A 215,452-nucleotide genomic window follows, 5' to 3' on the forward strand; every position below is an offset into this window, starting at 1 on the left:
AGTTTTTGTAAGTCCAACAATATTTATGCATTAAATTAATAATGTATTTTATAAAATTAACAAAATTACAAGTTATTTTAACAAAATTTTGATCAACGTACCATGTAAATATTAGTTATAATAAAAAAAAAAATTATTAAATCAAATAATTTGTGAATTCTTATTTTAACAAATATCTAATCTTAATATCAATAATCATTTTGTTGACCCAATATTAACAATGATATTATTAATTTAATCTATATTTGTGTTAAAATTACCGGTATATTTTGTTCAGTGTGCCTAGTATGGACAGCCGCATCCCTAACAAAAATTAAAAAATTACAAATGAATCAAATAAAATTTCTCAGAATAGCTCTTAAAGCCCCATGGTACATTCGAAATACACAACTCAACAATACTAGAATACCATACCTAACCACATGGATCAATGAGCAATTTGAAAAATTCCATTAGAAATTAAAAACAGTAAAAGGTTCTCTTCACTTCAACATTGGGAAAAGAACTAAAAACCACAAACTAAAGACACGGCTACCATAAGATGTTTTACTAGAAAGAGTTGAAGCTCAATAAGAGGATTATCCAGACTTATAATCAAGCTAAAATGTATCAATAAACTTATTTTTAAACCTTAATTAAGTAACTTTATAATATTGCATAAGCATTGTAAAAATACTCGGCGTTCTGAAACAATTGTATTAATAAATTAAAAAATAAAAATAAATAATACGTGTATTATATTCATTGTGTTGTTTTAAAATTAACATAGTTAGCAAATAAGATACAAATATTTCTGATTCTAAACAAATTTAAATTTTGTTTCTAAAAATATTTTGCATATAAAATATATTTTTTTAGAATTATTGACAAGATAGATCAAAAACAATCAAATTTATATTTTTCTGAACAATTAAATTGTAATTATTTACTCGTAGGTACAATATAAAATATAATATAATAGTATTCATATTATCATGTAAAAAAAAAAAAAAAATGAAATAAATATTTTAACAAATATAATGATATAAACAATAAATAAAATAACTTAAAACTTATTGTTGATAACTCTTATTCATAACAACAATAATAAACATATAAATTGAAATCATTTGAATTCATTGCATTTATTTCACTTGAAAAAATTAGTTTAATTATAATATTTGTAAGGCAACTGGGTAAGTACAGCGATATTTTGAGAATTTATGATGTTTATAACTTATTGTACGTATATGAATTATTATGGCTAAAAAAAATTTAAAACCCATGAATATGGTAGGAATAAAAATTATCAGTGATTCCTATTCCTATTCTTCTTATATTTCAATGCATTATACAACATTACTACATAGTACATAGGTAAGATGGCTATTTGGTATACACTAATCTCTTGTACCTATGTTCATTTTTATTTTGACCTTGAACAACTTGCCAATATTGTAATGTCAATATGATGTGACAAGAATACTGATGATATTATGACGAATTTTGTAAAACGTATGTTCTGTTGAAATATAATTTATTATTATATTTTTACATAACAAATTATAATATATGTGTATCTAATGACTATTAATTATTTGAAAAAAAAAACACAATAATTGTTATGTACACGAGTAACAAAGTATACTCACTTTTAAACTTGAATATTTAAGCCTAAGTTCCTTATTTATCAAATATTTGTATAGGAATGCTATTAAATTAACATATTTATTTATTCATCATTTAAAAAATAAAATATATAATCTGTAGAAAAAAAATACGTACATAAGCATAATATTTAAAAAGAACAAAGTGGCAATGCTACATGTGTTTGGAGATTAACACTCATTGACTGAACTCTAATGACTACCTAGTTTAAGTTATGAGATGTCTATGCCACTCTTTATTTAAGCAACGAGGCTGATTTACAATGAAATTATTGGAAGCCATTAATGTATACAGTTTGCACAGGGTTATAAGACTATGAAGATAATTTATAAATTGTTTACAATAAAGTTTAAATTATTATACTATTGATATATAATTTAATTTAATTAATTAAATCAGTTTTAATTTAATATAAAATAAAAGCATAAAGTATAATATATTAAGGTTGAAAATAATTTATACAAAAATGAAACAATACGTAGATACTTTATGCTTAGGGTTTATTTTGATACAATTTGTAGTAAAAGGTATTAAGACTTGACATTTTAGTATAAAATTATTTTATTTATATATAACATATTATATTAATATTACTACCTAAATTCTATACTCCGTATTGTATCTAAATAGGTACTTATTCAATATATTATGAAAATATTTACCCATAAACCATTTTTATGAGCACTTAACATTTTGAAAACGTTCTATAAACTACAGAGCTCCGTTTTTAATTGTTTTTCCAGTGTAGAGATTTATCGTTAATTTTAAATTGATTGTAATAAACAATAATTTAACACAGACTTATCTTGAGATTAGTTAAGCGATAAAAATACCGATGCCAACATCTATAGACTGTGTAATAAACTTAAATACCTTTTATGGTTTTATGTACATATACATAATATTATGAATAAGTTTTTATTTAAATGTACAATAAATTAACAAAATAACAAATAAGTTGATAATTGTCCTTTTAATAATTCTAATAGAACTATCGTTTATGACAAATTGTACGCATTCGACTTCGCCAAATAAAAATTAATTTTCGGTATATGTCTTCTTTCAAATTAAAATTAAATACATATCAACTTGATGACAATATTGTTAAAATATGTTTTGACATAATCATTTAAAAAATGAATTCATTTTAGAATATAGAATATCTAGGTAGTGTGATTTTTGATATTTGTAATTGAGGCCCTAAAAGCTAAGCCCCTAGTCAATCTTCCTTATTTTAAAATGTACAATTTATATGTATAATTGAATATTTTATCGTTTAGTTATAAGTAATTTTACCATAAAAGCATAATATGTATAGATGTACGATATGTACATGATAAACAAGGAGGCCAAAAAAGTACTATAAGAGATGCTACATTTAAATATTTAATGCGCAATCATAGGTAATATATTTAATATTATATAATGCGAGGAAAGTAATAATTCGAGAATTTAGTAAATTCAATTATTATTATTACTATCAAGATCTAAGTATCATGGAAGGTATGGTATCTACGTATTTTCTTAATCTCGGACCATCCATCACGTAGTATTAAATTCGAATTAATACCAATTGTACCTTCAAGTTCAACAATAATTTTTAAGTGTCTAATTCTTTCACTCAACATTAATAAAATAATGCAAGAGGTCAACTACCAGTTGTTTAAATATTAAAAATAATTTTATGCTATCATTAATCGCTAAAGTTATAAATTTAATTGCAGACAGATTAAATAGATTTTATGACTTCGTAATATTGACATGGATTCATAGACATAAATCTGTTATTCATAAATTCAAATCTAGCCTTCACAGATGGTAGATTTAAATCTGGCATTCATATTTATTTGTGTCTGGTATTTGTAAACGTCTAAATCTTCATTGATTTTATGTGTATTTTCATTCCCAAATAAAATAATGACTAATTTTTAGTGGCTTAAAAATGAAAAAAAACGAGTATATTATACCTTTGAAAATATGTACATAAATTTAAAAATAATAAAATAAATGAGATTTAAAATATTATAATATTACTATCTATTATCTACTAAATCTTAGTAGTAGATTTTATCAACACATTAGTGTAATATTATTAACATTTCCATATTATACATTTCATTGTTTTCCCGTAATATAGTCAAACGAAAAACATTATCAATCACTAGATACCGTATTACAAACCTCAATTTTTAATTTTAAAATTTCAGGCTCAGAAGTGTAAAACAAAATTCCTCAAAAGCGTTTCTTACTGTAATTAAAAATTAACTTTTCATTGATAGCAATCATGTTTTTAAATTTTTTGTAGTTAAAAATATCTTCTTTCATATTTTGGTCTTACATTTTTCTAAAAATATTATAAATACATAATCATTTAATTTAATTACACCTATATTAAAAAAAAAATCAGGAAATAAGGAAATATTAAAAGAAATAGATTTAAGCACAAAAATAATGATTTTTTTCTAAAAAATTTTATTTAAAAATAAATTCAAATTAATCAAATCTACGAAAATTAAATTCATCGTCAAGTTTCAAGTTTTTTTGTTTAATTCTCCAATTTTTATTAGAATCATATTTTTTTAACATAAATACAAAAATAATGTGAATTCACGCTAAATATAAAATAAGTATCCAAAACGAAAATACAATAAATTTTCAACTACCTAATCATCGTCCAATTTTTTTTTTTTAATTTGCCTTTTATTAAAAAATAATGATACCAAATTTAGGCAATTATAATGAGTATTATAAAATGATAAAAATTTTGAAAATCTATTTTAGATATTTTTAAATTATAGCCAAATATAAGAAATTTTATGTTTCATGAATTTTTATTGATTTCCAAACATTATTACCAAGAAACAAATATTTAAAATAAATCAAAAAAGATCCACAATATTTTTAAAAATTGACAATATTCAAAAATTAAAAAGATATTTCGATAAAATATATCTGGTTTAAATTCAAACAAACACTCTGCAGGAAAGTTACTTTGTAGTTGAATAGGCGTTGAGTGTACTTCATCAAGTACCTAGGTCACTGTATAATGGTTATGTTAAATTTAAATTCAATGATAAAGCGTTGTACCTCATGCATTTTCACATTATTGAAAAACCAATGCATTCATCGCATCGCGTCGATTCAGAATTTAAAATGCACAATGTGCTGTATAGGTAATTTCTATGCCCACGCGTGGCACACACTATCACACTACCTATATTTTTAAGTATAAAACTGTCAACTAACTGTAGAGTAACAACTACTTACTATATATACAACAAAAATGATAAATAAAAAAATAAATAATTTGATTAAACAAAAATAATATTTTTCGCTGAAGTATTTAGTCATTTAGATATTTAACTTATTTATTTTCATGAGATAGAAATAAAAATATTCATTATTTTTGACAAGAAACCGAGTGAATATAGATATACAGAGTACCTACCTATGATAGAGTTATATTCTGATTGTGTATATTATTAGCATAATATATTTTTTTCTTCTAATATTCATATTATTTCTCCTTCGGATTGTAGTATAGGTATGTCGATTATGACATTATTGAACTTAAACTTAATACTATGAAGTTACGTGTTACATATAGAACTTTAAGTTTTATCTGAAAACCTATTAAATGTCAATCGTTTTATGATAGGTACCAATACTAATACGAAGGAATAATATATATTATTAATATTCGATATCTATAAAAACAAGTTGGTCAAAAAAGTAAGGTTAATATGTTACTTTTATAACTGCATTTTGAATAACAATGTGCTCATGTTAACTACTGGAATACTTTCACGATATTTAAAAATAGTCAGAGTGTAAGTGCAACTAACATGTCATTGATCGGAAGAGCTGCTCTGCTATCGGGAAGTATTATGTAAGCAACATATTTCAGGTTTTATATGTCAACGAACAGTTTTAATTGAATTTAATAAAAACAAAATGTTTTTTTTTATATATATATCATGCAAAGTTAAAGTTTTTGGGTTTATTTAGTTTTTTTTTTGTTAACGACTATAGCTGGAAGCGTGAGATGTGCAATGTATACTATGTTTCAGAGTTGTTAAAATTTAATAAAAATAAAACGATATTAGAGCTGCCAAAATATATTAGACTAAGACGAAATAAAAATTTTTTATTATTTAATTAGTAACAATACCGGTTAAGTTAATGTTATTGTTAGTTATACAATCGTGACTTACACTTTCCATATTGTACAATCCTATATCACCCTACGATAGAGTTTGAAACATTATTGTTTATATGTGGTGCATTAAAACGCCATAGTTTTTTTTTTTTATTTATTTAAATAAATAAGCCCGGCGTCTATGGCCATTAGCATACAAGAAGTTTAAGGTTAACCATTGTTAAGGATACAGTATTTACATATTATATAAACAAGAACAGATTATAAACTATTTATGAAATTGGTTTTAACTAAAACGGTCATCATCCGATCATGTGACTTATGGTATCTGGATGGAGAACTTCCGACATGATATTTGATGCCCCAGATTCTTGTTGGTCCGTTTCATATCCACAGTTTTGTCATACCATAACGTCCATAACCCTGGTGTAACAAGCTTTTTAAATAGGCTTAAAAGAAATTAATTTCAATTAAATGCTGGATAAATAATTGAACCACAACTAAATGTTTTCACTTTATAAGTTACACAGTTTATTTAAGTAATGGCATCAAATGATTTTAATTTTGTTTTAGGAATAATATTTAATATGTTAGATATGCCTTAAAAGTTATAATATATATATCACCTATTGTTAAATAAATCATTTAGTAATGATCATATAACCGCATAATTTTAACCTAACTACATTAGAATAAAACAAAACTTGGTTAATTCGAAGTGAAACATAATTTATGTCCGGAGACGAGTTATTAAAGTAACGAATCTCAGGTGCAGTCTGCCGGTAAGTAGATAAGTATACCCTCAATAATAATTATACTGAAATGGAGCGGCGTCATAATTCATGACGTACAATAATAACGTCTCGAAAATACTTCAAGTTCTCGGTTCATTATGCTGATATTGACGTGTACCTAATTAGTCAGCAAAATCGAAACGATAGACAGATAATTTCAAGTCACCAAAAACGTATCATATCCTAAGGCCAATCGCCAAACTTACAGCATAATATACTAAATATAGCTGAAGGCTTACGTGAATAAATATAATATATACATATAGGTACGTTATGCGGTCCTGTGAGTGGTTAAATGAGTACAACACAATGCGCCATCCGTATCAGCATATATATATATGTGTGCACTATTTTGAAACTTTATTTTCAAGGATCCACCGAGTGTATATCAACGTATTTTGTCTACCTTGCGTAAATTTTAGTATAAAATAATATGGTGTGTGTATGTATGCAATATACTCGAGGTATACGTTGCCCTAATCAAACGTTATACGTAGTTACTCTTTCTCTCTCTCTCTCTCTCTCTCGTCACCCGTTCGTCTTTCACCATCGACTCTCCGCGTTTCAATATACCATCACTAAACACGAGTAGGTAGGTATTTAATATAATTTAATGACGACGATGATAATAATGTTAATAATAATAATAATAATAGTTGGTAGTGGACAGTATATGGAACGGCTGCTGTAATGGTAGTTGTTGCGTAAAAGTTGTAACCGTCCACGTCTCACAAAACGAACAGACATGAATAAAGGTATAGATGGTGTAGAGAAGGTATATAATATTATTATAACTACAAAATGGGAATTCATTCATCCTGGCATAACGCGCGCGTCCAATCTGACCGTGTAGGTACAAACTACAAAGGTTTTCGAGTATAATTTAATGTAATGTATATATCGATACGAAACAACAATGAGCATGGCCGTTATCGACCAAAAACGTACCCTTTCCTTTTCGTCCGATTCTCTTTTTGATCAAATTTAAAATAGATCGATTCACTTTTTGATCAAAATTGTACCGTTCCCTTTTTGGCCAATTCACTTTTCGACCAAATTTAAAATAGTTCGATTCTCTTTACGACCAAAACAAAAATGTATATAATAAATATATTATTTAAAGTATAAGAATATATTCTATATTATATTAATATTATTTTTTGTGTTAATGTATATTAAAAAAATAAAATAATAATATACAATTTTTTTAATAATATTTATAATTATAATATACATAAAAAAATAAACTAATATAGGTATATTATTGTTGTAAAATAATGGCAAATATTAGTAATAATAATTAATATTATACACTTTATGTTATACTTATAAAAAATTATTTAAAATGTAAAAATATCTATACATTAACATTATTTTATATTAACATTATACTTATTAATTATTTACAAAAATTGTATATTATAATTTTATTATTTATTATATAAATGTTTGTTTTGGTCGAAAAGAGAAGCGTACGGTTTTGGTCAAAAACGGACTCGCCCACAACAATAATACGTACATCTCTCGTGATTAAAATTTATGTATGGCCATAACAGACATCATCCAATTCATCACAACAGCAAACCTTCAATCCAAAATCTAGAATTAAGTTCTCTCGTGTACGTTTCTTACTGTAAATATTTAATTTAAGCTATTCATATTTTGTAAGCCCAATGGCCTATGCTGCCGAGGGCTCTTTCCTAATAAAAAAAAAAAAAAAATTTATGTATGTCAAAGTTTCATGCATTATAATATTATTATATTTATACCTAATCGCTGTGGATCGCTTTGTTATTGTGAACGGATCAGACGAACAATTACCAAAAAAATTGTCCAGAAAATCGTAGGCAGATGAACCTTTTAAAACATTATGTTTTAAATAGTTTTCCATCCGTATATTTAATACGTATATATAAAAATATATACAGTTCAACTTAGTTAACTCGAGGAGAAAGACCAGCGAGGAAATTTGAGTTCCACTAAGTATAATATTATGAGGTATAAAAATGATTTAATTTAAACAAAGCTTAAAATAGTTCAAATTTTAATTAGTAGGTAGTTGTAGTAGGTAAACTAAGTAGGTATGTAATATTATATTTCATAAACTACTATATTATATTAATCGTCATTTAGGTACCGGTATAAAATTCTCGTCCCAAATAGTTTGAACATTTCCATTCGTGTAGTGATTTAGGTAATCTAGAACAAGAATCATATCAATCATATCAATCAACTCAATGCTCATCAGTAAAATATATTTTATATATTTAGGACGCAACTTGAGTGCCATAAAATAGTTGCATATTTTATAATTCCATAATTTAATTTACCTGTAGTGGTTTTAGATGGCACAAGGTAGTATTACTAGTACTAACACTTAATTGTAGTTGCTTCACAATTATAATTAGTTACTAAACAATATTACAATTTACAATTCATTGTTCTTTTTATTATTACATACATTGTACAGCCAATTGTAAACCACGAAAAGTGCTTAGTTAAATCTGGGTTTGAGTGTCATTAATCATAAGATACATTTCGTAATTTTTATCAACAGAATCCATTATCCGGTTAAAACATTGTGAGAAATGAAGAATCATTCCTCTGTAAGATATGTATGACATTGAGAAAATGGTCACTATAGAAAACAAAATCTTAAATTTCCTATTACCAACAATAGTTTGATAATAACATTTAACAATATTACATTTCAAGTTTAATATCATTTACGGACAGGCCATGAATACACAGTGATAAAACCGGTTTATTATGAAATCAAACTATGATTCTAAAGTCGCGGTGAAATTTATACACAGAAATGCAAGTAATATAATTTTATAACAATCTTAGAGGGCAAGAAAACATGCAATCCTTCCACGGAAAACGTGTTCTTATTTAATAATAATATCTAGATTTAAAAATGTCGTGTTAATCTGTTATTGTAAAATGATTTATTTATCAAAATGTGGAACGAAAAATTTGACTTTGGATGGACTTGTTTTTAGATAAAATATAATATTATTTCTTTAATCAATTCCACATTTTCATAAGCTTCCAGTACAATGTAAAACTTTATAAAAGTATAACTATATATTATTATATATATCTTACATTTATCATGGGAATTTATTTGTGTTTTGGTGCACAACCTAATATATACATAAAAAAAAATATAAAAGAACAATAAAATTGCATAGTTATTGAAACGCTACAATATTTTTATTATAGTAATTAGCATTTAAAAATGTCTCGAAATTTAAATTCATGAAGTATTTTAGTATTTTAATATAATATATATATATATATATTTTTTTTAGTAAGTATATTTTATTATTTTATATAATTATCATAAATATTACCATAATTGTCTTCGGTAATAAGCTATTTCCTGGAAAAAAAAACTAAGTTTTGCTATATACAGTTAAAAAAAAGATATAATATAGTCAACCACCAGTATTTATCACATTAATATTAATGATTAAAAATTTAACCTAGTACTCATTGACTATACATATATTTTATAACTCAGTAATAATCATCATTAATAATTGTATTAAAAAAATGTTGCTGTTTTGCATTTTTGTTTCACTACATGGTGAGATGTTTCAAAAGTAAATATTTTATACTTCAAACACTGATAAAAATTGCTTAAGATCTATGTTTAAATAACAAAATATTTGTCGCTGAACACAATAAATTTGTAAAAAATATTATGTTAGGTAGTTTTTGGACTATTAATACATATTATCTTATTTTAAAAGAATAATATTAAAAAGTTAACAGTTATAATATTGGAATTCCTATTTCCTACGCATAGTTTACAAAAAATAATATTTTTATTTATTTTGTTTAAAACATAAATATATTTCAATGATATTAACGATTTACAAGGTTGTCTAGACAAAATATGTTTGAGTTCGTTGAAACAAGCCTGTCTAGTATAATTATCACTAAACAGATAAGTCACAACTTGTCAAGGATTAATAATTTAATGATGATGCGTTTATTTCACACTCTAACTTCAACTTCATTCAAATATTTCCACTAAAACATTTTTTTTTTATAAGATGGCAACTAGGTAATATTCTATACAGCTATAAATGTCGAATGTACTTTTTTCATATGAGGAATTGTGTAGGACACTATAATGGGTGGGTTCAATTTAAATTAAATAATAAATCATAACATACAAAACATGAAGCTAAACGAAAACAATCTGTTTGTATTACCAAGTATATTTTGTTACCAACTTATATTGGTATTAGGTAGATATATAACTAGTATACTAACAAATAGCTAAAATCGTTGCTCTTTATTCAAATATCAAATTTCGTTAAAATTTTAACTTGAAAGAAGTACAATAAAATATTGTGCTTATATAATTGTATAAAATATAAATTTCAATAAAAACTATTTGTCCTTTTACAAAATATGAGGGTCTTTCTATCAAAATTTCAAGCAATAACTATAAACATTAAACATTATAAAAATAAATGCATTTTAACTTCAAAATAATTCACAAATATGCATGGTTTTGAAGGAGTTTTTCCAAGTATATGGTATATGTCTGTAAACTCTCATAACCAATCTGATTTCTCCGTGCAAAAATTTAATAATTTTTAATTAATATTCGTAATATCTGCTCTAACTGTTTTATCAGGAATGTCGAATTTTCTCGAGTGATGCAGGAGTAATTTTATAACTTAAACAAATAATATACCTAAAATAATCAATATTTAATCAATTTAAGTTAAAGATGTATACTAAAAATGTAACTAATTTAAATAAAAGTGATTTTGCACTAATATACCAATATCTTAATTTGTTTATAAAATATGGCATTTACATATTTTTATAAAAATATAGCAAACATTATAAGAATTTAATTAATTAAACAATGAATTTCATAATTATTATTAACATGATTCATATCGTAGGAACTTTTTAACTAGACTAAAGGGTAATATTGTTTAAATAAATGTAAATAATACATAAATATGTAAAGGTGACTGGGACACTAAGCTAACAGCCTTCCTATTTCAAATTTTTCATTTTTTGATAATCTATTTAAACATTTTTTTTTTTTTTTTAATTAACGAAATAATTAAATTATTGTACGAAATAATTGATGGTAAATATTCAAACAAACTTTTTTTTATCATATCTAATTTATACCTTCAATTATTTTAATATTGACAAGGTTGATAAATTCCTAATTTAATTTCATAAAAAATTAGCGAACTACAGTAGTCTTTCAACTAAGCAACATAAGAAATATTCCAATATTATATAATAAATTGCATTTAACAACTAATACAAAACTCTTGTTGGTTGTCAATAATGTAATCATTGTAATCTCAACCCAATGAATTAAAAATTTTGTAACCCAATGGCCTATGTCGCCGAGGGTATATTTCGTTTAATAAAAAAAAAACTCATGTATTTGCAAGACACAGAAAACGAAAGAACAGCCAAAACATAGAACATTTAAAAAACGGATAAAAGAAAAGGACATAAATATAATGATGTGAAAAAAATGATTATCATAATTACCCAATGATTGCGAATAGCCTAGATTCCTAGAACATAATAAAAATACCAAGTTAATGAAATCAAAAGGACGTCTCTGTATAATAGGCAAAACCCAATTAATTTCCCAAAGAAAGAAAAAAAATCATTAAAACTAAAATTCTTAAAGAAAAGACCGCGATTCATGGCCACATTTTTGTAATTAAAAACCAAATACCATTAAGTGTAAACTATTGTGAAATATATATACTTATATTATTCTATATTATGTGTCTATGGAAAAAATTAACACGATAATAAGTTGCTGTAATAATGAACAATGACATTCCTAACTAACACCTGAAAATAAAACTCGGACCAAAAGTGGATATTTTAAATTTATTATTATAGGTATATTAATTAGGTAAATAAAAATAATAGATTATAATAAATTCAATAAATAAAGACATTTTAAATAATATAAGTCCATCGAAAAATCCTGAACTCAATAGAAAAGATGAAACCATAATAAACCACCTCCGAATTGGTCACACACACTTAACACAGCTACTTGATAAGTAAATACGATCCTCCACACTATATGTGTCATGCAGCGTACTTTTAACCGTCAACCACATCATCACTGAATGTCAAAAATACAACCAGTACGAAATCAATTTCACATCTCCGAACAAATCTGTCAAGCACTTGGACCAAACTCACAGGATATGAAAAACTTAATTTTATTCTTTAAAAAAAAAAAACAAAATTGTACAATTTAATTTAATGTAGAAAATTTAAATACTTAAATACTAAAAATGTAACCCAAAAAAAATTTTCTATTGCTAATGGCCTAGTTTTCGATGTATTTTGATCAAAAAAAAAAAAGACATTAATAATGTGTTCTTATGTGTTGTAATGTATACAAAGTAATTATTGTATGCAAATTTGTCATAATATGCTGATTATCATTTGTTGATTATTATTTATCCAAGAGTTGAAATCGAAACTAAAATTTTCAATTTTGCTATCAAAATTTTTTCATACCTAAAAATTAAGGTAATATATAGATATTATAATTTTTATATCGTCACATCATATCGATTTAATTGTATCCTGATTTTTAACACAATATTTCTTTTTTTAAATTTAAAATACAGTAAATACACCTTTAACTATATTATTTGTACGATTTTTATTTTTATTTCTACCCACGATCTGTGCATAAGAGGATCGTCGTTCCATTCTCGTCGTTACCAATAAGTGTAAAATGGACTTAATTAAATAATATGTTAGTTCTTGCCATATTAATATATTAGATGAATTTACTATTGTAAACAATATGTTAGATATTGTTAAATTTTATCAAATATAATTGATTTATATTTTGTGTATATCAATTATAAGACTATTGTAATTCTGATATAAATAATCGATTTCAATTTTTTTTCAATTTTAATATACATTTTTAATATTAAATTCGTTGAATGTTACATAAATTATGAGTTAGTAATCTGTAAATCATTACAATTTCAAAAATTTTCAATCTTGATGTAACATTGAAATTTTTATAAAATTTATTTAAATTTTGATTGATATTTAAAATTAATTTCAAGACCTGCGATTTATCAATCATCATTAAATTGAAATTTAAGATTTAACACTACCCACTACCTACTGTTACAGTAACTACCTATTTAATGACAACGTACACACAAAATCTACTATGTACTGCAAGAAACTTCCTCGGGCTTGTTAAATTAATTTATTACGTTTTACAATTACCTACTGAACGTTTTAATTAAAGGTCATTAATAATATTATTCAACCAAAAAAATATATTTTTCTTATTTAATAAAAATTAATAAATAAACATACCTACTGCAGTATAATTCAAGTTGGTACAGATTTTTCGAAAAATTGTAACGTTTTTTGAAATATTTTTCTTACATAATCTGAATTCACTACAAAATAAAATTTATGAAAAAAAAAATACTTTTCTTAATATTGACATTTTTAAACGACTTTTTTTCGTTTTTACTTTTTAGTGATAGCAGTTAATTTTTAATCTTATATTTTTTTTTTCAAATAAAATTTACAATATTTACCAAGTGACACAATGAGCAAATGTGTTACAGAAATATATTTTATACATGCAAGGTTGTAAAACAATTAATAATTCAATCATGATATCATATACACAGAGAAAAAATGTGTAATTAGTAATTACACGTACGTAAAACATGAATATTTTGTGGAAAGCAGCCACTCATTAGAAACATTTTCATCAGATGGGGTTTTTTTATAAATGGCAAGCCGGTTCCGATGCCATTTATGCTTTAACCTTCTGGGGGGTTGAGCCTGTTTTAGTTTTAAGTCTGAAAATTTTTGGGAGTAACAAAGTTTTTAGTTGGGGGATTGGGATGATTTAGTACACAATGGTGGAATCGTTTGTAATATGATTTAGCTTCATCATACACTGCAGACATATGAAGTCTGAGTGGATATAGTATGATTAGACGTAAGGAGGGGTATTAAGTAATTTATGTGTTGCTATATTTTGAAAAGTTTGTATTTTGTTTATATTAGTCTTCGTTTGCACTTCCCCAAAGTTTTAGGCTGCATGTCCACATAGGTTTAAGTAAGGATTTATAAACAATAAGTTTAGTATTGATTTGTAAATGTTTGTTATAATTAATAAGCTTTTTAGTAGGCGTAAGTCTTTTGGATTTAATATGTGAACCCTAGGTCAGAATTTTATCTAGGGTTATACCATGATATTCTATAAATACATAAATACGTTTAACTATAATTAACTATCAAATTCAAAATTAAATTCTTTTAAATTGAGATCTTAGGAATATGAAATTAAAAAGGTATGTGCTATCATTCTAAAAATTTAAACGATATAGCATAGATGAAAATATTTATTTATTTTTTTTTTTTTTATATTGTTGTATGTTATGACTTCATAATCTATAAAAAAAAATGTTTGTAAATCATTTAAACTTTTTGAGATAAGAATAATCACTTTCTATAATACAATAGATAATGAAAATTGAGTTTATTAAACCCGTTTTAAGTATTAAGTTTATTATATTACTTTTAACCGTTTTAATCAGTCATCTGAAATCAATGAGATATTATTTTATTAATTAACGCAATCAGAGATACTGCAGTGAAATAATACGATTGTGTTATTAAGAAAACAATAAAGTATTTTCACACATTTTAAACTGCTTTTATAAAACTATATATTATTACACAGCGTTCCCATGACCTACACGGCCACGTGCATCTAGCTTAATATTAAATATTACTTAAAAGTTTATAAATATTCTCTAAATATTTAATTTATGCAATTGTTGCGTCAATTCAATGATTAAATACAAGAACATACCAGAATATCCAATTCTTTTGATCATAAAATTGTATTTTATCATTAGTTAACTTCTTAAAAAAATAGTTTGAAATGTCTTTTTTTTAATTTTATTCAGCTTTATTCCCATTATTTTATTTTTACGAAATAAAAATAAAAATAAAAAATTACGTTTTTATCATAATTATTAAAAGTACTTGAATAATTATTACATGTTTATATTTTTTGTCTATGCCTTACTAATAAGTGCTCTTTAAAATCAATTATTACACTATAGTAAGTCATGTTTTCATCAATAATTATGAAAAAATAACGAATGCAGTATCAGATATCTGTTTATTAATATGATTGAAAATATTATAATTGAATTCATCGTAATATATTATTATTATTTTCATTTACCATGAAACCAATAGAATATAAAATATAATAAAGAAATAAGAAAAACCACTTTTCTGTACAGTAGATGTCAAGAATAATACCTTTTTATTGAGTAATCCACTATAATAGAGTACCTATACCTAAAGTATGTGTTTAATATTAATTCAATAACGAATCATAACATACAGAGATTCAAATCAGTGCGAGTGATTCATCCATATCGATCATGAAGTTGGCCGTCGGTTTCCAATCTTGCATCTCGTTGATCAGTTTTTGAGATTCTCTGCATCGAGGTCGGCGTTCTCTGGCAGTTCCCAATCTTGCATCTCTTTCCTCGATTGTTTCTGAAGTTCGTATTGTCGTTTTTATATCATGCCTAAGAGGTACGACTACCGATTGATATTGTTTTAGAAGGCATAACTACTTAGAAATGGCGTTATTATAACAAAAATATAAAAAATACAATAAGAGGTAGGATTTAGGTAGACTACAAATTGTAAAATTAACAATAATTCAGGGATATATGTTATACTAGCTGAACCCGTGCACTTCATAGTCCGTTAAAAATCTTTCATATATACTTTATGTTTCTCAAACTGTAGAGTGCTAAATTCGTTATCAGCTGTGATAAATGATTATGCTAGCAGTATATTTTTATACATAATTATAGATGAAGTTTAAGATAAAACAAGTAATAATCTTCAATGGTATTCAATTTTGTTTATCAACATGTAATTTTAATCATTTTATCTAGAAAAATTTGACAAATTCTAGTATTCAATTGGTCGCATTTGGTCGCATCGCTAATAGGCAATAGCTACCATTTATAAATAAACAAAATTTTCCATCATAAATCTCAAAATGTCTGTTTGAGCACCTCCCAAGTTTGGGCCTATCACTTTTTAACTTAGCTTATCTTCTGAACATAGGTCTAATATATCTCTGTATCAAATTTCATCGCAATTGGTTCAGCCGTTTCTTAATGAATAAAGGAAAAACAGAAATCCATTTTTCTATATATATATATATATATATAGGTAAATTGAAGAAGATTATTATTATTATTTTTAATGAAAACATTATATTTATTATATAATTGATATTGAATTAGTATAATGAGAAATATTTATATAATTTATTATTGTTCGAAATTTTCATGCCATAAATACCTAAAAAAAAAAATACATAAAATGTTTTAACACGAATAATATTTTAAATAGTTTTAATAATGACTTATGATAAATCTTATATCATATATTCAAAATTTTTGTTTGAACAATGGATATTTTATCAACATTAATAAAAAAAAAAAAAAAATTATGAATAAAATAATTCAAAATATATTTTTTTTAATTGTGCCTTATTTAAGAAATGACAATATAAACATTTCAAGCTAATATCTTGTATATACAATAATTTATTTTTGAATTAAAATAAAATAAAAAAATCGGTTTTTAATAACTGATTTTGTATGAAAATTCGTGTTTTCCCAATTTTTAAAAGTGTTGACCCTTATTTAACTATTACACTCAACACCTCTCCTCCCCCTAATTAAAAAAAACAAACAACTTTATTCAATTTCCCAGGTAACATATTGAAGTTGGACTTTTAATCATTTTTACTGCTCTGAAAAGTAATAACATCCACATAAAACAAAAATGGTCATTGGAAAATCGATACATTCATTGCTCCGCACAGAATTAAAAAAAAACAGTTATGTAGGATGATTTTAAAATGTAAGACTAAAATCAATACAGGGCCCATTTGAATACATATTAATATAGTAAGCAATATTTCAGGATAACCTAAGTTGTAATAAACAAAATATGCTAAAATAATTATAATAGAATATACAATTTTTTTCTCAAAATTGTATATTATGCAATCTGCTTCAATTAGAACAATAAGCTTAAGTGACAAAAATAATAAATGTAATGGTATATATAAAAAAAAAAAAAAAAAAACACAAAGAATATATTATAAATGAATATAAATTACATATCAGCGTATTCATACTTAAAATCTTAAAAAACGCAGACTTGATTTTTAAGGAGTAGCGTATAGGCAACTCATTTTCAGTAGGTATTTTGCTAATATAGTACACATATTTAGATATTTTGTTAAATTTTTAGATTGTTATTAACTACACAACAATTAATTTATTATAATAATTCGTGTCCGGGTATATAATAACTAACCTTCATTTACAAGCTCATGCCAACAACAAATTTGTTTAAAAAAATACTTTTTATGTATTTTCATGAAAAAAACGTGTTAATATATTATATTTAAAATTCAATTTATTATATTGAAATTCAGATAAAAAAACATTTTAAATACTTGTAAGTATGTATATTGTGTATAAGAATGGCATTTAGGATATTTGGTTGAAAACATTTCATCAAAAAATTACATATTAAAATTAAAAACAATCCGTCAAAAACACTTTTTGTCAAGTACTTTTCTTCAATAACAGAAAATATTTTATTCACTTCATTTTGAATAAGTTTTTTAATTGACTACACTATAATTTAACTGTATTAAAATAGATCATCAAAAATAACATTTTAATCAATTAAAATTGTTAACATTAATAATTTATATATAAATGTATACAATTTAGATTAAAATTTTCTTAATTCTGTAAGTTTTCTATAATCATGTGACTGTATGTAAAACCAATTTATTATTTTACAAAAATAAAAATGATTTTAAATTTATATCATTAAGAGTTCGGAACCGATTTGTCCGCAATTATATTATAAATTTATAACAATCAAAAATCGTATTTTATATTTAATTACTAGGTACTCAAATTATAACACTTTTTTACTAATCTACTGCTAGATACCTATTTAGGAGGAGGGGTTGATAGGACGTATTATATTTTATATCAACAAAAATGACTTCATAGGAAAAACCGTTACAACACATTGATATATCGGATTTTATATTTTCTTCTTTTGGATAGATGAGAACTTTTTGCAGATCGCTAAAAGTCCGAGTTTTAATTTTACTTTCTAGAGTTTAACTCATTGTGCCATAATGCATAGATTGTAAATTTCATATAAAATTTAAAAAAAAAAAACTTTCTAGAGTTAAAAAAATAACAAACATTGTGCATTATTTAAATGCGTATTTTAGCTTTTGTAGTTATAATTTTGAAAATCGATGTTTAATCTTAGCTACAAAATGTTCTATTTTTTAAAATAATTTAATGAAATCCGACTAGGTACCTATTTTATAGAGTGTGTGAATATTTCCTGTAAAACACATTTCTTACAGAAAACACGCATACTCTGACACTCTCGACTATGTACTAACTACTAAGCATATTATTATAAGTAATTTAATGTTTACATTTTCAATATACATTGAGAATTTCTGATTGAACTAATATTACCTAATATTTGACTTAATGTTATTAATTGAATTCATAAATTAGTACATTTCATTTCTGGATTTTTGAATTTAATAGTACAGACACTATCGAGTATGACATGTTCATCACCTGAAAATCATCAGTTTACGATTTAATTTAATTTTTAAATTGTAATTTGTAATGGAATGTTCAAGATTATCTTTGGATACAATCAGAGTTGTACAGTATCACTTGTATCAGAGATACAATTGTATCTTATATCTTGTAATATGATATATTTTATATTATAGTAACATGTATTTATTTTTTTGCCAAAAAAGATACAAGATACTATTATTGTAAAAATGTTTTGAAAAATTGACCAGAGTTCAATCAAGCCGAAATTAAAAATAACTAAAAAATGTACCACACAAGTTTGTAAGATTTGAAAAACATAAATTAAATTAAAATTCCCGTATGGAAGATTACACTACATTATATAGTGATGTATTAGTTATAAATGTATAATGTGTACCTATTGACTTATACTTATTATATATTACTTAAAATAATAATGACTTTATAAATATATTTTATATGATTTGTGGAGACGTTTTACGTTTAATAGTTCATAAAATTCGATTGGAAATATAAAAATATCATTTATCTTGTATCATGGTACTTTTTTTTAGTATCTTGCCCAACCCTAGATTAGAAAAGTTAAGCAAAAATAAACATATTACATAACTAATAAGAAAATATTTCATTATGTCGTATAAAATACTAATAAATGGCAATTTATTAAAGTGTTTAAGTGCTTACATTGGCGAACATTTCTAGATTTACGATAGAACTTGATGTTACTTTCATCACTCGCCTGTGAGCTGAATTCGTGTTCATGGCAAACAACAACATCTTTTTAGATTTTAAATCCATTGCAGTCCAATTGCTACTATATAATCCAAAGTTTATTTTACATTTCTGGCAATAAAAATTGTTAACATTTCAATTAGATATTTTTTTTCAAACAAAATGAGTTTGAGTATCTAGTTTAAGTAATTAATTTTTGTTTACCTCAGTTTCTATGTGGTTGAATACATAACAATACATGAAGAATTCAAAAGTAACTGATAAAAAACCGAAAAATACTTTTAAAACTGGTACGGATATAATTGACCAACCCATAAGATACGTCTTGATATAGGTAAAAAAATCAAATTGTTATGAAACATACGTATGGTAAAAAATAAAACACTTACCAATGAAGTGAGAAATATTAATGTTATTACAGAATAAGAACCACCGATTATTTGGAATAATACCGCCGGTCGAATAATTTCAAAAAAATCATCATACTTCCTATATTATTTACGATTGAAAAATAAAAGATATTAATCATAATGTTAATTAAAAACTACTTTTGCGAGCTCTGTGTGTCGTAGTAAAATATGTTTTAAAGCAATATATAAATTAGGTACATATACATTGTAATAGTGTCACACGTATAATATGTGATCCACAATTTTATTTTAAGTGAAACATTTTTAATTACAACATGTTAATTAAATTATAGTTAACTGTACCCATATGATATTTTAATGATACATTATTTTGCACTTACTTCATTATACTTTGATTATCTTTTATGTGGTTGATCAGTTCGTCATAACAGTTCAATATATTTTTATCATTAACTTTTCTAATGTTATGAGTGCCTAGAACAGTTATCAATAATGTATAGAATAATACTACAATAGTTCATGTAAGTGTGGCCTATTGAATTGCTGTTTCTCATATATTTCAGCATCTGACACAGTAAGCTTTTAAACTAGCGATAACTTTTTTTCATAGAACTGTGAATTGTTTCAAAAATATATTAGTATAATAAGTAATAACATTAATTTATAACTATTTTTAACAACTTTTTTATATTCTTAACTCCATTGTTACTGTTGTTTAATCAATTATTAAATCATCTAAAACAACTTTTAATTGTCTGCATAAATTTAGTTATAGTTCTGCACATTATAGTGATGAGACATACAGATTTAAAATAATTTAGCAATAAAAATATATCAGCCATGAAATATCATTACTTTTAAAATATATTAATTTATATAAAAATATGTTAAGCCTGCCCTACATGGCAAAAAGTACCCATTGAGGGACGGAAGACAAAACTTTTTTTATTTATTTTATGCTGGCAACAATTTTGTTTCTGACATAAAATTAATTAATCTTTCAGTTATTTGACAAGATTCCTCACATTTTTTCTATAGGGTTTTAAATAATATTAAAAATAAATTGCCGCCATTTATTTTATAAACATTTATTTTCAGATTTAACAAATTTAATTTAATTTTAAATTATTATTAGTAATAATTATTGTTAAATTAATATGTTACGCTCTAACTAATCGAATCGTTCTATATATTTTAATTGGAATAACATTTTGCTCAATTTTCAAATAACTATACTGTGTTGCATAAAATATGTATTAATTTAATCGTTCAATAAAATTTAATGAACCAATCATAGACCACTAAATAATGTTAAAGAACCGTTAGCTCACTATTGACTCATTGAATGTCACTCATGCAATCCGAAATTAGTATATCTCAAAGTCAGTAATCCATCTCTAAATATTAATAACAATAACGATTGACCAGATACGAACCCGTGGCGGATGATGACGGCGTTCGGTAGCAATCACGATGACCAATGTTCGCACAACTGGCCGATACTGTGCGGAACTGAGCGTTGAATGTGAAACACATTGTCACTACGTAGCTGTCGAACAGTAACCAACTAAACACGTTAACGAAACACGCTATTATCTCGACCGCGTAGATAAGCGTCCAGACGGGCGTCGCATTGTACACGGTTGCCGGCACCGGTAACCACACGTTGTAGATGGTAACCCGGTAACGGGATACGGTACCGTCGACATTCGTCAACTGAAGATATTCGTCCATCGCGAACAGTGGAGTCAACGCCCACATGAAACACGTGAACCAGCTGAGCACGACAAACGTGCGAAGAACCTTGGACAATACGGCCCGGGACCGACGCACCACGTGCTGATCTCGGGCGCCGCACGTCGTGAACTCGTACCGGGCCGTTTCCAGGCTGGCGCGCAACCTGTCCGAGTGCGTCACCATCACGTATCCCTTTGACAGGCACAGAAAGGCGTTAGACACCACCGTGGTACTGAACGCGAACCGCTGCAGGTCGTTGACCGCGAAGTAAAGGCCGACCAACTGAGTGATCTGCACGATGAACGATAACCACATGACCACCAGGAACGTTAACCTGTAGTATCTATTACTACCGTTAGTTGTATCAAGTATTTGATGTAAACATATAGCCTTGAACAGCCGATTGTCCACTATGGTTAGGTCTTCCGATGCCGGTGCAAACGCAGCCACTCCTGTTGCGGTCATTTTTAAAACGATCAGTTTCGCAAACGATATCTGCAAACGAAACATAATACAACGATAAAGATTTTCCCCTGTATTCAGTGGAAACTTAATTTTTCATGCCGTTTAAAGCGTTGAAAATAACCTATTTCCGTCCATCGGACAGTAAATGTATTTTTTTTCGCCCGGCTGACAGTAAATATAGGAATCGCGATACGCAGCTGGTACTCTGCAAATCAGATTAATATACACGAAGTCATGAACGTATATTGATTTGTTTGACCTGTTATATCAAATACTAAATGGTAGGTAAGTTACTCCCATGTTGTTCTATATGAAACAGTTTGGTACATTTAGATCCCTAAAACAACAAAAATAGTTGATTATGAACTACTACAATAAGTGTAATATTCATAATTATTTTCGGTTTTTGAAGGTAAAAGAAACCAAAGGTATAATTAAAAAAAATATAGTTGTGAGAATGCAATATTCTAGTCTTAGTTGAAGTCCAGCAGCCACCCGCGGCTCGTACCCTAAACGTCAACCACTAGCCTAAAATAACTCAATTCCCACACTTAGAACACAATGCAGGATGTCCGGTGAAGATATACTTATTAGCTGTAGAGAGAAACCCGGATAAAAAACAGTGATTTGCCATTTTATCCATAAACTAAACAAATTATTAAAAATCACGTGATTGATGAAAATAAAGTGTTGAAAGGTCAAAAAATGTTCAACAAAATAAACTCTATAAAATAGGTTTCTTTATTTTTTGTCAAAAGTTAAAAAATAAAATATATTTAGCCCTTGTCTTTAATGTGAGTCTAATAAAAAAAAAGATTTATGGCATATTTATTATCTCAGGAGATATCGCAATGGTTAATCTTCACGTGACACTATCGGTATACCTACCATTCCTTCCTGACGATTGGAATAGTAAGAATCCTGCAACGCAAATGTTAATAGAAAATTTATTGTACTAATTGTATTAATATACCTGGATGTATTGATGTATTATTTTTTATAATAACATACTAGCCGTTAGGTGGACTGTGCACAATTGTATCATCATAAACGTTACCTGGGAATGAAATTTAATGAACCAGCAAATTTACCATACAATATTTGGTGAACATGGAAATACAAGATTTGAGATTGAAATATCAATATATACTAATGTAAACTTGTAAACAATTGTATTTTACTGCATTATATATACGATATACCTACGTATTGTCAGAGTTGTATTTACCTACGAATGTTATTTTATTCATTATCAGTTTATTATTTATTGAAACAGTGAAAATATTAATCATTTAGAACTAAAAAAGTCACTCAAAAATCGTTAAGATTTAAGATTATTATTTGATTAATTATACAATAATTACGATAACATATAGATACCTACTTATGACGATTGAACACTAATAAATTAAAAGTCCTTTTAAATCTGAATTTTTACTATTTTTTTTTATTTATAACAAGGTTATACTACTATGTAGTGAGATTATTTATTATATTTTGAATTGAATTGCATATTTATAATTTATAATTTTAAATATAAATATTGCTGTAGTTAAATTAAATATTATTGTCACATAGTATAAACACGTTTTGTTATATAAAATACCTAATCTAAAAATTTTGAACGGTAATCACTGATAATTTAGATATAATTATGTAAACAAGCAATATGATGCAAATTACTTTCAATATTCTATAAATATTACAAGATTGCAAGTGTTTATATTATTATTTAAGACAGTGTTGGCCAAACTTTTTTAGCGCGGGCCATTAAAAAATTTACTTTAAAGTCATCAATATTTTAGGTATAGATATATAATTAAATATTTAACGACTTTTATTGTACTCACTAATTTTAATGGTTTTATTTAATACTTGACTTCTTAATTACTACAAATGAAAAAATTATATGGATTTACACTTCCAAAAATTATTTTTAAACTAATTAATTTAACATCTTTATTTAATATATACTAGTATAATAAATTATAACTACAAATTAAAAAATAAATATAAATAATACAAAATGTTGTTTTATACTTTTAAGGCATGTACTTTTGCGAGCCAGATATTAAATGATGGTGGGCCTTAATTTAGTCACCACTGATGTAAGACATCATGCAACTATGTAAGCAACTTGTAATAGTATTATACTCATAAATATATAACTCATATTACTTTTTTTCTTACGGTTCAATTATCAAATGATAATCTATTTTAAATGACATTAAAATAATAATTGTAATTATAACCAATCAAAATATAAACCTTCATAAGTCCATGATAACGATTTTTTGAACTATGACCAAATAATCGAAATCTATTTTGTTTTCAAAAATTATTAAATTTACACTTCATTTTTCTGGAATTTTTTTTTAAATACCTATTCAAAACTAAAAAATATAACCATAACCCATTAATAACTTTGGTGTGTATAAAATCTCAAATTTGAATTAAAAATATATTCTAATTCAAAATCAAATCTGTTAATTTGGTTTTGTGATGTCTAGAAAATATTCAGCACCTAAATACCAGATATTATCTTCAGCTCGAATTTTGTGTTACCTATCGAAATTTTTAATCTTATAATACTTACTAATATTTCTATTTTCTATGAAATTCAAATTTGATATATTCCTAACAAAAATAATTTAAAATGTTAAAATTTCACTTTGTATTAGATACTTCACCCTTTTTTTACCTTTCTACGTTTATTTTTTATTTGGAATGTGAGTTTAGGTGTGCATTAGTTATACAAAATATAGTCTAAGTATAATATGTAGTCAGATGATTACATTATTCAAAATATAATATAATTATTAGTTAATAAGATAAACTTTAAAATTGTGATGTTGGTGACTTGAGTGTAACATAACTGATATAAATAACTAAACACTAAATACTACTGTTTAAACTTATGTTTATATCTAATAAAGTAATAACTACTCGTATATAATGCAAAGTATTTTATTTAAATAGTAAATATATTTAAATATTTTTGTATCAAAAAAACTTACATTATTTTGTCATGTATTTGTTTCGGTCTAGTATTCAACACTCAACAATCTGCTTTTAAGACTATATGAGAAATGATAATAACTTATGTCGTATATAGTAGTATCTTCCACCTGGGTAACAACAATTTAAGTATATACTGGAGTTCAAATTATTATTTTAAATGCTTAATGGTGGTCAGAAAGTTATTGGTTTTACGATGGTGTGTTTACTTATTTAGTGGTGCTGAAGCCTATAATTAAGCTATATGGTTTATACTATAAACGATGGCTTTTGAATACATAACATGTTATTGTTTGGGAGACTAGTCTTTATTATAGTTATGTGGCTAAAACTATCATCATAATTACTTATTATTAATTAACTTTAGTTAGCCATCAATATTGTCATGTTTAGTTTGTAAATAGTACCAGGTCCGAATGGTTTTCAGGTCAAAGCTCTATCTAACTTCCATTCATATAATTTGGTATTCAGACGCTACAGTTTGTTTACAGTGAAATAATATTAATAGTGAATAGATATTATGCTGCCTAAATAAATATGATACCACACTGCACGTTATTAATTTGGTTCAACACGCGATCGTTCTTTTTTTATTTATCATACCATTATAAAATAACTAAAATACTATATAATAACTATATTTTATTGATTACTAATAAATTAAATGTCTTTTTTTAAATAAAGACGCATTTTATACCATTTTACTATTTTATATACATTATACATTATATATATATATATTATATTATATTATACATTATATATATATATAATGTGGTCTATCAGGAAACTGAAGAAAACAAAATACACTTTTTTAATATTATGCTGTTTTGTATTTTAAATTAATAAATCAATACAATGGCACAATATTTTAACGGTCAGCCGTGAATGTCTCTAAGAAAGGTTGCCTTTGAGTTCGTAAAACAACTAACTTATCTTCCCTTGCAAAATAGAGACATAGGTCGGCGTTACGCTCCTTTTTACAAAACTAAGGCCAGACTAATACATTTTAGTGGATAATAGTATTTATTATTGCTCAGGTTTAATCGAATTTATATAATTTTAAATTTAAATTTAATAATTAATACCTATTATGGTACCATAAGTACTTATTATTGACGTATGATATAAACTCAATTTGTTTTATGAAATACAATATTGAATTTACAAATGTGTAACCGAAATCACATAATAAGTGGCAATAATGGGGGACGAGGTGGCCGAGTGGTCTAACGCGTCGGCTGTGGCTCAGCCGGACCGGGTTCGATCCTCGACCATCGGGCGGCATTTTTCTCCGGGCAAGTCATGGTGTCCGGAAAACAAGTGCCGCCATCCCCCACTCCGGGGCATGGCAGAAACCTACGGGTGCCCCAATAGAAATTCTGCCAAACAAGCGTCCGAAATAGGCCGGAAAAAAATAAGTGGTAATAATTATACAAATGAAAAAAGCGGGAAAGTGGATGTCACTCTGCTGTACAGTAGGTTACAAAGTGGGTTACTTTAATGGATGGATTTAAATTTGAATCCAATGATATTATATCATTGTATACGAAAAACGATTCTGAGTGAAGACGGTTTATCTGTCTAGGATATATTATAGATTATAAAAAAATTTCAAATCTTAGATTTAAAAAGAAAAATGTTTATGAATTTCTAGTTTAAAATAATTTGCGAATTTTCGTGATTTTCGTGATTTTTACATATGTTGTCAAAATTCAAACTTTGAATGCTTGTAAAAAAAAATTGTGCCAATATATTTCTTTTATTTTTCATCTGCTGTTGTAAAAATATGTTAGGAGCCTTATATAAAATTTTAAATTATTAGATGTAAAAGGAAAATTTTTAATGAATTTCTAGCAGAAAATAATTTATACATTTTCTTGATTTTTACGTATGTTGTCAAAATTCAAACTTTGAATCCTTGTAAAAAAAAATTATGCCTATGAATTTATTTTTATTGTTAAACTGCTAATGTTAAAATATGTTAGAAGCCTTATATTAAATTTTCAAGCTTTCGACCGAACAAATAAATTTTTATCGATATTTATAGAAAAAAAAAACTAAAAGAGTTGAATAATTAAAATGTCAGTAAACAGCTCAAAACAAATCTAAATATTTTGAAAATTTTATCAAATATAGAAAATACCTATATAAACATTCAATCAAAATTTCAAGTATCTGCGGTCATTTGTTTTAGACTTTTAGAGTTACACTAAAATAAGAAAATCGCTAAATGTGAAATCCAGTGAAAATCCAATGTTGTAAAAATTTAAATTTCAAATGCTCATAAAAATTTAATTTGAATTTCCGGTGGACTTTTTATTTGTGATTAAGATTGAAAAACTTGTAAGGAATATTGTATTAAATTTTCAAATCTTAGATTTAAAAAGAAAATTTTTTATGAATTTCTAGCTTATAATTTATTTATAATTTATTTATTTATTTATAACTTATAATTTATTATTTGCGAATTTTCGTGATTTTTACATAATATGTAGTCAAAACTCAAATTTTGAATGATTATAAAAATAAAAATTGTGACGATGTATTTCTTTTATTTTGCAACTGCTATTGTAAAAATATGTTAGGAGTCTTGTATTAAATTTTCAAATCTTAGATCTAAAAAGAAAATTTTTTATGAATTTCTAGCTTATAATTTATAATTTATTTATAATTTATTTATTTATTTATAACTTATAATTTATTATTACAAATTTATTACAAATTGAAAATTTCAGTCTTCTATAAATATCTCAAAAAAAGTCAAAATATTTTTAAAATTAAATCATGTAAAGAAAATGCCAATCCTAATAACTGGTAAAATTTTCAAGTATCTAGGACTTATACTTTTTGAATAATAACAAATATTTAAAATCGTTTCAGGATAAATCGTTATCGGTACGCTCTTTCGTAAAAATTTAAAATTCAAACGCACTTAAAATTTTTCTCTATAATGATGCTTCGAGTTTTCTCTATAGCTACTTGAAGGAAAACTTATGGAAAACTTAGTGTTGTATTTTTAATCCTTAGTTATAAACGCAAAAAATTTTATGATTTTTCAACTTCAAAATTACTTGCAAATTTTCGCGTTTTCGACAGATTTCGTACAATTTTAAACTGTAAACGCTTATTAAAAAAAATTGTGACTTACGATTTTTAATTTTTTTTAGCTACAATAAGAACAACTCATAAGAAACCGTGTATTGAATTTTAAAGTTTTTTTGGCCGTTCAGCATTTTTTTACCGACACTTCAAAAAAAATCGAAAATTTCAGTGGTCTATAAATAACTCAAAAATAGTCGAAAATTTTTTAAAATTAAACAGTATATAGAAATCACTACCATTAACATTTGGTGAAAATTTCAAGTATTTACAGTGATTAGTTTTTGAATTACAACTATATAAAAATATCTGTTAAAAATAACTGTTGGAAAATGTTTACTTTTATAATGCACCAATAAGGATCTTCACTTTTACATCGGAAACCACCCCCAAAGTTTGAAATCGAAGCATTATTTCGACTATTTATGCTGTACACAGACACAAAAACAAAAAAAAAAACACACATATCATTGTAAAATCAATACATTCATCACTTCGTCCAGAATCTAAAAAATGTTATGGCAAAACGGACATTGTTATGTAACATTGTGTTTCGAAGAAATCAGTGTTGATTTTTGGTGTAAAAAAAAATGACCATATAGATACGTACAATTTTCATAGAATCCTTATGTTATCATTTTCTATAGACCATGAAATTTTTAAAATATTTTGACTCATGTTGAACTGTTTAAAGGGATATGAAATTTTTGATTTATTAGTTTTAGAATAATTTCGATTAAAAATAATTTCCATTAGATCTTCGTGAAGGTTACGATTGGTACAGTTGGAACGCGTGTTAATATAAGGAGCAAAGATTTGTTGCTAAGAACCTGGATGGTCATAGATTTAAGATTACTGGCCTGTGAGTTGTGACTCGATCGTAATAATAATAATATTAATATCATTGTCATTATGTAATTATTGTAATATTAAAATTCCTGAAATAAATATAAAAATTACTTAGTATACACCAAAGAAATATATTAGGTATACATTTAATTTTTACTCTATTAACAAATTTTTAGTATTTATCATTATAATATATTATACAACAAACATGTAACACAAAGAAAGACTGAAGTAGAAACATATTTAAAATAATATTAACGCCACATCGTTTATGTTATTTTCCATAGAAAAAAAAAAATTTATTATTAAGGAACATATTATAACAACAGCTATCAGAACATTGATTTTTGTCTGTTGTTAAATTATATTTACACTATTAGTGAATAACAAAGAATTAGTAAAATATTAAAAACAAAAAATGTTGTAATATGATTTACATACAATGCTTGTTACAAAAAATCATAATCATAAAATATATGTACCTATATGTAATACTTCATACAAATAATATTTATACTATACATAATAATTTCAGATATAACATGGGTTGATTTTTTTTAACGTAATCGGTACAATTTTTTTATAGACATTTAAAACCTTAACATTCTATGTTTTTAAATTTTACCGATAATTATAATATAACAGTCAGTTTTTATCTGCATTGTATATTTATTATTTATGATAATATTAGAGACCATACTTTAATTTTAATATGCTATAATATAGTATATTTTGTTAATATGTATATTATAACTATGCATTATTTGACAAATATATTATTTAAGAAAATAATATTCTTTTACCTATTAAATGTATGCGAACGAAAATATTTAAAATGTTCTAAAAAATAAAAACATGAATGAATCATAATTTGCGTATGTATTTATTTATGCAATATAAAGGTATTCTAGTTCATAAACATATTATGGGAACTAGAAAGCAAGCTATTGGAAATCTCAACATGCATGGCATAAATTAATGTGCATTACATAATATACCAATAACAAAATTTAAATACCGATTGAATATCTGAAGATTCTGAACAGATAATTACATCATACGAACCAAATAATATTATCATTTCTTCCAACGCAATCTCCTTATGTATTTTTACATTTATTTTATACAAATTTATCTTTAATAATTAATATAATACATAATATACCATATTACTATACATTTTAAAAATAATTAAGCACATATAAAGGAGTAACTGACTTTGGAATAACTTTTGTTCAAATTAATATTATTTATTTATTTATTTATATTTTTTTGGTTAAATTAATTTGGAAAGCAATAACTTTTTTTTAAATATGATTTTTGAGAATTTTCTGACATGAGCATATTTCTTAAATAATATAAATATCATACAATATTAACAATTTTTGTCATACGATAAGCAAGGGCTACGAGGATCTTAATAACAAATACAATAAATATTTGTTTAATTAAGATATTATTTATGTATAACCCACATGTCTTTTTTTACTTTACTTAGAACAATTAAAATTAATAATAGTAAAACGGCATGAGCAAACGTCGCTGTAGTACCCATTATGACAGATGGATGATCCATTGTCCAACCTTTTAATGTTATGTCGTTCATCGTCTTCCCGGCTAACCTCATAGGAAGTAACTCAGATACTGATCTTAATAACTTTGCTTGTCCATCAATTGGCCATACCCCACCTGTACATAGTATAAATAATATTATTTACATTTGTATTTATTACTTCACTTTACATGACAACAAAATTTGATTCTTTACCTGATAATAACATCTGAGATAGGGCCCAACCATTCATAATATGAACCCCACCAGATTTAGTTGGTGTTATTCCAGCAGCAAGTAAACCTATTATCAAAAAAAAAAAAATTATATATATTTATATTAATATTTCTTCTGTAGATTAATCAACAAAATATTATAAAAATATAAATAAGTAGAATTTAAACTAGTTAACAGTTGTATACTGAAAGCTAAATTTAAAAAAAAACTAGGTTTGTATGTGTGATAAACTATTACATAAATTATATTTGAAAAAATATGCACAATGTTTAATTTAGAATAATAGGTGTTGTTTAGCTAAGAAATTTTAACAAAGATTTATTTTTTTAATGATATATAAATTTATGCCTCCCTACTGTAAAAAATTATTCATAGATTTAATGTTATAAATTATATTTGATAAAATAACATTCAATTTTACATGAATGCTAAAAGGTTTTAAAAAATATTTTTTAGTTAGTTATAAATAGTTAAACGTTAATAAATATTCAAAAAGAAAATATAAAATGCTAAAATAGTTTAGAAATTGTGATTAAAATTACGTAGTTTTGCTGTAGCTGTACATTTTGTGTACACAGCTGTACATTAAGTATTGTGTGTAAATACGTACACCCCAATGATGTGAAAAGCAATGAATAGCTTTTAATTATAATTATCAATAACATAATATCATAAATTAATACATATTTATTTTACTATTAATACACACCGAAGAGAAATCCTATCCATGAAATAATTATTATCAATATGACATACACAAATAGACCACTGGATATGATAATGGGGTTTGAAAATAACATGTATGTAATAATAATAGAAATAAATGAATGACACACAATTAAAGCATTCGAAATACAAAACATTGAAATAAGCAATTCCAATATTGTAACACCTGAAACAAAAATAATTTCAAATTTAAATAATTTCAGCCTTCCGGTGTTCAAATATTATAAAATTACCTGCAAACATAGATCGACCTAGGATTCCATCCATTCTTTCTGATAGCATAATGCTTACTGAATAAATACTACTAAAATAAAACGCTCCCCTAAAAAAAAAAAAAAAAAATGATAGCTAGATTTTAAACATTATATTATTAGCTATTAATAATTGAAAATATTTTAACATTAAATTCACATAGTTCACATATTATCTATGACTATTTTTTAAATTTTAAATGGAACTTGTAACAGGTACATAACAGGTATGAAGTAGGTAACAATAATTGCAATTTTGTGTCATTAGAAGCAGAAATTTATGTACAACTAATACTTCAGTACCAACATGGATAATGAAAATCATTTAATTTTAAAAGATATAGATATTATTTAATTAAGTACAATAAATAGTTTATGTAAAATAGGTACCGGAAAAATTAAAAATAGATAAATATTTAGCCCAATCATTTTTAATTACTTATCTAACTAGAATGAAACAATAGTATTGTGTAATATTAACATACATTCAATTTGAATGGCTTGTATACATTACATTGTTAGTAGTGCCATCTCAATGACAAAACTTTGGCTACAAAAGCCTCTTATTTCTTTTATTAAGTCCTCGATTGACATAAGTTATGAGGGTGCTCATTTAAAAACTAAGTAGATAAACAACCCCAAACTCTCTCCCCCCCCCAAATCCTGACTAAGTGCATCCTATAAACCATTTCTAAATCAATCGCAATTTATTTAAATATTGATAAATCATAAGTTTCCATACCATTAATACAAATGGTACAATATATTATAAGTAGTTTAAGCAATAATTAAAACAATCTAATATCATACTTTAATACAACTGACATTTGATGTAAAAATTATAAAACTAATTTAAAATAATAGTAATAATTACATTGCTAGGAAAATTGCTGCTGTACTGTCGCTATGATTTTTCACTTCTTTTCCATATAATATATTTAACTCCTAAAAATAAATATACAGGCATATTTATACATACATTTTAAATAAAAATTATGTAAAAATAGAATACAAGCGATATACACTGTACTTACACAATTCTCATTACAATAGATTATTTGAAATAAAGATAATTATATAATTATGTAATTATATAATAATTTTTTTATGAAATTTATCAATGAAATCTAAAGTTCAATCTTACCATAGGTAAACCGGCTATTTTTGGGTTATTGGAGCAACTATTTAAAGTCTTCTTCATTATATTACGTATTGCATTTGGTACATCTGATAATATTTGATTTTTAAACAACAGATCTAAAATTAAAATTATGAATGTAACTAACAATAAAATAATTTGTACCAAATAAAAAATAAATATGATAAAGTTGTATTTGCATACTATGTTTGGCAAAATGCATGTAAGGTAGCGATCGCATATCATAATCTTTAGAATGGTCAATAAATATAGTCAAGTCTTGGGTATAGCTTTTTGGAAAATGTATAAATGCTAAAAATTTTCTTTTATCCACAAGCATTTCACCATCATAACGATTTTTTACTTCAACCTGTATAATTAGTAAGTAACGGATACAATAAAATATCTGCCCAAATATTTGAGACATATTTATTATGATCAATTACTAATCGTCTAAAAAGCTAAAAAGCATATTTATTCAAACACCTGAACATAATATTGGCTTATCATAAAAGTTTCTAAAAATATTTAGTTCAAAAATCCCTTGATTTTACTTACTAATGTATAATCAAGTGATGTAAGATAGTTTATAGCAACGCAACTCATTGACTGCCTTGTATTATTATCAAAAATACATTCACTGGAGTTAAAATATTTGCAATCATTTAGATTAATTTCATCATTTTGTATTGCTACTTCCATTTGTTTAAAATTTGTTCCAATACTATTACAAAAGTTGCTAGTTTGTATGATGGGAAGAATAACCAAGGTAAACAATAACCTAAAAATTATATTTAATATACAAATTTACTAAAAATGTATATGTACATTTAATTAAATTTAAATTCTGCTTACCAGTAATCACGATATAATACATGAAAATTCTTCTTAAGCAAAGCTTTAATTCTTATGAAATCAACTTTTTTACCAACTTGCATTAATTGTTTTGATTGCGACTTATCCTTTTTTTTAACTGCAGTAGAAATATCCTAAAAATTTTTTTTTATTAATTTGAATAAGCAAAATACGATAAAAAATGAGTAGCATTAGAAAAATAGGAATTCTAATATTTATTTTTTTTTATTCTTCGCAGGAATCAAAAACTATTGACTTTAAAAATTTTATAAGACGCTTGCATTTTTAAGGGGTTTTTAATAGAGGAGTAACGGTTTGTATGAACAACACGTGTGCGGGAAGAGGTTCATCGTTAAAAACCCGAGTGGTCACACATCCGGGAGCTACCGACCCCAGACGATGCTTGACCGTAGCGATGCTTATAAGATATATTATCATTATCATACTATTCAATTTAAGTTTGTTAAGTTTTTACATGTTATGGAAACCAAAAAGTTTAAAACTATAAATATACATACTATGTTTTTGTATATATGTATGATCTCGCATGATAATAATTTGTGGACGTAAGTGAATAATACTGAACATCCTTCAAGCAAATATGTAACCCTATATTAAAATACTGATGATTTTTTTTTCATTTTAGCTATACAGATAAAACAATTTGTGAAATAAATATTATTATACCTACTACTAATAATAAATTATTCTTAAAACATTATCCAGAAAATTTGTTTGAGCTAAGCTGAGATTAATCACAATAAATTTTCTTCGATAATATATAAATAATCAAAATTTTGTCATTTTGTTTGGTTAGGCTGAGTCTTAGATATTTCAAGCATTTTTTTAAAGATACACTCGGTAACGTTGTCCATTTGAGTAATTTACATAATTAATTAGTATTACCATAACATAATAAACCGATAATAAATATACAAATTACATTATATAAACGAATAATGGTAAGTCAAGATATACGATATTTATTATTACAGTGTATTGTGTAAATTAAAATCGACAGCAACAATTTGTATTTATGTGGTAGAATTAGAGTTTAAGTCTTTATAATATAAGAACTGTATATGTATTATGAATTCAGCCAATAATTCTGAAAGCTTTGAAACTTTTGTTTTACATATTAACTAGAATATTGTTATTTTCTGTTTTTTTTTTTTCGCATAATATTTTTGAATGTCTAATAGAATAATATAAAAGTTTTCATGCTAAATATACTTGGAATCAGATACATTATAATATGTTTTTTTTCCAAGAGAACACCATTATCATTAAATTTACTTTTTAGTTTACGTCAAAAGTTCCAATTTGGTATCCACTTTTGCAAGTTGTCCTCACAATTCTATTAAAATTTCAAACACATATTTGAATTTGTGAACAACTTTACATTTCATTAACTTGATCCATTTTTAATTTTTTCTCAACTTTTTGTGTAGTAGCATGATTGAAAATTACAAAATAATAAATATATTGGACGCATTTGGCGCATTTGGCAATGGAATTAAATATTGACGTTTGTTTGTTTAAAATCTTTAGATTATATAAGAAAGTGGTAAATGAAAACATTAAATTACTAACATAAATAATTTCTATTATATCTGTATTCTAGTCAAATTGTTATATTTATTCTGTAATTCTAAAATATTAAAAAATTTATATTTATGATAAGCTTGTATATATAACACTAAATCAACTACGATCGACTTATATTGTGTTAATTTAATTATTTTAATAAATGTACGATATATTTTTAAGAACCTTGTCTCCACAACAAGCCTAGCTTATGGAGACAATCATTTTTGTATAATGCCATATTATAATAAGTATAAATATTTGTATTAATTTACATGTATGTATACATTTCTATTTTTAAATGAAAATAAATAAATAGGTAAATAATATTTTTACTGAATGTTGAGGAATTGAGGTATTAAAGTAAATATTTGAAAATAGCGATGTAACATAAAGTTTTTGACAGATTCAAATCAATAATTAATTACAAATCTTTTCCGAAACATTTATCAACCAGTAGGATATAGTGTTATACACAAAATTACTTAATTTATCGGAAAAAAAAAATTATATTGCGTGTAATTGCCGTGGTTGTGCTTGATTTTGTGACATATACATTGTATAAATGTTCTTATAGAAATTACACTTTCGATAAACGTGTACACACACAACTTTACCATAGCTCATACGTGGGTTTCGTGGGTACACTATATTCCAGCGTTTCTCAAACTATATTGCACTAAGAAAATCTATCTATTTTATATACATAGTAATTGTGAATTAAACGCTCAAACAATTATAAATTTTTAGTTTGTACTGTTCATAAAGAAATAATATTCCATACATGAAAAATAACGTTTAAATTGTTGATAAATAACAAAAAATCTTATTTGGTTAAGTAGTACTTATACGAACATTTTCAAACTATATAGATGGTACACATACACAAAAGGTTGAGAACCATTGCTCTATTCATATTAGCCCACATTAAAATCCTTAAAAACGAACCACTATCACAAAACAGCGATTTCACCATGTGCATCAAGTTTTAATATTACAGTAAATAATTAATATTTATAACAATATAAACGTACTGTTGGTACTTCATTCGTATCTTGATAAGAACATAGGGTTAAAAAAGCTGATTCCAATGAATCTGCTTCATATTTGGAAATAATGTCCTGAGGTGCTCCTTCTTCTACTAGTACTCCATTTCTCATTAAACCAATCTATAACGGTAAACATTAAAAAATTAAGTAAATGATAAATTAAGTTATTTTTTATAATTATATACGAGTACATTTATATACGTAATAAAACACTGTAATAGAGATTAATCAAACTATTATACATAAGTTATAAAACACAGTTATAGTACCTCTTCTAAATTGTTTGTAAAAAATGTATTTCGTCATTTTAAACATTTCAATGATCACTCTATAAAATGTATTGACTGCTAAATATTAAATGCCTAACACATTCATTATTTGACAGTTGGGCTTAAAGATAAAACAATTCATGATTCTTGGGTTACATTTTATTAATTTATTAATACTAATTTTATTTTAAACTACGTACGATACGTATAATGTTTGATTGTTATCTACTGTAAGTTCTATTTTGGCTGATTAAGTACAGTATACGATATTATGATTCTCTATGATACATCATAACAGGGGTGTACTCAGGAATTATTCAAAGTTTGAGTCCAAAATTTTTAATATGTAAATGTATAAGCTTATGAGAGCAGGAGAGTCCGATAAAGTGAGAATATTGTAGTGGTGACCGGAGTATGTACAGCCATATTCTTTTTGGATCATAGATTTAGTGATTTTCACCTTAAGAATTTTAAATTCTACCAATCTATGGGGGTACAGACCCCGACCCCTTCTCCTCTCCTTGATTACGCCCTTGACTCATAATAGTTGATATTGAGAGATAATACTATACTTAGTTAAGACTTGTTTCATTATTAAATAGATACAACTATAGGTATAAGCTAGTATTGTGTAAGTTAATAATTAATAAGAGGATGCTTCATCTGCACGTGTTGTCATAATTGTATAAGCAAACAACACAGCAATTTTCGACCAGAAAAACTGACCAGAAGTGATACTGTAATCAATTGACCTATAATAAATCTCTCTTAAACAAATTAGATTATCTTGAGTAGTAAAAACTACGTCTCAAAGTATTAGGTTAAATCTAACCATCTTAAAATATTCATATTAGATGACCATGCTAAAACCAATACTAACAGAAAAAATGACTACTTCAACCAAATCATCTATTTTGATATTGAAGCATGATTGTAGGTACTGTTATATAAATAGTGTATTTGGTTTTATTTAATCCGTATTATACATTTATAATTTAATACACGATATAAGACATATTTGCATAAACTCATAAAAATATTAACAACGATATGGAGACTTACACAATTAGCTAAATTTGCTTCTTCGATATAATGAGTAGTTATTATGATTGTTTTCTGTTGTTCAACAACCATCTTTAGAAGCCCATCCCAAATTCTAGAACATATTTTATATAAATTTTAATGAACTTATCTTATTTTCTTTCAATTATTTACTCTTGTCTTAGTAAAGGATCAATTCCAACTGTAGGTTCATCCAGTATAATAAGCTTAGGATTATGCAATAAGCAAACACCAAGAGATACTCTTCTACTTTGGCCACCACTAAAAGGAAAGAATATAAAATTAAAATAAATGATAGTTATAAATTAACATTATAGCTAAATATGATATTAGCATTGTAAAAATACATGGTGTGTTGATATAATTAAGATAATATATTAAAAAATAATGATATTATTTTCTATATTTTATCTGTGCTGAATTGTAATTAATATTTAACATATTATTATTCAACTTTAATACTGGAAACAAATTTCAACAATTTTCGCTATTTTATATGCTATAAAGATATACTATTGAACAATTTATAAAGAGTAGGTAATATTAAATATTAATAGCTTACTATATTTACTAAATATAAAGTAATGTGTACCTTATATCTTTAATCATACTATTCAAATTTGGTAACTGTAAGAATGCAACAAGCTCATCTTTTTTGATCTCAATGTCTTTTTTGCTCATATTATAGAGTGTTCCATAGTATTCAAAGGTTTCTTTTATAGTAAGTGTGGTTTCCAAACATATACTCTTCAAAAGAACTAAGTGTTAAAATCTAAAAAAATCAATCCTTCAAATTTCATATTTACTTGAGGCATATAGCCCACGTCTTTTAAATGTATTGCTTTCAATTCAATACATCCTGAATCCAATTCCATTGATCCCATTATACATTGAAGAAGCGTCGATTTACCACATCCACTAGGCCCCAAAAGGCCATATCTGTCAAAAAATTGATTTAATATCAAAAGGTTTTTATTTTAATAAAATAAAGTTTCCAAACCTGTGGAGAACCTCTAACAGTTAAGAACCTCATTGCGTACTGTCGAACCCACATGTAAACTAGAAAAAACCTAAAAATGCCAGACAACCTCTTATTTAAAGTCCTCAGCCCAATTGAAGACAACATCAATAAAACCATCTCATTTTTCAAACAAAGTGTTAAGTAAAACTTAATATAGAAAAACCATTGTATTTATCCATATGTATCATTAATATCAAATATTATGTAAGCTAATAATTTAAGTTCTTAAAGTTGTGCCAAGAATAAGAAATACGAATCCAAAAGAGATAGGGAATAGCTTACAGGCCAACAAGTCAGGGACAAGTAGAAAGACAAAATCAGGTGATAATAGATATGATAGCACCATACGTTGCAGAAGGTGAAAAATGGATAGATGTTTTACCTATTGTATTGCATGCATATAACACAGCCGTACACCATTCAACGGGATATACTCCTTTTTATTTAGTACATGGCTACAAGCCAGTTTCAATTTTATATATCGAAATTATTCCATCAAATTTAAATCATTCCACAATTATTGTGGAAATACAAATATTAAATTCAATACGTGATAAATCACCCGATATTTTACAGAAAGCGTTTGACAAGCATATTTAACATGGACAGAGGTAAAAGGGAACAGGATTTTTATGTACGAGAAAAAGTTTTAGTAAAAATGAATGTAAGAAAAACAATAATAACCTTATATTAAAGAAAATGAATCCAGTTACATATTTGATTGAAATAGATAAAAATGCATAAAACAAGTCAAGAAAAAACATATTCAACAAATAAAAAAATATAGAGATCAACCGCATATAAAAGCGTGTACTATTATAGTTAAAAATAATAATTTGACAAACATTGGTGATATATATTAGAATAGTTCCTTTTTTTATGTAGATATATATTTGAATATAGAACAGCACAGCAAAAATGTATTAGAGTGATTATTATTCTTAATCAATTTAATTAAACATAAAAAAAATTATATAATAGTATAATAATATTATAGCCGTGAAACCACTATAACATATTTAACAACTTCTTAATTTATTAATATGGTTATGCAATATAAACGAAATTTCCTCGTTCTGAATACGCTAAAAAAAAAAAAAACTATCGATTTTGTTGAAAAACTAGTTTTGCGTAAAACCTCTTGTTTTATTTTAATTTTTTTTTTGTTGTTGTTGTTCATAATTATTTCATGAATGTCTATTAACCATTATATACCTATGGGCTATGGTATTTATTAATATTTTTATATGGTCCATAATCATACAGTTGATATTTGTATATCTATGTATTACGTTTAATACTGCTAAGATATAATTACAATAACAACTCCATCATTGCAAAATCGATTTTTTTAGACTTAAACTCAACTTATCAAACGAGTTTTTAACATGTTTTATTCTAACAAACGTATTCATTTAATTCAAATAAAATATTACTTGTTTTGTTATATTAAATTATGTATTCATTAGAACCGAATAATTACAATAGCTATTTATCTACGTTTACACTTCATTGAAATACCATTCTAGTATATTGATCAAACTAAGAGGCTTTATACAAATCACTGTCTAGAGTTGTTAAGACGTGAATACTCTAATTTTACTGAAATTTATTGTTTAGGTATTTTATTTTGTGGACCAATATGGACAAATAAATATTGAAGCACTGCAAAAATATAGTTATAAACACATAATTTTACTTTGCAACATTTATAAAAATATCAATTTAATTTAGATGATATATAATATTCATTAAAATACAAACATAAAGCTTAATTTTCTGAAAATAATAAATACATTTTTTTTACAAGTCTATACAACTGTACAACTTGTAATATATTGTTAAGAAAATACGCATAATATAATGTATATTTATGTGAGATACGCTAATTCTTTACCCGACTGCCTGAATTCAGAGATAAGGTTAGATGCATCTTAATATACAAAGACCATTAAAATAATTACGTAATCGAAAATTTTGAATCTTCATTGAAAAAATATTAAAGACAAGCGATTTTAGATATTACGGACATAGAATTAATTTGAAAGAAATACAAATTAAGACGTATAAAAATGTTGTAATTTTATAATTAATAATCTTAAAAATCAAAATCACACTGAATATCAAAATAAATATAAAATATTGTAACGGTGTGAATTATTTAATACTTCTTAAAATATATATTGTATTTTTAGCTGAAATACTTATTAAAATCAAATCTATATTTTTTTTTAGTTGGAAAAAATGTTTATTTTTTTCAAGCATATTTTTTTTTTTTTTGTAAGAGAATCCCGTGGCAACATAGAGCATTGGGTGTGGGGTGGTACGGTAGGGGTTATTTTTGTGTGCTTGTTTGAAGGTTTTTAAATGGGTAGGGTTGTAACACGTGTTTGTGTATGTGTGGCAAGAATATGTTGCTAAAAATCCCGGGTGGTCATCCATCCGGGAGCTAGCAACTGCGGCTGGTACGTACGCTCAGTGTGTTTCCGCAGATTGAGCATACGGCCGTGCCTCACCAAGCCAGTTTCAAGCATATTTTAACTGTATAAATAAGGTTTTAAATTTCAATAAAATGTGCTTAATTTTAAACCTAAGAGAAAAGCAACAAGTTAAAATATTGAATATAATATTGCTATCACATATTATGAGAAATAGTTCTGATCAAATATAGCCACAAACGTTAGGTTTTTAAAACCCGCAATGTTTTTTATTATTTTATCGTTAGGTAGGTATTAATTTCTACTTCACTCAATATAGCTTCATGATTTTTTTAATTCTTAACAATTTGCCCTAATTTATCCAATAATTAGAATTTTCAATTTCATGATAAATATAAATTAAGTTAAATTAAATTTAGAAATAAAATGTATAGAAAATATCAATAAATCAAATCTCAATTCAGTAGTCAGTACTAAACTTTTAAATAATCCATGACCACTGAACATACTCGTATTGTCTAATATTGTCCTATGTACCAATTGAACCTTCTATACCATAATATCATATTATTTACTATTTATTTATATTTATACATGTTATGTTAAAACACTTAAAACCATTATAAAATCAAATAATTTCAGAAGCTTACAACTCATCATTGTTCCTTATTTATGAAGGTATTTAAAATAGAGGTATATAAAATCTACAAATTCAGTCTTACATTTTAGTATAGCAACCTATTTTAATTATATATTCTATATTACATATTTCAAAACGATTACTTTATCATTAATAATTAAAAACAATAATACCTAAACATGAATATCATTATGCCTCTAATAAAAATTTAAACGAATTAAAAATAAATAAATAAATAATTATCATTCAAATATAATAACTTACATGGAACCTGACTTCACATTCATGTTCAAACCATTAAATACCTTATTTCTTCTATAACTCTTGAATGCATTTACAACTTTTACACCGTATACTATGTCGTTGTCAGTCATATTCTGTTTTTTTTTTTAAACTTATTGAGATGATATTTTATCATAAAAATGAATGCAATTAACGATAGTTGTTTAAATTACGTAGGTCATATATGTAGATATTCACTTAAAACTAAATAGAGTACAAAATTAAATCACAAAGGCTTGGATATTGATATCTTATACCGGTCACAGACTGTATATAAATAAACGATATTTAAAACATGTACCATACATCAGCGATATGTTAAAACATAAATTGTCTGGGTAGTACATATAAAAAAAATAATGGAATCTTTGCATCTGTAAGATACAATATCTTGGTGTCCTTGTAGAATGATACTAGTTTTATCGAAAACCGGAGATCTTTATTCTGCTGTTGCATTCAACATCTAAAAAGTGTGTAGATAAAAAAAATATAAATTTCGTGCTATATTTTTTAAATGAAACTTATGAGGAACTTAACATTAAGTTTTCAAGCTTTTTGACCAAGCAAAAATATTTTCGATAACATATATAAAAAACAATCACACCAAAAAAATTGAAAAGTTTATAAATAGATCAGACCAATACAATATATGTTGATGGTATTATCATGTACCTATATAAAATCTTAATTTAAACATTTAATTAAAATTGCATGATGTTATTTTGTTATTGAGCTACGCCAATAAAAACAATATCGATTATGCCACAAATTGATTTTAGGTGTTAACAAAATTGAAGTGGAGACTAACTCAAAAAAAGCTAGTAAGTGTGTAACATTCTGCTTATAATAGATTATAGATATTTAGAGAGCCGCTATAATGAATGTATTAAATTTAATGAAATTAAATCATTATATGTATGAAAGATGATTCTGAGCGAAGACGGCCGGACTGCCTATAATATTACTAAGCACGTATATTTTATAATATTGTGATTAAACTCATCAAAGTAATTAATTCGAGTATAAGGCATAAATATTATTACAGTAGGTTAAATTAGTTTTTGTTGAAAAAATTGTATATAAAAATGTCATTGTAAATAATATTTTTAATTATAACAAAATAACTAAAATCGTTATTCTTGGTTTTAATATGTAATTTCGTACAAATTTGTACTTAAAATAACTATTAAAAAACTGTGTTTATATATTTTTTATTTTTTTCGGTTATCTCCAATTAAAACTATACAAATTGAACATTTTATAAATGTTTAAATACGACATAATTTATAAATTTTCAAGCTTTTCAACGAATAAAATACAATTTAATTGACATGATTAAAAATAATCTAAAATACATTAAAAATTTCTGTAAATAGTTTAGAACGAGTTAAAATATTTTGAAAATTATATCAAGTATAGTAAATGATAAAATAAAAATTTGGTATAAATTTAAAGTTTATATTATATCAGGATATTCGTTTTTTGTATTAAAACAAAATAAGAACACTCCACTTGGAGGCACAACATTATAGTAAAACTTAACAAAATAATATGCAAAGGTAATTTTTTAAACTTAATTACCAATTTCCTAGAAAGACGTACATTCAGAGTTAGAGCACACAATCTCCTTTCAAATAAGTTCATTCAAGAAAACGGTGTTCTTTAAGGTTCGGCTCTCTCAGTTTCTCTCTTCCTAGTCGCCATTAATGATATTGCTGAAAACTGTTTGCTCCCTGTTAAATTCAATATATACGCTGATGATTTCAACTTCTGGTGCACAAGCAAATGCAAAAACACAGTCCAAAGACTGCTCCAAACAGCAGCTACTAATTTAGATAACTGGGCTAAAAAAACTGGTTTCCAATTCTCACCTGAAAAATCCAGCTGTACTATATTCACAAAAAAAAGAATGCTTATGATTTAAAAATAACAATTAATAGAACCGAAGTCGCCTACAGTAACTCTGCAAAAATGCTTGGCGTCATCTTCGATAGACGTTTATTGTGGTCTCCATACATAAAGCATTTAAAAACTCTATGAGTAATTCAGTTAAAGTTTTAAAAATACTCTCTCATACCACATTGGGTGGGGAAACAAACTCACTAATTAAAATCCATAAAACATTAATCCGGTCTAAACTTAACTATGGATCATTACTCTATACTATAGAGTCTATAGAACAGCATCCAAATCCCTACTAAAGTGGTTGGACAGCGTTAATAACTGTGGCCTGAGACTGGCTTTGGAGCCTTTCGCAGCAACCCCGTACTCAGTATATATAACATCGCCGGCGAAACCACTCCCGAAATAAAAATACTGGAACTATACCTCAAATATGCAGCTAGATCCGCAAAATCAAACAGCACCTCCACGAAAAAAATAACCACCTCTTCATAAAAGAGACGGGAGACTGCAACTTAGACATTTCGCAAATCATAACCAAAGAAAAAAACTTCCAACCTCCGTGGGCCAACACATACCCAATCAATACTGAACTCAGTTATCTGCCCAAACATCAAAACTCTCCCTATATTTTCAAAAACTTCCTTAAAAGCATTATAGATAACTACAAAGACTTCCAGGAAGTATACACCGATGGCTCAAAAACCAATGAAGGAGTAGGATTTTCGATAATATTTCCTAATAAAAAAATATTGCACAAACTACCTAATATTTGCTCCATATTCACAGCCGAAATTATCGCCATCCTAATAGCTACTGAGATTATTATCCAAGAAGCCCACTCCAAATTCATCATCCTCAGCGATTCACTAAGTTCGATAAAAAGCTTACAAAACCAATTCAACCCCTGCGACATTGCAACTAAAATCCAGAACAATCTCAACAAAGCTTCCATTTTGGGTAAAGAAATCACCATCATGTGGATACCTGTCCACTCGGGAATAAGAGGCAATGAATTAGCCGATGAACAAGCCTCTTTAGCATTAACAACAACGAAACTTTGCTAATTAACCAAATGTCATATGCTGACTCAAAAAAAATCATAAACGAATATACTATGAATAAATGGCAAAGACTCTAGAACTTACAAAACACTAAATTAAACGAAATTAAAAGAGACATCCGCCGGTGGACGAACCCAAAACTCACCCGGAAAGAAGAGACGGTCCTTAACCGACTTCGCATAGGACACACCAGAATCACCCATGGTTTCCTTATGGAAAAAGAGGATCCCCCTATTTGTCTAACCTGTGGTACTGCATTAACAGTAAAACATATAATAACCGACTGTCTAATATACAACCAAGAACGCACCGAACATAAAATATCATTCAACCTCGACTCCACACTCGGACCTATTCATGATAAAACCCTAGATATAATTCATTTTTTAAGAAAAACAAAATTGTTCAATTTTATATAAAAAAAAATGTTTTATCCAAATTAATAACTTTCCATTGTATCAATATAGGTATATTATATTATATAATTACTGTATAAATAAGTGTAACTAATGGCTTTTGTTGTCGATGTAAAAAATATGCTCAATAAAAAAAAATAAAAATAAGAACATTATTCCATAAGAAATTGAATGAATTTCCTTCGTGTTGAAAATTTAAAATTCAAACGCTCAAAAAAAAAATTCATTAGTCTTTCCAATATGCATTTTTTTTTTTTATTAGTGTAAACAAATGTATAAATTATCTTATACCCATTATACATTCAAATCTATGATATAAAAATTAAATTTTATAAGTTTCTAACTCAGAATATTTTACAAATTTTCGTGATTTTAATGAATCATTTTCAAAATCCTAATTGACGCTCATAAAAAAAATTGTGATTTATACTTCACTTTTTTTTTAATTTCCACTTGCAAAACATTAATATGAACCTTATATTATTTTTTCAAGTTTTGAACCAAACGAAAACTTCAATTAATTTTTAAAAAAAAACTAATAAATCGCATGTCTACAAATACCTCAACATGAATTTAAATATTTTGATGATTGTATGTTAATGAAAATTGAATGTTACCTACGGTAATTTTAGTAAATACCACATCAAAAATCAAATAAGTACAATTTTTTCGCAAACCGTTTTTGCGCGAAAATTCCCGTTACTTTTGAAGACTACCTACTGGGAATTTCAAATTTTGATCACTAGAATGCACAACTAGACTTTACCATAGGAATAGAAACTGAAAATGAAAATTGAAGCATTATTTAGACTACTTATCGTGTGCATAAAGACAAAAGTAAAAAAAAGTTTTAAAAACTACATCATTGTAAAATCAATACATTCATTGCTCCGCTCAAAATATAAATCAGCTTATAAATAAGCTATGAGTCATAGTTCTATAATATTATATTATATTAAAACTATTAAAACAACTAAATATTCATCAAACAACATCATTGAAGCATTAACTTCTGATGGAAATATATTTTTAATTCAGCCCAAATGTATAAATTGTACAAGAGTATTTAAGGTAAATACTTAAAAGGAAGTCTTTTACTAACATTTTCTAATATTCATATACCTACAAAACATATACAATTTACAACAGAGATATTTTCATAACATTTAATATTACAATAAAAACACAATTGGTTCATTTAAAATGAATAAATAATTAAAACAAATTTGTACAATTTGTAACAAAACAGTGTATTGCGTTATACGTAATTATATGATTGTAGTGGGTATCCATATATTCTTACTAAAGTAATAGGAAAAAATAATTTTTCAAACAAATTAGATATTTCCAGTTTAAACAGTAATAATGACAATATCATTCAAACCACAAGTTATGGCTACTAATTAACCGACTGTATTATGGGACTCATATAATGTATACTTTACGTTATTACATATTTCAATTATACTATTGATATTAGAAGGTAATGCAAATCACAAAACAATACCCATCAGCTTACTTAATAATAAACAATGTGTAGAAATCGAAAATATATGATACAATTTAATGAACATATTAATTTATTAGAAAACCAATATTTATTATTTAAAAACTAGTTAATTATTATAATTTTCTGTACATTTAGAAATTGATTGGCATTGTAATTTGTAAAATGCTTACAATTCAGCCTTGTAATTTGCAATAGCATTAATATTTGAAAACAAGTATATATTACCTATTCACAATATAAAAACAGAAATGAGCCAAGTTGTATTTAATTTAATTGATTTAATGCGCTTTATAGAAACGATAATAAAAGTGACCTTGTAAACTTTTATGTCAAAATCTATAAATTAAAAAAAAAACTTATAGATTATTTGTAAAAAAGAAAATACTCCTTTAAGGCGACGGATATTTTATACGTGATATAGTGATAAATAGATAAATAATTGCCGTTTCAAAATATTTCTCATTCAAATTATTTTTGAGAATTCCTAATCATTACAAAATAATTAAATTTGGCAATTCTCCGTACTATAAGTTAAATTGCGAGATATACGCCATCTTCATTGCTTATAGATATACATACCTACTTAAGTTCTCCAACAACGGTAGTAATAATCTCAATATCGAAAATGTGTTTAATAAAACTATAATCTTAATATTTTTTTAAATACACACGTTATACATATAAATACAGAAAAAATATTTTTTAAAATAAAAAAGTTAACTTAGAGTAGACATTAAATTAAAAACGTATAGAAATTATCATAAACCAAAACTTAATTGATTACAGCTGATTTTAATTTAGGTATAAAAAATAATTTAATTCAGTTTGAGCTTCAATAAAAACTATAAGTATAGAATTAAAAATTAACTACGTTAACATAACCTGACATTGATTGTATTAATGTAGTTTGTGATTCATCAAAACATTAAGTAAAAATGTTGATGTTAATATCAAACCGATATCAACTGATTTTTGAAGACTTAGAAAAAATTCCGTAATTTCAATTTAAAATTGAAATAAAACTAAAATATATACTTTTTTAAAAGAACATTTTTCAACTTATTACGCAAAATAATAATATATACATTATTTTATTATTTAGCTAACCAGTGGCAACATAGGCCATTGGGTGTAGAGAGGGTACTGTAGGGTTCTAATTTGGGTAGGTTTTTGGTTCACGTGTGTGTTTTTGGCAGAATTTCTAGTGGGCACCCGTAGGTTTCTGCCATGCCCTTGTAGGCGAGGCGGCGGCAGCCTCTCTCACCAGACTGCGTGATCTGCCCGGAAAGTGATGTCGCCCATGACCGAGATTCGAACCTGCGACGGTGCCCGTCAAAGCCGACGACTAAATCCACTCGACCACTAAACCCCCTAACATATACATTTAATTTGGTTTCAAAAGGTAGGTAATAATTTTTGTATATTTTATGCTACCATTTTCATTGTGTAAGTATTTTTAAAAAACATAGCAGAAATACTTTATCGTAAAACCGGTTTTTTATTTATTCATTCAGACAGAAATCGTTTAGATTAGATCAAAACAATATATGAACTTTAAAAACCACTTATTGTTAAATAATTAGAGTAAAACTAATTTTGATTAAAAAATAATAGTATATAAATCTTCGTCATCTAATCAAAACTATTATTGCTCATATTATAGATACAAAATAAATAATACGCAGGCGGCAGGGGTGACCATACGCGAAAGAATCAATATACCTATACCTTTACATAACAATTACCAGTAATATATTTAGTTTAATTTTTTATATAAATTCTATTACTAATTAAGATTAATGCATCCTAAACTATTTCATCACTTTTGCTTATTTATAAAAAAAATTATTTACATAATTATTATTGTATAACAATTAAGTATTATGAAAAATAAACCAAACAAATATTAAAATTCTATTAACAGCCCACTTGTTTAACTTCTTACTACAGTCTAAATTTATTTATTTTCAAATGGTAAGTAACATTATTCATCCTTAAACACCACTAATTATTTATTACTTTATCGGAGGATGATATGTTTTTTATTTTGAAATATATATTATATTATACTTGAAAAATCACTTAAGTTTATGCATTATGATTTCACAATTTGTTAAATGATTTATCGATGTGTTTTATAGGTAAAAGTTGAGTATCAGTTTTTTTCACGAACTATGGCAACATCGGAATGAACGATAAATTATTTCAAAAATATAAATGTTTCAAAATATACAGTTTTGAAGCTATGTTAAATACAACGCAAATCACGATTAAAAACTTATCAATTAATGTTATGTAACTCACGTATAGGTAGCCCATAACTAACACGACATTTATAAGCTAATGGTGACTTATTGATTAGTTATTTACTTATATTTTGAATCTGGTTGAGGTGGAAATAATCACATGTAATATCGCAATTATAAACATTGGGAATTAAAGTAAACTTATTTAAAGGTCAATATTATAGATACCTACATTTAAACATGATATCGCATGTATTAATATTTAGTTATAACCTGCAATAGTGATCAAGGTCATGAATTATTATTTATCATGGTCACTATATGCATCTACATATTTAGATTATAATATAAAATTTACACTACTATAATACAGTATAAACTATAGTATACAAGTGATGTAAGAATGTAACTTCAATTACTTATATTTATGCTGTAGAAAAAATAATTAATTTAAGCACATATTTCTACTGATTTATTGTAGTTTTGAATATACCTAAGTTTATATTGTATGTACAATATTTTATTTTTATGCTTATACAATAAATACTTCCGTTTTCTGCATACCATATGAATAATTTTTATAAAAATTTTACAAATAATATATTTTATATAAGTGAAATATAACAAAAGAATAGTAATATGTAATTTTGATAATCATAATAAACAAACCAAAAACCTAAGAGATAAATTCAAAGTTTCCATTGTGCACAAAAGGTGATATTCTACAGTTTCGGTGTAGAAGCTATAAAATGGTTGAGAAATATTGAAATAACCTCATATAATATTTACATATAGTATTTAGATAAAAATTTTGAAGCAAGAACGACAAAACACGGGATTGGATACAACCCTCGACATCGCATTGGGACCCAATGCTGTGGAGAACAATAAAATGATATTTTTTTTTTAAGTCAACAGGCCTCTATAACTTAATTTAATAATTTGCAATTGCTTTCCTCCTTTTTTTTGTTTTTGTTTCTTTCATTTTTATATTAATACTAAGAAGCTATATTTTTACGCCAAATACCTCTTAAAAACAACCTACCGTATTTTATTGTAACTAATGGCCATGTAGCTGCCGGGTTTTATTTTATCAATAAAAAAAAAAATATATATATATATATTTTGACTTGAATATTTAAAATTATACTCTTTTATTATCTAGTTCTTGTTTATTTATCTACTTATACTTATCAATCCTATTTTTATAATGATTAAAAAAAAAAAACTTTGTGTTGTTACAATGTTACATCTAACATGAACTTATTTTTTTAAATGTGTGAATAGGTTTTTGATGTAAATAGCTTAAAATAAATAGAAATATTTTTTAAATTTCATTGTGTATAGTAAAATGTATAATAAACCTAACTAAAACTTTAAGTCCCCACGGTAAATGTTTTTGAATTACAATAATAAACTAATATCGTTATTATTTGTTTAAATATATAATTAATTTCAAATCTTAACATAAAACATCTTTAAAAAAAAAGTATTTATTGGTTTTTATAACTTTTTGCTTAAGTATTTTTCTATTCATAATTAACTTTGTATTAGGTAAATCTTCAATAAATTTTATAAACATTAATGGAAAAATAACGAAATATAAATAAATTGAAAATGTAAAGTGTTGAATGTTGAATATCTAGACATAGATCAAAAAGAGTCAACACAATTTTAATATACACATAAAATGATAATATAAATATCTAATGAAATTTTCAAGTATTTACGGATATTTATTTTTAAAGTACAACAAAATATTAAAAACATTGAGCATACAAAAGTTCTTTTACAGGAAAATATTCAATGTCATAAAAATTTGAATTTCAACGGATACATAACGCTCAATATTTTTCTTTGATTTTCCAACAACATAATAACAATTTATGAGGAATCATATCTTACATTTTTTACAGACTAAAAATTACTTGGTAGCTAGTGAAAGAAAAAACACACATTATTTTTTACGTATACAAAAAGATAATAATAATACGCATAGTAATAAAAATATTTAATATTCATCTTGCAATTTTTATGTAAAATTTACCAAAAAATTAGATAAAAAAAAATGATTCGAATTATTCAAAATTAAGATTTCAAGATTTGTTTTTGTATGCCTAATCTTAAAATCAGTTGAATTATTTTTATAACAACAGTTACTTCTAATTTATTCAACATTAATATACGATAGAGTAATATACGGAATCACTATATTTTTAAAGGATCCGTGTCACTCAATTATTTAATTTTGAATCAATAACTCGAATAGAACCATTGATATTTATAATATATATTTTAATCAATTTTCTTAATTCATAATAATCACTTTAAAATGTAATCAAATAATGAGTTTTTACCTACCCACTCAAAAGTCCGAAGTATAATATTATTTTTATTTATCTTAATTATAATTGTGAAGACTGTTAGGCAACCAATAACCATACATTAAGAGGACGCCACACCCGCACGTGTTGTCTTCGTCTTTCAAGTGCGCAACATCGCAAATTTTATGCTCAGCAGTTCCAATTTAGCTCCGTTAGTTTACAACTTAGAGTAAATTGACCTCTTATAAGAATTAAAGGTAACATTATTATCTAGGTTTTCACAGAGGTTTTTTTTATTATATTTCAATTTTGAAGCGAGTTATGAGTATTTTAAGATATACAAGCAATTCACAGTTTTAAAAATACTCATAATAGTTGCTTCAAAATTGAAATATAATAAAAAGCCTCTGTGAAAACCTAGATAATAATCTAACCTAACCTAACGAAGCTAAATTGGAACGGCTGAGCATAAAATTTGCCATGTTCCGCACTTGAAAGACGAAGACAACACATGCGTATATTTCGAAACTAATTCGAATAAATAAATTTGAATACTTACACAATTAAAATTTAATGATAAACGATGATTATAAATCTATTTTATTATTTTACGACATAAACTCTTAATGTTCATAGCCTGAGCTCAAATAAATTCTTTGATTTATTAAAAACAAATCTTATGATTTTAAAAGTAACAATGGTTGTAATAAATATTTGATAAAAATCTTGAAATTTTAATATAATATTGTTTAAATTAAAATAATTATGATTTCATTATTGTCAAAAAAAAAAAAATAATAATAATAATAACAAATATAAGGCATTTACTATGGAATACATAATTTAATATATATTTATATTAATTAAATAGTAAAATATAAATAACTAACTTCTTATCTTTCAAATAAAAATTACAGAGCATCAAATAATTTATATTGACAAAAATAAAGAAATCAGTAGATATAAATATATAAACCTGCAAACATGCTCACTTCCTTTTTTATTTTCATAATTTGTATTCTTTAATAAGAATTTATTTTTTCTGGACGCTTTACTTTTTTGTTGTTTTAAAATATACTTTAAGAACTGAATTTTAAAAACTTAGACTTTTAAACCAAAAAAATAGAATTCAACGTAATTGGTTTTTAGAACTACGATTTAATACCGATATAATATATTTTACCAATATGTCAAACATGTGTCACCACACTCACAATTAAACACATTTTTGAAGAATGCAGAGTATGCCAAATATAAAGGGAAGAACTAAACATAATCCACGACATCAAAATAAGTCTAGGTCCAAACCCTGGAACTGAATCCAACACAATAGAATTTTTCAAAACAACAAAAATAATAAACCTACTGTAAGTAACAACTAAAATATTTTAAAATTATTCAAGATATATACCATATTTATTATTATATAATTGTATTTTACTAAAAATGTAACGCTAGTGGCCTGTGTTGTCGAAGCGGAAATTTATTTATGTAAATTTCAAGATCAATAAAAAAATATATATATATATATTTTACAAATTACGAATTAATTTTTATTTTAACATTTTATACAATCATTCAATTTTTAATAATTTACCTACTAATTATAATTTATAGTGAAGATAGTTTATTAAAGTATTTAGGATTTCGATTATCCTAGTTAAATAGTATCTTGGTATGACTGTATATGCATTTTTATAACGATATACTAGTATTGATTTAATTACTTTTATATTACACTTATTACGTTAGACCATAGGATGACAACATTTGATTATTGAAAAATTTATAAAGATTGCACTAATAATAATGTGTTAATTTTAATATTAATATTTTATATTATATCACAAGACATACAATAAAACAAAATAAAATTACATTATGTAGTCAAATAAGTAGTAAAATAATAATAACAATTCTATACAAAGATTTTAGTGTTTATTTAAGTGGGAACTGATTAAAGATAGGGTCGATCCGAGACGGTTCATATTTAATAAACGTATGTAGTTATCATAACGAATAGTATAATATTAATTCAGTTACTATACTTACTACAATAGTATTTGCAAGATTGCCTTTTGCAACGAACAACAAATATTATGATTGTTATTTTTTTTTTAACTCTTCTTTAGATAATTCAAAATCTACAGTTTCAAAAACTATCAAACGGTTTTTGCTATAATCGATGTCATTTCCAACATTTTTTTAATTTTAATACAAATACACCTATTTTTAAAACATCGTTTAAAATAGAAATTTAAATTTATAGATAAAATATAAATACTTAATACATTTTAGTATTTTAATATAGATTAAAAAACATAAAATAATATTTTGATACAGTGCAACTAGAAGGTGTTGATGGAACCTTCCCTAAAATTTCAAGAAAACTCAAAAGATGTTAATAAACTATAGATTGATTTATCAAACAACACTCATTATTTAAAAAAGTATTTACTTTTTTCAAAATATTTTTTTACGTGGTTTCAAGTTGTTAAAAAACCAACGTTTTTACTAAAAAATTATATTTTAAAATATTTTTTATCCTTATCATTTTTGAAGTCTTTTACTTTTTTGAATGACAACATAGTGTTTTAATTTCATATTCCAAAGCAGAATATTTTTCTAAGTATTTGATTCATAAAAATTGAATTTAGGGCTAGTAGTTTATGAGTTATAAGTATTTAAAGTTTAGATTGGCAGAGTGGAGTGGTACGGGGTTACCCCGCAAAATGTTTGTCCACTACTCCGCTTGTCTAAGCTTTAAATACTTATAACTCATAAACTACTCGTCCTAAATTCGATTTTTATGAATCAAAATATTTAGAAAAATATTCTGCTTTGAAATATGAAATTAAAACTCTATGTTGTCATTCAAAAAAGTAAAAAACTTAAAAAATGATAAGGATAAAAAATATTTTAAAATATAATTTTTTAATAAAAACGTTGGGTTTTTAAGAACTTGAAACCATGTAAAAAAAATATTTTGAAAAAAGTTAATACTTTTTTAAATTATGAGTGTTGTTTAATAAAAGAATCACCCTGTATAAACAAATTTCTCAAGAAGACGTACCTAATCACATCTATTAAAATATAATTTGTATGAAGATCGCTGCAAAAGTCTAAAATGTTTATAGTTGTACCCATAACTTCAACATTTTATCTAACTTATGATAAATCCTAATTAAACTTCTTTTATACCATGCCACATTTGGATGCTTCTAGCATATTGTTTTTTTATACGTACAATCTGTGATAGTATTTGTTTACAATAAGCATATTTGCGTAGTATATTATTCAATGATCTAAAAATATGAGGAGAGATCTACCCAATAGTATTATCAGAGTACATATTTAATTGTTATACGAATTCGATTTGATTAAAATTGATTAATATTATATAAAGTGGCCCTGAACTAAATTATGTTGAGGAAAAATGCATTCAAAATGTATCTATCTACATAAGTTATTAACACAGAGGTTCTGGAAAAAACTGAAGATTTTCTTATTTTGTTGTTATTCAAAAACAAATAACCGTAAACACTTGAAATTTTCAATAAATGTTTATTTTTTCATTTCTTATACATCATGATAAATTTTCGAAATATTTTGACTCCTTTACATAGTCCTGAGACATTTTCGATTACTTAAATTTTTTTCAACCATTGTCAGAAAGTGTTTTACGCTTAATCCAAAAACATTAAAAAAATAACTCAACCAACTGTATATTACCAAAACTGGTATCTTTCTTCTGTCCTTACTGAATTTACAATAATTGAACTCAGTAAATGCCATATCACCAAGCCACCAAACATATATAGAACATTGCACATGAATTGTTTTCTTTAACTATTGCATGTACCTAATCCGTTTCGAAATTCGGCTGAATGGCTGACTCGATAATATTTGTATATATTTTCACGATTATACCAGAAATATTTGCAATCAATATACAGTTATAGTATTTATATGATATTATTACGATTAAATACAAAAATTTACAAGCTAACGACTAAGATATGTTACATTATACTCATGGACAGACATAGTCTTTGGTAATTGAGAATGTACCACAACGCTTATAATATACACTATTACGTTGATATCAACTTGACTTATAGTACTTTAGTCTTTAAATAGCTATATCTGGCATTATTATTTACAATTTCAGTACTTATACATCTAATTTATATAGATACTTATAAACAATATTATTCCCAAATCTTAATACTTGGATTCAGGGCCGGATTTAATGTTGTGGGGGCCCCAGGGCCCATACAAGATTGAAATATAAGATTTTTTAGTTGATCTACATGCTTTAAAACTTTAAAATTATATTACCGATGAGTTATTCTCTCATCATGCTATTAATTTCTTATCACGTCAATTTTGCTTATTGAACATAATTAATACAGATTTATATAATGTTAATACAATTAATAAGTAAGTACAAGTAACCTTTAAAGTCATCTCTTTTTATTTTTTTAAATTAGTACATCAAAACCATTAAATAAGTTGTTATTAAAATATATTTGATGCTAATGTAAACTAAAATAAATCCTTCAAATTATTTTCAATAAAAAATTTGATACATTAAATAATATTTAGTACATTAGTTCAAGGTAGTAATAGTTGGCTGATTCAATACGTGACAAATTGAAAATGATAATGTTTACCGAAAACCGCCGCTAGCCACTCCGCAATGTGTACCTACGGTTTTACACAAGTTTTAGGAAAAAATATGTATTATTAAACAAGCGATAAGCTTGATGCCCACCCCGACGGCCCACCGACCGACGGCGCGCTACGACGACCGACGGCTCGCTCCGTCGACCGGCTGCACGTGTCCGACGACGATGCCAAAAGAGAGGGAAATAGGAGCTCGGCGCTCGCTCGACCGTCAATCTCTCTGGACAGAGTATAGTTGCGTAGTTATAATATAATTTACTATTTATAATTAAGTAGAAATGGAAAAAATTACCTCACAATCTAGTGATTCGTTTTATCACACACTAATAGCACCAATTTTCAAACTTAAAAAAAAATAGTATATTGTTTTGCAAATTACTAGAAAAAAAAAAAGGTAATCATTTTGTGGGGGCCTCTTATTAATAGAATCTTGTGGGGGCCCCGGGGCCTGGGCCCCGTGGGCCCCCCCCTAAATCCGGCCCTGCTTGGATTCACTTAACATCCATCCACCCATGTAAAATGGGTCCGATGCCACTGGCTATGTATATTTTGAATTCACAGTCTTAAAACCAAGAGTAAGACTTATCTTCATAATGTACAATTTCAATCAAAAAACTAACTTTTTTATCAGAAAATTCATTATTTATCATTATAGATTAATATAGAAACCCATAAACCTTGTACTAAAATCGATTTCGACGATTTCGTTAAAAACTAATAAACTAACCCTAACCGTTAATTATTCCATCTTTTGTTCTGTACTTCTTCTTCAACAAATACAATAAGAAAATAAAATAAAAAAATCTTTTGAAGTATTAACTGTAAGGTAGTCAATATTTTCTATCCAAGATTGTACAATATATAACCTTCAAAGTACACTAATTTAATCTATTACGTAGGAATAAATAAGTTAACAGACAAATACAACAAAAATACACAGTATAAAATAACAACAAGGGCAAAAATTATAAAATAATATCCTACTTAGGACACTTATTTTGGGTTCTAAAATTGTAAAATCAAACCTTAAATAAAATTATAATAAGGGGGTGGAGTGGCCGAGCGGACTAAGGCGTCGGTTCGAATCTCAGTCACGGGCGTCATCGCTCTTTGGGCATTTCGCGGTATCTGAAGAGAGAGGCCACCCCCCCCCCCCCCAACCGGGCATGGCAGAAACCTACGGGTGCCCATTCAAAATTCTGCCAAAAACCCACGTGTCGAAATCTACAGTACCTTCCCCTACACTTCCCTAGGCTAATGACCTCAGTTTTCGAAGCCCTAACCCTAAAAAAAAAAATTAGAATAAAAGACAAAACTTTTAAAATTGAAAATAACATGATGGTGTACTTAGGTATTTTTGTATGCATTAGAATTATTATGATAAATATTTGTCTATGTGTCTAATCATCAATATGTCTGTGTTTTTAAATTTATAATCAATATATATATATAGCGTATAGAAATTAAATCTATAATATAATAATATCTTCCAAACTATTGTAAAAATATGCAATAGATAAAGAAAATTGTATCTATAAAATTAAAGTTGAAACAATATGTTTAATGAAATGAAATGTTCGGTACCTATCTAAATAATAATGGTATTGTGGCTTGGTGAGACGCGGTCCCACGCTCAATCTGCGGAAACGCACTGAGTGCACATACCGGCCGCAGTTGCTAGCTCCCGGGTGGGTGACCACCCGTGATTTTTAGAAACATATCCTTGCCACACATACACAAACTCGTGGTACAACCCTACAAACTCAATACACAAAAATAACCCCTACCGTACCACCCCACACTGAATGATCTATGTATAGCTAATGGCCTTAGTCGCCGGGCAGTAGATCAATAAAAAAAAAATAAAAAATATTAGTATAATAAAACAGGCGAATGTAAGTTCCCACACGAAATATAGTAGGTAAAAATCACACAAGGGTATGCATACGTAAGTTGCCACATGAAAAAAATTACAGGCGTACGTAAGTTCCCTCACGAAAAAAAATTATACCGAATACAAACTTCCTTCCCACTTTATTCAGACTTAGGACTGACAGCTTAAACGTAGTTGGTATAGCTAAAATGTATTTGTATTTGTGTTGCGTAGAATAAATCCAATTAATTTTTTAATTGAATATAGTCCAAATATAAAACGAAAATTAATAATATAATGTGTAGGTTCACATATTATTTGTATATAGGTATAAAATAATAAAAGTTGTAATAATAACATTGATTCTACAATCAATGATAATAGTAGTAGAAAAAAATTAAATTTTATTTGGCTTATTGCGAAAGCTCAAACACATTACATCGAAGATAGTGCAAGTTCTGATATAAGTCTTACTATAAACACTTGCGAAAGTACAATTAATATCTGGACCATATACCTGCACATTATATTATTAATTTTTAGTATATATTTGGAACTAGATTAAAAAATGTATTGAACTTTACAAAAGACTTCACTTTTACAAAAACAATCAAATTTTAACTACCTACGTTTAAATTGTCAGTCCTAAGTCTAAATAATTGTTCGTGTGGGAACTTACGTAGAGCTGTAATTTTTTCGTTGTGGAACTTACATATTTACCCGCTTACCTATACTATGTTTCATGTGGGAACTTACTAAACCCCAATAAAATGAACACATTATGTAGTAACCCAAGCCAATTAAACACAATACATAAAATAATTTTAATATTAAAAAAGTTTTTTATTTTTCAATTTTATACATTTACAATATTATATACAGTTATGATTTGTTGTTCAAATAAATATTCAATAAAATTACATCATAATTTCTTATATACATTGTACCTACATAAAATGCCTAATCGCATAAGCATAAATATTATACACCTAGTTTTGGTAAATTATCCCTCCGTGTCATTCATATACACAAATATAATATATAAGTTGTAAATTCAGTAATTTGTATTCACACTAAAATAACAAGTTTAAAAAAAAATGACCCACATTTATATACATGGAAAATAGTTTTCATTACCGCAACTTTAAATAATCATTTGCATTATTTATGACAAATTAAACTATTATAATATAATATAGGTTTAGTGCATAAAAACATATTACATTAAATTTGTGAAATAATTGTAATTACAATAATAAGATATAAAATTCATTATTTGTGAATTTTTTACGTTATATGTTTGATAAAATAAATAATGTGTTTATCTAGTCATTATTATATTCGAAAAAATATAATAACTCGCAAGCACCTATCGCTTATACAAAATTGTCTAAAAATCATATATTCCATGAAAAAGTTAAATTTGTAATTTTTCAGAATATATTTAATCTAATAATGCCATTAATCGTATTACTTATTATTTTGACTAAGCTATTTGAAAATAAAATATAGTTAAAGTATAGGTAATACAGTTAATTATATGATAAGTTAACGCACATCATATTGAAAATTAACTTTGTGATTAAAAAAGCAAACATTGTTATCTAAGAAGTATTATTTGTGTTTAATGTCGTAACTATATCTATTTCTGTATAACCCATAAGTCTTTTTTTATTTTTCCTAATACGATTAATACAAGTATTAATAATATAGTGTACAAAATTGTTAATGAAGTTCCTGTTATGATTGATGAATGATCCAATGTCCACCCTTTTATTGCTATGTCGTTCATTATATTTCCTACTAGTCTTATAGGAAGTAGCTTAGATACTTGTCTTAATAATTGGGGCTGTCCTTCCAAAGGCCATATTGCACCTAAGTATAATAACATTGCATAACATACTTTGTTTTGATCATTTTACAAATAATAAGCGTACAGTAACTATAACTTATAAGTAGGTATGTATTACGCGTTATTAATTTACTTAAGAACTTGCTTAGGTACTTTAAATGATAGTAAAACATTATATATTTTGACTATGTGATTTTTTAAATTTTAATCAATTTTTACCTGATAATATGAACTGAGTCATAGATGATCCGGTTATAATGTATACACCGCCTAATTTTGTAGTTGATATTACAGCAGTAAGTAAACCTAAAACCAAAACATTATAATTATCATATTGTTCGTACTAATAGTTAATTAAAACATGGATCAAATTATATTGTGAAAACATAATTATTTATTTCACTAGTTATTTTTAGTATATAACATAAGAACATAAAATGTATTTATAATTAAATACTTACCAAATAAGAAGCCAATCCATCCCAATAATAGTAATAATAACACATAAACAAACATCCCATTAGTAATTTGTATTGGATTCAAAAATAAAACATATGAAATAAAATAGGAGGAACTTGTTTGTAACAAAAGTAACACTGTTGTGATACACAACATAGAAAGAATCAATTCCAAAATTTTGACACCTGAAACAAATATAGCCTTATTGTTTATATTCAAAAATATGTAATATGATTGTTGGTGTAAAATAATTTGCGTTTAGATACCTGCAAACATCGATCTGCTAAGAAGTCCGTCCATTTTTTCTGACATCATTATGCTTACCGCGAATACACTTGGAAAATAAAATGCTACCCTAAAAATAAAAAAATTAATTGATTTAAATAAATCCACATTTCATATAATATTTGTTTTAATTACAAAATATAAAAATAAATGGTAAATTACACATCTATAAATAATAAATAAATACAATTTTTATTCATACATATGACCCAATTAATATGATCATAATTTTAACATAAAATTAAGAGTATGTGTCGTATTATCTGATGATTGAACATGTCGTACAAAGATGTATATTTAACCATAATGATAAGCACCCTATGGTATAGAACATAGGGCCCATAGAATAGGTACCTAGCTGTCATTGATTGAATCGTATCTGAATTTTCAAAACACATCTTTATAATTATAAAATTTATATTTTGTCAAAATTATATTCAAAATAATGTGAATTGCTAGGTAAGAATAAAATAAAATAATTACATTGCTATAAAAAGAGTAATGATACCATTGGCAAATGATTTTACTTCTTTTCCATATAAAGTATTGAACTCCTACAACAACAAAAATAAATTCACTTTATTAAAGACAAAACTAAATAATGTAATAAGTGTACACTTAACAATATAATTTTTCAAATAAAATATATAAGAAACATTGGTATAAAAAAACTTTACTTTGTATTGGATATTAATATTTTAAACATTTAAACAATAGATATAAATTATAACTATATCATGTACTTATGTATGGTTATGTTATTTAAACTCAAACTCTTACTTTAATTAATAATAGGTACTTAAATTATATAATTTTCAACTTAAAAATAAATGGACACAACGAAAACCGTGTAATTAGGTATTAATCTATATAATGAAAACGAAAAGCTGTTCGTTGGTAAGCGCATCAATTGAGAACGGCTGGAAATGACTAATTTGCTTCTTTTTTTAATGTTCGTGAAATCCTGAATGAAGTTTTTACAGAAAGAAAAATAGGAACATTTAGTTGGAAATTAGAAAATTTTGGAAAAACTGAGAAGCTTTTTTTCTATTGGATTTTTATATAAATGGTATTTTTTTGTTTATTTATAGGGTTGCTAATATTTGGTTACATATTATATTACTATTGTAACAGATAGTATGTATATTACATTAGATATATTGAAAAAAAATCTCTTTGGCATGATCAACGCTAGATAGGACATGTAGTTATTAATATAAAAATGATATACCTAATAGCTAAAACCTAATCGATATTCAACACTTTTGGGTTAAGGATATTACCTCTAAATTCTTTCAAATAAATAACATTTACCAACATGTAATGACTATCGTCCATATATATTCTGAAGTATGATAAGAACATGAATGCATAATATTTAGAATTTAATCTAATTTAAATGTACATAATATTTTGTTATGTCATACCAAAGGTAAACTGATTGATATTGGATTGTTAGAGCAACTATTTAATGCTTCCATAATTAGATAATTTAATGATTGCAATACATCTATCGTAATTTGATTTTTAAATAAAATATCTGAAATAATAAATTATTCATGCATTAATGAAACGATAAAATTATATTTATAATCTTACCTGCTGATAACCATTTCAACTATACTTACTTTCATTCGTTAAATGAGCAAATATTCTAGATTCTAAATCAAAATATTGGCGGTCATTAATATATTTTGTCAAAGCACTAGTATAATTTTTAGGAAAATATAGAAATGCAATATACTTTTTATGATTCATACTAGCTTCAGCGACTTCCCGATCTTGTACTTCGACCTGTAATTTAAATCAATAAATCATAAATAAAATCGCTTGAAGTTAAAATCCATACTGGCCAATCTTTTCTTAGTTAATGATTTGTAACTTTCTCATTATTTTTATCAATGAAAAATTAATACATAAAACATATTTTTATATTTTACTCACTAGTTCATAATCATGTGATGAGAGGTAATTCATAATAACACAGCTCATTTTCAGGTTACTATTTTCGTCGAAAATACATTGATTAACATTTGAATATTGACAATCTAAAATATTAATCTCATCGTTTTTAAAAGCTATTGTCATACCTTTGAACGGTACTCCAATCGCAAAACAAAAATTGAATGTTTGCAATATGGGAAGTAAGATCACAGTAAATAACAATCTATATTATATAGTGCTAGTTAGTATCAAATATTAATCCATTAAAATAAAATAATTTCAAATTTATACTTACAAATAATCTCGAGAGCATACCCGATAATTTTTTTTTAATAGTGCTTTAATTCTATATAAATTAACGTTTCCCGATCCCATTATTGTTTTTGGTTGAATTTTTTCTTTTACTTGAACAGTGTTGTTAACTTTCTAAATAGATAAAAGTATTGAAATAACCGGTATAACTACAAGGCAGTCTTATAATATTAATTTTGCAGGTTTGAAACCAATTATAAATCATTGCAACACAGGATCATTGAAAATAAATAATGTTAGAATTTTTATAAATTTTTTAAACTTAATTTTCTCTGATATACATTATAACAATATAGCAGTGACACAATTATCAAGAGCGTTGGGTGTGCAATGCACAGGAGCTCCCGATTTTAGGGCGGCATCGACTCCTTATATCTCTTATATAATATTCAGTAATAGCTGAATTGGATATTTGGATACAAACAAAATAATTAATGACTTTGTTGTCGTATATACAAGAAGAGATAATTTGTGTTAGATTTTATAAAAAAAATTAATTTAACTAATAATTATCAATTTTATTATTATATGTGAGAAAACAATATTTTTAATTTTAATAAGGTATATCGACTGTTTTTCATTTTTAATAACAGATAAAGGCCCCAGTTTAAAAATTTTCACATGGGCCCTCAATTCCCACCACTATAATATAGCGTCGGTCAAACTTCCTATGAACTTATTACGTACGAACATATTAAGTACAGCTATATTGTATGCAGATATCGCTGCATAGAAAGTTTGACCTTCGTCTCAATACTTCGATCATCAGACCATAGAATACTAGTGTAGCATACATTTTGTGGAGCAACAATATAATATGTGACATCATATCCATACCAATATAAACGATTTTGTTATCCTTGTTAACAATGTTTCTATGGTAGTAATTTATCTATATGTTATGAGATACCTTAACTGACTGATCAATACATAACCAAAACTGTGATATTCAGAGACTTGATATTTTCATGATACCGTTGTACCTCAATATAAGGGTCCATTAAGAAAGGACAATTGGACATTCGAATTTTAAATATGGGCTCCACGCACGAATTTTATCACATGAAAATTGAAATTTTTTTTGTTTGTCATTGGTAACAGAAAAAAATAAATAGTTAGTATGATTTGTTTTATTATAATATCAATGAAACTAAATATTTTTAATATAAATATAGGTGGGGGGATATGTTTGGAAAAATATTGCTTTTATCACAACAAATTAATTTCTCATCTGCTCTAAAGTAAGAATGCATATAAATTCATATGCGTTCATTCTACAAACTATATGATTAAAGACATAGTTTACCACAAAGTTTGAATAAATTGACTCTTGTATTATTTACGATAATATTTTTATTATTTTTTTTTTTCATTCACTCATCTTGTTAATAAGAAATTCAAAGTATTTACATTTAAAATTGTAAACGCTATAATAGTTTATTTAAGCGAACTCTATTTAATGTAATATTACATTAAACACGCAAATGTGTATTGGCTGTATGTCATGGAAGAGCTTTGAAACAGATGCACCTATTTTTATGGAATTTTCATAAATATTGTCTACAAGACATAACGGAAAAACGAAATACGATAGGTAGATAAATTGGTTTTAATCCGGCAGAGTTAGATAATACACCTACTTGCAACATAATTATTTAAATAGTGAAAAAGAATATATACTACAGGGCTTAAATTTAAAATAAAATACAGTTATACATATTAAGGTATTTAAACATTAAGCAATTTTAAATTTTAACGTTATTGTACGTTGAAACGTTATTTGACTTTTCCCATTATTGATTTTTTTTTTTTTTAATTATACTTTTATTTGTTTTAGGATTTTTTGACTAGGTCACCTGGATTCATGTTTTCAGTGTAAAAAAAATCATAAACGTTTTTCGAATATCATTATTTTCAATTTCAATTTTCAAATTTTTTTTTCACGATATGTTATGTTCATTTATTGTTTATTGTTAATCTTTAATGACATTTCATAATACTGTACAATATTAAATTGTAGTGAAACATTTTTATTTTTTTATTCCATTATTATAAAATTTTGAAGCACTGGTACGAAGCTTTCAACAGCAAATAATTAAATTATATAATTAAAAAACTGAGGCGCTTAGATAGAGCTAGTGTTTCCTTGTTCCTACTATTTTTATTTTATATCTACATTGCATTAATGGAATAGGGTAATCATTTACCAGTTTATCACAACAATACGTTTGTTTTTATCTTTACGATAAGTGGATATAACTAAATATTATCAATCGTTGATATAAGTTATCAATTTTTACGTAGGTATGTGATGATGATATTATATTAGCTTCCCTCACAAAACACAATTTTGAGGTGCGCGTACATGAATTACCTATCTATCGTCTTGTAACTACGCAATACGCATTCATAAATAATATATTTATATTTAAATATGTCAAGGTACAGTACTTTAATAATTGTTCTTTGATTACAGCAAAGCATTAAAAAAGCTGATTCCAACGTGTCTGTACCATATTTGACAAGGATATCTTGGGGTGGTCCTTCTTCAATTATCAATCCATTTCTCATTAAACCGACCTATAAGAATATATTTTATAAAAAAAATAGATATAAAAATTTTATAATATAACGTGCACAGTAATATTATATCATCATTTCTCCATTGATAGAAGAAATATTTTAGAAGTTAAATGTATTGAATTTTAAGCTACAAAAAGCTATAAATTATACACTTTTTTAAATAAAAATAAATTTATGAAATTGGGTATATGTACTTAATAAGTGTCATATGAGTTATGTTAAATAATATAAATAATTATTTATGTTAATAGATTAATATTAATGACTTATATTTCCAATTCCGACATAAACCACATATCTCATAAACCTAAACCATGGATCTTTTATCCTTAGAACACAAAGTTAAATAACTTAAAAACTACTCATCAAAATTTTGATTTCAATAATCAAAATTCTCAACAAAAAATATTCACTAAATAATTTACAGTAAAAATTTGGGGTTATCGTTTGGAAAACAAGAGTTTGTCGCCACAGGACACTTCTTAAGTGGTATAAAAATCTCAATAACCTGAAAATATGGCCTTTGAGTATATTTAAAGATTCCAAAAATCAGATTTTGAATAACTTCATTATTAAAGAAAAAAAAGGGAGTGAGCTGATGCTGGTGAATCACCTTGTATATCATTTCATATGTATATTTACTTACGCAATCAGATTTATTTGCTTCTTCGATATAATGAGTCGTTATTATGATTGTTTTTTTTTGTTCTTTTGCCATTTTCATAAATTCGGTCCAAATTCTAAATTCATTTTTATGATATTAAAAATTAAATTTAACTTGACTGTAATAATTCATGTTACCCTTCTCTCAGTAAAGGGTCAATTCCAACTGTAGGTTCATCTAAAATCATAACTTTGGGATCATGTAACAAGCTAATGGCGAAAGATACTCTTCTACTCTGACCACCACTAAATAAATAAAAAATAAATAATGATTATTAGTTTATTACGAGTTATCATTTAATAAAATAAATTAATACTAATAAGTTGATATTTTTAATAATACTTCTTTCTACATAACCTAAATATCGATAGATATTAAAAAAGTATTAGTAATTTAATGCAATTTTAGTTATAATTTAATCTATTCAAATACAAGACTTCCTGAAAACCGAGTTTTATCAAACTCTAAATCAATCAAAGATGAGTACTATCCAATGAAATTTGAATAGTTCGATTTATAAGTTATAAAAAGTTATTTTAACTTTTTAATATAATTTTGAAAATTTAATACTGAGGTATTTGAATATCGATTGAATTTATTAATTAATTAAGCACTATCTATATAATTTTGTATTTTAAATAACTTAGTATCGTGTAGCTCTCAACATATATGCTTATTATACACCAATTGTACAGATTGCATAGTATTGTGAAAAACAAAATAATAACTTAATATGAAATATAAAATATCTACATATAAATATGGTTTACACAATACATTTATTTAGGAAAATAAATACTTCAAAAACATTATTTAATATAATCACAAATAAATGTAGAAAAGCTTGATGTAAAATAATTATACTGTATGAAATATTATTGCAGTATTAATTTACGCAGTCCACGTACTGCTTTAATCCATATCATACTATATAATCTGTAGTTTTATCATTTTTTTTTTTTTTTTTTTTACCTTATTTCATTAATAAAACTATTTAAATCTGGTAGTTGTAGGAATTCATTAAGCTCATCTAATTTATTTTTAATATTTATCTTGCTCATTCTATAAAGTGATCCGTAGTATTCGAAGGTTTCCTTTATGGTTAGCGTAACTTCCAGACATAAATCCTTAAAAAAGTAAAAAATTTTAATAAATCAGTTATATGCTAAAATTAGTTTAAATATTTACTTGAGGCATATATCCAACATCTTTTAAACTTTTGACTTGTAAATCAATATAACCAGAATCCAATGGCAATGCTCCCAAAATGCATTGAAGAAGTGTTGATTTACCGCAACCACTTGGACCTAACAGACCATAACTAGAAAAAATTTAACATTTCAATGTAAAATAGTGTAGTTTAGTGGCTAATGACACCATATTTTTGCATAGTGTATAGGCAAATTATAACAATGTCGTTATGAGAACCAACTGTATTTAAGTAAAATATGATTTTTAATAAATAAAATAAATTTAAGAATATTACTATATTAGTCCTTTACAATTAGTACAAAAATACTACGTAATTAGTGTAGAAATAGTATGCATTCGCATCTGCTTAATCATTATTGGATTGTTATTAAAAATAATATACCACTATTATTTTTAGATATTTGTATTATCTATTAATTGTATTTGTAGTATGGGATATTAAAAGCTTAAACATACCAATGTATCAAGGTCACTCATTTCATATTCATCATTATGTTTCATGAATGGAAAAATCTTTAATATTATTAATTATTTTTATGACATTTTTAAATATTATAAACTGTTGCACAAACAGTATAGTAAACTTCAATATCTTGATTTAGTGTTGCCATGTGAAATTATCTGATAGATAAGAAAAAGTGTTTAGAGAAAGTTATACAGAAAAAACATCATTGTAAATTCAACAAAGGTACGTTCATAATTTTGTTCAGTACCTTTATTATAACTACCTTATGATTTATAATGCATAACTAGTATATTATGCATTTATGCTCAAGTGTTAGGAATGCGATACGTGTGAGCCACAGTCCATAGTACGTGAATCATATTCACATTTTTAATTCAGCATTGTATTAGCATATAGCTTAATAATTTTTTAATTTTTATTTATGAAATCGAGGATATATGGTTTTTCATGTTTGTTGATTATTATATTTTATTGAGTTGATATTAAAAACAAATATATTATGATTATTGATTAGCCCTTGAATTATTTAATCTTTTTAAAAAAAATATTTAAATAACTTTTTATTTAAAATCTATTACTAAATTGTATTATAGTAGAATATAGTAAATATAAATATTTTAATTTAAAGTTGGAATAAGAAAAAAATCAATCCAGGACCGGCTCAATAATATTTTGGTTAATAAATTAGTATGGACATTTTTAATTACATACATTTTAATCAACATTTTAATAAAATATAATTCGTTACTAAAGTATATTATCTACACAACTCCATTGTATATATTGGTATATGAAACTAAAAGGCACCCTAACAAGTAAATAAACTCAAATAAAACCTGAACCGACAATGATTATACCCCATAGGATTAATTTTAAAACAATTATTATCATTCTTTAGAGCAATACATATTTACACAATTTCGACAGTATAATGTTCTCAAAAACATATACTTTACATTCATAAATTTAGAACTGATATATTAAATAATATTATAAATTAAAAATCATAAATATATAATTTATTTTTTTATTTTACGATCTCAGCCCTTTAGCAAAAGTAAACATATATAAAAATCTAAGAGTAATATCTTATAATTAGTATATGTACTTGTATACACAAGAAATACACTGGCTAGCTTGATAAACGAGAATACCAAAAAAATCTTTTAAAACACTTTATAATACGTTAACACTAAATTTAAGTCTAATAGGTAATGAGTAAATAAAAATCCTAATTTATATTTCATATATTTATAACACTGATCATGATAATCTTAGAAATAATATATGTAATAGTAAAATATCATTATTTATTTTATATTTTTTTTAAATTGCATAAAAATTATACTTTCAATTATTATAAAAATTAAATTACTTACATTGAACCGGATTTCACAGTCATGTTTAAACCGTTAAATACATTATTTTGCCCATACTTCTTAAAAGCATTTGTCACTGTTATGTCATATTTAATTTTTTCTTCTTTCATATTTTGTTCCATTTTATTTATACAATTACCTTTTAAATTAAATAAAAGTATTGAATTTTTTCTAGATAATATTCTTTAACATTTTCACTATACCACAGTTCTAAAATTAAAAAAGTTTGAATTACGATTTGAGAAACTTATACTGACTAGTAACTACAAACTATTAAAAAAATAAACGATGCGATATTTGAAATACGAATAGTTCAAATATTAACGAACCACTAAGTAAAAGTAAACACATTTTAAAGAATACGTAACACACATTAAAGAAAAAAAATAGAAAGAGTATATTTGTTAAATCGTGATTTGAGTGACGGTGCCTGGAATAGGTTTCTTGATGTCCTTGATGGCTTACCTACAGAGCCATTGTGACGGTTAATAGGTGGGGATCAGGTTAATACCTAATAAAGTTTTTTTATTTTTGTCAGGGCACAAAATGTTTTTATTTTACTATGGTTTATTGACACATTTAACTAATTGAATTTTTACTTAATAGGATAAGAACTTGTCTTATTAATATCTATTATTAATACATTTGGTAATTAAACAATTACAACTGTAAATCAAAACCTTTTAATTTTAATATTAAATTACAGCTTAATTTTTCAACAAATAATTATGTTGATAATTTTGGATTTAAATTAAGTACATAACATAATATATATATATATATATATATATATGTATATGCATGATGAATTGGCCAGAAAAAACGAGGAAATTCAATTTTTAAAAGATTATATCTAATTGTTTAGTGTACTGATGGTATTAATAAAATATATTATAATAAAAAAATCATAAATTTGAGCAAAACGCAATTTATGTACACACATGTTTTAGAATAGTCACTGTAACATGAGGTCTTTTGGCCAAAGTATGTGAACGTGAAAATAAGGATCAATCATAATTTTCTATGTAAAATCCACGTCTTTGACCCTGGATATTTAAAAAAAACATGCAAAATGTATACATATATTATTTTGAAAAGTCAAAAGTCAGAGAACGAAAAGCAGAAGAATTATAGAAAAATATACATAATTTATAACAAGAAAAAATGAAAAGATTGCATCTAAAAGTTATTTGGCCTTTGTTCAAGGATTATCATAGTACATTCCTACAAATGCTTACCACAATAACTAAATTTTAATAAAGCATTTTTTAGTCAAAGACAACAAAAACAACAAGATCAATATTTTCATAGTTATATGTTCAGTCCTCATAGTCTGAAAAATGAAAGGAAAATAATTTTTCAAAAATATTCTTAGTTGTAATTTATAATTCCATTAACTACAATTATTTATATTATTAAAAACCATGTTTAGAATAATTGACTTTAATAAATCAATGATAGTAATATAAGTAATAACCCAACCTAACCTAACCTAACCTTTGTTCTCATGGCTTCATTTAAAATAATATATATATATATAAGTACACCTAGTACCTACTTATGATTTAATATCCATCTGTATAATATATAAAATCCTTAACAATATATAGCTAGTGAACACCATAGTTTTAAATAATTCTTTTCTCCTAATCACTCCATTGATTCTCATCTAATACTATTATAAATAACATATTTACGTATGTTAATTATTGTAAATAATGAAAATAAAAATAAAATTCAAATAATTTAAAATGTATTATAGTATAATAATTGCATTGTAATAAGAATACAAGATAAATTATAAATTCAAACAATATATAAATAAGCAATGCAAAAGCAATTTATTTTTCCGTTTACTAGTAACCAAATTATTTGATTATAATTGTGTTTGTTAAAAATAAATCGTTTAGAGGCTTATAAAGCTTAAACACGCCATCTAAAAATTATGTCGCTAATACATATACAATGAAATTGAGTAATTTTTATATGTCCTTCAATATCTACCGGTATTATAGATTTGTATATTTATTTTGTTATTTTGGTGGTCTCAATTCTTTTCAACATAATTATAGTTATTGTCTTATTAATCAATTATAAATAACAATAATAATCATAATTACAAAAAAAAAACTAAGTTTTGTACAGTTCGATGGTTTACCTAAGTACACCTATACGTCATAAAGCAACAAATTAAATTATAGACTACTGCAGTTTTTCATGAGCGCATTTACTCACATAGTTATTTAAAAATGAATTATTTTATTCTAAATAATTTGTAAAATCAACAATATATAGTTAAGAAATCGTTTAATAAGTATGAAATAACTTAAATGTTAAAATGTAAATATACAGGACTAAAAAAACTAGTTTAAGTGCGATATTCAATTTTTTAGTCTGTCATTTTAGGCAAAAACACGTAGGTGAGAGCTGCTCACAAAATATCAATAGTATTATTTCTATTTATACTTGATACGTGATAAATGTAATTAATTTTAAATATACTCAGCTTATTCAAAATCAAGTTATACAAAAACAATTTGAGAACTTTTAAGTTAACGCAACGTATAGAATGATATAACAAGTTTAAGATGGTATTCAGTCAACGCTAATAGGTTGATTCAAAATGTGTTAAAAAAATAACGCACCAAGTCTGTATATAATTAATTCATAAAGTTGGTTATAATTTATTTACACAAGTTGAATAAAATCAACACTCAAAATTATTTATTTAACAACCAGGCATCTTTTTTGATGCGAGTTAAGTACAATAACATAATTACATGTAAAAAAACATAACCAATGATGATTGCTGTTCCGATTATGACAGTAGGGTGTCCTAAAGTCCATCCTCTTAAAACGATATTATTCAATATTCGACTTATGTAGCACAATGGAAGGTGTTCAGATACGATTTTCATGAATGGCATCTGAGCTTCAATCGGCCACATTATACCTAGAGGAATGAACAAATAATTTAAACTAAAAATCTAACTAGTAGATTGCTAGATAATATGTTACATGCAAATATTTGTAAAGACTTAAATAACATCACATGATAAACGTACCCGATAAATAAATCTGTATCATGTTCCAACCAATAATCATGTTCATGGCTTCGGAACTTGATTTGGATAAGCCAACGATTAACAAACCTACAATAAAATAGCACAAAATAATTTCTCAGGAATTTTACGGTGTTTCAAATAAAATTTTTTTTGACAAAATAAGAATTTAAGTTAAACATTTTATTTTTGTCTGGTTCATATAATATTTCTAACCTTGAATATATGAAAAAATTTAATTCAATAGATGTTCATTTTAAGAGCAAAAATATAATCCTAAAATAATAACTATAGATACATAGCTGAAACTAAATTAAACAACATTAGTGGAGAATATACTTAAGACACTATACAAAATAATCAGTAAAACTAAATAGCAAATAAAAAATAAAAATATACATACCATAGAGTAAACCTAACCATCCAGTTAATAAAATTATAAATGCAAATGCAAATAACCCGTTAGTGATTTCGATAGGATTTAGGAAAACAAAGTATGTGACAAACATAACAGAAATAGTTTGAATTATGTGTATTACAGTTTGAATACACATTATTGAAATTACAACTTCTAGTATTGTAATCCCTATAAGCAAACAATTCATTGACATTTATAATAACAATGTAGGTACCCATTATTAAAATAATATTGTTTCGTTGTTTACCAGCTGTCATAGATCGATCAAGAAAACCTTCCATTTTCTCTGTCAACATAAATCCTGTAGATATTACGCTTGAGAAATAAAATCCTATCCTGGAAATATAATAATATGTTTATATAATTTCAAAAATCATAAATCTTTTCCTCGTGGGTAATTTAAAAATAGTTAAATAGCGAATTAAAACATCAAAAATCTAAATATCTTAAGATGTTTCTTATTCATATTGATAAACAAATTATAAGATATCGCAAAAAACTTTTGTTTATATATCATACAAACGGTGACATTTTGTAAATAATTAAGTTGTATGTAGTTATAGCTGCTCAAAAATTTGTAACAAGTTTAATTATTATAAAATGTTACCTACAATTCGCGGTACATATCTTTAAACCACGTAAGTTTAATAAAGTTGCATCATACCTATGTCTTACATTGGTTAAGATGTATAATATTATTATTGAGACTTTTAAAACTTGTCAAACCAGTTTCAATGTTAAAATAATGAGGTTAAAAGATGAATAATAAATTGACCTACAGACTACAGCATATACAACAACAACAAAACATAAATCACCAACAATCTGTTGTTTCATGAACTAAATTTTGAATAGAGATACATTTTATTGAGATATTTAAAAACAATTAGTTATTAATAACACTTAAAACAACTACAGAACTATGAATAAGAAGGTAAAGAGTTAGAGTAACCGTATTAATCTAAAAACTATGACGATGCGTTGATGTTATACGTATAACCCTTTTAGATAAATTATACATTAAAAAGTCGCAAATAAGTTAGCTTTCCTAAGAAAACCCGACCTATACAAATTATACAATACAATTTAAGCCTTCTACTAACGATAACCATAATATTTAATGCTTGTGAATTTAACACCATATTAATTGTATAATTAAATTCTAGAAATCACTCATTATGTCTTAAACAAAAAACTAATACTAATAACCTTTGCTGTTGATGTTTATAAATTCAATAAAAAAAAATTATATATTACTAAGCAAATTTAGGTAAGAGCTAATATACAGATTATAATTTACGATTTATTTTGTGTGATGTAAATGAAAAAAATGACAATAAGTAGCATCATTCAATATTATATACAATATAAAATTAACAAATAAAACACAAATTTAGTTTAATCTGAGTGGCATGAATTAATCATTCACAATTGTATTAATATATTTACATTTAAAATATACTTACATCGAAACAAACATAGTAGCTATACTATGAATAAATGTTTCAACTTTGTTTCCCACTAGATACGTAGTTCTCTAAAATAAAATATAAAAATGGCATAATTTAATATTAAATATATTTTTATCAATTTCAAATAATATATTTCTTATCATTTATGCGCATTTGAAAAGGTTTTGAAATTGTATTACTATATTAATCAAACGAGAAAGCTACCTAAGCTACCATAATTTTCAATGGGTCTTGACATATTTTTCAAAAGATATTTATTTCCGATGTAAATAATCTCAAGGCTAAAATATTATACTATTTTTTATTTTTATTTTTATTTTTTTTATATAAAATTATAGTGATATTTTGTTTTTATTGATTGGATAAGAATACGTATTATATTTGATACAATTCTTAGAAAGTTTAATTCGTACTGCTCTGCTATTTAAAAAAAACTATAATGTTATACTTACAAAAGGTTGCTTGACGAACTTTTCGTTACACGCTAGAGTACTATTTATAATAACATTTTCGACAACATTTAATAGATTTCGAATGACTTGACTTTTTACCAAAACACCTAAAAATTGAAATAATATCATCTTTTTAAAATATTAAGTCTTAAAACGTGTTTTTAATACGGATTACGTGATTTACAATACTATAATTTATGAAATAGTAAGTTGTTGTAGATCACAACTAAGGAACCATTTAAAAGTGAAATTGTAAAAAAAAAATACCCAAAAGTAAAAAAATCATTTATTTAAATTTTCTATAAATATTTTCAGTATGCTATACTAACTTCCAATATCGATATTTGCATAAGCTACCGTATTTAGCGAATATTCACTGGTAGAAAACCACGAACCAAGAACATATTGTTGAAGTCCTATGCTAAAATTTTGAGGAAATTGAATGAATGCTACTGATTCAGCTTTTTTCACTAAAACGTCTCCTTCTTCCTGATTTTTAACTGGGATCTGAATTGTATAATTATGCATAATATGCCGTACATTATATTAAAACATAATACTATAATTATTGTATTAATTAGTAATTTTACCAAATTGTAGTCTAGAGCTCGTAAACCGTTTATAACAACACAGCTAAGAGTGAAATTGTTAGTAACTTCATAAATGCAATGATTAACCGCAATGTTCTGGCAGTTAGTGACTTCTTTATTTTGAATAGCTATATTAACGTTTTTAATACTACCACCAATAGCTAAATTAAAAATAATAGCTGCCAACATTGGAAATAAGATCATGAAAAATATAAACCTGTAATGAAAAATATTGTTTTTATTTTAAATTATGATTATGGCTCAAATAAAACAATTACGTGAAATCCCTTAAACAAATGGCTATATTTTTCTTTATAAATGCACCGATCCTAATGAATGATATTCCGTTGTCAGCGTGCAAAATGTTTGATGATACATTCGTACTTTTGAAAATATTGTCCCTCTGAGTTATCTATATGAAAAATATATGTTTTAAACAATTATATTTTATAAAGTTATTAAAATTATTTTACTCCATCTAATTGTTGACTAGAACATAAGGATAAAAAGGCTTCTTCTAACGAGTTGGCATTTTGTTTAACCAATAAGTCTTGAGGAGAAGATTCTGATATTAAAACACCATTTCTCATCAAACCTATCTATAAAATATTAATTTTAAATGGAAAATAAAAATACGATTATAATAATAATATAATAAGAGATAACCAACACCAGTTATTATTTATTTTATAATAACGATTTAAAATATTCTAACATTTAATAACGTTTTTTAAATTTTTTTCTTTTTATAATATTCATAAAATATTAATCGCAGGAATAATTGCTTTTAAATTTAAAGCTATTTTTAGATTTATTGAAAGTTTATATTTTCAACTTTTTTAGTTTTTTTTTCTACACATGTTAAAAAAAATGTATGGTCAAAAAGTATTTAGTATTTAAAAAAATATTCGGCTATGTAAAACTTAACTATAGAAATTAACAATTTAGTCAAAAATTGTAGACATTTTAAAATAAAAATTATAAATAGTTTAAAAACATTATATTCATCATACTAAAAAAAACTCAGTTATTTATTTTTATGCTTATATATAATGTTTTTATTTTCTTACAGTTTGTGCTTGGTGTGCTTCTTCGATATAATGCGTTGTAATTAATATAGTTTTGGCTTGCACTTTAACCATTTCCAATAGTTTTTGCCAAATTCTGATTATAATAAATGATTGTTAGACGACTAAATTAATGATGTCACCCTTCATTATAATATTATGTGTTATCAGCTACAGCTTACTCATATCTTAGTAATGAATCAATTCCTACTGTAGGTTCGTCTAGTATTATGATTTTTGGATCATGAAGTAACGCGACAGCCAATGAAACTCTTCTACACTCACCTCCACTATGAAAATCCATAAATAATTCTTGTAAAATGTATGCAAAATTTTCAAAAATATCAAAGGGAAGCATAATTCAATTTTAATTTGAATATTAATGTCCAACCTTAGATCTTTTAAAAGAGCATTATCCTGTGGTAATCTAAGCCAAGAAATAAGTTCTTTACTTTTACTAGAAATATCACTTTCATTCATTCTATACAATGAACCATAATATTTGAATGTTTCACCTATGGTAAGCATCAAATCTAAACTCAAGTCCTGTAATAATAAGATTCATGTAACCTCATTTACCTCAATCAGTAAAAAAATCATTAAATTTCTTACTTGAGGCATATATCCAATATCTGAAAATTTATTAGGATTTATTTTAATAATCCCAGAATCCAAAGGAAGTTTTCCAAGAATAATATTAATTAATGTAGTTTTTCCACAGCCACTTGGTCCTAAAAGACCATATCTAAAAATAAAAAACAATATTCCGGGTATTTTAAATTGTAAAGTATAATTTAAAAAAGAATGATCCAATCAACATACTAAACAAGTGTCTCAATATTTTTTTGTCGTTGAAAATATAATAATTTAAACTCTAAAATAGTTTCTATCTACTTATATTTTGAAACAAAATACCATTAACTATTTATATCAAAACTAATGAAAACTTATATATTTATTACATACCTAATATTATCTGATAAATACTTGAAATATCAATAAAAATATGTATAAATATATTATTAAAAAAAAAAAAGTTAAATTTATTAGGAACCATTGTGTACAACACTCTTATATTTACAATGATTTTTATAATGATTATATTAAAGAACGTTAATACTTACATCGATCCTAAAGGTACACACATATTTAAGTCATTTAGAACACAACTGTCAGTTGAAAAATATTTAAAGGCGTTTGAAATACATATAGCTAACTCAGATTCTACCTGCATCTTTTTAGTTCCTATTTCAGCCATCTTCAATAGTTGTTTCACGTTGAATATTCCATCCTAGCACAATAATCATTTAAACATTCAATCATATTTGCTAGTAAATTTCATAATATTTCAAATATAATTTATGACTTTATGAGCAATAATTATTAAATGTTTATTTAACTTGAATGATAGACGTGTTAAAAGTGTCCTATTAAAATGTATGATGATAAATGAATGATGCTTAACGCTAACCTTGATAGTTATTATAATTCTCGAATACTCTTAGAGTTTATTACATTATATTACAAATTATATTTTCAAAGACAAACAATCACCAAATTTTATCAAAAATAATTAATTTAGTTTTTAAATAAGTATTCTCTTTGTTTACTGTATGAAATTACTTTAACTTGACTCATTTTGTACAAACTATTTCTACTAATTGTATGTTTAAGACGTTTAGGTACTGTATTTTATACATGTATGATTCTTATCACTTCAGTAGTTTATATATCAAATACTGCAATTGCTTCCATAAATCAACTGACCGGCGTATGTCATTTAATTTTATGAATTGATTTTCTTTATAAATATATTATCAGGGAATTAATTGTTAACATTAATGAACCCTAACCACTTTATTAATTTATTAAACTGAGAAATCTTTAGCGGTACAACGAAACTACTAACTGGTTTTCATTTTTAATGAATAGTCACATAGAGTATTAGTGTGAACCATGTCAAAGGACACGTATGTTGTAATATTTAAATACGCCTAATTTTATAATCTATTTGTATATTTGTTAATTCACCGTTATAACTTATGTATATAAATGTATAATACATCATAAAATATCGTACAACAAATAATACATTTGAATTGTTGGCTTTCGAAGGACTGTTTTTGTTATATCACCAACTATTTACCAACTATAACAATTCCTGAGAGCATTGAATTACTATGTATATACATTATACATGTATATATATATAGTATGCATACTATATATATATTAAATAAGTCGTTCAAGAACGAAATCCCAGCATATTGACTAAAATGTAATTTTTACTAACTAACGTCTATCTGGTATTTTTGTAGTACAATTCCACTAACAATTTTTGAAATATATTGTCATATGCAAGTCATACATGAGTGAATATTAGAGGTTCGGATTATATTATAACTTATGATATAAATAACTAAGGATTGAATTGTATAATACGCAAACAAAACGTGTATACTATTTAACTGATCTGTATTCAATACCTACTAAATTTTGTATTTTATAGTGTAGTCTATTTCATTAGGTGAGTCTAATGGAAATTATAGAACTATTGAAAAATTTAGAAATTATTGTAAAAATGCTTTTTAAAATATACGTAATAGTAAGAGTTGGGAAGTAATTCAGGGTAACAGTTATTCAAAATTACAACACTATAATTAAGGGCTGTATTCTCTATTATTTATTTGGGAAACGTCATTTATTATTTTTTATCTGTAAAATGAACTATTTTGCATTTTAATTTATGAGTTTGGTGATTACTGAATTCTTTAATGATCTTCATTATCAAATAAATTCTCATTGCAATTTATATGACTTTTAATTCTCGTTCTTATTGCCTATTGTACGTCCAAGGACATAAAACAGTATATGTATATAACTCACTTGACCACATGTTATGTCAATGTAACTGAAATGATTAATTGTTTGCACATCATATGCCATGAATAGTTAAATTGTTAGCTTTTTTAATGTGCACTATACACAAATACACAACACTGTTAAGATCCCACTACTAACAAGGCTGTATAAATTTATACATACGTCATACAGACATACGGTACCTACTCGTATAATAGTTATTCGAATTGCTTTCTCACGCGTAAAATAGGTACTAGTATATTATATCATGATTACATAATACTATAATAGATACACGAATTTTAATTTAAAAACCTTTTAGGTTATTAAGTATAAACCGTTCGAAAATTTAAATAATATAATACATTGAAATTAAGGAAACATAAATGTTATCTATATTGTATTAAATATAAAATGCATATTAGGAATTAGATAATTCTTCAAAACTATTAAAATATATTTTTAAAACATAAGGAATTCTCATGAGAATTACATCAAAATATCACAAATTATATGTAACAATTAGTTATGAATTATAGTTATTTAATTTTATCTTTAAAGTTTCTATTTTGGTTTGAGCCATGTATCTTTTTTAAATAAACTAAAAAAACACACTGGTGCAGCAAATATTATTAACCATAAAATTGTCAATATTAATCCACGTAGAACTAAAGGATGATGTAAAGGCCAGTCTTTAAGTGTCAAATTTCCAATTGTTTCCGACGCAATAGATAAAGGTAAAAAGCGATTGAAAGCTTTTAAAACAGGATGTGCGCTTTCCATCGGCCAAATAAGTCCTAGAAATTATAATTTAAAATATTAAACCATTTTCAGCTCAGTTCAATTTAAGTAATATCTTAAACGGACTCACGAAATACAGATAACTTACCGCATAAACATGAAAATAAGACATTCGTTCCCATATTAATGTGGGTTGCCATTGTGTAATTTTTCGATACTGTAGCTACTAATATTCCTAAAAACGATTTATTATTAACTACTATAAAAACATTTTAAACTCATACGCTATAGTACTATACTATTAGTTTCCATATATATTAACAATTACCTATGTTTTTAGTTGATAAAAAACATATACATAAATATTATTGATAAAAATTATTTATGTATATAAAATCTGTAAATTGTTTCCTTCAAAATTACCGGTGTATGACAACAATCATGGAGATTAATATGAATCTTACGACATCACCACAATACATTTGGAACATTTGGAAGACCCTGTTTATTTAAATGTACAATAACCCATAAAAAAATGTACCACTGAAATTACAGATTTCAATAATAGTCCAGAAAGCTCATAAGTAGTTCCACTAATCTGACCTTCAAAAAACTATTACAGAATGATCATTTGAAGTAAAATAAAAATATTCAATCCAGAGGTCCCCACTCAACTACTTTATTTCAATTTGTAATTATTATATTTCATGAATATATATATCTAGTATAACCATTTATTAATAGATTAACTTTATTAATAATGTAATATACAAATATGAACTCTTATTCAAACTTACCTGCGAACATTCCTTGATATCCAATAATCATTATAGCCATTGCAAATATCCAAAAGTTATTTGATGAAATTGGGTTATTAAATACAAAATACATAATAAATATTTCAATCGATGATTGTATAATGTGGACCATTGTCTGGAGAAATACTACAGACACAACATATTCAAAGAATTTTACCCCTTTAAAATTCAAAGATATAATATTTTAAATAATTTAGCTAATTCATTAATTATTCTTATAATAATTTTACCTGCAACCATTATTCGACTTATTATTCCCTCATCTTTCTCCGACAACAGTAATCCAGTTGATAAAATCATTGGGAAATAAAAAGCTAATCTAAACATATAAATTATATAGTAAATATAGATAAGGTAAGATAACAATGTATCCAATTGAATACATAGAAACTGCAGAAAATTAAAGGCACGATATAATTCGAAACTTAACTGTCAAAAATTAACATAACAGGTAATTTAGATTATGTTTTATTATATTATAAATTTAAAACAAATAACAATCACTTCATAGAGAATTATTGAATCTCAAGATATTATATTATATCTACTAATTAATTCATTAATAAAGTGAAGATTATTAAATCGTAAGAATAACGTTTTAAAAGAAAATAGACATTTTTTATTCATAAAACTACTAAATAATTTATTTAAAAAAGCGGGTTAGTCATGGATGTCGCACTGCTGCATAGTAAGTTACAAGTGGGTTACTGTAATGGATGGAATTAAATTTGAATCTAATGATAATATATCATATTGTATACGAAAAACGATTCTGAGCGGAGACGGTTTATCTGTCTAGAATATATTATAGATTATTAAAAATTTTCAAATCTTAGATTTAAAAAGAACATTTTTTATGAATTTCTAGCTTAAAATAATATGTGAGTTTTCGTGATTTTTACGTATTTTGTCAAAATTCAAACTTTGAATGCTTATAAAAAAAATCGTGACTATGTATTATTTTTATTTTTCAACTGTTAATGGAATAATATGTTTGGAACATTTTATTAAATTTTCAAGCTTTTCTACCCAACCAAATACATTTTTATCGATATTAATTTAAATAAAAACTAATAGGTAATGATAAAAAAATTCATATGCCTATAAATAAATCAATTTAAGTCGACATTTTTTGAAAATTGCTTGGTGGATAGAAATTCTTATTATATAAACATTCGGTGAAAAATTCATGTATCTATGGTAATTTGTTTAAAGTTACATCAAAAAATTGATTGATTCAAATTGATTGTGCGTAAAAATTTCCAAATTTCCTTAATTTTTAGTTCGTTTATCCCAATTATTTAAGAAAAATATTGGGAATTTTTACCCAACAGTTGGCAAATACCAACTAGATTCACTTTCTGATCGAACGAGGTACTGAAGTCGAAAATCGAAGCACTTTTACTGCCCCAAAACGTGATGACAGACACAAAAAAATATACACATCATGGTAAAATCAATACATTCCTCGCTCCGCTAAAAATCTAAAGTATTATACAAATGGCTGAATTTTAATAACTTTAAAAGGAATGACGAAAATCCGAATAATATATAAAATAGTAAGTGAGTGAAAAATAGAATCTTATGAATTTATGAAAATTTAAAAAAAATTTAAAGTTTCAAGATATCCAAAATTCTGACTTGTCAAGATGCGAGTTACAAGAGTCACGGGACTAAAAGGCAGTCAACCATATTAATAATCTCGATTCATTCAACTTACAAAACTATAAATCCTGGAGAAGCTGAATGAATAAATTCAGTGACTTTAACGTTTCCTATACTTTGAATCTGTAAACAATAACATAGTGAAAATGATATGCTAAAAATAGTTTAAAAATTATAATTGTATATATATTACTGAAATTGGGTAAGAATATGGTTTTTCACTTATATTACAATACTTAGTTGCTTCTTTTAATGTTTTCACAAACGTTGAAGTTATATCGTCCTTTATTTTTAATTTCATGATGTAATCTAAAATAGTTAGTATGTATTCATTATTCTGTATAATTAATTATAATAATATTATTAATTTATTATATATTATATTAATAAATTACTGGTTGAATCTAACGTGATTTGCACTGAGCTAAAGTCTATATCATAACTATTGACAAAGATATTGAGACGATTTTTCAAAGTCAATGTATAGTTTGAAGTGAAGTAAATTAAACCCCATATAAAATTGGAATTTAATGCGTCATTACCAGACTTCAGATTTGGGAAGTAGATCTGAAAAATACAACGTTTAATTTGACATAGGTAATTTTAATAATTTTTACACAATTTACCAAATAATTATTGGATGCTCTTAAATGGTCAATAAACATACAACTCAATTTTGTATTATTTGGGTCATTTAAAAAACATTTTCGCTGATATAAATCAGAGCTACAGTTTTTTATTTCATCATTAACCACTCCCAACTTTACATTTTGAATGTTATGTCCAACACATAAATTATACACAATAGTTTGAACCAGAGGTAAAACAAATGTAAAGAATAAAAATCTGAAAATAACCGTATTCAAAAAATAATAATAATAATTGATATAAAGATATTACGTATGGTCTTTGTATAAAACTGCTGCATTTTTATATGTTAGAGCTCGAAATCTTCTCCAAGAGAAACTGTTTTTTAATCGATTCTTACTAAATGGTAGAACCACTGAATATTCCTGTTTAGATTTTTTATTGGAAATCTGTAAAATAATTTAAATACTATAACTAATTAGTAATTGGTATGCAAGACAATCTATTATTTTTTTTTATAACTAATTATTTAATTTATATCAAAATTTAGTTATTTTTTTGATACAAACACCGTTCCGCACAATAAAATTGTTGAATAGATATTTTTAATAAATTTTAAAATAATTTTTGTAGTTTTTAAATTACTTACTTTCTCACTTTCTTGTATACAACAAAGTGATAAAAATGCTTCTTCCAATGTTAACGAGTTTTGTTTCAATATCAAGGTATAAGGTGAGTCTTCGCCAACTATTACACCATTTCGCATAAATCCCACCTATTAAAAATTTCAAAACAATATTTACATAAAGTAATATAAATTACATTGAAGCTAAGTGGAGATTTCAATACTATACATCCTACTGCCTTCTCTCCAAATCTCCAATAAGGAAATAAGATAACGATAAATTATAAATATTCTGTTATTAAAAATTATTATTTTGTCAACAATATAGGTAGATACAAAAATAATTTGAATTTTTTGAAGATAGAAAAAGATGATATAACACTAGTAGGTATAGACAAAACACTATTTCTAACGAAAGAAAAATAATTTTTAATTAATTTCCAAATGTTTGATTCAATTATACATCTTATTTGTATTTACTAATTAGGTAAAAAGTCCGATAATTATTTTTCTCTAAATTAAAAATATATTATAAATGTTGTGGGTATGTACCTTCTATTTAGTATTTAATAATATGTATACCTATGTACTAAACTAATAACGCTAGTATAGCTGTAATACGCCTCCCCTCCCCACCGGTACAAAAAACAAGGACTTTTTGGGAACTGTTTATCAAGCTGCTTGCAAATAGCATCCTGTACAAAGAGGTATTGTTGGGGCCGAGAAAATTAAAATAAAATTATCGCTACTGGTACGAAAATAAGCAAGAGATAAGACTACGTCTCTCTCTGCGTTATAATTTAGTAGTAGCGTGATAGCATTATAGCAACAGACAGTATACAAACGTTCCAGCGCGTTACATTGCTACTGCTTACTATATTCAAATAAACAAAATTATAATAATTACACCAAAGTATGGATTATGTAATTTATTAAATATTCATTTCAGCCCCATCAGGTGTATAATACTAATTAACAACCGGGTCTTTCTTGAACACGTCTGAATTGCGTTCCCATTATCTGTGATATCTAAGATGCTTAAAGGTGAAAATATTGGTTATTAATTATTATCAATTATTTTAGTATTTTAGTATTTTTGATTTAATAAAAACGATTACGTTAATGTTAAATTTTTGATAAGTTTCTAGTTAGTTTAGTTATCTTCTGTACAGACAAATACAATTATTTTCGCTGGCTCACGCCGCAGTTTTAACTGTTCCTTACTCTACATGTATAAAATAACGTAGCATTCACTTAAACAAACATCCTTTCTCGATAGATAATAAAGAAAATATTTAAAACAAGCAGATTTTCTATCGAAATAATTTAGAAGATTTTAATTCATAAAAAAAAGTTCATCTCCTCCCATCTCTCTTACGAAATTCACACCTATACTCTTCACGATCTAAAATCCGTCATCGACAAGCACATTTTAACTCAATGGCAAATCTCGTGGTCATCACTTCATACCAAGCTAAATAAAATAAAATCTACAGTTTCTCCATGGCCATTCTTCTCATTACCAAGACGCCAGGAAGTAATTTTAAACAGATTACGGATAGGCTACACATGGGTGACCCATAAACACCTTATGAACAGATCAGATCCTGACCAATGTCAAACTTGCGGTGAAACTTCCACGGTTGAACATCTAATATGCCACTGCCGTAAATTCACCGACATCAGAACCAAGCTCAACATAGAAGACAATCTGGAAGAAGCTTTAAGTCCCCAGCCAAGCAACATGGAAAAATTCATCAGTTATCTAAAACAAACTTAACTATACCAAATTATTTAACCTAGATATATCTCAATCCTTTTTCGTTCATACTATTACCTTATTGTTTTGTATATATTATTGTTAATGACTCATCCTTGTGAAAAAAAAATATTAATGTTAAAGGCCAATAACCTTTGTTGTTGAGGCTCATTTAAAATTTTAAAAAAAAAAGTTATCTTTCAAATTTTTACCGGTAACAAAATATTTTTTTAGTATAGTTAATATTACAAAATATTTAGAAAAACAATATATTTTTTACCAACAGGCAATAACGGTAATATTTTTTATACAGTTACAATTACGAATACAAATTCAACAATACAATAGTACTATAAAAAGAAAAAACAATATTTTTAACCTATCTGAAATAGTAATTATAATTGCAGACAAGCCTTAAGTCTGTATAAAAACAAGAAGAGAAATATTGTTTAGTTTTTACAATATATGAGACGCAGTAAGAAAATACCGATTTACTCAAAAAAAAAAAAAATCAGGACGTAACTAGAGTATTATATCCCCAAAAAATACATATGTAATTCATATGTAGCCATTTGTCACAATACTACCACCCTGAGCGATAATACGTTATAGCAGTAGCAATAAATCATTCAATATTTAAAAAAATATATTAATGGTGTCAATATGATGGCAATTATTAAGGGGCATAATAAAACAAGAATAATAGATTAAAAATTTAAAAAGTTATTCTACTTCAATAATATATTCAATACTAAATTAGCTAATATAATATATAATACCACGTTTGCTCTAATGGCCTCCTCAACATAATGCGTAGTTATGATGATTGTTTTTCCTTCCAGAGAGAGCTCAACCAAATGATTCCAAATGCTGATAACATAGTTATTAAAAAACTACCGTTATAATGATGAGCAATTATACATAAAAAAAATAAATGATTACCTTTGCCTTATAACTGGATCCATACCGACGGTGGGCTCATCAAGTATCATAATTTTGGGATCATGGAATAATGCTACCCCAAACGATATTCGACGTTTTTCTCCTCCACTAAAATTATAAACATTATTTGTACATTATCAATGGTATTTACGTGGTTTCCTACGAGTCCCAATAAAGCAAAACGTATTTTCATTTCTTGTTTCATTGTTGCATTTTCGGCTTACAGCATATTGTATATGTATAGCTCATAGATGTATCCTTTAAAGCATACCTACTGTAAATTTGAACTATTACATTATCTCTTAAAATATATTTTTTATCAATTGTTGTAGAGTATGAAAAATAAATCACGTTTCGATAAATATACATACAAATATTGAAGAATTTTCTTAAATTATAATATCTGCACTCTACAGTACTGCAGTACTGTAAGTGTCGAGTGTACCTACTTGAATAAGTCACTGTTAATGTATGTATACAATTTTAATTCAATGATCAAACAATGCATACGAACAATTATATACATTCAATCTATTTATCAAAACCTAATTTTGCGTATAAAATCAGGTTTTTCCCAATTTTTTGAATGATAATGAACAAAGTTATCATTGTTACCAACTAGATTTACTTTCCTACCAGAAAATATATTGTAGCTGAAAATCAAAACATTTTTTTTACTGTATATAGTATACACATGTGAAATTCCTACAGAAAAAAAAGAAGAAAAACACACACATCATTGTAAAATCAATATATTATTCATGGCTCCGTTCAGAATCTTAAATGAATCCAACAGGCAACAACAATGATAAATATTCTTCAAATATATTTATTTTTTTCAAATTAAAAATTTTTAATATTAAATTATGAATCCGTTAAATAAATGGATATAAAAACAAACATTCAAACTAAAATTTTTGTGTAATTTGAAAAAAAAATTGTGTAGAACATCAATATATTTTATTTAAAAAGTACTCAATCAAGAGGTATCTAATGTGAATTAAAATAATTATAATGTAGATTATAAATTATAGATAATAACCTCATCATTCATAAACCTATTTCCTGCTATCGTCTATCTTTATGGATTCAAAAAAATCCTACTACAAATCTACAATACCTAATTATTACTGTGAAACATTTATTTTGTTCAAATATTAATGAAGGAATTTAGGATTGTAGCAATATTAACCTTAAGTTTTTAATTTGCGTGCTTAGTGATGGTAATCTCAGAAGACGGACTAACTCGTTAATCCTCTTTTTTATATGTTCATCATTTATTCCGTATAACTTTCCATAAAATATGAAAGTTTGATGTGCAGTTAAATTATTATGCAACGTTATGTCCTGTAAAATTAACAAATATAATATAATAATTAAACTATGCAAATTTTTAATATAAAAACAGTCCTAAAATATAGTATACTTGTGGCATGTAACTTATTTCCGAGTGACGTTGTGCTTTTAAAAATATTTTACCAGCATCCAAAGTAGTTAGACCAAGTATACAATTCAACAAAGTCGTTTTTCCACATCCACTCGGCCCAAGAAGTCCGTATCTAAAAATGTAATATGTGAATAATAATAATAATATTAAATAAATAACAATTCTGATCGCTGCGATTTAAATCAGGTACTTTTGTCATTTTTCTATTAAATATTTATAGCATATTTAATAGAGCGATAAAAATGTATTTTTGTTGAACCAACAAAGTAGAAAAAAAGTTCACAGACATAAATAATATTGAAAAATTTGAAAAATCCGAAATATGTACAAACGCTAATTGTATTATGCACTCGTCTTATTTTACATGCCACAGCGAAAAATATGGTGCATACTTATAGTAATAATTTAAATTGAGCGGATTTTCAATTGTGACTTGTAAGTTAATAAATTATAACCACGATTGTTATAATTAATTAAATATTAATTTTTCAATTATTTTATAGTTTTCCTATACTCCTGCAAAAAAAAAAATTATATATTTTCTGAGGTTTTGATACGTTTGCTTCAAGTCACAATCGACGGATAAAGAATTTTTAGAAATATTTAACTACTCGAAAGATTTCCACAAACAAAAATCATAATTTTTAATAAATATATTGATGTAAAAATAAGGTTAAAGTAGGGACCGAAATTTCCAAAAATAAAAGATTTTCAAATAAAACTTAAAAACTCCTTAATTTTTTGAAAAAATTGAAAAATCATAAAAACGGTTGTTTAGAAAAAAATTCTTTCTCTCCCAACCCCCAAAAAAGGATTGCCAAATTCATAGAAACATTGGATATTATTCAATGAATATTGCCAATATTATTAATTAATTTTATATACCATTAAGGCATTGAATACTATAAGAGTATGTTCACTTAATTAATAAGGTGTTAAAAATAAAAATTATTTTAGTTTATTAAAAAGGTTTCTTTATCTAATTTTTAAACGTTGATTTTTTTTTATACTTTTTAAAGTAATAAAAACTGAGTTTTTTGGAAGTTTATGATTTTAATATTCTTAAATTTTCCATATTTACAGCGACCTTGGGAAAACGGGTTTATCGACTTTTTACAGGATTTCGATCCCTAGATAAAAGTAACCAATCAATACCTATTAGGTACCTACTAATCAAAATGTCTCAATAATATATTAAATGCATACTAAAATCAATACGTCTAATGAGTGTTCAAGTTTTTCTAAATAGCTACAACTGGAACAATAATTATACTTAAATGGCTACACAATGTCATTAACCCATCATAAGCCGATCACAAAAAAATCTAAAATTAAAGAAAGCAATTTATAATATTTCTTAAATACGTACATTGTTCCCGTGGACACAGACATATTCAAACCTTTCATGCTTATAATGTCTGAGTAACGTTTATAAGCATTTTGTACCATTATTGATTTATCTCCAACCATAATATTTCTAGAGCTATTTATAACTTCAACAGACATTTTTAAATGTAACTTAAAAATTAAATTTTAAATAATAATTTTATTAAATCCATAAAAAAGTTTGTATGAAACTATGAATACAAATGATTTTTTACCGAAATACCGACCATAAAATGCATAAAATAGTAGATTAGTATTTTTTTTGTTTTTCAAGGACCAAATTATTTGAATAGGTATTTTATTATTATATATATATTTTAGAGATGCTAATCACGGAAATACAGAGTAGAAATGATAAGGGTTTTTATTACAGTATTATAATATAATGCAGGTACTTGATTATTATAGGTTTACGCATGATACTATTAAAATACATTTTCTAACAAACTATAATATTCAAAATAATGACATGTAATAAATATTAATATAACCAAGGTTAGATCAATTTATACAAAAAATATCTTCTATTATATTTAATGAATTTCAAAAACTATGTAGAAATGGTACTATTTTCTAATTTGCGTTACTTATTTAAAACAAAAATATCAAATTTAATGTCATACTGCCATACCTATGTTAAGTCACTAATTTGATATTCAATTCAAGGAGACACCTACACCGCAACACGTTACTACAGTACAACTAACATATACGATTATATGACCTACCAGCCTCTTGTTATTATCCGTTATTATGGTTAAATACATAATATAAAAAAATGTATATAATTTATAATCAAATGGTCTAACTATATAAATACGTATTTATGCACCGTACATTTCAATGGTATTCATCCATAAATCATAATTATTCAAATTAGGTATTCAAACATTTTTATAAATATATTAATCACAACTACTAATTATATATGTTTTTATATATAATTTGGCTATTTAGGTATTTATAATTATTATAGTATCATAGAACATAACATTGAGCACTGCTCGAAAAATCGTTAGTAAATATTTATAAAAATTTCTAGATATTATTTAATATGAATATAAAAGTATTGTTTTAAAGAAAATGTTGATTTTAATCTCAAATGCAAAACGATTGCACACTTTACCTTTTTACCTAAACTTTACCTAAATCACAACACATTTGCATACCAATCGAACAATTTTTCTTGCAAAAACCAAATAATTGTTTTTTTTTTTTTTTTTTTTAATGTCTTTTTGCTACTTCTAGTTTTTGTTTTAAATAAACAAATAACAATAAAAAAACATACATCTAGTATAAGCATTTTCTCTATACTACCTGGGTTTTATTTTTTTCGATACAAATAAAACGTTTAAGCTAACACTTATTGTCTATATTTTAAGTTGATTAATAATAATGATTTTCTATTTTTTTTTTTTAATTAATCTTTTACATACATACCTTTCAAAATTATAATATTATACAATTAATAATATTATATAACTAATTGTAATTTAATATAATTATTAATTATAAGTCTTTATAGTTTTCAAAACTTTTTGCCACAAACACATAGGGTACTACTTCCTATAAATAATTCAATAATAATATAATATAATCATTATATCAGAATTATTTCTAAGTATAAATCAGAAAGGTTTTGAATTAACTTTTTACAGTTGAGCCACAATTGTGTTTTATGCAAATAAAAGAGGTAAAAGTGCGTTATCATGATGTACCGTAAATAACCGTTTGATTTAATTTTTACCGAGTCTTTATTTACTTATTCAATATCTGCTATAGGTTGTCATGCGATATTTCTCTTCGTTTGTATTTGTTTGATAATTTTTCAATCTGTATCATAAATCGATTTTTTAGCATTTAATATTAAATTAGTTACATATCAATCTAGGTTCTTCTAAAAAAATCATGAGCAATTATCCAATTCGAATGTATTTTGTCGTTATAATGGAGTTTTTGGAACGATTTTCTTTTTCAAGCCTCCGATGTAAGTATTAGGTACACTGTAGACAATATTAACAGAAAAAAGTATGAACAGGATTTAGTGCTTGGACGTTGCTGTTTTAACCTCACATGTTAATTTAGCACAAAACATTGTATTTGCTTTTTAATCTAAAAATGTAATAACACAATACTATTGTATCTATATGCGACGTGGAATATAGTTATAAGTATACATGTAGTGTTAACACAATCTTTCATAAGCAAATTGCACTAAAATGAATCAAAAATAAATAAATAAATAATAATATTATTATTGTCATGAAATAAAATAATGTCACTATAGAGCTAAAACAGAAACATCCACAATATCATTCACTCAACATTATCACTTCCATTTTTGATTTTAATAATACATTTATTACATTTCTAATCTATTAAAAATTTTAAGTAAGTATACTTAAATACCATATTTTCAAATACTATTAGATATTTTAATATGTGCTTCAATTAAGGCAGGTCTTATACTCCAGTGACTTATCGACTTTTTTTAAAATGACAATTTTTTTTCTGTAGATTGTTAATCAGATGATTTTTTATACATTTCAATGTAGGTACCTATCTAAATAAAAATTCAAACAATTAATTTTAGAGTTATTTAACTTTATGAACCTACTTATGATTAAAGGTCTAAGGTTCATGTTAATAAGTTTGGTGGATAACAGCATTTTGAATAAAAGAAAAATTTCAAAAAAAAAATCATCTGCTCAACGATTTATAGTAAAAAATGTTGGGTTTAACTTGAAAAAAAGTAAGTTATATTACCATGTGTTGCTTGTTAAGTTATTTGCAAATCTAAATAATTGAAAATATGATCCTTAAGTCCAGGAATCTTAAAAATTTTAAAACTCATAATTTGTAAATTCATTATTAACGGAAAAATGAAGTTTAAGATGCTTATTGAATTGCTAGAAATGTAAAAATATACATTACCATAATATTATAATAATAATTAATAATAAAATAAAATATTTTTCAAACCATATTTAATGTTTTATAAATTAACATAAAATTATTAGCACATTTTTTAATAAAAAAACTAAGGAAAATCCAAATCAAATATATTATGTTAAAATTGAAAACAATCAACTCATCTACATACACACTATGAATTCTAAAATTAACATTGGTACACAATATTTTAAGCTTTCTATGAATATATTATTTTTTTTTTATTGTTCAATTAAAAATAACATAATAGGTATATAATCGATCGCAACAAAAAAACTTGTAAAAATACTTACAATAAATTTCTCTGAATCTTTCAATAATATTTGTTTACCATGTTCAGACTTTCAAACAAATATATAAAAAATAGCTCATCATACCACAAAATTTCTAAATTCTTGGTTTTTAAACGATCTAGAAATATTATTGACTATTCTTTCTGAAAAATTACAATAACATAACTACATCCCACGCATCGTTAAAAACCTAAAACGTGCAATTTGTTACAGCAGTACTATCATTTTACATGCGAGACGTTTTGTTGTATGACGAAAGTCAAGCAGTTGACATTTATCATGTATTTATGATGCTTTGTTATGTATCTGCAATAATAGGAGGGATAGTTGGAAACGGTGATTACGGTAAGTATAAGTAAGTAAATTCTAATAATATAACTTAATATACAAAGCTATTTATAATTTTCCATGAGGGCGTCACACTCGCACGTGTTGTCTCTGTCTAGATATCTTTGTCGTATAAGTACCTACCTATCAGGATTGAATGAATAATTTATTAAATCTCAAAAATAAACAATTATGAGGACACAACACTATTTGTAAGTAACGTAGATCATAACAAATTTGCGTTCAGTAAAATCAATTTTGTGTATTTTGTGTAAATTTTAATTTTAACGTAAATTGGCCTATATTATCAACCAAGGTAAAATTACAGTGTTTGTACAATTGTACATCGATTTTCAAACGAGATATGAGTATGGTAAATATCAATAATACTATCTATTTAAAATGCTCGTAATTCATTTAGAAATTAAAATACCATAAAAACCAATAACCGATCAGAGAATATTCTTACGTTTAAATAGATCAACATTTTCTCATATTAAGCTTTAATACACACAACTGGTTCTGCTGAACTTAAATTCTCTGCTGTACTTTTTTTACAAATGATATGTAGGTACCTATTGCTTCCTCATAATTATTTACTTTTGAAATTTAATAAATTATTTGTTTAGTGATACTGAAATATCTTCATTTTAATATATCAACTAAACAACAGATAGGTACAATGCGAAATGTAACCTAACTTACCTAACTATGATGTCATTTAAGAAGAAACTAAAATTTAATAGAAAACGATCACGAAATTTAAATGTTTATTTTTACCTCATCTTATGGATAAAACTCCAACAATTAATCACTATTAAACCATAAAAATGTATTATATACATTTCATATGACTATTTATGACTTTTTTAGTTAAATTTACTTCAACACATTGATATTTCCAATCAACATTTTTAAACTATACCAACTCCCGGTTATTGCATAATTATAATGAATACCTATATGTATAACAATACTATACTATTATGAATTATAATACTATTTATAATAATTATCAAATATTTTTGTATTTTAGAACCATCTTAACATTTTCAATCGTGTATTGGATTGGAATATTGATTTTATTTTGGTCGACTGTTCAAATCCAAAATACAATATTAATTAAGTAAATATTAAAATTATTGAATCGAAAACAATATTAATACGTATGCTTACAGCATAATCATTATTAGCGATTATATTATTATAAGCGATTAAAAAATAATATACCTAACAAAGTACCTAGCATAGGTGGTTGAATAAAATACATAAAAATAAACGTTTCTCAAATATATGCCCGTTATGCACTTAGAATTTTAACCTGCTCGGTTGATGGCATGGATAGTAATTAATTGTTGTATATATCTATTACACATATTTTTGACATAATTACATATGTATCATTCAATTTCTTCAAAAAAATAAGATGTACAACAAATAAAATAAACACTAGCTGTTACCAATAGCGTTACATTTAAATGTGATTTATATAATACCTATATACTTAATAATTACAGTATTTTTATCCCTTAAAAACTTTAAGAACCAACAAATTCGCTTCAACGTGGTCTATAAAAACTATAATATCTACCTATATGCATATTGTAAAGTCCTGCAGACTATCATTTGATTGTCGAATTAAATAACTTTTTGTACCTACTCAGTTAACCGATCAATTGTATGATTACAAACGCATTTTATTTATTTAGCTTCATGGCGTTATACGCTCTGGTTTTTGTTTCAATTGGCGTGGGTGGTATAAAATGCTGTATTGCAGCATTTGGCGTGGATCAGCTTATCGGAAATGATCAGAACGTAACCTCGACGCAAGTACACGTATTCTTCAGCACGTTTTACTTTTCTATACACTTAGGCGTATTTTTCGGAATGATAACTTCACCAATCATCAACAAAATTTTGTTGTACAATGGTCACAATATCAACGAATATGTTATCAGATTTGGAATGGTGGTTATCACGATGGCAATCTCAATAAGTATAAAAACACATAATCTTTTAAGTTTTAATTTAAATAATAACCTTCTCAAATTAAGTTTATAAAAATAAAAATGAAGTAGGTCAATATAATATACCTATCTACATTCTACATTCTTAATTTAAAATCAATAAAAATATAACGAAAGTCAAAACGTGTATACCGTCCTTTTAAGTGCGACTGGTATGTAAAAATTATCAACTAACAATTATCGGTACTGCATTATTCTGAATCACTTATAATTTAACTTTTTAAAATGGATATATGTATAATATAGTTGTTAGAGTATAATGGAAAGTACTTACATAACAGTCGCATGCAAAAACTACCTATCTTCCTCGATGTTAATTAAAATATTTAAACAAGTTTTTGTGATTTTATTCAATAAAAAATAATGAATTATTAAAATACTTACACTACCTCGGAGGTTCTTATGCCTTTATCAACTTGTGTAGAAACACATTAATATAATATTGTATTATTTATGAGTTTCTGAATAACTGATTTAAAAAATATTTATTTATTATCCAATTACTCACAGTCAAAGATGACTTTCAAAATCTAGAACAAACTGTTTATTATAATTAAATTATTGGTTTATAATTATTAATTACAGAAAGTAGATAGTTAGATATTAAACTAATATACATTTATATTATATATTAATACAATTTTCTCTATCCCTTAAATAAATAGCCATATATGTCACTTTTATGACTAAAACATAACAACTCTTTTTATAATCAACTGTACTTTATGTTTATTAAGCATTTAATTCCTGATTATTGTTATTTTAAGCTTTATTAATGTATCATGGCATACATTTTATAAAGAAACAAATAAATAAATATTTAGTGTAAAACATTTTTAGGTGTATTTATTTGCGGAAACCCATACTACTTATTCAGAAAATCGTTAACTAATATTTTACCAAAAATGATAAAATGTATTTTGGTAAGTATACTTTTTCAAATATTTTTTAATTAATTAAAAAAGTATAAATTTCCAACTTTTATATGCGAAAATAAATTACTACAGTTTAAAATAATATATTGTATGCCATTGTTTAATTGTTCACAGTTTTCATTGTGGAAACAATTAACACGCTGTAAGAAGACAAAAAATGAACATTGGTTAGAGTTAGCAAAAAATTCTTTTCCAAACGATATCATAAATGACACGAAGAAAACGTTACACATACTCTGTCTTTACATACCTTTTTCAATATTTTGGAGTTTATTCGACCAACAAGTTAATATTATAAACATATCGTGTTAGTCTTATCCATATTAATTGTAAGTTATGTATTGATTTAGCACACAACTTGGATTTTTCAAGCATCGCGAACAAGCGACCATTTGTTTGGCATACCATTTTCAGTATACATGCTACAAGTGGTAAATCCCGTACTCGTGCTATTCACTATTCCATTTATGGACCGTATAGTTTACCCTTATTTGAAAAGCCATAAACTATTTAAGTATCCTCTAAAACGAATGTTGCTTGGCGGTACTATAGCTGGTATATCGTTTATTTTTGCAGGATGCCTTGAAATGTGTTTAGAGGTGTGTGAATTACATATACATATTATGTGATAGTATATTATCCTAAAAACTGTTTTGACAATTTGTATTTTTATTTAACTAATAATATGTAATCTGAGTTCTACTGTGTTATAGGAAAATATTAAAGATAGAGATATACATAACACAAATTCATACTATGACGCATACACAAAACCACGTTTAGCAAACATATGGACATCAAATTTAGGCTTTCAAAAGTTTAATGAAACCGGATATTTTATATTAGATAATATTAGAACACGAAAATGTATGAATAAAAGTTCTATTAAAATCCGAATACCGAAAAGAAAATGCAAAACACTTATGAAAAACAGAGATATATTTAAAGTACGCTTGAAAAGATATAATATAATATAAGATATAAGATATAAGATAATGTCAGATATATGATTAAAGTCAATATTACAAATTATTATTAAACAGGGTAGCGTAAGATATTATTTAAAAGGACATATTATTAGATTTTGATTATACAAGTCGATTTGTTTAATAATAGACACTCATAATCTCGAATGTTTTTAAAAATATTAATAATCAGTTTTCAGTTTTTAATTTTTTGACTGTCAGCAGTCAGCACACATTTTATTTTTCAAGTTTCCATGAACGGAGTAGTACCTAAAGGTACCCACTCAGTACTCTGTTACTCATCTCAACTTAAAATACGTAACAATAACTAATTAACTAAATATTTATAAACAACATTTCTCAGAAAAAATATTCTGCTAAGGAATAAGTAATTTTAAAAAATGTTATCATTTGAAAAAATGAAAACTTACAAATTATAGTGATAAAAATAAAAAAATTAGTAAAATTAATTTTTTTTTTCAAAAGTGTTAACCTTTAAAAAAATCCCTTTTTATAATAACATATATATTCATTTTATTATATTGTTTTTATGTGTGGATAATATTTTTAGAAATCAATTATATTATTAGTAATGGAAAATAGTTTATTTAAAGAGAATAACACTTTGTTTAACCGACCTTCAGTTGTCCTTGTGCCGGAAAATGTATGCATGACTTCAGAAAAAAATCATTCATATATAACACAGTAAAGTTTTGAATAATTATTTTTTTTTAAACTAATATTTTTCATTTGGTTAATCTGTATTGTATCAGTATAATTGTTCCATTAAATGAAGATTACAGAATATGGTTACACATCAAAAACCTTACACTTCAGTCCATGTCTAATAATAAGATAACAATTTTCGAAGAAGCACATTCCGTTACTCAATTTCAAAATAATACAGTTTTGAAAATTCCTCCTGGTTTGTAAGTACAAATGGTTTTAGTAATCAATTATATTACTCAATATTATATTTTAAAATATTAACACTCACATACACATATCACGTAGAGTACAACATATTATGAAATTATCATGGCCACTTCGTAAAGTTGATCATTTCATGAAAATAGATTTTTTATTTTGTGAAATTCAAAAATATGTTTCAATGTTGTAACTTTCTTGTTTTGTTAGTAAGTTGCAACTAAGTGGCAATTACTACCTATTACTTTGTAGGTCATAGGTGTTTGCTGTTTAAATTATTAACTACCATACCTAGGTAAATTTAAAAAAAAAAGTATAATAATATTATATTGATTATTAATGTATTATAATAAATTCATGACTACAAATAATTTTCAAATTTATAAAAACATATAATAATTAATGCAATTTTAAGGTATACACTGACGATACATTATACGGATAAAAAACAACAGCCAATATCAAGGAGAGTCTTAAATCTTGAAACTAATCATATTTACACATATAGAAATGAATATGATAGTAAAATAAATTCTGTAAGTATCTACCTATTCTATTACCTATAAGTCCAATTATCACTATAATTAACTATTCCTATTTTGTAATTTGATAAAAATACAATATTTTTAGAAATTACAATCAAATACAGTTGAAAAGACTTATGTTTTAAGTAAAGAGTGGTTATTACCTCAGTTTATTTGTATGACATTCGGCGAAACACTGTTTACCATGACTGGATTATCATTTTCTTTCTCGGAAGTAAATAAAAATAAGTAAAAAAAGTAAAATCAATTTCAATTTAATATGTAACTCAACTATCCTTAACTATCATACACACGACTAACGATTATTAGGCATAAACGTCAACCAACAAACTTAAATAAAGACAAATTTAATACGATATGAACCAATTTAAGGGGGCAAGGAAAAACTTGTTAGTCCCATTTTTATTCATTTTTTCCAATGAATGTTATAATACGTCTCTAGGATAAATTTGTAGAAATATAAAATAAAATATACAATGGAGGTCATAATTATACATTTATCGTTTTTATTTTAATTTATAAAATACTTGATCCTTTAAAAATATTGATCTGGCTTCGTATTGATTAATAGCAAGGCCGTCACGGGGTGGATGGGAAAACGTCCACAAACCTTACTGTTTTGTTTTTTGCATCTACATTGCTTTTTTTACGTTACCTACACAAATAATTGTATTTGCCGAACTTTTTTTTACAGACTCCCGAATCGATGAAAACTGTGTCAATATCTATGTGGTATTTTTGCGTGGCTCTTGGGAATTTAATTGTCATTTTTATCAACAAATTTGTAGCGTTTGAAAAGAAAGTAGGTAATCAGTTTTTGTTTCCTTTAATTTATACCCACAAGACCAAATTAATATGTCTAGTGTGATTTAAAACCAGTCCAACATGTTTTTTATGTTCGCTTCCATTGCACTCTTAACGATATTCGGCACCTGCAAATGGAGTAACACGTACGAAAAATTATATTACAAAAATAAAGCAGATACAGGAAATGAGAACGATAGAGATAATGTTAATTTAGGTAATATCCTACACGATACTACAAAAAACAATCCACCTATTGTCTTTAAATTACTTTTATTTTTGTGTTTTCAGTGATGTTATTAAAAAAGGAGAGTTATCAACTATCGTTTTGAAAACGAAGAGATTATATTTAAGACAATTATCAGCAAATAATATATAGAGTTTAAAATATTATTAATAATTATAATATTGTTATTAAAATCAAATTCATCGAAAACGGCGATAACAATGAAAATATCTTAAATGCACTTAGCCAAGTATTTTATTTAGGTATCTATTGTCTATTGAAATTGTGTGAAAATATGTTTGATTGTTAGATGCTATATAATATTTAAAATATTGTACCTACACCGTTAATATAACGTTAAAGCTTAGTACACCAGAATATCGGATTTTTGTTTGTTGTTCTACATGCTGCCTGGCTCGTAGTGGCTAGTGATTACAACTAGTATTTACCTATCTGGCTATCCAATTATAAGTTTCATTGACATATTTTTTTAAATAAAATGTAAAACTACGCACGCGATTCGTTTTTATGTACAGTATCGTAAATAATAGTATTAGTCAGTAGCATTCATAATCATATCATAAATTATAGGTACCTAATTAGTTACATTACATGTAGTAACATTACAATTATTTAAACAATCAGTTGACTGAATAACCTTTTGAAAGAAAAGAACTGAGACTTAGATGGAAAAAATTGGGTTTGTTTTCCATAATAGAAAGTCATGGGGAACCTACTAGAAGCCGAATTATAGTGTTGGGAAATCAAGCAGCCACGAAGGTCGTGAAATTTTGATTAATTAAATCAAATTTGATACCTATGGAGTATAGACTATACAGTAAAGGATTTAAGATAATATTAATGATGATTAAATACGGATAAATAACAACTTTTTGGTTGAGCTTTTATGTCAATGATGGTGATATAAATAAATAAATTTCGTTTTTCAACAATAAGCAATAGGTATAGTGAATCGGGGCTGTAAGTTTATGCACTAAAAACTATTAAAAACGTAAACATTGAATTAAAACTTAAATTAAAAATCAAAATTACAATTAATGTAACAAAACTATTATAGATAGGTAATTAAAATGTATCTTATCGGAAAGTTAACATGACACAAAAATTAATAATATATTACAATTAGTTTAATGATTAAAATAAATACTTAATAGCCAATAGGTGCATCATAAAATTGTGTACAGAGCACTTGTTATAGTTTCCTATTTCTAGCATTTTAGGGCTGCATTTGATTTAATAACCCTCACCTTAAAATTAAAATTTTTATTGATTCCTGATATTTTTACAACATACACGAGTATTAGTAGCCAATGGAATTTTTCAAATAAATAGTAAATTTTAAAGTTTTAAATTTTAATTTGATAAAAAAAATATTTACCTAATACCTATACATCATTAAAGTTCGGTTGTGAATCATCTTATCTTATAATATTTCCTATAATTTACGAGTAAGTAAATATAAGTACCTATATGTATAAGTTTCAAGTTTGGTTTATGGTTTATGCATGATTGTTATTGCTACAGTTCATATTATCAAGTAATATAAAAGTTACATTAATTATACTAGATACCAAAGATAAACATTAGAAAAATGTTATCAACATCCAGTTTGAAAAAAAAAACATAGCACGCTACTCGATATATTATTTTGTCCTCTACAAGGAAAAACTATGAATCGTAAATATTATGTTTTTGTTAATAATTGCCCATGACGACGAAAAAACCTTACAAAAAAATGTAAATATGAAAAAAATGTATTCAATATCTGCAGGTAAAATAATCATTATTATTTGAGTAGATAATATAATACATTTTATAATAAATTTATTAATTTATTCCACATTAACATTTAATATTATGTGATACTTTAAAAAAATGTTTGCAAATGTGAGTTTCATTTAAATATAACTTTGATCAAGTTTGACGTTAAGGATCTTTAGTTATGTTTTGTAACGATTTCCTAATGACCTAATATATTTAGTATTTATCCGTAACAAACGATATAGTGTAGGCTGTTGAGTTAAAACATTTTTCTTTTTTTAAATGAAACAATGCTAGTGATTTAGATTACTACTACCCTACATTTGTTGATAATTTGAAATTTATATCCTTGTACATTTATTGATGTAATCTTGTCTGTTTATCATGTTATTGTTTATTAATTTTACGTAACACCGTCTTCAGTTATATGACGTGCTTGTTTCACCTTAGGTACCAATAACGGTTTCGGCTTGTCTTTTTGTTGTTATTTATTATATTCATATAAACTCAAATTCATTAAAATTTCAAGGGGTTATCATTTTTAACACCAATGTGAGTGAGGGCTTTGATAACGCACAACTAAAAACAGTAAAAACTGCATATTTTTGGTGAGCTAATGGGATATTTGCACTGGTTTCACCCGCTTAGTCCTCTAGCGATTTGTGCCCATGATAATATTTTAATTTTCGTCTGATTTTTCAGATGTCAACACAAATCCATTATCAATGGCATGGGTTTATTTTGTCATGATAAATGCCACTACCTAATACCTATAACAATATAAAAAAAATGTTAATATAATTTTATCAATGTTAACATATTATTTTATTTTTGTATTTAAAATGGTGGGGGAGGCTAATATAGGGAATTGTTTACACAGTTTCACGCGATATTTTTTCCTGCAATAATATCTATTTTTTATTGTTTTATAATTGTTATAAATTTATCATAATTTAAATTTCAAACACCGTGGTTATTTTTTCGTGGGTATTTACTTACCGTGTAACCTTAACAACAATTCATTTAAACGTAGTTATTACAAATTTTAAAAGCATATAACATAATAATAGAATATTATCTTACCTATAGGTATTGAGCTCAAATTACAAAATGGTTGAAGTTGATTCCGAAGAGGTAAAAAGGCACTTGGAAATCTTGGGGTACACGAACATAGAACCTAATCTGCTAAATGAGTTCATAAAAGGTAAATATTGAAAAATAATTCAGAATTGTAAATTATTGCTCGTTTAAAATATTTCGATTCTTTAAAAAATCGCATTCCACGTCTTAAATGCGCATAAATGTATAAATACCTAAATCGTAAATCTAATAGGTTGATAAAATAATAGATGGTTATTAATAATTTTCAACTTAGGTAATATATATGGGTATACACATGAGTGTAACTAAAATTTGATTGTTACAAGAAGCTTTAGTCCTAGAAAGCCTAAGTTGAAAATAAACCAGAGTGAGCGCCACACCACTTGGCCTTCGTCATTAAAAATAAAATATAAATAATAAAATAAGTTTTTATAATAATAAGATAGATACATGTTTTATAACTGTTAAACTGTACCTATCTATAGAACGCTTATTTTTAAATACAAATGTTTACAAAATATCTATATCGATAGATCACTTTCTGTTTTGGATCATAATAATCGAAATTATATAATACTTAGGTAGGTATGTTTTGATTCTGCTCATAGACACCTTGATAGTTTAGTACTAACTACAAAAACGTTTTAATTGTATAAGACATATACCATGTAATAAATATCCGTTATTATAGTTGCTTGAGGATAAAAAAAGGAATACTTTTCAATAATAAATGTAAGAGTACTATTAATTTTCATTATTTGCGATTAAGAATACAGCGACCATCAATATCACACTTATTTTTTAATCGACCCGTTACTAAAATTAATATGATATAAATGACAAAACAGCTGGGTAAAAAGAAGACATCATTCATTATTCTGTGCACCATTGTGTCACCAACGGTGTACATATAAATCAAATGGTACATCCCCATTGTATTATCATATACAGGGTGATTCACGAGGCGTAAAACACTCATTATTTATAAAAACTATTTACTTTTTTCAAATTTTTTTTTTTTTCAAAATTTTAGATCTATGCTGTTCTAAAACTTTATACATTTTTAATATTTTTCACCCTTATACTTATTTGGTAAACCACTATCAACTTTTGATTTTTAAACGGCAACCTATATTAACAATATCATAAATGAATAAGACTATTTTTAATGCATTTTCACGTTTAAATTTTCATTTTTCGTTAATCCGTTGACGAGATATAGTCTCCCAAAGTTGGATGGTTTTGGGGTGGTGTTTGTGTATAAATGTGTTATACCATGTCAGTACCGGCGTACCGCGGCCGCAGCAATTGGGATTTTTGTACTCTAGCATAAAACATAATACACTTTTCAAATAAATTCAGTAAGTACGATAGTTAATCCTAAGTTGTGCCCCAAAATAAGTAAACATATTTACACAGGACAAACACCACCCCAAAACCATCCAACTTTGGGGGACTAAATATCTCGCCAACGGATTAACTAAAAATGAAAATTTAAACGTAAAAATGTATTTAAAAAATAGCCTTATTCATTTATGGTATTGTTAATATATAGGTTGCCATTTAAAAATCAAAAGTTGATAGTGGTTTACCAAATAAGTATAAGGGTGAAAAATATTGAAAATTTATAAAGTTTTAGAACAGCGTAGATCTAAAATTTTGAAAACAAAAAAATTTGAAAAAAGTAAATAGTTTTTATAAATAATGAGTGTTTTCCGCCTCATAAATCACCCTGTATATTATTATATAGCTAATTATTAATTATTTTACACATTGAACACATGACAGATTTTTTTGAAGATTTTGATATCAACGAGGATGGGCTAATAATTAAAAACGTATAGGAGAACTTGTTACAGCGATGGGTACACCTATACATACAAAAGTATTACACATAGGTATAATAGTAAAATACAACTTTTTTCTTATCTCCGCAAACATTTAGTGTTATACTATAAAACATTTTCTCTGAGGTCATAAATCATAATATTATACAACAAATATATTATAATATGAATGTGTAATATGACGTATCATATATAGGTACTATAAAATGTTAGTACTGATTCGTCTGATTGAGTTTCACCAAAAAAATAACGAAAAAAGTAATTGCAAAAAAAAAAATAACAATCCAAACATGTACTTGCCTATAATAGTAATTTATTATTCTCTATATTATGCACTTCTGAAATTCAACGTAGGTAATGGTATGTAAATATATAACAATATTATCGTAGTTCTCTAACCATCGATATAGATAAGTATTATACTTTTAATTATTATATATAATTTAATATTTATAATACATCTCAGGATAAAATGTCGTAGATTATGTATACAAATATAATAATTAGTAATATAACTTTTGAAGTGCCGGACATTAACTGTGCAGGCTGTAATAGTAATACTACAATATTTAATAGGTACAGATAAAAGTAGGTGCATACCTTTATTGGTTTATATTTTAAATTTTTAACAATATATGATGCACAGTGAACATGATGATATTTTAGATTTGAAAAAGGTCATAGAATACGACAGAAAACACAACAACGTCAGTGTACTGTCTATGTCGCTTTACCAAGACTGGAATCAGACTTACTCTGAGAGGATGAAAAATAGTACCCCGATTAAAAACACAATCGATCGAAATAATGGTACTGCAAACGGAGACGAATACGAAGATGAAGTCGACCTAATAAGTAAAAAAAACACCTAAAACACAATATTAAAATTGGAACTGCGGTGGATCTAGGATTGCTCTTACTGCTGGCGGTGCAGAGGAAGGGGGAATAGGAATAGGAAGTAGTCATAGACTCATAGTACCCATTACAAATAGGTAAACGAATAGGTAGGTTAGGTTAGGTTAGGTTCAAATACTTGAAATACATAATATAACATCTAAGGGAAACCTAACTGGGAAGTAATTGAATCCGTCACTGATTTGTAAAATTTAGTTAAGAACGCGATTGGTCGACGTTGGCAAATAATCATCGGTTTTGTATGATTTTGATAAATAATATTATTTTCATTTTCCGCTATCACGGCTTTATAATTACAACGCGTATGACGTACCATTACTATACTCGTTACTCGTACCAATAAAAATTGGCAAAGATATAGTAAGACTTAAACGAGCACTTGCCCTGAAAAGTATACTTTTAAGGGAAACCTACCTATTATGTCTGTTGATGAGATCCCCTCTGCTCTTTTAATTTTTTTATATTTTAATATTTTATCAAATAATGTTTTTTTAGAAAGAGCTATTAAAGTATAATATTCATTAAACGGCTTCACTGGTTCTACACTTCCGTCCAAAAAAGGAAAATTTTGTAGGCGTATAGTAAATTTTACCAGTTGACAGTAACTTGCGTCATGTTTCAGTTACGTAGATACCCAAATGGCCCAACTAGATACGGCCGCATGTAAAATCCACCGATTGCGACCTTTTTAGACCTTTTTTCATGTAAATTCCACCGGTACGTTTATTTTACCTGAAAAAAAAATGTAAACTACACCGGTACATTTTCTTTTTACCTGAAAAAAAAATGTAAACTCCACCGGTATGTTTTTTCATAGCAGCATCAAGTCAATTTTTCCAATTTTTTTTTCAATAATGTAATAAATATATTTTAATAGGTAATAAATTTCAAATTAAAATAACAAATTGTATAACAAATAAATATAAATGGCATTTTTGAGGGAAAATTCATTTTTTAAGGACATTTTTGGCTATTTTTAGAGCATATTTGTATGGTTTTGAGTACATTTAAATCCGGGCCCTAATTATAATATATCTATTGTATTTAAATACAATAGTTTAAAAAAAAAAATCATATAAAAATCAAATAGAAATAATAGAAAAATTTATAATTATTAACATTACGTAAGTAATGCGTACCTACATTATAATATATGTACAGATTTATTATTTATATATATTATATTCAGATACTTATATCTTTTTTTACACAATATTAAAATAAATAATATAATAATTCTTGAATACCTATCTAATAGAGCTTTTGTAAAGTGATGTATATTTGGATTTTTATATGGAATTTACGTGCTTTCAGGTCAAAAATACGTATCGGTGGAATTTACATGTTATAAATCCAACCCTAAAATCGACTACCTGTAAATCGGTGGAGTTTACAATCCCCACAATATCATTATAAAATTGATGATTTTTATTAAATGCGCCAATTTTATATTATTATTTAGCCATACCTATTAATGAATTGTAAAATCAACAAAAATTATTCACACAATTACAAAATAGGTATCTGACTTGAAATTTTACCGTGGACCAAACCTATTTGATTATTGGTTAAAAGTTGTTCAGCGTTATCTTATGAAATATCTATCTATACTTAGTTAATGAATCAACGAAACAGCGTGGGTTATAGATAAAGTATAAAAATAATATATACAGATATAAGGTAGGTGCTAGGTATTTAACTAGAAATTGAATACATTAATATCGTTCACTACGTTAGTATTAAATCAAATTTACACATTTTTATCTATTATGCTTTACATTACCAGATTACCTGCAGGACATAAATTTAATATTTCGGTCTTAAGATAAGATTGACAAGGTCACTCGTCCACATGGCTACATATCGATCAAAATATGCTGTACATAAATTTAAACTATTATTAATTCTGAAATTTTTTGTTAAATATTTAATTCATACCTGCCTTCTTATTGGGATTCGAGATAAAATTGTACTTATAATAGCTAGATATAGGTAACCTATGCAATATAGGTAACCAGTTAAGGCAAAATAATCAGCATTTTTCTATACCTATAGGTATTTCTTTATTTACCTAAGTAGGTAGGTACCTAGTAAGCAAGATGGAAGGCTACATTGGGTACATTCGCGTCTAGGTACCTAGTAAATTATTTAATATCGATATAGGTCCAAGACGGTTATATAACACTTTGAACGGTCACCTAGAAAAATTTAAATTACAGAAAGTTTGTAGGTACTATTTCAGGTAGTAATAAAAAGTATATGGCGGACAGTTAGTACTATTTCATGTATGGAAAAAAAAATTATGCATGTCACATAATTTGCAACACAGCTAGTTAAGACATAAATAAAAATAATAATTAATAATAATATAGTTCTTATAATAAATTCGTTTTTCGTGAATTTTCTTCAAATCTGGTTCGAACTCTTTTCTGAGTAACCAGACAGAAGTATTTGATTTTTTGATTTTCTATAATTAATAGCTCGGCTTTTCATATTGGTAAGTGCAAGGTTTTTCAGCTTTTATTTTTTATCACTCGATCCGTGGCTATAATCAGATCATTTTGTTAATAATTCATACTATGCGATAAATAAAAATATTTAAAAAAAAAATTATTAATATGAAAATAATATGATTTATATAAGTTATCAATCGTCGGTTCGTAAGAGTTTGTAGTAACTTTACTCGTACAAGGTACAAGTCACTTTTGAACACATTTTTAGATTTAGTTTTGTAGTTTGGTTTACAGATCTACTGTGTCACTAAACGCGATCTTAAGTTTTGAGCAATTTGATTTTATCTTATCTTGTAAAATATATTTCCCGGTGTGTTTACACCGTACCTACAAAGTGTCCGCGGTATGCAACTCAAACAATGAAATAGTACAAAGGGGTATAGCCGTTTTCGACCAAAAACGTACCATTTCCTTTTCGACCAAATTTAAAAAAGGTTGATTCCCTTTTCGACCAAATTTAAAAAAAGACTGATTCCCTTTTCAACCAAAAACAAAATTTTTTGTAAAATTATGGTAATTATATAATTATGTAATTTTGACAAATTATTAAAAGTATAAGTTGGTACTGAATAGTACCAAACAATTTGAATTCGATTTGAAAAACCTTCAAAATTTAAATAAATGAAATAATAGAGATAATTTTTAGTGTGTGTAAAATTATATCGTTTTGTAAATAATTTTGTCGTGAATTGTATTTTTACGAATATTGTTATTTTATGACATTTTATGCAACTTATAAAAACTATATTATATAGCAGCAATTAAGCAATTATTTTTTTTTTTTTTTACATATATTATATAAATTTTTGTTTTGGCCGAAAAGGGAATCAGTCTTTTTTTATTTTGGTCGCAAAGTGAATCAGCCGAAAAGGGAAGGGTACGATTTTGGTAAAAATTAAAAAGGGAATAAACTTTTTTTAAATTTGGTCGAAAAATGAATCGGCCGAAAAGAGAAAGGTACGTTTTTGGTCGAAAACGGTCTCGCCCGTACAAAGCGTCCGTTTACTACCCTACGATACGGAATTAGATTATAAAAAGTTACCTATACTGATTCTACTGGGTCACAACTTCGAAAATGATAGGTACTATGACCAGTTTTTGACTTTTTAATCCGGCGCAACCACCTAATCAAATACCAATAAATAAAAGCTGGGACCAGGGCCGGCTCTAGGTTTTTCATCACCCAGTGCAAGTATTATTTCTGCGCCCTTTACCCTCTTTTAAAACATGTAAACAGACAACCACGCCCCCCCTGATTTTGGCATCCCTGTGCCGTCGCAATCGTCAATCGCATTTAAAGCCGGTCCTGTCAGTCAGGGACACAATATGCACGCGATGCAGGACATTGAACAATTACCTAAGTAATTTCATTACAATACATATTATTGTTTTATATATAATATATGTATAATATAGATACAATTAATTTAATATTATTTATTTTTTTAATGATTATTATTATACAAGATGTTAGATGATACTAAGATGTGATAGTTGCAGTAAATATCACAATAGCTTAAATGGGACTGTCACTCAAGTGTATAAAATACACCACTTGTTTTAATTATATTTGTTAAAAGCAAGTATTATATCATTAAATGTTGTGTTTATTAAAGTGAGGAAAAAGAAATTTTACAAAGATCTGACAAAGAACTTTCTATTAACTGCACCTACGTAATGAAATGTTATTCTATCTAATTTTAAGTGATTCAAATCGATATTATATTATTGTAACATGTAATTGAAGGCAAGCAATAGGCCTAAAACATTTATATTTTATACGTGATCACATAGACTGGCCAGTTTACCCAACCAATGTGGGTGAAATGATGGGCACTTGTTTCTATTTTTATACCGAACATTTGCATAATAAAATCAAGATTCAATATTAATTTAAATTGTATAATTAAGAAGTGAAAAAAATTTATCCACATCGGGGTAGACACTTTATCCATCTTTTCACAATAAATTTTAGTATTGGTATCTTAGCATCACTAAAATAAAAGATTTAATTTATTTTTGTTTTTAGAAAAACATAAAAACCAAAACTGTTTCTCACAAGCATCTTCAAAAATTAAAGACATGTATAATATGACTTCCATGGATAAGAGCTCTAAATATGAATCAGAATTTAAGGTAAACTTTAAAATACATAATATTTTACAATTAAATGATTTATTTTCAAAAATAAATAAAATATAATTCAGAAATTATTATTTGAATATTTGTAAAAATATAATAATAATAGCCATGTTTAAATTCATAATACAATTTAAGTGTAGCAATTCATTATTGGTTTTAAAAATGTTATTATTTTTAGATTATTTAATTATGTATTATACTGTATAATAAGCCCACATCATTGTAAAACCATCAAGTAAATTATTTACTTCACTCAACCTACAAATTGCTTATTGTTTATAAAAAATAAATATATGTATAATTCTATGTTACATTGTATTGTATAAACACATTTTATCTGTACTAAAGCAAAATGATTTGGTAGACTACATAAATTGTTATATTTGATTACTACAAATTTAATTATAGCCACCAAAATGCTATTTTTGTGGATGTAATGAAAATCAACCAAGATTGAAGTTGAAACACAGTTCAAAACCACTGAACACTTTACACCTCAGTGTAACATTTGGTATTGAACTTTAATTACGAAATAAAACAATAATTATAAGATGATACAAAACTTGCATTAAATTACACTAGAAGCATGGAAATAATGTAAGTTCAACATATGTTTTATACCAAAATTTGTATGATATATTTTTAATGTGAATCAATATTTATAAAATATTAATCAGAAAAGATAACACATTTTCATTAGCGTTATGTATTATCTAATTACTAATTAGTACATAGTTAAGATCTTAACTTTTGAATTTTTTTAGTATTTTTTATAGATTTTGTACAATGTAAGGGTATTTTCCTCAAATTTTAGATTTTAAAGAAAATTTGTATAATATTCAAAAAAAAATAATTTTAATATTATTATTACGGGGGTTTGTTGATCAAAATTATTGTGTACCAAAAAATTTAACGAGTGTTATACATTGATAAAACAAGTCGTCTTTCAGATATATCATCGATCATATACACTTATCAAGTATTTTATAATGTGTGGAATATATTCAATAAACAAGATTAAATTAATATGAACATATTGATTGACATGTTTAAAATTGCAGTTAAGGGAATTGTTGTCAGTAGTATTTTGGCACTCACTTTCACCATTTAATCAATGTTATCAAATTTTATATTTCAACAATTTTAAACATGTCAAAAGCAAAACCATCTGTAAGTAACCGCCTTACATATTTATGAAAATTAATACAGAAACAATATTTTTTAAGTGATGGTATCTTAATTTATATTAAACATATTTTAATTATACAGTACAACAGTGCAATATGAATTAAATTAAAAAAATAATTTAAAATTGTGAATATTTTTTTTTATTCATTTAGTTATTTTTAATGATTTTACATAATGCTTAAAATATAAATATTAACTATTGTTTATTAATATTATTAATTTATAACTCTTATTTTAAATTACCTTGACACCCATATTTCTTGTACAAATTATTATTTTTTTTTCACTTATTTAATTAGATTCTTTTAGATCATTTTTGTGTTACTTAAGTCATCAACATACCAACTCTATTCATTACCAATAGTAAACTGTTTAGTAATACAATACCCTACTTAGTGATGTAATACTTTTAAATTATTAGGATAGAAAAAAATAATTAGATGTATAACAGAGCAATAGCACTTTGATGAACACATATATAATATATTATTATTTAATAATAATGAATACACAATTTGTCAAAATGATGTCAGTTTAACTTTATTAAATGCGAATAAATCTAGAACCTAATCGGGAACAAATTACAGTGAACTTAACAGAATAATAGATAACAAAAAAAATCTAATACTAATCTGCTAGATTAAGTTCTCCAACTCACTTCATATAAAAATAGTAAAGAAAAAATTTGTACAATTATTTTTACAATTCAGGGTTTTTTTTAAATATAAAACTTGTTTAATTATATTTTAATTGTATAACTTTAACATACTACAAATTGTTTCCCAACCATACTTTGTAATAATTTAAACAAAAAAAATTGATTCACATGTTTTACTGAACTATTTACAATTACAAATATCAAACCATTAGATTTTTTAAAGATTTTATTTTCCTGTTTATTTAATTTTTAACATAATATGCATACACATAATATATATATATGTATAAATAAATATATGTATATGTATATTATATATTATTTTATTATTGTTTAGGTGTGTACAAAAAAACTTACTAAGTAGTAGTTTCTCTAAATAAATAGAATTGGTGGGCTTAAAAATCCATGGCCACAGCAGCTGTAGATCCAGAGTAAGTCATAACTTAAACATATATTCTTAGCCAGTCAATTTTTCAGTTTTTAATATAAAACCTTCTTAACTTACAAAAACATTTTAGATTTTGTTTTTGAAATATATAAAATAATATTCAGTTATTAGCAAAAAGACCGTTGATAAAGAATTAACGCCCAAGCATGCTATTAAAAAAAAATGTATGTTCAGCTTTAATTGGATGGATTAAGAATAAAATAATAACCCTATGTAACAAAATCAATGGATGTATATGTGATGCGATATTCATGTTATTTTAGTCCTGCATATCATCAGTGATTTCATGTGGATTTAATATACCAGGCACAGTTTTCTGTACTTCGCGCTTTTCTTCTTGAGCCGCCCTTAACGCTTGTTCTCTTTCTTCAAGGTATAAGTCAGATATATCTTCTCCAGTAAATTCCTAATGAACATATTAAAATATTTTGTCAATTAAGTCAATTATAACATCTAGACTACAGATTTAGTTGTTACTTATTAAACACAACTTTAGAAATATTAAACTATTGTACATTATAAAGTTTAATAGTTTTAAACTTTAACAGTTATTTGAATTAATTACATTATTATATCATGCTTGAACAACATTTCTGTTGAATCAATAATATACCACGAGTAAATTTTACTTTATCAATTTCCTGACAACACTTAACAGCAAGTAACTATATGAATATCAACGAGAGTTAATAATTTAATTTTTTAAATAATATCTCAAATTTACTTTTAAAGTATTTTTATTTTTCATTTAAGACTTAAATATAATAATTGAAAAAATATATAGCTTAATAAAAGGCAAATTTCAAAATATGTTGTTAAGATTTGATTATTAAGATCATTAAATTATATAAAAAATATTTAATGCAATAGTTGCATTGTATCAATTATAAAAGTTAACAGATAATTAAATTTAAATAATTATTTCAAAACAAAAGTTATATTAAAAGAAGAAATCTATCCATAGATTTGTTTTATTTTAAAAACTTACGACAGAGCAAATTTTTGTTCACTAGTTTTGATTGTGAGTAGTAAGTAAATTTTGATATAAGCGTTAACCTTAACAAATTTTCAGGTAAGAACATTATCTGTGGTTAAGAGAACAATGCATGTATTGTCTTCGTCTTTACTGAAGCCAATAATACCAAAATTTGTATCCAACAGTCCCAATTTTTTGCTTAAATTAGAAAGAATTTACCTATTTTACTAATATGTATGAACATTATCTGTGTACTCTCATTGGATTTTTACTTATATTGTAGGTGAGTTATGAACATTTTCAAATCATAATTTACATGCTCATTATTCATCTCAAAATAAAAATATTGCAAAATACTAATGACAGAACACGGATAATGTTAAAACATTTAGAGCGCCCAGGTAAAGATTGTAAATTTTGCCCATAAAAATACCCTCCACGGGATAAATGATCCTGTTCTGCAGAATCTACCAAATTTGATAATTTTTATTTAAAACTAATATTGGGTAATATTCTACAGACTGCTTTGAACTCTGTTTTCAATATTTTAATTTCAAACTATATGTAAGCTTGATTATATTATGCCATTTGAAATAAAATAAAAATTGGAGTTTGATGCAGTCTTTAGGAAGTCTTTGTTAGTTCAATATAGTAATCAAAATCCTATAATACTACAAGCATAGGCGTGTCCAGACCTCATTCGCAGGTCATGCACAACAGTGGCATATCTAGGGGATTGGGAAACTGCTAATCCTCCCCCTCAAAAAAAATAAAAATTTCTGTTAGGGTTTGGGGATATGACCTTGAATTATGCACATGGTGAAAAACAAAAAATTTAATATGAAAATAGAAATTGAGAAAAAAGGTTCATATTATGCATCAAAATGTACTATGTAAGCAGTTTGATCAAATTTGCAGGTTATGCCTGTGCATGACGGCATGACCCGTGGACACGCCTATGACTACAAGTCATTAGAATTTTCCTAAGAAGTCATTATTTTTGCTATAAAGCTCCGTTTCAACCCTTTCTAAATAGCTAACAGTATTCATTATAAATACTTAAGATGCTCCCCGCGGTACAAAAAACTTATGGCTACCTATTCAGTTCTGGATAAAAAATATCAAGACTGCTAGTTTCTTCAATGCAGCGTATTATGTACTGCAGATATATAGTGTTTATAATATGATGATATCTTTAAAGTTTTAACAGTTTCATAATTATTAATTATTAAAAAAAATTGCAATTTGCTTAAACTGTAAGTTACTAAAGATTATATAAAAACTTTAATATTTTTGTTATCACTTACTCTGATCTGAACAAGGAAATCACGAAGATGATCTTTAAAAGCTGTTAGGTCATGATTCAAATTAAACATGCCTTGTACAGTAAGAGCAATTTGAGGATCAGCCAAATGAGGGAAAGCTGTCTTTAGCAGTGATGCTACAAAATCACGAACATAGGCAACATTTTTATCTGTAACTTCACCATCAGGAGGTGCACCTGGTGCACTTAACAAAACTTCAATCCTATCGCTCTCCACTAATTTGAACATGTATGATAAGATTTGTGCATGCATTAATAAACCTATTAATCAAATTTAAAAAAATAAATGCATTTATAAATTTAACTCTTCACAAAATAATTATGAATAAATCTTACTTGCGGTATGAGATGTATCTGTAGCAACAGAAAAAACATGTTGCAATATATCAGTAAAGTATGATACATAGAAACTCTGAGCCGCTTGCTTATGCTGTTGAACATTCTGTAATAATTTGTATAATATCTGCAAAAACAACAAAGCTAACATGTTAATTATTTATACATATTATTGTATTATACTTGTTTCTTTTATGTTTGTAGATAAATTATACTTATTAAAAATAATATAGAATACTTATCAATTTTTAGTAATATTGAAATCTTTAATGTTACATAATATACTCATAACTATAATGTGAAATCTTGTTGTCAGTGTTTGTTATTTGTTAAAGCCTTAAAGGGTAATATTTTTAGACAATTTCTAGTTACAGGAAAGCTTTGAATATAAAGTTCTTTCAGACAAGAATAAAATATTGAAATTTGACTATTTACCCTAGGAAAGTTTGTATACTAAAAGTCGGCAAAGACACCTTATATAATTATATGAATTGATTTTACTACTTTGTTCGTAAAGTATCTAAAATACACAAATATGATATATTAATACTACAATTAGTAATGACTTAGTATTTAATAAGTTTTTGTCTATCAAAAATATTTTCATAAATTGTGAAATAAATATTTTAACAATCTGTACATAATATTCTCATAAATTCAGACTCTTGGGTCAAGATAATTCCCAATCTTTAAAAAGTATAATATTTATAAATATTATATCCCAATCCCTTAAAAGTAAATTTCAAACATTTTTAATTAAAACTTTTTTAAATGACTATATTATATATGTCAATTTCTCTTGGATAACATACCAATAATCCAGTATCAGCAACATTACGCATGGTATGTTTAAAAGCCCAAAATATTGAATCCAAAACCAATTTAAACTGAGGGGCTGGTATGGATAGGAATGATACAAAGCAATGATTATTTATTGCCTAAAAAAAAGTACAACAGTCAATATAAAAATAAGTTATTATTGTTTAAGTTTATTACTTACTTGTAAAAGGAGGTAGAAATTTGTTCTGTGTTCAGGAAATTGCTCAAAATCTTTATTTATCATTGTAAGTGTCGCCTCAAACACAGCATCTAAAATTTTAGATACTGCCGGAGTTATGTCAGACTGTAGTTTGTCAATTATTGTTGCCATAGCACTAAGTACTTCTGGTTCTCTAGCGGATGGATGCATAGTCTTACTATAATCTGCCAATACTGTTTCCAAAAGGGGAGGGATGAAATTTTCTAATACCTAGAAACAAAATATTGTAAAATGACTTGCACAATTGAAAGTGCGCTAGATGTATTTTAGAAGTAGTTAATATACCATGGCATTATCATTAGATCTAGAAATCCAATCTGATATCAAACGTAATGTTTCTTTTTTAATAACTCTCATATTTTTAATCAATGGTTGTTTTGTTACACTATCTCCATTAGTAGCTATGGCGTCAGTAATATTTGCACTCATTACGTTGTAAATGTTCAACATATCCAAGTAGATTCTTCCCAACTATAATATATATAATAAAGTAAAGAGATAAAAAAATGCATATAAGACTTAAATGCACTTACTTGTACAACATATTGATGTCCTAGAGATTTACATGCTCTAGCATTAGTTTTTAAAATATTACCCAATTGTTTAACAAACTCGGGCTCTTTTAATATCTCAACATCCTATGAAATATGACAATAAATAAATAAAAATAAAACATAAATTAAAAATATAATTGTTACTTTTGAAGCTTGACTGATACAATCATCCCAAATTAAATTTGGCAACAGCATATATTTATCAATTAGTTGTTCTTGGATTTTAGAATTCACTTGAGCACTAATCATAATACCAACAGCTTCATAAAAGGTATGCACCTTAATATCAAATTATAAAAATTAATAGGAAAAAATCAGGTAAGCAAAAATGTATATTATGTAATTACTTGTTGTGGCTGTAAGTCGCTTATAATTGTTGCCATCGAATTGAGAATTTCCTCAATAAATGGCATAGCTTCTCCAACTTGAACTTGGACAAAGTACCTTCTACATTTCATTGCAATTTTGATAAAAGTATCACATGCCATATCTTGAACACCATCATGAGTTTCTACAAAATAAAAATTATTATTATAAGACTCAATAAGAGAAGATAACTAAATTTATATATTAAATATAATTAAAATATACCATTAACTAATAAATAATAATAGCCAGAATATGATAAGGTAAAAATTGCAACATTTTAAGATTGTCAATGAATTTTTAACTTGGATGCAACATTCACCAACCAATTTTAGTTGATATACAGTATTAATATATTTTTCTTTGCATATTTGAAATAAGTATTAAATACATTAGTGATCTACAAAAAAGTAGGAACTGATTCAATGTTATATAATGTAAATAAATCAATCCAGCCTAACTCATATAGGATTTTACTAATAAATACTTTATTTAACATGTTATTCTTTAACATTCAAGTGTGTCAATAAGCACATATTAAAATTTATATACCACAAAATAAAATGTTGGGTAAACATATTCTCAGAAAGACTAATCAACATCATATTGTATATTCACATTAAGCTGTTTTTCCTCGTTGAATTTTAAAATCTAAGTTTAGTAATGTTCTATTACAATATTTTGTCCATAGGATTAAAGGTAAATGCATCATTGGTTCCTTAGATTTGTATCGTCAAATATTTTATTCAGGTTATCATTCATAATCATATGCATTCATTTAAGTGTGTCGCTAAACACATATTAAAATTCATATACCACAAAATAAAATTTTGAGTAAGGCATATTCTCAGAAAGACTAATCAACATCATATTGTATAATCACATAAAGCTATTTTTCCTCATTGAATTTTAAAATCTAAGTTTATTAATGTTCTATTACAATATTTTGTCCATAGGATTAAAGGTAAATGCATCATTGGTTCCTTAGATTTGTATCGTCAAATATTTTATTCAGGTTATCATTCATAATCATATGCATTCATTTAAGTGTGTCGCTAAACACATATTAAAATTCATATACCACAAAATAAAATTTTGAGTAAGGCATATTCTCAGAAAGACTAATCAACATCATATTGTATAATCACATAAAGCTATTTTTCCTCATTGAATTTTAAAATCTAAGTTTATTAATGTTCTATTACAATATTTTGTCCGTAGGATTAAAGGTAAATGCATCATTGGTTCCTTAGATTTATATCGTCAAATATTTTATTCAGGTTATCATTCATAATCATATGCATTCATTTAAGTGTGTCGCTAAACACATATTAAAATTCATATACCACAAAATAAAATTTTGAGTAAGACATATTCTCAGAAAGACTAATCAACATCATATTGTATAATCACATAAAGCTATTTTTCCTCATTGAATTTTAAAATCTAAGTTTATTAATATTCTATTACAATATTTTGTCCGTAGGATTAAAGGTAAATGCATCATTGGTTCCTTAGATTTATATCGTCAAATATTTTATTCAGGTTATCATTCATAATCATATGCATTCATTTAAGTGTGTCGCTAAACACATATTAAAATTCATATACCACAAAATAAAATTTTGAGTAAGACATATTCTCAGAAAGACTAATCAACATCATATTGTATAATCACATAAAGCTATTTTTCCTCATTGAATTTTAAAATCTAAGTTTATTAATATTCTATTACAATATTTTGTCCATAGGATTAAAGGTAAATGCATCATTGGTTCCTTAGATTTATATCGTCAAATATTTTATTCAGGTTATCATTCATAATCATATGCATTCATTTAAGTGTGTCGCTAAACACATATTAAAATTCATATACCACAAAATAAAATTTTGAGTAAAACATATTCTCAGAAAGACTAATCAACATCATATTGTATAATCACATAAAGCTATTTTTCCTCATTGAATTTTAAAATCTAAGTTTATTAATGTTCTATTACAATATTTTGTCCATAGGATTAAGGGTATATGCATCATTGGTTCCTTAGATTTGTATCTTCACATATTTTTATTTATTTATCAATTTATCATTTATGTTCATCTACACTAAACTATCAATTATGAAAGTGAACAGAAATTAATACATATGTTGTAGCCACTTCGTGATATTGATTTTTTCATGAAAAGATTACCATTTCGTGAAATGGTCACTCATATTTAACATTGTGTAATTTTTTTCATTAAGTGGTCCTTCACTTTGTATACTGAAATACAACATTTAAAAACTTATTCTACCCTTATAGATTTAACTTAAATAATTATGTAAAGTAATAAAGTTTATTTATATCATATTAATTTATAAACCGTATTATGAACATTTTTTATTATTTGGAGGAGGAAAATGAATTGTGACAACAACTGTTACATTTCAGACTACCTTAAAATAAACACATCTTTTGGTTTGACAAGCACTTTTACACAAACAACTTACAAATCCCTGACCTCCCGATACAATTTGGACAGTTTCACGGAAGGTTAATTCTTTATGATCATCATTATGATTATGACTTTTATCAAAACCAATAAATATCATCTACACATTTCAAATAGTCTGATAATGAGAGTATAATAGTCATATAGAATAATTTATATATTATTTAAGTATTTATTGTATTATTTGACATGTGCATGAGGGTTAACATGGATATAATCAAACTTGACATTTCTGTTAAGTTGTTTGTGTAAAAGTGCTTGTCAAACCAAAAGATGTGTTTGTTTTAAAGATAGTCAAAAATGTAACAGTTGTTGTCACAATGCATTTTCCTTCTGTAATAAATAAAAAATGTTCTCAATACGATGAATAAATTAATACGATATTAATACATTTTATTACTATACATAATTATTTAAGTTAAATTTATAAGGGTAAAATAGGTTGTTAAATGTTGTATTTCAGTACACAAAGTGAACGAATACTTTGTGAAAAAAATTACACAATGTTAAAATTGAGTGACCATTTCATGAAAAAGTGACTATTTCGTGAAATATTTTTGAATTTCACAAAGTGTAAAAAACGTGTTTCCATTTCACAAAATGATCATCTTTTCATGAAAAGATCGATTTCATGAAGTGGTTACAACACATACAAACCACACAAAACAATAATTTATAGTAGGATTTGTATCAGAAACAAAACATCAACATTCTATGGTCATAATAAATTATTTTTCTTCCTAATATAACAGTCCAAAGATTTGAGTTAGGAATGAATTAACTATGGACAAATAAATATGTATATTATGACTATGTAATTACATAATTCTGTGATAAACTATATAAACTACCTAATTTAATAGATAAGACAAATATACCATTGATCCTATTTTAGAAAGTTTAAAAATATTCACATAATATTATTTCAGAAAAAAAGTATTTTAATTTCATATTTGTAAATCAAAATTAGCATGGCATATAATCATCACAAATTCAATTATTTTAACGCTTAAAAATATTTATAATATTTGTTATAATAATCCACGAAATGAAAAGTGGCCTCTGATCACACAAATCTAGTAACCATTTCACCTCAGTAGTCCCCAATACGCACAGAACGGCAACACCTATGCTGTGTCTGATAATAAATAGTATAGGTTGTGAACCCACAACTATAGGATGGGGTAACAATGTGAGTTCAGTGCTCATATGCAACTTTTCATGCCGTGGACTATAGAAAGTATTTATTACAATTAACAACACAATATACAAAAAAGCATAAATTTAAAAAAATCTATAACACTATTTTGTTATAATATATAATATTTATATAACTTTTACTACTTATCTAAGTAATATACAGTGTTCCTGCGAGGATTTACCCGTTGCGACATCTCCCAAAATAATTTAAATATTAAAATTTTGGTTTTATAATAAGACTGATAAAAACTACAATTATTTAAATTTTAAATTTATTTTAAAGTTTTGGTAAAAAAAGTTAAAAAGTATATATTTTTATCTAATCATTTCCAAAACAAAATTATATTTTTACAACTTGTTTACCAAAACATTAAAATAAATTAAAATATGAAGTAATATTGTACTAAACTTTCCACTCACCATGTCTAATATTGGTACTCATTCATATATTGGTAGATTAATTCAAAATTATAAATATAGTAGTAAAATGTAGTAAAAAAAACCTGTTTTTAATACAATTCATTGAATGTTTAAATAATTATGATCTCAGACAAAAATAATTTTAATTTCATACTTATAAATCAAAATTAGCATGGCATTGTCATCACTGAATTAATATGTTTATTATAATAAATTTTATAAAACTATAAGGTTAAACACTGTCCCACCAATATTCATATTCAGTACTCTTTTAGTAAGGCATTAGTCAATATTTGTAAGCACAATATCTGTAGGTTAACAACTTTCGGATTATCCACGAAAGTTTTTCAGTCTGGTTACTTCAACATTTTGAATTTTTTTTCCACTCTTAAACTGTATTTATCAGTAAATTTCAGCATCAAGCTTTAAATATAAAAATCCATATAATATCTAATCAATATGATAATAAAAAAGAGCTGAATATTATAAACAGGTCCATTTCCTCAGCACCCCCCACCTTCGAATTTTGAGCTGAAACCCATACCGATCATTTGTACCTCAATGGCTTTCAAATTATTCCAGGTGGGGATGCTACGGAAAAAATAGCAGCACACCACGAAACATTTTAAATGCAAATTTTAAGTTGAAATAAAAATAATCTGATTAAAAATGTGATATAACTTAGAAATTCTGATTTTGTGGTTACAAATACTTACTAATGACTTCCTAAAATTTGGATTGTTTAGATTTATAGATCTTATAATAATAGTAAAGATAACCATTAGAAAGGAAAATTCATAAATCAAAATATTATAATTATAACAAAACAAACCTACCAATGTTATAAAATAAATTATTATAATCAGTAACTGTAGTAATATTATAGTATTATAAATAAATAATCATCTATTAGTTTAATAACAAGTTAATAAATGATTACAGCTTTATTTTTGTACATGTCTAAAGCTGGAAAAACACAGTGGCAATAGTGTATGTGTATGTAACTCCAAATTATAAAAATACTATTAATAATTAAAAAGCAAGTGATGATTAATCACAAGATTTTGATTATTGTAAAAGATACATCTCAGAAATAAATTATTTTAATTTCATGGTTTTAAATCAAAATTAGCATGGCAGATTTGTCATCAATGATATACCATTAACTCAGTAGTAAACTTATTAGCAACATTAATTCTAAAAAATTAAATTTAAACTTTTAAAACAAATAACCCCATAAAATGAATAATTTACATCTCAAATATTTCTGTTGGAATTTAAATTTAAAATTTTTTAGTGTAAACTAAACACTAGGCTTCCCCAACAATATATTTTTGAATATCAAATATTTTGTTTTCTACAATATTGAAATGAGATAACGAAAAAAAAAAATTATTGATTCTTTGATAAATCGATACATATAGTTTATATTGTATGCTATAATCAACGGTTTTACATCCTCTTTTATTACCTTTTAAGCGACATGTTACTTTTTGGGGACTGGACCCATTTCACATGATCACATGTCAGGGTGTCAAAGATGGTTCTTGGTTAACTAGGCAAGCCTAGTTACACAATAGATGGATGAGGGGGTCAGTAATTAATGGCCGGCTTGCTCCAAAGTCCTAATACCACCATATGCAAGATGCCGCATAGCTACCTTGGAATCGAACGTGGGACCGTGGTGAGCCAGAAAATTAATTGAGGCCCACTCGGCCACGGGTGACCCCAAGTATACTATATTAATAAATAAAAAAATATTTGTCCGGCAAATAACATCAAGCAATAAACACTGACAACTGAAGTATGAGACTAATATGTTGCTGAATTTTTTTTTCTGTTATCCTGTACTATTTTAATCCTGAATACCTAATGGTCATGCCTATAATTAAAAATAAACATCTATCATCAATGTATTTACAATTATCGATAACCAAATTTCTGAGAAAAAAATTTCACGATATCAATATCAAATCAAAACATTGATATCAATGGAGAAGCCTAATAGTTAACTTTCTAAAAAGTATTGAATGAATTGCTTACCATGCATAAATTCAAATAGTTTGTTGACAACAGTTTTCAAAAATTTCCAATGAGCTCTTAAAAATCTTGGGTACTGTCCAACCACATACATGATATTTGAAGCAATGATTGCCTTATTATCTTTGCCTTTTTTTTGTTCACATAGACCTAGTAAATCTTTAATAGCAGTGACTAAAAATCGTTTTTCATCTTCTTCATGCATTGCTCCAGAAATACTACCAATCGCCCAACATAGCTAAATAAAGTAATAAAATAAATGTTATGTAAGAATATAAATGTGTAATAAATTTAAATATTTACAGTATTTAAGTTTTTCCAAGACCACTCATTTCCATTGACTTGATTATGCAACTTTTCAGTCATAATTCGTTCTGTGTCTACACAGTCTAAATGAGTTAAATAAACAAGTGTTTCTCTCATACTTTTGTACAAACTTATAGCATCTGTATCTTTCATAAACTCCCTTACTACTTCTCCATTTTCATTTTCTACTACTAACACTTCTTCTGGTTTAGCCATGCGGCTTATCATTATATAACGCATCTATGAACCAATAAAACAAATATATAAGATAAGTTTATTATAATATTTACCAAACAAATTAATTTTTTACCTAAAACAAATACTTAAATAGTTTAGGTTAGCTTAAATAAAATGATTAAAACTAACTTGAGATATAACTGGTGCATAAAATTGACGTCTAGGTGAAATAGTGTTACCATCTGGCCTGCTAGTCGGAGAAAGTGAGAAAAGACCAACTATTTGAAGTTGTCCGAATGGATTTTCTCTGTACAAACTAGCAGCCAAACTATTCCAATATTCTAAACAAATCTTGAATATTTCGATTTCTTCAACTTCCGAAATCATAACCAAATAATGTAGTGCCTGAAATGCATAATTATATAATGTGATTAAAAAGATGAATATATGAATTAAATAAGTTCATTAATTACTTTTAATAAATCTTCATTAGAACCATTTTTTTCAACTAAAAGAGCATGCTCTTTGAGAAATGTACACAAAAATAATGCCAAATTTTGTATAAAATTTTGTTCTTGGTCTTGACCCGAAGCATAAGCTTCTTTAATATTTGTATGAATGGGTAACATCTAGAAATAACAATAGATAATGAAACAGTAACAAACAACATAAATAAATAATATTATACCTGAACAAGTTGTGCCATAGTTTTAGAAAAAAGACCGGCAAATGCAGCATCATAATTTGGTACAGTTACTGCTGCAACCTCAGTTAAACATTGCAATGTGATATTACGAAACATAGGCACATTGAAGAACTAAAAAATTGTACAAGACATTTTAGATAAAAACATAAATTACAGAAAATATCTATTAGTATTTAATATGAAATTACTTTAAAAATCAATGTATCAATCAAATCAGTTTCAAATATATAACCAAGTGGTATCCAATTAAGAAATCTAAGGAGTGTATCTAATGTTGCATTTACTAAAGCCACGTTTTGAGAAGAGCCCTGACAAAAAATAGAATAAATCAATTAGAACATTAAATTTAAAACATTAAAAATCTACTTACTAGAACAAATTGACAAAGTTCAAAAATCTGTGCAAATTCAGAACACATAGTATCTTTTAAGTGTTTAGCTTTCATTTGAGTCATATTTCCAGCAGAAAAATCAAATACTTCTTCGCTAAGCAGTTTTAATATAACCATGTTGTTTTGACATAGACTTTCATTAGTCCTACTAGCTCCTACAATTTCACCAACAAATGATTCCCAATTTTTTGGCCACTCACGTTTCAATACCTAAAATATTTAATTGTAAATAAACATTAACATAAAATAAACTTGAAAACTAACTAACCTGTACAAGAATAATGTTTAGTTTGTTTAAATAAGTTTTTTCTCTATCCATTGTCACAGGATCTGAAGATGTTTTTATGATAAGTGCAACGATATATTTCTTTATGCCTTCACATTGATTTCTAGGTAATACTTTCCATCTGGTTTTGATTAATTGTTCCAATATTTGTAAAGCAAAGTATTTTGTTTGCTGATTGTTTGAAAATTCAAGTATAGTATCTACTCTTGTCCATGCATCAGGATGCTCCTTCAATGTAGTTAATACTTCTTGGGCAGCTCGTTGCTAAAATAATATGTTATAAGTAAATTTAACATAATGGTATCTTATTTAGAATCTAAAACTTTTAAAAACATACGTGTAAACCACCAAAAATGTTATATTAGAAATATTTAATAATTTATGTTTTAGTAAAAGAAAAAATATTACTATCTGTTAGTAACTTATAACATAAGGGAACTTACTTGATCACCAGTACCAGTATACATGCATCCCACAATATTTTCTAAAAGTGTAATATCAAGTTTTTGGGAAAAATCCAAAAGCTTGGAAACTTGTTCCGTCATCGTAGCCATATTATTTTCTTTTTAAAGACTTAAGTATTCAGCTAAAAAAATAAATTACTTAGTTATTAAATGAAAAATAATTGTTTATATCATATACACTTACACAAATTAAATAAAAAAGGTACCTATTATGTGTTTCCTTAAAAATATATAAGTATGTGTAATAATCAATAATATTAATCATTCATCCAATAAAGCCGACACTCAACCATCTACTTTTTAAATACTTCTACTAGATGAAACCATCAATCACTAACATATTTTTATAAATTTGTTTAGAAGAGCAAATAAAAACTAATGAGTGTTGTTTGTGGTCCATTTTGAGGAAATTCAAAAATTAAAGCACCAAATGTTCTCAATTAATTGAACTGAATCTTCCAGGTATTAATCATATTACATAATTGTACTATCAAGATCTATGTAAAATAGTTGAACAAGCAATATGAATATTAAAACGTATTAAAAAATACAGTTTTTTAGAAATAAATGTTATTAGTTAACAAAATAATAATTATCAACAATACATTTTTGTGGTAAACATAATCCAATAGACTATAATATTTATAATTATTAAATAATGTGTATCTAATAATTATTAACATATCTATTAAATACACCATTTCAAAAGGGAATATAACCAGTTCTGCACACTTTTTCCACATTCCCCCTATGCTGAGATGTATGCCAAACAGATGCAAAACAATCATTCTTTTTTTGAACAGAATATAGATTAGAAATAGATAAATAGATGGTTGTAGTTTAATTGATTTCAGATTCTATTTTAATTTTATTAGATTTTTAGATTCTGAAGAGCAATTTTTTTCATTTTTTCTAACACATTTCAATAAACAGTTTTAAATTAAATAATTTACAATTTCATTCACAATATTCAATTTGATCACAAAATAATCAAAAAAAAAAAACTGTTTATAAATTATATATTTTAGTTTTTTAATTTTATATTTTCTTTACATAAAAATTTATGGCATTCAGATTCAAAAAACCAAAATGACCCATCCTAAATACAATAACTTTAAATAATAAAATTTATTTCAATCTGAAAGTAGACAATTAAAAAACGAAAAATTGAAAAAATTTATAATTTAGTAGTAAACTGTAGTTTCTATAGACATACATTTAATGTGCTAGTATCATGAATAAATTCACAAGGGACAAATTAAAACTATATTAGTAACAAAAAAATATAATTTAAAACATGCATAATTTAGTTTAATAAACTTACTCAAAAACAGACAGACGACAAGTATACGCAACAGTAACCCTGGACTAAGACCTAGTCACTGTTCCATTCACTCAGAAGACATTCACACACACAAACGAAACAAATCTTGTGTTACAAACCTGAAACAAAACAAAAATCATTAAAATATATAGCAATTATGAAAATCAGATTAATCACTTAAATTGTAATTAACTACGCTCTTTAAAATACCTACTGAAGTATTATAATAGATATTATATATTTCAAACTACAGTAATAGAATATCAGTAAAATAAATAAATAATAACACATTTAAAAAAGTACCAAGTTAATTCTTATACAAAAAGTTACCCACCTAATTTAAACTCAAATAAAATTACTTATCACAAAAAACCTCGCAAAAAACTCTGATATATTTACAGATGGTTAAGTATACACTTGTATACATTTATAATAATATTAGTTATACCTGTGTTAAACTGTATCAATGAAAATTTTAATGCAAAACTTGTTAGGTAAATAAATTAAACTTAAATGTACACATAATTGGATAGGTATATCATATAATATCTAAGGATATCACATATTCAAATATAGTAGCTACTTAAGATACCTATGAAAATAAATATTAAATTAAAAGGAAACCCACATGCTTTGTCCCTGTCTTACAAATTTATAATATACCAAATTATATAATTACTATAAGATAAATCAAATACCTCCAAAAAAATCAATAAAATATAATTTTGTGAATCGTTTGAATATAAAATTATAAACTGTTTTAAACAAAAGTTTAACCTAATATTTATTTTATGGTTTATGATAAGTAATGAGTAAGCAACAATTAAAACACAATATTAATTATCAAGGTATCTGATAGCAAAAATATAATGAATTGTATTGACATAGGCGCCAATATATAAATAACATACAATAAAAAACGTAATATTATTTCTAAACATAATATCATACTAAAACATCTATCTATTCAAGACTCAAGGTGCAAAATCAAAATGATCATTATTTTTCACTACCTCAATATGTCTAACATCACTATTAAACTGATTTTTCTTGATTTTAAATTAGCATTTACAAAATCATGGATTTCAAGGATCATGTAGAAATACAAATCAATATAAATGAACTACTTAACTAAGTTACACCTGAAATTTTTCATGAAAACAATTCAAATCATTGATAAGTTAATAACCTAAGATATTTTCAAAATTATCCACAAAAATCGACTACTAAAATATCAGAAAAACATTAACTTACCTAAATTAGGTAAGTATCACCATGTACATGACTCAAAAATACAAATAAAAGCACAAATACCTATTTAAGTAGACATTAAAAATAATCAATAAGTTAAATGAAACTATTCAAATGATGAAATGACAAATTTAGGTATAATAAACAAATTAAACACAAGAATCGTATAATTATGACAAAACATTCATTATTATTCCTAAGGAATTCAATGAATAACAACTCAGTTACTCAATACACTGAAATAAAAAGATGTAATTCAGAACCCGATGCATTTGCTGACTAAGTGGAACTTTTCAAACAACTCACGGCTTTTTAATATAATCCTGAAGAATAAATATCTTATAAAATAGTTGATTAAAATCACATATTACAGCATTTAATTAGATATCAAAGAATACATTGACCATTATTCGGGAAAAAATGTGATCATAACACACCAACATGCTTAAAATTAATAACAGAACCTGGCAGTTGGACTAAATTATAGGAAAGTAAAATGTCAATGCACTAAGAAGTATAAAATGTGGAGAACCGCGAGGTTTTCAGTAACAGATTTGTTGTTTACGTTCAAAAGGAGAATACACTTTCAGTTACTTTTATCAACTTCCCGCGTCCGACAATAACCAAACCACATTACAGGAAAAATAAACAATTTGCAGACCAGTTCGAAACAGCGCATTGGATTTCGGCAGTACGATTGACGTGATCCAACATCAATACAAAAATTTACATTTAAATCTATGAATTATGAGTTATGACTAAAGCATAAATATTAAATATTAAATAGTAAATATAATACACTTACTACATGTAGGTTTTGGCTTCTTACTGAAAAACTTAAGAAAAATAAAGTACGCAGATGATATATGTATGATTACGGTTAAAGAATATTTTTATTAAGATGGCGTCGCCGAAACCAAAACACATATGCTCACTGGAAAAAGGTATACACCACTACCACGGTCCAAGCGGATCACGATCACCGTGGAAACTTGGTATGGATTCATTGATAACGATTTTTTGTTGTATGAACATAGACATAAATAAACACATGTTTATATAATATTATATCTATGGTATGAAATGAAATGTAATCAAATACTATAAATGATAATACGAGAAAGTCAATGATAATCAGCTGCAGTGACATACGGTCATACGGAGCCCTCCTCAGTTGTACTGTTTTTGCCTATATCACAGGCGTAATTTACATAATAAATGCCGCCAAAATGTAAAATGGCTGTAAACAAAAATAACCATTGGCTTTCGTAAACTGTATAAGCACTTTCAATAAACAGCAATGGTTGCTTTGTACTTAAAACTTATATGAGACTAATTACTATAAGATGTATAGGTACTAATTGCAGTTAATTAGTTTATGTTTATACTTCATAGATACTATTTATTTTGTAAATTGTTTTCATTGGTTTTGTAAAAACTTATGAAAATTTATTCTAAGAAGTCATGTTCAACAAAATATTGTTACAATACAGGGAAATTAAATTCAAACTTGGTTTTTCATAGATTTCTAGCCAATGAAGAATTTTTTTTTTTAATTATCCCGAGGCAACTAAGGCCATTGGGAAGGGGGTAGTATACTGTAGGTTCTTATGGTACCTACTGTAGGTTGGTTTTACACGTGGGTGAGAGTTTTGGCAGAATTTCTATTGGGGCACCCGTAGGCTTCTGCCATGCCCCGGAGTGGGGGATGGCGGCGCTTGTTCTCCGGACACCGTGACTTACCCGGAGAAAAATGCCGCCCGATGGTCGAGGATCGAACCCGGTCCGGCTTAGCCACAACCGACGCCGTAGACCACTCGGCCACCTCGTCCCCCCCAATGAAGAATTGTAAGTTTCTGTACAGAAAAATATGTTTCTAAATAAAAATAAATAACAATTGTAGATTAAATAGTTCGATATTATTTTTGGTAATATAATTTTGAATATATTTATACAACCAGAAATTGCATTTAATGATTGAAGTATAAACTAATATAGGTGTAAAAAATCAACAATTAATTTTTGTAAAAGAATGACTTGTTTATTTAAAGAAAATATTCAAAAAATGCTATTGGAATCAAAAGCCAATATAAGAAGTAAAATTGTTAATTTGATTCAGACTGTATGTATAAGGACAATAAATATATGTAATACATGTAAACTTAAATTCATCAAAAAATTTATAAATGTTTTAATTAATAGTTATATAAAAAGTTGTAATAATAATATGGCCAAATACAAAATTAAAACAGCTAACAAAAAGTTTAAAAAAATTACCCATTCATAAAAATAAATATTTACCTATTTTATATCACTATAGTCTATAACACATATTGGTTAATATGTATTTATTTATTATATTTATAAATAATTTATTTATCATTATTATGTAAATTATAAATATATAAATATATAATAGAGTTTGAAAGTGCATTAAATTATTTTTATATTACCTCAACTAAATAATAAATATTATTACTATCCTCTTTGTTAGTTTGTCTATTGACTATTAATGAAAAAAAATAATAATAATAAGGGGCAAAGGTAGGTCACCAATAGTGAAACTGGGGCCCTGGGGGCATTACTGCATTAGTTTTCGCCACGGCCACATTATCATTGACTTTTTCGTATTATCATTTATAGTATTTGATGTAATGATTGTAATGTAATACAATCATAGATAATATATATTATTTATCTATGAATATGTATTATTTACGATATTGTTATTTTTTACGTTATACCACAGAACAATATACAAACTCAACCACCGGATACACCATTACAAATTATAATAATATAATATTATTTATTATTTTCATTGTTCATGGTTGTACATAATATTATCTATGGAATATTATGGAAATAATTATCGTTAAATAGTAATTGATAAAAAAAATTATGAAAAATAAAACACTATATACGTACCAGGTACGCTCGGTGGCTACGCAACTTTACTATGATAGTCACTGAACAACATTACGGTATTATAAAAAAAATGTTAGAGAGTGAAGTAACATTTAATAATATTTAACAATATGATAATATTAAATATATTATTATATACCTAATATATTTATATGATTTATATAAATACAGTTTTGACATAGGTCGTCGTATATATACATGCCTAAACCTAATACTAACATTGATCAAATACATTCTTAAGATTTTAATCATATAGATTCAACGAGATGTCTGCAAGATACCTATACTTGTTAATAACCTAGCAACTAGGTGTATTATACATTCATTAGGTAAAATACAAAACTTGAATTATATAATATATTACTCAGTATAGGTATTGCCTATACCTACTCATATAGATACAACATTTTTTTTTTAATAATTTACCAGAATATTTAAGTTTCAGAGCAAAGTGATAAATGTATTATATATTATACATTTTTGAATTATATATATAAATGTATTATATTATTATACATTTTTGAATTATATATATGCATCTGTTTTTTAATTATTTTTTGTTGGTTTCTGGATCTAATTTAGAAGTTAAAAGTATACATTTTCCATTATTTTTCAAAATAATCAGAATAATGTTAAATATTCATTTAGTTTTACAATTTTGTAGCTTGGATTTTATTAAAAATATTATTTTATCAGTAGGTATTTATAATTATATGACTATATATAACTCAGTTTCTCTATTAAAATATAAAAGGTTATTACGGCCTCATAATTTTCGAAGCAGAAATTATTATTATTTCAAGATCAAAATAAAAAAAGAAAGAGCTCATCAAAAAAAATTGAGTTGCTGAACACAAAATTTATGTGATGTCGTATATTTGTGAAACGGATACACCACATGAGGATATATATCCGCATGCGTGTTGTCTCCGTTTATATACATTATACTAAAAACACAAATAAAAATAATAATATGCTTAGAATAATTCATTTTACTCAGTTGTTTTTAATGTCAAAGTTATTTGATTATTGCCATTGGCGCAAATAGGTGGGGGCTTGGGGGGACTTAGTCCCCCCAGTTAAAAAGTTAGTAATTAATACTGAGCATATATAATTTTTAGAAAATATTATAGGAGGGGCTTTAGTCCCCCCAAAATAATTTGTCTATTTGCACCTATGATTATTGCTATCAAATTCAAAATTTAGAATTATTTGGGACTCATCGTGGGTATTTTCTATACTTAAATTTTAAAACAAGTTATTGGTATTTTAAAATTTAAAATTTTAAAAATATTCATAACCTGCTTTAAAATTAAAATATTAAATAAAGGTTGAGTGAAGGTGTTGGTTCTGTAACTAATATTCTTACCTTGAACCTTCTATTATTTAATTTGATAGGTAATAACCATTAAAGAATAACAATATAGGGCATAATATACAAAAGATAACATAATTATTATTTTCAATGTCGAAAAATCATTTTTAATGTTTAACAATATTTTTTCAACCAATTATAGTTAAGTCTATATAAAATAATAAAACTTAGTTAATCAATTTTGAATTTATCTAAATGTAAAATAATATTATGAAATTTCGCTATGCGTATACATACAATACGTACACGTGCGGGTAACAATTTGAATACTTTTTAAAACTACTTATTTATTTTATAAAAAAATATATAAGCCCTATGCCCCTATAGTTCAAAAATTTCTATGAAAAATAAGCAAAATAATACAACTTTTAATTGTATGTACGTATAACTGAGTACTGCAAGACGAATGTTTTGATTCTGTTTCTGTCTCATCTTTAAAAATACTATCAGTGAGTACAATTGTGGCACCAGGACTTAAATCCAACCAATCTGTAGTTGATATCGAATTTCTGAAATTAGTTTCAATACAATAATACAAATATCATGATATTATATTATATTAAAATTAAGAGTACGTAATAGACAACAGTGGTATTTGTTGTCTACGTCTTACCAGTGCGTAGGTAATATAGCAAATTTACGCTCAGCAGAACACTTGTAGTTCCTTTAGTTTAAAAATTACATTATCGTAAAAAACCAACGTACAAACACAGTTATATATATAGTTATATAATATCATCAAGTTTCATAATAGGTCGATTCACACTGTTATTTTTTAAACTAAAGGAGCTACAAGTGTTCTGCTGAGCGTAAATTTGCTATATTACGAACTAGTAAGACAGAGACAATACCACTGTTACGTACTCTTAAATAGAGTTTCTGAGTGCGTTCTGGAATTACTCGGAATGCACGGGTATGATTTATTTAATGTCTCAAGAAAAAAAATCATATTTTTTATGTATAGCCTGAATGCAACCCAGTTCATTAAAATTACTCAACAGGGTGGACCACGAAAAAGTGGCTTGCGCATCAAAAATATTTGGTTATTTTTATTTTGTTTTAGGAAGGTGAACATTTTAATATTAGGGGTGTTAACAAATTTTTATTATATATAAATATGTTATATATAATTACACAATTCAGATATATCACATTTTTTGAAAATTTTGAAAATTAAAAACACGTGATGTAACTGCTTGTTTTTTATATACAGATGAATACTGGGTCCCACTAAAATACTTCGTTTGGTTTAGGCGCCCATGTCCAAAATATAATTACATTAAAATAACAGATAGGTACATAAAATATTGTTATTTTAAAATACACGATGATCTAAAATGTTTAAACAAAAATCAGGTTACAATATTTACACTTAATAAATAAAGTGATATAATTATAAAATTATATTAATCTTTTTCTGTCAATAATGGCAATAATTTGTGAATCTGCAGTTTAATAAATACACTTAAAGACTATAGATGCGCAAGGGCTATGCTAAAAGTGAAACTTAAAAACGGGACCTTCTAGAGACATCCCCTTACATATTTTTCCGATACATTTTTTTATAATTGCAAATTGCATTCAATTTTGCAAAATAATTATTTGGTACTAACCCAGGGTTGAAATTTGAGTTTCCTGATCCAACAACGACACCTAAAGAATTATTCAAACTTGATATTTGGTCTGATAAACGTACAACCTGGGTATAATGAGTATCCATATTAATAATTAACGTGTAGTTCTCATGTCCAGCTAAAAATCTGTAATAACGTTTTTAATATATTTCAAACTCATATTTTAACTATGGATAAATCTGTATTTTTATACAGTTTTAGAAAAAAGTAGCATTCCAACAACAATCATTATTGAAAAAAATAAAAGAGCTCAGTTCTTTGTATCATATTATGTAAAAATCTAAGGCATGCCTTAGCATTTTACTGACACTTTTGATCACTTAAAAAATTTAATTCCTATTTAACAACTAAAATGATATCCCCGAAAAAATAACTAATTAATTATTCTTGTTCAAAATTTTGTAACATTTTAAAAGAATATTATTATTTTAAAAAGAACTCAGAAAAATTATAATGATAAAAAATTGTGTAAAGTATATATTTTATATTATTTTTTCAAAACTGTTGTTTAAAGATAATGTTGAATTATCTAATACAAAAAAATCATATTTTTAGTATAATGGTATATAGTGTTAACCTGTTACTTTAGCAACTAGCAGGTTAGGCTTTACCTACTAAAAATCGACTTTATCACTATAATTTAAATTAATTTATTTGATATAACACCGAAAAAGTACATAATCATATCGGTTCATAATTTACCTGTTCAAAACGAACACTGTATCGTTAAAAATATACGTCGCCAACCCTCCTCTTTTAAACGTTTCCGTCTGCCGTAATTTCGATATTGATTTGAAAAAGTTTAAATAACTTTTGGGATTGTAACTTTCAGTCTGCACATTTCTGGTGATATAATCTGGATGTACCGCAACCCATGGTTCGTATGTGCTATTAGTGAACCCTACACAGAATACAATATAACATACTGGCGTACTATTTAATTTTCGACACATACTTTACGGGCCAGGAGCATAGAACAAAATTAAGCACGCCCGGAGGCTGAAATACATCACACACTAACAATAATACCGACCAGGTTGGTTATGTGTGTGTTTGTCATGCACTCGTGTGTGGTGTGTGTATATAAAATATAAATTTAAAAAATAATGACAAAAAAGTAATAATTTTAAAATACGAGTATAATATAGGAATCTAGGAAATATGTTGCTTATAAAAATCACCAGACAAATTTATCGTTGGAACCCTTTTTGATGTCCACATTAATAATGGAACCTCTAGTTTTTTTTAGCTTTTAAGCTTTTTTAGGATTATTTGTAAATAAATTATTATATTAAGTAGAAGTGTAGATTATTGGATATAGAGTTAGCTGATAGATTATTCAATATACAAGTATTTTTTTCCATGATGGATATTTTAAAGAAATTTTCTTGAACAATTTTAAAAGATTACTTAAGCTTCGAGGAACCGTGGGGTTCCGCGGAACAATTTTAAGAAACGCTGCTATATGGTATATGGGCAGAGACATTCCTCATAATAACAAACACAATACACGGTAAGTAGGCATGAAGTACGCACTTCCACATAATATTGGTACCTACCCGCGTTTTTCGTGTCGTCCCATTGCATAAGTCCTCGTGCAAAATTTATTTGATCTGATATGTCTTCCATGCCAATTTCTCCTCCATATAAAACTATGGATACACCGGGTAGAAATAAAGATAAAGCATTCATTCCATCAATCAATTCTGTACCATAAGAAGTAGGAAATCTTATTTTGTCATGATTTTGAAGCTAAATTATATAAGAATTTATGATAAAATAATTAGTAACTTTAAATTATACCTATACAAGATGATTTTTTTTAACAAACCTCATTTTCTCGAAAGGTTTATTTTCAGTTTTTAGAATCATTTTTTACTACATACCTACTAGTTAATAACTATTAAAAATATTTCGAAAATTATAAATCTAGAATATACCTATTAATATTTATTATTTGGTGAAAATGTCCAGTATCTACAGTTGTTAGTGTTTGAAATTTGAATAACATCAGAAGAACAAAATCAAATATCAAAAACTGATAAGTATTTCATAAATTCTCTTGTTTTTCATTTATATTATTTTCATGGTTTCCCTATTTTAATAAAAGTATTGAGAATCGTATATTCTTGGCATGTCCCAACTAAATCAAATTTTCAACCAAAAACAGCATTGGTTAAAACAGCATTGGAGCACTTTTATATCTCCTGAAGATGATGACAGACACACACATATTCTCACACATCGATTTTCATACTTTGAAATTTAGAAAAATATTCTACTTTGGAATATTCAATTAAAAATACATATACGCTAACATTCAAAATTATAAAAATTTCAAAATTATAAATATAAAATTGATATAAAACATAGTTAATTCCAAAAATTAATGATTCCAAATTATGTGAAATAAATATTTCCAAAAATAATTTTTAATGAAAATCAGTTTCTACCACAAATAGAATTAGAATATTTGTATCTCAAAACTACTAATTAATGCATTACCTTTAAATCGATTACAGCGTACGGTAACTATTTATACCTAAGTACTGATTTATTTACAGATTAATCATCCACATGTACAGGGTAAAATGTGTAATATCAATATTGTAATATTGTCAAAACGTTAAGTTTTAAGACGACGCAATAGGTACACAGATATTTGTTATCCCTGCAGTCTTAAGAGTGCGTAACATAGCAAATTTACCTCGGCAGATCACATTTAGCTCCGTTAGTTTCAAAATTAAAATTAATTGACCTATAATAAAACGTGATGGTAAAAACATTATTTTTAATTGTATGTGGGTATTTTTACGATAATTTAGTTTTTAAGTGAGTTATGAGCAATTTTTATTTACGCTTTTATATAAATATTATTGCACAAATCCCAGACAACAAATGGTGATGTAGCATCCTTATGATTTCATTATTTAAAAACTAAAACCAATCATAAACAATTACATAATGATAATTAAAAATATATATGCAAGCCACTTCAGACATATACTATAGTCCCCTAAAAATATTCCATAATACATATCTATGCTAAATTCTAAAATACCTATTAATTATAATTTAAAATTAATGTATACTATTATATTTACTCGTAATATGAGTAATAATATTATAACTAGTATATCTATATGTACCACAGAATTAAATGTTGCTCCAACTGGCATTTTAGTAATCCAATTTTCTATTTCTCTCTCATAATCTCTCGGAGTATAGTGGTAGTCTTGTAATAAATTAAAGTTAGTTGGTATTTCAGCTCCACTAGTGTAATATTTAAATAAAACATTGTTACTACTATATGATTCAGTCATTATTATCCTGAAAGAAGAATTTAATTAAAATTATAATTATAATAACAAATAGTAGATCAATATTAAAATTTCATAATATTAAGATGGCGCTATATAGAACCACATGCGTTGCCTCCGTCTAAAAAACGCATAACCTGGCAAACTGTACTCTGGTGTATGTTTAATATTAAACTTAAATTACATATCAAATTTAAAAGTAAGAATATTATCTAGCTCAAAGGATATTTTTATATTTTAATTTTTAAAGCAAATTACGAACCTTTTAAAATGTATAAGTAATTTACGATTTTAAAATCCTCAAATAATTAGCTTAAAATATTAAATAAAAACTTATGATATTTACTACATGATAATCTTACTTTTAAAACTGATAATAATAGGTCAGTTCATCCTAGGGTTTAACATAATTGAGTTAAATGGATTATTCTGGTCGTATATATGCCATGTTATGCGTTTAATAATTTAGAATTTAAATTGTTTAGACGAAGAAAACGCATACAGGTGTAACGTCCTATTAACTTTAATATAATATGTAAAATGCGTAATTTGTAGCTAATTTATAATTATATAGTTCGGAAATTTTAAAAACAATTGAAAATATTTTTTATGAGTTTGCTTGTACTATTTTGGATTTCTTTAATTTAGGTGGAGGCTATATAATCAAATACACGTGTCCAGTAATATACCCTTTATGTCATCACATATACAATATACAAATTACAATATTTACGAATTTCATAATGAAAGTGGCGTGGTTACCGGTTAATGATGTTTTGATGTGCCCATTATTGTCTCTGCCCAAAAAATATGTATGGAAGAATAAGTAATTTATATACTGGATGAATCTTTGATAAAGTTATTCAATAAAACAATATGTAGCTATAATGTGTATATATATATTATCTAGATAATGTTATTAGCCTCTATTATTTGATTTAAATAAAATAAAAATTCACATAAATACATAACAATAATAAAAAAACCAAGTACCTAACTAGAAATAGCTCTTTCTATAGTCAGTTTAATAACACTAGATATTTTCTATTGTAGCGCGATACGTTGTCAATATTCTCGATAGTGTTCTTAAATATATTTAAAATCGCAATTACATGAAAAATTTTGTCAGTATAGCTTACAATGCTCATCAATGATCATTGATCAACACATTTTACTCGGCCGAAATGAAGTTACTTAATCATGCCTTGCTACAAATAACACAACATTATTCGAGTTAGCACGAATTTTTATAAACAATGAACGTGCGTGAAAACCCTATAACGAAAGTAGAGTGCTGCAATTGAGAGAGCATCTAGTATTCTAGTGTTACAGTGAAACCGAATATAGAAAAAAAACTACATAAATATGAAAACTTTTAAATTATATCTAACAAGTAATTAATTTCTGAAACCTTGTATGGTTGTTTTGTTTGAAGTCATCGAGCAATAGACGCCATTCTTTAATCAAATCATAAATCTCGTCTTGATCTGTTGTATAAATATGATTTAAATTATTATAGTTAATCGCCATATTGCTATCTATTATTGGTTCGTCTTTCATATTTTCACTTTCGTATACATGTTTTAAAGCATCTATTCTAACACCATCAATTCCCAATTCTAACCAATAATTCAAAATATTTTTCATTTCTTTATGAACTTTTTCGTTACGAAAGTTTAAATCAGGTAAATTTGGAACAAACTGAGTGAAATAAAACTGTTTGCGAGTGTCATGCCAAATCCAAGCACTGGCATCATCATAAATCCTTTGCTAAAATGATCATTGAACACTAGTTAATAAGTAATACAAATTACAACATAATATAATACACATATATATTATATAGCTAAAACTACTAGCCTCGTTTTTTTTATTCACATTTATTTTGATGTTCAAATTTTGACGAAATTGGTTATTAAACAAAAATTAACAATTAAAGTTATTTTGTTGTAATTCAAAAAATAATCGTACAGGTAGTGATGCCGTGATGATGATCTTTATAATGTAATTTTATTATAAACATATGCGTGAAAATGCGATTTAAAAGATTTTTAACTGTCAATATTTTACATTTATAATGGAAGAGGTGGTGCCGTGATGGTATAACAAATAAAAAATAGCATCGGAAAATTAGTTATTTATAATATAGGTAATAATTATATTATATACTAGGTTTCATGTATAATTTGATGATTTGCTAAAATATTATACATAAATTAAATTTTAAGTATTACCCAGTTATTTGGTACAATAGGAATTGTATTGTTATCTTTTATCATTTCCTCTTGATTTTTCGCGTCTTTCCAAATATAATAGTCGGCGTAATCAGTTTCATTATTGACAGACTTTTCAAACCAAATGTGTTTATTGCTAGTATGATTAGGAACAAAGTCCATTATAACTTTTAAATCTATAACATTATTATTTATTATTTTTAAATGATCATAAAGCTATAATGTGGTTATATTAATTAAATATAATATAATATATTAATATATATGTAATATTATGTATATAGATACTTTTTGAATGCGCAGCATTTAAAAGATCTTTGAAATCATCTATTGTACCAAAAATTTGTTGTACTTCTAGATAATTAGTTATATCGTAGCCACCAGATTCTAAAGGCGAATCGAAAAATGGCGTTATCCAAATTGCGGTCACTCCTAAATCTACTAGGTAATCCAATTTTTGTGTTATACCTGATAGTGAAAACATAGAAATTTTAAATTTTAAACAAATTTCAAATAAATAAGTACCTATAATAAATATAAAACAAACAGCTTAGCTGCTTAGACAATAAAGTAATATATAGATCTCGGAAGTTGCAACCTTTAAGATTTTCGTATTATTCTATATGGCATATGCTCTTCGTTTAAAGTAAAACAATATAAAAACCTGAACTATACAATATGGCGAGTTTAAAAATCAAAAATTCATATTTCGTTTTCGCATGTTTCGTCAATTTTATGGAAAGGGTGCGTATTTCTCAATGATTTTCATACGCAATCTGCACATTATTATGGATATTTAATATTTTTTTTCAAATTTATTTATTTTTTCTTAAGCTATGTAATTTGATTAATACTATTGAATATAATATATGTACGTATAAACGTAATACATACTGTAGGTATTTATTTTTATCGTTGCATTCGACTATTAATTTAACAATCTGCATATTTTAATCTCTATTGTGCTAATATATTCCGATATATCTACTATATGTATATTCGAATATATTTTTCAGTTCAACAAAATCTGAAAATGAAAAACAGTTTTCTATCGTATTTTAAACATTTTAAATTTATTTTTCCATATTTTATATTTCTTTTAGTGCAAATTAATAACATCAACAAATGATTTTTAATTGAATTTTTAATTTTTATGAATATCTGTTAAACTTTTTTATTTGCCATTTTTTTCATGCATATTTTTCCTTTTTTACTCTTATAATTTCCGATCTCTAAGTCTAATTTATACCTTTAAAATCGCCTGATCCGTCGCCATTTGAATCTTTGAATGACAACGGGAATATTTCATAAATTATAGAATTTTGCCACCAATCTAAAACTTCAGTATGTGTAGATGGAACAATTATAACTTTACAATATGTTAGCTGTATGCAAGTTATTATCAAACAATTCCAATGCATTATTGTTATGATCTATGACCAACTAAAAAACAATAAAATAAAACTCAAATATCTAAACAATAATGGCATCATAAGTCATAATAATTGGTTATGCCTATATAGTATTTTAAGTACAAAATAATTGTATGGATTATTTGTTGTATTTATCTTTAACTAATTACCAAGTTATTTAATAGCTTAACTAAATTAAATATTAAATAGTAATAATTTAAAGTATAGTGGATGTTTAATTTAAGTTTAAAAAGTTTCTAATATATTGTTAGGATAGAACATGAACGTACTTAAATTGCATACCTAAAGTGCCGTTTATATTATAATGTATAATATTTTTGTATTTTGTATTTTTACCTAATTTTTGGTATAACACATAATCATAATAGGTATATGGTTAAAATCATAATTTCACTAAATCAAAAAAAAAATAACTATTTTTGAATGAATTTAAGTGAAACTCAAAGTGCTCAGAACGTATAATATAAATACATATATAACTATAGTTAACTATTAATATTTGATTATTTAAAATGCATATTATATATAATAATTATAATATAATATTATGTATAATTTACATATTAGGTAGGTACCTATACAATTTGAAATTCAAACGCAAAAATCTCAAATAGCGAAAAAACTGTGCCTTTTTGATAATTTTGAATTGCTATAAGAACAGCTTATGAGGAACCTTTTATAATATTTTTAGGGCTTTTGGCCAAAAATATATCTACCCAATTCCTTCAGCTAATTACATAGCTCATAGGTTAGGTAGGATTGGTAGAAGTATTACTAGATTAAATAAGTAATAACTGTAGAGATAACAATAAAATAGTTAATTTGTATGGACAAATTGTCTCCCAATTCCCATTTCCCAATCCCCAAGGTTTCAAAGTACAAACCTGTTTTTAAAATATAAACTTTATAGTTTATTCATTTGTTCAGTGATACATCAATACAAAAGCTTAATAAATATTTCAGAAATATTATTATTGGGGGGGAGCAAGCTAGTGATGGTATCTGCTTTAAAGCTAAAGAATATGAGTAGAGACGTATTGACGTATTGACATTTAAAAAAAAATAAAATTAAAAACATATAAGTTTGAAACCAATATAATATTATTATTCATTGGTCCGTTCAAAGGTATAGGTAACTTGTCTAATGCCTATATCTACTAATCATGAACCATCGTAAAACACGTTCAAAATAATATTTTAATATATTTGGCGGTTGGTGCTGCTGAAAAAAAAATATAAAAACCGTGTACGCTGTACGCGTGTCATTTCTGTTTTTGAAGCATGCGGCGATCTGTCTGATAACGATACACAGTTCGGGAGAACATTGTATACGCGTGATAGCTGCTGACGATACTGTTTACTTATTATAATTTTATTTATATTTATAGATATTATATTATATATACATATATACGTGTGGGAACACTGCACGTCTGCACCCAGCAGTGCCGATCCGGTTAATTGCGGTTTGACCGTGTGTGCGTGCGTGTGTATCGTGTGTACACTATAAAAAAAATAGGTAATAGGTATACACACAAACGCACATACACAACGATAATGATATGCTTGCAGAGCGCGCGTGTGTCAGTCAAACACGACTACAATCGTAGCTGATACATGTATCATTGATCGACCTATCATAATACATAGGTACGTAGTGCGTACAATAATCGAGGCATAAAATTGTGTTAGCGCAGCACAGGATTTGACTATTAAAAAAATATATAAAAGCTTTAGTGTATTATTATGGTAGCCCTAAGTGCGTAGTACGGAGACCTATATAGATTTTCAGGCATTGTAGTATGAAGCAGTATTCACGTAAAACCTGCAATGTTGGGTAAGTTACTTTTAAAAAGTAAAAGAGTTACCTACTTGTCATTCAAATAAAATTGTATAATGAAATTACTTCCTTTATACTTAGCAATATGAAAACGTTACTTTCACGTCACAAAAAAATAACAATTCACAATCGTCATTCGATAAGCAACGTAAGTAGAATTAGTAAATATACATATAGCTTGAAAATAAAGAACAAATATAAATATTTAAAAAAAATAATATGCAGTTGATAAATATTTAAAATTAAAATTATTAATTTTTATCTATTAAAATATATTACTTATTAGTTCGTAAATACGTTTAAACATTTATATAACATAACATGATCATAGGAAACGTTATTCCAAGAAAACTTGTAGTTAAATGTTCTAATAATATACTATGCAAGTAGTAAAAAATATATATCTATATTGTATACACAATATCTGTGTTATACTAGTATATAGACATTATACCCAACCTAACGTGTTACTTTCGTTACATTTCTATACTAATCCTAGACTGTAAAACCTTCCATGTGTATTTATATATTGTATATAAATAATATTAATACGTACCTATAGAATATTTATTAAAACATTTTCTCTAGGGGAGACGCACATACGAACTATGGCTAAAAGTACTTAGGGTATAAGCCGCTACAAAATACACGTGATTCAGCTAGCCCTCCCGATTAGTTTTTAGTTAAGATGACGCTACAGCTGCATTGTATCAGCCTTACAAACGCGTAACATAGTAAATACTACATTTACGCTCAGCAGTCCACGACTTATTCCGTTAGGTACTTTAAAAATTAGAGTGAAGACCTATTATGAAACTTGATGGTAATTGAGTTATGAGCAATTTATTATACACGCATAACTAACTTAAAAACTGAACTGAAAAACTTTCAACAAAACGTAGACGATGTTTTTACCTTTAGTTTCATAATAACAGGTTTATTTACTCTAATTTTTAAGCTAACCGAATAAGAAGTGAACTGTTGATCGTAAATTTGCTATATTACGCGTTTGTAAGACTGAGACAATACAAATGCAGGTGTGGCGTGATCTTAAACGATTTATTTTTTGTCAAATATCTGCGAGTTGTCTTTAAAATTATCGCCATTATCCGAAGACAACCACAGGCCTAAGACGAAATTTGTTCGTTCAAATGTTACTTTTATTATATCAATGTAGAATATATAAGAACTATATTATGTAGGACAAGGATTCCAAACGTCGGTTATAAATGATATTTGTGTCCCAAATACGGAATTGTGCCGGGTAATTTATGAGTAACCTTATACTACCTTATTTACATTAATAGTAACGATAGTTATGTCCGGCCCTTGATTTTTTTAGTTTTTTCTTGAAATTTAGTTTATTTATATTTATTATTAGAAACAATGTATTCGAAGTGTTCAAATTTGAAAAATAATTTCAATTTATTGGTATAAATAAAAAATAAATCTAACCAATAACTTTGTTTTAAATAAGAATAAGCTCAGGTGGTGATCGATGTTTGTTCGATTTCGCCGACCACCACGATTAAATCAGTGTTCATTGACTTTTTCGTTTCTCACGAAAATTAATTAGATTTTCAGAAAAACTAAAAAAGAATCTAATTGGATGAAAGAATAATAAAGTTATGGTGCGTCAAAGCCCGCCACTTAAGGTTACTTGATATATTATACCAATAGAGATATGTAATTAATAAAACGAAAGCAATATATTAAATAATTAAGTGTGTAATATTATTATTTAACTAATATATTTATTTACTTATATATTTTGAACGCTGCACATGAATTGCGTCCCAAATTCCCTTTTCCGCATGAATTGCGTCCCAAAGATATTTAACGACTACACGAATTGCGTCCCAACCATATTTAACAACTACCCGAATTGCGTCCCAACGTAAAAAATTATTTTCCTTCTCATTTCATACAGACTAAGGACTGTCGATATCAAATTACGACTATCGGTAGGTTAAAAATATTGTTTTTTATCATTGTTATGCAATTATATGTAAGTAAAATAAAATGTGTAGGTTAATAATATAATAATAATAATATAATAGTTTAAAAAATATATATATATATATAAAAATTATAATTAAAAAATTAAAAAATTGGTAAAAACTTGAATGTTACTTTCTTAATATAATCAAGGCGGGTTAATTGGCCACTTTCATATTTTGCCATATTTTGTCTTAGTGAATTTTCTTTTTCACATACCATCATTCGTCTGTTTTTAATTACATGAATATTTTGTTGTTTAATATAAGTTTCTTTTTGTACATTTTTTAAAACATCTATAAATTGAAATGTATTCGGGTGTGCTGAGTAAAGCATACTGTTAAACTTGGAGTGGAAGGCTTCACAACTAATTATAGAACATGAGTACATTGCCCATACAGAAGACGGGAAATCACAATCAGGCTTTATGTATGTATTTAATATATAATCGGAAAATTGCTGTACTTTTTCATTTTCGGGTAAAATGGATACAATATCGTCAGTAAAACAATCCTCCACTTCATCTGGTTTTAAAAATGGGAGACCAAAAAAATATTTAATTATAATAATTTATAAGCAATCGTTTAAACAAAACCGGACGCAATTCATGCAGTAGATTAGATAATGCCGGACGCAATTCGTGTACCCGCTTATCAAATTTTTTATTTCGGGACGCAATTCGTGTGTAGCCATTTTGAATGTTTAAACATTTATCTTAATTTAAAAAAAATTGATACAGTATATAATAGTTATACTGGACAAATTACCCCTATTTGTATTTTGTATTAATCGTATGACCTGTTTTTTTTCCGTTGGGACACAATCCGTTGACTGAAAATGAAATTTAATGTAGGTGATAAAAATATATTAAGGAAAAATTAGTTTCAGGAATAAATAATTAAAAGTAAAATTCAAGCAAGTATTATTAATTAATATTTCTAACACTGTCTTTTGTCGAGAATGTGTTAAAACGCTGTTATAATGTTTGAAAATCGCATAGAAACCATTATGACACCCCTGTAATAGCGACGGAAGAACCGGAAACGCATATTAATAGCTTAATCCAAGCATATTATGCAATATGCACGCATCACACATAATATTATGAATATGACCTTCAGATTCAGACTTTATATAGTTATTCGATAATATATATTTAAATAATACATACCTATATATATATGTGTGAAAACTATATGGTCTTTCGATTTCCGGACGTAGAATGTGCAGTTTTTCAAACAGTCCCGCGCAATTATAATACGATGATAATGTGTTGTTTACATTATCCAGTTACATACATAATAATGTCCCTTCATTATGTTACTGATAGACGGATAATGGATAAATAATAATTAATATTAAATAATAATATAATAGTAAGGTATACTATTATAGAGTATAGGATCATATATATATTAGTGTATTACATTCCTTAGATCGCGGCACGCGTCCGATTATAATATTTATACAACTCGTCCGCGCCGCCCTTATCGATTTTCCCGAAAGGGGCCGCCTAACGGGCACAACGGCGCTCGGGTTGCGCTGGGTTCAGTTCCGGCGTCTCGTCCGCTAGCGACGGTCCGCGACGAAAATAGTGTAACAGCGTATCGTCGTCGCGTTAAGTGTTTCACCCGCGAAAGTATTATTATAATTTATATTATTCTCTAGAAATATTCACAGGTATTTCGTAAAACGACGATAGATGTTATTTTTTTTTTTTTTGCCTAAATATTATTAGGTAACTAATTGTTAATGATTGTATACCTATGCATAAATGTTATAAACTTTATAGGTGCTTTCCGACGTGCCAGACTCGAATGGTGTCCCCGCCTAGAATTCTGACGTAGTAGCTCAATTATTTGTATGTATATAATAAATATGATTGTATTATTACTACCATGGCCCTGTGTCCCAATATTTTATCAAATTATCTCAATTATACCATCGTTCCTCCTAGGCAAAATGCTCTTCAGTTGTCGTTAAACAATTCATAAGACATCCATCCATACGTCAGAAATCGTCGAAAATTTACCCTTTACGTAGGTAAATAAATACGTATATATCTATAAGTACCTATATTTCGAACACAAACCATTAGCCAATAGGGATTTACAGGTTTTAAAATATTATAAACTAATGAGTGATAATTAGAAGCGTATATTAGCCATAGCAGTGACAATTTATGAGGTCTTGTATAAATTATTATAATTACATTAATTTTATTATTTTGTAGCTCTTGATAAGTTTAATACTCGGTAGAAGTATCGTAACGCAGCACCTTGATAAAAATTAATAAATAATCTTGCTGATATAAAAAAATAACGGTAGGTTCTACCTGCATTGCAATAATAATTATATTAATTTGTTAGTTATACTTATAAACAATTCATATTTATATGTAGGTAGATTTTTAAATATTAGCTATTAAATTCTGTCAACATAACAAATGCGCATAAAATGTTTTTATCACAAATAATAACTAGTTAGCAATAAAGGTGGCAAGGTAGGTACCTAGTACCTATTAATTATTTTAATTGAACTGTATAATGTACGAGTAAAATCAATATCATCGATTATTGATAATATAAATAATTCATCATAGTAAGTAGGCTAAGTGAAGGTCTATCAACATTTTATGAAAATCCACATTTTGAAAAAAATTATGATTGAATGTTAATTAAATACTTTATACCTTCAGTTCCGTTAAAATATAAGTGATTATATTATTTTTTCTATTTCAGCCTTATTTAAAATCACCAATCCAAAAACAAATTAATATTTATAATAAACAACATAAAATTTAAATACGATTTAAAAATAATAACGTTAATTCAATAACACAGTGTTAAAAAGCAAGTGTAAATTTCAATAAAATAATTAAGAATCATATCATTACATAATATAAAGATTTATATAAAATAAAATCAATACTTAGCCTTTTTTAAAGTTTATAATAATCTGCATGTAAATGTGTTATTATTAAGGCTACAGTGTTTTATTTTAGGTACCTGCAACCTGCAAACCAAAATTAACATAAATAGTTTGCGTGGTTAAAAACAAAAGTTCTACTCGTTTAAATAGTTTATTACAAAGTATAAACATAATATGTGTATTCAAAGTCCAAAAATATAATAAATCTATTTTAAATTTAATCAATTTAAATGTACTTAAAACTATTTAGGTGCCAATTAATCTATGTTATATAATTTACAGGACTATGCTTTTAAATACTACAAAATTTAAAACATTTGTATGTTTTCTATCGTCTGAAATCCTTTGATCGTACCATAAGATATAATTTTTTTGTATTATTGATTCTTGAGCCAATATTTATTTATTAGATTATTGGGTAAAAATTAATAAATGTAGCAATTGTATTTTATATACCCAATTATAACTTATTTAAAAAATATAATTTCCAGTTTTATGCTACTTCATATATATATGTATATGAAAAAAAAAAACATAAAAATATGTTTCCAGTTTTCAATGTACCTAATGATATAAATATGTATTAACATAATAACGTGTTGAAAATATTTTGCTATTAATAAACATTGTCACTGCTTCTGGACCTCACCGATTTTTAGTTCTAGGTAATCTCCGTGTATATTAATCTAACCTTGCATACATAGGTATTATAATAAGTATAACAAATCCACTTTTATACTTAAATTAAATATCTAAATTTTTAAGACATTGTTATAACGTATTTAAAGAACTTACTTCTTTTTAGTGATCATGTGACTGTTTTAATAAGGTTTTATACAGATATTAACTGCACACGCTCATACACATAGATACATATCATGTTCAACTAAAATATATAAATAATGGTCGGAAGACGTTTTGAAGCGAGGGATCCGTGAATAATATACAATATTGAATATACATGAGTACCACATACTCATAAACTATAAAGGTATGTGGTATAACTCCTAAGCCACCCTCAGCTAAACATGCGACGAGAAAGTGATGAGACTTAAATGTATGCGTATATAAGACACTCGTTTAGCCGGAATGTCGTCACACAGCAAAACACTTTACTTATTCGCAAACGGCGACGAGGTAACGGTTTAATCGAGAACTATTGAGATACTGCAGACGATGGCGTGCGGTTGACGTGAATAAAGTGGTTGGTATTCATCGTTTTCTTTTAATACTGATCAATGGAAAATACACCGCAGGTACCTGCTCGTGATTTACATAACCATAATATGGAAGGTGACCGTGATCCACATTATATCTGTTAACGGTGTATTCGATAGCGGGTAACCGCAGTTATTCCCATCGCTGGTCAGTCAGTCCAAGGAAAAAGTTATCATCAGCCTTTTTATCACCACGTCTGTTGTCCATTTGTTTCAGATTAAACTGTTTTCGCGTCATTATGTGCGAGAGCATATACAAATTGCAGATCAACAAAACTTCAATTGAATGAGTCTTGTATACGATGTTAGTTTTCGGTTTGACGAAACGTTCCATTTGTTTCCCAATGATTATGATAGGTAAATTAACTTAATTTATAAATTATTACAAATTATTTTTTTCTAAATGTGTGTGAAACGACATAATTCATATTTTCGTAGTAGGTATTGTAAATTACTGAAATTTTCTAAAGACTATTCTGTAGGTAGTAGGTTATCCACCCTAAATCTAATTTTAGTTTACGATGTTAAAAAACAATACAACATATTGCGATTACAGTCTTCGACATCAATACTATATTATGTAGCACACTGGTATGGGAAATAAACTATGACGGTTTACTTAAGACGTATTTCACTTTAAACATTTATCTCATAACAGTCAAAACTCAGACTATAAACGATGATTGAGTGCAAGTATTGAACAGAAAACGAATATAACTAATCGTAGAAGTAAAAAGACCCACACGTACAAACTCGACGATTTTTTGGTGCTATGTTTGACATAAATGGGCATATGGCTATTTACTATTGGCTATATGATTATATATGCATATACAGATATCTATATTTTACGCCCTAAATGTTTATTGTAAAAAATATACAATATAAAACTATATAGGTAGATACACACCTGTATAAATACAGGCCTCATATATGCTAATACAATATGCTAATCGGTCATCATGATGGGGTATACATAATATATTATATTATAAAAATAGTATTAGGCGAGTAACAAATAAATTCCCATGAGAAAATGTCTACGACAATAATGTACTTATGTCCGATATACAATGTAAAAATAGTTGATGAAGAAACTGCAATACAAATTAAAACAATGTACCTGTATAAACAATGTTTATAGGTTTAGAGTTTAATAAGAAATGGACAAATTGAAGAATTTTTAAAATTTATTACAACAATGTTACAGAAAATATAATCATGAAATATTGCCCACTATAACTTTTAAAAATGTTCTTACTATATATAAGTATAAGATCTTATACTTGTATAGTTGTATGGTACCTATGCATATAAAATATTATTATCGGTACCTATTTAAATTAAAATATCATTTTTCTTTAATCATATTCTTTGACATTCCCATCTCTGATCAAACAATAATATTACCTACAAATAGTACAAATAAACATACGTAACTTTAATTTTAAGTATGGAACGAATATGCAACTTTATATACTGGGTATTTCTGTTTGATAACATTTTCTGGATATTTTTTGACATAGATTCGTTAACATATAATACACAGTGGTCTGTCAAAGCCAAAATAAAGAAATTCAATTTTGTTCGAACGCGATGTCGATGTTACCTGTTGATACAGTATATAGGCACAAATTAAATATTAACATAATGTGTCCAATGAAATAATAGCATATAGGTACCTACATGTGTAAACTATGTTGAAAAAAAACATTTTAGAATTCATGAGCGTAAGTTCACTCTACGCAACGCGTGGGGACAATGTGCATCGTACCATGTGCAGTGTAACAATAATATGTATGTATAATAACGTTAATATTATTTATTATGGATTGTACACAAAAATGTTGCGTGTAGATTTTACGAGGACATGAAAAATGTCGTCTGGCGGGACGTACGTTTCCGGAGAGGATATCCGGTGGCGGTCAGCGGGACTTTGTCATCATCGTTTTCGTCGTCGATCTGGACTATATAGTTATATTAAGCACAAGCCTTTGAACTCATAACTGTATACAGCCAACCACGCTGAACCTGGACGATGGGAAACCTGCAAAGTTCGACGCCATCATCGTCGCGTGGCGGCACGAAAAGTCGGAACAAAAGGCCACCGACCACCGGGACCCGCGATTGGTTGTTGGGGGGCGCGACGAGGGTGCTACGGAAACCAGTTGCACCGGCGCCGGCGGCGGCAGAGGTGGAGGCGGCGGCGGCAACGACGGATCACGTGACCGTGACCAGTCGTGACCTCCGCCGGCAGCGGACTCCCCCGGCCCGCGACGACGATACCGATCATCATGCAGATGAGCAGCAACAACAACACCGGCAGGAGCACCACTGCAGCAACCGCCGCCGCCACCGCAACGACCGCGACGACGAGTCCGTCCGCAGTTCCTCTGAAGAGGAGGACTCCTCAGTATTCGCCGACACGCTGACCAGCCCGCAGAGTGTGTACTCGGACGCCAGAGACGAACCGGACGACATCATGGTGGTGAACGGCGGCGAAACGTTCGGCGGAAGTACCGGGCGCACGGCCGCCGCCGCCCACCAGGCTTTCACGATCGTCAAGCACCGAAAAGTCGAACTGAACCCGGCCAAATTGCAAACAGTCACCAATGGTAAGTGCTAGCTACTTATGATTTCTTATGATATTATATTATATACCAATTCCATCCATTACCACCACCAGCCCCAAACTATACTGTTACCTTATATTACCACCCAATTTAAACTTGAAATTGGCCACTTTATTGTTAACCACTATGTATAAAGCCATTTATAACTATAAAAGATTATACTGGTACAGCTGTGCAGGTCTAATTGAAAAAAAAAATGGTACATAAAGTTTTAAATACATTTTTTAAATTTTTTATCCTAACTGGTTAATTCATTATCTGATGCAATAGTTTCACTGGTTCAATTGACTAAGGAAATAATTTTACTCCAATTTATTTAAAAATGCTCCATTTGTTATAACTAAAGATATTTTTGAATTTGATAACTGTTACATTAAGTAATTATACTATGTACTTACACAATTTTAAATCAGAAAATATCTAATGCTATATAATAATAGGTAGTATATAATAACTAATAATACTATAATCTTTGTTACGTTTATTGGTAAAGTAATATTACATACTATAGATACTTATGTATATAGATCTATCTATGCCTTCCATTTTCTAGGTTGAAATTAGAGTTGTAATTATTATTTGTTAACTATCAATTTTCTAACGTAACAATTTTCTATTTACTTAACTTGAATAAATTGTTTTCATTGACTTGCCCATTTTAGATTCAATGCTATGTTATATAATAGTTAGTCTTAGTCTTAGAAGCATAGTTAACTAAATGTAGTAATACCTATTATATAGGCAGTGATAAATATTTTTTTTTCAAATTAATGATATTTAAGTATAATCTAATACCGCAATATTATTTATTTTGATTAAACGTCTCAATTTCAAACCAGTAAATAGTTATAGTAATAATAGTGTTTTAAATATTGTTTTATTAAACCTAACGAAATTTGTTTGAAAAATATTCAAATCACCATAATGATATGAATAATTACAATAAAATACCTATAATGTCTATAGATAAATAATTTCTAAAATAAACGAATTTCTTTATTCATTTGTTCGCCCACATGATTTATTTGATCACAAATGATTTATATTATAAAAAACCTTTTAATAATATATTTTTTTAATTTATTATACTGATTGGTAAATTTTATAAATTTCGAAGTCCAAAAAAAAAATTAGCTCATCATCTACGGTATACAAATAACAAGTAATTAAAAATAATTACCCTTCATAACTTATAATTACAATATCTGTTAAATTTTCATTGTTATTTTTTGTATTATTCATTTTTAATTTCGAAAAAAAATCACTATTTAGTATAATATATTAAAACCACTTGTCTTCAGAAACCACAAACACTACGATCTAATCAGAATTTATTTTATATAATTTGCATGATTGTATTTAATTTATTATTTAACCACTAAAAATAATTAATCAACTCATTAGGTTCAAGTTATAGCATTTAAATTATAATTATTTCCATAAACTTTTAACAAAACAACAAAATATAAAATCGTATAACGAGAAGTTTCAAATTTTCGTACATCGATTGCGTTATCAGTTTATATTTATAAATTATAAAAAAAAATGTTTCATTAGGTTATAAAAAGTATAAACATGTGAAAGATGAATGTATTAAAAGCCTCAATGGAACTCATAATATTCATATGAACAATAATAAAATTACCAAAAAATAGATATTTAAATTTGTATCGATGAAACGAAAATTTAATACGACAAATATTGGAAAATTAGTCAATTTAAATATTTATAATTTTTTCGAAAATTCAATATGTAAGTGAAATTACAAAGTTGCGTTAGGTAGTTATAGGAACTGTATAAATAAAACTATAACTCTATAAATCATAATTCATAACTCTTAAAGAATAATTCAATAATATAATATTAAAATTAAATAGCATACAGATTAAAAACTATCTATCGACTATCAATATATAGATACCGCAATCTACCTAATTACCTAAATATTCAATACCAAAATTTAACTACCTTGTTATAAATGTAATTCGTGATTCAAAATCAAAATAAAATTGACAAAATTCTGGATGTTATTTTCATTCAAACAACTTTCGTAATTATTTTAGTATCATAAACGACATAAACTATAGTAGACATTTGACAATAATTTACAATACAATACATCCATTCCTATCGATTACGATTGATGATTAGAATATTATATATTATGTATGGAGTCACACATCTTTGAAATAAGTCCAGACGTACGACTTCAGGGATGTTAAAATTGTTGGTCGATTCTTGTTTTTTTTTCTATGTACGTCTATTGAGGAGACCACACAAAGGCACAATATTATAAAACATGGTATCCATTATCCAAAGCTATATTTTACTATATAATAACCGTGGTACGAAAAAATGAATAAGTATCACTTTTATTAAAAACGACTTTCTGGTCGTGTACAATTTACGGTCTACACACAGTCAACAACAGTATTCATACAGTAATAACTAAGCTAATAACATGAAATTACGCGCAGGAGGGTAAAATGATCTCGAGAAATTCTTCATATTAAAAAACAATTATGCAAATCTAAATAACTATTGTGTTTATTATTTTTATAACCAAAGTGTAGGTTTATAGGTTAAGTAAATCACTAATGATCTTAATTCTCATATAAAAATACTTTGATACTAAGAATAATTTTATGAGAAATGTTATAATTTAATGATATCCAATAATATTGTCCTAAACTTCAGATATACATTTAAATTTACCAATCTCACCATAGGAGCTCATGATTTATAATAATCTGTACCCATAATTACACGTCTTCTAATTACTTAAAACAATTCAACATTCAACTGTTTTCATTTGTAAATTAAATAAAACGTTCAAAAACATTACTTTATTTAATGACATTGTTGATGTATATTAATTCGTAATAATGTGACAATTTTATGAATACCTATTTCACTTATGATTAATACACAGTATTTTATGACTTATGAAAGAGTTATCTAAGTTTATTTGAACACTGGATAAACATAATCGATAATATACTAACGAATAGGTATATGTACAATTATTTTATAAATAGGTAGGGGCACTATAGAGACTTCCAACATCGACTTTTAACTCATATTAAAGTTAAATACTTATGTATGTATCATTTTTAGTTATATTTATTTTATTTTTAAGTTATCTTATAGAATTAATCATAAAAAACAAAATTGTTAATACTTTTTATATAAGCAATTAAAAAACTAATAACATAAAATATTTACTTCTGACTTTAATTTTAGAAGATTGCAATATGACATAATATTGAAAAAAATAAATTATTATAATGAACTATCGAGCAATTAATCTTGATTACTTATATTATTTAATGTTAACGTAGATTCTTAAATCTTGAAATTGAAATCTTGAGAAACAAAAATAAAATTAAGTTAATTTTAAGCAAATACTTATTTTCAAATTACGATATAACATATAGAAGTACACTAAACTATTCTATTATTTTAAGCATAAAATGAACATTTTGAGGAGAATATTTTTCTCACTTTTGACGATTTCGAGTTATTAATACGTACCCACAATATGTTATTTATTCTTCTTTTTAATATACACTTATATTCATACATGAAATTGAATAGGTACAAACTATCAATTGTACCGTTTCCTTTATTATGAACATTTAACATTGAATAGAATATAAAATGAACTATTATTTAAGTTACTTATACCTACGATGTATTGTTTATAAATTATAATAGGTACACGTCATGTAAACGTAATAATTAGTTTGTTTGGTTTTCTATTTTTTATGAAATATTATTACATTTTGGTTTTTAAAATATCAAAATATGAAATTGGTTATTAGTTACTTTTCAAACTATAAAATACCTGTAGGTCGTATATACTACATACAATTTCTGATAAATTTCTTTAATTTTTGTTAATAAAATCAATAATAATAGTGATTACAGATACTGCTACTCTACGCAGATATTTTTAAAAACATTTTTTGGATGAAAAAAAGTTATAAATTATTATTTATCAAATTGCGAGAAGTAATACGGTTTTTATATTTTTAACTAACATAAAATCAGTTTATAAATACATATAAAATGTACAGTTTGGGGACAATTGAGAGACAGAAATTATGTATTATACAACTGCAGTCACCTGTACCACAATATGCGTGTCGCCTGAATATACAATGCATAATGCATCGGTATAAATAATCAACTGAAATAAGATACAAATAGGGAAATCGTTTAGGCACCTAGTTGCCTAGTATAGGTAATAAATTATATATTGATTCTTATTATTCTTATTATCGTATTAAATGTTAATGCAAATAACTAAATTGTTATTTACTAAAAAAAATGGAATGATGATGTGGTAATCACCATATCCATAGAACAATTTTTTTTTAACGTAAATGTACAGTTCTATATAATTGTTTATATGTTATCAATATTACTAACATTAGTAGTATAAAAATGTCTAATAGAAATAATATATTTAGTACCAATCTCTGATAGATTTTTTTTTTTAATTTTCTCCCCTACCACTTGAAAAATCTATGGCTCCGCTACAGTATGTAGGTAATAGCCGTGTAGCTTCAAAGTACTACTCGAAATAATGAAAATATATACCTATAATCTATTACAAAATAGTAACTATTAAAAACTACCATGTATTCTAAATATTCTAAATATTCTAAAAATAAATAACTATTAATTCAAAAATGTAAACACAAAAACAATAGTAGTAATAGATAAAACCATAAATGTGATACTTAAATTACTTCAATAAATAAATAAACTAAATATTTATAATAACGTGCAGGTATTTATTTTTACATAATTCTCGATGACGGACAACTTTTAACTGTGGACTTATGTTTTTTATTATTGGAAGGTTTCGATGTAGTAGGTATCAAACAAACAGATTTATTAGGCGACGGCCATAAAAAAAGTGTGTATAAGTTAGATCATTAACATTATAAAATGCATCATAATAATTATTATTCTTTCTCACATATTAGTTCAAAGAAAAGTACCGTTTATTTTGGTTTCTTCGTGTAATAACTACTTTGGGATTGGTCAAATAAGTTTCTAGTTGAAAGTGGTACTAAGACGTACAATAATATATAATATTATACTATGAGAAATCTCATTACTGTTTTTGATACTTTGATCAGCACGTACAATCTGAAATAAGATAAAATATATTTGCACCGTAAAATTAACAAACTAAATTCATGACTCACAACGAAAAACCTCTGAAAAATTATAAACGCACATTTATATATTTTTCAGAAAATTAAACTGATATAATTTAGAAAAAATATTCATACATACCTATTATAAAAATAAATAATTATCTCAGCTCTAGATTATGGTATTTATTTTTTGATACTATCAAATATATATTATCATCATTCACCGTATAATACTATACAACTAATAACCATTAACTAGATACATAATATTACCTTATTATTATTGATTAATAGTTTTATCATAATAGTTTAAATGAATTCCTATAATTGGTGAAGGATATTATACTCTTACACTGATATAGTTAAATTGCTAATTAATAATTGCCTAGTTATTCAGATTATTCAAATTATTCACATAATTTTCATAATAAGTAATTATTACTTTATTATCCCAAGATAGCCGTAAAATTTGATTTAACACAAGAAAGTACAAGAAATAATTTATCCTATTTGAAATTACAAACGATATTCTTTATAATGCGTGAGAAAGTGAGTATAGGTAATAATTATTATAAGTTAAAACATTAAAAGATTAAATGTAAACATATATTATAATCGTGTAAATTAAGGTACCTACTACCTACCTATTATTGTTATGATATTATATTCTACAAAATTATTTCATACTATAGATACTCATTTGAACTATATAAAAATGATTGGTAAATTATAAAAGTATATAATATACTTATTGAAACTAAACGATTTCGAGTATTCATGGAATCAATTAAAATAATTAATTAAGCTTTAAGTAAATAACAAAGTGATAGATAATTCTAACGTGAAATATTAGTATTTCTTTTTCTTTTTTAGGTACCTATTATATTTATTTTATGATTTATAATTAAATAATAACTAATTAAGTTATAATCTATTTGATAATATAACACTAAATAAGGAATAAAATCACGAAAAAATATCCAAAAAAATGATAAAAATAAAAATTGTGATAGTTTGTAGTTGATATTTTCTACAGTTGAGTAGAACAACTTATAAGGACCCCCTATAAAACTAGTAATATTATCGAAAAACTCTGGAAGTTGAACATTTAAAATGTCTAAAAACTGTAAAATGTCTTCAGAAAGAGCCAAAATATTTTGAAAATGTTATGATGCTAAAAAAATAGTGATATCTAATAAATTTAGTGAAAATTTTAAGTCTCGAAAATACCAAGTAAATAAAATTTGCTACTGAAATCACCCTCAATATTGAAAATAAAATAAAATGAAAAAAAAAATTAATACGCTAATATCCACTACGTAACAAGATAAAAAATAGAATTCCTCGCTCTTTTATGTTCCACTCAGAACCTTTTAGGGAAAATTAATAGTTTAAAGTTAAAAGTTACTTTTATTTTCCGTATATTAAAAACGTTTTCAAGAAAATATTTAAACTGAACTTACTTATGAATCAACTATGTATACTATTTCTATTAGCATAACCAAAAACATAATATTAATTTTAAATTTTAAATTATATAGGTATTATTTATTTTGATTTATGTATTAATTATTGATAAATTATTTTTATAAGTTAAAGGTATAGTTCCACAATAAATAGTTAAATAATCCAATAAAAATAATCTATTATTTATTTTTGAATTTGTAACAAAATTATTTTTAATCTATAATCTATATTTTAGTTATTTAGGTATTGTATATGTATTATTAAACTCTAAAGTTAAATATCTTCTGAGGCACGGAAACAGAACAAAGATCTGCAAGCTGGAGGAGCCAAAAAAACTTGTTTTAACACAAATAAAATTTCAATATACCCACACTTTAATCTTAATTACATTTGTTTTCCTAATATTAATGTAACCTTAATGTAATAAATAAATTAAATACAATCTACACGTAATTTCAAAATTGTAGTATTGGAATCACCACAGAAATATTACATTCACGTATATCTGTGATTGAAATATAGTAATACCAGGATCTATAGAATTATAAAAAAAAAAAAAATGAAAAATAACATGTCTGGGGGACTGGGCCTCTATATAGACCCTCCAAGTAATATTGTATTTATTTTTAGACTACTTCTGCAGTTTATACCTATAAATAAATAAATAATTAATTAATTAATTAAATAATTGAATAATTAACAGCATATTTTAGAATAAAATGTAACTCGTAAGACACGAAGACATATGTAACAAGTACATAACAGATTACTATCAAAAAAGGAAGTAACTCTAAGTGTTTACATGGCTTTTTAAATTGTTAAGTTTTCGAGTTTTTCAAATTGTCTTTAGAACTAATTTGTCGTAAAAAACCGAAAATATACTTATAAGTTAAAAGAATCGTTAAAAAATGATTTGGTTCTCTTAATGTATCCATGAATGACAAATTATGACATTAAAAATTATGAATGACGATTTATGAAGCATGGTATATTATTCTTGTTTATTCAGCTGTCTCGGTCCAGACAAGAGTATTGCCAAGATACATAATACACGCGCTTAATTAGTAGTGTACCTATTTTAAACATAACAACGTTCAAGAATATTTTAAGCTTATTTACACCTCTCATTTAGATTATAAAATATAAACTCGTCCTTTTTTTTTACTACGCACTTACCTATATAGGCAGACAGGCCACTACACGGTACAGGGCACACACACTATACGTAAACACAATGGTTAATGGTATAACTAACACAGTGACACACACGCAACACTTAAACGTCAACGCGCGCAACAAGTGTGATCGAGCCACTGAGCCTGAACTTCACGTATCTAGCTATTATATAATGCATTTCGATGAAGAAAATAATAATATCAATATCTTTAATCTATATCTCTCCACCACACAGCACAATAATATTTATAATATTTTATTATAATAAAAGTTGTTTAGATAGCAGGTACTGTGCAGGACGCGCGGACTGTGCGTCTATGCAGCCGCGCAACAAAGCCTTCTGCGATAAGATACGCGTTATCGGAGACCGACCGAAGAACGACGTTTCTACAATATAGGTAGTATTATTATAGCTTTATTTTTCCCTTCGGCGCGTGGCGATATATAAAATTCATATTTCCTACTCATCGTTATCACTGTACACACACGTCAGTCGTACGTCACACACATACAGACACGCGTGCGCCCATACCAATAATAACACCTATATAATGTTATACTTTGATATTATTATGTACTTGTACCACGCGACATCGTTGGTCAATGCGTATCGAATAGAGTCGTGATAACGCGCAGCTCACACTATCCCGGTCTCGCATGAACACGCGGACGAGCGCGTATGTTGTCGTCGGAATCCGAAAGCACACAGTTGTTGGTCGAACGATCGATAGTGACTGCTGCATAGATAAAAGATGTGAGTCGTGAGTGACTGTTGTTATAATTATTATTATTAAATAAATTATAATTTCCTCATTGTCATTTTATACTAAATTATCGTTGCGTTACGCACATATACGTAACAGTAATAAAATAACGATCCGAGAGATCATAATATTATTGTTGTTATTATTATTATTATTATTATTAATTTTTAAATACGGCAAACGATAGATAAACAGACGGTCAAATCAAATAGTTACATATTTGTTGTCGTTTTTTTTGTAATTTGCGTGTTAACGAAGTTCAACATTTAAAATTGTTTTATTATCCCGGAATCGAGTGTGCTCGTGCCTCGTAATAACTCACGTTGTTGTTTGTTGTCACCAGCGTTGTCCATTGCGCTCGACGGCACCCCACATCCGGGTCTGATAAAACGGTAAAGTAATTTTTTTTATTCCATATAACCTATTTTTAAACATTTTTTTTTTGCTTTAGTCGTTTCATTTTCCCGTTGTACGTGGAATGAGCACCGATAAATTTCCCTTCGCTTAAAATCTAAAATATTTCTGTCAATATAAGTACATATTATACTAAAATATATTATTTACTTTTTTAATAAACAATGTGGAATATCGTTTATTATTTTAAATTATTATTATAAAACGACTTACCTGCTAAATACTAACTACTGGAAGTCAGCATATGCGTGCGCACAATGTGTGTGTGTGTGTGTGTGTGTGTGTGTGTGTGTGTGTGTGTGTGTGTGTATATGTGTGTAGTGGCGGGGGGTGGTATATATATCGTGGCCCTTCTGCGTACTCTGGCTTTTTCTTTAATAAATGCATAGATATCTGATATCTATACTATACTATATCTATATTACTAGATTATTTTCATATTTGCATGTAGAATTAAATAAAGAGGTATACTTATAAAATTTACAATTTAATATTTAGGTAACTATGACGTATTAGTCATTAGTACAAGAATCTTTGGTAATTGGTTTAATGTGCCCCCCCCCCTGTGGAGACATGGTCTGCGCACGCCTATGACTTCCAGTAATATTGGACTTGTGTTAAAAATTAAAAATTAAACAAATATAGGCTTATTATTAGGTATTTAATTATTTACTATAATATTATAATTAAACATATTTAAATTCTAAACACTATGTGATACTGTGATAGAATAGAGCGTAATTCTAAATAAAAAATAAATTGTGTAGTAGTGAGACTTACCATATCATGTTATTCTTCTTTATAAGTAGTAAGTACATTTAATCATTATCTTTGATTAACAAAAAAAAACATTGGTACCTACTACAATTAGGTAAAGCACGTCATTGTTAATAAAAATAATCGTAAAAATATATTATGTGTATAACAATTTTATTACATATCATTATACATATATATATTATCTACCACCATAACATTCATTAGGAAAAGCAAAAATTACCCGGTATTATACGTATACAGTATTAGATGTATTAGGTGCTACTAACTAAAGAATATTTTTCTTCGTCTTATTTACAAAATGGATCGTTAACGTTTTCGGATTTTTGCGGTTTACTGTCGATCGTGTGTTGGAGAAACCGCAACGAAATTATTACATTATAGAGTGTAGACCACTATGGTTAGATCAATCTTTTTTTTTTAAATACACACGCACACACGTGATTATTAAGTATATTACGTATTACGTAGGAAAGTACCTGCTATATGGAGAAAAAAACTATAAACACTGATTTTTCTCATATATACGAATTTCGACTGAAACGGCCTGTCGATCAATCACAATGAATAAATAAAGACCAATAATGTTACATCTTTAAGCCACTGAAATCAACTGTGTGGAACGGATTCGAGGCTTTTATGGGTATTGGCGTTTAGGCAATGAAACAAACACCAAAAACGATGTTCAAACAAGTTTTGTAGTTAATCTTATTATTCGGTGGTTTAAAAACGATTTAATTCTCACTATTACTAACATATGCATAATATTATATTTATATTTATACATTTAAGTATATATAACATTGAACAAAAGCTAGGAATTAAAAAAATTCAATGTTAAATTTGCAAATAAAAGAATATGTTTTCTACACCTGGGATAATATTAAGCTCCATTAGCCGCTTTTTAAAGAAAAATATGAATATTTTATTAAACATGAATGTTATATGTACGGTCAACGGTCGAGAAATAACATCGATGCCATTTTCACAATGCTAGTATTTCAGGTCGTATAAACTGTTACGCAACCTTACGGCTTATAAATTTATGCATACAGCACTTATACCAAACACCATAAACGTGAATATCAAAACTCCGATTTATTACAAACCAAAGGATTTAAACAAATATACTTGACACTTTAAAAAAAAGTGTGGTAACTTGTAAAACTATCAAAGCTTTTCATCTGCAATTACTTTTTTTTTCACATCTATTACTGAAATATTTTATCCAGTGTGGTTTATGATTATTAAATTGTGTAAACTTATATATTTAGAGTTGTCTTCGGCGTTGTGACAGGCATGTGAGAAGCCATATTGTGAAACACAATACTGTTGGTTGTTCTGTGATCCTACTTACGTATCAAATTATAATTAGGTTTCCATACTAATTTATTCACTACTGAATTAACCCCTGAATTAACTTTATCGTATAAAATAAACTATAATATTGTATAGAATATTATTAGTGAATAATATGAACACAATATTTATATTTAATTAAATAGGCACGTTTAGGCACGTTTTTTAAGTACTAGATCATTTTATTATACCTTTGGCCTTTGGGTGAAGTTTAGTTCTATCCTACTTTTAATCATTGGCTACTAACAGTTTTTATCATGAAAGTGAGAGTATTATACAACATGAATGGCTTTACATTTGTACTAAATTATATCTCCAAAAAAAAATAATTATTTTTCATATATTAATAAACTTCATTTTTATACATTTTCCAACTATATATTAATTTATTTTGTTATAGTTAAGTTTGATATAATATTATTCTAAATATTAGAAATACTATAAGTTCTTTAAAAAAGAATATGACCTCCAATAAAAAGAAAAAACACAGACATTCGTAATATGGTAATATACGCTATTAAAAATAATTACGGTTTTTTTTTTTTTTCATAAAATCTGAATTCTTCATAGATACGCTTGCCAGGAAACTAATACTTTACCCGCCGTATAAGGTCATGGTCCATTGAACGATGCTAATGAAGCAATCAACCGGTGCACAGCGAAGAAAACAACTGTTTTACAATATTACTATTAGAACAAAGAGCGACTGTGAATCGATTCGCTTTTTTTGGTGTTTTTTGATACACTTCATGATTTACTGAAATATCATTGCATCACAATATTTCTGATGGTAGCGTTTAATTGTTAGAATCATTAGATTCTAATATTTTACTACTTTACGAAGTTAATTTAAATTTATAGCCTATAATTAGATTAGGAGGTACAACGTAAATTATTTATTATTATAGGTAAATAATTATAATATAAAACGTTAACATTTAAAAATGTATACACACTATAAATAAATAAACAATGAATAATATAGTCTTAAATTAAAAAGTTAACCTTAGATTAGTTAGATTAAATTATTGAAGTGAACCTATAGTAAACAGTAATTGTATTATTCTATTAGACTATTTTATGGTCTATGGCTGTCGATTAGAGTATCTAATTGTGAATTATGATTAAAATAATAAGTATATGTATAGGTTATATATATGGTAATAAGTCTATATTTAATGTATTCGACATTGTATATAGTATCTGAGTATAGGTACGAAAATAACGCGAATAGTGCGTAGGTTCTTGAAACAAGAATATTTAGTTAGATAATATACTAATATGTAAAACATCTTACTTTTGTATGAAGACTCATATAATATAAACTAGAGTTTACTAAGATTTAATTTTGATCAAATAATTTTCCTATTGAAATGATAGTTAATAAGAACATTCAGTGTACAACCACAACTTAAATTAAATTTTTATTTTTCCATGCATGTATAAACGAATTTTAACGTTAAGATTTTTGGTCCTTAAGCTAATTCCAAAATGTATCAATGTTATTTAAAATAAGCACTTAATTAGTAACCTTTCAATTAAAAATTGAAATTAACTTATTATTTTCATATATATGTATGCATGTATGTAGACGAACACACATTTCATGCACAGTTGAAAATAATAGAGATGCATTATATGAATAGGTATACACGAATAAAAACGTCGCGTATTTCAAACTGTTAACTATTGTCTAATAAAATAGGGTTCATTTTCAAATTCTTTATTTGAATTGAAATACATTAAACGATCGTTTATACTATATTTAAGTATGTACCTAATTAAATTTAATTAAAATAAAAACGGTTTATTAATTTAAATCTTTATATTTATTTATCATTTATAATATATACACGAATCTTAATTATTGTTATTTTGAGTCAAGGTGAAAGACAAGAGTAGGCTACTTAGGTTATGAGTTAATGAGGTTACACTAATCTCACACTAATCTAACAAATAGTTTTAATTTAAAATAAAATATGCAATTTTATTATTGTCATTTTGATGAATTTTAATTAATTAATCATAATTATGCAACATGCCACCTCGCTATTAATTTATATTAAAATATAGAGACAAATAAATTGTAGTTATGTGTAATAGTAGTACATTTTCATAAAATAGCAAGGAAATTATTAGATCGTGATCTGAGCCTTGAGTTTTTATTTATTCGATCATATTTCAAACTCTCACGCTCGACCGGTGCAACGCATCTTGGATATTACTACGTGCAAGGACGAGAGATTTGTACCTATACCGTTTTTTAATTTTTTCCAACCCACCCTGATAGTTCTCACTGAAGTTGAACACATTAAATACGAAACAAACATATAAGAGTATACAGGAACTACGCCACCGAACACGAATACTTCTATACAACACACAAATGCACAGTTTTAACAATGGATGGACGAATAGTGAACTAGGTAGGGCACACCAGCTATTATGATCATAACACCTGTTCCAGTCGTTTCCAGTGTATTAATTAGATGGTGTAGCAAAATAATATTTAAACTACGCTAAATAAATTGTAAGTACCTTAGGATCGTGGGAAAATAATTTCAAAACCAGACGTAATCACCTTTACGTATGAATGAAAGGAAAATATTAATCTGTGTTCATTTTAATAACCTCTCCCAACACATTAAATTATGATTATAGACATCAAAGTAATATAAAAATTGTTTGTTTTAATCTGTTTATTCAATGTTGATTTTTGAGAATACCAATTAAAGTAACAATAAACATTCTTTTCAATTAAATATGTCAATGTTAATTAATGTTGTAAATATATATTATATAATATGATATATATTTAATTTTTCGTGTAATTTGTATAGGTACTAGGTAGTATCATAATATATACAGTAGACTATATTATAAGTTTACACTAAGGACATTAAGTTATGACTTGTATTTACTTTTTTTTTTAAAGAAACATGTGTCTAACGTCAATAAAATGATGGATGTAAAATTATGAATTAAATGTCTATTTAGATACCTATCCAAAAATATTTATAAGCAATATGCATCGTCAAATCTTCTAATTTAATAAGAGTGGGATATTATAACAAACCGTTTACAAAGTAAGAACCGATCACCACTTCAATACTTTTTCTTATCGAATATTAAACAATTACCAAGTTTTCATTTAGTTCTTTCCACTTGCTTTTAATTGTTTGATTATAGATATATACTATGATTTGCATCAAATAAATATTACTTTATTTTAACAAACTGTGTTTACTATAATAAAAGCAAACTCAGGCAAAATAACTCTTCAATTTAATTAGATTAGCAATACTTTTTTATGTGTATACTATGAAGTTATCGGAAATGAGGCTGAATTTACCAAAACAGTCTGCTGACGATGTAATTCATAGTAACACTCGTACATTAATACGTTTCAATTTTTTACATAAATTGAATCACATCATCATTATTCAATAGTAGTATGAATCAAATATTCACATGATCTTTAGAAAAACTACTATATTTGTTGACACAGTTTTCCCAAAGTGTACATATCCAAATACAACAGTTCTAATCCCTTCTACAGCCCTTAATTGTACTTTTTTCACTGTAAATATCGAAAATGTTTTATATAACAGGCATAAATATATATTTGAATATAACTAATTAGAATTATATTTATATCCCTTCTTATAATGGAAATTTCTGTATATGCCACTGATGTATAGCAAACAATATAATGCAGTGATAACGTATAGTTAACTTATTAATCTAATGATTAGATTCATATCAGTCTGTCATCACAGTAAATAAAGATTAGATTCTAATCTTTATTTACTGTGATGACGCTGTGTTCCATTATTTTGCGATTCACATCGTGTGACACGAACTATTTTCTTATTACCTAATGTGCTACAATCCACGGTCATATATATTCATATAGCTCTATAGGTATATTACGTACATGATACATCTGTACCTAACTGATGTACAATTGATTTGTGTTCGTAGGTCAGGAGCAGTTGGTGAACCCAGCGGTCAGACGCAGTAACACCTCTCAACTGAGCGACGGTCCCAAGGACGGGAGCGTTCTCAGGAGGGTCGCCAAGGTCACGCTGGACCAGGCTACCAAAGAGCAAAAGCCAGTGAGACCGAAACACATACCAGAAAAGTTGGACTTCAAAAACTGTGAAAAGTTCGAAGGTAAGCGATTATAATATTTTGGTACAGTAGCGCGTTGGTATAATAGAGATACCTAGCTATTGCAAGCGATAGCACCCGCACGTTGCTCCACTGTGAGTCGAATTGCATTTTAGACATAACCGGTTTTCGATTATTTTTTGGCTACGACCAGAGACTTAGAAAAAAAGATACCGGCTAGCCTTGGAAAAAACCGACTAATAGGAAAAGAAAAAAGATCAACAGTAATCACCGCCTCGTGTACTAATAATGAATGACTGTGGGAAAACAATAACCTCTGTAGCTTGGTATGATTGTTGGATATTTCATAAATACATTATTTTCGGTAGAATATCAGTATTGGCTACTTTTTTATCTGCCGATAGTGAAAAATCTGTTCACGTTGTATGCTGTGAATCAGTGTCAAAAAAAAAAGTGGGCGTATATACACGAGTATAATATGCATACTATACAGAATATCTTTTTTAACAACTCACTATCGTATTTAGTATGAATCTTTTTAAATATGTTTATTTTTTTTATAAAAATTCAATAGTAAATTCAAAATAATATTTTTTTCATCAAACCTGTAATATCATACAACTTATTGAAATATTTAAAGTTATGAATATCGGAATAGTGGACCAACATTTTTCGAAGTTTCTACTCTTGTGTCTCCTCAGCTCATCTAAACTTTCAATATCTATAAGTTATAAGCTTATAACTAATTAACTACTCGTTCGAAATTCTATGTTACTTAAAAAAAAAAAAAACTAGTTTCACTTTAAAATAATCACTTTGGAGTATAAATTATTCGTATAGGCAAATATCAATATAATGCGCTTATTAATTTATGAATATAGTCTGATTACTGTTTATGTGTAAAAATGGCAAATGCATAGGTAGCTGTTAACAGACTGCGTCTCATAAGTCCACGTATGATACAAACAATATAATAAAATAATTATCGACTATTTTTTCTGAAGAAATTTAGAATATGTATTATGTTGTAATGATATGTATCTATATCTATATCTATATGTATCTAATGTATCTATATATCTATAATTTATATACATATGAAGAAATATAATATAAAATACTATTTGTCTATATTCTCTTCCAAAGAATTGTCAATTTTTCGTTTATATACGAGAATGGATTTCTAATGTTTATTATTCTATTACTATATTTGTATGAAAGAGGCTAGACGAAGACGTTGCAACAATGCTTAAATAATGGTCGATTTACATAAGCAGGGGCGTCGCTTCTGTTGGGTATATACAATATTAACCATGATTTATCCAACATTTTTATTTTACATTTTACAGTTTATCATTTATCAGTACGGTAGCAGTAGGTACATTGTATGTTTATAACGTTTATAAACTGATATAGTGATGTGGTCTGTGGTTTGAGTGACTAAACAATAAACAATAAACGTATACAACACATATTAGGTATGTATATATATTTTAAAAAGAGTAAACGATGTTAGGCTACATCATTTATAAAAGTAGCTTATTTTGAAATGCAACTTACTAATTTAGTGCAAACTGAAGTACCTACTTGGATACCTAGTTAAAAAAATTAACAGGTCACTATATCAACAAGCAAATATGTAACATAGTAACGACCAACACATATTAACAGCAGCCAAATATGATTTTACGTAACATACGTTATGTGCATTGGATGTTATAGGTAGTATATTTTTGTTATGTATCTGTCTCTGTCTATTCTAAATTTCCATGTATAAAAACTAATAAACCTATGTCTACATAATAGTTATGCAACGCTAAAATTTCATAATGCACGCCAATACAAGAATAGTATAATATATTATAATATTTGTTTGCAATAAATGGATAATGGCCAATAAACATTAAGCAATTTATTTTTTTATTAAACCCATCTTTTTAAAAATAATAATAACTTATCATATTATAGTTTCAATTTTAGTTATGCTTCATACACATTTCCAAGGCACGTGAACATCAGACAAAAATCGAACTACAAAGCAAAAAAAAATGCATAGGTATAATCTATATATTATTAAAAAGACACCTTTACATTATCGAAAATTCTACGTACCAAATAATTTATTTTACTCTGTTATATTAAAAAATAAATTAATTAAAAAAATAGAGTGATTTTACCGATTATAAAATTTGAATCTTGGAAGTGATTTAAAAACTGTACATTTTAAAATTATTATAACTTGCTTCAGAATTCAAATAAGTCTCCAAGATGCCTTACATAATAAGGATAACCTTACATTAAATTTGTGTAATAATTAAATTCACTCTTGTTTTAAAAGAATGACTGAGTAAAATGGATTACTGTGATCGTACAATTTGGCGTGTTGTGTGCTTGTAAGATCTAAGGAGACAACATGTCATGTAGTGGCGTAGTTATGGGGATAGATTTCCACAGAGCTTTCTTTTCAGATGTTTAATACATTGACTTATACTTGATATCAGAATATTTGACTATAAAATTACCCATATTAAGTTATAAATTATAATTACGAATATAAATCACCACGTCCTCATCTAGATTCTCAAATTATATATTCATAATTATAGTGTTTTATAGTGTTTTCATTTTAGATTTTGAGCGGAGCGAAGAATGTAGGTATTGATTTTACAATGATGTTTGTAATCCATAAATTTCAAATGTTGAGAAAATTTATTTAATTGAAAATTGTTTCAATGATAGTTAAAAAATATTTAAAATACATAGTCAAATTGTTTTTTTTAATAAGCATTGAAAGTTCAAATTTTGAGAAAAAAAGTAAAAATCACGAAAATTTGAAATTATGTTTGAGTTAAAAATTCATAAAAATGTATCTTTTTAAATCTATGATTTGAAAATTCAATACAAAATTCTTCACGGGTTTATTTAATTTTATCAAATAAAAAATGTCTACCGGAAAATCAAGTTAAAATTTTATGAGCATTTGAATTACAAAATTGGATATTTACTGAATTTCTCTCGTACCGATATTCTTATTTTATTGTAATTCATAAACGAATAACTGTAGAAACTTGAAAATTACACCATATTTTTATTTTATTAATTCCTATACTTGATAAAATTTTAAAAATATTTCAACTGCTTATAAATTATTTATAGACATTTGAAATTTTCCGTTTTTTTAGTTTTTGATTCTATAATTGTCAATAAAATTTTATCCGTTGGGTCAAAAAATTTAAAAAAATTTAATATAAGGTTCCCTATAAAGTTCAAATGTTGACAAAATTTATTTAATTGAAAATGTACAAATTCTTTATTTGTTACAAATTTATAAAACGTTTTAATGTTATAGCTAAGTATTGTAAATTTTAAACAAGGTTAGTTAACAAGCAGTTAATTTTGTTGCAAAAAAAAACTTAAATCTATACACTCATTTTTTTTTTTTTTTTTTTGATAGTCATTTAAGTTGAAATTTAAATTGAATTACATATTAAGTTATCAAGAGTAAAAAATTTTAGTTATATTGTTGTAATTTAAAAATATTATTCGTGGCCCGTGGATACCTACTTGAATTTCTAGAATTTACTTTGTATTCTAATTTTAATAGTAAATGTCGTTAATGACTTATATTAATACTTTATAATAAATTGTATATACCTACTATGCATGACTGAGTGAGTCGAATACATAATAATGAATTTGATTTGATTAATTTGGAATTTAGTTTAAACATATCTAATTTTTTTTTTTAATAATAATAACTATATACCTAATTAATACAGTATAACATAATATTCTTGACTGACAAACCGTTTCCACTCAGAACCGTTTTCGTGTACAATGATATTATATCATTGAATTCAAATTTAAGACCATCCATTTAAGTAAGTAGATGTCGCTCTGCTGTACAATAGGTTAAAAGTGGGTTACTGTTACACGCTTTTTTAAGTATTATTTTCTTTAATTTATAAGTATTAAGTACAATATTTTTTATTCATTTGTTAAATTTTATTTCGTATTTTATTTTACATATTTTTTTTATCGTGGGGCGATAACAAACAACAAGAGTGGTGGGAAGCTAGTATGCTAGTGCCAGGCATGCATTATAAATGGTGGGATAAACATCGTCCACCAATATCATAGTAATAATTTAAAAATATAACAGTCGCCCACACTTATACTTACTAACCTACTCATCAAAAATGAAAGAAAACATTACCATAAAAATGTCATAGAGTTGTTATCTACTTATTTTGTTTTGGTAACACTGTGAATTGAAAAATAATTCTTCATAAATAAATGCTACCCTTAGATAAGGGTTGAGTTACGAGCTGAAGATTTATATGTAGGTAGTTATATACTCATTCTCTTTGCTTTAGTACTTTGGGCATAAAAAAATGATTGTACCTAATTTGAACTTAATGACAAATGATGTACTATATCGTTGGAGAAGTCCAAGTGTAAAAAACACAATATGCTCGCGATGTGCCGATATCTTAAAAGACGCCACACCCATATATTCTATCTATTGTCTCTGACTTACAATCGCACAACTCAGAAATTTTGCATTCAGCAAAACCAATTTTATATCGATAACTATTTAACTTAATATCAGAGTGAATTTGACCAATTTTTAAAATTAAAGGTATAAGAATATTATATAGGACATCTTGCAAGATTTTATTGGTATTTAAATTTTGAAATGAAATATGAGCATTTTTAAATACTGTGATATTTTCTCAAATTAACCTAACCTATAGAAAAAAGTATTCATTGTCATTTATATTTAACATTGTAAAAACAAGAAAAAAGGTTAATTACCTATGTAATATCGTATTATAGATGAGGTTGAAAGTTTTTAATTATAGTATTATAAATTTTTATAAACTCATCCTATGAATTAATAAAGCATCAACAAAAGCCTTTTGAAATGCCCTAGATAAAATTCTTACCTTAAAATTGAATAATAGTTTAATTAATTTTAATATAAAAGGTAACAACAATAAATCTAACCAAACCGCTGGCCGGTTAGGTAACTCACCTAAAATACTTATATAAGAAAATGTTGTCGTGACCTATACCTATTTCCAAAAGTGTCGCGTTGTTGGGCAGATTCTCCATCCAGCCTTCATGTCTTAACCTAATTACATTATTATTTTAGATTATTATACGATAATTGTATAGATTATTTAATCCAAAATTTGAACCAAAAACAACAAAATTTATTTTACTGTACGATAATTTGGTAGCGTACTCGTACGTTTCTTAGTGGAAATAAGTAACAAAACGTGGTTTAAACGGTTAGATTAGGTATTTTTGATAAACAAAAAATAAGTATTTGGACAGATTCATCCTCACACATAATTCGTTGTATTATGTAATAAGTCACCTATAACACTTAATTTTTATAAACATTTCTTACAATTATAACAACATTATGAGACCAATTTCAATACTATATAAGTTAAACAAAATACTTAGTTATAGGTAGGTGTAGGTACATCGTTTTGTTTTTTGTGTACTTATAAAGTTATAACAGTAATAATTCATATTTAAAACTGAGCTCATAATCTTTCAGTCAATAGACTATAATATGTTATATTTATTTAGAGCCTCACTTTAATAAAATACTAAAGTAGTATACGTACGAATTTTCGTCATGTTGCATGATTAATAAATTTCTCATATAATATTTGATTTTCAGTTTATATAAAAATATGACAATGATCGCGTTTATGTAATCACGTTTGTAATATTATATAATAAAGATGTATCATCAAGATGATAAAAATTTTAAATGAGACTCAAATAAAAATATTATTTTTAAAAACTTATCATAAATACGCTCATACATAATATTATATAATATGTATTATACAATCGGTTTCGGTATACGGTCGAATGTATCAGATACATCTAATATATTAATTTGTTTTTAGAAATATAATTTATTATTTCGGAATATTTAAATTGGGCTTTGATACTGAGTCATTAAAGAAACATATTTTTGTTAGTTTATATTAAACGACATTATAGATTTTAAAAAGTAATTACTTAGTGTTAAAAAGTAAGTACTTAGTGTAGCAAAAATAAAGTTGTCAATATTGTGTATACACATTTTTCCAAATAATCCGAGTGTGTTTCAGTACCCCCCCCCTACCAATTGTTACGCATATGGGCGTGTTGTATATCATCGGTAACCCTAGATATCGGTCCGTACAAATTCTCCCACGGGTTTGTTTTGGGACTGTGGCACAGGCAAGCGGCCCTAGACACAGCTGTTGCTGTTGCAGCTCTCCCGATGGGTAATGACTAATGACTGATGACTATAGTTGCTCTCAGCGGCTGTTTTCGGCGTTTAGAAAATTTACCAGTAGCCCTCACATACACGTTTATAATACCAACTCATAAAATAGGGGGGGAGGGGGAAATATGTGTGTGATTAATAATATGTGAAAATATGCATACAATAAAAGATAGCGGAGGAGATAGTTTTTCGATATCGGATCGCGGTCACCCGTCAGTCCATCAAACTGATTTTTATCTTTTGTAGATTACCGACGCAGACACGTGCGTGATACGTCCGTCATTGCGGCTTATTTTTACTATTATTATTATTGCGCTGCAATCACGATCGAATTTTCCTATCTATCTATTCCTCTCTCTACGACTGTGTAGTGTGTACCGCGCCGCAAAATCGTGTGTTCTTTTTTCTGGTTGTTTATTCGTGCTGTTGGACAGCACTCGTGCCTCCCCAAAAACGGACGACCGTCGTGACTCTGCGCCGTGGAAGTGATGCGCGTGCGCGAAAACTGGCAGGTGGCGGTTTTGTGTTTAGGTCGTATTATTATAGGTATGATGGTAGTATACCTCATACTATAACCGCTGTAGTATGTCGAATAATAATAATAATAATATCATGTAATATAATATACACAATATAACTACACGCGGTACTCACCGACACGCGTATCCCTATATCTATGTGTATTATACATAAGTAGAAGATAAGAGAGAGAAAGATGGAGATTTACAGATGGCTCGTTGGGCCAAAAAGATACATATATTTATATTATGATGATAAAATGTTCGTGTACGTACTGTGGGTATATACCATGTGCAGCCGTTTTCAGTCGGTGGTCGACCTTCTTGGCCGTCGTCATCATGGTCGCCGCCGCCACAATGTCCCACACCACATGGTAATATTATTATCGGTAGGTACTAATCAGTGTGCGTTTGGACGTTCGATCGGTCGCAATAATCTCGCGCGTATTTTCGTTTTAAGTGTTTAAATGCGCCGTGCAGTACTGTCGTTTGAGTGAACGTGGTGACAGACAACAGTGATTACCCATCCATCGTCCGTTAATAAGTAAATTGTTAAACACTGTGATCGAATATCATCTTTACTACGACTTAAATTTATGTGGAAATAAGGCGGCTGTTGCACGACGAAATACTACGAATTCACATCATCTATACAACGTATGTGTATAATGACAATTTTGAATTTTACATTTTATAATATGCATAGTACCACCAACACACGTTCAGCTTGTTATTAAATAGATACATTGTATACCTAATATTATAGTTAAAACATACTTTATGAAAAAAAACAAATGATTGAAAATTAGAATATTTCGTTATTAAATTTACAAATATACGGACGTTTTAAAGGATATATGTTTGTTATGAGTTCATAACTTATTAGTTTGACAAGTAATGGGACTTATGGGAAGATGCAGAATAATTCAATATTTCACTCGTTTTTTTTAGTAGAAGTAGTAGATACTTAAAAACATGTTGCGAGCATATGTTTTAAAAAAACCAAATATATTAAATACATAACCTTCGCGTTTTGACTTCACGGTAAATTCAACATCAAAAATTATGTTATATTTACCCGATGACTTTCATTTTTTTTTATGTTTAGCTGATGATATGAAAAATACCTTGTCACACTTATAAATCATAATATATACAAATTATTAATTATTGTAAAATATCATTCAATGTGGATAATCAATTCCAAAGTATCTGCGTTATTCATATATGAGTAATTAATTTAAATTATTAGATGTACAATATATTGTATATTATGCAGTAGGTATCTAGTTATTTAAGACAGTAAGATTATGTCTTTAAATTATAAATAATTGTAATAAATATAAATATAATACTATAATAATTAATAAGCATATAGTCCAGATATTTTTGGTCCATACTTCTTGCGCCTGAACAAAATAGGTCTAGAAAAGGTCATAGGTAAATTGCGTCCCAGCATGCCTTTTTTAACTTAAAAAATGGTTGGGTCGATGATAATTAATTAGTTTATAATAATAAATTAAAAAAATTCCAAGTTGTTTAAATTTAACAAACAAAACAATAAATCATAATTTATTTCTACTAGCTTCTTATTACAATAATTTCGTAAGAAAAATCATTAAAATAATTTAAAACTATAATTAAATCGTCTTAAAAATATATGTTTAGAAAAATTCATATTTAAATTTTTAGTAGGTAGTAATAGGTATATGTATTTTTAGTTATTATACTTCATGAACATATTAATATACCTATTATAGTAGCTAGTAGCTACCTCTATACACATATACGGATATACGTAATTAGAATATGTTTTTCAAGTTCTGCAATTTATCCTTTAATTATAAAAATTTTTTCTAAACATAAATGTCCAATAACTTATTAGTCTTACATTCTGTTGTCTAACACATGTTCATAAATATGTATATTATCTTTAATTCATCCCAAAGGTGTTGATAATAATTATAAAGCTAAAATGACGGTGGACAAATCATAACCTTCCTCAAGAACTCGTTTTACTATGCTATTGGTATATAATGCCATACTTTAACCATAAATCGACCGGTTGGTTTCTGCCAAGTACTAGAAGTTGTAAAATAAATAAAAGTCATAATCATAATAATACATCGTAATTTTCCGTTATAGTATCAATTATTATTCGTTTGCACGTGAAAAAAAAATTTGTTCGTTTTTAGATTACGTCAATAATTGTAAGTTGGTATTTGTTATAAATTATAAAAAATTACCATTTCAGATTATTATTAATTTATTTACAAAACACATTTCATTATTACTTAAGAGGGCCGAGCGATTGGAAATGGTGATTTTTTGTCCATGTTTATAACACACTTAGAATATAGGAATTTAGACGGATTTTCTTTCCGTTGTACCAATCGGTCTTTTGAAGCAATAAGACCTAAAAATAGATTTAACTTTATATTTTTTAGTCAAGCCTATTTGAGATCGATTCCCCAGATTTTTATTTATTTTTTGTTTTTTAACTTCTCCAAAAATATCATTATTCCCTGTCTTTTTTTAGTACGATAATTTTTTAAGATTTAGGGAGATATAATCAAAAATGTGGGGAAGTCGATATCAAGTGTTCATGATGATAAATTCAAATTGACTTTTAGAATTCTTATTGTTTCACTGGATCAATCGATACGTTGGAATGAGAAGACGTCTAAATTCCTACGTTCCGTGTTTGTTAGACAAAGACAGATAATCACCGCTCAATCTCCTTAATATATAACTATATACTACTATCTTTAACACAAATATATTTAAGTTTAGTCTCTATAAATAATAAATTTAGGCATGGAAATTATTATTTTTAATATTAACCACTTTATAATTAATATTATATTTAAAATATATTTATTAATATGAATACATAACTAATATTATATTATATAACTTTTATATTCTTATGACATTTACAGTGAAAACATACTCTAATTAATTGTATCAATTAAATAATTAGGAACAATTAAGGAGTTAGGAAGCTATGATTTACGTGAGAGCAGATCTATCAAAATATTATATTATATATAATTACCTAATAAACATTTATTATACCTACCTATAACAACATCAAATAATTATTATTAGTAGGTAGTCACTTTTATTTTTACAGACCAATAATTTAAATGATAATACAATATGATATATATTATTTTTTACTTTTGCTGAGTTCCGTCAACAACTTCAAATAATTTTACGATAACAATTAAGGCGAACAACTTTACCTTTCAGTTTTCAATAGAGAGTGAAAAAAATATATATCTTCAAAGTGATTCATGAAACTAAACCTTTACAAAGAATATTACAATATTGCTTGTAATAACAATATTATAAAAATATTATTATAACAACATTTTTATGCATAATAATAAAATGTAATATTTTAATAAAAGTTATGTTCTTCATAAATTTATTAAAAATATGTAATATTATTTAGTTTATAAAAACAAATTAATGTCTCGAGGGTGGGGAGTTATTTTCTATCTCTAATTATTTTGTGTTTGTACTTATGTGTTAAATTGGATAAGTGTGACATGTGACATTAGTATGTTATAAAAATATAAACTAAAAATTTAATGATTTCATTGTTAAAAATAACTTATTAAAATATTAAATGGCACACTTTTTAAATATGTTCCTTATTTTATTAGCTTTACTACTATTAATCAAAATCAATCATTTTATCAGTTTAAAATGAGTTTCCAATAATTACTGTATGAATTAAGTTCTAATATATATATACGTTTGATATTATTAATATTATAAAGCTAACATAATTTTACTGGCTATACTTTACGATCAAACAAAATATTTATAATATCATACGAATCCGGATACTCTCTTTAACGGTTTGAGATGTCTGTCAAACGGTTCGGCTAGATAGCATTTTATATTGATTACCGTTTTATTATTTTGTGTTTCGGTGTACCTACCTATAATTGAAGAACGGACGAACTTGACAGGTGTGAAAAGTGCACAAGCGAGTGCATCAAGGTACTCGTTATACAGCTATTATTTGTTCTTTATTCTCTAGTGGCTATATTTTTTTTACGCGTGTAAATGACGATTGACAGGACATTGATTTAAAAAAATAGGTACCAGCTGCGGTATTTTTTCTTCAAAAATAATACAATACCTGCTTATTGTATTCTTTAAATGAAAGAATACATAAAATATTTAATGCTTTTATCATATCATGTTTGTAAATTCTTAAATTCTTCTTAATATTCGGTGTGCATATAAAAACATAATTGTTTTTGAATATTTTTTTTATTATTTTTTTTTTTTATTTATATTAAGCCTCGGCGTCAAAGGCCATTGGCGTTGGTTTACAATAGGTTACATAATATATATACAATTATTTATAGGTTATATACAATTTATAAGCTTGGACTTAATTATAAATGTTATCAAATTATTAATATTGTTTGGGTGTAGGGCTTCTGATAAAATGTTGGATACGCCTGCTTCCGTTTGTCCGTTTCGTATATGCGGCATTCAGATATGTTTTTGAATATTATATTTACTAGTGCAGTGTAGGAATTACTTATTACTTATGTACCTATTTAGTTATATATTATGATATGATTTCATTTCATTTAAGTATATAAATCAATAAATGTATAGTATGCGTAACTAGTCGTCTATAACATAAAAGCTTGAAACATTTAAATTTAACATATCAAGATGTTCTTTTTATTCTGTAATTTTCTCATGAATATTAGATTCATTTGTAAAGACGTTTAAACTACAATTAATTCGGAATGTAATACTTTCTTATAATATATATTATTAATTCATAGTTAACAATAACAATATGATTAAATTTACAGTGATCTAATTGTTAATATAGGCATCACACATTTTAATATAAATTGTTACAAAACTGATGATTCGAATAATTTACCTTAGAGATATAGCCACACAGGCTAACTTTTACTATTGACGGCCTATATAAAACATATTGTTAGAATAAAAAAAAATTAATTAGAAATTAAACAAAACCAAATGTTGAATAAACTCAGACCACTATACATTGTTATCCGGCCATGCAAAATAATTTATTTAAGATTGCGTGAGAAATTATTAAGTCTTATAAATATACGTATATGTGCTCTGCATGTATGAAGATATACATACATTATATAGGTACAACTAAAATGAAATAGAAACAATTTTTTTTTCAGAACACCATTCAGTGCACCTATCTGCAGTACTATATATATTGACGGATTTAATTACAATGTATAGTGTGAGTGTTGTAATGTTCTAAATCGTACCCTACAGTCATATAATATATTATACATTATACATCGTGTATGGAGTATACAAGGCGTAGTTTGTTGACCGCATTTACAATAGCTATGCATAATAATATTACCTAAAAAACTTATCATAAGTTGCAATCATCACGGATCATCGGTTTTGTCGATCACGAATAGTTTTAACCAAATAACACAATACATAGGTATTCAAATCCAAATACGATGTTTTATGAATAATAAATATTATTAAAAAAAAAATATATATATAAACAATTACTGAGTATACCTACCTGCCAAATACTATTTTCCGAATGACCTAATGGCTAATACCTTTATAAATTAAATAAATGTTCCTTACGATACAAACGATTGTATAAAACGCTTGGTTATTGGGTGAAATTGTTTTCATTAATAAATTTATATCGTGATTCGTGATACTGTAGTGTTGTTGAAAGTCGATCAGGAATTTTGGTGTCTATTATTCCAAATAGAACTTTCCATTTTACATAATATAGTAAATAGTACATACTAATATATCATGCGTTATATAAATAAGTGTAAGGGTAATCGAACACGGTTTGTATATAATTCAATATTAACGATTTAAAAAAAATGTAGGTAGATAAATTTAATATAGGATCTAATAAAAATAATTACAATATTAGTTTTTCAATGATCATATTTAGATCAATAAAAGTAAGATCTTTTATTCGCAGGCATTAAATGAGTCATTAATATTTTACGTCAGTAACCTAACCCTGATTTTATTTTCAAAGTATTTAACATATTATATCTAACTGTATAATTATTCAACTTCCATAATATTTTTAAAGTTTTTTTACACTTATTCATTTAATGTAAAGGTGGTTAATGGCTCTTGGAATAGTTCATTGTGTTCAACTTACATTGAATTCAGTCAAACCTAGAATAAATAATAAAAAAAAAAGCTTAAAATGTACAGTTTATAATTTAAGATCCTATGTTTATATTATTTTTTATTGGGTAATACAAGGTATAAAATAAGTAGTTTAAGTTTATAAATTATATTTTAAAAGTGAAAGATAGCATACGATTTAATTTTTTATAGGAAGGTCGTATAATGTTCGCGTACCTACAATAATTTTAAATTGGATATATTTTGCATAACTGTATACAAGATTTCTAAATTATTTTAAAAGGTTAGGTAAGCCAAAAATTAACCACTCAGTAAGGATATATTAAAAAAAAAAAAGTGTTATTATGAATAAATGAAAAAATATCCACCCAGAAGAACATCGGCGTTTATAACAGCCTTGACAGAGAGATAAAATCCGGCTCGAATTTGAAAATTTCAGTTTGAGACGAAATATTTTATAATTTAAACTGTAAAAGTAGTATGTTTAAGGTTAGTGGAAGAAGGAAGATATTAGTTGATTGTTGATTTGATGATGAAGCTATTAAATTGAATAGTTTTAATAATATACTTTGAAAAATCAGATTTATTTCAAAAAACAAAATATTAGTAGGTATATGATTATCACATCACATTAATGTTCTAAACTTCATTAGCTACTAGATAAAAGGTACTTACCTTTTATAATAGTAAAATCAAAATTCAAATCAACAAAAACTCCTAACACAAAATTAATTGAAATAAGGTTAGATGTCACATAGATATAATGAACATATCCAGGTAGTAATAGCCAAATTACATATATAGGTCATATACTCACTGTCTCACTACCAACTTGAGACAGTTTCCTAATGAATAAAACTAATTTACAATATGCCTAGTTCTGCAGCATTTCATAGTTTCATGCGGATTTCGCCTTATAGTAAACGTAAATCATACTCTTTCAATACTTTATTAAAATTCAAAAATAAAAGGAAAATTTCTGGATCAAATTATTGTTAAATAAGATAAACTCTCTACTCTCTATTCTTAGGATTTCAGAAAAATTCGACTCTACGAGGCGTAAGCCTACAATTCGCGACCTCTGTTAGTACCAAACATTTTTTTTTAATTTCTGTACAATTATAGAAATGTTTATAAAGATAATCTTTTTTTTATGTGTTTATTAAGAGATTGATCTAAACAAATTAATAACTCACCTCCATCTTTTTATCGCTGTATACGTTCTAAGTAAAATGTAGATAGATACCATTACGAACATTTTTTTTGATTTCTCGAAATAAAGATATTTTAAACATTTTTTTTCTAAAATCGATAAAAGTACTTTATAGCATATACTTTATAATAATATATATTTCCGTGTGTGTAATATTCGGAAAAACGGTATCCTCCAGCTAAAGTTATTAGCGGATATCAGTTTTTTCAGCATAAGAATAATAGGTATATTAAATTATTAAATTTAAATTTACGCTCATGTTTGATAAAGACTCGATATTATACCTATTACAATCTTAATCACATTTCGTACAGCAATTATTTTTGACCGAATAATTTCCATTGTAGTATTTGGCTCGTGCAGAAAAAATTATATGGGTACTATATATCATGTATATATTATTTTTACGTTAAAAATGTGACCAACAGACGTCTGCGCCGGGCGTCCTTGAATTTATGAAAATTATGATTGTATAATTACAATTTTTTCTCGGCAATTTACTCGACTAGTTAGGTACTTCAAAACGAAAAGGTATTTAAATAAACGTATTATAATATATTATACACAGCATTATAGTGATACGAATATACGATATAGGCGAGGATGACGGGTCCAGTTATTTGCTCTCCGCCGCGATATGCGCGTCATATAATAATGTATAGTTGAAGGTACCTACTTTACATCATTACCATTATTATATGCCTTATATACCATCATACTAAAAACGTGCCAAAAATGCATCCAACCGCCGCTATCGTAATATTATTATAATCACTCGCAACGCATTATTATAAGTACAAAATATGTTATACCTACAATCTACATATTAAAGCGCGTCGCACGCCATAAAATAATATCATACTTAGAAATAGTCGTTTCTCTCGTCTTCTCTCACGCTCGGTGGCTTGGACATTATACTTTGCGGTATATGCTATATGTATATAATATAACATTAGAATACAGTTTTACAGTATGTATTCTTTTTGTTTTTACTCATATACTTGTGAGCTGTGTCGAACCGAATTTTCCCTCAAATTAAGTCGTTATTGTTAATAATATACAATATGATGATTGTGTAACTCCACGGATATCCTTTTTTTTGTTTGTACACAGGACAAGTGCTGGTCAACTGGCTCGTTTCGTCGTTTAGTACGGAGGAACGCCGAAGGGATGCCCGGTTGCTGTTGCCTCAAATCTGCACGGATCTAATGACTGCAGGTGTCATCAAACAGATACGAGACAAAGATGCTACGGTAGCCGGTGACCTATTTAGAGTGAGTGCAACGTTTTACAATTAACTATCAAATTTTGAAAATTTGTAAAAATGTGTAACATAACTTATTATCGTTCCTAATAATATTGTAAGCAAGCCAATATAGTCGTTGTCTCTAAATCGTCAGAATTAAATCTACATTGTAAAATAATACTTGTTTCCCAATGGCCTATTTCGCCGCAGGTATTTTTTATTTTTTTTTTTAAATAATAATATTTTACATGCATGCATATTATATGTATATTATCAGGGCGTTAGTCGCTACCTACCGATATGTATCTATACATATTTATACCTCAATATACATTATACAATTTATACACACTCATAGACAATGCAGCTGCAACGAGAGGACCTATTCAGTATACTGTAATTGTTGATTGTTGGTTGTCCGTAAGTTATTGTAGTTTAGGAAAGGTTGTTTGATTACCGTATAGGACAATACAGAGAAGTACAGACTGCTGGTACGTGGAAAATTTTAAAAGGATTGAATATTAAATTTCTATTTTTATGACAATTACTTTGCATTATCTATGCTATGACATTGTACAATCTATGTTTGAACATAGAATATTAAAATTAAAATAAATTTTATATTTTATACAGAATGATTCACAAGGCATGCTCCTTTACCCACACTGTTAAATAATTAATTTTTTTAAATTTTTAAGTACCTATATCTATATACTTTATGATCTTATTTTAAAATTCAAAGATATTGGATACCAACGCCATGTGGCGATACACCTTATTTATTTCATAAGAGAATCACTCTAATTTTCTCTAAATTTTTAAGTAGATGATTTTTTTGAAAATGTTGATATGCCTATCCAATACAAAACTTTGTGTGAGTAGTTTTACAAAAGGTTTATCAACATTTTTTGTTTGGAAAATTGTTTGAGTATAAAATAGGTATTACATTAAAATAATTTTTAAAGACTATAGTATCTATACTATACATTTTAATTATTAAGAAACTACTCATTTTAATCTTCTCAAAATGTTTTTAAATTTAAGTGGTTTGCACAAATATTTGAAAATATAGTCTTTAAAATATATACTTAAAAATTCCAAAAATTATAGACTCAAATTCATTATTAAAGCAAAAATTGTGTGAGCATCATGCATTCATGCTTGATGTATAATATTATAATAATATAATGCGTTGTTGCGAGATTTCATTTTCATTTAGTTGACATAACATTCTTAAATATGTCACTACAATAATATTATTATATTATAATGATAATAGTTTATAAACAGATATATTACTGCATCGCGACACACCTATAACTGCATTTATTATTTATACGAGTGTTCACGGCACATTTACATTAAGAATGGGCGGAGGAAAAAACTGCCCGCCCAACACAAAAACGCATATTTGGCGTAGAATTACATTTAAAAAAAAAGCTAGTTGTTGATAATTATTGCTCACACAAAATGTTTAATATTCTAAGAAATATGTAGATGTTAATTGTTAGATTATGTAGCTTATGGTTAGGTTTAAGACGACTTTATACCTACTATAAAAACAATTATTAATAATTGCACTAACCTTAAAAAATTATCACCTAATATTAATTTAAACACCAATTCATGCATTATGCAATAAAAAATATATTTTTTATGTTTTAATTTTAGATCAAATATAGTATTATAACACATTTAAATTTAAATTAACATTTATTTTTATTGATTAATATTTCTTCCAAATATGTAAAGAAAAGTAATTTTTTAATTTATAATTTGTTAAATGTGTCTACAGACAAACATAATGTAATGGTGTCTCAGTGTTTACTTGCCTGTGTGTTATGATTTTTAACAATCAATTTCGATTTTTAATTTTTTTTTAATTTAAGGTTTATGGGAATATGAGGTAGTATCTACAGAACTTAATACTGTTCAAACGCTAGGTATATATTTAGATATTTTTTAATTCCCTCACACCTCGTAATCAATCAACATTATGTCATACTATCTTATGACATGCGTTATAAAGTATGAACTATGTACTTTGTACACATTATAATTCGATGCAAAAACAATTACGTTGAAACCGATATCTATTAATAAGTTTTTAATTATGCAAAAACGTATATTATAAATTTATAACTTTTTATTTTATTTTTTATTTAGATTTTATACAATCTGTACATAAAAAAGTACAATAAGCATAAATGATGTTATTTTTCTAAAATTATATAATATATGTATTAGCTTGAGTGTCTTGAGCGAAGAACCAACCAGCGAAGGCACTTCGGCGTGAATTAAATTTATAACTTAAATGCATAAAATATTTAGAAATTATTTCATGATATAATTTTATGTGACAGGTTTACTTTATTGTATATAAAAAAAAAATATATAACGTGTTGAATGTTATATAACACAAATATGTATGTAGGTACTATGCGTCTATGCATGCAATTTCAATAAAAATATAAACACTATAAAAGATATACGTTAGAAACGTAGGTATATGTTATTATGACTTTGTTCTTATTTTAAAGATAATGTTAATAATGATTTGTCTTCGGGTCTTTCATTTTATTTCATCATATTTATCAAGGACCTTTGAGTAGTGTACATGCTCTATTTATAACAAACACTGAATTATTTTATACGATAACTATATATATATTCGAGACTATAGATCAACTTTCATCTTAGGTATTCTCGATCCTCTTACTTGAGCAATAAAATCAATAGCTACTAAATTATTACTGGTTTAGGTATACCTACACAGGTCTCGTAATAACAACCTTGAAAAATTATCATTTATATACAATACTCTATAAAATTATTTTATGAAATACATAGATCATCTTTACCGCGTTAAAATAGTAGGTATGTATTGTAATTTTAACTGTTACTGAAAATCCATATGTAGTATATGTTGGTCACTATATGGGTGCCTCTAAGATTTGATGATCATTCAAAATGATTATTATTGTTTGATATTTTTAATGACTCGTTACATTCCATGTTACTAATTAAAAAAACAAACATAATAATGATAATAAATAGGTAATCCTTATATTTTCGAAATTGGATACAACTTTTTAAAAAGCAAAAATACAACCTAATCGATGAGTAGATATGGAAGTCTGTAGGTGTTTTCTATAAAAATAGTTTAAGGTCTTTCAAATGACATATACCAAAAAACTATAATATTATATTTATGTATCACTAAAATATTATGCTCTGCCTTCATATATTATAACGATGGTATTTTTTTAATTCTATAATAAAATATTGTGACTGTATGATCCCATTACAAGTGATCGTTATGTATTATACGTAACAAACTCATGAAAAACTAATATTAAAGCTAATTGAATATACTTTTGTGTTTATACTTAGTTGGATCACATGTACTACTGGGCTCGTTCTGAACTGATTAACTCTCCGTCGTCGTCTCCGGGACGTATTGGACAACCGACATGGTTAACGGATAAAAGTTTAGGTATTATTAATTTATGTTGTTGCATATTTGCAAATGTATTGTATGTACTTAAATATTGATTTGTTTCGTATAATAATTTGTCAAAGGTGGTAATGAAAACGGTAAAGATGGGCCAACGTCTCAAGCGCATTCAAATTCAGAAGAACTACAAGAAATTCAAAATAAAACAATTTCAAAACAGGTATTAATATATCATATAATACCTATTTCCCATTTACAAATCCGTATTCATTGTACTCACTTCTTTCATTTTTCCGCTGTCAAAACATAATATTCTTACTAACTATTTATCATGTATAATGTTATTATATAAACAATAACTTCCGTTTGTTAAGCCATCATTAAAGTAAAATTGTTTATATAAATATTTTAGTTACCGTTCAAAAACGGCATAGGAGCAACACACAAGGAGAACATGCAAGATTTGGAAAATATATCTGATTATCCACAAACTATAAGTCCTAAGCCAACTAGTTTGACAATAAGACGCAAGAAGTCATTATCTTCGTTATCTGATAAATTTTCGACCCTATCAATAGACCAGTCAAATATTTCCGTCAAACAAACAAATGGAAATACACCTGATGAAATGTCCATAAAAAAAGTGAATGGTATCCAATCACCAACTAAAAGGACATCAATTTCTTCATCAACGCCTAAACAAAATTCATCAGATACTCAATCTTCACTACTTAGTTCTAATGGAGGGGATTCCACTTTGTTTTATACTCCGGTCGGCGTGAACAATCCAACGTACAGCGGTTTGTCCCCAATAACAACACCAAAAAGTTCCTCTCTTAATAAGATAGTTTTCGGTGGTTTAACACCAATTTTTAATTCAAGTGATAATAATGAGATCGATAGTAGTACAATTATTCAAAGTGCAGACTCTGAGTGCAGAAACGAGTCACTATTAAGTTCACCTGAAGTCGCCATAGAAGCTATTAAATGTGATTTTTCGGAAAATTCGTTGGTTTTTAAAAAAGAAACCGATGTAGAAACAAAGAAACAAATACTACCAGATTCCACCTTATCATTACTCAACGATAATGACGATAAGCTTGCTTTAACAACAGGTACAATAATAACGTTTTTGCCTAAAAATTACATTAATTATTTATATTTTTTTTGCAGAAAGTACCGTTCCCCCTGTAACATTCCATCCTATTCCAGAAATCAGTATTTCGCTACCTATTCCTTCTCCACCACAACTTACTGGAAGTATAAATCAACCACCACCTCCACCGCCACCGCCACCTCCTCCTCCTCTTCCTCCTAACCCTCAAACAACATTTACTGGGATTATAATTCCACCTCCCCCTCCTCTACCACAACTTTCGGGAACTAATATTCCACCAACACCTCCATTACCACAACCTCCTAGAAGTACTATTCCACCACCACCGCCGCCGCCACCACCACCACCACCAGCACCATCAACTCTTCTTCAACCTCCTGCAAATTACACACCTTCTCCGTCTTCGCCTATATTATATAACACACCAAGTGGTATTCCACCACCACCATCGCCAGTGCAATCATTAAACAAATCAGTTTCTGGATTCAATGGTCCTCCTCCGCCTCCGCCACCGATGACTGGGCCAACGCCATTTCCTGCTCCACCTATTGGTGGTTGGAATGCTCAACGCGATTGTGAGTATATCACTGAATACTATCTATTGAGTAAGATAACTATAACTCGTATTTTCATATTAAAATATAGTATTACGTAAAAAGCCAATAACTCCACCGGTACCTATGAGACCTCTATATTGGACAAGAGTTATTTTGAAAGATCCTATTATAGAAACATACACTCCAACTACTCCAGATTCACCAGATTGGTAAATATAAAAAAGTATAGACAGTGTAAAATTTTAAAATAACTGAATTTTAACTTGTATAATGTATAGTTTAAAACCACTATGGAGTGATTTAGAAGAAGCCCCAATACCGAATATAAACGAGTTTTCGCAGCTTTTTTCTCGACAAGCAGTTGAACCAAAATTAGCAAAAAAAAAGGTGCAACTAAAAAAAAAAATAGAGGTAAGTTGTACATTGAGTGAGTCTGTATAAATAATATGAAAAAAATAAATACTTTAACCAAACATTTTCATAATTGTATAGGAATTTAAACAGTTGTTGGACACTAAGAGATCACGAAACGTAGGCATATTAGCCCAGAGTTTACATTTGGATTTTTCTGAAATCGAAAACGGTAAATAATAATTATATAACAACATGTATATTGATTTTAACATTACTCGTATTTGTTTTTCAGCTCTTTATAATTTCGATACGTCTGTAGTAAGCGTTGAAGTACTTCAACAGATTTATGAAGTGGTAAGTATCAAGTACCTATGTAATCATTTTAATCACTAATGAATACGTATAAGTACTGTAATTAGCTTTTTTCAAGTTTAATATATTTTGAGGACCTATATGTCGTTATTTAATAGTCTGCGACGGAAGAAGAATTGGCATTGATTAAAGGTCATGTGGCATCTCATCCAGATCAGCCACTCGACAAACCAGAACAGTTCCTGTTAGAGCTTAGTGAGATACCACATTTTGGTGAACGCGTTGCGTGTTTAATATTCCAATCTGATTTCAATGACGCGTTGAATAACATAGCAAACAAATTGAATAACATGAAAGTTACTTCTAGGGTAAATTTTTTACAAAATAAAACCATTTTGCATAGGTACCTAATATAAACTATACGTAAATATTAAATTGATATATTCTTGTGATTTTTATTATTACGTAGTTCTTAATGACTTCCGAGGGCTTAAAAAAAGTCTTGGCCATCATATTAGCATTGGGGAATTACATGAATGGAGGTAATCGACAACGTGGTCAAGCAGACGGATTCGGTTTGGAAATATTACCCAAACTTCGAGATGTTAAAAGCAAAGGTGAAGAAAATATATTATTACCTACTGTAATAAATATGTTAATTTGAATTCAAAAATAATAATTCTGAACAGAGCAATAGAATGTGTCATCTTTATATTACCGAGCACTTACCTATACGGCTATACTTAAATATTTTACTATGCAATGTTATTTGCTAACTATCATAGTTTTACCTTCGATCGCTCAAAGAATTTTGAGTTAGTTTTTTTTAATTTTGATTAAATATTTTTGATATATATATTTTTTTAAGAACAATTGATGAACTTTCATCGATAAAAAAGTCTAAAATTTCAAATGTCCATGGATAGCTCAAATTTATTTCAATTCAAAATATTTTGACATTATTTTATCATGTCTAGAAATTACTAATATACATATTTGAACATTTCGAGTAGCTTCCTAAGTAGGTACATGATTTATACTTAATAGATACCGTATATTATATTATGTTAGTGATTTACGATTATTTATTTTGGAATTATAACAAAATCTTAATATGACAAAGTACTGTTAAGATGTATTTATAATAAATAAATAATAATAATTAATTATTCTAGTTCAATGAATGTTTATGCATATAATCAACAAAATATTATTTAGATAATTAATTTTTTTTTTTTTAATACCTAGACTTATAGTACTGACTAGTGACTATTTTATAGATAACTCAATGACTCTGTTACATTTTATTGTACAAACATACATTAATGAATGTAAAGAACCAATGAAAGAAACATTACCTGTGCCAGAACCCAGTGATGTAGATCGAGCAGCACACGTAACTTTTGATGACTTACAACAAGGTCTTAAAGAATTAAAAATAAAACTGGCTGGTGAGTATTATAATATATTTATTTACAAAAATAATTTGAAGTGTTCGTTTAATGTGATTTTTGTTTTTTTAGGTTGCAAGAAAAAAGCTGACAAAGTGATATTGTCGTCAGCTTATGATAGCTTGGAACCTTTCAAAACGAAAATGGAATCATTTATTTCTATGGGTTGGTACATCCAAACTCATTATACTAAATATGTGTATTGTATAGCTTGGGGTATTTTTCAAACATAAATTAATAATTAAATTAGATAAAATAATGATGTAAATTAAAGATTCAAATATTTAGAATGTTATACAAATTTAAAACGTATCGGGAAAAGTCCAAGTTATACAACGAACCCAAGTTTCAGTTAGAAATGTATTAATATAAATTGTATATTTTTAACAGCGCACAGACAGATAGAAAATGAACATGAGAATTTAGAAGAAAGTAAAAAACTGTAAGGAATACAATTTGAGAGGATGACATACCTACCTACAAAGTGTTGCCTCCGTCTTACAAGTGCATAACATAAGTTGCGTTCTGCAGACAACGTTTAGCTCTTTTAGTTTAAAAATTAAATGGAGTAAGTTGACTTCTTATAAAATGTAGAGGTAACATTATCAGTGTTAGTGTTGGGTTTTAACGTGGTTAAAACTTTTAGTTTTGCGTGGATAGCATACAGCGTAGGTAAATTAAAAATGCTCACACTTAAACACTGAACTATCTTACAAACACAATAACATACCAACACAGGTAATGTTCTTACTTTTAAATTTTATAAGATGCCAATACATTTTAATTTTTCAACTAACGGAGCTAAACGCGATCTGCTGCTTGCTATGTTACATAGGTAAGTACTCGTAAGTTGGAGACAACACGTGCGGCAGGTATGGCGTCCTCTGCAAGAAATTATATTTTAATATTGTATCATATATTTCAATTATTGTTTAAAACCCGTAGTTTAACAAACTAAAACAGTTTAGTTTTTTTTATCCAGGTTTATTAAGTTAATGCGATTTTATCAGTTCCAACCAAAAACCAGTAAAAGTCTCTTAGATGTTGCACCTAAAGATTTTTTCCCATTGTGGCTACCCTTCTGTACAGACTTCAAAGACTGTTGGAATATGGAACAACAACGAATAGTAAAAGAAAAGTAATCATTTGCACTCCATCATTTTTAGTTATAGCACATTTATGTATAATGTATTTCATTATGCACACAATTTCAGGCTCTTAGAAAGTAAAAGAAGAACAAAAGAAAGACAACAACTAGTTAGGACAAGCAAAAAATCATTAGAAGGACTGGTAATAATAATTCTCTAATTCTTATTACATTCCAAAATTGGAAAAAACTAAGAAATGTAATACATAGGTAATATTTATTAATATATTGGTTTTTATTTTTTAGAAAAATCAAATTCAATCAAAATTCAAATGATTTTCTAAATGTTAATTTCAAAAACGAAATACAATTTTTTAATCAAATTCAAGACTGAATGAACATATGCTGTTAATTATCTTCTACTCTGCATAGTCCAATGCGTGTTAAGATGAAAATGTTGTGAAAATGTGTACGCACGATCGCTTATGTTTTTCTTTTTTTTCCACATCTTATAATGTTGATTATAAGTATTGTTATAAGTTTAGAGTATAAATGTTATTCATACTAACCACTATAAAAGATTATATTCATATATATATATATATATTTTAATCTTTAAAAACATTATTTTTTTTAACTGTTGGATTTATTGTAAAGACTGACTAGAATGTTAAGTAAAATCTATATACTAGACATTAGTTGGACACATAAAATATATTAATTATTATATTATGCCTTTGAACATTTCATTTTACACTATGTGATTATTGTACTAATGTATGATTGTAACCAGTTATGAAGGTGCCAGAACTTTACGACTGGATAGGCCAAGTCAAGAATAATAATTTATGAGAGCAATTGATGAACAAAAAAAAGATGGTAACTTATAAACGTAATGCGAGAAATATGTTAAACCCCAAAAACCACTTTTCCTGTAGCACCAATACAGTGCCTAAATTAAGATGTGAGATTTCTGCTCCATACTCACTGTCAACATTTATATCTAGGGAAATCCATAGAATATTATTGTTGTCAAGGTACCTAATGAACAATGCATACCAAAGGTTGTAAAAATGGCCATCGGTTTAAATTCCTCTAGAAAAATTAAATCCTGATTCCTGACTATATCACTATCCTCTACTTAATCGTAGATAATATATAAGTTATTAAGATTTATTATTATTTTTCGTTAAGCATATACATTTTCTACTGATAAACATACTAAAAAAAGATAAAGAATATTTGATATTTATATTTCACCATTAATTTGAACATTCAATGGCAATGGCCTGTCCTTGATTATAAGTTATAAGTATAACCAACATGATTTGTATAACATCAATGAAATGTTTATAAAAATCCCGAATAATCTAACAAAAAATGCAGTAATGCAGAACTTGCCACAACAGCACAGTAATTAGTTATAATAAATCACAATTCATTTTTTGAAGGTAATGTTGTTATAAGACTATGGTAATTCATTCAACATGTTATTTTCAGACGAATTCTAAAACAGTATTTTAGCAAAATGCTAAATATACACGTGATATTGAAAGGTAGATTTTCAAAAGCTCCCACTTACTCACCAAAATATTATCTGAGATAATTAACAATAAAATAATTAAAACACAAGATATAAGTTTAAGAATAAAGGCGCTATTACTATACTTTTTCTATATTCAGTGTCTAAAATGTTCTTGTTATTCATTAAATTATTCTACAATTGTCAATTTAGGAGAAAAGTTCTACTAATTATTGACCTAACCTTGGGTGAAATAATTAAATATTTTCAACTATTCAGTTTAAAGAAGCAACATGTTAACATCAAATACAAAGAGTAATGGTGCTTCTAAAACCCAAGAATAGTATCACTATACATAGTCAATAATAGGTATTGCATAACATTTACCATACCAAATAATGTTTCAACCAGTTTTTCAAATATTTTAACACATCTTTTCAACCTTGAAGTAACACTGAATTCAATAGTTAAATTCATTTTTAATATACCCCAAATGCATCAAATCTTGAGTTTATAAAGAGAATTAAATATATTAAATCTAATCTTTGTATCTTAAAAATATTTGTTTACTAATGTATAGTTTTAAAGTTGACAATACTGTTTCAAGCCATAATTATTCTACTTGACTATTGAAAGTGAAATCTTATATAGTTGTTTCTAAAATTAAAATTATTTTTGGACAGCAATGCTCTCAATACAAGTGTATGCAATTTTGCTGTGATCACGATTTAAATAAGTTCAAACAATTTCTCAATTTATAAAAATTACATTAATACTTTTATTAAGTTTTTATTATGACAATCTGTTATCTGATTATTTTTTAGATAAAGTTTGTATCTAACTTATTATCACCTAGTGAACATTCTCCTCAACACAGCCATTGGCTTTTTAGGAGATCCATTTTTTTTTTAACTTAAGAGCTTGGGCTAATATCATATGTTAACTTTTTTAATGGAAAGAAAACTTATTAATATGATATAATTTAATGTTTTAGTAAGTTAAAAAAATTGATACTAGCCATCACATTGTAGTTTATTTTCTAAACATTTTATTTTTATCACACCACACAATTTTTGAAAATTTTTCTAATTTCAAGAAAAATGTATTTTTATAATATTACATAATACCATTAACTGTAATAAATCTTATCCGAAAACGAGACTAGCTAATTTGGACTAAGATATTACATACAGTTATTCTTGAAACTAGAAAAATAAACTAAAATATGGCTATTTTCAACTTTATTACCAAAACATTAATTTAAATTTAAACATTTGTAGTCATTAGGACTATGCATCTTATTAAAAAAAATAAATAAAATAGAATTATAATATCTTATATTTCAGGGAACATCTCAAAAGGCAAATCCTTAACAGGGCACCTTATATGTGTAATTGAATAAAGTTTTAGAAGTAAAATATAAAAAAAGAATGATATATTATCATTAATAACCATAACATATTAACTAGAAAATAAATAAATATTTTACAAATTCTTCAATAGGAGTAAAAAATTTATAAAGTTCAAATCTATTAAACATATTTCGTCTTAAAATTCATTTTAAGACTTAAAAATATTTGTTTTGAATAAAATATAGTTGTATTTAAAAGCACATAATTATTTTTTTAAATTAATAACTTAAAATTAAAATTTATATCATACTTACTTTTAATATTATTATTACGCTTAACTAAATTCAATAAGTTGTATACTCTATAATAATTGGGTTTAGTATTTACTATTCATCTTTTTAAATAATTGAATTCATAATACATATTTTTTTATTATTAATAAGGCAATTGTGTAAAACTATAGCATATTATTTTTATCAACATTTATCAACACTAAGTTCACAATTACAAATTCAGAACATCACATAAAGATTGAAAAATATTTTTAAACAGTATTAAAATAACCCTAATAATATAATTTAAGACATTTAAGTTATACATTTCATATATTGTACTTTAATTATCATCATAACTAACTGTATATTATATTGATGGAAAGAAACTTCAAAAATATAATATAAATTTATAAAAAAGCGTTGAAAGTAGTGTAAGATGAATAGATATGACAATTTATTTCTAAATTTAACGAATGGCAATTAATCCAGACTCAATCAATTTTTGGATCTTACTAGCAATATCTGGATTCTTCAAGTGGCTAAAAAATATAAAAATAAAATATAAATTTAAATTCAAAACTCATCATTATTCACAATTATTTGACTTACTCATTTAAAGCTTTAGGGTCGTTTTGCATTTGTTCAAGTATAAGACGCATTGCAGGGTCCCTTATTATATCTTGAACCTCAGGATCAGCCATTGCACGCTTGCGCATTTCTTCAGGATCTGAATTTGCAGCTATTGAACATGACCGGTAACCTTCTAAGGCTTCCTACAAAAATATTTATATAAATATTACATAATATGTACACAAATTAATAAAATTCATCAACTTACAGTATTAGATGAATCTATTTCCAATGCTTTTTGATATGCTGTTAATGCTTTGGAAGATTGTTGCATACCTTGTAAAATTTTACCTTTTCTTATCCATCCTTTTACTATAATATAAAAATAAAATGTTATCATGATCATAAAATTCAATATTTTTATTATTTATTAAAATAAAATATACTTACAAAATTTAGGATCCAATTCAACACATTTTTCACAGTCTTTTAAACCAAGATCAAAAGCAGCTAATTTGGTATAACAAGCAGCTCGATTACTATAATATTTAGGTTCATCTGGGTTACGCATAATTGCTTCACTATAAAATTTGACAGCATCAGCAAATTGACCTTAAAAAAAAATTGAATTAAGTTTACTTCTTTTACCACAGATGATAATGAGGAAATAAAAGTATTGAAGAATTACAAAACATATTCAATGTCATATTGTTACCTATACTATAGTTTAAGTAATAAATAAGTTAGAAGCCTTTTTTAAAGAATATCCTATAGGCAAATCTAGTAATACATGTGATTGTCTAATGCAGTGGATTATGGAATATAAGAATAAAATAATGTATTTATAAAGAACTTTCATAATATAAATAACTAATCTATCATTCACAAGTTATCGGCATCGCCACAGCATGTCTCAATAACATTTAACAATATGTAACAATAAAAAAACCAGAAAGCTGGTACTGATAAATATTCATGCTAGAACCAATAATTAGCAGTACTGGTACTGGACTATCTATATTTTATTTAGGACAATTTTCAATACTCTAGAAATTAATTATTTTATACCTTATACAAAAATTGTAATATAGAATATGCCCAATAATAATGCTATTATTCTTTCATTAATATTTTAATTGAAAACCATTATATACTTATTAAACATTTCTTTAATTTAAATTAAAAATAAATAACTTATTGGATGAATCAAAACTCATTTTTAAGTCAAAATGTATTTAACCAAAGTATCGTTTTGTCAAGCAATCGGGTATTAACATTATATTTTGGTGTAATAACTACAGAACTTCTAATATATTATACAACCATGAAATAATTACCTTTATTGAAAAATTCATTTCCTTTTTCTTTTGCTTCTTCAGCTTTTACTGGGTCTATGTATGCTTTGCGATCTTCTTCTTTTATTTTTTTTTCGAGTTCAGAAATAATGGTCTTTACTTCTGGAGTTCTGTGTTCTGACATTGATTTTTGAAAATATGTTTTTGCACTCCTGTAGTCCTAAATATATAAGTAATATATAGTGGTATATGGTATTGAAAAATACATATGAAAGTATATTATGAAAGATGAATCAATTCAAACCTCAAGTTTTTTATAAGCGTTTCCAATTCTAGAAAAAGCTTTCGCAATTAATTTGAAATCTGCTCTATTTTCTCTTCCTACTTCAACAGCTTTTTCACACTGCTCAATACATTTCTTATATTCTTTTTGTTCAAAGTAAACAGCTATATAAATTTAAAAATATAAACATTAAAATACAGTCAGGACTAATGGATATTTTGTTTTATAGTATATAATTACAATTAATTATTGGTGTAAATAATGTAGGTAAAAATAAATGAAATAATATCTTTTATAATTCTAAACTACCGCTTAAGAATTTAGATTAAATCAATAAATTATGATGTAAGATTAACACTGTTAATCATCAACATGTTGTGATTTTAAATAAATATATATTTTTAATTGTAGAAACTTACCAGCAACATTGTTGTAAAATGTCATGTTAGTAGGTTCTAACTCAATAGCTTTATTGTAATGTACAAGAGCTGCTTCAAAGTTTTTCTGTTTATATTCTGCATTACCCAAGTCTTTTTCTTTTTTAGCCTATACAAAAAACATACACAACTATAAAAATAAATAAAAATAAAAATGGCAAATGATAGTTATACAATTATTTGACAATGCAAAAAATACAATAAGTTGTTGTATAATAAAGGGTTAAAAAAATATTAAAAAATTAATATACAGTATGGTATTATACAACACGGTAGCATTGATGCATTTTAAGTTATTACTAATAAAATGTAAATTATCTGATACACTACACACTACAATTGTCTTTTGTTATAATAATAGGTACCAAAAATAAAGATAATTTTCAAATTAAATAATTTAAACAAGAGTGGATAACTAACTTATTTGTGAGAATATATTAATAGGTTAGATTTGACTAGTTAAAGGTAAGAAAGGTACCGGACAGCCAACTTAGTGAGAAAAAACATATGATCGTCACCTGACAAAGAACGGTCACCGCACAAAACCTTTCATATTCTAAATATAGTATACACTATAAAATAGTCTTTACCTTTAAAAATACTGCTTAAATGATGTCTTAATTACCTGTTTTTGTTCTTCTGTTAAACTTTCATCTTCAGATTTTTCAGGTGGTGGTGGTGTTGATTCTCTTTTTTGTTTTGATGGAGATGGGGGTGATGGTTCAGTATCCATTTTGTCATTTTCTCCCATTAAATTAATACCCATCATTACACTTAATGCAGCTGATATTCTAGGATCTTGCATATTCATACTATAATTGGAAAATTGTCACATATTCACATCTTAATAATATTACATAATTACTTAAATAATTAACAACAGATAATTTATTTCCCTGGATGATATGATGATTGATACAACTTACAACTAATAGTAATTTCTCAAGTGGTAAAATTGTTTTTAGACAAATAACAAATGAACAATAAATTATATTTATTTAGAATTATTTTATGTTGTAATTATTAGAACAATTATTTTCCGAATTCCCATTCATCATAAGAGAACAACCACAATTTGTCCATCATAATGACAGTCACGAGTGCTACCCAGCCAGATTTTATTCCACCATAGTTCCCAACCCTACTACGGTATACACCGAAAAATACTCCTCAAAAAATATTAGAATTTAAGTGTAACTTTTATAACAACTATCACAAAATCCATACGTATGTAAAAAAAACCTCTCAGTTTAGTGTCCAACCAATTTCTGACTGATTTAATTTTGTGTATTGAGAGAAGACCAATGCAGTTATGCACAACAACGTATAAGTTTTTTACAGTCATTCTTTCTTGGGCTGAAGTATAGTTCATTGTATATTTGGCGTATTCAGTACCTTTTCATGAGATTAATAGTTGAATAAGCATTAAAAGTATACTTCTACCTATATCTATATATAACTAAATATTATGTATTTATATTGATTCCATTGATGACATACTTAAGCAAATGCCTAATTTTAATTTTAAATTCATAAGATGTATATATTGTATGGTTTTTTGTTTGAAAATTATTTTACTAATAGGAAGCCACTATAATTTTGAGTGTCATAGACTATATATATTTTTCAAAATATAAATATAATTTAAAGAAGAAAAATTGTCCATTTATTTGATTTAATCTCTGGAACTACTTACTTAACCAATTATTAAATTATTAAATTTTTTTATAGTATCAGAAAGCTATACATCTAGGCAATTTTATCTTGATAAGTAACCCTTAACTTTTCCATTGAAAATTTGAAATTTTTAATAGAAATAATAGATATAATAATAATAAAAAAAATATAAACATATTTTTGTTTATTCTAGGGTTGCTATTGGTTATACAATTTAGTATGGATGAATAAGAAATTAGCAATTAGTTATTAGTTGCCAATTTTAAAAATTGTTTCACTTTTGTAATACTAAAAATGAGAAAAAATTATTTTAGTCCTATATTTTATATGACTGTTAAAAATCTATAATGAAGATTAAGATAGGGTAAATCCACTGAAATTTGTCACTATGATGTGCACAGAGATCAGCTAAAATTTTCTAAAAATAAAGATGTTTTTCTCTTCTGTTTTAATATTAATTATTTAACTTACTAGATACCTTAACTTTATAGTTGCTATATTGATTATTGGCTATTATTATAACAAAATATATTTATTTTTATTGCACTATCATCTAATATGATCTTTTGTATAAAACTGGTTTATGTTGTGTATGTTATCTACGTTACCATCGTCTAGTACTACATTGTTATAAATTGAAGCTCCTGGAGTTCCAGTTCTGTTGGAGTCCATAATAACATGTTGGGGGATGGCTACTTTCATTATAAAGTTATTTTAAAGAAATATACTGGAGATGTCTGATTAGATCATTAAAAATCCCAAGACTATTATTATCAATAAAATGGTACCACACAATTATAATAAACTCACATTAACTTTTGAGGATCTCTCTGGCATTCCATTAGTAGACTCATAAACTGCTGGTCCTTGATTAAATCTTTAGTTCTAGGATCCTGTGCAAGTTTCAAAAACCCTTCAGCAGGAAACATGTTATTGCCTCCAAAAGCAGGTTTAGATTGTTTCACTTCTCTCAAACCATCAAGCAACTGCTGATTAGAAGGGTCAAACTTTAAACCATCTTCATATGCTTTGGCAGCATCATCTTTACGGCCCAAAAATGATAAGGCTGTTCCTTTTCTTGAATATCCCTACAGAAATAATAATAATAAAAAAAAAAAACAGGTAGAAATTAGGTATTACAAAAAATTAACATTTAGGTAAACATACTTTAGGCCAATCAGGTTTAATGGACACAGTCTTTTCAGCATCTTCCAATGCATTTTGGTATTTGCCTTGCTTTGCATATGCAGCAGATCTATTACTAAAAAGTACATAGTTGTTGGGGTCTAACGCAATAGCTTGAGTGTAATGTTCAATAGCTTGTTCATAATCTCCGATTGCCAAGGCGGAATTACCTTTATCTTTCAAATCCAACGCCTTTAACGATAAAAATGATTTAACCACATGTATGAGCCCAAGTAAATATTATTTTCAATGATGAAGGTATACTCATTGTAATCATAAAATTATTATCAGTTTGTAAAAATAGAAATATTTAAATACGAATTCTCATTTTTGGGCAAGTTAAATATTTTAATTTGTAACGATTATGCTTACCATAATTCAAAAGATTCAGTTGATTCGATTTAAAAACGAAGATAACTATGAATTTTTTAAATGAAACTTTAAATAAGCTTTAAATAATTAAATATTGAATAGCTTGGTAAATACCACTTCGATATAATGCAGTTCTAAATCACAGGACACAGCACACGAGGAACTTCAATCAACTTCAAATGATTAGCATCCAAAACGAATTGGAGTTAAATAAATTTTAAAGAAACGAAGCTAGAGAATATTCTAGAAGTGTCGAGACTCGATACTAAAGAAGAAAAACAATCACCGGGCAGTGTAACCAACTTAATTTCAGCGCAGTAGTGAATATTATAGGGTTTCGATTTAACGCACTTCTAATATATTGCACTCGATGCGCATTGCAAAACGTGTTAATTTTGACCATGCCTGATGCCATAGAATATAATGGAAGCGACAGTCAAACAGCTGATTGATTTATTTTCATTTTGCCGGAGGTTCGGCATGAAGTTGAAAACTTGTAACCGTATTGTAATTTAAAATGTTGCGTTGTTACACATAGTATAAATCATAGAGTATTAGTTTTAAATAATATTGCTCAATGGGTATAAACAATAGCTACGAAATGGCAATACGATTACATCAAACCTAGAGCACTATAATAGCTTATAGCTTATACTATTGTGCCTTAATCATACCGGTACTCCGCTTACCACTGCCAACATCATGAACAATCGCTAGCTCAAGGTCAACAGAAATATTTATCGGTGAACAATAAGATTTTGATAGCTGTCGCTTATATGAACAATTAATGTGCTCGACTTGTTATCCGGCCCATAGAGTAATATTACATCATATTACTCTATGATCCGGCCCCGCTCTGGCAGCGCGCTCTAGTAGTAATTTGTAATTTAATATTTTATTGCTCATTGAAAGATTAACTATAGAGTAATATAATAGAGATGGCGTCTTGAAATAAATTGAAGCGACAAATGCCTCCTGTATACAGTGTGACCTGGTTTCGCGAAAAAAATATGGTGCAATTATAATTTTATTGTTTTTCCATTTGGATGGTTCTTGGTTATACTACAACTTATTGTTCTATGGTTATACTTGATTTTAATAAAATATTCTTTAGGTATGTTTATTGTCCATAATACATTTATAACGCAAATATTAATTAAATGTATTAATAATAATAATATTATTAATTTAATGCAAATAATCACTTATATTATTTCACTTATGAAAAGTAATATCTTCTATTGTTGAATTTGTATTCATTGTTCTGCCACAAACAAAACAACTAGGCATTTTGCTGAAGATAATACAATATGAATAAATTAAAAATCAAAAAACAAAAAACGAAAAAGTTAGAATTAATAATTACCAATTACCATAGAATAGGTTAAAAATAATCTATGATAATTACAATATCATATTATCAATTTACATATCATATAAAAATTGTAATGATTTGCAGCGTGATCTACAAGATAAGACTATTGTAAATGTAAACTGCCTCCTTGTCCGAATATGGTTTCAATTTGATTCAACTGTCGATATACAAAACGCCATCTGTATATTACTCTATGAGATAAACCCAAATACAAATTTTTTTTATCATTTTTTATATTTTTACTGTAGTTATATTATAATTATTTAAAAGTACTAGTACGGAGGGCTAGTTTAAATTTAAAATTATAAAACATTAAAACTACAAATAAAAAATTTTATTAAATAATTAAAATTACAAAATAACAAAATTAGGAAGTATAGGCATGGATCCACATTTTAAACATGTCTAAATATTAATGAGATTATAATTTTTTTTTTTAAGTTTATAACCAATTATAATGAAAAAAAAAACATTTTTGATAAAAGCATAAATATGAATAAATTTAATCTCATTAATTTAAATCTCATCTTTATATATTATGATTTATATTTTAATTTAAACTATAAACTGTAAATTTACATATTGAATATTGAATATTATAACTATCAATATTTACACAGTATATCTATTGTCTATACCACACTGTAGATTTAAATTTTAATTAGAATGGTATTACGTTAAATAAAAATTATTATTATTATTATTATTACTATAAGTTTAAAACACTAAATGTTAGTAAAATTAACTGAAAGTGTAATACAATATCAAGTAAAAAACTTAAAAAAAATATAATTCAAAATTTTGTTAAATTGTTATGTAAAAGTTACATTATTGACGAAATAATTGAAATATTATGACCGAATGATAGCGCCACCAGATCAGAACCACACAATTAGAGCAAGAGCTTCATAACTTACTGGAGTTCATTATGTTGATAGTTGCCATTTTGCCAGTCCTATTAATCTAAGACCGTGATTATGACCATTATTCTGTATTCAGTGTTTTCTATTCGATAATTAGGTAATATTTGCAGGGACGGTGTGAGGGGGGGAGGGCAATCGGGGCAGTTGCCCCGGGCCCCGCGATTTTAAAATTATAATTAAGGCCTCGCAGTTCTTAAATGATATTTTATACGGTTCGGAGATTAGTTAGTTTGGATAATATGTAATGTGACTGTTATTTAGTTTGCCCGGGGCCCCTTAAATCCTAGTGCCGTTCTTGAATATTTGGATTTAACTGCACTGAAAACACTCGTGTGCACACAGATAATTAGATTCAGTGAGCAATGCGCACGCCGCACTTTTTACACCTCCGATTGGCCATTATGTAAGTGCAGTGCAATGAGTGAATTTTATTAAGTGGACGCCACATGGGTAATGGGCATTTATTGTCTACGTGTTACTAACCTACAATATGCCAAATTTTATATATAAAATAATAGATTTCACTCTGTAACTTTTAAAATTATATTGAATTTATTTACCTCTTATACAATTTTAAAGGTAAAAATATTATTTACTGTATCTATTGGAGGATTTTATTGATATTATTATTTTCAAATAAGTTATGATCATTTTAAAATGTACAAAAAAAAAACAGTTTAAAAATGGTCATAAATTCATAACTTTATTAAAAATAATTATATATTATGTAGATTGTAGGTATATATATATTTTATATGATGTAATATGAAATCTGTACAATTTAGGCGTAATAAGCATATGCGAGCAAAGTAACACAAAAAAATGAAGCAAAAAAAAAAAATAATAAAACAGGCGAGAAAGACGTGATTAAAGAAGCCACCCATTAGTGAAACTTTAGCTGTTGTTGATATATATCCGATATCGTTATGCTAATTTAGAGAAGGTCGCGACACCATGATCTTTTCAATCTGCGTTGTGGATTTCCAGGAAGAGCTTTTATGAGTTGATTGTAATGATTCGCGAGTTTGAGGTAAAATCTATTGTAGAAAGTTTTGCTTCTTTTTAAATTTTTTTTGTATAAAGGTCATTATGGAGCGTAAGATTTGTAATTTTGCGATGTAAAATATTTTGAAAAATTTGAATTTTGTTGGTATTAGATTTTTTTAGTGCTCCCCAGAGTTGTAGTCTGTAAGTCCATATAGGTTTTAAAAGAAATGTATGCATTATCATTTTTGTTTTTAAATTTGTGCATTGGTTAGAATAGAGTTATTTGAGTATGCAGGAGCATGAATTTAGTTGGAGTCTTTTTTTTTTTTTAATGCATATGTTTAGCATTTGCCAAGATGAAGACCTGAGCATTTAACCATGTCAGAAGTAGGGATTGGAGTAATATTATTTATGAAAACGTTGGGGCAGTGACCTTGTTTTAGAGTGATGGTAATGTGCACTGATTTTGAGCTATTAATTTTGACCCTCCATTTTTTGTACAGCCATTAGGTCCAGATGGAGTTGAAGTGTAAATTAAGCTATAACTGGGTTTTCATGCATTGATATTATTAATAGCATTGTTATCAGCATAATCCGCTACTAGAGTATCATCAAGCATGGGTTGATCGAAGACGAAAATATTAAATAACTAGCTGAATAACCCGGCTTCGCCAGTGTACAGTTTTTTGTGTTACCTACTATTACTTTTATTTTATCATTTTTATATTTATTGCAGGCTGCTTTTAGATATGTTGATCCTAGGTTGCACATGTATTGTATATAAGTTTCTATAAACTCTTTTAAAACTATTTAAGTTTTACAACGTCGTTGTAACATTATTATATACATTTTGGTGTTATATAAACCAAAAAATAAATAAATAATATTTATATTGCATATTTTATTCATCTCAATATCTTTTTATAAACAGTATTTTTGGTACTGCCTTTTGGCGCTAAAATAACCAAACTACTGGCAGAGCTAACTCTATAAAACATGCGACCTAGAGCTGTCCAAGTGAAAAACATTCTTCTCTCAAGTCAATCCCTGCCATGCTCAATTATTGTCCTTGAGACTTATTAATAGTCATAACAAAGCAAACTTTGAGTGGAAATTGTATTCTTTTAAACTCAAAGGGATAATCAGTTGGAAATGTTGGAATCAACGTTATTCTCTAACTATATCTCCTCTTGCACACCCAGTGATAACTATAGCTTCTATTACATTTTTTTGCAGAGCTTTAACTTGTAATCTAGTTCCATCACACAATTTAGGTGGGTTAAGATTTCTTAATAAAATTATAGGTGCTCCAATTTTAAGAATAAGTTTATCTGATGGAAGACCAGAATAATTCAGAGTATTAAGAAATTCTAAGAGTAATGGACAGCATCATCCGAATATTTTGTTCATATCTATGAACTTGTACCCTATTTATTTTGTTTTTTTTTTTATATATACTTGGCTGCTACTACCTTATGAACTTCTTAATTTTTTAGCTGATAATTAGTAGCAGATTGTATAAGCTGTTTTACTGATATTATTTATAAATCTCTTCCGTCGTTTTTTAGTATGCTTCTGAGAGCTGGGTATCTTATCAAAATCGTCAGATTTATAGTAAATAAGCATCAAAATGCTCATTAGATAGATATTGCATACAACTAAAACGAAATCTCCTTACGGAGTTCCTTTCTGAACCAAATGTTTCATATATTTCACCATTGAGGTACACCTCAATAAATACCAAAAATAATTGTCCGGCTGCCGCCAGCTCATATAAACCTCTATAAGTATTAATATTAAACATATCATTAAAGTAATCGGCAGAACAACGATAATTATTTTCATCATTATTATTTGACATTATTGAATAATTTTCCCCATTGATTTATCACCTAGGTTACTATCTTTTTATGTGCTTCTTGGGCCTTATCTCGAGTGTCATATAACACACATAAGATATTGCCCTAAACAGGCAAGCTCCGTCACCAATAATTTATCTTTAAAATAAGAATTTTGTAAAATCCTTTCTTAGTGCGCCTCTACATTGCTTAAGGAACCTCTGTACAAAATTGCAAGTCTTTAGACTCAGCAATTTGGTTTGGACGTTGATGAATCACCCAGGACAAGTCTCTTTATATATATGGGGTAATATACTACCCTGTGGTACGCCTGCCTTTATTGCTAAAATATTTGAAAAGGGGCTGCGAATTTGAAAGTTACGATTATCTAAATATGATTTTATGAAAAGTAAAAGTGCCGAAGTAAGGCATTTCCGGAGTTTAAATAACAAACCATGATGCCAGATCCTATCTAATGCTTGGGAGATGTCTATAAAAGCACTAGTGCAGTATAGTTTTTTTTCTAGAGAGGAGAAGATAGCATCCACAACTCTGTGAAAACTTGGTGAATTGTGTTATGCTTGCATCGAAAACCAAATTGAGATTGAGTGAGAACATTATTGAAGATAATGTGTGAGGATAAACGTTTAAAGATGAGTTTTTCGAAGATTTTGGAGAAAAAGGGCAAGAGACTAATTGGTCTAAATTTCTAAAAGAGGCTGGGTCATCACCCGGGAATCGGGCCTCACAGGGTTTAGTAAACATAATAATGTGGGAAATGGCTTTTTATGGAATACATATAGCATATTATCCTGTTATTAGGTCGTATATGGGTGATTTTCATTTAGGTATTTTGAGATTGCGAATTTGACCTCGTCTGGAGTGACAAATTTTTCTAGTTGGCTTTCTGGAAGAGGAAAGTTAAGAAATGCGTTAAATGTTAACTCGGTTGCTGTGATGGAGATCTATTATGTCAATGTGTGGCTGGAAAATTTTTGACAGTTTCTGAAACAATTCCGCTTTATCAGAATCTGAGATAGCAAGCGTGTTATCACTTTTTTTAAAGGCAGGGAGTATTTTTTTTTGTTTCTTTCCAGAGACTGCCATCGGCCGTAGAAAGTTTTGATAATTTTTATTCTTGTTCGTTAGATTTTAGTTTGGCTAGGATCTTTTTTAGAGAATTACCTAACTTAATGTATAATGATTTATTGAAATTAAAATTCGATCACAACAAACGCTAGAATCTACATCAATAGTATTGAACGAATTTAAGACTGGACTTTCACAAGCAGCTAAAGTAAATGATATAATATTATTGCGCAAATAGAAAAATAAATATTATTATATTATAATATTTTTTAGGGTACGCTAATGTTCACCTGTGCGTTAAAGAAAAAAATAAGGTGTATACGTCAACAAATTGTAAAAGCAAGCTTTGCACCTAAAGATTTATTTTCTCAAATAATTCCAGAAGCGTACACCATTTATTCACCATCTGAAGGTGTGAATGAGACATTTTTACTTGATGATAGTGGGCCAGGTCTAAATAGAATTTGAATTTTTGGTAGATTAAGCAGTTTAGATATTTTAGAATGGTCAAAAATATGGTTTTGTGACGGAACGTTTAAGATTGCACCTCCTCTTTTCGCGCAAGTTTACGTTATACTGGCTAAAGATATTGGTGGTGTACACCCTCTTATCTATGCACTTTTACCAAATAAACGAGCTAAAACATACCAACAACTTTTTCATAGATTAAAACAATTAAAACGCGATTTATGTCCCGATTTTATATCACGTGATTTTGAAAATGCTGCTATAATATCTATGAAAGAATCTTTTCCTAAAGCTGAAATCAATGGATGTTTGTATCATCTGACGAAAAATTTCCGTTTGGCATTTTTATGTGTAGTTTAGGTTGATTTCAAATTATAATAGTAATGCAGATTTTACTCTCTCCGTTAAAATGATAACTGCATTAGTTTTTGTGAAAATTGAAGACATCGATACAGCCGTAGATGAGCTAGCAGATTATTTACCAGACGAGTTACAAGATCTTTTTGATTGATTTGAGGATAACTACATTGGCCCAAAAATAGATCAAAAAATGGACGTAGACCAGCACTTTTCCCACTGTCTTTATGGAATGTACACGATCGAGTATTAGTTGGTCAAGATCGTACAAATAATTATCCCGATGCTGCCAACCGAAGGTAATTAAAAAAAATTAACAATTAATTACAATCACAAAAATATATTTTTAATCATAATATTCTTCAGATTAAATACCGAAATGGGTGTCAGCCATCCAACATTGTGGTCGTTTATTTCAAGTCTACGTAAAATCCAATCTGATACATACTACCATTGATTATAAATAGTATAGATAGCAGCTCATTGGCCGGTTTTTCGGTGGCGTGCTATTTGCACGGTATCGTTGGGCTGCGTTGCGGGCGCGTGGTTAGTTGTGCACGGTAACGCTGCAATCGCTAGTAGTCACGTCTGGGTCTAGCCGACCGCGAGATGGGGTTAGTTCTCCGACAAACATAAATTTGATTACATGATATAACCTCAAATATTCTCCATTACCAACATAATTTTTATTAAATTAGCGTTAGGGAAATTTTGTACTAAAAAGTAAACAAATTTGTAATCTGAATCGTTGAAACTTAAAAGCTCATTTTTAAGAATACAACCGCTTAAAAAAAAATCTTTGAAATTAAGGCCATCTAAATCCAAAAATATTATAATACTCTATTATTTTTACTTTTGTCATTATTGTAGACTCTACAAACCATAGAGTAATATAGAGAGGCCGTTGCATTTATTCCCCGTGTTCTAGTAGTGAAGCAAAATGTTCGGTCGTTGACCCTTATCGAGAGTCCAACTGCGCTCTCCTTGTCCGCTAGATCGCATAGTACAATAATAATGTTATATTCTTAGACCATATACAGTAGTATATATATCAGTATATGATCTAAGGTTATATTAATATCTATCTATATAAATTAAAGAAAAAATTGTGTATTGTGATCTCTTGACTCTTATTATGTTTATTTGGTTATATTATTATGTAATGCGTTTATTGTATACTACTTATAAATTTATAATTTGTATGTATAATATTCATTGGAATAAATTGATTTTTAAAATATTTGTAATTTATATTACTTCATTTATTTTAATAGAAACACCAAATTAAATAAATCATTTAAGTACCTAATGGGTTAGTAGATTCTAGTAGAGAAAAGAGATTATTGTTCTTAATTAGGTACAATAAATAATAATAAATTAGTACAATATATTTTTCTTCTAAAAGTGGCTGGCCTGCCCAAAGTCTACTTGCGCTTCATGATAAAATGCAACGGCCTCTATATTACTACGAGCGGATCACCGCAGCTAGTTCCATGCTCCGCACCACGGCTTAAGAATGGTTGCACAACGAGTCATTATTTTGTGATCACCAATTGTTCTTATCAGAAATCTGTTAAAAGTTACGTTACACCGCTATCTAGTTGCTTACATATACATCATCAAAATTCTATTCTTATTTTATATTGTGGTATTCAAAAAGTACTAATTAGTAATTTACAAATTTTATGGATAATCCGATAATCTTTTAAAGTTTCAAACTCATCAAATTATAAAATGAAAAATTATTTCATCAATAATAATAAGGTGCTTATAGTGGCTTCACATATGTAATAAAACTTTATATCCCAAAACAAATAAACACTAATTTAAAATTTACTATTTGGTAAATAGCAATGTGTGTAATAGCCTCTATACTATTAGTAAAAGATATAATATCTATCAGCAAATTTTAATTGCTATTTACTCCAATATCCATTGGGTCCACTGCGGGTTCTGAAGTTTCTGGTTCACACAATTTTAATGGAATTGCTCCCTTTCTTAATTTGTGTTTTTTTAAGCATATCTATAAATTAAAATAATACCTAGAGACTACAACATATTTTAACACATAGGTACATAGTGTATTGAATAATATCATATCATTCATAATACAACAAATTCTTATTGTATGTAGCTCAATAAAGAAGTAAACTTATGGTGTACTTATTAAGTCCTTCACCAGACTCCCATGTGCTAATAATATCACATTCTTTAAAATGTGAGGCGCACACTCTAAAACTTTTTTTAAATTTAATACCTAGAGCATCCTCCCAAAGTTTTTTTATTTCGTCCTCTTTAGGAACGCCAAAAAGAGTTTTGGACGCACAATGTGACTCGTGAATTGCACAATAATTAGGTATAATGACCAAAAAGGCAATAAACGTAATTGAATATTCACAAAACCAATTATCAAACACAGACTACAGTGATGAGATTTCGTTTAAAAGATAATACATAAACATAACATTGTCATTTAATTATTATATAGATAGAGTATGAGATCAGTGAATCGTGATTATAATAATTGAGTTACTTATTAACTCAATTATATTATATTTATTATTGAAAATGCAATAATTTAATATTATGGCGGGAAATGGGAATATTTTAATACTGTAGTACCAATTAACAACCACCAAGAGCGTTAGTAGTAGTTCACTTTTTCGTTTGTTAGATAAGAACTCTCGTATACCGCCTTCTAACATTGCGTAGTATAGCCCGATGTGCAACCATTCTATCTTAAGCCGTGCTCCGCACGCACCAAAAACTACTATCAACTTCATATCTTATCAATTATTAATACAAGTGATAAGCACTTGTCCAAAAACGGATTAGAGTGGATACAGCGTTTACCCTGGTGGGGCCGAGAAATATTACAATATTATATTTATTTATTATTATTATTATTATTTTAATAATGTTTACAGGATATAATACAAATAAAACATAATAAATCTGTTACTCTTAACTTAATATTTAATAAGTAAAAAGAATTATTGATGGTCATCTGGATTTATTGTGCCTTTGGCATTAGTTGTTTATTAGAAAAGGTATATAGGTCCAAGATGTGTCAAGATAATTGTCAATCCACATCTTGTTCAGATATATTAATTACAAATATATATGATTATTTATATTACAGAACTGTATAATAATGTGAATATCATTACAAAAAATCCAGTTTGATGTATTATATTCGTATGACATAATTTAAAAAAACTAAACAAAGAATGTACAGAATTCTATTTATAAAATATTAAATTATAACGAAATTTCCAGCTATGATATGTTTTATTTCCAAAAATAGATCTATTTTGTCATGCTATAAATAAGACATAAGTGATTAGTGAATGACAATCGGCCATCGGGTAACCATAATATAAATAGCATAATAGGTAGTATATTAATTCTTTTATTTTAAAGTTTCAAACTAGTGATACCACTAAAAGAAACAATAATTATTTTAACAAATTTTTTTAAAGTTTCGATGTTGGCAATAGATTCGACGCCACCATTTTTCGGTCAGAGCTGTTATCAATTTTCGGACAACTGGTGTTCTCCCTATAAATTATAATAAATTTATACTTTTATAGTTGGTTCCATTGATTATAAATAGTATTTATAAATATTACTAAATTACTATTAACATTGATTATAAATAGAGTTAGGATGTTGATGACTTTGGCATTTTTTTCCTTTTGTTCTGTACAATGCTATCCTAGCTAAAAATTTGTTTCATGCTCTCTTGATGCAGAATATTCTAATTTTATTTTGCATTTTTAGTTATGAATGCATTTTTTTTTTAACGTCATTTTTCAACATTTTTAAGTCATCTTTTCATCTTTTAGGGCATTTTTTGTACTTTTTATACAATGTGGGGCATTTTTCACGAATTAAAGATTTTAGAGCAAATGTTACACCCAAGTTTGGAAACAACTTTAATTTATTTAAAATTTAACTTTGGATTTGGACTATTAGTAAAAAATAACTTTAATATTTATTAAATTTATTAAATTAAAATTTATTTATACCCATATCTCTAATAAAAATTATTATCTATAAATAAGTTTTTTCACTTACTTAATTAGTATTTCAGATAATCTTTAAGGTCACTTTTAAGTTTTTAGGGCATTTTTGCACTTTTTTAGGGCTTTTTTGCATTTTTGTGTATTTTTTAGGTCATCAACATCCTAACTCTAATTATAAATTACACGGTAATGTTAAATGTAGTACGGGCGAAATATAATGTTTACCACATTGTCTTTTTTTGTTATAAATTATATTATATTGTTCAATACACTGCTAAAATGTCGAGAAGAAAATGCTCTTATTTTAATTGTAACAATATTCAAAAAAATACAAACAAAACATTTCATACATTTCCTTCAGATATTAATTTGTTAAAAAAGTGGATAATCAATTTCGGTAAATACTTTTATAATACACTAGCAACCACCCGTTACAATAATTTACCTATAATTATATTTATTTGTTATTTGTTTATTTATTATTTAATATACATTTTTTTTTTTTCAAATATACTATCAGGAATTACCTATTAACCCAGATAGTTTTAAATGTAAATTCATTATTCATATAGTAATTAAACTATGATACTAAAGATAAAAATACCTAAAGAAAAAAAGTAAAATAGGTACTTTTAACTTTTAAGTCACATTTCTATAATAAATACTTTAGGTTCTTAATTAATTATGAATTATTCAACGACTTTACTTAACTTAACTATACAATATAGTTAATAAGTTAAGTTAGAGCAACATCAACAAATAAATATAAGAACTATTTATAGTCAATGATACTACGCACAGTTGGAAGCGGGGAGAAGTCCACCAAAATAAAAAAAATAAAAAAATATTTAGGCGTCGATAAAAGATTAATTAAAATGGGCGGGACCAGTTTCGTCCGGGTACCCGTTTCGCCCAAATTTTATTTTTATATGATTTCCGTTTCGCCCAGAGTTGTAGTTTAGACCAATTTAAAATTAAGTTGGCAATGATTATAATATTTGAGTATCATTTAACGTTATCCAGAAATTTTAATAAAATTCGTGATTTATTTACACGTCGATGTAACATAATATACGCACTACGATCAAATCTGATAATCTTTTTCATTCATTAATTTTATAAGTTTTAAGTATGTAATTTGTTGTATGGTTATGTACCTTTTATATTAGATAAGAATCTTATCTAATATCTTATCATAAGATAAGCTACGGTGATAATGTAACGAGCGAGATTAACTATTGACGACTACCTTATTTACTAATTAATGATAATAATTAATAAATAATATGAGACATATTATTGTAAAACTGTAATAATATTATTTATAAATTGTAAATAATTATTGAAATAATATCGGATTGTGCATTTGACAGTTGTAAAATTTCGAAGTGCTTATCAGTTATTGATAAGATATGTTGATAATAGGAATTGGTGCGCGTGCGCATGCGCGTACGTAACTTGGAACTAGCTGCAGTGATCCGCTCGTATAATGTAGCGCATTCATAAATTCGTAGGCATACCTAATTTTTTCGGTGCGTTTTATAGATTTTGATCGATTTAAATTCGATAACGACTGGATTTCTTATCTACTATCGATTTTATATATTATCATTTATGAACGATATTTCTTTTGGCTTTATTTTCTTAACTAAATTACCGTGGTTTTATTATTATAGGTTTTATAACGTTCCCTAAAATATAATATTTGACTGAAATATTGCCAACTTAGTTTTAAATTGGTCTAAACTACTCTGGGCGAAACGGCAATCGCATAAAAACAAAATTTGGGCGAAACGGGTACCCGGGCGAAACGGGGACGGTCATTTTTGGGCAAAACGGGCTACGCCCTTTAAAATAGCGAGTAACTACAATAACCTTAGTTTAACATCATTTTTGCGAGGAATTTCTCAGAATATATCTTTGAAATTATCTTTTTATTATAATTAAATATTGACGGATGTTATGCAGGTATCTTATAATAATGCTTAAAATTATTTATTTTGTAGGTATTTATTATTATTATTATTATTATTACTATTATAAATTATTGACGAAAATTAAATATTTTTTACTATAATATTGAATATTGAAAAATGTGTATTGTAAACATATTTATAAAATTATTATTATTAATGTTATATGTAAATACTTATAATAATTAAAATATATCAATACAATCAATTATTATTATAAAATATTTAAATTTTAACGAAAAACGTTGGAATTTATGAACTATTAACTAATAATACGTGCTTCATATAATTCACAAATACTGTATACCAAGGGGACAGGTGATCAGTAGCAGGCAATTTTTAAGGAGTTTAATAGGAAATTTTCTAATTACATGCATAAGTGATTTTGTACGTGATGTGTAAACACCGAAGACTGAACCGTAAATTATCATTATAGTGTGTCGGTGTGTGTAAAAGAAATGGCGAAGCGTTGCACAAGTCGCCGCCTTGGCTTTGAGCGCGTGATTGATAAACAATTTTATAATTTGCTAAATTGTATGTATTTTATTTGACTTTTGTTCATCTTCCGGTATAATAATATTATATGGTTTCAGAAAACTGATCCAAATTCGTTATAATGTCTATTTAAGCTGGTCAACCCGCATATTTTAAGAATTCTAATCTCAATTCTGAATAATCATCTTTGAAAATCCTGAAATTTGAAATATTCAAGCTAAATGTATAGTTTGTTGTTCTTGGGAAGGGAGCTATGAAATTGGAAAAAGGTGACTGAACGATCTCAAATAGAAATAATAACGAATTCAAATCAATTTTAAAAAAAGCGGGTAAGTGGGTATCGCTCTGCTGTACATTCGGGGGTGGGGTGGACCTCTGTCTAGGGTATATTATAGATTATTAAAAATTTTCAAATCTTAGATTTAAAAAGAAATTTTTTTATGAATTTCTAGCTTAAAATAATTTGCGAATTTTCGTGATTTTTACGTACGTTGTCAAAATTAAAATTTAAATGCTTGTAATAAAAAATTGTGACTATGTATTTCTTTTATTTTTCAACTACTATTGTAAAAACATTGATAGGAGCCTTGTATTAAATTTTCAAATCTTAGAATTAAAAAGAAAAACTTTTATTAATTTCTATCTAAGATAATTTGAACATTGCCGTAATTTATACGTACGAGTATTTAGTCAAAGTTTGAATTTTAAATGCTTATAAAAAAATTCGTGCCTATGTATTTTTAATATTTTTCAACTGCTATTGTGTTAGGAGCCTTGTATTTAATTTGCAAATCTTTGATCTAAAAAGAAAAATGTTATGAATTTCTATCTAAGGTAATTAGAAAATTGCCGTAATTTTTACGTCGTTATTTGAACTTCAAATGCTAATAAAAAAAATTTTGCCCATGTATTTTTATAATTTTTTAATCACTATAAGAATCACTTATGAGGAACTTCGTATTAAATTTTCAAGTATTTTGATTGGGCCAATAAATTTTTATCGACACTTCAAAAAAAAAATTGAAAATTTCAGTCATCTATAAATATCTCAAAAAAAGTCAAAATATTTTGAAAATTAAATCATGTAAAGAAAATGCCAATCTTATAATAACTGGTAAAATTTTCAAGTATCTACGACTTATACTTTTTGAAAATTAAAGTTAAGATATAAAATAAAATAAACTTAACTCAGTAAAAAATTTTATTAATTTTTTTTTCCTAGTCATAATAAATTGCATCATGAGTATTTTGGTTTGTATAAACATTTACCAAGTTATACTTTACTGTTGTAAACAGAAAACTTAAAATTATTAATATAGTACATACTACATTAATACTATTTTTCTAGAAAGTTATAGGCCACATCTATACATCGTGTTATACGTCTTGTTAAAATAATATATATATTCAGTGCCAGTGGAAGGCGTGTGCGGCCGGCATTGACAATATTACCGCGGACCCAATTCGAGTATTATCAAATATTACCGCGGACCCAATTGAAGTATTATCAAATAATACCGCGGACCAAACTCGTGTTTTTTTTTAAGGGATCAAATATCTCGAGACCCAACTCGCGTTTTCCCGAAAAAAGGTGGACAAGTGGGTACTATATTATAAACTGGATATGCTAAATTTAAATTCAATGATATAATACTTATTAGTATATAATATAATGATATTGCTATATTTAGCTATAATGTTTAATATAAAGTAACTTACTTATACTAATAACAATTTATGAGAAATCTTAAATTAAATTTTTAAGTTTTTTGATCAAACGAAAAATTATTTATAGAAAAGGATATTCACTTTTACATCGGAAACCACCCCCAAAGTTTGAAATTGAAGCATTATTTCAACTAGTTATGCTGTACACAGACACAAAAAAAAACACATCATTGTAAAATCAATACATTCATCACTTCGTTCAGAATCTAAAACCAATGAGTAGTAATTCAGCAAACACGCGTACTGGTATAGACTTACTATATCCCCTCTACGTTATAGCACTCTATAGAGAAACGCCAAACATTATTACTCAGGACAACTTTTGTCGACACAATGTTTTCTCTCGGTCATCGTTACACCACTACACCAATTATTATGTTGTAATCGTAACTTAAATTTAAAATTATATTTATTCATCCCAACTAAAATTCAAAACATTATTTTTGCCCAGAGCATAACGTGACGTACCCTGCAGCGTTACACAAAATTTTCATGTACTCTCCGTAAAGAAATTTCACTTCAAAAATCAAGTGTTCTCCTTTGCTG

At 26.5% G+C, this 215,452-nt stretch overlaps 10 protein-coding genes, 1 long non-coding RNA gene and 1 pseudogene across 19 annotated transcripts; 3 read left to right on the top strand and 9 right to left on the bottom strand.

The window, feature by feature from the left end:
* Nucleotides 1-6,070: 6,070 nt before the first annotated feature.
* LOC149058701 (uncharacterized) lies at nucleotides 6,071-16,369 on the bottom strand. Its single transcript, XR_016190529.1, has 3 exons — nucleotides 16,055-16,369; nucleotides 8,738-8,799; nucleotides 6,071-6,229 (listed from the first exon to the last, which is right to left on the bottom strand). It is a non-coding gene; the product is annotated as an uncharacterized LOC149058701 (long non-coding RNA).
* A 2,236-nt stretch (nucleotides 16,370-18,605) lies between these two features.
* Nucleotides 18,606-22,672, bottom strand: LOC149058702 (uncharacterized). Its single transcript, XM_089220021.1, has 6 exons — nucleotides 21,907-22,672; nucleotides 20,851-20,944; nucleotides 20,489-20,588; nucleotides 20,304-20,423; nucleotides 20,052-20,210; nucleotides 18,606-19,379 (listed from the first exon to the last, which is right to left on the bottom strand). The coding sequence occupies exons 1-6, from the start codon at nucleotides 22,670-22,672 to the stop codon at nucleotides 19,320-19,322; spliced, it is 1,299 nt and encodes a 432-aa protein (XP_089076147.1). The 3' UTR covers nucleotides 18,606-19,319.
* A 7,829-nt stretch (nucleotides 22,673-30,501) lies between these two features.
* LOC107166884 (ABC transporter G family member 23-like) lies at nucleotides 30,502-43,051 on the bottom strand. Of its 2 annotated transcripts, none has more exons than XM_089221395.1 (15): nucleotides 42,731-43,051; nucleotides 39,174-39,306; nucleotides 38,960-39,114; nucleotides 38,521-38,628; nucleotides 38,368-38,461; nucleotides 37,022-37,156; nucleotides 34,401-34,534; nucleotides 34,104-34,326; nucleotides 33,750-33,915; nucleotides 33,552-33,664; nucleotides 33,282-33,352; nucleotides 32,390-32,478; nucleotides 32,140-32,322; nucleotides 31,410-31,496; nucleotides 30,502-31,330 (listed from the first exon to the last, which is right to left on the bottom strand). In XM_089221395.1, exons 1-15 carry the CDS (start codon nucleotides 42,838-42,840, stop codon nucleotides 31,098-31,100), a joined length of 2,034 nt encoding a protein of 677 aa, XP_089077521.1. In that variant the 5' UTR covers nucleotides 42,841-43,051; the 3' UTR covers nucleotides 30,502-31,097. The 2 variants fall into 2 exon arrangements, with proteins under 2 accessions (XP_089077521.1, XP_089077522.1); XM_089221396.1 differs by lacking the exon at nucleotides 42,731-43,051 and adding an exon at nucleotides 39,368-39,979.
* A 16,543-nt stretch (nucleotides 43,052-59,594) lies between these two features.
* On the bottom strand, nucleotides 59,595-70,254 carry LOC107166898 (ABC transporter G family member 23-like). Of its 3 annotated transcripts, none has more exons than XM_015515738.2 (15): nucleotides 69,929-70,254; nucleotides 68,060-68,192; nucleotides 67,844-67,998; nucleotides 67,009-67,116; nucleotides 66,854-66,947; nucleotides 66,076-66,204; nucleotides 63,608-63,738; nucleotides 63,313-63,535; nucleotides 62,997-63,162; nucleotides 62,796-62,908; nucleotides 61,852-61,922; nucleotides 61,350-61,438; nucleotides 61,086-61,268; nucleotides 60,844-60,930; nucleotides 59,595-60,647 (listed from the first exon to the last, which is right to left on the bottom strand). In XM_015515738.2, exons 1-15 carry the CDS (start codon nucleotides 70,048-70,050, stop codon nucleotides 60,415-60,417), a joined length of 2,037 nt encoding a protein of 678 aa, XP_015371224.2. In that variant the 5' UTR covers nucleotides 70,051-70,254; the 3' UTR covers nucleotides 59,595-60,414. The 3 variants fall into 3 exon arrangements, with proteins under 3 accessions (XP_015371224.2, XP_089077519.1, XP_089077518.1); XM_089221393.1 differs by having other exon boundaries at nucleotides 68,060-68,178; nucleotides 69,929-70,065; XM_089221392.1 differs by lacking the exon at nucleotides 69,929-70,254 and adding an exon at nucleotides 68,540-68,679.
* Nucleotides 70,017-78,520, bottom strand: LOC107166885 (ABC transporter G family member 23-like). Of its 2 annotated transcripts, XM_089221391.1 has the most exons (16): nucleotides 78,114-78,520; nucleotides 77,602-77,734; nucleotides 77,381-77,535; nucleotides 77,172-77,279; nucleotides 76,993-77,086; nucleotides 76,396-76,521; nucleotides 76,201-76,334; nucleotides 75,923-76,139; nucleotides 75,662-75,839; nucleotides 75,333-75,439; nucleotides 74,875-74,945; nucleotides 73,656-73,744; nucleotides 73,394-73,576; nucleotides 72,994-73,080; nucleotides 72,709-72,881; nucleotides 70,017-70,138 (listed from the first exon to the last, which is right to left on the bottom strand). In XM_089221391.1, the coding sequence occupies exons 1-16, from the start codon at nucleotides 78,245-78,247 to the stop codon at nucleotides 70,100-70,102; spliced, it is 2,028 nt and encodes a 675-aa protein (XP_089077517.1). In that variant the 5' UTR covers nucleotides 78,248-78,520; the 3' UTR covers nucleotides 70,017-70,099. The 2 variants fall into 2 exon arrangements, with proteins under 2 accessions (XP_089077517.1, XP_015371209.2); XM_015515723.2 differs by lacking the exon at nucleotides 70,017-70,138 and having other exon boundaries at nucleotides 72,580-72,881.
* Nucleotides 78,521-80,360: 1,840 nt separating this feature from the next.
* LOC107166886 (ABC transporter G family member 23-like) lies at nucleotides 80,361-89,996 on the bottom strand. 2 transcript variants are annotated; one of them, XM_089219740.1, is made up of 15 exons: nucleotides 89,806-89,996; nucleotides 88,416-88,548; nucleotides 88,182-88,336; nucleotides 86,990-87,097; nucleotides 86,830-86,917; nucleotides 84,313-84,438; nucleotides 83,976-84,112; nucleotides 83,702-83,921; nucleotides 83,471-83,642; nucleotides 83,269-83,384; nucleotides 83,131-83,198; nucleotides 81,641-81,729; nucleotides 81,390-81,569; nucleotides 80,741-80,827; nucleotides 80,361-80,648 (listed from the first exon to the last, which is right to left on the bottom strand). In XM_089219740.1, exons 1-15 carry the CDS (start codon nucleotides 89,940-89,942, stop codon nucleotides 80,416-80,418), a joined length of 2,049 nt encoding a protein of 682 aa, XP_089075866.1. In that variant the 5' UTR covers nucleotides 89,943-89,996; the 3' UTR covers nucleotides 80,361-80,415. The 2 variants fall into 2 exon arrangements, with proteins under 2 accessions (XP_089075866.1, XP_089075865.1); XM_089219739.1 differs by having other exon boundaries at nucleotides 80,362-80,648; nucleotides 86,827-86,917.
* Nucleotides 89,997-94,430: 4,434 nt separating this feature from the next.
* Nucleotides 94,431-100,340, top strand: LOC107166894 (solute carrier family 15 member 2-like). Its single transcript, XM_015515730.2, has 13 exons — nucleotides 94,431-94,520; nucleotides 95,104-95,390; nucleotides 96,262-96,344; nucleotides 96,471-96,641; nucleotides 96,707-96,955; nucleotides 97,070-97,303; nucleotides 97,893-98,026; nucleotides 98,095-98,250; nucleotides 98,664-98,784; nucleotides 98,879-99,007; nucleotides 99,488-99,595; nucleotides 99,673-99,814; nucleotides 99,889-100,340. The coding sequence occupies exons 2-13, from the start codon at nucleotides 95,108-95,110 to the stop codon at nucleotides 99,927-99,929; spliced, it is 1,851 nt and encodes a 616-aa protein (XP_015371216.2). The 5' UTR covers nucleotides 94,431-94,520; nucleotides 95,104-95,107; the 3' UTR covers nucleotides 99,930-100,340.
* LOC107166887 (uncharacterized) lies at nucleotides 100,007-112,469 on the top strand. Its single transcript, XM_089221400.1, has 5 exons — nucleotides 100,007-100,086; nucleotides 102,695-102,809; nucleotides 105,220-105,408; nucleotides 110,011-110,117; nucleotides 110,532-112,469. Exons 2-5 carry the CDS (start codon nucleotides 102,716-102,718, stop codon nucleotides 110,646-110,648), a joined length of 507 nt encoding a protein of 168 aa, XP_089077526.1. The 5' UTR covers nucleotides 100,007-100,086; nucleotides 102,695-102,715; the 3' UTR covers nucleotides 110,649-112,469.
* Nucleotides 112,470-112,564: 95 nt separating this feature from the next.
* On the bottom strand, nucleotides 112,565-129,029 carry emb (exportin-1 emb). 2 transcript variants are annotated; one of them, XM_015515731.2, is made up of 20 exons: nucleotides 128,876-129,029; nucleotides 126,820-126,938; nucleotides 125,475-125,617; nucleotides 125,014-125,295; nucleotides 124,725-124,955; nucleotides 124,543-124,662; nucleotides 124,337-124,465; nucleotides 124,122-124,277; nucleotides 123,838-124,053; nucleotides 123,469-123,711; nucleotides 123,169-123,403; nucleotides 116,994-117,157; nucleotides 116,791-116,925; nucleotides 116,626-116,730; nucleotides 116,378-116,563; nucleotides 116,054-116,302; nucleotides 115,866-115,991; nucleotides 115,054-115,180; nucleotides 114,701-114,978; nucleotides 112,565-112,823 (listed from the first exon to the last, which is right to left on the bottom strand). In XM_015515731.2, the coding sequence occupies exons 3-20, from the start codon at nucleotides 125,583-125,585 to the stop codon at nucleotides 112,677-112,679; spliced, it is 3,240 nt and encodes a 1,079-aa protein (XP_015371217.1). In that variant the 5' UTR covers nucleotides 125,586-125,617; nucleotides 126,820-126,938; nucleotides 128,876-129,029; the 3' UTR covers nucleotides 112,565-112,676. The 2 variants fall into 2 exon arrangements, with proteins under 2 accessions (XP_015371217.1, XP_015371218.1); XM_015515732.2 differs by lacking the exon at nucleotides 128,876-129,029 and adding an exon at nucleotides 128,665-128,683.
* A 3,501-nt stretch (nucleotides 129,030-132,530) lies between these two features.
* On the bottom strand, nucleotides 132,531-159,666 carry LOC107166888 (maltase 2-like; annotated as a pseudogene). The gene is made up of 11 exons (XR_016190561.1): nucleotides 159,431-159,666; nucleotides 156,626-156,776; nucleotides 140,811-141,004; nucleotides 139,850-140,029; nucleotides 139,562-139,737; nucleotides 138,739-139,097; nucleotides 137,157-137,337; nucleotides 135,567-135,759; nucleotides 134,710-134,908; nucleotides 133,987-134,133; nucleotides 132,531-132,882 (listed from the first exon to the last, which is right to left on the bottom strand). The product of XR_016190561.1 is annotated as a maltase 2-like (transcript).
* Nucleotides 150,293-191,409, top strand: capu (formin protein cappuccino). Of its 2 annotated transcripts, XM_015515734.2 has the most exons (20): nucleotides 150,293-150,777; nucleotides 150,838-151,595; nucleotides 166,729-166,920; nucleotides 182,210-182,370; nucleotides 185,736-185,838; nucleotides 185,925-186,019; nucleotides 186,212-186,914; nucleotides 186,973-187,491; nucleotides 187,562-187,682; nucleotides 187,752-187,884; nucleotides 187,966-188,056; nucleotides 188,120-188,181; nucleotides 188,298-188,507; nucleotides 188,609-188,756; nucleotides 189,420-189,590; nucleotides 189,663-189,755; nucleotides 189,981-190,032; nucleotides 190,573-190,728; nucleotides 190,805-190,880; nucleotides 190,984-191,409. In XM_015515734.2, the coding sequence occupies exons 2-20, from the start codon at nucleotides 151,019-151,021 to the stop codon at nucleotides 191,011-191,013; spliced, it is 3,693 nt and encodes a 1,230-aa protein (XP_015371220.2). In that variant the 5' UTR covers nucleotides 150,293-150,777; nucleotides 150,838-151,018; the 3' UTR covers nucleotides 191,014-191,409. The 2 variants fall into 2 exon arrangements, with proteins under 2 accessions (XP_015371220.2, XP_089077524.1); XM_089221398.1 differs by lacking the exons at nucleotides 150,293-150,777; nucleotides 150,838-151,595 and adding an exon at nucleotides 160,073-160,184.
* A 2,548-nt stretch (nucleotides 191,410-193,957) lies between these two features.
* Stip1 (Stress-induced phosphoprotein 1) lies at nucleotides 193,958-199,919 on the bottom strand. The gene is made up of 11 exons (XM_015515729.2): nucleotides 199,646-199,919; nucleotides 199,256-199,465; nucleotides 198,899-199,176; nucleotides 197,037-197,223; nucleotides 196,394-196,520; nucleotides 195,996-196,138; nucleotides 195,734-195,911; nucleotides 194,847-195,008; nucleotides 194,665-194,768; nucleotides 194,436-194,599; nucleotides 193,958-194,365 (listed from the first exon to the last, which is right to left on the bottom strand). Exons 1-11 carry the CDS (start codon nucleotides 199,646-199,648, stop codon nucleotides 194,293-194,295), a joined length of 1,629 nt encoding a protein of 542 aa, XP_015371215.2. The 5' UTR covers nucleotides 199,649-199,919; the 3' UTR covers nucleotides 193,958-194,292.
* Nucleotides 199,920-215,452: the final 15,533 nt, after the last annotated feature.

The sequence above is a fragment of the Diuraphis noxia genome, unplaced genomic scaffold (assembly GCF_037042655.1).
Source record: "Diuraphis noxia isolate RWA-SAM2 unplaced genomic scaffold, SU_Dnox_SAM2 contig0002, whole genome shotgun sequence".
In the NCBI taxonomy this organism is placed as follows: Eukaryota; Metazoa; Arthropoda; class Insecta; order Hemiptera; family Aphididae; genus Diuraphis; species Diuraphis noxia.

What these genes read in the sequence shown, in the direction of transcription:
- LOC107166898 (XM_015515738.2), bottom strand. Translation starts at nt 70,050, where the DNA reads ATGGAACAAAATATGAAAGAAGAAAAAATTAAATATGACATAACAGTG. An exon ending in GACCCTTTACTGAGAGAAGG is followed by an intron (nt 66,948 to 67,008) that starts GTAACATGAATT and finishes AAATGAATTTAG; the next exon opens with AATTTGGACCGAATTTATGA. An exon ending in GACTCAGTTCATATTATCAG is followed by an intron (nt 60,648 to 60,843) that starts GTAAAAATTGAT and finishes TATTATACTTAG; the next exon opens with GTGCAATATGGCCTTTGGAA.
- LOC107166894 (XM_015515730.2), top strand. Translation starts at nt 95,108, where the DNA reads ATGGCGTTATACGCTCTGGTTTTTGTTTCAATTGGCGTGGGTGGTATA. An exon ending in ATGATAGTAAAATAAATTCT is followed by an intron (nt 98,785 to 98,878) that starts GTAAGTATCTAC and finishes CAATATTTTTAG; the next exon opens with AAATTACAATCAAATACAGT. An exon ending in TTGTAGCGTTTGAAAAGAAA is followed by an intron (nt 99,596 to 99,672) that starts GTAGGTAATCAG and finishes ATTTAAAACCAG; the next exon opens with TCCAACATGTTTTTTATGTT.
- LOC107166887 (XM_089221400.1), top strand. Translation starts at nt 102,716, where the DNA reads ATGGTTGAAGTTGATTCCGAAGAGGTAAAAAGGCACTTGGAAATCTTG. An exon ending in AGATGAAGTCGACCTAATAA is followed by an intron (nt 105,409 to 110,010) that starts GTAAAAAAAACA and finishes TTTTGTTTTTAG; the next exon opens with AAAAACATAAAAACCAAAAC. An exon ending in AATATGAATCAGAATTTAAG is followed by an intron (nt 110,118 to 110,531) that starts GTAAACTTTAAA and finishes ATTTAATTATAG; the next exon opens with CCACCAAAATGCTATTTTTG.
- LOC107166884 (XM_089221395.1), bottom strand. Translation starts at nt 42,840, where the DNA reads ATGACTGACAACGACATAGTATACGGTGTAAAAGTTGTAAATGCATTC. An exon ending in AAGCAAATTTAGCTAATTGT is followed by an intron (nt 37,157 to 38,367) that starts GTAAGTCTCCAT and finishes TTACCGTTATAG; the next exon opens with ATTGGTTTAATGAGAAATGG. An exon ending in GTATTATATCGTGATTACTG is followed by an intron (nt 34,327 to 34,400) that starts GTAAGCAGAATT and finishes TATAATTTTTAG; the next exon opens with GTTATTGTTTACCTTGGTTA.
- LOC107166886 (XM_089219739.1), bottom strand. Translation starts at nt 89,942, where the DNA reads ATGTCTGTTGAAGTTATAAATAGCTCTAGAAATATTATGGTTGGAGAT. An exon ending in GTATACAAGAAAGTGAGAAA is followed by an intron (nt 84,113 to 84,312) that starts GTAAGTAATTTA and finishes ATTATTTTACAG; the next exon opens with ATTTCCAATAAAAAATCTAA. An exon ending in GAGCATCCAATAATTATTTG is followed by an intron (nt 83,643 to 83,701) that starts GTAAATTGTGTA and finishes TGTATTTTTCAG; the next exon opens with ATCTACTTCCCAAATCTGAA.
- capu (XM_015515734.2), top strand. Translation starts at nt 151,019, where the DNA reads ATGGGAAACCTGCAAAGTTCGACGCCATCATCGTCGCGTGGCGGCACG. An exon ending in ATTGCAAACAGTCACCAATG is followed by an intron (nt 151,596 to 166,728) that starts GTAAGTGCTAGC and finishes TTGTGTTCGTAG; the next exon opens with GTCAGGAGCAGTTGGTGAAC. An exon ending in TTAGAAGAAAGTAAAAAACT is followed by an intron (nt 190,033 to 190,572) that starts GTAAGGAATACA and finishes TTTTTTATCCAG; the next exon opens with GTTTATTAAGTTAATGCGAT.
- LOC107166885 (XM_015515723.2), bottom strand. Translation starts at nt 78,247, where the DNA reads ATGGCTGAAATAGGAACTAAAAAGATGCAGGTAGAATCTGAGTTAGCT. An exon ending in GAGCTCTAGACTACAATTTG is followed by an intron (nt 75,840 to 75,922) that starts GTAAAATTACTA and finishes TATACAATTCAG; the next exon opens with ATCCCAGTTAAAAATCAGGA. An exon ending in TGCAAATATCGATATTGGAA is followed by an intron (nt 75,440 to 75,661) that starts GTTAGTATAGCA and finishes TTCAATTTTTAG; the next exon opens with GTGTTTTGGTAAAAAGTCAA.
- emb (XM_015515731.2), bottom strand. Translation starts at nt 125,585, where the DNA reads ATGGCTACGATGACGGAACAAGTTTCCAAGCTTTTGGATTTTTCCCAA. An exon ending in ATGCACCAGTTATATCTCAA is followed by an intron (nt 123,712 to 123,837) that starts GTTAGTTTTAAT and finishes ATTGGTTCATAG; the next exon opens with ATGCGTTATATAATGATAAG. An exon ending in GTATCAGTCAAGCTTCAAAA is followed by an intron (nt 116,731 to 116,790) that starts GTAACAATTATA and finishes CATATTTCATAG; the next exon opens with GATGTTGAGATATTAAAAGA.
- LOC149058702 (XM_089220021.1), bottom strand. Translation starts at nt 22,672, where the DNA reads ATGACCGCAACAGGAGTGGCTGCGTTTGCACCGGCATCGGAAGACCTA. An exon ending in TAATATTTCTCACTTCATTG is followed by an intron (nt 20,424 to 20,488) that starts GTAAGTGTTTTA and finishes ACCTATATCAAG; the next exon opens with ACGTATCTTATGGGTTGGTC. An exon ending in TCAACCACATAGAAACTGAG is followed by an intron (nt 20,211 to 20,303) that starts GTAAACAAAAAT and finishes TTTTATTGCCAG; the next exon opens with AAATGTAAAATAAACTTTGG.
- Stip1 (XM_015515729.2), bottom strand. An exon ending in AGAGATCCTCAAAAGTTAAT is followed by an intron (nt 197,224 to 198,898) that starts GTGAGTTTATTA and finishes TTCCAATTATAG; the next exon opens with TATGAATATGCAAGATCCTA. An exon ending in TGAATTGGATCCTAAATTTT is followed by an intron (nt 194,769 to 194,846) that starts GTAAGTATATTT and finishes TTTATATTATAG; the next exon opens with TAAAAGGATGGATAAGAAAA.